Source organism: Lineus longissimus, chromosome 12 (assembly GCF_910592395.1).
Source record: "Lineus longissimus chromosome 12, tnLinLong1.2, whole genome shotgun sequence".
In the NCBI taxonomy this organism is placed as follows: Eukaryota; Metazoa; Nemertea; class Pilidiophora; order Heteronemertea; family Lineidae; genus Lineus; species Lineus longissimus.
Window position 1 is genome coordinate 16,304,172 of NC_088319.1, and position 254,946 is coordinate 16,559,117.

General features: G+C 41.5%; 21 protein-coding genes across 47 annotated transcripts; 11 read left to right on the plus strand and 10 right to left on the minus strand.

Annotated features, from left to right (window-relative positions):
• Nucleotides 1–365: 365 nt before the first annotated feature.
• LOC135497270 (ski oncogene-like) lies at nt 366–28,549 on the minus strand. 2 transcript variants are annotated; one of them, XM_064787035.1, is made up of 7 exons: nt 27,231–28,549; nt 11,842–12,005; nt 11,486–11,578; nt 10,666–11,090; nt 10,210–10,433; nt 9,810–9,929; nt 366–9,372 (listed from the first exon to the last, which is right to left on the minus strand). In XM_064787035.1, exons 1-7 carry the CDS (start codon nt 28,149–28,151, stop codon nt 9,244–9,246), a joined length of 2,076 nt encoding a protein of 691 aa, XP_064643105.1. In that variant the 5' UTR covers nt 28,152–28,549; the 3' UTR covers nt 366–9,243. The 2 variants fall into 2 exon arrangements, with proteins under 2 accessions (XP_064643105.1, XP_064643106.1); XM_064787036.1 differs by having other exon boundaries at nt 10,666–10,805; nt 27,231–28,547.
• A 3,392-nt stretch (nt 28,550–31,941) lies between these two features.
• On the minus strand, nt 31,942–45,428 carry LOC135497337 (protein kinase C iota type-like). Of its 3 annotated transcripts, XM_064787156.1 has the most exons (20): nt 45,243–45,428; nt 43,827–43,908; nt 43,451–43,572; nt 42,475–42,564; nt 39,060–39,110; nt 38,720–38,805; nt 38,350–38,481; nt 38,168–38,243; nt 37,746–37,777; nt 37,475–37,495; nt 36,823–36,837; nt 36,284–36,448; nt 35,986–36,083; nt 35,617–35,753; nt 35,366–35,451; nt 35,166–35,253; nt 34,864–34,983; nt 34,471–34,550; nt 34,032–34,237; nt 31,942–33,789 (listed from the first exon to the last, which is right to left on the minus strand). In XM_064787156.1, exons 2-20 carry the CDS (start codon nt 43,889–43,891, stop codon nt 33,702–33,704), a joined length of 1,758 nt encoding a protein of 585 aa, XP_064643226.1. In that variant the 5' UTR covers nt 43,892–43,908; nt 45,243–45,428; the 3' UTR covers nt 31,942–33,701. The 3 variants fall into 3 exon arrangements, with proteins under 3 accessions (XP_064643226.1, XP_064643227.1, XP_064643228.1); XM_064787157.1 differs by lacking the exon at nt 36,823–36,837; XM_064787158.1 differs by lacking the exons at nt 36,823–36,837; nt 37,475–37,495.
• Nucleotides 45,429–46,263: 835 nt separating this feature from the next.
• LOC135497339 (F-actin-capping protein subunit beta-like) lies at nt 46,264–51,696 on the plus strand. 2 transcript variants are annotated; one of them, XM_064787159.1, is made up of 9 exons: nt 46,285–46,387; nt 47,179–47,199; nt 47,707–47,793; nt 48,173–48,294; nt 48,490–48,603; nt 48,934–49,072; nt 49,329–49,445; nt 49,671–49,736; nt 49,957–51,696. In XM_064787159.1, exons 1-9 carry the CDS (start codon nt 46,382–46,384, stop codon nt 50,119–50,121), a joined length of 837 nt encoding a protein of 278 aa, XP_064643229.1. In that variant the 5' UTR covers nt 46,285–46,381; the 3' UTR covers nt 50,122–51,696. The 2 variants fall into 2 exon arrangements, with proteins under 2 accessions (XP_064643230.1, XP_064643229.1); XM_064787160.1 differs by lacking the exon at nt 47,179–47,199 and having other exon boundaries at nt 46,264–46,387.
• A 454-nt stretch (nt 51,697–52,150) lies between these two features.
• LOC135496808 (zinc finger and BTB domain-containing protein 24-like) lies at nt 52,151–55,454 on the minus strand. Of its 2 annotated transcripts, none has more exons than XM_064786332.1 (2): nt 55,417–55,454; nt 52,151–54,904 (listed from the first exon to the last, which is right to left on the minus strand). In XM_064786332.1, exon 2 carries the CDS (start codon nt 54,883–54,885, stop codon nt 52,540–52,542), a length of 2,346 nt encoding a protein of 781 aa, XP_064642402.1. In that variant the 5' UTR covers nt 54,886–54,904; nt 55,417–55,454; the 3' UTR covers nt 52,151–52,539. The 2 variants fall into 2 exon arrangements, with proteins under 2 accessions (XP_064642402.1, XP_064642401.1); XM_064786331.1 differs by having other exon boundaries at nt 55,326–55,435.
• Nucleotides 55,455–56,078: 624 nt separating this feature from the next.
• On the plus strand, nt 56,079–59,508 carry LOC135496822 (cytosolic acyl coenzyme A thioester hydrolase-like). The gene is made up of 7 exons (XM_064786348.1): nt 56,079–56,259; nt 56,783–56,891; nt 57,145–57,322; nt 57,619–57,828; nt 58,046–58,261; nt 58,428–58,615; nt 58,826–59,508. The coding sequence occupies exons 1-7, from the start codon at nt 56,123–56,125 to the stop codon at nt 58,976–58,978; spliced, it is 1,191 nt and encodes a 396-aa protein (XP_064642418.1). The 5' UTR covers nt 56,079–56,122; the 3' UTR covers nt 58,979–59,508.
• A 571-nt stretch (nt 59,509–60,079) lies between these two features.
• Nucleotides 60,080–67,682, minus strand: LOC135497234 (uncharacterized). Of its 2 annotated transcripts, none has more exons than XM_064786996.1 (3): nt 67,607–67,682; nt 66,568–66,691; nt 60,080–66,262 (listed from the first exon to the last, which is right to left on the minus strand). In XM_064786996.1, the coding sequence occupies exons 2-3, from the start codon at nt 66,584–66,586 to the stop codon at nt 61,209–61,211; spliced, it is 5,073 nt and encodes a 1,690-aa protein (XP_064643066.1). In that variant the 5' UTR covers nt 66,587–66,691; nt 67,607–67,682; the 3' UTR covers nt 60,080–61,208. The 2 variants fall into 2 exon arrangements, with proteins under 2 accessions (XP_064643066.1, XP_064643067.1); XM_064786997.1 differs by having other exon boundaries at nt 67,603–67,682.
• A 1,690-nt stretch (nt 67,683–69,372) lies between these two features.
• On the plus strand, nt 69,373–77,952 carry LOC135496722 (trifunctional purine biosynthetic protein adenosine-3-like). Its single transcript, XM_064786193.1, has 19 exons — nt 69,373–69,539; nt 69,807–69,929; nt 70,210–70,357; nt 70,455–70,635; nt 70,996–71,121; nt 71,310–71,397; nt 71,524–71,609; nt 71,839–72,007; nt 72,210–72,429; nt 72,600–72,819; nt 72,954–73,152; nt 73,330–73,578; nt 73,756–73,958; nt 74,081–74,237; nt 74,569–74,715; nt 74,811–74,947; nt 75,306–75,423; nt 75,579–75,718; nt 75,936–77,952. Exons 1-19 carry the CDS (start codon nt 69,398–69,400, stop codon nt 76,128–76,130), a joined length of 3,048 nt encoding a protein of 1,015 aa, XP_064642263.1. The 5' UTR covers nt 69,373–69,397; the 3' UTR covers nt 76,131–77,952.
• A 379-nt stretch (nt 77,953–78,331) lies between these two features.
• On the minus strand, nt 78,332–81,884 carry LOC135496825 (dol-P-Man:Man(5)GlcNAc(2)-PP-Dol alpha-1,3-mannosyltransferase-like). Of its 3 annotated transcripts, none has more exons than XM_064786361.1 (9): nt 81,776–81,884; nt 81,038–81,137; nt 80,591–80,738; nt 80,195–80,355; nt 79,917–80,037; nt 79,546–79,751; nt 79,186–79,250; nt 78,832–78,967; nt 78,332–78,703 (listed from the first exon to the last, which is right to left on the minus strand). In XM_064786361.1, exons 2-9 carry the CDS (start codon nt 81,109–81,111, stop codon nt 78,544–78,546), a joined length of 1,071 nt encoding a protein of 356 aa, XP_064642431.1. In that variant the 5' UTR covers nt 81,112–81,137; nt 81,776–81,884; the 3' UTR covers nt 78,332–78,543. The 3 variants fall into 3 exon arrangements, with proteins under 3 accessions (XP_064642431.1, XP_064642429.1, XP_064642430.1); XM_064786359.1 differs by lacking the exon at nt 81,776–81,884 and adding an exon at nt 81,546–81,696; XM_064786360.1 differs by lacking the exon at nt 81,776–81,884 and adding an exon at nt 81,342–81,534.
• An 842-nt stretch (nt 81,885–82,726) lies between these two features.
• On the plus strand, nt 82,727–92,664 carry LOC135496607 (pre-mRNA 3' end processing protein WDR33-like). Of its 2 annotated transcripts, none has more exons than XM_064786024.1 (15): nt 82,727–82,848; nt 83,508–83,769; nt 84,092–84,160; nt 84,398–84,502; nt 84,766–84,861; nt 85,611–85,762; nt 87,344–87,441; nt 88,290–88,416; nt 88,589–88,822; nt 89,021–89,131; nt 89,257–89,348; nt 89,522–89,596; nt 89,844–90,278; nt 90,558–90,707; nt 90,959–92,664. In XM_064786024.1, the coding sequence occupies exons 2-15, from the start codon at nt 83,518–83,520 to the stop codon at nt 91,933–91,935; spliced, it is 2,973 nt and encodes a 990-aa protein (XP_064642094.1). In that variant the 5' UTR covers nt 82,727–82,848; nt 83,508–83,517; the 3' UTR covers nt 91,936–92,664. The 2 variants fall into 2 exon arrangements, with proteins under 2 accessions (XP_064642094.1, XP_064642093.1); XM_064786023.1 differs by having other exon boundaries at nt 82,839–82,938.
• Nucleotides 92,665–94,025: 1,361 nt separating this feature from the next.
• LOC135496804 (golgin subfamily A member 6-like protein 24) lies at nt 94,026–111,144 on the plus strand. 4 transcript variants are annotated; one of them, XM_064786321.1, is made up of 20 exons: nt 94,026–94,190; nt 96,852–96,965; nt 97,216–97,408; nt 97,609–97,865; nt 98,038–98,136; nt 98,662–98,886; nt 99,178–99,198; nt 100,259–100,504; nt 101,081–101,281; nt 102,092–102,502; nt 102,645–103,073; nt 103,253–103,534; nt 103,934–103,951; nt 104,587–104,742; nt 104,997–105,190; nt 106,342–106,507; nt 106,669–106,841; nt 107,220–107,384; nt 107,710–107,887; nt 109,300–111,144. In XM_064786321.1, the coding sequence occupies exons 1-20, from the start codon at nt 94,173–94,175 to the stop codon at nt 109,567–109,569; spliced, it is 3,816 nt and encodes a 1,271-aa protein (XP_064642391.1). In that variant the 5' UTR covers nt 94,026–94,172; the 3' UTR covers nt 109,570–111,144. The 4 variants fall into 4 exon arrangements, with proteins under 4 accessions (XP_064642391.1, XP_064642392.1, XP_064642394.1 ...); XM_064786322.1 differs by lacking the exon at nt 103,934–103,951; XM_064786324.1 differs by lacking the exon at nt 102,092–102,502.
• Nucleotides 111,145–112,037: 893 nt separating this feature from the next.
• Nucleotides 112,038–115,364, plus strand: LOC135496805 (F-box only protein 6-like). Of its 4 annotated transcripts, none has more exons than XM_064786325.1 (5): nt 112,038–112,090; nt 112,951–113,436; nt 113,617–113,743; nt 114,153–114,285; nt 114,651–115,364. In XM_064786325.1, exons 1-5 carry the CDS (start codon nt 112,051–112,053, stop codon nt 114,789–114,791), a joined length of 927 nt encoding a protein of 308 aa, XP_064642395.1. In that variant the 5' UTR covers nt 112,038–112,050; the 3' UTR covers nt 114,792–115,364. The 4 variants fall into 4 exon arrangements, with proteins under 4 accessions (XP_064642395.1, XP_064642396.1, XP_064642397.1 ...); XM_064786326.1 differs by lacking the exon at nt 112,038–112,090 and adding an exon at nt 112,155–112,211; XM_064786327.1 differs by lacking the exon at nt 112,038–112,090 and adding an exon at nt 112,157–112,221.
• A 1,949-nt stretch (nt 115,365–117,313) lies between these two features.
• On the minus strand, nt 117,314–123,872 carry LOC135496608 (ATP-binding cassette sub-family F member 3-like). Its single transcript, XM_064786025.1, has 17 exons — nt 123,776–123,872; nt 123,284–123,425; nt 122,819–122,966; nt 122,416–122,642; nt 122,203–122,307; nt 121,763–121,924; nt 121,340–121,483; nt 121,059–121,115; nt 120,768–120,790; nt 120,307–120,563; nt 119,936–120,012; nt 119,603–119,647; nt 119,336–119,468; nt 118,967–119,147; nt 118,552–118,684; nt 118,212–118,299; nt 117,314–117,979 (listed from the first exon to the last, which is right to left on the minus strand). The coding sequence occupies exons 1-17, from the start codon at nt 123,846–123,848 to the stop codon at nt 117,830–117,832; spliced, it is 2,145 nt and encodes a 714-aa protein (XP_064642095.1). The 5' UTR covers nt 123,849–123,872; the 3' UTR covers nt 117,314–117,829.
• Nucleotides 123,873–123,975: 103 nt separating this feature from the next.
• LOC135497130 (peroxisome biogenesis factor 10-like) lies at nt 123,976–126,580 on the plus strand. The gene is made up of 7 exons (XM_064786860.1): nt 123,976–124,049; nt 124,308–124,422; nt 124,769–124,926; nt 125,114–125,359; nt 125,500–125,663; nt 125,959–126,103; nt 126,320–126,580. Exons 2-7 carry the CDS (start codon nt 124,314–124,316, stop codon nt 126,392–126,394), a joined length of 897 nt encoding a protein of 298 aa, XP_064642930.1. The 5' UTR covers nt 123,976–124,049; nt 124,308–124,313; the 3' UTR covers nt 126,395–126,580.
• Nucleotides 126,562–132,617, minus strand: LOC135497129 (uncharacterized). Of its 2 annotated transcripts, none has more exons than XM_064786858.1 (7): nt 132,507–132,617; nt 128,809–132,236; nt 128,464–128,569; nt 127,997–128,130; nt 127,624–127,773; nt 127,276–127,488; nt 126,562–127,056 (listed from the first exon to the last, which is right to left on the minus strand). In XM_064786858.1, exons 2-7 carry the CDS (start codon nt 132,202–132,204, stop codon nt 126,724–126,726), a joined length of 4,332 nt encoding a protein of 1,443 aa, XP_064642928.1. In that variant the 5' UTR covers nt 132,205–132,236; nt 132,507–132,617; the 3' UTR covers nt 126,562–126,723. The 2 variants fall into 2 exon arrangements, with proteins under 2 accessions (XP_064642928.1, XP_064642929.1); XM_064786859.1 differs by having other exon boundaries at nt 128,809–132,227; nt 132,507–132,599.
• Nucleotides 132,618–133,088: 471 nt separating this feature from the next.
• LOC135497107 (uncharacterized) lies at nt 133,089–137,999 on the minus strand. The gene is made up of 6 exons (XM_064786824.1): nt 137,862–137,999; nt 137,038–137,142; nt 136,455–136,607; nt 135,993–136,119; nt 135,651–135,763; nt 133,089–135,347 (listed from the first exon to the last, which is right to left on the minus strand). The coding sequence occupies exons 1-6, from the start codon at nt 137,916–137,918 to the stop codon at nt 135,282–135,284; spliced, it is 621 nt and encodes a 206-aa protein (XP_064642894.1). The 5' UTR covers nt 137,919–137,999; the 3' UTR covers nt 133,089–135,281.
• Nucleotides 138,000–138,084: 85 nt separating this feature from the next.
• Nucleotides 138,085–143,110, plus strand: LOC135496720 (uncharacterized). Of its 2 annotated transcripts, none has more exons than XM_064786190.1 (11): nt 138,085–138,193; nt 138,824–138,931; nt 139,168–139,252; nt 139,594–139,727; nt 139,829–139,993; nt 140,283–140,465; nt 140,883–140,978; nt 141,317–141,445; nt 141,788–141,953; nt 142,246–142,343; nt 142,672–143,110. In XM_064786190.1, exons 2-11 carry the CDS (start codon nt 138,839–138,841, stop codon nt 142,795–142,797), a joined length of 1,275 nt encoding a protein of 424 aa, XP_064642260.1. In that variant the 5' UTR covers nt 138,085–138,193; nt 138,824–138,838; the 3' UTR covers nt 142,798–143,110. The 2 variants fall into 2 exon arrangements, with proteins under 2 accessions (XP_064642260.1, XP_064642261.1); XM_064786191.1 differs by lacking the exon at nt 138,085–138,193 and adding an exon at nt 138,235–138,401.
• A 643-nt stretch (nt 143,111–143,753) lies between these two features.
• On the minus strand, nt 143,754–145,302 carry LOC135496465 (large ribosomal subunit protein eL22-like). The gene is made up of 4 exons (XM_064785798.1): nt 145,257–145,302; nt 144,818–144,934; nt 144,321–144,442; nt 143,754–144,034 (listed from the first exon to the last, which is right to left on the minus strand). The coding sequence occupies exons 1-4, from the start codon at nt 145,269–145,271 to the stop codon at nt 143,887–143,889; spliced, it is 402 nt and encodes a 133-aa protein (XP_064641868.1). The 5' UTR covers nt 145,272–145,302; the 3' UTR covers nt 143,754–143,886.
• Nucleotides 145,303–145,503: 201 nt separating this feature from the next.
• LOC135496464 (AP-2 complex subunit mu) lies at nt 145,504–157,400 on the plus strand. 4 transcript variants are annotated; one of them, XM_064785793.1, is made up of 12 exons: nt 145,504–145,570; nt 145,977–146,075; nt 146,407–146,672; nt 146,896–146,978; nt 148,146–148,163; nt 150,361–150,496; nt 150,836–150,977; nt 153,788–153,802; nt 154,811–155,072; nt 155,433–155,530; nt 155,649–155,760; nt 155,900–157,400. In XM_064785793.1, exons 2-12 carry the CDS (start codon nt 146,002–146,004, stop codon nt 156,032–156,034), a joined length of 1,341 nt encoding a protein of 446 aa, XP_064641863.1. In that variant the 5' UTR covers nt 145,504–145,570; nt 145,977–146,001; the 3' UTR covers nt 156,035–157,400. The 4 variants fall into 4 exon arrangements, with proteins under 4 accessions (XP_064641863.1, XP_064641864.1, XP_064641865.1 ...); XM_064785794.1 differs by lacking the exon at nt 153,788–153,802; XM_064785795.1 differs by lacking the exon at nt 148,146–148,163.
• An 11,099-nt stretch (nt 157,401–168,499) lies between these two features.
• On the minus strand, nt 168,500–171,441 carry LOC135497017 (uncharacterized). Its single transcript, XM_064786661.1, has 6 exons — nt 171,214–171,441; nt 170,844–170,909; nt 170,389–170,474; nt 169,985–170,102; nt 169,510–169,568; nt 168,500–169,256 (listed from the first exon to the last, which is right to left on the minus strand). Exons 1-6 carry the CDS (start codon nt 171,433–171,435, stop codon nt 169,151–169,153), a joined length of 657 nt encoding a protein of 218 aa, XP_064642731.1. The 5' UTR covers nt 171,436–171,441; the 3' UTR covers nt 168,500–169,150.
• A 609-nt stretch (nt 171,442–172,050) lies between these two features.
• On the plus strand, nt 172,051–182,435 carry LOC135496787 (pleckstrin homology domain-containing family M member 2-like). Its single transcript, XM_064786301.1, has 14 exons — nt 172,051–172,237; nt 173,774–173,880; nt 174,230–174,339; nt 174,772–174,959; nt 175,236–175,361; nt 175,651–177,065; nt 177,356–177,425; nt 177,721–177,876; nt 178,054–178,142; nt 178,428–178,721; nt 178,941–179,009; nt 179,256–179,421; nt 179,547–179,720; nt 180,003–182,435. Exons 1-14 carry the CDS (start codon nt 172,112–172,114, stop codon nt 180,228–180,230), a joined length of 3,318 nt encoding a protein of 1,105 aa, XP_064642371.1. The 5' UTR covers nt 172,051–172,111; the 3' UTR covers nt 180,231–182,435.
• Nucleotides 182,436–183,078: 643 nt separating this feature from the next.
• On the plus strand, nt 183,079–219,254 carry LOC135496609 (anoctamin-7-like). 7 transcript variants are annotated; one of them, XM_064786027.1, is made up of 22 exons: nt 183,079–183,428; nt 196,546–196,569; nt 199,092–199,179; nt 200,554–200,717; nt 201,048–201,080; nt 205,789–205,896; nt 206,064–206,200; nt 206,418–206,586; nt 206,809–206,974; nt 207,122–207,212; nt 207,526–207,692; nt 207,880–208,100; nt 208,320–208,515; nt 208,646–208,757; nt 209,608–209,662; nt 211,564–211,661; nt 212,018–212,145; nt 212,382–212,587; nt 212,974–213,107; nt 213,532–213,625; nt 213,960–214,091; nt 214,194–219,254. In XM_064786027.1, the coding sequence occupies exons 1-22, from the start codon at nt 183,300–183,302 to the stop codon at nt 214,269–214,271; spliced, it is 2,730 nt and encodes a 909-aa protein (XP_064642097.1). In that variant the 5' UTR covers nt 183,079–183,299; the 3' UTR covers nt 214,272–219,254. The 7 variants fall into 7 exon arrangements, with proteins under 7 accessions (XP_064642097.1, XP_064642096.1, XP_064642098.1 ...); XM_064786026.1 differs by lacking the exon at nt 201,048–201,080 and adding an exon at nt 202,306–202,341; XM_064786028.1 differs by lacking the exon at nt 201,048–201,080 and adding an exon at nt 202,878–202,892.
• The last annotated feature ends 35,692 nt before the right edge of the window (nt 219,255–254,946 follow it).

Sequence of the window (254,946 nt, forward strand, 5' to 3'; positions counted from 1 at the left end):
TGACCCGACTTTCGAAGCGTATATAATTGAATCTCGAGGGCCGGTGAAGAACTAGGTGAAGAGTATTCTGTACGAGAGATCTCAACTCAAGAACGAGGCAGTTTCATTACTCTATTGCAGAAATAGAGACGAGTGAGAGGAAATCAATAGCATGAAGACGGATACCGTCCTTATGCATAATGGATGTACCATGCTTTCTGCGATGCTTTGTGTTCTCGATATGATCAGCTGCTTTCAAAGCCGAAAAGCTCTAGTGAATGTGTATGTCTAATCATCGCCAAACATTCAGTGATAAAATGGTAGGGGCATGTATTCCTCCATAGATTTCATATAAAGGCAAGCTCAATGAAAAAGAAAACTCTCTATTTTGAAAGTAACAAGATTTTCAATTTATTTACTGTTTAAAATTTGCAGATTATCCTCCTTACCCGGTAATGGTTGGTTACCAACAATATTGTCTGAGCAACCCTTCTTTCAATAATGCTTTCTACCATCTCTACCACACAAGGGGCAAATATCTTGATGAAAATGGCAAGCACGATTGATAGAACAGCCACTAAACAAAGTCACAAGTTTTACATCACAGCCTTGAAGTCACACAGACCTAACATTCTGATGCAGCGGTAACTCCACCCTGCGTATTGTACAACCCCATGAGCATGTTATTTGGGTTCTAAGACTCACCAACGTCTTAGATTCTATGGTAACCAATGGTATCTAGGTTGATACCACAGTTACCAAGTCACCAGCAAGCTTAACACTGGTTACCTAGCAACCATATGTGGACTTAGCAACCAAGATGGAAACTTAGTTACCACCATGATTACCTGGCAATAGTAACAGTTTCTAAGCTCTGGGTAGTGACCATGAATACGGAAAATTACTTGTGGCACCTTGGTCACACCCTTTGCAGAACCATTCAGTCACGTGACTTTCACCTCGGTTGAAAACATGCCCTGCCTATCAAAGGTCAAGGCCAAAGGACTGTGTCACTATGGAAACATCTGCTGTCATCAAACAGTGGTCAAAGGTACAAGGTGGTCACTTTTCTGCTGGAAGTATACTTACTACGACAAGGCACAGACAGTTAACCCTTTCTGTCTAGGACAGCACTAATCTGCCCTGTGACCTTTTTAACGCATCTGCTAATCATTACACAAATTCAATAGCACAAAGCACATGGAAACAAAAGTGAAGAGGGCCATAACAGATGGTGTAAAACCTCAATCAGTATAACCTTAACTTTTTGCGTTGTATGTTTCACTTCACATACTTACAGCACAACATAACAGTCTCAATTTAGCAGAGATCATCTCCAAGGTTGGATTGAAATGATTGATACAGGATGTCTCCACAATGGTTAGATTACCTCACAATTGTGTAGGGTTTGTCAGTGATTCTTTCTACTCTAATAGCACAAGTAAAGCTAAGCGAGTATAAAGTCACACATATGCTTTACTTTGTTGTTGTCACAGTTACAATACATACATATTCTAAACAATTACACTCATCAGATTCTAGATTGGCCCTCTCACTGTCTTACTATATCATTTTAACCAAAACCGGGTTCACTTATCATAGTTATATCTTAATGGTTCACTTCTTCGATGTAGAACATATTTACACTCGTTTTTTACTCCTATCGACTATATTCACAGACCCGATCATACATCTTTTTCAAAGTCTGTTCTTAATAAATTGCTTATAGCACAGCTCTTACACGATATCAGCACATAATAACCCCTAATATATAATCCATATATACACATAATTACAGAGTCACAGTACATACTATTTCAATACCTTCCAGCAGAAAAGAGCCAACAGCCACTTCACGAAATTCCATACAACAAATTTTCTGCGACCTAGTGATGTACTAGAAACGACTAATGATACCATACAGTATTCAAAACCATTCCTTCTCCGCATATGTGCCAGTTTAGTTTGGCCTTATTTGTACTCAAGGCTTTGGTGTTTCTGCCAAGAAACTTTATGACTTATCATCAATGTTGCATCACTTGTCTTTAAATACACCAGAGCACCAGCAATTTTACATTCGAATACCAAGATGATATTTTATATCATCAAGAATAAATAGAGGGTTTGTTCATTATTAAAATAATCAACATAAAATGGCCTCCCTCCTCATTTCAAGTAAGTCACAATCCCTATATTTGAGCTTTCCAGCCACCCCTCCATTATAACACAGCACATTTTGATGCTACGGAGGCTAAATCGCAGAAAATTTCCAAACCGTCACCATCTATTTCACAATCGAACCTATATATATAGTTATACACCAACAGTATAATACAGTAAAACTTACCAGCTTTTCACAGACACAATGCCGCATTGGACTAAATGCTGACAAGATCTCATCATGAACCTTTACTTGTTTTCTATGATTTTGTCTTTAACAGATCTTCGGCCACACAAGAGTGGGAAGGAATTTGCCAAGTTCTCGGGTTACCTTGGAGACATAATGATTGCCACATGTAAATCCCTGCCGTTACACAACAAAGTTATCAAACATGAGAATTGTGTGACGCACCCGAATGGAGCAATACTGCTTGAATGCTATGCCATATTCGGTCAAATCAAGTATGAAATCATTCAAACCAAACTTTCCTTAGACTCGGAACTAACTTTGAGGAAGCACCTTTTTAAATCCAATAAATTGGTTTTTTGAACATTTCTTATCCAAATAAAGAGGAAAACTTCCTTATAAAATCCATACACCAATCCCCTTTGGTAACCGGAAAAACTGGCAAATCCCACCCTGAAGAATTCCAATAAACCTGAAACTCATGTGCTTCCAGTTTCTGTCTTGTGGCCTCGGAAGAAGATGTGTAAAATCCAAAGGCTTTTAAGTAGACAACATTGCTTGCGCCCACAAGTGACAAGGGTCACTCACATTTTACAATATAATCAAAGTACAATAATTGAATTTCCCTGAATTTGTGTAATTCGTTTTGAAGACTGCTCGTAACTACGAAAGAGCAAATGAATAATGATTTAGTGAAAACGTGCAGGAGATAAACCCGGCCCTTATCGCATCTACACGAAATGCCTCTTCAAATTGGACCAAATTAAGTACACAAACGGCCACAAAACCAAAACTGGTTTCATTTCCTTACCCTTACGTTGGGAACTAATTTCCTGCATTTTAGACCCATTTTTGAAAGCTTGATGAGCGATAGAAATTGTGCCAATTTTTTTAAGAGCAACAAATTATCAAGCAGATACATTTGTAGTAAATTTCATAAATTCTAAGCCAAATTCAAACATTGTGTGTTCATGAAACAAACACTGAAAAAGAACATTCAAAAGTCTTCTATTTGTTCTCTAAAACTGTCGACACTTCTTTCTAGAGTGCAACCAAAAAATATAATTAACACATTTCAAACTTGTATAAAATGAGAAAATTCTACATTTGCCAAATAAATTAATTAAAAAGACACTTGTCAATATATATTTGGTTTGTGTCCCTGATTTTTTTTGTATAGTAACAGTTCCACATGTGATCCAATTAATAAAACCTAAACATGAACTCGTACAAATTTTCTTTCCCCTAAAGTGTGTACCAATCACTGGTAGTGATTGAAAAATGGGCACTCTGCACACCGAATGGGCGCGGTCAAATGTCAAAGTTAACACTTGTGTCTGAGTTCGGGTTCACCCCAGTTCAAACATCATTGAATGAAGCAAATGCTAGTTAACATTTAGTAACACTGGTTGACACGTTGGGTCACCCTGTAGTGTGGTTACAGAAAGACTCTGATCTGTATATCTGTATCTCAGAGAGCGAGCTGGAATTGTCACCGCAAATTTATTCCCACCCAGACTACCCTTGTCATAAAATCAAGAATTTAAGGTGCGAAAGCCGTAATTTATATGATGTATACCCGTATATTAATCAACAAAATCAAAATATGAAATGAGTAGTATTCTCTATGGCACAATTTACAATATGGTCATCCTAATGACCTTCAGAGGTCAAGGTCAACATGAGCATAGTAAGGGCAAGGTCACGGAGATGTTGTGCTACCAACTGTCATCTTTGCAAGCATCAAATTTAAATACATCAGTCAATGCCTTACGGAATACCAAAAAGTGAAAAGCAACACGAAATCAACAAAAAAATTCTTTCATGGGAAGAATACGCCCACAAAATCTGGACCTGAGTTTTCCTGGAGCAACGTTAAGCTGACACTCACCATGGTGACAGCAGATAGCACAACTTCCTCGTATTTATACCCGGTGCTGCAAATTACATTATTATTCCACACTCGCTGCAATTCTTGAATAGAAAATGAATCCAGCGAAAACATGCATTAGTCAATCATGTTCAGATTAAAATAATGTGCTAGTTTCAATTGACAATAAGTCTATCAATACAATAACACCTTTAGTGTTGGAATACATAAAAAATTGACATATGCCCGACCAAGATCTGCTTTTTCCAAACACCGATTGAGCTTTAGAAGAAGCTTCAAGTTCGGTTTGAAAAAATCGCGTTGAAGATATCGTTCAGTGAGAAAGTGTCAAGCAGAAATCAGGAAACGCACTGGGACAAAAACACACAACGAAGCCATCGAAATGTTTAAGCAGCTTACGAGGGTCTATCCTCAATCTCAATAAGCATGCGTGTCAAGAACTGAAGGTGGCTTGTCTGCCAACAGCCAAATTCTACTCATCTCACCACATTGTAGTCACATGCCCATCAGATGATATGGAGCACCAATGCTTTCAAAATTTACTGAATGGATCACTATTGTACCACACAACAACTGCTTAAGCAGGTTTCCTTTTGTTTTATCATAAATACAATTACACCCTTATTTGGAAAGAAGTAATATGTACCTCCACTACGATTAGTTCATTATCATTCCCAGCAGACGCCTGGCTCAACCATCAGTCCTAAACAAGCTCATTACAATATCAATATTCTATTTATAGCGAATTCAATGGCACGGCATTTAGAATCAAAGAAGTTCATCAAGATTATCGCCAGATTAAAGGATTTCATGGGTACATAGTTTGAAGTCAACACACAACACATTATAATACATGTACAGGAACACCCTAGAAGGAATCCAAGTTCCGGCTATGATACACTGCTGAGAGTCACACAGTATTTTCACATTGTGCCTTGATTGAAGCTTGGCAACCTCATGAAATCAACAAAATAATTCTGGAGTTTCAGTTACCAACAAATTTCTCCTTTTACCAAAACTCAGTGACACAGGCCGGTCGACAACCCTGTGTGATTAGTTTGGATATGAGAAAAACACTGTATTAGCTTTCAGCTAAATATCTCGTCAAATAATAAATTTTTAGAGCTATGAAGACTTTTACTGAAGAAAATACTTGTGCGACACACAACTTGGAGGAGATGTCATCACGACAGATGGCTAATCTTGCACAAAATATGGAGAAACATGCATCATAACATAAACATTCAATTCATAACCGGGACTAGCAGAAGTCATCTGTTCTTAGCTTTTCAAAGAAAACAAAACGTCATGTTTTCCACAATTCAGATCAGCAACCACAAACAGTTGCTTAGCAACTATTGATCGGTCACTTAGCAACCATCACCAGTACTGAGCAACCACAAATTGCCTAGCAATGGTGATCAGTTACTTAGCAACGGCAACCAGTTACTTAGCAACCATGACCATTCCTCATTGCAACCAACAATAGGTACAGAGAGAAGTGTTGGCAAGGAGCTATGAGGCTCCCTGCCAGAACACTGGATGGAAAATAAATAAGACGCCTTTAATATTAATTCTTTTAAAGCACCATAGAAGAGGCTTTACTTCTTATAGTCACCAGTACAGCGCAATACATGCTAGCCATTAACAGACAAGGCCAAGATGAGAACGATACCGAGTAGCATCAACCAACATTACGAAAGAAATGTCACCACAATTACTCGATAAATTCACCATAAACAATGAATTATTTGCACTTTTATATCTTCACTAGAAGAAGCCTTGTCCATAAAGGTCACCAGCAGTAAGAAGCACATCGACACGACACCAGCATGTGGGCGAGCTACACTATCAGATTATGGTCATCGCCTATGATTTATTCACAAATACGAGACATGATAGGCAGGAATTCTAGCCCTAAACTTCACTGGACAATGGTCAGGAAACATGTACTGCTGGGAGAAGATTATGACCACGAGCCAGCAAGAACTACCAAACACCCACATAGTTATACTCCAATATAATGTACGTTTGGGCAAACTCTAGACAATACAATCACTGATAATATTCCAAAGGACTCACTTAATCAAATGAAGACCACAGAATGATTTGCAGGGGATGTATATACATAGATAAATGTACTCTGTTCAGCACAGAACTGTGTGAACTCATGAGAAAATTATCTTGCTTACCAGAATTTTTACATCACTCGGATTGTTTTTAGAACTGAAAACCGGTCTGAAAAGCATGACACATCTCAAGTCACGAAATAATTGTTACCAAGAGTTGCCCAATTATGCCATCTGCAGGGCCAGGGGTATTGATTATGCAAGGAGTTGCAAATTTTTGCCAAAAAGAGTGACGAGCAAACTCAAATTACCCATTATCATTGTATGAGTGACACCAGGCTTTTATTTCTAGTGATGCACCACATGTGTGGTAACATGACTCCTTACTAATCTTTACCTTATATTTTCATGAAAACATGCACCAGGTACTCTACCGGGGTTTGTGATCAAAAATATTGAAATGATGAAGCCGATAGCAAAAGCCTGAACGAAGACATACACCTCCACAAACTTGATCTCAAACTTTACCATGTTTATATATAATGTGTGTGTATATATAATATATTCATATATTCTTTAATATAGATTCATCTATTTACAAAAACACGCTCATTCTATTTATAAACATAACACATCTGTTGTCAAATTCGGACTATTTTTCCTTTTACACAATAAACAGGACAAAAATATCACCGATATTAAAAACGCCAAAACACATCTACCATAAAACTGGCCTGAATAAAATGAAAAGGTTAGTTTTTCTTTTAAAAAGATATTTTCAATTTAAAAAGTTAACATTATTGATTTCTTTTCAATTTGAGTTTGGCAAAATTTGAAAACAGATGTGATTTTTTGAAGTAATATGAAGTACAATAGCTTTACCACACCATGAATTACCATTAACATACACCACTGTAGTACGATCTTATGCAATAGTAGTATAACCCGCACAAGAAGACATCGACAGCCAAGAAGCCCTCAGCCTCATAGACAGCGAGGACGTCAAAGTTCTTGACATTTTCGTCTTTCTTTAATGCTTTAAATATCAATGGCTCCTCAAACAAAGAGATCGAGACTGATCGAAAAATATAATACTGCAAACCGCAGAATTTGCATGGATGTTTTTTTGGTGGATTTCACGATTTTTGCGAAAATGAAATATGTGAAAAAATATTTTCGACTGGAAAACCAAAAGAAATTCAAAAATCCGTCAAAATAGAAATTGTGAAATTTTAAACATTTTTCAAATTTTTTGCAAGTGGCAAAAATAAATGTGTCAAAATAAAAATTGTGAAATTTTAAACTTTTTTCAAATTTTTAAGGAGTGTGAAAAATTTGTGGTTTGCCATGGTATTGGCAAATATCCATCATCCATCCATGGGCTGAGAGTCACTGCAATATTCAACCAAGGCCGATTAAATCATATTCTAAGTGGAGCAAACTCCATATAATCACACATCAAATTCATTGCGGGGAAAAACGGGGTTAGGACAATTATACATGGTGATGATGATGCTGCCTCTACTTATATAATATGGTAGTTGAAAATACCACGGTCGAAAACAAGACAGGGCCCTGGTGAAGCGGAGCGGCAAACTCATCAAACACACATTCAGAACTTGGACTTGCTGGAGTAGAAATAGAAGACGGCGATCTTAGCCAAACTAATTGTGTTCCGATTGTACTTTGCGTCTAATTCATGTCACTATGTATAGATAATGGAATATTAAAAGTAAACACCAGAAAGGTCAGCAGGCTTTTTTCATAAAACCAGATTGTTTTGGAATAGCAGATATGTTTAACTTTTTTAAACAGGTGCCAGATAAAGGTTGAAGTCCTCTGTCGAACTATGGAACCTAAGGGTCTTTAACCTTCTTACTAAATAACAAGAAATTCACATGACAGAAGTTCATTTTAAAGCTACCAATGAGTGAAGAGTTTTGCATGCTGCTTTTCTTGATAAAGGCAAACTGAAAGCATGTCTAGCATGACACTGTTCATAACCTATTTGATAAATCAGGTGTTATTGAATATTCAGCGGAGGATATATATTTATGCTGGCAACACCTCCCAAACGTCTACTTTATCAATGGTATTCAATCAGTACCAGCTTCCCTTGCTCTCATACTTGCCCAGAACCTGTGTCATCCCATTAGCAAGACATACCAAGAATGTCTTAAAGACTCTTTTCTAACTTTGCCAAAATCACCATAACTTTGGTAGAGCAATCCCACAATAAGTACACAAATGATTTTTGGCAAAATCAGTATGGTACATGTACCGCATATATTAATAATAATTCAGCATGTAAATGAGAGCTTACAGCCAGCGAATCCAAGCACATATTCTCCTGAGCAAGCCTGCCCCAGGTAATCCATATCTCCCAACTCTCCATAGCATATAGACTGTATCTTAATCCACAGAACACTAGTTCATCTGTCTGATTCACTCGTATGCACAGACTCTACACCTCAGCAGACGCTGCATGTTACCGATAGAATGTCACATCCACAATGTCAGAAATCCTAATGATTCTTGTGCATACTCTCGTAACGCCCTATTAAAACCGGAACTGCATTCAAAAGCGGGTATTTGAAGGACTCCAATGATGCCATGTGCTCCTTTAAAGTTCCCTCCAGCTTCGTACCACTGCTCCTGATGCTGCACAAATATACTCCATTGTTCTTGTCTAAGACTTGCCATACCGGTACGAATGTGCACCGGCAATCCATGCCTTCACCTTCGTTTTACATCAGTTATATTCTGTAACATAGCACCAGTTTAAAAGACCCGTAACACAGGAGAAAACACAACAACGTCCATATGCAAGACAGTCCATGGGTTATAGAATAAAAGGTCACTGAAATTAATAGAGAAATGCGAGGCACCCACTTCTTCGAGGACGCATCTCGTGGTTTCGCGATAATGCCCATAAGGTTCGATACTTCCTGAGATCCTCAAGGCAAGTCAGTGGCGCCCTCTAAATTTGACGTTGGTGTGAATGGTTCGGGTGTGCTGCGGTTGCTGCCGTGCGAAGATGGAGACCAGGTTGGCTCTCGGTCCTTGGCGTCATATGGTCGCTTGCTCTAAACAAGAAAATGAACGACTGACTCAAAAGTGGGCTTGGTGCCGATCATAAGTAATGCAGAGGTTAGACGTTCACTTAACTCAAGTTCAACACCAGCAACATGAATGCATAAAACCTACCTACATATGACATGAACTGCATTATTGTATTCAACTTTGACCTAACAGAACAACAAACTGCTAACTGATTCTAAGTAGCCACGCCCACATTACGTTTAGATTTGAGTAGCTCTGATCTAGCAACACAAACAGAATATTTCACCAGCTACATAAACTGATTAACTAATAACACCGGCACTCAAGATTGAGATGAAACTTGAGCAGTTTGTTCTTCGTCGAGAGCCAAGGTTAATCAAACACTTCAAAGTCATTTTTCTCGTGCAGATAACATTTCAAAGACACTTTTTTCTAGATATTTCTCCCGTTTGATGTGTACCTTAGTTTCCATAGACTCCATCTCAACCTTGATGTCGATGATAGGGGAGGAGGTGCGCTTCCTGCTGTAGACCTGCTCGGGGGTGTGTTCACTGCTGATCATGCGCAGGAACTCCAGCTCCTGGAAAACACATGGAAAATCATTCCAATTAAACAAGCAAATGTGCGATTTCAGTCATATGTTGTTTTTCACGATAAGTGGTTTATTGAGCGATTGTTTACAAATAGATAAAGAAAAGCTATTAAGCATACCAAAGTCATAGGTTTGAACTAGGGCGAAATGTGTTAATATTTTACATATGACTCTTTTTTTCCAATGCAATCTTCCTGTCTAACACTTCCCGCCAAAAGTAAACAAACTGATTTCATGAAGAAAATGTTTGATGTAAATGACACGTTACCTTCTCACATGATTTCCTTCTCTCCGTGCTGTGGTTGAAGTCGTTAAGGATATGAAGACCGAGGAGTCTGAACTCATCCATGTAGCGCCGCTTGGCCTTCATCGAGTCGCCGACCTTGCCCTCCAGGGCACACTGCATCATCTCACACTGCTGGTCCAAGCAATCCTGAACCGACTTGCTCGCCAGTGATTCCTCAATGTACGCCTTTGTTGGTGTGTTCAGACCTGAAGCGTAAATGTTTTGATATACATACATGCACTGTTGCTTCATAAAGGTGGGCACCAGGCTGAAAGTGACTAATTTTCCACCTGCTACAAAGTCATAGCCACATTTATGCTATCAACGATGAAATGAATTATGAAATACACAGTATACCACCTGCTCTGTTGGTCAGCACTAACTCACTACTTTGTTCATATTTCAATTATCATTTTGAACAATCAATGAACAACTTACCTGATTCTGACAAAGTTGAGTCGGAATCAGAAGTGTCCCAATCATCGGGATCCTTCTCTGCTGCCATTTCAGAGGATTTCTTCTGCTGCTGGTTGGCCGGCGCCAGGCTGACGTTCGGCGCAAAATGTGGTTCGCTACTTCTGCAAATAAAAGGATCAGGATTCTCTGGTGAAGGCAAAGCATTTACAATCAGATCACGACAACGCTGAAGCTGTTCATCCTGCATTGAACCTGTATCTGGTCCGTGCTCCGTGTTGACTTGAGCGTTGAGCCACGGTCTCCCGCCGGCCTCACTCTGACTCTTGTGGCGTAGCTTGGGTGCCATGTGATGACAAGGCGTGTCGACCCGTGAGGGCTGCAAGCTCTGCTTTTTCTGCACATCAGCAGGGGCCATTTTCACATTGGGAGCGAACACTGTGTGATCACTGAAATAGCATGAAACTAGCCATCAGGTACAGGGGTATCGTTAAAGAAAACTACCGTGGACATCGTGTCAAACATGTCAGGACCCAAAATGCGGGTGAAGTTAATCGGTCATTCAAGAAAGTCTTTTGGCAAGAGACTGTTGTTTTAGATATGCCATGCTTTAACGTTTTGGGGCAAGCATCTTTGACTTCTGGAAAGCAATGAATCCAGCGTGAATTCCAGCACTGCATAGACAAATAGATCATCATTGTTTTGAGTAACTTCCTGAAGTATTTTCTTCAGCCATGTATCATAAAAGTCAATGCCAACTGCTTTTCATACCACCCAATTGGTAAGTGAATATCATAAAGTATACCTATACTCCAACTCTGGCCAAAACATAAAGAGTGCTTACTTGGTCTTTTCAGTGTGCGGCACGACCCTTTCAGGATTAAGCAGCACTGGTGGCCCTGTCTGCAAGAATGGCGGCAAGGCTCGTACTCCAACCCTGCAACAAAGAAATGTTTCATTTGAATTAAATCTGACGCTGCCAAACAGGTTCTTTTTTACACACTGTAACAGCAGAGAGATAACCGCCACCTTAAAACTTGACCCTTTCTTTTGACAAGTCCCCCCCCAATAGTGAGTTATTCTGAATACAGAGATCAAATCAAATGGCAGTTGGAGATTTGGGTCCGAAATCAGCGTCCTTAATAAAGAGAGTGTCCTTTTAACAGGGGTGTGTGCTATAGGAGCTTCTGCTGTACTTACCCATCTCTCATGAGGCCAGGTGGCAGTGACAGTTTGCCATCTTTAAGTAGCCCTGGTGACCACGGTTGGAAGGCGGACATGTGCCGATACTGTTCCAACCAATCAGAGGCCAGGTCCTGATTAATGGTTTTGGCGCGCTTCGCATTCTCTTTATCGTCATTTACCTATAAAGATAGATTTAATGAAAGTTTGAAGTTGGGTTGTTTGAGTGGATGCAAACAAGTGCTGGGAGCTGTAGGTAGGAGCTACAAATTGATCGCTTGGTTTGTTCTCTGTATCCAAACCGCCTCGGAATGCCCGACATGCTGAAAACTATCAACTAAAACGAAAGATATATCAATATCCTGATGACATTTTCCCAACAAAATGCTTTCTGGGAGAAAGAACAAAATAACAGCCCATGAATAAACAATGTTAATGCTGACACTTCATTTTTTTATTCATGGTTCCAGAATACTGTGTAGATGATATTTACCCAGTTGAAGGGCGGCAATACCAAAAGCCTTTAGTAAATGTCATTGGCCTTTGTGAAATAGACCTACCCGAACCAGCTGGCATCCACACAGTGTATAATAATACACTTCAAATAGTAACAATAACCGTAAACCAATACTGATATTCATAGACAGCAGGACTGGTGCAATGTGAACTAGATTCGTATCAGGGAGGCAAGAGAAGGTGACAAGTTATGTGAGCAGTGTCCTTCTTCAGTAAAAACTTGCCCTCTTCCTCAGGTCCAAGGACTGGTTGCTCATCCTTCACCCCTTAGGCCTATCAGGATGAGGAAGCAGTCATGGCACTACAGAAATAGACCATCGGATAAACAGACCAATATTTTTGGTGCACCCTGTAAACAAGAGACGGCAATGAACTATTAAGTCATGGCATGTGTACTTTTATTTTATGTCTCGTAGTAAATCACTACCTTCTACAAGCGCCAGTGTGTAATAGGAGGAGCACTTTATAACCAAGTATCATGAAACATGATGTAAGGCTGCACTATACATGTGCACATAAATCCCAAAAGTTGCCACATACAAGATGGAAATATCAGTAGAATGTTACTGAGCATTACAAAATGTCTGAATAAAATCTACTTCTTCACAAGAATTTACTGCTTTTTTAAACAGGTAGGCACCAAAGGAAACCTGTAACGTGACTATGATAATATGCTGCTTTTAAGAGGACTGTAATAAATTCACCACAGCCTTTGAGAGTACACGCCTTTCCCACAACCTTCTGGTGAACCTCTGAAGTACAGCGCATAAGAGTTCAAAGACGAACCTCGTAAACAACTGATATCATCCAACACAGCCCTAAATTGTAACAAACCAGGAGTGGCTTGTTCAAATACCATTCAACCACAGTACTTGGGAAAGACACTTAACCCCCATGAAAACTTATTCCGTCCATTTTGACACGACAGAATAATCACAGGACAACTTTCTCACAATCAGCACACTAATATGAAAACATGAATAGTTGCAAACCTGCAACCCTGGCTTTAGCCAAGTCGATAATTGTTTTCCAGAGTGTGTTGGCAGGCAAGACCCCTATTGGTTTTCTGTCTGGCACCCCCATTATCAACACTCTCACACACAAGTGTTATTGATGTTTCTAGGCTCATGTCTGGCAATTAAGTCAAGTCAAGGACAGGCAGTGCGCCATGCCGTCTATGAATTAACAATGAATATGTGAGAAAATCAATGTGGGCTTATATCTGCGCTGTGTTGGGTGATATTGATCATTCCGAGTATTGCAGTTCACGTGTAGATAGATTAAAACTATAGGCCAAATGATAACATCTTGCCATAAACAACTTTTTGTTTCGCAGGTTTTTACATCAATGTGTAGTGTTTTCCCCGAACTTTTGATTTGACCTACTGACATTTTATCATGTTTTGCATCTTTTTAGGTTAATACTTTTTTAAAGGCAAATCAAAACTGTTTTGTTCAGGCTTACCCACCCATTGAGTCTTCATAATTCCAATACTCCCCATCTTTCACCATCAAAACAACATCATAAGCTACCAGTCCACCAACAAAAAGACAAGACAGCGCCCCCTATAAAAGAGTAATGAGGTGCGTGTCGAATGATTTCTCACCAAAAGCAATCTGTCTTCTCGGTGATGGCTGACATGCTCGAGAAAGATCTGGCTGCAAAAAAACATCTTGTACACCGAATGAAAATTTCTTTCCGAAGCAACGCACCAATGAGAATCAAGATCAGAGTATCGAATGAATGAAAATTGACAAGGCATGCAGCGTTCAATTTTCTGTTGGAAAGCAACTCACAGCACAACTAACGAGGCGACATTGATTGGCCATGGAAAGAGTTTTTTGCTCCACAGTCGCTGTACCGATTCGGAAAGAAATGGAGGCACGGCAGCGCAGGATATTGATTCATTGCGGTGGTTCATCTTGCCGGCATGTCGCCGAGCCATTCATGATTGAAGAGCAGAATTCATAATCAGTCTGCGCTATGAAGAGGACGACCCGGCAAGTGGAGGCGGCCATCTTGTATATCAAGCAGTGTCTGCGGCAAGTTGGGAACAAGTTTCAACAATGTCTGAATAGTGCCAGACTTTGAGGCTGTTGAAGCCAGATGGGTTGTAGTCTGATCTGTTTATTGATTTCGCCACATACAAACAAGCCTTATAACACATAAAATGCTCTGACACCACTCTTATATTTCAAACCGCAAAAACATCCGGTTGCTGCCAATAGTCAATAGGACTCAATTGGCCCAGGATATGTACAAAACTACCACTGGCACCATGCCAGGAGCTGGTTAGATCAACTTGCAATCATATTATGCCAACACATAACTTAAAATTAACTTGCCAAGATGTAAGCGAGTTGTTGAAGCACAAGACTCAGACAATTATCAAAGTTCCAGTGGCCTTGTTTAAAGCAGTTTGTCGTATATGGCCGCTGATATAGCCACAAACTGACCAGAGGTCAAAGTTGGTTTTAAAATCATAACCCCCCCCCAAAAGGAAACATATACCAATGTTTTCAATTGCACATGAACACTTGGAACAAGGCCAATTTCTGATCAAAGGCCATGCAGTGGCCTTCACTGAATTTGTTTGTTGGATAGGCCTACGCAGACAGACGTGACCAGTACATCAAACCTTACATAGGCTTACACAAGAATCTATTCATTAAATCAACACAGGCCTAAGGTTAAACCCATCAATCTTTAGATTCCAATGGCAGGCCTATAGAAAAGACATTCAAGTAGGCCTGCAACAGATTGCCAACAAAGAATTTTGTCTACTGATGTAGTTTTGGCGAGGTATTCAATCAAACAATCGCTGCATTTAACACACATGGAAGTTATTTGGTCTACTCAGGGCATAAGCCCAGTTCGTGCCGAGTGAAAGACCCTGTACCTCAGGATGGAAAGACACCAGTCCTCAAATAAACTCATTCAATGGGTGATCTAACAATGCTTTTCTCCAAGCCTATTGCTGGCTCTATTGAAATCTAAAAGACAGGCCATTATCATATGATAATGAATTGTAGAACCCGTTGACAAGAATTACATGTATTGTCATCAACAATAACACACTGTGACTGCATGGCCATGAGTGACTGGTCATTGTTGTGACTTTTGATAATTCTGTTGAGCCAAGAACCTTTGGAATGGTTCGGGGATGTAGTTTTGCAGTGCCACATCTGAAGGGGTGAATAGTTGCCACCATCAACACATATCTGGGCGTGACCCAGTGCCATTTCTGAACTTGACACAATGTAGTTTTACCCAAAGGCAGGATACATGACCTGGTGCCCGTACATGACCTGGTGCCGTTCCGATTATTCGAATTTCAAGTGCCCCAAGCCAGGACACCAAATTTATATCAGCTTCACATACAATCTGGAAATTTTATTGACTTCTGCGAACAATGGCGTTGATTCAAAAGCCTCAAAGGAGTATTTTGAACAGTTTAAGTCCAAAGGGCTGTGGAGATTCTCATGTGTGATTCTCTGGCACAGAATGACTGAATCGCACATCCATCAACAGACCTACATCCGACTTCCTGGTAAAACCATCATTGTTGGCCCAGACTGGAAATGATGATTCACATTCTCGTGAACCATAACCAAGACTAGACACGCAGGTCCATACAGTCAAAACACCAGGTTCATTCAGTGCATTCCCAACAAGAGAATGCATATATTGAGCCCAGAGGCAAGATTTGCCGGTATGGAAGGAGAATATTTTGAAGGCCATTAGACATGCCATCCCCAGCATTATTTGCCTACAGTTCAAATCACTATCACACAGTCTAGCCATAATCTCTATTTCCTTGAATAAAAGAAAATATGCTCTACAGACTTGCCAACTTAAAGAATCGATTGGTTTTATACGACTATCGATTTCACATGAAAATCTTTGGTCACTAATGTCATGAAGGGAAATCCGATTAAAACCTTAAATCCCATGCACGGTAACAGTTTATTTTGAGCTAATCCAACCTATTCTCCCCAGTTTCCAAAGATGGATTTTAACCTACATATCACAGAAGTCAGGAGAAAGCAATCCTCATTTCAATTTTTTTCTTCGTCATGTCGTCAATGAACTTTGCCATAACAAAGGTGCTTGTAGCAATTATTTTTTGAAAAAATATCATATAAATGTCACATTGTTAATTTAGTGCCATAAAGAGGGGGACAAAATATCATGTTGCAAATGTCAAATATGACACAAAGTGGCCATGTTGAACTAGAAATAAGACTGTTGACAACAAAACTTTTTTTGCAAATTTCAATTTCTTTCATTGGATTTGACACAATCAAAAACTCATTACTTCAAAGTAATGAGATATCACTGAAATCTCCACCAGCCATATATATCATCTAGAGAAGTTCCAGATCTAGTGAGGACGAGTTAAAGCAGGGAATTAACTGGTTCACCTTGACTTGGAAGGAGCTTGCTCACAGAAAAGTACCCATGTACATCAACAGCGCGAATAGTAACTCAGACAAACAGTCCCCATCAAGTGTTCATCATTAGCATATGCAGCGACTCCTAAGTAACAATTGATCCAGTGGCCACCTCCATGTTGTTTTCGACAACACAGCAAATTCCTGGAAAAATCAATAGACGCCGAGACATCTTACGATGCAACAACGTAGGTAAACATATTTAGCATTCGAGAGCGCTAGGCTAAGGATGCAGTGCTATAAATATAATACAGCAGTGATGTTTTCTCTGGCCGGGATCTTGAGTTGGCATTCTTGAATAATTCAGGAGCCAACAATGGTGCCTAGATGGATCGGAGTAAAAGCCGAGAGAACGAAGTTCAGAAAAGAATTTTTTAAATATCACAATATGAGAGTAGGTATATACCTGTGCAGTATTTTTTACCACAAACTGCCTTGCCTAGCAGCGGTACTAATATTTCGACACAACTTAACCAATTTTTGTTCTACCGTTGTTAGCAGCAAAATTAGTCCAAGGGCGATGTTAGAGAAGGGCTCTTTCTGCACAACTTAGCTTCACAACATTTTAAAACGGTCAATTTCAAGATTGGTTTGCCTAGTGATACCACCTCCTTAATTATTATGCATCATTATTCCACTAATTCATCAGTATCCAAGGCAACGCAAAGCTTAATTTCATTTTCTGCATAGAACTGTCAGCCTCTTTGTTGACAGTGTGATTTATCATTAGGGGCGCACTCCAACTCGCATTGACGTTAATGTGGTCACATGACTTGTCAAGCGGGAGCTTTCATAAAGATTGATGATGTATGAGTCTTTATTTCATAGATTAAAATAGATATTTACACCGTTCACATGATGAGGTATATCAGTGCTGATGAGAGGCAGCTATGTTTGAAGTTTGTTCAATTCTCATTCCATAGCATCTTCATCATACAGTCGGGAAAATTAAAATATTTTAGTAGGTTACATGTCCTAGGCATCCATCTTGAAAAGTAGTAATACGCATGAAAGATTTATCTTCTTCCTTTCGCATCTGAAGTCAAAGGCAGTTTCACCACAAGCTGTCCAAAACTGAACATATCGCCAGCAGAAAACAACTCTACCACCTTCAAATACACCAAATGCACAATGAAAGAGGTGTAGGCATCATTTGGCTATAAACCAACCTCATCAGCATTCCTGGCATAACCGGTGATATTTTTCAGTGTACCTAGTCTACCATACCACACCATCATAGCAGCCTGATCGAGCTTACCTATTAGTGCAAGTGATGGTCGAAAACATGAACATAAAAACCACAAGTACTTTGCACTGGTATTTGTGTGCAGTGAAGAATAACAACCGTTTCACACGGGTAAGGCTGTTTCCCCCTACGCACCCGTTGAAATGACTATGCCAGTTAGGCTACAACTTGCCTTCCGAGGATCCTATCCTTGCCGGGCCTGACTGGCAAGGATGAGGTCAAGAGCAGTATGTGTATTGTCTTCTCTTGTGGGGTATAAGACCTTCCTGATCAATCATAAAGCAGACACATGTCTAGTGCCATCCCATAATATAGGGTAATACCATTCAACCATTTGAATAGTCCTCTCAACCACTTGAGCATTATAACGAGATTTGTCTCTGTGAATGCCGATCGATTGGAATCTAACCAATTGTCAACCACTTCCCGATCACATATGTCTGGTTCCGTTACAAGCAGAGGCGACAGAAACAGCTTGTTTTTGTAACACTTTTCACAAGACTCCAAAACTAGAAGAAATCAGGCATCAGAGACTGCCACAAATCTTCCCATTAATTCAAAATCACTCAATGAAATGAGTTGTCATATTTCCAAATATCAACTTGATCAAAATGAATGCTGAATAATTCAAAGTATTTCTGGTCTCTATTTCGAGCTTGGAGCCGTAACACAGGTTCACCAATAGTTAACTGTTAAAATACAGGCAGGTGTTAGAGGAACCACAGGTAAGGAATGTCTGGAGCAGCCATTAAAATACCAATGCTTACAGGATATATTTTGATGTATAGGCTAGCTCCAGACTTCACAAGCAAGTTAAGCCAAAAGGTAATGGTAAGAGCTGGAAAGGGAAAAAAGCTTTAGAATGACAATGATAGAGTGTATACTGTTATGTCACAAAGCTCATTTGCCCGATTATTTTCATCTGTCTGTTCAGATATTCCTGCCAGATTACACAGGAGCAAGAAACTTCATGTGGTCAAGAATATCACAGAACCTCTCACCAAACCAACAATTTGTATGTTTCACTCTAGTTCTCTATCAGCTGCCTCGACTTTTTTATAGGCCACCATTCAACACTGCCGGTGAATTGCATATCTTTTCACCATGGCAGCCATGTTCAATACAGGAGCATTACCACTGGCAACAACCAGTATACACGATGCCACCCGCCAGTGGATCAATATGTAGGAGACAGGGTACTTGAACAGACATGAATGGAGGCAGACACCATCACGCACTCAATGCATTATGTGATATTGACATACAGCAAGCCAAGGGCGTGGACACAAGAGGTATTTAAGTTACATGCTACAGACCAGGCCACTCAACGTATTATGTGATATTGACATACAGCAAGCCAAGGGTGTGGACCAGTCCGTTGGCAATAGTTACAAGGACTGTAAACAAGAAATATCAGCAGCCATTTAATCTCACAGATTTGTGGAATCAGATCCTTGTGGTCAGATATTTGTGCCATTATTTGCAAATGCGAAATAAAGTTGTTGATCCTGTATTCCTAGTAATATAACAGACGATGACATAAAGACCATGCAATCCAAGCAGGTGGTGGCTTGGAAGCATGCCAACCTAAGTACAGTCCTAAAAGGGACTGAATTTACAGTGTTAGTATGGCACATAGACGCTGTCACCCTCCGCTGGCTTGCTATTGCCTCACCTTCTCCAGATAAACGTCAAGAAACGATGGCAGTACCTTACGCAGCCAAATACTCGAGTTCCCAGAATAATCGGGCTGTTAGTATTCATGGCAACGTCGCCGATCGATCCCCGGTCCCCAAAGTCTTGAGTATCACCGTTTACATTAAACGTATATATCGGCAAGGTCACTTGGTGCAACAATGTCATTGCTTTTATGTGATTGGTTGTCGGGTGAAGTGGTGCGTTATGATCTCGCACCCAGCCTCATGATGGCTTGCCCTTCATCACGCGCCGTGTCAAGTGATAAAAGTGTTGGTACAATTGGCGGTCAAGGTGACGGCGGTCATGACAGCAATTGCCACTCAGACGCTTGTTATGGGCGGGAAACAAAGATATATGTCGATCCAGGATATCCCTAGCGCCACTGCGGTCAGGAAATAAGGACAGAAAGTTGAGCTGGGTTTACCATGTTGCAATCACACCAGCATTGATAGGGCTGCTCACACCCATCCCATGAGGGCTGGGTCAGCGAGCAAGTTTTCACGCACGAGCTAGACGTGCTGTCCTTAAAAGAGAGGTGTCCTGATGAGGGAGGTCAAATGGAATGGACAGAACCAGTTTGGGACCAAAACTAGTGTCCATGATAGAGGTTGTCCTCAATAGAGAGGTGTCCGTTAAGAGAGATTCCACGGTATGTGTAACACTTGGATTATCATCCTTCTCCTAATCAAAACAGATGACAAAAAAACATTTATCATATGGCCCTGACAACAAGATAGAGTTGTATTGTCCAAAGATAAAACCCCAGACAGAATGTCTATGAAAATAAAACAGTCCTCCTGATATCCGCGATATCTTTGCACAATTAGCATCTGCGCCATTCAGTGTTTGCAAAGAGCAGGACAGCCAGGCATTTCAGTCTCGACACAATCGCTGCAGGCATAATCAATAAAACATACCATGCAACACTGCAATAGATGCATTATACAATGTACACTCACTGCTCGAGAGCAGTATGAAAGCTCCATTTAGACACAGAAGCGGTCAATCATCCTGCAGAGAAACTATCAGTAAACCAGGTCATTTTACTGCGCAGTTGTTCTCCACATGGAGAACCCAGATCAGCATGAACATGAAAGACCTAGTGGCCTCCTGACCTCGCCACCCAGCACACCGTTCAACCACAATACCCATAGATTACTGTATAAAAACTCAGCATAACAATGTATAATATTTTACTGTGTGTTTTTGTGATAACTGTGATGTCAGCCAACAGCAGGGCCAACAGCAGGTCGGTCTACATCCCCACGCAAATGAAACCTCAAATGAACTTGAGGCCGACAGGCTTTTCCATAAGTAAATGTCCACGTCATTTTGGGCCACTGCGAAAATTACTGAAACGTTTTTTTGCACATGTAGGCCTCCTTAAATTCGCTCACAAATGCTTTAATTTTAAACATCATTAACCATGAAAATATCTTAAAGATTGTCAAACAATTTTTGTCCTCAACATTCAGAGTATTCTGCAGTTAGGCCGGGGAGATATTCCCTTTGAATTGTTTGAGGCAGGGAAATATCCCCTCTGATTCCCATCCTATGGAAGAACAGATAACCACAAAGCTGTTTTCTGCTTAAATAATTCAGCCCCAAGCATTGAACAAACCCAAAACAGACCCAAACCAACTGTCTACCAAGCATGTTATCACCTGCTATAAACACAAACAAGCAGACCAGACCACCAGACATTCAGACTAAGCTGATAATAGGATTATGTAACATAGGTAAGTGATAATGGTTTGGTAAACAAGGAGAGAAGTTATGTGGATGTGAGGTCATATGGAATAGACTGTACATGTACATATAGTGGTAGATCATATGAGGTGGGAGATTTATAGGTCTGAAGATATGCATTGGCCTATATTCACTGAACAAAGTTTAAACAGTGAAGGGCACCTGTACTGGCCTAGGAGGCCTACATAAAATGGACGAACCAAAACCTGCCAACAGCAGTTGGGAGAAGGGACACGGCCGGCAGAATGTTGGGTTGGGATTTGCTGAAATTGGCAGTCAGGATTTCAGGTTCGGACTTTTTTAAAAACAGGTTGTCGGTACAGGTCACCTTTCCCCGTCGAGAACAATTAAGCGCCAAAACAAGAAAATTGTAACAAGAAGAGGTTGGTAAATAAATTGAAAACAATGCCTGCAGACGATCATCGACACCCACGGTTCACAAGCCTGACTAATGGCTGAGATTACTGCGCGTAAAACGTTATCGATCTACGCTAAAAATAACCGAATTCATCTAAGTAAAAATCAATCTTGTATGCAGCATCACAATAACTCGACAATGAGTGTTTATATGAATTTCATGAATGCACTGTCGAATCCGAACACAAAAGTAAAATGTGCGAAAAGTTCTCAACTCTAATGCAAACTAGGTGATATTGGTCTTTGCCTCTTATCAAGGTTTTCTACCCTGTATGACCATGAAGTTCAGAATGATGCCAAACGTAAATTGACATTTTCAAGCAACATTTGAAAATGATGCCAATTTTGTTGTTCTGAAAATTCTCATTAGAAGCCAATTTCACTATCCCAGCTGATTATTTAGAATGATACACGACGGTGGAAAGAATGGAAGTAGAGCCCAAGCTTTATAGTTTTTTACAACTATTTGACAACCATGTGAAGAAAGTACTGATTTCTTTGTAACCCCATGGTCGACCCCCCCATAACTGCAACCCCACACGTTGCAACTGACTTCATGCACAGCAGTCTGTCGATGATTTAAATGTCATCAACCAAGAGATATTCTGTGTAATTCTGACTAGACAGACCATGGTTGATCAATATAGACATCAAACACAACAATATTCCATCTCCATGGTTATGGTGCACTCTCCGTAGCTGAGGTTACGACTTTTGTCAGGTTCGACAATGAAGGATCCGCCATACTTATTCCTTTGCTATACTGATACTGCCGGACCACTCGGTGGCTCTGAATGTGGGTGGTGGGAACATATCTATATGAATTTTGATAACATCCAGTTGTAGTTTCTATCAACCAGTCGAACAGCTGTCAGGCAAAAGTGGTTATTTTTGCTGCATATACATCTATCTTTGGGAATCAATGTTTTTAATTTGATCCCTTTTTAGACGCATTATTTCAACAAGTCACATTGTACAACTTTTTGGTACACTTTAGACATAATTACAATATATGTATGTTCCATTTTTTCCTTGGCTACCAAGAATTTCGCTTATCAAGTTGGACAATCCCTTTTCAAAGCTCAACACGTTTTAACAAATATGTCAAGTTATGAATTTCTAAAGCTAATTCTTATCAGATAGACATTGATTAAACCTGTGGGCAGACAGTCTGACCATTCATACAGTGTTGTCACAACAAAACACAACTAACACCTGATTAGACTAATTGTTCAAGTAATTAGTCGTCTCATTTTAAACCAGACAAGGACACAGCCTTGCCCCCCACCTTAAAATATACCATTGAGCTGGGGAGCAATCAGTCTGTCCCTGCCAAACCTAATCAGCCGTCCCAATAAAGTCTGTATTTACATCCAAACACAACAATGGTGACCTCTAAGGGGAGGACAAAACACATGAAGATATGGGTCTGATGTAGATCAATCAGTGTAAAGGTACAAAGAAACCACATAAACTTAGGGTGGGCCAACTCTATAAAACACTTGTGTAATAATTCTATTATGGCAACCTCATTGGGCCGTCTGTTGGTCACAGTTGTTAAAAATACAATAGAACGGCTAGCCAGATATTGGTTAAATTCAATGGAGCCAAAAATAACCAACTCAGAAGGATTAAATACCCCCTGAAGGCACTAATGCCTTGCTTGGCTTGCCATGTTATGGAGGTGCATGTGGGCTACATGGTCAGGGAAAACAACAAGCTTATTTCGACATGCTAAGCCCTACGCACTAACAAACCGTGCAGGGGATGAAAAAAGCCAAAGTTCATGACATAACCGACGGTCACCCCTCCCCCCACAAAATACAACAAAATTTGATGAATAAAGATTATATTGGTCTCCCTTAAATGGGCTTTTTTTTCAGTGTTATACTGCACTGATTCATGGAAAGACATTGATAGAGTTAGCGCAGATGGTTGCACTTCAAGGAAGAAAAGTGACAATCATTGTGTGAATCATTCACAACTTCTACGGTCCTTCTCCTTCCAAGAATTCACACTTTATATTCTTCCTAAAGTGCAAGATGGCATTTGAGTTCTCCACATTAAATGTCTGCCGCCTTCCTTTTTGAACTGAAAGGACTTTTCGACTGGTCCATCCACACGAAACTTCCATTTACTTGCGTCTAAACCTACAAAATCCACATGAGACTTCTTCATGCTTCGCTTGAAATGTAGCTGGCACAGCTATCTCAAGCTAACTCAGACAGAATTTCACACATTTTGAGAGATACATGCATTTGACTCTGGTCAAGTTGAGCTGCACCCACCCCTCGCTGTAGTCATAAAATTGGCAGCCGCCTCGTAATCTTGATGTAGTAGAGAGGAAGAAAAGTTTATGGCTCTACTGACCTGCACAAATACACCACTAGGGTACATTTACCTCGCATAAATTAGACATCAATTGGCAGATCAGGAGCCATTCCAGTTGGTCCAGCCATAAATTCCACGAATTCTGTCTCAAAATTATTCAAGATATTGCAAGTCTAGAGTACTAATAGAGGCCAGACAATATGCGCGCAAGGACCAAACTTTTGGCATCAATCTGTCTGTCGCGCGCGAGTGACGAAAAGAAAAAACATTTTTAAGGAACAGCTGTGTTTTAAGATGCAAGATATAATGATTCAAGGTGGAAGGTCATTCATGCCACAAATGTCGACTAAATAAGACCACCAATATCAAAAGCACCAAAGAAGACAGTATGGATGCTTTTTATGGTAAAAACACATGAGAAAGAAGACCGGGTAGCCATCAAAACCACAGCTGGAATTTCATGATAAACATGTTTTTCTCTCGAAGTGTGTGTTTACACAAACCGAAGCTTTTTACATGAAATTATCAATAGGTGGGAATCCACACCATGGTTGGAAGAGCCAACCATTATTTATCAAGAGATCATCTGACAGTGTGACCCAGATACTTTTTTATTTGTCATGTGTTGTGGAAGGATATAACCGCACAATATAACTGGTTCATTTCTGAAGTTTGTGGGTCTGAATCCTGGTAGAACCACAAACTGATTCGGTCCTTGGCAAGATATTTAACCACACAGATTCTTCTCTCAACCCAAGAGAATGCATGAAGTTTTGAGTGCTATTTGCAGCTCTCTGGCATTGAGTATGCCTGAAGTTTCTCGCCACTGGACTCAAGAGGAATACAGGCTGGCTGACACGGTTTCTGTTGCTGAATGCTGAACTGAACAGAGGTTTCTACATAAATCTACAATGCAACATGGAGCCTGCAGCCAACTGTGAGCCATTGGCTAGACCTATCAGGTGAATCAACATCTGGCTACCTTCTGCACATCCAACACCAAATCCATGCTGACTTCACAGCACATTTTCAAGCAGCTATATATTAGCTTTTAGCTCAATTCACATGAAATCAACTTTGACCAGTGCCAGACAGTGACCAGAAACACCAAAGTGTAGCCACAACATACAGCAGAAATATTCAGGCTATATCTAACCATTTGATGGCAGGTCATGTCCAGGTCATGGATCGATGGCCATGAAGCAGACAGATTTAGATGATCCTATACCTAGGTCAAGTGCAGTTGATCTAGAGCGCATTCAATGTTAGTCTGAGTACATTTTTCAGATGCGCACTGCACATATTAAATAGCTTGGTTCAACAATTCACTTACTGATGACAAGATCAATTGACAAAAGCCTCTGAAACGTTCAGAAACACATGTGAATTCTAAATTTCCAGTCAAAAATGGCACACTCTGCTTGAGTATGTTGTGGTGCCAATCTAGTATGTAAGCTTTTTTTAAGACAAAAAAGAACAAAATCACATGTTACATTTGTCAAGTAGGTCTACCACAAACCATGTGACATTTCTAAAATGTAGGCTATCTAATGACAGTTTTCCCCAAAAGAATTATTAGGCCTACCTCATTACCAGTTGGATATTAAGGTGTGTTTTTTAAATCATGACACACCATAACACCATGCGAAGATAAGCAAGGTCCAAGTCCAAAGCATGTGAAGTACGTGCCAGTCTTGTCTGTATCGAGACAATGGACAGGCAGACATTGTTTATCTTAGACTGGGAAGTGGGACCGTCCATGTAGGCCTATTTGTGCAGCTATTTTTGAGAAAAATGGCCCAGAAATAATCTGGAATGTGAATCGGCAAGACCGCCAAGTCCTCACCTTTCAAGTATGTTAGGCCGAAGTTACATAGACCTCATTCGTTCATTTCCCAGGACTCATTTTCCCTTTTGCTTTCTTTCCCCTGTCACCGAGGAATGAAAGAAAAACCCGGAAAGTGACTTGTGGTAAATGAACGAATGAGGTCTATGTAACTTCGGCCTTACAGGTTTCTAATATACCCGCAAACCACACAGTAGATTTCCAAGTATTATTATTACAGTGCTACCATACCAGTCACCATGACATAATATTCCAGGGAACACAGCTAACAGAATCAGAGCAGTCTGTAAACATCATGTAACATTATGTCACCTTGTCCTTCAGTCCAGGATGCTGAACTGGGAACATTACAGTCCAGGAATAATGACTAGAATGATATTACCCTGTTGTGCTGCAACATGATGTAACAATGAAACAGAAATGGCTGCAAAAATATCCCATCCAAACAATTGCATGAATGGGTTAGTTACCTTGAAGACAACCATACTTCCAAGGAGATCCTTTACAAAGGCTATCTCGGCCTATTTTTTACTCCAAAGAATCTATAAACGATTGTAGTCAGCTCGACCACATAGATTATGTAAACAGGTTTTAAAAATCAAGGGGAAATTCTAATATATAAAACTTTCTTTCTCATCAATGACCTGAAATGAATTAATAATTTGTGGCATAAAATGGCATTGACCATTCGGCTGGCAGGTAATAACTAATGGACAATACAGTAGAACATCTCTATTAAGGACACCCTTGGGACTGACTAGTGCTGTCCTTGATAGAGAGGTGTCCTGATTAGAGAGGTCAAATTGAATTGAAACAACAAATTTGGGACAAAACTAGTGTCCTTAATAGAGAGGTGTCCGCTAAGGGAGGTTCTACTGTACATGTAACGTTAGTACACAATATATGGTACAAGCCGGAGAAGTACTGGGCAAAAGTGATTACCCGCTGGCCGACCCTTTTCTAACAGTCGTCTATTGATGACACTATAGGGAACTACCATAAAGACTACAATCCAAATAATATAACAAAGACAGTTTTACAACTCAATGAAATTACAAGCCAGTCAAGGTCGAGGATAGCTCAACCGAAAAATATAAATAGGAATCGAAAATGAGTTTCTGAAGAGCGATATATGAAGTTGTGACTTACCATGCGTCTTTTGTACTTGTTGCTGGTGTCAAACTTGTCTTTCATTTCATCGAGGGCATCTTGGAGACGCTCCTGACTTTCCTGGTCTTTTGCCAGAAGAAGATACGAACGCCAGTTGGCCGAATCGAACCCCCAGTGGCAGGTACGATTTTCCAATGCCTTGTGCGAGTGGCAGACGAACTTCTGGGGGCAGAACATCCCCCGACAGTCCATGCACTCAATCGCTTTGCTGTCACGATCCTTGTAAAGTTCTGGCGTGAATAGTCCCTTACACTTGCCAAAACACTCGTGGTAAACCTTGAAGCTGTTGCGCGTTGGGGGATCGAGGGCTTTTTGTGGCGACCTGTGGAGAAGGGCGTTACAAAGCCGCTCTGCGTCTGTCTTCGTGATCAATCCACAACTTGGTGCGCTCATCGGTAGTATTCGGTTCATTTTCAGAATGTCCAGTTGTTCGGGGTTACAACGGGAACAGAAAATGTGAAGGTCATCGCAAACAATATTTATCTGTGATAAGCTGAAGTCCCTTAGAACTGTGTTCAAGATCTGGGGGAGACACAACCGCTTCTCACCTCCAACTTTGAAGCACGCAATAAGCTCCTCTTCCAGGTAGGTTTCCGCCCTTTCTGACTTACAACTGTCCATAGGGATCAGAAAGGGCATCTGCTGAATCGGGAAAGGGGGAGGTTGTGAAAACGGGTCGAATTCGAGCGCTTTAAACTCACCGACCCCCTCAACTTTCTTTCCAAGTAAAGTAAGTGCTTTGCGGTACTCTTCCAATTCTGCTGGGCTTAGTTTGGCGGCGTCTCCCCATGCCGACATATAGTTACTAGGACCGCTCAAACTCCTCATAGCAGCCGTTTTATAACTTTTCAAAACTCTTTGTAGATGAGGATTAATCGCTGGTGGTGGTAAGTGGTCCATGTTGATAACGTACGACACCAAAAATACGGAAAATATGACTAAAATCTCCTCCGAGTCTCACATGTGTTGTTTCGTTCACTAGCCTAACTCACGTCTCTGAGCTCACGAGAAAATCTCTATTTGCATAAATATTTGGCTCTTCCGTTACACTCCCTATGAAGTCCGTGACCCAATTAACAATGCAGCGACCGTTTTATGCGAATTATACGGATTATAGGAAGACTATGTTGGTTTCTAACATATGAGAAATTGATGAACTTCAATTTTCCGCAAAAAGTATTGTGATCAGACCACAAGTTTCCGCCTCTTTACAAATCACACAAATTCCGGTCAATGGTCGTCTCGCCGATTGGCTTTTCTAATAAATGGGTCGTTACCCGGCCGCGGCAATTTGATCGCGCCTGCAATCGTAAATTATGCAGATACAATGTAAGATTGAAGAAAGTTCCCGGAGAGTTAGTCGCAGCCTCATCGGCTCTTTAAACTGCCTAAAACATCATTACATAACACAACATATATCGCGCCATGAAAGGAATAGTTGGCACCATGCCCAAATACAATGTTTTCTGTCTTGCGGCTCGCCAGACGATGGGACGCAATTCCAATGAATGGGAACCGACTGGGAGGCGGTCAAGTCAGGAAACGTGTGTCCCAAAATAGATTGTGTGGCGCGGCGTAGCTTATTTTGAAGTTTTAAGCAGAAAGATACAGTTCTGACTGAAGGACGCATCGAGGGGGTAAAACTTCACATACAGAGGAAAAATTTCAGTGTGACAGGAAGGATTTTTGTTTTAAGGACGTGACATCTGCCAACTCCGACTTTCCCACCTGATCTCAGCACTAATCCGTCACTTACCTCAGACAGGTATAGGGGACTGACGTCAATATACGCTCTCGTTGGGGGCAATTGCAATGATGTAATACTTCCCCTTATTACCGTGGAGGCTACTGCGGGTGAGAGACTCCCGGGGCAGTCAATTGCGTCCGAAGCGTGTACAAATAGACTCAGCTTATAGATGTCTCCAACAGACGCTCCGCTCCGCTGGCGCCTTGAAGAAGACGCAGTGAGTGTCGAAAGCTCGTCTCAACAAAATTCTGTGTTGATCTTTAAAAAATGTTGTTTTATAATTTCTTTCTGATAGTATTGATCGACACGGCAACTTCCTATTCTCATATCATTAGGCCTACTGAGGGTAGGTTTTAATTTGTACATGGTGTATAAAAACCTCGCATATCATTTTCTGTATAACATTGTAATTACATGTATTATGATATTTTGCGTTTTTGTATAAAAGTTTCATTTTCAGTATTGTCCGCAGTGAGTGTTTTGGTCTTAGTTTCTGTTTGTTTGCCGTGGTTGTGCCAATGTCCTGATCTGGTGTGAACTCCACCTGAGGGCACTCAAACTTGGGCCTTCCTTTTGGTCTGGTCATATAGAGGTTCATGTTTCAAAACATGAACGGAAGTGATCTTGGCTATCTCGTTCATTGGTCTGCTTTGAGATGGCTTATCGGGTGTGGCTCTGCTAGTTCTACCCTTGGCTCTGGGTGTAACAGCATTTGTTATCTCGCCAGGTCTGGTTGTGATAGTATCTGCAATCTCATCAGGTCTGGCTGTGGAAGCATCTGTAATCTCATCAGGTCTGGTTGTGGCAGCATGTTGCGGTATGATTGTTGCAGTATCTGCTGTCTCTTCATGTCTGGTGTTCTGATTTCATGCAATCGTCAGGTATTCACCATGTGGAAATGAGACACATTTCTCTAAAGGGTGGAGACAGGGTCCACCCTGTAGAAACATGGTGCACTACGTTGGGAGAGTACACAACTAGATCAGACAGAGTACGCATAGTGAAGCATGGCACATCCAGCAAAGACTTGGTACACTCTCTGGCAACATGGTGAGCTATGAAGGGTAGGGCACATCAAGAAGAGATAATGGTGCACTACTGTCTCATTGGCCGAAAGTAATTTCTGCCGGTAACAATATAGAGCGACGGTGGAAAACAGAAATGTCCTCGTTTTTCACTTTCGCTCCGATGTCTTTGAACAGGGTGACAAGTTCATGTGCTACAGGGTGGCCCAGAATTATTTTCCTTCACACAATGGATACAAAATAGAATTCTATTGTGCAAGGGAAAACCTTTCTGGGCAACCCTGTAAAGTTTCGTCAGTTTATTCATCAGCCTCAGACAGGGGACCTCAGCTGGCGCCATCTGGGCTAAAAAAGTGGAACTACGCGATGTTGACGACGAGGGAACTGTAAAGCTGGTCTGTGGAGACCATGTGACAACCAATCTGATGGCAGTAGCTGTCACAATGTCCATGGCCTGAATACTGGTCGCCAAAACGATTCACTCGTCCTCCTGTTGAGACCCTGTCACAACCAATCGATGAGAGCAGCTGCGACCATGTCTCATATCTGAATAGTAGTTACCAGCCGGCTTCACCCGTCCTTGACCCTGTCACAACCAAGCTGATGGCAGTAGCTGCTACCATGTCTCAGATCTGAATAGTAGTTACCAGCCGGCTTCACCCGTCCTTGACCCTGTCACAACCAAGCTGATGGCAGTAGCTGCTACCATGTCTCAGATCTGAATAGTAGTTACCAGCCGGCTTCACCCGTCCTTGACCCTGTCACAACCAAGCTGATCACAATAGCTGCGACCATGTCTCATATCTGAATAGTAGTTACCAGCCGGCTTCACCCGTCCTTGACCCTGTCACAACCAAGCTGATCACAATAGCTGCTGCCATGTCTCAGATCTGAATAGTAGTTACCAGCCGGCTTCACCCGTCCTTGACCCTGTCACAACCAAGCTGATCACAATAGCTGCGACCATGTCTCAGATCTGAATAGTAGTTACCAGCCGGCTTCACCCGTCCTTGACCCTGTCACAACCAAGCTGATGACAGTAGCTGTCACAATTCTGATTTCACCATGCTAAATTTTAAATACACCTTGGTGAATTCAGATTTTAATATGGTGAATATAAGATCTTTTTCGCTAGGGTAGGCCCTTGTGCCTGCGGTATAGCAGAGACTGCCAGGTTGCATTGTAGCTGTCTTTACAAGCATGGTGTAATGATAGCTCAGTCAGTCTAAGGCAGCAGGCCCTGGTGTGCATGTCGTCTAGAGCACAGTTAGATAGTAGGTCAGTTCATGGCAGCAGGCCCAGATGACTGTTGTGGAAGAGACAAGGTTATGAATGTCTTTTAGAAAATTGTGAGATGCTAGCTTAGACCAAGTCAGTAGATTAATGCATGTATATAATGACATCCAGTTTATGCATGTCAGAGAGAAGTGGCTCAATCCAAGGAAAAGGGTCAGAGTGGCTGTTTGAAGATGAAGCAAAAAAGACTTTGTAGGGTTGTGACTGTCTTCGGAGAGTATGTTCTAAGAACTAACACACATTAGTCAGTCAATCAGACACATACAAGTACTTCCGTTTAGCAGGATCCACACGCGCACTTAATCGAGCTTAGAGTAACCAACCTGTTTGAAGTCGCTGTCACTTTGGCAAAAGTCATGTCTGAAGAACACATAATCTCTTCAAAAAGACTTGTTTTTCGCTAAACAGGCCAACCCATGCCTGTCCTGGCACACCATGTTTCACTTTTGTCTCATTCGAAGGGTGTGGCAATCAAAGGTAAGTACCCAATGTTTCAGTCCATTTACGAAGTTCCAAAATATCAGCTGAGTGCCAGGTATATGTACCTTTTGTTTCACCCTTTTCTGACAGACATTCCAAAGAGACTGTACAGTAATTTCAAAAAATTAAGACAAGATTCATATCACATGTACATTGATCATGTTTATTTTCAACATAATCTTCCACAATGAAGACTTAAATATTTCTTTATTACTGAAAAAGATTACTTTCTTATGCAAAATATTATAAATGGGTAAATATGGAATGAAGCTGTGAAGTGACTGATATGTTGTTATATAAGCTTGGAATACGTTGCATATAAAATATTTCCTAACTAATCAACTCGAGCTAATCAAGCAATAATTCTGAATTAACCCTTTTACTCTGATTGACCAATTTTTTGGTCGGATGTGTAAAGCCCTTTACCATCCCAGCCCAAATTGTTCACTTGGGGAATTATCGATAGAACACACTCTCCATTTGAGTGTTTTGCAGACAAGACATTCGTTACAAATTTACTTAACATTTCCACAGAATAAAACTCACCAAGAACATGACCTTTACCCCAAATACAGTACAGTAAGTGCACAATATCACCGTTTTACAAATGGATGAAATCTACACATTATTTTCTCATTTTGGTATTACAATGTATGTATTTGTTTCAAACTAGTTTTCCATTCATGGATCAATGATGAGCCCATGTTATGACCATCAGGTTCTGTCCAAGGATCTTTAAATGGAACATGGATGGATTTGTTGAGGAGATTCTCCATCACAGATACATGGATGGACATTTTTGCCTGTGTACAACTGTATTTATTGTCAATTTGTTGACAAATTAAGAGATTACCTCAATCAATTTCAACAATTTTCTTTTAAACAGGGGCCTCCTAGACCGAGCCTAGCATCACACTTTCTGAATAAAGTCATTGGAGATATAAGAAACCGAAAGTGTCAAATACATTTTGTAACACATAGTATCATACTGATTACATCATAAAGGTATATTAGTTATTTCATATTTTATTATAGTTGGCACATTTTTGATTTGCCCAACTGACATCGAGCTTAGCAGACATACTCTTGAGAGTAAGTACATTCAACACTAACTTGGCAAACATAACAAAAGATTGTAAAAGCAAGAGGCGTTCAGGGGGCCTTTTTGTTTTGACTGCGTACAATTGTTCATAATCCACTAAGCATCTCTTCGGGTCTTTTCCCCAATTTTTCTATTCCAGGGTCAAGATTCTTTGCATCCTTCCTCCAGCAAGAACCACATTGCCAGATGAACACAATGTTATTTTGTTGGAAGACTCCAACAACACATATGTTTTCCAACATCATCAAAACTTCTCTCTTCCTGGGACAGGCAAGTTGGAAGGCTTGCCTGATTCTCGACAAGCTTGGAAACTGATATTTAGGGTGGTGAAATACTTGCAAGGTACAATTCTATAATGCTATATAAGGCACACTGTTCAAAGACATTACTGTTAAGCACATATTACTCCATCAAGAACTGATTATGACTATTGATTCTCAGGGGCAGATCCAAAGGGGGGCACACCAGATGCTCCCCCTTATTTAAGATAAATCTTTGAAATTGACCATAATATTAACCAGAACTTTACATAAGAAATGTTGTACACCCCCACTCTTTTTCTGGCTCGTGGATCCACCCCTGATTCTTGATCCATATTTAACAGGGATACAGACATGAGATTTCAGATTATGTTTCACGAACATCACTCTAAGTAGACTGTGATTAACTGCATTACACCACACTGCAAACACCAGCCTCAGTACTCATTCCAGGCTTCCACCTCTCTCATGAATAAACCTGTTGCATTCATCCTCATATCTCTTAAGTAGACATGTCCCAAGTTAAATCAGTCTACAGACCTACACACATTCCTCAATCGACATGAGTAACGGATTCACATATTCGAAACCATCAAATTCAGACTGGTCGATCTTCGCAATAATTTTCCTGAAAAGAAAGAAACGTTGAAACGTTAAAAACAGAACAGGCAGGGAATGTTGATTGTACATTTGCATAATTGCAACACCAGTGCAATCTAATTCAGATTCAGAGGAAATCCTAATAAGACTCTGTAGTAGCATCATTTCCATTGGACTATCTGGTCAACGCAAATATCTCAAGAGTCTAGCTCAAGCAGACTTCTACTTTGCTGATTACTTTCCAATCCTTGTCCTCCTGTTTCTACTTACGGGTTATCAGGTGTGAGCTGTACTGGTTCGTTGGTGAATTGTGGGTCAAAGTGTTCGAGGTCTCTCTCGTCTCTGACAGTTGGTTTGTATGGAGGTGGGATCTGTTTGTTCTCCAACATTTCCCAGTTTATACTTCGGAAGAATGGGTGTGATTGAATGTCAGCGAAGCCGGTCTGAGGGTGACAGCCTAACCTTTCAGTGGGTGTCTGGAAAAAAGATTTGTACCAGTTTTACTTCTTTGTACTTGATTGGTCACAATTGGTACGCAGCGCTTGGCGTGATGGCACATGATGCGATGGCACGGAGTTTCTCACTTTGGTTTCAATGCACAATATCTATACACCCTAGTGTGTTTCCCTGTATAACTGCATTGCTGTGTTTTATATTAAATCGAAGTTACCAGTAGAGTGACTGTAGATACTGACTAATCAGGACCTACCTTGTTCAGGAATCCTTTCAGTATGGAGCCCGCTTTGACTGAGACAGATCTTGGAATACGAATCGTTTTTTCAAGAATAACTTAAAACAGAAAAGATTTACAATTAAATAAAACGATGGGAATTTGATCAAGAAAGAATCACGAATAGTCATCAATTAATGGATTATGGCAGTGGCCTCAACTTCGCCTGGAAGCCATGGTTGATCAATTCTGCCTTTGATTGGCCATTCCCAAGCACTGAATTCGAATTGAAATTAGAGGTCTTTTTCTTAACTAACAAACAGCATGAATAGATGTATCGGCCTGGAAATGCAAAGGTATGTCTTTTGACCACTTCAATTTGTGAATGGATTTCAGACCAGAGAAAGACTTCCTATTTACTTCTTTACTTACTTTGGAAGAGGAAGTCCTCCGTATTTTGATCAGGGTTGTCCACGAGGATATCAAATGGTGACCTTCCTGCCAACATCTCAAACATTAACACACCAAGCGCCCACCAATCAACACTGAAACCTGAAATAAAAACGAGAAGTTGTCAACTTTTCTTCAAGGGCTATCAAAAGTACAGTCCCAATCACAACTGACATCCCTTTCTTTTCATGAGCCTTATATTTTCATGAGTGCAACGTAAAGGGAAAAAAACACAACCTTTAACCCTTTTGCCGCAAATGCACGCCAATAAAATCGTCACATACCATAGTCTTCGCCTCGTAATATCTCTGGAGCTATGTAATTTGGTGTGCCGCAGAAAGTACTCGTTGTATCACCGGGTCGGATACCCTCCTGTAAAAGAGAAAAGAATTAATATAATATTGTACACGCAAATACATGTATGTTCGCGAATAAAACTGCACTTTCGGCACTGCCAAAATAACACAAAATCAAGTACACCCACCTTACACATGCCATAATCTGTCAGTTTGATGTGGCCCTCGGAGTCTAAGAGAACATTGTCCAATTTCAGATCTCTATACACAATACCTGCAACACGAGAATGGAATTACAGTAAAGTTAGATGAGGATGAGTTACAGACTTTGAAGGAGATAAGGCCAGGTATATCTTTAAATAGTGCCAGTCATAAATGTATTCTTGTGCCCTGACGTCGTCAGTTCATGTCAACAGCCTGAAGCGGTAAGATTGCATACCTCTCTCGTGAAGAAAGTTGAGTGCCAATATGATCTCTGCAGAATAGAAACGTGCGTGATCCTCAGGTAGTCTGCGCTGTCTCTGCATGTGGAACATCAGGTCACCCCCATTCACAAACTCTATCACAAAGAACAAACTGAAAAAGTGAAAAAGTGAAAAAGTCAATACTACAGTATTTCAAATTAGAACATACCATGGATTTAAAATGGCTTCAACAGCTGGTCCATCACAAAGAAGTGTCTGGTTTGAATGTCTCAATTCTTGGGACTATCTGATACGTAGAGATGTTGCTGTCTACATTTGACAAGACTGAGGTATGAATACTCAAACTGCCAACTGTTCCAGTGTTTCTTAGCGTATTAACTCACCGACTAGCTGTTTGGAAGCAGGAATGGAGTCCAACCAGAAATGGATGATTGGACGCTGTCTCGAACACATGTTTCTCTGTTTGCACCCAGTCAATGTCCTGAAATAGTAATCGTAATAAGGTTAATCTGCAACACTGACGAAATTCGTAGAATTGGATGCTGGCAATGGTCTGATCAGGCTGTTCAAACTCGACAGCAGCAATGCGTCTGAAGGGTGACCCTTTCACCAGGGGTTTGAAAACTCAACAGGCGGAGTATATTGAAAAGCCGCAGTGATCAAGTATGAGACAACACTTACGTCGTCATCGTTGACCAGTTCTTTCTTGATGACTTTCATGGCGTAGATTCGTCGTGTTTTCTTCAATTCGACCTGCAGCACCTTGGCATAGCTTCCCCGGCCGATCACCCGCAAAAGCTCAAAGTCCTTCAACCCAAGCGAGTTGTTGTCACCCGAGGATACTGGCTGCAGTGAGATAATAGGAGAGATAAACGTAACAATTATTACAAGCTGTTGCAAGACTTGCTGCAGAGTAGCGATTTTGCCAAAGGAATCAGATATTTATCACTGTAATGAAACCTAGGCAGATTCAGCCAATGACAGAGAGATATTCATTCCACGACATATGGATATCCATACACTGACAAATGGATATCCATACCATGACAGAGAGATATCCATACAATTACAGATGGATCAATTCCATGACAGCTGGCTCCGTGTTCCATGGCAGATAGATAACCATTCAAAGACATATGACTCGGGCTCAACCTACAAAGCTCAGGATCCCACCAGCCAGCAATTTGAGAAAGTTCAAGGAATAGCAGGAAAAAAATTACCTCTACTTTCACATTCTATCCAAGCAGCGAGAAGAAATGGAAAGGGAAATGTCAGCAAGGAACAGGACTCACAATGAGAGTGTCACCTTTACTGATAAGTAGCAAAATCTGAGGACAACATTTACTTGCAATCAACATATCCGACTACGAAAGGTGACATATCCATCCAGATAATTGGACTGACCGTTGATTTCAAACAAGATGCCTTCTATAAAAGCCGGTATCACTACATGCAGGTAAAAGGCATCACAGGCACTTTCACACCATACTAAAATGAAGTACTACAGGCTGTTCACAAACTGTCTGCTATTCTAAATACAAGGCAAAAAGATCTAGTCTCAGAAAATACAAACTTTGACATGCCTGAACAAAACCAAATCTAGGGAACTAGCTATCTTGGGATATATCAGGATACTAAAGCAGAAAGCATACGACGTAAATTCCAACTAAACATACATGTACTAAATGATGCATTGAATTCCCAGTATCATCATCATCCCAGTCCAACCAAAAGAACACTACAGTGTAACCCGAAAAAGTCTTTGTAGTCTTTGTGGTTCATGATTCCAACAACAAAATATCTGCATGTCAACAAAAGTTTTCAACAAAGCAACAACACAACATTTATGACTGGCACTATTTAAAGATATACCTGATATTCTTCAACCTCGTGCTGGGAATAAGCAGCATGAAATATAGAAAGCATTCATGATTTCCAGTGTTTCACTCACAGACTTGATGATTTCGAGCATTTCATCCAAGGTGAGTTTAAGGCAATGCATTCACAAGTCCCAGTGTTTCACCCAAGGCAGTTATGATTTCTCTTGCGTCACTCAAGGCATTCAAGAGGACAAAACGTGTTATCGAGACCATGATGATTAATACCAAATAAGAAGCCCAACTTGTGGGTCAATATCACTCACCTCTCGACTAAGTTCCGAGTCAAATTCTAGATCTAAAACATGAGAGACATACGTTAGAAATAACACAGTATAGGAATGATTGTAGAAATTTGTTTGATCTTCCTTACATTGAGACATACGGTCCCACAAACTAACAGTCCAAATACATTTCATATATCAAGTAAGTCGTATCTTATGCAATCTGTCACCAGTTAATACTCATGTCAGGTTTGGAGACAGCAATAGACCTTTATCATCCACGGAGCCGGCAGTGTTGACGTCTATCATGAAGGCCATGCAACATAACATCCTCGGGTCTTATCTTAAAGCTTTAAAGACAGACTCTCGCAAGATTATTGCCTACTTGTTATCAGGTGATGCCACAGCATGCCCTGATGTAATAAAAAGGGCTAAAGTGGGTTGGGCATATTGCCTATACTCACTTCTGGTAACCGTGTTGTCTCCGTTTGATTCTGTTGCCTCAGGACTGGACATGGAGCTCGTGTTGACATTGGGCTCCTACAAACAGAAAGTTTGAAAAATAAACATCAGAGAGTGCAGTTTTCCAAAGACCATTTTAAGATTTAAAGGAGATGAAATAAGTGGTAAATTCTAGAAAACTTACATAAGTAGTTCCACAGGGCAGCTTGACAAGTCTGTGACACTTCTTGTGTACGAGGAGTTTACAGTTAACACACTTATAACCCTGGCGACCTAATCCCCAGATTCGATCCTGGCAGTAAGCACAAAATGCCCTCTGAAAACGAAAAAAAAGGTATCACAAAATTACAACGTCAACAAAATGACAGCGAAAATAACATCAGTGCCAAAATGCAGCCTGAAAATGATGACAATGAAAGTGAAACCAACATTGACTTTAAACCATTTTTGAAAACATTTTGTCATCCTGTTATGTGTCATATACCAGTATACCATATTGACAGGTTTGTGGCATTTCAAATTTGTAATTTTCCGCATGGACAATGTGTACATACCCGACTAAACCGCTTAGCTTGGAAAAGATGTCCGTTCACACGGTACAACTTGCGCCACCTTCTAGCACCTCTGCGATACATGTTCCCTGAAACATCACAACACGGTGAAGATAAAGTTACACAAAGTCTCCAATAGGGCTCTCCTATCGAGAGTACAGTGCAACTCATTAGGCTTGTACAGGGAATATATCGATTACTGAAATAAACAGAACCAATTCCCTGAACTGTGCTTACATGTATAAGTCACCTGAGGATGACCAATCTGACTCCCCCAGCTCCTGCCTATAGTCCCCTTTGCCATGTTTGCACTTAATCAAGAGAAGAAGGTTTGTCTACTTACGGTCTTCGCCAGCACATGTGAGCCCTGGCTGCTGTGGCACATTGGGAAACACTGAAAAAAGTCCAGCATAACCCATGAGTGAAACCAGATTCATATCCTTCAAAGTGAACATTGTGATAGTTGGTTCTATCTACTTCAACGCATGCAAAAAGTTCATGAAACAGTCTCCATTTTCACCAATTTTCCTTGAATAAAAATGTTCATCAAATGGTCGTCTCCATTTTTACCTATCACTGAATAGATACACATATGTTAAATGTTCACATAACAGCCTCCACTTTAACCAATATCCTTGAATGAATTGAAATACATGTATTATTGAAGAGAAACGGTCAGGTGGACTCCCATTTTCAGCAAATTCCACTGAATAGAAATGTCAATGAAACAGCCTCCATTTTCACCAATGACCTAGAACATATTTATAACAGTAGAACCTCTCTATTAAAGACACCCTTGGGACTGACAAATGCTGTCCTTAATTGAGAGGTGTCCAGATTACAGAGGCCACATTCAACAGACATGACCAATTCGGAACAATGCGGTCGTCCGATATAGAGGTTCCACTGAAAATGTTATATCCATGGTTGGGAATGATGGAGTGTGTTCAGATTATTTTGCAATACAATCCTGGAAAGTGCTGACTCGTCCCATTTTTTCAACCACAGCCCACGAGCTGCACTTAGAGAAATCAATCAGAAAGACGCAGAAATTAACCCGCTGAATGCAATGAGAATATGGGGATACAGCAATACAGCTATTCCAACACAATGCTAGCTTAAAATCCAACACAAGCTCTACTGACTAACGGCGAGCAAGGATGTATGTATCCACCTTCTGGCAGAAAAAGGGTTAGGAATAATCCTGACACAATGCTCTCCTTCTCTGGCTCATTCTTTAATCCAATCTTGATGTCATTGTTACTCCTCTTGAGACGACTCGTTAACATTCTAAGCTGCAACCACGACCATCCCCAGCAGTATCGGCAAAACCATCACACACATACATGCTCACGCAAGCGCTCATATGCATCTGGGCGAGACACAATAGTCTGATGGAGGAGAGCATCTCAATGGTTAACCCTTTTAACCCTATAAGGCGTGATCATCACTGTAGGGACGATCCATATCCAACATTAATTTCCATTTTGTATACTTGGAGAAAATGCTACATGCCTCCCATGATTCTGCTCAGAAAAAGGGGCTTTTGCTGTGAGTTTCATCAAAAATTACCTCACCCCCCCCCTGGGTGGCTGGTCAGACGTATGGATGTCAGCCCACAGAATTCTGTGCCGATGGACCTGCAGCTGCCCTAGGGAAATGTGGAGCCAATTCCCCCGAGTGAGAATATTTCATATGTATAGTCCAAGGAACATGTAGCTGTTGCAACTTCAATGGACTAGAATGATTAGCCAGTACCTTTCAGTGCTAGCATAGATATCACTGTGCTCTAGTGAAATGCCTCTGAAGGATGGAAAACCATTTGGACACAAAACGAAAGTGGCTGACCCATGCCTGCTAATGTTGAGTTGGATGAAACTAACCTTTACATCGGTTGTTGAAAGCTTCGATGTAATCCACACACGAATAACCACTAAATACACGGATTTCAGCCCCGAAAAACATCACATGGCAGTTAGTAGAAATTTTAAAACTACAACAGGAATCCACTGTTAGTGTTATCTCAAAACAAAATTCACTTTTAAGGAATGGCACACATATTGATTAGGTCAAAGGTCTAGACCACAATGATATGACAGTGTAATATTACAAAAGGTGTGACATCATAGACAATTCTTGGATAAACTGGAATGGAATGATTTACTCGTATGGACCACGTCACATTCGCACAATCTGTCCCCAAATTCCATGTTATGTGTCAGATTTGAGCATTCACAGGATGGTTTCAAGATAGATATCACAATCACAATGTTATTGATGGACTCATTACACCTGGACATTGAACCTGAGAGATAACAGATATTGTAAGAAGGAAAACCGGCCCACAATACTGGTACTTCCTCCTATCTTAATACTGATGAATGCAGTCAAGTCAGCAGTGTATGGTCAAGTTCATAGGCATAGACCCAATGTCCAAAAATTGCTGAATTTTTGGGAGTTGGGCAAAACAACCTCCCTCTACAAAACCTGATGCAAGCTAACCCCAAAAGCTGCCCATGGCATGGAATAAACTCTAACAAGGGCATTAATCGCTGGGAACGGTTGTCCCTGAGTGTTAATGTAGGTGACAGCAAAGAACCTGACATATCTGATTGGCCGTAATTGAATCAACAGCGATAATGTCTATGAAAACAGTTCTTGAATAAATAATGAAATATGTAAAGAAGAGGACATGTAGACAGAGACAATCAGTTGTTTTCGCAGACTAACATACAAACCTCTGAACAAATTCGCATTGCGATGTCAGGATGGCTGGCCAAGACCATATGTTTATCAAGCACTCAACACTCTATGTCAACACCATGAACTATTCTATTGTATATAAGCATGGAACACAATATGGTCCTTGCCTTAAAATGTTTCACAGCCAAACTGTGAGCGTCTGACCAGAGAATGAGAATCAACCTATAGCAGGACTGAACCAACCTTCATGAACCCTGCCTTCAACACCCTAGTTTAAGCACCTGTCATAGACATCAGACATTATCAGATAGACTATCCCTAGCTGCTGGTTCATCAGCCCAATTGAACACTTCGTTCACATGAAATTTGAATCCAAGAAATATGAATCCATCAAACCTCTCATTTTACACATTACTTTGCGAGTCATGACCACATTGGCCTTGTTGATTCTTTATCATCGCTGATACAATGCAATACATAGGCAGAAAGCAAACTTGTCCTTGTGACCTGACGACACACTGGTCCCAATGGCAAGAGCTTCACATGATAAGTTCAAGGCAAATGGACATTCCTACTCCTAGGAGAAATTAGGTAAACTTAGGCTACGAACTCCGAAGAGGAAAGTTTAAGGTTATTCCTCCAAGCATATTTTGAATTCCTCTTTCCAACATGATCACAATTTCGATAATGTACAGGTGGATAGCAGTTTACGAATGCATGAAGTGTCGCTGGCCATCGAGCGATATTTCTCTTATCAAAGTTTAGTCAAACATTAGTCATTATTCACCTGGTCTATTTCTACATGCTTTGACTTACACAGTGAAAAATTTGTCAATCGGGGGGGGGGGGGGGGGGGCATATCAGCAATCAACAAGCTTAGATTATATTGATAAACCTGGACTGAAGATTTTGGTAAAATGGTTGCCAGGGCTCTCCTTATACTGTAGTCTGTTTTACAATACTCCCTCACTGACTTTGGTTGTTTAGGGCCTCGGTTTCAACGAGATTTCTTTCTTATTTTACTGACTTTCTACAGTTAGTATCATGTAACTTACCATGTACACTAAGTTCTGAATCACGGTTTACCTCATACAGACGTACCGCCTCATCAAATTCTAACTGTGACGAGATCGTGCAAGGGTCACCTGAAATATACAAGGAAGAGAAAATCTAAGTTGAAGACGAGCATCCAGGAGAGTCAGTCAATTTTTCATTGAGACTTGATATTACCCCACTGCTAAAGGTCAGACTCGAAATGAGATTAGATCATCGAACTGCATCACAAACATCATTCACCACACAGCATCACAAGAAGTCTCCATGACCATGAACCAATGAGGCCACTGCACTGGTTACCGTAGCGATGTATTTGGTAGCTATGTGAAAGTATCAAGCATAATGAGCCGGTGAAACATGACAGAAAACTGGAGAAATTGACATATAAAAAACACTGGAATCAATATATTCAGCATGCAAGCATTGAAAACGACAATTGCGGAGTAGCCTACCGTTGTCTTCGTGATACATGGATTTGCCTATAGCGCAGTAGCATCATTAGCATTGCAGTACTAATATGGGGTGGGGAAACAGACGTCTGAGCTCAAGTGCTGACACCTATCATCAGTTAATCATTCTATATCAAACAAGTCTATTTGCAGCGTTTCTAACCCGCTGAATATCAGGTACAAAGTGATCATAATGTCAGAGGTCAAATATTCATCAATTATGCCGTTATGAAGAAATCTGTAGCAACAGTGGGTTATAACATGGGTATAAAGCAAGAATATCTTTATTCATCAGGTAAAGCTATTGAATTGCAAACGACAAATAACAAAATAAAATCAGGGACCATCTCAAAATACATGAGGCATGATAATGCCACGATAACTAATGGGGAGGCAGGAATTGAAACTACACCTCACTTGAATCACATTTTTGATTATGTATTCGCACATACAAGTACATGTAGCATCTTCTTTTACTGTCTACATATTTTGAGATGGTCTCCTACCAGTCAAGAATTGATCCTACCTTCCTCATCGACCCACTTCATCGTGAACGGTTGGTCAGCAGTGAATTTACAGATCTCCCTGATCTCGGTGACAAGGTCCTCGTACATCATTCCAGGCTCAAGCGTGGTCACCATGACATCACTGCAACATGTGAGGCATAAGAAATGTTTTTACATCTTCCCCACATGTTAAAAACCTTTTAGAATTTGTTTTTTATTTGTGAAGTTGAAATTGACTTTCTTAATTCATGAACAGAAAGGCTGATCAACTATATAGATCTCTTAATTCATGAACACAAAGGCTGACCAACTATATAGATCTGCAAATATATTTCCTGGTTTACAGTATTAGATCCAAAAGGATGATTTTACAACGCATATTGTTTATTGACTTACCCGCCATAGACGGCCCTCATACGAATGTTGTTATCTATTATGTCCGTCATATTCTGGGTAGGCATTGAACTTTTGTGACGATCTGAAATGTACAAGGATGCCAATCGTTAGAAAATCCAGACTTTGCTCTTATTTCATCGTTTGATCCTGAAATCTATGATATCAGTTGAATGAACATCATTTTGAAAGTCATCTGATCAGATGCATCAATGCCTAGAATGCATTTCGTGTGATTGTGAGAGATTTTTTTAAACACACATTTTTCTCCGGAGAAAACCACTGAAATAACAGACCCCAAAACTTCTTCAAGTAGTGGTGGCATATATTCTTACCGCCTGCTGGGGGCTGTTTCACTTTTTTATGGTTATTTATTAACGTCACCATAGCATCGCTATATATCTTGCGAGACTGGAGAGTATATAAATCCTTGTAACAAGTGTGATCCATTTTGAAACAGAAATTATTGTATTGTAACACTGTTTAAGAAAAGTAGATTGTATGATACTCCGAAGAAAATTTGAACACCCCAGAGAAACCTTTGGATTTTAATTTAGTAGGAACCCTCGCCACGCAGAAATAGGGTGATCCTAATTATGCAGATGGCACCAGTCAAAGATGACTTTCAATCCAACTGAGCTAAGATTCTCGACGGCTTGAGGAGAAGCTGAGACTGAAATAATATGTGACCTATTCACTTTGGGATGAGACTGTCTAACCTAATCACTACTTGAAATGTATTCCCAACAATCGATAAACATGAAGCATAATGAAGATGAATAATGGGTAATTACATGTATGACTGAAGTGCCAAGCAGATGTGAAAGTCTTGAAGTGCTCATTATTATTATCATTATTCACACTAAAGTGCTCTGCAAATGTGGGACTTGCATTTCTGCCTCCGGCGAAGAAGGAATGACAACATGACAATTGAAGCCATGCCATGTTGCAGTGATAGAAATATGTTGTTTGCAACCCATTTTTGAGAGCTTGTGGACAGACAGACATCATGAGACAAGAGCAAGTCCAATGTCAACCGCGACACTGACACAGTGACAGCATTGGGCTTGATTCAGTTAAGTCAGGCATGGCTGACCATGAAAACACTCTGTCTCTAGTCTATGCATGCTATGCCACAGGCAGTAAGTATGATGTGTACAATGGACAATGGTGGATTGAATGGTCACGATGATGTCATGCTGCTGATGATGATGATGCATGGAATTGGAATGGATGACAATTTTTAAGTCAACAACAACTTCAAGTTGTTGACTTAAAATTGTCCTATCTTCAATCACACTAAAGTGTCTTAAAATTGTCTTATCTTCAATCTTGTTCAAAACTGTGACACTGTCTTGAACAAGATTGATTGAAGACAAGACCAAGACTAAGAGCAAAAAACTCAGCCTAAATAATCACCGTTTTGGTCCTCGTTCCTTTCTGCCCAATTCTATGATTGAAATGAAGTACTGGGTATTGAAGCTTTCGACTGAAGGTGATATATCGATGATTCGATACGTTGATTACTCAGGAATGTGAACATTAGTTGGCCCAACCCAAAAAATTCAGAAATTGTCTGCCATTTTGGATCGAGTGCAAGTCATGTGACTTTGAAAATCAAAACAATAAAACAAAGTCAAATCCTCAAATATTTTAATCAAAAAGTTATTCAAACACTTAGGTATCATATAAAAAGAATGTCTGAATGATTGATAATACAAAACTAATTCTCTACAAGGTAATGAATTTAGTTTAGAGCGCCCTCTAGTTAAAAAGGAAATTCCATATTTGGCAAAAATGATTTTGATTGGACGAGCAAACGGTTGTGACATTTGAACATCTACATACCTGGTTTTCCCGATAGTGGCGCCACTGTCTAATCATGAACACTCGCTGCGCCCCCCAACGAGGTTTCGTCCCTTTTGGGGACGAAGTATGACGAAGTATTTAGAGCGAGTTTTTTATAATACTTTTTTGGCGTTAAAAAGTCTAATTAGAGGCAATTAGTGCAATTAGTGCAATTTTTGGCATGAACAGGCGACTTGTATTAAATATGTGTATATGAACTTATTTTTAAAGACATTTTACTGGCATACAGCTGCCACATTGGTATACAGGAAATTTTGAGTTTTACTCAATCGATATTGTTACATTACATGACGAATGGTATCTCCTCTACCTGGAGTAGATTATTGCGGGGTCAGTAACTTTGCAAATTCATTTTATACTTGGTTGTAGAAGGAATTGGGGAAATGATTTTTTTTTAAATCGTCGATAAAATGCATTTACATCGTCTTTTGGCTTGCGGAACCTGCCTAATGCATTTCCACAGCTCAGCATATTGGCCTGAGAGTGACCCAACACTTCGTCCCCAAAAGGACGAAGTGCGAGGTGCCTATTGCGCCTCTATAGGGAAAATCGGGCACGTAGATGTTCAAAAGTCATAACCCGAGCAAACAGGTGTCCCGGATTATCCGCCATCAACTCACGCCCGACATTATTTTGCACTTCCTAGTTCGAAAATTTGGTATTTTGGCTTCAGTGTTTACCAAAACAAAATGACGGTGAGCCCGATCGTTTCTTGCCATTTTTCTTGTTTCAATTATGTCTAAAATAGACAAATCGGAGGTCGCGGCCTTCATGTAATATGCATTTGAAGTTGTCTACTTTTCCGACTTGGTCTGTCATTTATTGTGTACATCGCGATTGCGATGCATTCCATGTAGGGGAACCCATGCACGCACGTACAATACATGCACTACATGTCAATGATGTACATGAGAATATGAAGGGTTATCAGGTTATGAAATCTAAGGCTAAACTTTAGAATCCCCGATGGGAAATGACGTAGTTTGATCGCATTCAACTATAAATCCATTGAACAGTGGTGCTTGGTTAGTCAACCAATGACCTTTTTTTGGGGTGTGATCGGGGATTGTAAACTCGTTCCAAAGAAATGATGGTGGATGGACTATTTATTGACGTAACACACTGAGTCCCGCTGCTGCCCAATACAATACTTCAGATCTTTGGTCCCGGATATGATAATGGTCCGTTAGTCCGTTAGGCCATAATTGACATGATGTCTAACGCATAACTCCTTCAAAGAAAACACTGCGTTGCGCTAAACTGCAAATCATTCATAATCAGGTGCACAACACAGTGTTTTCTTTGAAAAGGATAGTGTTAGGCTTGGCCAGTATCGAAAATATAGATCTTTTCAGCCTATACATGGATGGTTCATTTTTTGTAGTAAATGTGTCTCTGGCTGTCTTCCTTTTAAAAACTTGTCTACAGCCATACTTCATACCAGTCCTATATCTTTATTATGTTCAATGTAATTCATGTCCATTAGAACATTGCCAAGTCCCGTCAAGTAAGTTGTATGAACTGCTTCCTCTATTGCTTTATTGGTGCAGGATTTGCTGGATATTTTAAAGGGATTTAAGGTGCTTTCTTTTAGAAATTCACACCGATACTTGTTTCTTGGATAGAGTGAGACTAGAAAGGGTTGTCTGAGAGGTTGTCTTTGATTTCTAGATTTACCTGTTTATTCTTCCTTAAAATATGGTGTTAAACAATTGGTTTCTCTAAGTTTTCTAAGGTGTTTTCCGTTATATGGTTCGCATCCATGTCATGGTGGTTGATTTTGTCCTTTGATTGTCGATTGATATGATAATGACTTGTGCAAGTACAAGTAAAGTTTCTGATTGAACCTCCGAAAGGGGGTCTGGTCTTGTAATGTTGAAGACAATTGATTGCATAGAAACTGTTTCAGTTTTTGGGGTTAAAATTGTTTTTGGTTGGCCTTTACATGCACACTGAGAGTCAGACCTGTACATTGCCAGATGAGAGATTTTAAATCGTGATGATTTGATTTCAGGAACGCCACCTGGATTGTGCCCTTGATTTGATGAGACGCTTGCCTCCACAGCAAGTGGAGAAAAACTTAAGTGATCTCATAGACTTGGTGAGTATTTGAAGATGAGACTGGAATGCTTGCTGGATCTATATTTAAAAAAAATCCTCCCACATGTAATGTCCCTGTAGCAGGCAGTTGGTACATTTATGATGGTCTTTGGCCATGACAACCATAACACTGTGACTTCATCAGAATCCACTCTTATGCCTTTGCCCTCTGTGAGAGTTGTTTTAAAAACTTGGATTGTCCAACACATGTAAAGGTACATACAATACATCCAAATGTAGGATCTATGCCAAGTCTTGAGGTATGTTGTATGTATCCCCAACATTTTGAGAAAATAGATTTAGGATTTGAAGCACGAATTGGGACAAAGATCCCCAACTGTTCTATTGTGCTGTCACGTTGTATTTGTTGCTTTTTTCAGTGTCCAACCTTGGTGGAAGATTTGTTGTCATCAGTCGACCAGCCCCTGAAGGTGGCACGTGACAAGGAAACAGGCAAAGACTACCTGTTGTGTGATTATAACAGAGATGGAGACTCATACCGGTGAGCTGGGGAAAACAATTCTTAAAAAAAGGATAATTCGCAAGAGCAGTCGATCGGAATACAAAAATTGGATTGGAGGGCCCGGAAGACAGTCTGGCTTTGACCAAATTGTTCATTTTGAGACCAGTTGGTTATTGACAGTTCCTTTGATGATATCCGATTCTTCTTTCCATAAATCATGTGTTCTATTTTCAGATCTCCATGGACGAATACATATAATCCTCCTTTAAGTGATGGTGCCATTCCTTCAGACAAGTTACGTAGACTAGAAATTGAAGCTAATGAGGCTTTTGATGTGTACCGAGAAATGTAAGTTGTATCAGTGGGGTGGTTTTTTTTCTTCATTCGGTTAATGTCAAAATTATGTCAAAACTCAAACAAAAATGACATCGACATGTCTGTCACAAGGTACTTTCATGCGGCGGTCGTAGTTTTGCTGGTGAAATGAGTGTAGCATAAAGGCCTTCTATTTCAGTTGGCTCTTGTTTACAACATGTGAAACAAGTGCACTCAAACTCTCAATTGGTCAGATATAATGGGACCTTGCGATTTTTGACAGTTCGGCCTTTGGAGAAATGAATTATAGAATAAATTCACATACTATTTCTTGGTTACAATTGCACTTTTGGCTTGTTTCAGGTACTATGAAGGTGGTGTATCATCGGTCTACCTCTGGGATTTAGATCATGGTTTTGCTGGGGTCGTGTTAATGAAGAAGGCTGGAGACTCTGCTGCGGTTAAAGGGTGCTGGGATTCTATCCATGTGATTGAAGTGCTGGTAAGCAAGCAATTTGTTTTGTTCATTACGTGTGCTAATTTTAGTTCAGCCTTATTTGTTTTGAAGCCAGTAGAATATTAGGAGTCTTGGGGGATTATGCAGATGATGTGACCGTCCTTGAATCCCACAAATCACAAATTAACACGGCCATTTACTCCAAGACCTAGAGATAAAGTCGGTCTCCAAAATTCCAAACCAAAGACAAAGGCAATACATCATATTATGATCACCCATTTCTTCCTCTTCGTGTTTTCAGGAAAAGTCAAATGGACGTAATGCACATTATAAACTCACGTCGACTGTGATGTTGTGGCTGCAGAGTAAAGGGGATCAGTCAGGCATTATGAATGCTGGCGGGAACTTGTGCAGGCAGGTCAGTAAAGCTGCTACAATGTCAGTTTTGTTTAGTATACATGTATTTCGAAGCATGTAATTTGACCCAGAAACCTCATTATTTTGAAGTTCTGAGCTTAAATACCTGTGGCATTACTCCCAAGATTTTGTTTAAAAGATCAGTTTGAGTCCTGATTAAGAAAGTCTTGCGCTAGCCCTGGTGTTGGTTGTATTCTTCAGATGACATTTGGTGCTTTCATTACAGACTGAGCTGGATTCCCCAGTCACCGATGCAAGTCCCCACATTGCCAATATTGGTCGAATGATTGAGGTAAGATTCCTTTGCTCTTGTTGGTTGATTTCAGCTATTCTTTTCACTCCTGTCGGGAGTCCTGGGGAGCTCAAATCTTGTCATTCCTGTTGCTTTCCCACACCACCTAGATTTGGAAGTGCAGTAGGTAACATGTTTGTCAGTGTTCTTCTATGTTTATACATGATGTCACCAGATTCTAAGGCAGCTCATTCTAACATGCCTATTCTCCTATTTTCAGGATTTGGAAAACAAAATGAGGTCTACATTAAACGAAATCTACTTTGGGAAAGCAAAGGACGTCATGAATAACCTACGAAGCGTCGCGGACCTCAAAATGAGGAAGCCACAAGCAGCTTTAGCCAAGGAATTATGTAATAAGTTTAACACAAGAGCAGACAGTTGAATAATTTCTCTCCTGTGTAAATTTTAGTGTATGACAGAGTAGTCTGGACTTTAGGACCTGGGCATGATTCATAAGGTATATCCTGCAGTCTTAAACTAAGTAGTAGATGACACTGTACAAGTGATGTCACATTCTTAAGACTGCTTTGGGTTATTTCATTTCTATAAGGCTTACAATACATTAATCGCCAAACAAGCCTTGTGAGGGCTATAAATCAATTTCATTTTGTCATCCATTTTATACTCTCGGCCTCCTCTTCAGATTACCAATTTGTGATTCAATATGATGTCTGAGGATAAGAAAATGTTTGAAAAATTCCATGAGGCATTTGACAGGTTGCATCACGTTAGTCTAAAATGTGGCTGTGGGTGTCAAAAAGTATTGGTATGTGCAGATAGTGTCGAGTTCAACAATTGGAGATTTCGATTCGTCCAACATTCACATTATCCGTGTTGCTGCAAAACAGCCTATCAGATATTACAGGAGAGTTGCCTCGTCTTGGTCAAGGGGGCAGGGTAATGATGGTATGTTATGTCACTAAACTTTACGTGTCAGTCTTTCGAATGTGGCACACGCTCCTTTTCTCTTTGATTATTGCATTTAACCATGATTAATCAGTATCGTAAATTGCATGACAAGACCTCTTACGTTAAATTTCTGCCAATAATTGATTTCGATCTAGTAGAAAAGATAATTCTGAACATTTTTCACCCTGAATTGTACATTTTAGTGTAGGATGAAATATTTGTGCAGACACTGTCAGTGACCGGACCTAAAGCTGCTGACAACTTCAGGTTGATGCTCAGCTATATAGGATTTGTTATCACTTGTTGTTATGTTTATTATCACAAAGTACTGTGGGACTGTGGAGGTGTATAAGGAAACTTTGCAATAGACTCCCAGTCTAATTGGGGTAGGCTTTGTAACTAGTTCTGGCCAATTTTTCTTCCCCAATGTTGCAACGTAAATAGGGTAGTTTGCGATTTAGTTTGGTTGTGTGCACCAATTAGAATGAACATTGTACGATGTGCTATTAAAATTACTGCAAAAACCTATTACTTCTCTCGTCTCAACCATCACACCCGGGCAGGTTTTGCAGCAAACAACTGTGCATCTTATGGTATCTAGATACAGATCTGTTCTCTGGCTTCTAAGGGAGTGCCTATGATTGGTATAAACGAGAGCTCTACAAGTGCTGAACATTATCATTGTAACAAGAAGGGCATGGGTACTTACAAGTTAAGTTGACACCGCAGATTACTTTGATTGAATAAGAAAAGCTGTATTGTGCGGTTTAAAGAATCCGAGGTTTTGATATGTACTAATGTGACCAGCATGAGAAATTCCATCTCATTCCCCCCCCCCCCCCAAAATAAGACTGAAATAGTCAGTCCCTTTTTCACATTTCACGATGGATATCATGTAACAGGATTTGCCCAAATGGGTTATGTTTGCTGGGAACAACACTTTCTGAATAAGAAGTTCATCTTATTGGAGGACATATAAGAAATTTGTATGCAAACTTGTAATATATGGTCTATATATCTAAATAAATAAAATATGGTAACAATGCTATTTCGGAGTTTCTCAAGTTTCTATGACACTTACGTTGGTAATGGTGCACTTTAAACTGGGGAGGCCCCCTCTGTCTTCATACCGAGCCATGTCCCTGGTGACAAGCTGGATATAGTATTTGCATTATTCTAAAACAACGCCATTGTCTCTTTAACGGGGAGGGCGTACTGTACTTCGGGATGTCTTGTGAAGACATTGGAACAACCTGATTCAGAGTAGCCAATCAACGAATGATTCAAGGAACCTGTAACCGGAGACTCCATGGCAACGAAGCGAGCGGGAAACTAGCCGATAATGTATGCGTAAGGCGACCAGCAGCGTCACCAAAGTCACTGTAGCGGCAACGGGTAGAACAACAATGCAGACGATAGCAACCATGTGTGATAGCGTGTTTAAATGCCTTGAAGTGAAATGAAACCAAATTTATTCGTCAACGTATTTAATTTATTCCTCAACAGAGATACACAACTTTATGTATCAGGTAACAAAATGAGAGCAGGACATAAGAAATATTTTACATAAGGTAATATATCATTTCCTGAGCACTTTACAAAAGATAATATATAATATATATTATCTAATCTTAGGAAATGTATATATTATATAAAGACGTAAAATAAGTGTGACAGAAATAAAAGAAGTACATGTAGATTTTAGTACATTATAAAAGACCTTTTTTGACATTTTTGATAAAAAGGTAGCATTTCAGTAAACCAAAGTAAATATTTCAAGTCTATAAGGTCTCAAAGAGAACAATCACCAATATCCAGTACCAAGGCCTTTTGAAGTAGTGAGCTCTGGCATGAACCTGCACCTTCACAATCAAGAACTTTACACACAAATTTATAGAGATTGTGTGTAAATGTGCCCACCTTGGATATGCACCAAGCAGTTCTCAGATTGTTGGCTTGGAACAGTCTCAACTTCCATCATGTTCCCATCACAATTTTGAGGCACAGAATGTTCGAGAATTTCAACATTTTGCCCCTGTGCATCTATCGGAACACCCTGTAGAACATGGCTCTGCGTGTCGACCGATACACCCTGTATAACTTGTATTCCTTCACCTTTTTCTGAGACCAGCCTTTCGATTGGTACCTCTAACGTCTGGAAGTCTTGCATTCTTGTCAACTGCTGGTAGCTTAGTGTCTCATTATCGACTGATTGTAACTCGAAGACTTGATCGCCATCGATGACGTTGTGGATCTCGGTGGACTGAACAAACTGTTGCGTGTTCTGCAGAACATCCTCAAGGGTGACTTGGTCATGAGCACCAATCTGAATGACATGCTCCTCACTGATATCATGCTCAACAGGAATGGCGAACCGTTGAACGTTGCCATCTCCATCTTCTGGGATGATGCAAAGCAAGACAGAACCGTCAGGATTTTGCTTTTGTTCCACATAATGTGTCACGGTTGAACTAGCATCAATCTGACACATGCTCGTGTGATTAACCAACTGATTTTGATCACTAAAATGAGCGCCACACTGAGAACAGACAAATTTGACAGGGTAACAGTGTTTCTTTTCACAACTCTTAAAGTGAGACGTCATCTGATGCTGCTCATAAAATGCTTTCCCACAAACAGAACATGCATATTTTGGCGACTCTGTGCTGTGCTTCTGCACATGACGACTTAGCTCGCCCTTAATGGAAAACCTGGCAGTGCACTGTGTACACTTGTATGGACGTTCCTTGGTGTGCACAGCACGCACATGGCCATCTAAGTGATTCTTACGAATGAAACGTTTCGGGCAAAATTGACAGACATGTTTTTTAATATTGAGATGGATTTTCATGTGCAGTTGCAGGGCGTATCGATTCACCAGCACTTTCCCGCATAATTCACAAATGCTCTCCTGTTGGATCTTTTTACACTTGTGCCGTGACAGGTCAATGTCACTTATGAAGGGTTTATAACACAAAGAACACTTGTAAGCTGAAGAGCAGTACTTCTCATGAAAATCTAGTCTTCCCTTCTTCTTGCCTTTGAACTGTGAGCAGTAGTCGCAACTCTTCCAGTCACTATTTAAACCGTCTACTGAATTACCTGACACAGATCTTGAAGCCTCTTCCTTTTGTGCAATATTTTTCAGTATGTCAGTAAAAGAGCTTGAGACTAGATTCTGAAATTGGTCCGAATCTGCTTCCAAGTTTTTCATATTAGCGTGGTCTTTTAAATGTTTCATGCGAGTAACTATGGAGTTAAAACTGTCCTCCAGTGACACTTCACAAACTGGACCATCTTCAATAACTAAAGTCTCCTCTACTAAAAGAATATCACCAGTACTCAATCCAGGGTTTTTGTCAATGCCACTTGTCTGTACTATTTTGCCTTTCTTATCTTTAAACGAAGGTGCAATTTTGATAGAAGGAGTTATGTGATATGATCTCCTAGGTTCTCTAGCTTTTGTTAGAATCTTTTGCACTGCTGGCTTTAACTTTGAAATGCCAGAGCGACTTCTAGTTTTGGGACCAGGTTCATTACTATCCACCAGAGTGTTTTCCTGAACGCTTACATGAATGCCAAGTACTTCAGTGTCCACAACCTCAGATTTAACTTCCGTGGTTGTACTATCTGTTTTTCTCTTGCCAGGTGGCCTCCCACGCTTCCTACCAGTGCAGATGCGTGGCTTGACCATGTCCATACTCGGCTCATACTCTGGATCATCTACCATATCCAATCTCTCCTCCACAACAGTCTCATCATCTTCAACATCAAAATCAACAAACTTTGCTTTCTTTGCAGGCTTGGGAACAGGCTTGGAAATATCATTCGTGTTTGTAGACTGATCCACCATGTCTGGTTTCACAACCCTCGGCTGATCATACTCAATGGCACCATCACATAGCTTTATCACATCCACCATCTCAAATGACTGAGCCAGGAGGCGGACGTCTATGACTTCCTCCGGTCCAAGGTTAGATATGCCTGAATACAATACGTCTAAAAGCATCTGGATATTTTTTGCTCCCAAATCTAACATAACTTGCCCAACATTTTGACCGCTGAGCTTGGAATTGAATAACTGACTTGAAGCAGCAAGTACAGCGCTGTGGGCGTTAAAGACCATGTTATCGTTGCTGGCAACAGTCACATCGCATAATGTTCCAGATCGTCTTTGTTCATCCAGCAGGTGAAGGACTTCAGATGCATAGCTACCGCTCATTTTGGTTTCATTCATATTCCCTGGTCATCACCTCCTGAAATGTACAGATGTGGTACAGGTATTAAACTAAAAATCTTGATATCAATTACAAAACCAGATGCTCTAGGCCTATAGATCCATGCACTTGATTCAATGATTGAGAACAACGTTTACGAAGACATCGCACGCACCACATCAAGTTACAGTAATGTAAAAATGCATGGTGACGTGACGATGGCCAACACTACGTTATGTAAACGCTGTTCCCAATCAAGTGCAGGGATCTATAGCATACCTATGGCTAGTTTTGACCAAGATAAGATTTAAAACAACATCCGAGAATAAAACGTGAAAACATCCCGTGCTTGCTGTGTACAATTACAAAGCGTCCGAAAATAAGAATGGGGTCAGATAGTGGCTTATATTCCACATTCAATCATTCATGAACCGAATATGTTCGTAAACAATTTTCTAACCTTTATGATTTGTAAAGATGTAACTTAAGCTCCTAAATATCAACCGGGAATCACAAAAGAAAGAGTGAATTTCACCGCATTTATCGCGTACTTTCCGATGAAAACATAGCGATTTGTTACATCCTCGATGTACACTTCGGGAGTTCTACTAGAGTGACTCTAGTGGTTACTCTCCGCTAATAGGTGGCAGCATAGACAGTTGACCTGCAACGTACCTGAATGACGTAAAGTTCAACACCGCGAGACATTTGCACTGGCCATTGCATATATAAAGGTCCTGGTACTTTTAGTAAGTTGGAATAAAGATAAGCTGTGATTATAACGGTCGTCAGCACCATAAGGAAAATATGACCCAAATCCCTTCAAGCAGTGAGACACCACTGTAATGGTCCAAAGTGATTTATCTATAGTATAGGATGTTTGGGGTTCATGGAAACTCGTCCCCCGTTTCCCCCCTAAAAAGGGAGAAAATTTCCACCTTAAGACGGTGTAATTTTTCCTTTTAGGTGATCGAGTAGTTCCACTTTTTTAGCTCAGATTGGCGCCAGCTGGGATCCTGTGAGTGAGGACAGAATTTTGGGGACGAAGTATTTGTCTAAGCGGGTCGAGGTTAATTCGTATTTCCCACGTAATGAACTAATGGTGGCGTCACCTGTTATTCCTAGTAGAACTCCGACATCCCTCGAAGTGTACATCGAAGATGTAACAAATCGCGAAAACATGCCTCGTTTTGGAAAAGGTCAAGGCCACGTAGCAGACGCCTTGACATGCTTGATTGAAACTGTCAATAAAATGTCATGATTTATCGACCTCTGTTAGCTTTATTTAGGTCAACTTTAGTACGAACAACTCTTAAATATACACTGACTCGAAACATGGCGGCATTGCGTCCTAAAGAAGAAGATTCGTTGTTGAAAGGAGTCGTTGTTTCCAGGTCGGTATTTTTTCCATCATCAATCAAGCAATGCATGAATGAATGAATGACAAGACGTGTGCTGTAGCCTGCATGCAGTGTACACTTACACTACACTAGCTTGTAGCCTATACACTGTCGCTGTACATGTACTTGTACTGTAGTAAGACACTATACCGGTATTGTACATACAATATACCATGATCCATACATGGTAGTCCAATGATGGTGTACTCTTGACTGATACATGAATGATGATGATTGATGTATTGTAGCCAATGTATTGTAGGGTGACCGTCCAAATGTAACGAAATGATTGACATTGTCATTGACCATCATGTTGACATTACGGACATTGGTCTAGGCACAGCCTAGGGTCCTAAAAACAAACTGGTACAGGTACGGTAGGGTAGGGTAGGCGGAGGGTTAGGCCCCACATCTTGTTGATCTGACTGACTTTGCTGATCTTTGACTTATTGGTACTGGTAAGTGGTAGTAGGAGGGGCTACCTCCGCATCATTCAAGGTCTTGTTCTTTTTTGCAGGGTGATGTTACCAGATGATGCAAATAATGCTGGTAATGTCCATGGAGGAGTCATCCTGAAACTGATGGAGGAAGCAGGGGTCGTCATTGCCACAAGATATTGCAATAGGGTATGCGTGATGATTTTGTCTTACTAGTTCACTGTGTCTGGTCTATAGTTTACTGTAAACTGCCAAATACAGTACATTGACCATCCAGGACTGTGGCTTGGCTAATACCAGTAAGTAAGTAGATAGAAAGCAGACAGTCTGGGATTTCATGTCCAACAATTAATGGCGTCATTAGAAAATGTACAGTCTGTAGGATCTGGCTATCACTCGTGTCACTGAGGATCCTTGCTTCACTGACTACTGCATTTTTCAGCAAGCTGTGTCAAGTAAAGCAAACCCTGTGATAGCCGCCCTTGCTAGAGTTGAGAGCATGGACTTTCTGCTGCCAATGCATATAGGTGAGGTAGCTGAAGTCATGGCAGAGATAAGGTACACGGCTAGTCATTCCTTGGAAGTTATTGTTGATGTCTGGGCGGAGGACATCCTTCATGGTAACTATGATAATGGTCTAACCTTTTCTAATTGCTCTGATTGCCTGGTCCTTGTTTGCAATGCCAACTTGGTGTGAATTGAAATTATAACGGATTATGAATCAAAACAGATGCTTCATTATTATGGAGGCTGTTCAGTTTATAGAGGTGTCCATAAGCAAGGTTATATTCCATAGTACTCATTGGTTCCTTGACATGACATAGCAATTTTAGTGCAATATTAGTATTAAATATTTTGTCAAGAAAATATGATGCGAATGTTCAGTTGATCAGATTCTACATTCTATCATTTTCAGGGACCAAGCGTTTCACCAATAAAGCCACTCTCTGGTATGTTCCATTCAATGTCGAAACAAACAGTGTAGCCGCTGTTCCACCGATGGAATATGAAAGTCCAGAAATAGAGGAAAGAGGACGACTGGCGTATGAACGCCAGAAATTAGAACGGTCGAAGACAACTCCAAGTCTTATGTCACCTCATCCTATCTGTGACAATCAACAACAAGGTGAGTCTTTGTTAATTGTCTTCAGTGGTGGGCGCAGGAAGGAGTGCCAATGGAGAGTTTTGTATGCACATGCCTCACTGAATACAAAATATGGACATCTTGTTCCAATTTCTGTTGATTTAAAGTCCTCAAAGGAGTGTTAGTCAATGCTGCATTTTTCAAAGAACATTTCCTACTGTTGTCTTCAGCTCCTCAATTCATCGAATAATCTTTTCAGGGTTCTGGCCTGAACAGCACACGGTGCAATATTCCCAGACAACTCTGACCCATTTGATCATGCCATCAGACTGTGCTGTCCACGGTTACGCAATGGGTGGCGTCATCATGAAGCTGATGGATGAGTGTGCTGGCGTTGTGTCGGCCAAACACTGTCATTCCAATGTTGTTACTGCCTCAATTGACACAATCAACTTCCATGGGAAAGCGAAGAAAGGTTTGTAGCAAAGGTTTGATTGCCAACTTGACCTAAAAATCGACCACTGCTAACCATAGACTGGAGGAGGATAGCGAGCTTGCCTTTCAAATGCTCAACACTGGTCAGATCTTGATCTTGCTGTAAGGAAAGCATCACACTAATAAAACTGATTTTTGCCTTGCAGGAAGTCTCTTGACTGTGATTGGTCGAGCCACATTCACAAGTAGTCGAACGGTTGAAGTTGAGGTGAACGTGGATGTAGAAACGATCCAGACCTTTGCCAGTCAAACTAAAGAGAGGGCAGTCCATGCATACTTTAATTTTGTTTCATTGGATAAACAGAGGAAAACACTGCAAGTTCCGCCGCTAAAGGTATAAATATCTATCAGAATTTCAAACTTATAGCTCAGTTAGGATTATGTTTTGTCAAGTCTTCCTGATGTTTATTCCAAGTGAGCCGTTTGTGCATATTGATGCTTTGGCAATGCTTGAGAGACAGACAACACTATAACATCATTAGCAGAGGTTGTGTTGTCCTCAATTACCCCTGAATGATGAGTCTGATGTTTTCAATCTTTCCAGGTGAAATCACCCGGAGAGCTTCAGAGGTGGGAGGAGGGAAAAGAACGGTATGAGGTAAAGAAGAGATCACGATTGAAAGCCAAGGAAGAGGAGAGAAAGAAAAAAGAAGAATTGGAGACAAGTATGTTGACTCCTTTGATGTCTAATATGTAGCTTGGCGATCTCAAAAGTGAAGACAACGTATGTCTTATTGAACTTTAACTTAATAACAGGGTAAAGTCTGACTGTACTTACTATGTATACTGTTAACTGTGAAAATTTTGGAGCTTTTAATTTTTTTCGCAATTTTTTTATAATGCATTGTCGAACAGAATTTTCAAAAGCTTGAAAATGTATAAGTTTATCCAAAAGTATTAAAATTCAGCAAAGAATGCCCTATTTATCGCCAATTGAAAATGAGTAAATGTGCCAACTTTTAATGTCAGGAAAGTTTCATGGTTTACAGTAATTGTGAAATTATCTTGTTTACATGTAGCGTCCTCTAAAGAGGTGTGTTCTCTTAGCCGGGTAGGGTAGTAGGCTTACATATCATTGAATGTAAAACTAAGAATTGATGACATGTCTTTTCTTATATACCATACCATGTGCAGTCATGGAGTCAAGAGTGAAATCTGTTGCATTTAAAGTCATTAGAAATGATTATTTGATGTATAAAACCAGCAATAAACAATTGTTTTAGCTAATTTTCAGCGTTATCCTTTCATTTCAACACAATACCTACTTGGATACTTTTAATTTCCTTCTTCATTAGAAGCACCTCTCATGATTAAGACCCAAACATTCGTTAAAAAGTGTCTGTGAAGAATCCTCAACATATACTGGCAGCAACCAATTTCGAACCAGGAACTGTGCAAGAGAACTCCGTAAACCCCACTTGAGGAGCTCCTCTAATGCAAATGGAGGTATATCGGCCACACTCGGAGAAAGCCCATCTCAAACCATACAGCAGCAGGGAAAAGATACTGATGAAGGCCAAAAAACACCTGGCAGCGAGACGCCTGGTCCGCCGCCTGCTCAATTCGGCCTCTTCCTCATCAACTCTGCAGAAGTGCGACAGATCCAGAATAGCTAGAATTGCACCTCGTTGTCCTTAAGATTTTGTAGGGTTGGACATCAGATCATGGTATGTGAGAGGACTATTCAAGGTCAAAACTCACTGGTGTTCTCGTGAGACTAGGACGATCAGAATACCTCAAAATCATAAAGAGAAAACAGGACTCGTATCTGCATGTTATAATATTTAATCTTTCATAATATTTCAACAAATCAATCATCCTGCATGAAAAATTAAAAAGTTCTAGTACATTCAAAGAGTAATTATACATCATTACTCAGCACATCACATTAAGAGAGTAAATATGTCGGGACACATCCCACCATCGTAAACTATGAAGACTCCAATGAAGACTTGGCTTCTATATCAGTCAACACAACAGCACTGTTGAAACCTGATTTCCCATGTAATCTGCAACTTCTCAAAGTTGACCTTCGCAAACAAGCAATCACTGTTGCAATTTAAATCGGAGGTTGATGGGATTTAAAGCGTTCATTTGCAAGGCGCTTAAAATGATATAATTTTTTATGTGATCCTATAACAAAAACTTTGGTCAGTACAATAACTTTTTATAAACAACAAAATTTTTTTACAATTTGAACTTATTGCATAGACAAAAAATTCTGAAATGCTATTCCGAACAGTAGCAGGATGTCCCACCCTGCAGCCTTGGGCTTTTGAGACGGTATAAAAGAAGTGAACCAACACCCCTAGATGCAGTCTCTCAATCACTGATTAAAGCTGACATGCATGCACAAAACCCCCGTCAGGGCATTTCCTGAGGCTAGCCCCTTATTCTAGTGCTGTTGGTGGTTGGCTGGTTGGTGGTGGACTGCTTTGATTTGGCCGCTGGGGCTTTGATACATGCTTGTCCGCTTGATATGCCCCCCTCCCTCCCTCCAGATTCCCTTTTGCATGAGACACACTTCTCCCATTCAAACAAAGTCTTATGTTACATAGACAGATCAGTTCATTAAAATATCTGAAGAAATATAATTCTATTCATGACAAACACAACAAAAATCTTTGGCTTCATTCAATTAATACCGGAAAAGCATTTTCTTAATGACAGACTCAAGCACCAATTTTAAGAATATCTATGACCCAAATCACTACAACAGAGAGTGCAGGCAGCAGAATTGCTTTGGTTCAGGAGCAGCCCATCGGATGGAGTTCGTGTTGTTTTGATCATTTCAAAGAGAAGGTCACCACAGTCTTTGAACCCCCCATCCGACGACATATATCTATGTCATTGGGCACCAAACGGTTGGTCAAAATAGACATAAATCTGTCTGCAATGGGCACCCAAGGCGTTGAGAGTTAACTACACTACGAGAGACCAGATCTATGCTCAGTAATGTGCACTTCAAGTTCCCCACCGTTCACGAAGGTCTCTGAACAGTATCCACAAACATATGGCTTCATCACCTTATGGACAACAACAGTATGATTATCCAAGAGATCTCCGTCAGTAAAAGACAAACTACATTCTGTACACTGGTACCTTTCCTGTGGTGCTTCTGTGTCTATGATATGTGCATGTGTCATCAGATGAATCTGAAGCTTGGTTTTTGTGAGGAACCTTTTTTCACAGTGCTTACATGGAAATTGGTGCAAGTTCCTCACAACAGTATCCCCCACTTGCTTCGAGTCCGCAGTACTTGGTCTTTTACTGAATTCGCCCACAACATCTGGTTGGACAACTCTGAAGTCCGAGGCATTACCATGGTCCCTCTTGGAAGTAAATTTAGTTTTCTCACTTACATAATTAGAATGTTCAGAACTTGTATTTGGCATGGAAGTACAAGGTCCTAATTTGTCTCCACATTCATTATCCACAATTCTCCGCCCAAATTCAATACACTTTTGATAGGATTGACACCGAGCTTGCCCAGGATTTTCATTGGAAACCGAAACTGGAGATAGAGATTTACTTTTGATGGAGGAAACTTCGATGGGAGTTTTTTCCATACTAACATTCTGTGAATTACCAGAAGGACACATTTCTTTCAAAGAGGTTTTCAAAGCAGTTGAACTCATAAGTCCATTTCCACCAGGTGCATTTTCAGTGGTTGAAGAGTTCGAGGGTTTTCGACTCGTTGAATTTGGTGTTTGCTTTGGTTCTGACCCTTTCTTTTTGCTACAGCGTCTGTTAATGTGCGTTTGTAGCTGGTCCTTGCGTGAATACCTTGTGTCACAGAATTCACAAGAGTATGGTTTCTCCTGGGTGTGCACCAACAGATGGCGTTTGAGGTCACTGCGTTTGATGAAAGCTTTCGGACAATAAGTGCACACAAAATCACGTTGTCCTGTGTGAATTTTCATGTGTCGTTTCAAGTCTCCTCGCTGGCTGAATGTACGAAAACAAGTCTGACAGACATTTTGCCCAGATCGACGTGGCTTCCTCACAGCTGGACTTTTTTTATTTCTCTTTATTGATCCTTCTTCCTTGATTAGCTCTTTGCCTCCTTGTTTATCAGTCCATTCATTGACTTGAGGCAACTTTGCATCAGATTTGATATTGTCAGCCCCCACGCTATCCAAGCGGGCCAAAGTTTCTGGCAACACCATTACATTATCAGTTTTTACAGGGCATGGTGAAGCAGGGTAATCAGTTTTGAGACCAGGGGAAGACCGATACTGGTCATCGGTCTGGACTACAGGAGAGGGTGGCTTGGGGTAATCAGTCTTGACAACCGAAGAGGGTTGACCTGGGTAATCCATCTTTGCAGTGGAGTAACCGTTATCAGGAGTCTTCACAACAATAGAGGACTGCCGGGGGTAATCGGTCATGACAGTTGGGCAATCGTGATCAGACTTATAAGTCTTGACTAAAGACACTGGACATGGGCATTTAGCTTTGGGAACAGGAGAGGACTGATCAGGGTAATCACCATTTACAATAGAGGGTCGAACAAGGTAATCAGCCTTGATAACGGGAGATAGCTGTTCGGGGTAATCAGTCTTGACAACAGGTAGTGGCTGATCAGAGTAACCCGTCTCGACAGTTGGGTAACAACGATCAGAAGTACCGGTATCAGCTTTGACAACAGGATCGGACTTAACAGGACTATCGCACTTGAAAACATACTTTGACCTAATAGGATTATCAGCTTTGATAAGAGGACTGGACTGAACAGGAGAATCAGTCTTGACATTAGGACTGGACTGAACTAGGTAATCGGTTTTATCAGCGGGACCAGACTGAGCAGGGCAATCAGTCTTTGGAGAGGGGCAAGAATGATCATGACAATTAATCTTGGCTGGCGGAGGATAACAATCTAAGTTACCTTGTTTGTGAAAGTCGACAGGAGACAGTGTACAGCCTTTCTCAGGGCAGGGACTAGACCAGCTGGGATAGGATTCTACTCCGGCGTTCTCCAATTCATCCACAACATTTACTATCTCAGGAGTCACTGCAAGCTCACACTCCTTGACGTTGTCAGATGTAACCATAGTGAAACTGTCATGGTCCACCTCCCTGTCGGGTACGGCATCATCGTCATCGCTCGAATAGTCCACTTCAATCTTGACAACATCAAGCTCCACTTCGTCATCTCCAATATCTGGCGACTCTGTTTTAAACTTTGCATCAACTTTCTTGTTTGACTGGTAATGTTCTCGCACGTGTTTCTGTAACTCGTAACGCCGAAGGAACTTTTCATGGCACATTTCACATTCAAACCTTTTATCACCAAGATGCATGCGCATGTGATCAAGAAGCTGGTCCGTGCGAGCGTACTTTCTCAGACACTGCGAACATTCATATGGTTTCTCACGTGTGTGACGTGTCCGGATGTGCCGCTGAAGGTCGCTGTTCTTGATGAATCCACGCGAGCAGAAAAGACAAATGAAATCTTTCTGACCGAGGTGGATCTTTAAATGACGCTTTAGGTCACCTTTCTGGGAGAGACATTTCTTACAAATGTTACATTGATAGACTTTTTGATTGTTGTCTTTCACGACAGTAGTGATTGAAGAGGCTACAAACTCATCCATGTCTTCAGGAGACATTTCGTACCTTGGTGCCGCGTTTTGGTAGGATGTGCCTTGGACACTTTCAGCCCCATTATCTCCTGAACTGAACAGTTTGCCAAGAGGTTGGACACCACGCACTGATGTTGTCGGAGGAATCCTACGATCACACTGAAATTCGTCAGCTCCTGGAGAAAAGTTATTATCAGCAGTAGAGGTTCTATCACGGTTATATGCAGTGAAAGCGCTCCTTCTTATAGACGGTGTTGCATAGTTATTATGACGAATTTGCTCCTCTTTTGGACTTGGCACAGGGGATGGATAAATATTATGAACTTCAACGTCCCGTTCCATCGGCTTACGAGTGTAGACATCCCTACTCGAGTTTGGTCTCATTGCCGCCACATGGACACCATTATAAACATGACCAAAATCACCATGTCTGTTTTCAGCAGCAACGTACCCAAGACAAGGTGTTGCAGGATTCCTTCTTGCACGATTGCGTGTATCAGTCCAATGGTTTTCCAAGGGTCCATGTTGCTTACAATCACTTCCTACAGTCGGCTCCTCTTTAATCACAATTACTGGACTAGTCATATTGGGTGTTCCTCCGACCAAACCTGACCTCCTATGATGTGGTGAAAGAACACCAGGGTCTTCAACGATCTCTTGTTTGACAGGGACCTGGGTCGTGCACCTACATCCTCTGCTTGAACAGACAGGCTCCCTGCCTAATGAAACATCCTCAGGAAACGTCCCACGAGAAAGTACATTATTACACAAAGGATTTTGTACGATAGTGGCAGAAGGTATAACTTCGTATTTCGGGTACTTTGCTAATGGTCCATGGCAGCAAACTTCATTTGAGCAATAAACGTGACCATTATGACATTGGTTGAAGTTCACGCAAGCATTAGACACACCTGAATGATGCATATAAACATTTTGAAATGTTCGGCAAGGACTGACTAGTGGATTTCTGACCACACAAGCATTGGAATCATAAATCTGGGCCAAACGAGAGCTGCTAATAAAATTTGCCGCTCGCCCGCAAAAGTCATGCATATGATGAAATCTATTACTAACTGGACTGCATAAATCAGGGGTCCTAGGACTGCATAAATGTTGGGTAGCGATGGGGCCATTAACAAGATAAGGATTAGCCTCACAACTACGACAAAAGTTGCAATCACATGGAAAAGAATTAGAAGTTAGCAAGTTCTGCTCTTGCGGAAGTAGTGTACGGTTAACTAAGGACGGTGAATGTGCATACCAATCGATACTTTGAGAAGACACAGACGAAGATGGACGTGGATGTTCAGCAAAATCAATAGAATCTAAATGAACAGCAGTGTTGTCTAATTCGGCATCCGCGGCTTCTTTTGGTTTGACCTCTTCTGTGGAAGATTCCAACTCTTCCTCGCAGTCCGCAGCATCAGCAGTTGCAGTGTCAGCAATGTCGGCCACGTCTTCCTCAGCCGATTCTGAACATGGCGACTTAGATAAGTCTGGGCCGATCGTACCCCTCTCTTTATGCGATATGCGTTGATGGCGAAGGAGGGTGCAATACTTATGGAATTGTTTCTGGCAGTATTTACATCTGTACACACGATAGCGGGATGATGACGACGGTTTCGGCTCCTTTGCTTGTCCCCTAGGCAATTGGTCTGAAGGTTCTGCTGGTCTACTTCCACCGTGTGTCGCCACAGCCTTTTCACTGTCAAGCGCTCTGGTACTCGTTTTGCACACTTTAACATTTGGTCTTTCTACCTCTTGACTCCTATCAGTATCAAATGGTGCAAATTTCGACGTGCCGCTCCCTTTAGGTTGACCTCTCGTTTTCTTTCCTTTTCTGGCTCCACCCCTTCCTGGAGGATCAGAACCACTCGGTGGGTCTTCTCCACTCTCTTGGTGGCTCAACATGTGGGACTTCAAATCATCAGTTCCATAAAAACTAGCCTGGCACTTCAAACATGTGTATTTTTCGTGACCAGTCATGTCAATCATGTGATGTTTGCGCATGTGAAGATGCATAACGTCCTTGCGTGCAAATGCCATCACGCAAAGCTGACACGAGTAAGGTCTTTCTCCAGTATGAATACGCTTGTGTCTGGCAAGATCGCAGTTCTTGTTGAACAATTTCCCACAGTACTTGCAATAGTAACGAGCAAGTTTCGACGAAACCTTTCCAAGATAACCTAAAGCAGTTGGTGGAATGAACTGCTTTTTCGGATCACCAGGAATGAATAGGGAATCATCTTCAATGCTTCGGCCGTGTCCTGGTATTTGGGTGGGTGGTGATCCGAAGGCAGCAGGGGTTTGGTTACGCTTGTGTCCATCAGGATCTGTGACGTCAGAAGCACCAATTCCAGGCTTCACCATATCACGGCCAAATGAAGGCTTCAGGTCTACAAAATGAGGAACGAATTATAAAATTTGACTAGGGGTAAGATCTGCTATGAAAGAAGCCTGGAAGGGCCCGTTAGAGATCAATGTTATGGAAGTACTGATTGTCTGAAGACCACAAAGTCTTATATGTTTTTTGTAAACATTACTTACCATTATACAATAGCTTAGTAATTGCTAGTTTACAGTTTATCACTAAGAAAGTACTCCAGCTTTAAAGTTAAAAGTTAAAAAATGGACTTTTATATTTTACCTTTTTAAGCTCTAATGGAAGGATTGGCATCTCTTGGAATATAATAAAGTTTACCTTTCTTTGGATCAGCCATGCTGAACTAGTAGTTGTTGGCAGCTGATCACATCATTTTGGGCCTCAGACTCAGACATGTCTTAATCATCCAGGGTGTGATATCTCAACACAACTGTAACGCCACCTGAAATAGAGAAGAAATACTTTTCAGGGCATTGCCAAAGAACAGTTAATAGTTACAGGTTGTGGTGTAGGTCAAGGGGGGATGCTATTGAGGAATTCTCCAGGATTTTTTTAAGGGAGGGTGAGAAAGGGGAACTGAAAACATAGAAATTACAGTAGAACCTCTCTGTTAAGGACACCCATTTGGACTGACAAATACTGTCCCTAATAGAGAGGTGTTTTGATTACAGAGGTTGATTTGAATGGAAACACACAATTTGGGACCAAAATTAGTGTCCTTGATAGAGAAGGTGTCCTTGATAGAGAGGTTGCAGTCGTTAATAGAGAGGCGTCCACTATATAATAGAGGTTCTACCTTATAGGCCTAACTATTTTTTTTTTTTTCATTTGCAAAAATCAAAGTAGGATTGACATCACACACCATCCACACCATCTGGTAGTGACTCATGACTGATATTTCACACTTGAAAAAAGCAAAGACTTCTGCATAGACATACAACTGAGGGTTTGTAATTCGCGCCAATCATAGCAGATGGCAGCACCAACCAATGTCAGTGGCCAGACTATGGCGCCATGATGGCGCCCACGACGGCAGATATTTTGGGGAGTCCCGTCCCAGACAGGACCGAAATACTCAATACCCCTTCTGAAATATGCAAGAAACACACTTTGAAAGCCAAATAGGGCATCTTGACAACAAAAGGCGCCCAATTAAGACGCCATAACACGTTGTTTTGGCGTCTTTTTTGATTGCGCCAGAAAGGCAGACGATCGGCGGCGTGGAGCCCGGCCAACTTCCCAACAAGTTTGAGAGGAGTTTCAAAATCCGAAATAAAACCCGTTTCTCAGCACAAGAAGATAAAAATTGGCATAAAAGTCACTTTTTAGATTATAAAGAACAAAAATACAAACCCACATGACACTCAGTGACAGCTACACGGGTAAAAATCGTCTGCTATGGCAGGCGATTGCGCCAGACATGTTCGGGTGAGTGCAGCGATTGTAGATACTGGATCCGCGCACGAATAGCATACACTGCACTTTCGTGACTGAAAAAGTGCGTTCATTGCGATTTTTCAGTCCTTGCTTTTATCATAGGTTTGGTGTCCACAAGTAAAAAACTAAACAAAAACCCACAAACGGAAAAACAGCTGCGCTACTATTAATGTTACTTTATTAGGTGAGGTGTGTGCGTGTGCGTCTAGTTCCCCAGGCCGGGTCCCCAGGTTCCCATCCTGAGATACAGGTTTTTGACACTTCTACCTCGTTTAAAAAATATCGAGAGGTGATCACTAGTTATGTCAGATGCCAGGTTCGATACTTGATTACGTAATCATAACTTGGCGCACCGAGCAGCTGAGTGGGATTTACTGTACGTCTGACCAGGTAGACAGTGCTGCATAGAGGTAGGCCTAGGCATGGAATCCTGGGAGAATACCACCTCTAGCAAACTGATGAAAGCATGTATAATCAGACAGAGCAGGTCTCCTCCTAAACTGCTGGGAACATGTATAATCAGACAGAGCAGGTCTCCTCCTAAACTGCTGGGAACATGTATAATCAGACAGAGCAGGTCTCCTCCTAAACTGCTGGGAACATGTATAATCAGACAGAGCAGGTCTCCTCCTAAACTGCTGGGAACATGTATAATCAGACAGATCAGGTCTCCTCCTAAACTGCTGGGAACATGTATAATCAGACAGAGCAGGTCTCCTCCTAAACTGCTGGGAACATGTATAATCAGACAGAGCAGGTCTCCTCCTAAACTGCTGGGAACATGTATAATCAGACAGAGCAGGTCTCCTCCTAAACTGCTGGGAACATGTATAAGCAGACAGAGCAGGTCTCCTCACATAGCCTGGCATTTTTCTCAATATTACGTCAATGATGAGCCATGTCAAAATTAAATCAGTTTATGAAATGGACCGCGGCCGGGCCTTAAGAAAATAAGATTAAGTCACAATCGGCACTCCATAAATGGATAAAATTATGGTTGAAATTCCTCGCCATAAGGAATGACCAAAACGAGGCTATGTATATTTTACACTGTGTCAGTGTGTGCTTGCGTGTCATGTATACCATGTGGTAGAATAACTCAATAAATACCCTTTTTGGTGTGTCTTCAGTAAAATTTTATCATAATGAGGAAGTGTGTTATAAAGAGATCATTAATTGGAGAAGAATATTTTAGTTTGGGGCCTGCACAACTAGACTATAATGTTTTTTCCCCTCTTCACATCTATGTTTCATTCCTTTTTTTGGATGAAAACTAAAACTAAAAACTAAAAACCCTGAACATGCTCAAGTCTGATGAGAGTATGCAACTGACAATGGCAATGCAGTAATGTGTCTACATAACTTTACATGATTGGCCAGGGCATGGCAGCTGAGGCTGAATGCTCGGTGCACAGTATTCCTATCGCCATACCGTACCGGTATCCATCAATCGTGCATGGACGGTTGCATGTTGGTATCATGCGATTCATGGACAATTTCGAAGAAGTTTGTTTCGGCGATGACCAGTCATGTGATCACGAAGGGTCCTGGGGCACACTACAGTTGATAAGATCCTTTGAAATGATACTACGTGATACCGAGGTGGTTGTTGATTCAATTCAATGTCTTCATTAGTCCAAGGGGATAGTGTATTATGTTGACTGTTGTCTTATTTTGTACCTACAGCTAAATCTTGTGACAGAGTACTACCATGGCAAAGGTGTTGGTGCTGGGGAGTGGCGGACGGGAACATGCCCTATCCTGGAAGCTCTCCCTGTCCAAGCATGTTCAGAAGGTCTATGTAGCACCAGGCAATGCTGGTACACTGAACATAGAGAAGGTGGAAAACGTTGGTGAGTACTATATTACAGATAAAAAATTGATTAATGTGATTTTTTTCCAGTGAGAATTAATGAGGGAGACAGTGGCTCCACATGTTTTGTTTGTTTGTGATTAACGCATGTTGTAGCGAATGTTAAAGTAAAGGGCCAATATTTATGGAAAGATCTGCCATTTATGGCAAGGGGTTCATAAAGTATCTGGAGACTGCATGTATCGTGGCATTTTGAGTGACCCCCCCCCCACCCCAAAGAATGATTATTGCTTCTCTTTCTTTGCAGGCATCAATGTGAAAGACTTCCCATCAGTGGCGAGCTGGTGTAAAGAGAATGTTATCGACCTGGTGGTTGTAGGACCTGAAGATCCACTTGCAAATGGAGTTGCTGATGTGCTGAAAGATGCTGGTGAGGTTTCACTTATTATCTTTGCTTAAGCTGCACCAATCGAATCCTTGAAATAGTTGGGAAGAAGGCAAACTTTCTTCGTCAGACATGTCAGAGGAAGAAAGAAAAAATCCTCACATTCACAAGACTTTTCTTCTTTCCCCAAATCAAATATGTAGAATGTGGCGTGTTTTCTGTTGGTCTGAAGGGTAACATCAAACAAACAAGGACAACTACGGCGTTACCAAAATTGAGGAAACCTACCTTGAAATTGTTCAATCTGTCAATTTTCTAACTGCAGGTATTGATTGTTTTGGACCATCGGCAAAAGCAGCTCAGATCGAAGCCAGCAAGGAATTTGCCAAAAAGTTTATGTCGAAGTACAATATCCCAACTGCCAGATGGAAGTCGTTTACAAATTCAAAGGCTGCTTGTGAGCACATCATGAGGTGAGAGAAGTGATCAGAATACATGTATACTATATCAGACTTGGCCAGATCTGTCGGAAAACACTTTAATGACAATACTATTTCTCATTGTTTCCAGCTGTAACTATCTGAGTCTCGTTGTGAAGGCGAGCGGTCTGGCTGCTGGGAAGGGTGTTGTCGTTGCAGCAAACAAGGAGGATGCATGTGTGGCTGTTAAAAAGATGGTGGAGGAGAAAGCTTTCGGAAGTGCTGGTGACACTGTCATTGTGGAGGAACTCCTCTGTGGAGAAGAAGTGTCGGTCAGTACCATTAGAGACTCAAAAAGCATTAGATATATAGAGGATATATACTACTCTCTATCAAGGACACAAGTTTTGGTTGATCCTATTCAATTTGACCCCTCGATTCTAATCAAGGACACAAGTTTTGGTCCCAAATTGGTTGATCCTATTCAGTTTGACCTCTCTATTCTGAACAGGAAACCTCTCTATTAAGGACAGCATTTGTCAGTCCCACGGGTGTCCTTAATAGAGAGGTTCGTCTGCACTGTTGGCTATCTTGAAATGGGTAAAGTATAATTTGTTCATGAGTTGAGATTGAGCAACGCATGGCCAATGTCCAATGTCCAAACTTTCATTCTATCAATATTCTTTTTTCAGTGTTTAGCTTTCACAGATGGATACAAGGTGGCCTGCTTCCCACCGGCACAGGACCACAAGCGGTTGAAGGATGGCGACGATGGTCCCAACACCGGTGGAATGGGAGCCTATGCACCTTGCCAGATAGTAAGTCTGAGCACAAAACTCTGGTAGCTGATAAAATTTAACAAACATTAGTGAACCTCTGAAATTACTGCAACAATGACACTGTATCTACTGTTACAAAACTGTTTGCAAGTAATGCCTCCTAGTGCCGAGGAAATGCTTAAGAGAACTGTCTCGTTGACTGGTATGGTCCATTGTTTGAATTTCAGGTGAATAAGAATGAACTGGATCGAATAAAGAATCTTATCCTACAGCGTGCAGTGGATGGTATGCGGTCGGAAGGCACACCGTATATGGGTGAGTTAACCTTTTATTACTGACTTTTTTGTGAGTCATTTATCGGAGAGATGTTTTCATTGCAAGGCGACTTGATTATGAAGATACCACATCCATGATAACCATGAGACATTGCTTGTTTTGCAGGTTTATTGTATGCTGGCTTGATGATGACCACTGATGGCCCAAAAGTCTTAGAATTCAACTGCCGGTTTGGTGACCCAGAAACACAGGTACGTTATAAGTTCATATTCTTTGGCCATCTTAACATATGGAGTAGCTGAAGTTAAGTGCCCTACTGTGACCTGTGATCATTATCGCATGCAACAAAAATGGCTTGTTTGCAGTGGTTATTGCAGGGGTCTGTGACAAGAATCGGTGATTGCTGCTACCTGCAATCAATATGAAACCTAGGGGTTACCTGTTTTACCCGTAGTTCAGGCTTCTGTTGTTATCTTTAAGGTTCTCCTACCACTCATGAAGTCAGATCTGTATTTAACGATGAAGAGTTGTATCGCGGGAGATCTTGCTGATAACATGCCACTGTTTCATCGGACGAAGCACACTGTTGGGGTGATGTTAGTGAGTGGCGGTTACCCCGGATCCTACCCTAAAGGCATTGAAATCACAGGTAAAACATTGCTGTTCACATTGATCAGTTATAGGCCATGACATCAGAGAAGGCATCGGACGACACAAGAGCATGATGGACCAACAATCCTGTCCGATTATTGCATGATACATGTACTACGACACATAACGAAGTACACAACACCATAGAAGGCTAAATGAGATCTAGGAACACCCCGAGTGACATATTTGGTTTATTACAGGTATGAACCGAGTCGACACAGACGCCAAGCACATTATCTTCCACAGTGGCACAGCCATGAAAGATGACAAGCTGGTGACGAATGGTGGCCGAGTCCTCGCCGTGGTGGCCATCAAGTCAGACCTCGGTCACGCCATCAGGGAGGCTCAGCTCAGTGCTAGCATGATCACGTTTGATGGTTGCTATTATCGCAAGGATATCGGTTACAGAGCAATTCTCAGGTAAAAAGTTTGAAATTGATAGAAAATCATCCCTCCTTTATTCATGGGCGACAGTTTGAGGAATTTGTGTGTAACGTTAACTTTCTCATAACCAGTAATGAAGTCTTTTTCTCTTTTGATCTGAGTGAACTTCAGGTGTTTGATCTGATGCCAATCTTCTTTGTTTACAGGTCAAGCCGAGGAGTCCGACTGAGTTACAAAGATTCAGGAGTGGACATCTCAGCAGGTGACAGCCTCGTCCAAGCCATCAAACCCGTAGCTCGGTCAACTTCCAGGCCTGGATGCCAGGTTGACCTCGGTATGTTTGGTGGGATGTTTGACCTTAAGGCAGCTGGGTACGAGGATCCTCTTCTTGTGTCGGGTACAGATGGTGTCGGCACAAAACTCAAGGTAAACTTCCATGTAGAGCCTGTGGTTTGGGACACCCTGCATGCTCTGACACCTTGGTCACATCTGAAATTGCTTTAAAATCGTTTAATTAAATTATTTTTTGGGCCTAAAATGTAATCCCATCTGCATTTCAGATAGCACAAGTCTGCGGTATTCACAACACCGTTGGGATTGATCTTGTTGCGATGTGCGTTAATGACGTCCTTGCCCACAATGCGGAGCCACTGTTCTTCCTTGACTATTTCGCCTGTGGAGAACTTGATGTGTGGAATGCACGTGGTGTAATAGAGGGCGTAGCTGAAGGCTGCCAGTTGGCTGGGTGTGCACTGTTAGGTAGGTCAGCGTAGTGTCAGCCCTTGGACTGGTCAGCACGGTTTCATCTATGTGGTCTTGACTCAGACACTTCTAAATATCAGCCATTCAGCATCTTGACAACTTCTTTGTAAATTCAACCTCAACACTCCTGTTTTGTTAGCATATTACTAATTTTCATATTTCTTCCGTGGATAGGTGGCGAGACTGCAGAGATGCCCGGCATGTACCCTCCAGGGGAGTTTGACCTCGCTGGCTTTACGGTCGGCGCAGTCGGGAAGAACCAGCTGCTTCCTAAGATTGACGACATCACAAAAGATGATGTGATTATCGGCATTGCTTCCAGTGGTGTCCACAGTAATGGTTTGAGCCTTGTGAGAAAGATTGTGGAGGTCTACAAAATGAATTATAGTCAACCAAGTCCCTTCATGAAAGAAAAGTCATTAGGTGAGTTCTTGGGGTGGCCTGGTCTAGAAAAAGTCGAAGTAGATCATTGAAAAGTGTTTGATATACAGTTTACCTATGAGATACCAGAGGATAAATCACAATGGGCCAATTTAGTGAAAATGACATCATATGATGAGAAATCCAAGATAGAAAATGATGTTTGGCACTGTTTTTCAGGTGAATCTCTCCTTATTCCAACCAAGATTTACAGTAAAACAGTCCTTCCTGCCTTAAGATCGGGCAAAGTCAAAGCATTCGCGCACATCACCGGCGGTGGCCTACTTGAAAACATTCCACGTGTGCTGCCCGACTCTCACCGAGTTGAACTCGATGCTTCCCTCTGGAATATACCTACAGTATTTGGCTGGATCGCTGCCCAGGTGAGTCAATATGTCTCAGTGCTCAATATAGAAATAGCATCTTGCCCTTTTGGAGAAAATGGCCTAACTCTCGTAAGAAAATCCCAGCAAAATGAAAGATGGACAATTGATTTTCCTTCCAGGGCCATGTGGATGATTTAGAAATGGCACGAACATTCAACTGTGGTGTGGGAGCAACGTTGATTGTATCCCGAGATAATAAGCAGGCAGTGTTAGACATGTTGTCAGAAGCAGGCGAGACGGCCTGGTGCATCGGAAGAGTTCTTGAAGATGAATCGGGTCAGTAACATCTTTTTTTCTTCATTTTGTCCGATGGCTTCCTTCTTAGTGTTTGACTGGTTAAACGTTCACATCCTCGTTTGTCCTTAAGAACGTGGCAATTTGACGCAAATCTGCCTCTCTTCCCAGTAGCTTTTCTTGGAGAGATGTGGACATCAGCCAGGCCTCCCCTCAATCGATGGCTTCAAATTCTTAATCTGCAGATGAGAGGAATTGGGCTTTGAGACCCTCAGAAAGGTGCCTTCACCCAGAGATAAGAGTATTGATTGTAGGACCAGCACATCTGTCTTTTATCTTGTGTTGATTTCTTGTGTGGATTTTGTCTTTGCAGATGGTATGGAAGACAAAGTGATTATCTCAAATCTGCAACAGGAGCTCGATAATCTCCTGCCCGAGGTTGAGGTGAAGCATGCAACCTCACATGGTGAGGTCAATGGACGTGGAAGAATGAGAGTTGCAGTGCTCATTTCAGGATCAGGTCAGTCAAAGGAAGAATCAGAGTCAGAATTTTGCGAGCATTCAACCAGAATCCAACACTTACAAATTTGCCTCACATCTTCTCTTTATTTCAAGGAACAAATCTGCAAGCCCTGATCGATCACACGCAAGACCTGGTTGTGAACAGTGCAGCAGACATCGCGTTGGTGATCTCTAATGTAGCAGGGGTCAAAGGTTTGGAGCGAGCAAAGGATGTGGGCATTCCAACCAAGGTTTGTAGAAAATTGAGCTTGGAAGGGACACTATACTACATATTTTCTTTGGTTTGATTCATGAACTAACTTTTCTACCCAGTGCTTAATCCTTGCCACATCTCGGTGCTCTCAGTAAGGAGGAGGGCCTCTGTCTTCTTCTCATTCTACCTTGCAGTTGGACAGTCCTGTTTGAGTGACGGATGCTGTCACCTGTCGTAGTTGATCCTAGTCACCGTACAGCTGGTCCTCTCGTCCAAACAAATTGCACTCAGTTGTGGGAAATTTCACACGGAAACTGCAATCGTGGAACAAAATGTCATCTTTCATGTGACGCTTCTGCGCTCAGTAATACAACATGGTGTTGTGGTTGTTTCAGGTGATCAGTCACAAAGACTACAAGACGCGACTGGACTTTGACATGGCTGTAGATAGTGCGTTGAACGAGGCTGGGATTGAATTGATCTGCCTGGCTGGATTCATGAGGATTCTCACAGGTTAGTGTCACGCTGATAATAGTTAAAATAAAGTCATATAAAAGACATATGATTTTGAGTAGGAACCAGTCTTCGATGTATGAAGCTGCTATTCCTCAGGTAGCCACTTTTTGTTCATAGTGTAGTCAAAAATATCTATTCTTTTCTTATTCTAGGTGAATTCACCAAGAAGTGGACTGGCAAGTTACTGAATGTCCATCCGTCTCTTCTGCCATTGTTCAAGGGAGCACATGCACACCGAGATGTCTTAGAGTCAGGGGTTCGCATCAGTGGATGCACAGTGCATTTTGTTGCAGTAAGTTTTCCTTTTGGAATCTGCTTATTTCATTGCGTGTTCGTTCTTGAGTCTCATGACAACAACACTGAAAAACCAGTTTGCATCCTAAGATCCAGTGATTCTGTTTTTGACTTGAGGATTGAACATTTTTGTCTTGGACTGGTTAGCTCCTTTCCAGGTGCATTACAAGCCATAAGTTACTTAAGATTTCATGTAATCCCTTGTTTTGTTGTAGGAGGAAGTTGATGCAGGTGCCATCTTGGTGCAGGAGTCGGTGCCGGTCTACCCAGATGACACGCAAGAAATCCTCCAGGAAAGGGTCAAAGAAAAGGAGCACGTCGCCTTCCCTGCAGCGTTGGAGATTGTTGCTAGTGGCAAGGCACATCTAGACATCGAATCAAATAAAATTGTTTGGAATAAAGTTAGATAGATAGCACGTGGATGACATTTAAGGTATTGTTTTACCGAGAGGTTTGTGCACTGCCATAGCCTCATAATCAAAATTTACAAGGCCATCGGGAGAAGAACTATCTTGCATCTCTCAACACTCCCGACTGAAAGAATCTTTTCGATTTTCCTTATGTCCTAAATGACACCAGGTCTGAACATTTCTCAGTACCGGAAAGGAAGCCTGTGGCATATTAGGTGAACTCATGAGTTCAATTCAAGTTCTGGGTAATCTATTGTTCCATGCTGACTCGAGAAAAGTACCAAGTGTTGATCACCTGTTGAGGGGGGTTGCAGGGTTTGCAATGACCACTGCATCAATGCTTTTCAGCATTACCCATCGCAGATCAGCCCTCTGATGGATAGTTCTGAAACCAGTCTGTATGTCTGTGGTGCTCATTGGCCCTCGCTGTCGCAATCAGAAGAATCTCTTAGCAATATCTGTTAATATCTGCATTTATCCAGTTGCATTCCAAGATGAGTGCATTTTCTCATCTCTATACACAACATTAAATAGCTGCTGAAACATTAAGCAGCTGGTCACGTGATCTGCTCAACACACCCCAGATCCAGCACTGATTTATTTAAAAAACAGATGCCAATTCTGCGCATGGTTGACTCTTAACAGCTGTACAGCCTTACTTCCTGCTCATTTCAGTATTACGTGTACTATATTTCAAACAATGCTATATTGTGTTCAACTTCTTAGGATTTTCTACAACTGTTGCTACATTGTGAAACAATTGTATTGTAATTGTTTGTTTTGTTGTTTATGATTTGAAATCATGTTTACAATGTGTTCCAACGTATGTGTTCAATTGTTATGTTTGTGCTGTTGTGGTAGAGATTACATCTTATGAGGCCATGTGTGTTTAGTGCTATGTTTTGAGTCCCACTTGCTAAAATTTTGCAACTGCCTCCACTAACTTGACAAAGGGAAATGCATTGTGGTCTGTTCTGAATGAAACTAAAATGTCCCCATCCTGTCTTGAATTGGACTCCTGTGCAGCCCCAGAACTATAGTCATTGATATTTATTGATTAATTTTATGATGATATACATGTAGTTCTGTGACTGTCAACAGAGGCCGCCATTACTGAAGATCTACTAACATACCTGAATCAAAGCGACCATTTACCCCCAATGTTACTTGATACTCTTTAAATGTCTAGGATGTATGCATGTTTTCTGTAGGTTTTATTGGGGCCTATCGGTCGCTGGTAATGGTTTGTGTATTATTTTTGCCAAAGCTCCACAGGATCTTTCCTGTCTGACATATCAATGCAAATTGTTATTCATCATGTTTTTTTTGTGTCGGGTTTATAGTACTTGTTATTTGATGTCACTGTCAACTGATGAAATATCTCCATCTGGAGGCAAATCCCTGTGGCTGCTTGTAATCACGTTAACATCTACAGGATGTCTCAAAAAGGTTTTATAGGCATTTCCTTATGCAGTTCGAAAGACTCTTGTCTCAAGTGGTTGAGTCTCACACAGAACTCGTCAGTTTCCTGTGTTTGGAGCCATAACTTTAGATAGTCTTAATACCGAGTTTCTCTGTACCCGAGTGCCTGTGTCAACAGGGCAGGGAAAGTCTCCACCAGGCCCGAACCTTTCAATAGCAGGAATTTTGTTTTTGAGGCCTTTAAAACCTTTTCCAGTCATCCTTTAGTAATTTGTGCTGGTCCCATCGAGAGACCTTTTAAAGAAGGTCTTCAGCCTCCAGTATTCCATCTGTTTTTAAAACTGCTACATTCAAAATAGAGCATGCTCTTCTGGTACTGGACTATCAAATGTGTATTCAATAAAGCATTTCTTGAAGAATACTGTTTGTTTTTTTCCTGTTTAGAAAGTCTAAATGCTATTTTACGAGCTCTACCAACGGGGCTCAGCCCCTTGACAGGATGAAAGTCAATAACTGGGACACCAGCATTGCTACATGTTGACTGCCTTCCAGAGGCTCGAGCCCTCATTGGTGGTTGTGGACCAATTCTACAGATCCTTCCAAGGGGACATGGACATGATGTCAACTTATTCAAGATTCAGATAAGATAACCAGTCTTAAAGGGTCATTACTTGTACATGAGTTCAAACTTTATACAAGTTTTGGTTGGTTCCTGGTGTTTTGATGAACTGGACAATGATGGTTACTAAAGAATGACAACACAAGATTTAAATATCGGATATTTTTCATTCACTCAAATATGTAAACAATACATGGACAATTCACCACACTGATAATCACATACAACTCGGCATGAAGACTTATGTCATAAGTATCTAGCCAGCGATCTACTTCTGTCGTAACGTCTGGCTCATGAACAAGTAGAGCCTCCAAAATCCATCTTTTGCTTTTTGAAGACAAAAACACCAGTCCATGCCAATAAAGCTGCACACTAATCCTCCTTTTCGTCCTCCTTTTCAGAGCTCTTCGGGCCAGGGAAAAAGACAAGGCCGACCATGATAACCAAATGACAAACATGTAAAGCACCACTGCTGTAGACAGTTGAAGGGTACGTGTTCCAACACAGCTCGATCACACCAAGGATTAGAAGCCTGAAATAAAGATGATGGAATTTACGAGGAAATGCTTGGACTGATACATGATACAAAGATTCATAGCATGTCAATCTCGTCAGCGGCTGGGACCTTAAAACGCTGGGACAGCGACAAAGAAGACTCACCGCGCCACCACCGGCAGATTCGTTGACCATAACAGATACGGCAGTGTATGAAAATACCATACATAAAACTGGAAGTGAAGTGAGCGGCTGAACACCACACCAATGAAATTGGCAGTAAAAAGGGGCAGTAAAATATCTGAAGATCTGGTTAAGGCAAAATAGGTCTCGGCATTTATGTTCTTGGACTTGGCAGGTATGTTTTTGGTCTTGGAAGGTAGGTTCTTGATCTTGGCAGGAATGTCTCATAACTCTAGCTTGTCTGGTCAAGTGGTTGGTTCAGGTAACTGGTCTCAGCACCTTTCCTACGATCCCACAGCTCTCTTAGTATTAAAACTAAGACCATGAAAAGGATACCATTGACATCTAGTATTTTCATCACAGGCTGCCAGCTGAGAAGTCGCCGTGGTCCACCGTACAAACTGAAACGTTGAGACAAAGGCACTATAGTTTTGCAGTCACCTTACAAATCCCAATATGTTTTGTGATCATGCCTTTAAAAGGTGTTTGTTCGATGTCGTGTTGAACAGCGAAAGAAACAATGTTTGGTAACAACTGTTTCATGATCAACTGAGGTTTATTGATGACCAGCTTAGAAGAAGAAAACCGGCAGAGACCTTCATTGTCGGTGATTACTACTAATAAGAAAGATATTCGAAATTAGCATCAGCGCAGGGCCACAATAAGTTCCAACCTGAGGTTGCAGTGATAACTTACATGCTCCATTTACACCAAAAAAAGTAGACGAGCACGACTAAGTGAAGTGCTAACAATCCAGCATGGAAATGACGATTAAGGAAAATGTCCAATGGAAGGAACCGCCAGTTGACTGTCCATTTGAAGGTGAACTGTCGCCCCAGGTCAAACGCTCGCTGGATGTAGCCAACGGGGTTTTTCAACAAAAATGGAAGTCCTAATAAGACCTGAAAGTAAAATGATTTAGGTTTATTATGGAAAGTTACAACGTTTAACTCTTTTTCTTCCTCTTCTTCATCTTACAGGAACCTTTTCATCACAGTGACTAAGATGAGATAAGGTTCCACGCATTCCTTTAGCTATTAAGATCAGTAACATGAGAGGATACATACCTGAACAGAAGCACAGAGACTAAGATGTGATATGGTTCCACGCATTCCTTTAGCTAAGATCAGTAACATGAGGAGGGCAGGGGCAAAGAGGAGCACATTCATCTTGATCGACACACCAACACTGCAAGGAGAAAATGTAACACTTACAGTTAACCCCCATCAATTTTGTTTCACCAGTTTGCCTCAAGGTAGAAGGGTGTCTTAGGGAAAGCAGGGTGTGTCACAAATGATGTAATTGAGAGGCCTGACTAACATTGTTGGTACGAGTAACTCCTTACCTGTACAGTATACATGCCCATGCCCACTGGTTGCTTATCATCAAGTTGATGGCTGCATAAAGGAATATCATGGCCACTGGATCATTGAATAGTCGGAGAATGTAAATGGAGTGGATGCGGTAAGATGCGCAGCACATGAAGAAAAACACATAGGGTGGAACCTGAAAAAAACCCATAGAGACTGATTAGACAATCATTTGCAAGTTTCCTAACGCCACTCAGAGAGCGAGATACCCAAAGCATGAGAACCAGTGGACAGAGAATCCTTTTTGGAGAAAAATTACACCAAGATATCTTGATTCGTTCCAGTAGTTTAAGGTCAAATTGTAAAGTTATTCATTATATGAAGGGTTTTGTTTTGAAACAGGTAAAAATCAACACTCATTCTTCAATTACCTTTCTTGCTTTCCTGTAGATATTGAACACAAGGACCAGGGTGAGAAGATAGAGAAGAGCAAAGACGTACTGAGCGACCCGGATGTTGGCCCCATGATTGGTCAGGTAGTATAGCACCATGAAGATGTACACAAATCCAGCAGGATACCTAGACAAAGTCAATTTGATTGTGCATGAATTATATGAGGCATCAATTGATATTTTTTTGTTGATGTTTGTAGTACCTATAGCTAAAGTTGAAATGGGCTCAAAACTTGGACTGAGCTCTTCAACGCCTTCATTACATGTAGACCTGGGGGGAGTAAGGCAAGTTTGACAAAGAGACCAGCCGAGGCTCATTGACATTCTGACTGTTGGGTTCAAACCAGAGACATCTTGATAGCTAGCTGAGAGTCTGAGCCGCTAGACCATAGATGCAGTGAAAAGGTTAGACCATTCTATACTCACACAAGAGGTCCAGTGTCACCCTTGAGCTCTGTATAATCGAACGTTCCATTCACCACACCTTCCACTTCTTGCATGTAAGCAACCCAGTCAATCTCCGTATCTGATATTAGAAATGATAACAAGTGTTCTTGAAATGTTATGGAAACTGTGGGGACTGTAAAAATATGCTGTATCTGTCAGTGTCACTGACACTGTGACAGATAGATCATGCATATGATCTAGCAAAACAACTGTCTGGTGTCACTGTCAGTGTTGATGCTTCGGAAATATCAAGTTGGAGAGGCAGTAATGATTTGGGCATTACCTATATTTAGTTTTTGGCTCTGAGCAGTTGAGTGGTGCGATTGCAATTATTCAGCACGGCTATTACAGACACTGATTTACAAGGGATTTTCACCAAAAGAACACAGTGGTGACATAGTGGCGCCATAGCGAGACATTTCAAGAAACTAAAAAGGTGAGAAGTCCTTCAGGGTAAAAGGCCAACATAACTAAAATTAGCACTAACATTTAATTTTCAATATGACAAATACATTGACAATGACTTCTGCTATAAAAAGGAGGCCAATGACTAGCCATGGGGCTGACGGATCGAACACAAACTTGGGAAGTTTGCGTGGCGAAAAAGCCGACCGAATTTTTCTCAAGGAGGCTGCCATCTTGAATCTTGAAATGCAATCCGAAAATTTTGATTTGTTTGATTGGAACGATGGACTTGAAAGAGCTATGTGTACCTACTGTAACAGATAATTATGTACAGATCAGTTACACATGTGTATATACGTTTGTTACATTCTTATACCCTGAGTGAGCAATGCCCAGAAGGATAATCAACTTCACCTCCACCTGTCACTGTCTTCGGCAGGCCACACGGCACATGGGATGGCACACCGACAACAACAACACGTAAGGTCTCGTTAGGGAGTTTTTCACGAATGTACGCGATGATGACGTGCCCAATTAACAGGACGTAACATCTATTTTAAAATGCGTTTCCAAAGTGATTGCATGAGGACAACTCATTTGTGTCGTATATCACTGGAAATGCCCGATTCCCCTGATTCTGCAGGATGTTAAATCGGACATTTTATTTCCTTAAATAAATCATAAACGTCGCATTTGCTCCTAGCTCTGTTCACCATCCCAAATGGCAATATTGCCATTTGGGCCGGACAGTCACGGAAAAACCCAAATATTACACATTTATCCCTGAATAATTCTACCGTGACCATTCTCCCGTGAAAGAAAGTTTCTTACGCTACACAAAAATTAAAAAAAATTAGGGTCAACCGTTCAACTTTTGTTGAGATTTGTTGTATTTTGCACAAATTAACGAACAACGCACCAACTGGCACTGGACGGCATTTCAACACGGGGCCGACGCACATTCCAAGTTCATTGTACACATACGTCGGCAACAACAGTAAAATGTGTAGTTTCTTGTTAGCTGCCTATTGAGTAGTGCTCTAGATTTCAAACACTCTAAAAAACATTTATTTACCAAAGAAACTGCTAAATCAACACTGGCATACTGTGAGGACGAATAAAATCAATATTTTTTAAGAACTATGATAACGGTTGGCCGCGCATGAATACAAAAAAACTCCCTAATTACTTACTACGTCACCTGTTATTACTAGAAGAACTCCGACATCCCTCATCGAGGATGTAACATATCGCAAATAAAATGGCGGCCAACTCTTCCAAATGAGTTGTTTTTCTAGCTATTATTTTCTTCTTTTCAGCAACTAATAAAGATAAAATACAATTTATCCAATGTTAAGAACATACAAAAGGACCTAGAGAATTAAGTGAGTGCAACAATAAAAGCTGTTTCGGATTACAAGAACGTTTCTCGGAAGCCCAAACTTCGAGTGTTCGAACAGCGCGTGTGACTGAATGTACGTGCGTGCTCGGTGAATGTATAGACGACCTGCGAAAATAAATTTCGGCCATTTCAGGAACCAGCTTATTCAACTTTCAAGCAATTTCCTTGTCCGTTTATGTCGTTCAGTGTATGATATTTAATATCTTGAATGCTTAGCCTTTTGCCAGTTTTGGTGGTGATTTGATTTAAAACATGACTAGTTTGGTGGACGCTGGATGCCTGGTCCCTGGAAGTGGAACATTTTAGTCGACAACTCGCTAATCTAGCACACAAATGTCATGAAACGATCAGGAAATGTGGGAAATGTTCTGTTTATTTCGTTCATGACAATTAGATTTTATTTTGATGACTTTAAAATGCTCTTAAACTGATGAACGCTCTTTAGTATGAACCTGTCATGGGGCCTCCAAGCCAAATGTCCAATGACGGTCAAGTCGGATACGCCACCATACGGCGATACGCTATGCCAAATAAGGGTCACCCTATCCTTTAGCCTACGGGCCGGGGCCGGGTATAGGCTGTCCCTTTTTTGGCTTCTGACTTTCCTGTTGATTTCATGAAATCTTGTGCTATCCTTTTCAGGGCAACGACGATGGACCACTACCAGCCCCCCCAGAGGTTCTTTCATATGCCTAAGTTTGAGCAGAATGCTGCCCTCCAGACGCGACCATGGCATGGAAATATCCATCGCCCTTCATTCAAGCCCCATATGCATGGGCAGGCCCACAACCAGTCCCAGCAGCTGTTGACTGGCCAAGGGGCAAATTTCAACGGCAAGCAAATAAGGAAGTCCATACATAGAAGGACAGTTGATTATAATGCAGCTTGTGTTAAACATCTTGAGGTGAGTCGATCAACCCTATGATGTAGGCTTGATCTGATACCTTTATGAAGTTGTTGATGAATAGTGGAATGGTCGACACCTGGTCTTGCAAGGTTTCTGTTGTCGGTAGATTCTTGGTAAGACGAACATGCTATCGCACTGGATCCTGTCTGTAAAGGTCAAGAATTCTTTATATCTTTCCAAAGGTTAGTAGTAGTACGTTCAGGTGCTAACGATTTGTCAGACGGTTATGCCAAGAGTCGATAAATTGCCTGTGGCATCAAACGAGGCATGAAAGGCAACCCAGTGAGGAGCCAGTTCTCATCATTTCTTGTTATTGCAGAATCGTATTTGGCAGAGGGACTATCGGGACATGCGAGTTCTGGCACCAGATTATATCTATTACCCAGAGGTAAGTTGCAAACACTGACAATGTCCAACCAGTGTACTGATAGGTTGGTGTTATCAACCAGTTCATGTTGTAACATCCTGATACTAACGTTGCTGAGTTGCTGTCATCATCACTTAGGACTGTGCAGACCTTCAGTTGGGGATCAAGATTTGCCAACCACAGGATGGGAGAGATCGGGTGGGCAAATTATGTTTGCTAGCTCCAGGAAAGGGGTTGTATAAGTTTTCTTGTTTTCAGATGGTGCCTCCACTTGGCTTGAATCACAATCCCATGAACAGCATAACCAGCAAACATATCAGGACATCCATGAACAAACTCAGATGCCCGATATTCTCCCTATGCGTAAGTTACAAGACCGAGTTTGTTTCCCCAGGCAATAATACTGTTTTTTTACCTGTAAAACATCAACAAGCATAGGTAATATTTTGAGGTACTGCTGTACCGGCTAGGCAATCGACATTCTTAAGATCACGTCAGGTCAGGAAAAGAAATATCAAGAAGGTGCAACCCTTTTTTCTCTGAATCCTGGCTCTGGCTGTGGAACCATTCCTTGATGTAACCATGCCTTTATTTACAGTTTTGTTCAAATCTGTCTTCAATTTCAGTGGACACCGGAGGGGAGAAGACTGGTAACGGGTGCATCCAGTGGGGAGTTCACTTTATGGAACGGTTTGACCTTCAACTTTGAGACGATATTACAGGTTAGTCCAGACCCTGCCATGTACATATGTCGGTTCAAATTGGCATCCAACACATTATCCTCGAGTAATGTGTTTAGCTCAACAGACAGGTGAAAACCAAGACATTGCTGAGTACAAGTCTGATAAAAGATAGTGATCGGAAAGCTGGGGAGGACCTTACAGACACACTTCATGCTTGTGGTCAACCTCAGTTAAAAGGTTTACATTGTATCTTTGCATCCTCTAAGTAACTATCATGTAGGACTTTGAGATTTGGGATCAATGATCAGTTACTCATTTCAGATTGCTTCTACTTAATTGTGTGTGTTCAACCCATTCATTGAAACACTTTTTAGGAGATTTATGAAGAGAACCGTGTGTAAACTGTCACTGCAGATGCTGCTAATCTCTTTAATTTCAGTCATTTGTGGACATTTGGTAAGCCTGGGTGTAGTGGTGGCTTTCTTCTCGCCCTGTGCTCTGTTACTTTTCACAGTGTGAAGGATGATGTTGAGACCTATCCCCTCAAGTTCAGCTGCAGAAACTGCATGTAAATGAGCAAACTTGGTAATCTTGCATATACACTGCCCCTGTTGAAATCATTTCCGTCCTGTTTCTTTCAATATCTTTTAGGAAACCAAGATGAAATGTCTGTCAGCTGGTCGGGCAATACCGACTTTTGGGTGTTAAAGATTTCGTTCAAATCCACAACTATTGTTGCTCTCTATGCATACTTACTAACTAGTAATTCCCTCCACCTTCAATTCCAGGCTCACGATGCACCAGTCCGTACAATGGGATGGAGTCACAATGACCAGTGGATGTTAACGGCTGATAACTCGGGCTTCATTAAATACTGGCAGTCGAATATGAACAATGTTAAGATGTTCCAAGCCCATAAAGAGGCGGTGAGAGATCTAAGGTGGGAAGATCAAACCGATCACAACATATTCGTTATTTATTTATTGTTTTTTCAAATATTTTGTAGTTTTTTGGCAATAAAGTCTTATCACATACTCTGGTTGTGCATCTGACTTGAATGAGGGAGTAGGGGGTTGTTTTAAGCTAAGAAGTAGTTTCTGGGAAAAATTAAGGGTACTATTTTCATAGAGTGTTTTTTAATGAACAAGAATGTTTATTTTTAGTCTATTTCATATACACATATATATATCGGTGCTATTCAATGTAATGTTTTTGGAAATATATTTGGGTGCAAATATTGTATCCTGTGCTGTTTTTATAGTCAGTTTGCACTATCAGTTATCATCATATGCACATTTGAAAATAAAGTAAACTACTTTTGCTAGAAGTAAAATTACTTGTGCCAGAAGTAATTGATCTCCATGTTTTCAGATATGGAGTCAAACTGTAGATGTTGTACTGTAGTCAATAAAGCTAGGGGTTTGGGGGTTAGATTAGATTACACTGTCTGGATGAAATATACTTGAGGAGCCACCATGATATCTATCACCTGAATAAAATGAGAATTTCAAACCTAGGATAGACCAATCAGCCCCCTTTCCTGATTTCTATGGCCGCCAAATGAAATCACACAAGGCCAGCTCCCTTTCTTTTGCCTTGATTAGATCACTGGCCTTTGAATAAAGCCTGTTTAGGCATGGCCAAATTAAACCTGAATCAAAATATCCAGACATAACCTTCAGGATTTGGAAACCAAGCAATCGCATCGTCCAACGGATCTTGTATCTAATAAAGTTTATTCTGACCAGTTCAGCGCGGCCACTCAATAAAGCCTGTTTGGGCCTGGCCAATCTAATGTCTCATACTAATATGAATGATCGGATCTTTGGCCTTCCTAATAAAGATAATATCGGCCGCTAAGATTCGTTCAAAAATTACTCTGTCCGTTTCTGTTATCTATATAACAGATCGGACTCATCAGTTTGCATGTCGGTCAAGTCTGCAACTGAATCTGGATTCAAATAAAACATGTTAAATATGGCCACCTAATAAAGATAAACAGGCCAGAGAAGGTTCTTTTCATGTACTGATATTTTCACAATAAAGATATCAAGTTCCAACCATTTTCAATAAAGATATATTTTGAGATTACGTTTTGGGGTATTCTTTGCACCGGTTGCATATCTTTATCCCGAGACTGGGTGAATTGAATCTGGATCCTGGGTGCGAGTTGTTTCCAGTCACTGGGTCATCAAGGGACACTGGAGCACAGAACCTTCTCAAGGGATACAATTCAATCTGGACGTTGCTTTGGATTTACTTTGTTAAATTAACTACTATAATTTACTGTTAACAATGGAAATAGAAATAAAGTTCAGGCCTACTTAGCATCTTCATACTGTTAACTGCAAATTTTCGCGAGCATTTTTTTCTTCAGATTTCACAAAAATAAAGTATCACAGAAAGTTATTCTTTGATTGGAAAAGCTATACTCTGATTTGCTATTTTACTGATATCTCTGTTGAAATGATTGTATTTTCTCTAATAAACTTGCACCACCACCTTGTCTATTTTCCAACAGTTTTTGCCCTTCCGATACGAAATTCACCACCTGTTCCGACGACGGTACGGTTCGAATATGGGATTTTATGAAATGCACGGAAGAGAGGATTCTACGAGGTACGTTTGATCTTCATTCGGATAGTATCTTTTGACTTCGACAGGTCCCAGAAGAAAAGATGTGATGTGAAAAAGGAAACTCTTCTGCTGCTCCCTATCTCGTGACCCTCGATGACCTTGCAGGAAGCAGCTCCACCCAGGATTGTGTGAATGTGGTGTGTTGTCAAATGCCTTCACCCCTTCTTTTCGGGCTGCCCATTCAGTCCACACGCTTCAAAATTTGGCAACTCCACTTAATGTTGTTGCGGAGATGTATTTGAGAAAATTAAGGTGTACTGAGTGGTCAAACCCCTCCCCGCACATTGCCATGTTGATAGCAGGGATAAAGGTGATCTGCCTTCAGCAACTGAATAGAATATGGATGAGTCGTGGACGTGACACTCCCCTGAACACACTTGAGCGGGAACGTGTTCCTTCGCTGGCTTATAAAGAGAATCTTGCCCTCTGTGAAGTCATCCTTTGACCTTCTGCACATGTACTCGGGGAGGGGGAAACCATTAAATTGAGATGAATGTTTCATCTCTCCCTTTCTGACTGGTGCTAGAGGCTGTGTAGGTATGTCATTAGGACGGCCATTTTGGATGTCCCCCCGTTGACCAGGAGGGATCAGTCGCTGAGTGGTTGGAGCACCGGGCTTATAACCAGGAGGTGATAGGTTCGACACTCGAACGCACCAGCACTTTTTCATCGTTGTGTCGAGCAAGACACTTTACCCTTCTTGCTTCTCTCCACCAAGGAGTAAATTGATACCAGGCTTGTCAGATGAGCCGTTTTGCCCAGCCGACTTTATCTTGCTTGCATTTCTCCCATGCGGATACAAACACTATATACAATTTCCCTCTGTCTAGGCCATGGCTCTGATGTCAAGTGTGTGGACTGGCATCCACAGAAGGCCCTCATCATCTCTGGAAGCAAGGACAGTCAGCAACCAATCAAACTCTGGGATCCAAGAACAGGAACGGGCTTGGCTACACTGTAAGTTCATTCTCTCGGCTTGATCAAAATTGCTACCCATGCCTTGGTGTGTATCATTCATTGCTGCAGGATTGGTTGGGGACAGCAGGTTTTCTTGGTGGCATCACCACCCATTGCAAGACTGCTGATGCGTTCTTGTATCTTTGTTCTTGTATCTTGCATTTGATTCCAGGCACGCCCACAAAAACACTTGTCTTGACGTCAAGTGGAACCAGAATGGTAACTGGTTCCTGACAGCGTCACGTGATCACCTCCTCAAAGTGTTCGACGTCCGCAACATCAAAGAAGAAGTACAAGCATTCAAGGGCCACAAACAGGGCGTGATATGTGGGGCCTGGCATCCGTTACATGAGACGTTGTTCTGCAGCGGTGGTTATGATGGGGCCATCATGTTCTGGAATGTTGGGTAAGTGACTCAGAAAGACAATGATACTATAACTTCGGTCATTAGAGGTAAAGTTCATTGGCTAATAGACTTGGGAACTTATGTTAAAAATCTCTCGTCCATGTATGCATGCATTCTTTATGAGGGGCCCGACTCTGACTCTCTTCAGTCTTGTGCTGCAACATTAAACCATTTCTGTTCTCATCCATTTCGTTTCAGTATTGAGAAGGAAGTTGGTGTGATTGAAAATGCTCATGAAGCTATGATATGGAAGTTAGCCTGGCATCCACTTGGCCATACACTGGCATCAGGGTCAAACGACCACACTACGTAAGTTGACCTCATCTGCATTCCCATTAAAGATATTATACAGAGATATTACGTCACAGTATCAAGTCGGAATACAAAGCCATTTCTAAACATTCACCTCTCATTTTCTCTGCTGATCATTCCAGGAAATTCTGGACGCGTAATCGGCCCGGTGATAAGATGAGAGATCGCTACAATCTGAACACTCTACCTGTTGGCCTCGAAGATGGAGATGGAGGTGAGTCTGGTTTTGAAGATGGTTTTCAAAAACTTCTCAATCAAACTTATAAAGTTTGTTATTTGAAGTCACAGGGTGCAGTGCTGTTGAACAGACATATGATGTTTCACATGATAATGAAGTTTTTCATGGAATAAATCAGCTTGTTCATCAACTTATTTTGTGTCTTGCAGAGGAGGTACCAGATTCCGTGATTCCTGGGATGGGAATGGAACCGATTCCTCCGGTAGAGGAAGAGAAGCCTAAGGGTAAGTGCATTCCCATGTATAGTTTGCTAAATTGTACATTTGTGAATTGCTTGTATAGCTTGATATGAGGTCAGTTCTTTGGTCAGTGACTGTAGTTTCTACCATAATGCCATATAAGTTCAGTGGCTCCATCTCCAGCCAGTGTCAGTTTTAGGATTTTAGTCTGCAGGTAGTGACACGGTCACTGCCTGTGTGACCTCATTAGCCTTAGGCATGGTGTCACAAAGTGTTTGTTTAATGATTACAGAACCAGAAGGCCCCAGCATCCCTGGCCTGGATTGGTCTGAGGAAGATCACCAGCTGCTTGTCATCCAGGAACGCCAAGAGAAGCTCAATATGCTGAAGCGAAAGAAGATCCCGTATGCCAAACCTGTCCCCAGGGATTTCCAAGATGCTTGGGATAGTGGTGAGGTTGCAGCAGAAGAGCAGGTTGAAATCACACGAGAGTCACAGAAGGATGAGAAAAAGGATAAGGAGAGAGATCGAGACAGAGACAGAAAGGACCGGGGCCGTGATAGAGATAAAAATAGAGATAGGGATCGAGATCGTGACAGGAACAAAGATCGAAAAAGAGATGGAGGTGATCGAGATGGTGACCGGGATCGTCATCGAGATCGAGATAGGAAAAGAAGCCGTGCTAGAAATAGAGATAACGAAAGGGACCTAAAAGACGAGATGAGAGGTAGAGAATTGAAAATATTTTTTTCGTTGTGATCCGTGGCTTTGGTCATTAGAACAGCCTCTACTTTTCACTTGAATCAAATTTTGAAATATTTTGTTTTCTTCAGAATGGGGACCACAGTGCAGAAGTAGTATGTCATCATCTATTTGACAAATCCCTGAGTATTTTGCTGCAGTGTTCTAGCCATTGATTCACTCATGCCACACATTGTCTTAACATCTTACCCATTATCCTATCACCATGATGTAATTCGAAGGAGTCCATTTTCTTTTTTTACAGAAGCAGCTGAAGTAACCAAGAACAGTTCTGGCGTGCCTTCCCTCATGGACATGAAAACAACACCAACTCCTTCCCTGTTTGCCCAGACACCTTCTGATCAGACTGGCTTGGTTGGACAGAATATCATTATGAGGCCCCCACAGCAAGAAGGTAAGTGGACTTACGTTTTTATTACATTTCTCTGTCTATGTGATGTTTTGACGTGACCTTCAGCTGTGTTTTGTGGACCAACAACACCAAACAGTCCAAGCCAAGTTGACAATCCATTCCCAGGCAAATACTTGTAGAGGTGGGGACATCCCCCTTGAATAATTTGAGAGGGAGACATTTCACCCCCTCGCGAGGAGGCCCTGTCGGCACTGAAAACCAGGACTATGTTTATTGTATGTTTCTCTCTGCAGGCATGGTGACACCTCTGATGTCTGGCGGCCTGGGACGAGCCCCACAACAGAGCTTCGTTGAAGCCGGCCTCAAGGAATTGAGGCAAACTACAGAACATCCTTTGGACACAGACGACCGAGTCATCCCAATGTTTGCTGGTGATGAGGATTTACGTGGTGGGAAAGAAGTGTTTGATGATTTTGGCCATTTCGGCAGGTCGCAGGATTTCGATGGATGGAGTAAACAGACAGAGTTCGGTGAGACAGAAAATCGGTTTTTGAAGAAAATGAATATGGGAGACTTGGACGACAGGTCATCTGGAGCTACGTTTGGAAATAATCGGTTCAGTCAAAATAATCGTGGCGGACGAGGATTCAATAATGGGCGAGGTAAAAATGACAGAAATATGGATAGTGACTTGAGAGAAAGTCGCGACAGTGATTTTCGACGGGGTTCTGATACTTCTGGAAATTGGAGTCGTGAGAACCGTTTGGGTAATCGCGATGATGATCAGATGCCACGATGGTCTGAGAGCAGTGTGGCTTCTGATCTTGACTTGAGAGGCAACAGGGACAGTGGGTCGCGCGACAGGGATGACAGGTTCGCACAAAATGACAATCGCGGTATGAAAAGGTCGTGGGACTCTGGCCCTGGTGATTCGATGGGTCAAGGGTCACAGGAAGATACAGGTGACTTTGATTTACGGCGGTCCAGCTTCCAAGAATCAAAAGATGAGGATCGCAGGGGACGAGGTGGTCGGGGGCGTGGGCGTGGGCGTGGGCGTGGTGGTCGTGGCAGTTCACGTGGAGATCGAGGTAGTTCTCGCGGTGGATCCCGGGGGGGTTTCAATGATAAGAAGGACTGGAGCAAAGGTTCAGATCAAGATGATAGGAGTTCAGAGCGAGGTCGTGGACGTGGCAGAGGTGACCGAGGTGGGCGTGGCAGGGGCAGGGGCAGAGGTGACCCGCGGAAAAGTCGGGGTGGCCAGGGGAAATAGATAGATTGGCACCTTTAAATTTCACCTCATGTATTGTGGCACTGCACATGGTCGGACACACGGCATGTTGTTGTTGGAGTCGAAATGCTGTCACTGGAGCCGAATATGAGTTCAGCCAAATATTTTGCACCTTAGTTTGACTGTTTGATGAAACTCATTGTTGAATTTCACTTTAAGTGGCAGAGGTAGCAGTTCTTGGGAACAATAAAACTTGTCCAAGAGTTTACTCCGCTCTCAATTGGAAAAAAAAGTCAAGTATATGAGAATAGTGTTGTAAATATTGCTTGATGAAGACCTACTGTGAAGGTTGCAATTCGTGGCCGTCTTGTGAAATCAGAAAGCCTAGATTTTGAAAATCTAAGTGTTCTCTGATAGCACGGCCGCCACTAATATATACGAAATGCAACTTTTACAGTATAATAGTCTGGGCATTTGACTGTAAATGTAGTGTGTATAGTGTAATGTTACGTTGTTCCAATCATGTAACTGTCTATGATACATGATGAAGGGACTCAGTATATCAAAATACGCTGAATCTAACAAGACCAATGTTTGATTACTCACCTGACCCTTTCTCCCTCCTCAAAGACTGAACTGGGTATAAAGCTTTCCTCTCAACTTTTTGGGATTCTAGGACATCTTTTATCATGAAACTACTCTACCTGGTGCCGTCTCTGTGACAGCAAACATTTCTATATTCCTAGAATAAAGCAAATTGGGGATTTAAAAGTTGTGTTCTTCCTTTAATATCCTTCGCAGAGTAGAGGATTTGCAATGATGTTAGGCATTAGAGGTGTGCCTGATGACTTCTCCCACTGGTGATCAACATGTCACACCACCCTCTGCCCTCCAGAGAAAACAATCTCGCACTTGCAGACGTTGTCACACCCCCTGCTCTCCAGGATTTGACATGGGCCTCCAACAGTGACTATCTGATGAGTTGCATCAGTTACATTATTTTCTTACCACACCACATAGTGGGGATTACTTGACACCTAATAAGCAACATGATCCAATATGGTCCTTCGAATTCCTATACATGCTTCCCGAAATTGGTGGCTTGCATTGGAACTAACTTTTTCCCCCTTGTCCGTCATTAAAGGCATTCAAGTGTGTTGGTCAACCATGACTACCTCCTTTGTCCCTCCACCATAAGGCCTAGTTACCCCTTATGACATCACTATTTCGGACACTCAGCGCCCCTTTTCTGGAAAGGTGTATACCCCAGCGATATAGACCATGGAACAAGCCTCGTCATCCTCGCTCGGCTGGAGAGCCAACAATGATGTACCTATGGTTGACCCTCTTGTTCTCTCCCCTCCCCTCATGGGGATTGACCAGTGTCATCTGGTCATAAGACCCCAAGCTTGTCCTTCCTTGAACTCACAGTATTGCAAGTTGTTTTGCTTGATTGAGAAAAGGTAATTACAACTTTTGATTGATTGGATGGAGAAGGACAAAGCCTCCTGTGGCACAAGACCACCTGCCTGGATGGATGGCAAAGTGTGGCGGGCAGTGACTTGGGGGTAAGGCAAATGGATTTCATCTTGGTAGTGATCATTCCAGTCTGCCAACCCTGGGGATGCTGATGTCCAAAGGTAGATAGTGTCGCAGCTGATCCTAACACTGCAGTATGTGGAGAGGATTTCACTGGTGCTGTCACACCCAAATTCCTTCAGATTCGGCTGTCTGTGATATTCAGGGCATGTGGAGTTTCAGCACCAACAACAACATTCTCCAAGCGTCGTCAACGGTGATACTCGACATAAAGCGCCACTCGACCTACTGTCTCTGGACTATGTAAGAATTTCAGCGGGTGCATGTAAAATTCGACAGACGGACCGAAGACAGGGAGATTGGAACAACAACAATCAATTTGTATTAATGCGCAAAGAATGATTTTTATCATTTATAACATTTACATCATGTTCTTCCCAATCTCACATAACCGTTTCACTAAAGCTATTCTATGCACCTAAAATATGGCATTAAGAACAAGTAAGTACAAAATGTAACGTATATCGAAGAAGCTACTTTGGACCTGTTCACCGCGGACGTGTCAAATTAAGCAGGTGCGTGAATTTGTAAACAAAGTTTGACAGGAGTAGAAAATTTCAAGTACTGCTATCAAAAACTACGGATTGTGAGCATAAAATGCCCCCATTTTTACCTGTGGATGTTACATAATATTTCTTGTATGTGTGAAGACACCGGTGAATACCGTGAGAGCTGTTGGAATGTCTAAATCGCAAGCGGTAAGCAGCATTTATTTGCAAATTGTGCTGCACCTTTTCTCAGTCCTCTACAGTGTGTCCCAAAAAAAAGAAAGAATGCCATTGGATTGATGTATAAAGGGAAGACAGAGCTTGTGAGTGTGACTTGCTTGCATTCACTTCAATTTAAGGGCAATGTCTTTAATCAGTTATACAGCAAAAACTCTGACAATGCCATTCATTCAAATGCATCCGGTGATATTCCAATGGTCTCTATGGGACGGGGACGGGGCGTCAGCAAAAAGGTTCACCAGCAGTTCATTGTACTTGGAAAGCACACTTAAATTATTTATCCTCGGATCTAAGGTTGAAAAGCCTACCGGTGTATTGATGTTTTGTATTGTCACAGGCAGCTACATGGCCTGCATGGACCATTGTACTTGATTTATTGGAATAATGAAATATTCATCACATTCTGAGAAGTTTGGTACATGTATTTCATCTTGAGTGGTCAATACTACTCACTTCTGCCTCCCATTTGTCATTTTTGAAATATGATAATCAATAAGTACCTGTTTTGCATGATGCCAATATTGTGAAAATTTAAATTTAAAAAAAAATGCTACTATATAATCTTAGCTGGTGTAGTGTTGAATAATTTGACATGATCAAAATGTTTTGCCGAGTAAATTGCGTTTGTGCCAACTTTCATCAGATATCTGCACAATAGCAACCTATTAAAGTCAATGATTGAGTGAATTCCAATGCTATTTCCTTTATTATAAAAGCAATCATAACACTCAAGCATATTACTTTATCTATTTTCATAAATAATAAGCTCAAATCTGCCAACAGAAAGAAATGGCCCACTATACAAACATGTAATAGTTGAATAAATTTTGAACACAAAATCTATGTTGTATGATCGTTATGTCTGGTCAAACCAATGCCACCCTTTTAGCTTTAGTGCTACATGTAATGGGTAAAGAACAATCGTGCTATTTCCAATCAGGCATAAGTTAGCCTTTCATTCCATTAATATCACTCACAATATAAATGTCAATAAAGACTGATCTCCTTCCAAATCCATATTGTACCTTAAATCCTGTTACATAATAAGCACTTCTGTGCGCTTTATCCGTGCATATCGTAGGGTATATTGCTAATGCTAGGTCTCGAAATTAGATTTGATAAATTGCTGAGGTGTGCCTCGGATATTGATCTAATGAGCTCCAGTATTAATTAATTAGCATGGTTTAATCATTTGGTGGAAAATCTGCTTTTGTTCGGTTGATTACTGGAATGATTGATTGTTGGGAATAATGGTTTGTATATTATTCCAACTCCTGTTTTATCTACTTGTACTGGTATGTGGCTGTAACACCCCACATGTACTTTGGAATTAGTTTTACCATAACATATAACTGATATCAACACTAGTGTCCATCAAATCCCTTTTGTTTTATTTCTAACAAATAAGTTTAAGAGATTAGTTTATACTAGGCCAAGAATATGTCTTGTTTCAACCCATTCCAGTTCTAGTGACCCTGGCAATTACATAGGTCCACAAAACCTGTGCCTTATTACACTAGGCCTACACGTATTGTGTCTTCACATCAGGATAACACTATTCAGAGGCTCTTCTTCCTTAATTTGAGCGATGAATGTTAATGGAATTAACTGAGTTCATCTAAGCAACAGGAAACTTGTGTTCTGGTCAATCCTATCTTGGTCATGTGATTTGTGATGTGATGGCTGATGTGATTACAGAAGGATATTATACATGCACATATTATTTTCCCATAGTGAGTTTGTCATGCAGTGTCTTGGTGCAATCATCTTTCCGGTTCCTGACCTTCAGCGCCGAACCACGTAGATCTGCGTGGCCCAAATCCCCCCTCTTTGAGCTGGTTATCGGACTCTCATGGACTTCATGAAGGAACTACGCCATCGCCATCTTCAGGGCAAGGGAGGAACTGAAAATACCGTTTGGTCTTTTCAGTTCCTTCCTTGCCCTGAAGATGGCGATGGCGTAGTTGGCGCAGAATGACTTCATGAAAGAACTACGCCATCGCCATCTTCAGGGCAAGGTAGGAACTACGGTTTTTTCAGTTCCTACTTTGCCCTGAAGATGGCGATGGCGTAGTTCTTTCATGAAGTCCATGTGACTCCGATAACCAGCTCAAGGGGGGGGGGGGGGGTTGGGCCACGTAGATCTACGTGGTTCAGTGTTGAAGGTGTTAAAATGACACATCCTGTTTAGAGACAGTCACATTCACTGTCTTGGAGGAGTGTTAGAGTGTCTCACTTGGAGACTGTCACAACCAGGAGGAGATTGGTGTGCAAGTCACAACCTCTCCAGAGACGGTCACAACGCCTTGAGGAGACACCACAAACAATCATATCATGAAAGTGTCATTACTTTCCTTAACACGATTACTAATTGGAGTTGAACATAACTTCAGATCATTTTGATTAGATTCATGTTAACGTTCATGATTGTCTTGTTTACCCAAGACCTGATAGACACTGAAAAGGTCAAATAACTTTATGAACTGAATTCTAGCAAGCATATGCAACAATTCCACTTTCAGAACCCAGAAAGGAATTCATTCATGTCCTGTAACCTTAAGAGGCTCTTTTCCCTGCCTGCAGCTTGTTTGATCACATTGTCATGGGTTCTTTCAATGTTGATTATTTCAGGATGTGCCAAATATAAAAGAGATCACTCGTAAACTGACTGAAGATGGCCTTGATGCCAGAGCGTCAGTGGAAGAGAAGCTACTCCATCTGTGGCAGCTCTATCTTGAGTCTCAGGTAAGACCAACAGATTCGTTATCCCAATTAGACCTATGTAGCCCACCTTGAGCGACAGAACTGTCATCCAGACACTTGACAGTTCCAATGGACCAAAAAACACACTTTTTTCGTTTCTGTGCATGGGCAATTTGTCTTGCTGGACACTCTGCTTCTGTGAGGCCGAGGGGACCCATTTTCATCGTGTCAATTAAGTCTGTTCTGATAAAAAGCTAGGAAAAGTACTCGTCATGTTTGGCTGCACTTTCAGGCAAGCCTCAAGGCCACCCTGGAGAACATCGAGGAGCTCCGCCAGCAGCAGGCCCAGGAGATGCAGGAGGTGGAGAACTACGTGGAACACATCCGCCAGCTCTCAGATGAAAGAGAGGCTCTGACGCTTGAGTTTGAGACCGAGAATGAACAGCTGAAGGGAGAGTTAGAGCAGCTAAGACATGAGCTTGCAGGTGAGTGGATGGGATAGATATACATGTTACTCTTTTGATTGGGCCTGGATCTATTGGTTAAGGCATGACTATGAACATAGGGAGTTTGATACTGCGCCAGACACAAGGCTCATGTTTCCAACAAAAAGTAAACAAGAAATAACAAAAAGTTGCACAATTTCTTTGAAAACTTCAATAATTCATTTCGTCATTCAACTTAGGGTTTCAAAATGAAGAAACGGCCGAGATGCTGATACAACAAGGCCTGGACGATATAGCAAAGAGCTCCAACAGCGAGCAGATCGCCTACCTCCTGGTCGAGAGAGCGCGACTCATGGACGAGTTAGAACTTGAGCAACATAGGTCAAGATCGCGACCGGCAAGTCGAGCAGACGACGCAAATTTGACCCAGATGATGGAGAAGGAGCGGGCGGAGTTTGAGGAAGAATTGCGACAGCAGAGGGATAGTATGCAACAGGTAAGAAGGTGATGCTGGGTTGCAATCTGTAAAATTCAGTGACGTAGAGGCCAATCAACTCGTTACGCGGCGGAGTCATATACTTTTCTAGGGCTCATATACAAGATTAAGACACCATTGAAAGGTTATTTTTTTGCTAACATGTGACTATATCTCTGTTTTTCCGTTTCAGCTGAAAGAACACATGCATCAAGTTCATGAAGAAGAACTGGAGAACTTGAAAGAGGAGAAGGAAAAGATGGTAGAAGACTTGGACCAGGCATCGAAACAGGTGCAATTATGACTCTTCTGATTTCTTGAATCGAAACTTATGTAATCCTTTGGTACTGATTCATAAGCAATCATGACACATTGATACCTTGAGAAATTGCTAGGAAAATATATGTCCCTCACTTGGCATAGGCATTGCCTAATGTAAGTCCTAGAAATTGACTTAACTGATAAGACTTGACTGATATCGTGCTGCCACTTCATGCAGCCACAAAGAGTTGGCTTCATTAGTGGTTAATTCCTTAGAGCTTGAACCAAAACATTGGTTTAAGATATCTTTAATCGTACTCAAATGTGTATGATTTCGATGAGATTAGAACCTCATTATATTGGATTTTGACTGTACAAAATGGTATATCTAAAGCAGTGTGAAAAAAGGTTTGTATAATCCTTCTTGTAACTGCAGTTTTGCTGTCTGCAGACATAAACTGCCAGGTATATTTGGAATTGGCCAGCAGTGGTTATTGTGAGTACAGTACCACATTCGCCAAAGCAATACAAATCAATCGATACAATTCCCTTTTAGATTAATAACCTGCAGATTCAGCTCAACAATCTCTCGGTCGACCTTGAACAAGAAAAGCAGTCGGCAAACTACAAGATCAAATCCATGGAGGCCAACGTGAAGAATGCCAAGGAAACAGAACTCTGTCAGCTACAGGATGAGAATAAACGTCTGGAGTCTGAGTTACTGGCTGCGCGTGGCCAGGTCAAAGATTTGGTGAAAAATAATGAGGCGTTTCAGGAGTCGGTGAGTCCTGTCAGCTTGATTTGTTATTCGCAAATACAATCGAAATGTGTCTGCAAGCTACAACTACAAACAGTCATATGGTTGTATGTCTACCAATTTTCAACAGTTCTATCATCAACAGTCATAATATCCTGTCAGTACCACAACAGATATATGAGACTTTTAGACTTTAAGATTGAGTTTCCTCACCCAGACTTTCTATACCTCTCATTAGCACAGGATACATGTAAGGTTGATTTGACAGTTTGATATTCTTACTCAATCTTCTCATAATTTATACTCACTCTTCAGATGACTTCCATGAATGAACAGGTTGGTGTGATACGAGTGGTAGAAAGCTGCCTAAACACCTCACACACACAACTGCTTTAAAGTTCAACCTCCATGTTTTAGATTGAACCGTTTGCACTGCCTGATGCTAACATTGGTATAAAGTAACACTAACAGCTTTCTCTATTGGTTGATTTCCCTACCTAAATGCAACATGATGGTGGTGTAGGCCATCAGAATGCTAAAGAACGATTCTCATTCTTGTAACATATATAGATTAGCGACAGAATGAGTTGTTGGCCCATAGCCACCCAAGTGAAGGGGCTACCCTTAGCTTTGCATAGAATGAGTCCATTTGTCACTTCTTCCGACTAATTAGCACTCACAAGCTAACTTTATCTTTTAGTCACTGAGTTGTAATGTGCTTGACACACATTTTCACATTTTGTTGAAAATGATATTCTGATGACTCAGAGTTGATGAGCTTGACATTCTATCATGCAACACCACCATTATTTTCTTCTACTAGCCATTTATTATTCATTTGAAGAATTATGCGGCAGATTCCAGTGAATATTTGATTGCACGCTGTTGGCGTTATGTTGATTTAAAAAACATAACATAAAGTTCAATTTATAGTTCTTGTGTAGCACTTCTCAGTGGAGGGATCTTTGTAAGAAGTGCTACGTCATCCCAGAGCCTTCTGAATCTGTGAGATAAACCTAAAACAGCTATTGTAAAGTTTTGCTTAACAGGTTGACGTTATGCACTCTTTGATTTCCCGGATCATCAATCCCTAGGGATGCACGGGTTGACTAATATCGTCATTGTCAATATTTTACGAGGTCATCTAATTAGATGAGGTGAATGAATATTCAATGACGTTTTTAGCTGGTTCAGTTGTTTGTGGCTTGTTGTAGTGACTGCAGCCTTGCAGCAAGAGGTCAGTCTAGGATAAGATTTTTTTTTTGTCACAGTGTAGGAATAGTGCTGAGTTCATAGAGTTTGTGTGCATTTGTGAGGGAGGTCAGCAACGTCTTTAGAGAGAAAACATGTACCAGTGATGGTTTGGTGAAATTTTGATTTTACTTCTCCTCTTTAGCTCCGTGAGTTGAACACAAAATACGAAAAAGAGCGAGAAGAGAATAACAACCGACAGGCAGAATTCGACAACAGTATTAGTGAGTTTGCGTCAAAGTCTGACGATGATCACATTCATATACAGGAATTGAAGTCTTCCATTAGCCTCCTCACAGATGAGAAGAACTCTCTTGGCAAGAAGGTGGAATCTCTTGAACGGGAGATAAATGAGTTACAGGAGAAAGAGGAAAGTTTGCTCAATAAAAGTGTAAGTTTTTGGCTCACCGTTAGGGGAGTCTATACAATAGCCCTGTGTCCGTCGTCCGTCGTCGTCGTCGTATCCTGTGGCATGTTTCTTAACCACTAGTGTTAAGAACTTGAAACTTTGTACACATGACCCCCAAGGTAACATAATACTTGCTGAAACCCTGAGCTCCCTCTTAACCTTCCTTGATGAAAACTAATTACTGGCTCAACAGGTGAGCCCAGAGTCCTCGCTGGCATTAGTTGTTCATTTGGGAGTGGAATATGTGGAAATTAGTAGAGCTGAGTCAGCAGAGAGGCCACCACAGAATGCCTGCAGTGGCCTGGCTGTTAGCTGACATCCTGTTGATGTATTTCGGGCCGAGGGGGTTCCCCCTCAAGAGAAGAAGAAATAAGATTGGGCGATTTTAAAGTCTATCAATGAGCAGTTTATCATTGAGGATAGAAATAAGATATTTGGGAAAGTCAGTGAATCAAAAACCTTGGAGATTTTCTCCAATGACTGTATTTCTCAGTCAGAAACAGATGCTACAGATGTATCAAACTTCACCGAGTTTTCCAATTTGATTGTCACTTTTAGGAATCGATTCAGAACCAAGACTCGCTCAAAAAGTACAAAGACCTCTGCGTGGAGCTTGGCCTTGAGAAGAAGGAAGCGTTAGAGGTGCTCAACGAAACTCAGGACGTCCTGAAGGAGGAGATCGAGAACTCTGCAAACCTTCAGGAACGATTAGCGTTAGCTGACGAGAAAGCAGAGGAGTGTGATCAACTCAGAGAACAGGTGGGTGTTGTGTCCTTGTGAAAATAACTTTACTAGTTATTTTTACTTGAGAGAATACTTTGAGTTGATGCATATGTTATTGGTTAACCATGGTATGTTTTTTTTACTCAAAAAACTTTGCAAGGCACTTTTTTAGAGGTTTTCGGGTTCACTAGATCCAAAAGAGGGCAGTAGAGTACACACAGCCTATTTTATTAAACAGCCCTGTTAAGGAGTGTTGGCTTCTTTCTTGAATGGCCTGGCTCGGTACATTATGAATCGTGCATAAAAAGTGATTCCATGATACCATTACTAATGAATAATAAATCTTCAATTGAACTGATCATACCAGCAAGGATTTAGCACTTTGATCCTCTTACTCTGAAGTTAATCCTTCAAAGACCCCTTGTGAATCTCTCTGTCCTATCCCTTGGGTAGGAGAAATCAGACAATGACCTATTGACATATTTTTTCTCTAAATTGGGATTAAATCCGAAGTTATGTCAAAAATTAATACCCGTAGAAAACCCTGTGCTTGAGCGATGCAGTTAATGTCATACATGCTTGTCCTCGGGTAGAAGATTGCATTGTTTTTGCTGTTAGTTATGTTTGAGTCCGGACAGGGGCTGAGTCCCCCTCTTTATTTTGGCACAATGGCAAATTCTACTGAGGCTGTTGTCTCTTCTATGAGCACTGGATATATGGTAGGTGATTTCTATCTTAGCTGATTCTGAATGGCTTTTGTACTGTAAGGAAACTTTCAATTCCGCCGCTTCCAAAATATCACAGAAAAACCCCAAGATGGCTTCAAATGACTAATTTTGCTTTCAGGCCAGAGTATTGAAAATCCGGAAGGCTGCCTTAGAGGAGCAGCTGCTTCAGCGAGATGAGTCAAACCAACAACAAACTGAAGGTGATAAATCCCAAATAGCAAAACTAGAATCAAAATTAGAAAAACTGCGTAAACAAATTGAAGAGAAAGACATTGTGTTATCGGAACGGTCGGATGGTGAATCACACGAGATAGTGACTTTAAAACAACAGTTAGTGACATTACAAGAGGAGGTGGTTGCCAAGGAAACGTGTCATAAACAACAACTGGAAGAGGAGAGAGCGCGTGTTCGAGAATTAGAGGATTATTTGACGGATTATGAAGATCAGTATAAGGAGGAGATGAAAGCAAAGAGAAAGAATGTGAAGAATTTACAGGCGGAGCTCGAAGGGGGAGCACAGTTACAAAAGGTTAGTGGTCCATCTTATAGAATAACTTAGATAGTCACCTTGCTAGTCATATGTTTTCAGTCAAATTTGGTACGACCTTGAGACAATCTCAAGATCTCACTGATAACTTGGATGAATATTATGATTTTTACTTTCGTTTCAGGAGCTTGAAGACAAGGTTGCAAGTCTTGAAGAAGAATTGAAGGATTCAAGTGAAAAATCAAAGGAACATATCGAAGCGAAGAGACAGTTAGAACAAAAATTAACCAGTGCAGGTTCCCATGAAAAAACGGCTGATGAAACAAAAGAACAAATATCTCTTTTAGAGAAAGCTTTGCAGCAGGTTGAATCAGACAATAACGACTTAGCAAAGAAGTATTCAGACTCTATTGCGCAATATCAGGAGTTAGAAAAACAGCTGAGGAGTGAGAAGGAGACGAGTTGTGAGTTGAAGGTCAGATTGGAGGCAGGAGAATCAGAGCAGACGGCAGAGTTACAGCAACTGGAGAAGGAAGTGACGTCCCTGAGGGCGGAGTTAATTCAACGGAAGTCGCATATCACGAAGTTGGAGAGTGAAGTTCTCGGCAGTAAGGTAGGTTAGAGTTTTGTGTTATGGTAAATATCAAGCTGGTACAGTCATGTTTTTTCAGGTGGAAATATTTGTCAATTGACTCAAATGATTATGGAGATAGTTCTTTGCTTTGAGTGCTACTAGATTCACTTGACATCAAGGGTGTATCTCATTTCAACTTCATCATTTCACACTTTCAGTCGGACCAAGAGCGGGAATTAAACCGTTTGAAACAGCAAAACGAACAACTTCAAACAAGCCATAAAAAGGAGATAGAAAATCTTGCCAAAAATCTTGAGAAATCGTATAAAGATTTGTCCGATTCACGAGCAACGTTACGAGAAAGAGAGGAAGAGACTATCCACTTGAAACATCGCATGAACGTGGATGGTCGTGAGGCGACGCACAAGTTAGAAATGGAGGTCAAACTTCGTCACGATTTTGAGAAACGGAATCAAATTCTGGAGGAGGAATTGAATAAGGTGTGTACTGTGTTGTCAAATTCCCATCTGTGACTGCCTAATCCCTCCGTGTTAGGGCCGATCTTGACTTACATTTGTAGTATGTCCTTCTCGGACACATTTGTTGATAGTCTAGAACGGAGTCTCCTGTATGTCTCTGGCTGTAGCATAGAAGCTGTGTCATCTTCAATTCATATCGGTTGACATCTGAGTAGAATTAGAATTTCTATGTCCAGAACCTCTCCTGTCTGTTAGAAATACTACCTGTTCTATCAGCTGCTCATATCATAAGCAGCAAGACACCTAAATCTAGTTAGTTTTTGTTTTAGAATGTGTTAACACTAGTGTTTTATGCAGTACCGTGAAGTTGGTAGATAAAATGATCACAATTTGTTTTCACCCCAACCTGATTTCTTCCAGCAACAGTCCGACCCTGAGGTATGTGAGTGCTGTAATATAGAATGCTTAATTTACATCTTTTTGTTGTCTTATCAATTGTGTTGTACTGCAATAGTTGAAACGGGTATTCCACTGTTGGGGTCAGATTTACTGGCCAATTGCTCAGGAGAAGGTCCCTTTGCTTAAACGTTTCTGGTGAATGGTTGGAAGTGTGATGAGGTATAGGGGAGACTCTGGGGTTCAGCTTAAGATAACTATTTCATGGTGGAAAGAGTGCCCACATATTCCAGGTGAAATGCCCTGCTTAGAGCCTCAACATAAGGGAATTCTAATGCCTCGCATGATCATTGTGTAGTTTGTAGCTTACATTTTCAGTTTAAAATCCTTTTGTTCTTTTCAACTTGCTTGAAGATCCGCCATTTTCACTTTTGCAAATGTTCATTTATATTTCACGGCTTATTGTAACAGATAGAGATGCATGATTCAGTGATAGTTAGCATAACAATCTAAAGACAAATTATCTTGACACTGATGAAGCTCTTAACTTCCCTCTCCAGCCAGTTTCAAAGATTGGAAACTCGCACCCCACCACGCAGTCAACAAAGGTGTTGAGTAAATCAACCTGTATCGTAATATTGGTGATGGGTAACTTTCAAAATATGGTCCATTTCCAGGTGTGGAATCAGTTACGGGAGAAGATGGACCAAGTTGCCAACATGGAGAAAGCCAAAGAGAACCTCGAAGAGGAGCTGGACAGAAAGTCCATCACGTGTAGGAACACGGAGACCAAGCTGGCACAGAGAAGCTTGGATCAGTCTACAGCATTGCAGGTAAGAATATGACCGGCCACCACTAAAACTGAATTGGAATAGGCCTGTCTCAAAGCACTTTCAGCTACTGTCACTATTAGAAGCACTGGAGGGTCAATGTGTACTTTTCAAGATCTAAGGCATTATTCTCTTCACTGACTTGCTAGAAATTAACTTAATTTGATGTCTTCTTTAGAAGAAGGAGTTGTAGTTGATTCCATTTGGAAGGAAAACCAAATGACGCCAAATGATTTGAAATTTGTTGGTGCATGCAGGAAGCCAATCGACGATTGGAGGAGTCTGAGGAGAAGATCTCCAGCCTCCAGCACGATCTCCACCAAGCAGTGCTGAAGCTGGAGAGTAGTGAACGACAAGTACGGGATATCACCGCGCTGCGTGGCGAAGTTCAGAGGTCAAAGGATGAAGTGATTCACCTGCGGAGTCAACTACAGGAAGAGAAATTAAACAGGTAAGAAAAAACTCAGCTCGTATGTTTTGAAAATAACTTAGACCAAGTCGTCAGTGTAAGAAAATCATTACTTTTTACTCTTAGATAGTGGTGAGGTTGCATTTCCTTACTTTTTAAATCCCCTTCCACTCTGACAGCACTGGTGCAAAAGTCAGCTAGGTTTTGTTTTCTCCAAAGCAAAGAGGCCTTTCAAATATTGACTCTCATCTTAAGTTGCCCCTTTCATTAGAGGGCCAGTGGCAGCTACACAAAAGTGTACAGATGTCTTTGTTTGGAGAGTGTCTGTACAGTCTCGAATGTACATGTAGTGCCGTGGGTGTGCTGACAAGCAAAGTTATATAAGGGGGGTACTGTAGTAGAGTTTATCAGTTGCTGTATATCATACCTTTTTGACTTCGTCCTAGTTTCTCGCCTCAACTGGATGATGACGCAAGGTATGAGACTTGTGGAGGTTGCATAATGCTCTTGGTTTCTTCATTTGGCCACATCTTCTATCATCGTCATTCATCATCAATCAATCCATGCTTACAGTTTAACCAGATTCTGTCAGTATCAGTATCAGTCAACACATTCAGGTTGCTTTCATAATCATCTTAACTATGCATTTCTCAATCATCTTGTGAAGTTTCTGTCTGCAGTTGACCTGTTTTACATGTTTTTACTCTTTCTTTATCATTCTTATGACACTGTTGTGTTGGTATTGTGTTAATTGGTGACTGACTGCTAATCTTTCATGTGCATGTATGATTGTCAAATCTATTATTTTGGGCTGGGAAGTAAAAATACTCTGGCATCTGTGGAGACATTGACAAGCACTTCTGAACACGTCACGATGAGCCAGTATTATCTGATAGCTTTGGGTAAGGAAGTCCATCTTAGAAGGCTATAGCACCATTACTTTTATGGCAGGAGTTCTTGGTCCTAACAATGTCACTAACATGAACTTCTGGGGGGCCTTGGCTGCAAACTGTTCCCATTGTCATTTGATATTTGGACCCCAACTTTGAGTTATTGAGGTAGTCGGAAACAGATCGCGAGCACGTTAAATCACTTCAGATATAGTCGATCAGGATCCAAGAAATTCTTGGTCTGATTTCTTAATTTACCAACTTTGACTGATGATTCACCTGAATCATTCGTTCCATATTCAGGACCCTGGAAGCCCAGCACACGGAGGAACTCAGGAAACATATGGCACTGCTGAAGGAGAAGGAGACACGGATGACAGCACAGAACCGAGAGTTGCAGCACATGCTGTTAGACATGGAGAATAAAATGTCAAAAGTGCAGGACCAGAGCAGATCTGCTTCTAGTATGGTGAGTTAGATAGATCTTTTGTCTTCTGTATCCGCTTGGTACTCAGAGAAACCCTGATTAGACGAAGCCGTTAACTCGACCTAACTGCAGGCTAGAGTACTCTGTTACTCAATACGAACTGATCTGCCCTGGTGATAATGGAGCATGTTTCCCTCTTCCAGCAAAATGTTGTTGAAAATGCCAAACAAACGTTAGCGGACCAAGTGGCCAAACTTCAAAAGGAGATCGAGACACAGCAACTAGAGCTTCTGGCATCATCAGATCGCTATGACAACCAAGTGCGCAGATATGAAGATAGAAAGGCCATGCATAAGACTAAGTTACAGAGAGCGAGGTAAGTTATAAACATTAGCTGTTGAGTTTAAAAGCAACATGTGAGGATTTCTTTAAATCAACTTTCTCTCATCTCGAAAGGATGTCAAAATGGAAGGAAACCACAATCTTGCACTTGGCTTGGTGTCCTGGTTTGGAGTTTTGCCTTGCGATCAAAACGTTATGAATTCATACCCTCTCTGGTCCCTTCTTTGTCTTATGAGCTATAATGACAGGCACAAGTGAACAAGAAGCCAATAAGTCTTCGCTGCAGCTTCTGGCTACCCAAAGTGTCTCTGTGGAGATCTTTTCCAGTTGCATATGTATATTGGTTAGTGTGTTGTTGTACAGTGGTTGCAATTTGACTTCGAAAATCGTAACTTTCTATTTTCCTTTATAGAGAAATCTACAATCGTGAGAAGAGTCGTCTACGGGAGTACATTTATAAGCTCGAGGAGGAGTTACGCTTGAGTAAGATGTCTTTGGATAAAGAGGTGGAGTTTAAAGAGAAGACAGTGGACGATTATAAGATGCTCATGAAAGAAAAACGGGAACTACTTTCAAGGTTTGTACGTCTGTCTTGTATAAAAGGTGGCAAGTGCATTAGCTTTTAGTCGCATCATACCTGTATATCTGAAAGTGATAGGCCTACTCCCACGATGGGTGCCAGTGTATGAGCTGACATACTTCTTGCACATGCACATAGTTTCCAAGCCAAGACAATAGGTACCTATCTCCTTTGTGACTAGAGTTAGATTCCTGCATGAATCAGTCACAGGGACCTTGCCGCTGATGTCAACAAGGAGTTGCGTCAGTAAAGATTTTGATGGGTGTAAAGCGTTGGTTGCACTGACTGATTTATAAAATATAATCAAATTTGTCCTTGGCAGATTATCAGAGGAAGAGGAGCGAGCCAAGGACAAGACGCGTCTGTCGTCCATGTTGCAGGTTCGGTGCAAATTCCTTGAAGAGGAGAACTCAGGATTACAAGATCGCGTCGAGTTGGTCCAGCGCCAAAAACAAGAAGCCGAAAAAACACTCAAAGATCGCAGGGATAAAGCAAAGGAGGTGGGTGGTGGCGCGTGGAATTTGACAAAAGGGCCTGTGACTTTTAATCTCATCGAGTAAACATCTCTATATTCAGTAAGAGCTCTGGCATGATGTTGTGGTACTATTCGATGTTGTACGTGTCCTTGTACGTGAGTTGTTGGGAAATAACTATCTTTCATCATAGGGCCTAGTCATCTGCAAATATCTACATATATCGTAGAGGAAAATCGTTAATATTTGTTGTGTCATAGGTTCATGTGCACACCCTAGGGGAAAATCTTATCTGCTCTCAATCGATTTTCATTTTAGCGCTCAAGCTATCGTGTTCATTGGACCGATGACTGGTAAATTTCTGTGTCTCCCAGATCACAACCAGTCCAAATCACATTCCAATCCCATAGTCTATATTGCTCATCTAATTCACTTTGACTTTGGTACGGGTTATCACCAAGTCATAGAGGGATTATGTTACACCAAAGCATATCACAACCTATGAATTATTTTCACCTGCATGCAAGTGTTATAGAGGCTGTGAAGTGACATCATTTTGGACATCAATCACCTTGCTGACGTCATCGACAAAGTGAGCCATGCCATGCTTCACTGCTGGCGTTGTTGCACTAATTTACCGCGTGCTCCACGAGGATCGAGGACGCAAATTCTATGTCCAAAATGGTCTCCTTTTCCGTGATGACATCATTTGCATGGCCTCTTATATCTTTTTACTGGATATTTAGAAATTTAGAGATCTGAATAAGTCATATTAGGTAAGATGTTTATAGGCTGAGTAAAAGTTGATGTTGATAAGCACTGTTGCATTCATTTAGTTTATCATCAGTTTATTATTGGCTACCAATTTTGATGTCTGAAATCTTTATTTAAAACTCGCGGTACAGACATTGCTTAAACACAAATTTATTTATTTTTGACATTAAAGGGGTAATTTTTCAAATCACTAGAGTTCTATATATGTGTTTTCTGTTAATGCACATGCCCACTTTGAAAACAACAGATTTTTGTGTTTGACCCACTTTGCAGGCAATATTTGAATACATGTATGGTATCACCGCCTCATCGACATGATGTCGCGATGTCTTTGTTTTGACACAATATTGTTTCAAGAATATTTACCAGTGTAACATGGTACGAGGTGCCTTACACAGAAAAGGAAAGGCAGGGGTTCTCTGGATTTTGCTTCAGCTTCAAATAACAACTTGTTTCAACTGGTAGAGACTAATGCTATTGATGTGCAACAGCTTTGTTATTGAAAAAACTTAACGGTGTAGGTAAGAAGTGGGCTCTTGCATTGTAACCCGCTGTTGATAGTCATGTGAATTTTTACTTAAAATCATCATCTGGTGACGGGTTGGTACTTAGATAGCACAGCTTATGTAAATACTAGTCTCTAACAACTCTATCCTTCTTTCCAGGCTTTACGATCTTTGACTCCGCTCTCCACAGTTCAAACGCCCCGCTCTATGACCCCTCTCACTCCGATGAGGTCGTTATCGCCAGTTCGTCTCAACTCCACGGGAATAACACCGCACTCAACAATGTCCAGCGGCCTCGGTTTGAGTATTGACTCATCTTGGGATAATAACATACTTGATGCGGTCTTAACGATGCAGTCTGCTCACAAGAATGGAATCTTTGGGCGGTCGTATGAACGATCTTCTTCCTTTGATGGGCTGGATGATTAGAACTATCAGTAGTGTTGCTGCTGGAACTGTGTGGATCACCCGCATAGCATACAAGGCCTTAACTTTCATCTTAACCAGATAGGGTCTTATAATCTCACTCACTAAATGTAACTTGCTTATTTCGGTGTGTGAAGGAAGATGGTCACTAACTGGGCGAATCTGCATGAATCAAAAAGGTTGTAATAAACTAGTCATTAGTTTTGTATTTGATTGAATCGAATATGATATCAACCCTGAAAGGTTGGGACTGAGGGAATTGAAATCAAAAGCTTCATGTGGGTCGACAAAACAGGCTCAGGCTTGTTCAATTAAGATTATTTCGGCAATAATTCATCTGCACTTTTTTGTCTTAATCGCAACAACAAACATCAGTCCTGTCTTTATCACCTACAAATGTATGTATTACTCTTGCCATAGGTGTTTATATTAGGTAGCTCCAATTCATAACTCGGGTTGTAAAATTTTAAATTCTCAAGTGCTTCATTTCTATCAGGCATAGGATCTGGAAGTTGCTTTCGTTTCTTAAGTGAAAGATTTTGGGTATAGCCTCCATCCGTCCATCATGTGAATAGATCACTTTTAAATGTGATGGTAGTCCCTGAAGGCATTGGTTTACTGGTTCATATTTTCCGCATCTCAAGAACCATAAAGAATTTTCTGTTGGTTCTCCAAATGTGTTAGTCATATTTATATCAAAAGTGATTGTTTATTCATCAGTTTTTATGCAGAAAGTTTATTCCATGATAAGTATTTATAGATCTTTATGTACATTATGATATTGTGGTAGTATTTATATACATGTTCATCCTTCCTGACTCCACAGTTGTGCTCTCAAAGACTGCTTTCGAAAACTGCTGATCGGTTCTGTGACATTGTGTCTTTGCATCCGTACAATATTGATCTTTAGTTGACTGATTAGCTTTATATATCATAAATATTTCTATGTTAACGCCACTTAATCCTTTCAATTTGTGAGAGAGATTTGAACAGTTCCTCCATGTACACACTCAGGTATCCGTTAGCATTTGTCATAACTAAAGCACCGCGCAAACAAATGATAAACTTGCTGCAACCTGCAATGATGATCGCTGCTATGTGTGACAAAATGATCTCTCCTCTGCAGGTAAAACAGGCAATCGCTGGGTTGGATTATGGTTGCAGGTCGCTGCACTTCCCAAATCTTGTCTGAGGTACCTACGATGACCTGACTGCAAATAAGTGATTATCAACGCTTGATTAAATTCCAGCACTAATACTCAACATTCACACAGTTATCCCTGCTTGCTAGGTAGCCATTTCGTCCTGAGAAGAGAGAGGCAAATAAGGGTAGCCTTGTTTGGTTTATGAAGCCCCTTTATGATGTCTTCTGACTGATATCTGTCTCTGTGTACTGATCTCTCGTGCCGTTCCAGTGTACAGTATTGCTTAATTCCACTTAGGTCAGGTGATTTCTATTTCCTTGTAAATATTTTTATATATTTTGCATATTGAAACATTTGTACTTTTTGTAAAATGTTTTACACTAAATGATGATGTATCATCAATGTGACTATGATGATCAATAAATGATGGTTGTTTCCAGACATTGCTTTATTGTTATATCGCAGGAGTTAATGTAAATACCATACCTGTGCTAGCTGTTAGGCAGTAGTCTGTGTCACTACAGTGTGTCTATTCAGCACCACTAATGACCCATTGGATTCACCCATATCTTGGGCCTTCTCATCTCTCACATCATGTTGCAAACACAGTGGAGCAGCCAGGACTGATTCAGCCTGGCTGTGACTGTCTCATCTCTCTCATCATGTTGCCAACACGGTGGAGCAGCAAAGACTGATATCGGCCTGGCTGTGACTGTCTCATCTCTCACATCATGTTGCAAACACAGTGGAGCAGCCAGGACTGATTCGGCCTGGCTGTGACTGTCTCATCTCTCACATCATGTTGCAAACACAGTGGAGCAGCCAGGACTGATTCGGCCTGGCTGTGACTGTCTCCATTCTCTCTCATCATGTTGCCAACACGGTGGAGCAGCAAAGACTGATATCGGCCTGGCTGTGACTGTCTCATCTCTCACATCATGTTGCAAACACAGTGGAGCAGCCAGGACTGATTCGGCCTGGCTGTGACTGTCTCATCTCTCTCATCATGTTGCCAGCACGGTGGAGCAGCAAAGACTGATTCTGCCTGGCTGTAACCCAAATCCCCCCTCTTTGAGCTGGTTATCGGAGTCTCATGGACTTCATGAAAGAACTACGCCATCGCCATCTTCAGGGCAAGGTAGGAACTGGAAACACCTCTTCTTGTCTTTATAGTTCCTACCTTGCCCTGAAGATGGCGATGGCGTAGTTCTTTCATGAAGTCCATGAGAGTCCGATAACCCGCTCAAAGGGGAGGGGCGATTTGGGCCACGTCGACCCCGGGCACGTCAATCTACGTGGTTCGGCGCTGAAGGTGTTGTACACGAAATATTACTCTAAAATGCCAAATACTTGCAACTATTACCGTATATACGCATATTGTACGTCCATCACTGACATTTTAGTGTGTTAATTGCTCGCTATAAGCTAGGTGATTGCGCCCTTAAACCAACTCATGAACTGACAACTGGAACGCGGAACGCGGAACTCAAACTTTAATGTGTAGTTAATTGTAATCTTACTCTCTACATACCAAAGTGATTTATCTAGGAATATTGTTGAACTTCACTGAACACTAATGATGTGTTGATGAGTTCAATGAATCCTTCGATTCCTTTGGTTTTCTTGGCGAACTGACGTCCGACAATCAATGACCCGTTGACGTGTACCTGCAATACGCCTTTGCCATAGTGTGTAAACAGATCTATTTTTGGACAAACTTGGGTCGATTTGGCCTGTGATGACACTGCTTCTAGGCTGTACCACCACAGCACTTTTTAAAGCTGTAGCAGCGCCAAGCAAGAGTCAAGACAAATATCCGCTGCCAGCCGCTAAACGCTACTGGATCAACCCCCTGGTGATCGATCGCCCCCCCCGGCCCCATCTTCAGATTCAGAGGCCTGGCACGGCCCTGTGATTTAGCCAAATTCAATATAATTCTTTTCTTCTGTGATGTTAAGGCCCTTGTGTGATGCAGCGTATTTCATAGCACCGGTACTCAACTTTCTTTAGTCTTATGTTAAACCGCAATGTCCGCTGCAATTCAAATTGCATAGGCCTATGACGCCGACGGTATTGTGACGACTTGTTTCTCAAATCTTTTAGTGAATAGTGACCAGCCCACCAGGTAGAATGTCCGCCATCTCCCAAGGAATTGATTGCATTCCCGATTCTCTCGGCTTTCTGGTCCTCAATAAAGATGGTGCTGTACTTGTTTGTAATGGCTTTCTCAACTTTACAGGTTTAACAAAGAAGTTAAGAAGCCTCTTGCCAAAGCGAGGAATAAAAACAACCAAATATTCTGAGGCAAAGCTAGGAATGGCTGCAGGAGAAAATCAAGCAGAAGCCATGCCTCCATTTCCTTTAACGGATTTACCGGATGACCTCTTGGAGCTGGTTCTCTCCGAACTTTCCGGGCCCTACCTCATTCATGTTGCACAACTGGTTTGTAAAGATTGGAAGTCCATCATCGACCGCCCGTCAATATGGAAGTTGAAATGTCTACGCGAGTATCCAAATGTATTCTTCAGCTTAGGAGGAGTGCCTGAGGATATGAGGACATTCTATTTCAAAAATCCATTAAATAGGAATCTTATCAAGAATGCCTACGCTATGGAGGACAAGAAGCACTGGGATGTTGATGGATACTGTGACTTTGAGATTCAGACTTGTTTTCCCACCAAAGCTGCTGGCTCAGATCTTTTGAAAATACGGGGTTGGAATGGAGGTAGGTGTGAAGAACTTCATTTACGGACGGAGTACCTCTGATGGTTCAGAATTATCATTTAATAACTTTGACATCTCCATAGAAACACACTGCATAGAGAAGAGAAGCCTTTTGCTTCAAGGTTTACCAAGATGGGTTAAAAAAGCCATCATAAACCCAATGTGACTTTTTGTGTTTCAGGTGAGTTGAAGTGTTGGGCTACATCCTACATGTGGTGTGGAAAGATGCAGAAAATAGACCTGGTCAGTGAAGGATGTTCAGAATTCCTTTTGGATGAGATAAGGCCTGATATTGATATATCGGAATGGTATGTTCTCTCTCTGTTCTCTTGTTATTATGTCAAATCTAATTGGTGTTATAGGTAAGATGAGTTCATGCACCATGTCAATACATGTAGTGTGGGGAACTTGGAAAATAGACATGATCAGTGAAGGATCTTCTAAATTTTTATTGGATGAGATAAGGCTTGATATTGATATCCCAGAATGGAAGTCTTTTAGAGGTGCCCAAACCACTTTAGGGGTTAACAAGAAGGCTTAATGAAGACATTATCAATCCAATCTCTCAACAGTCTTTGGAGGTGACAAGCACTTTGGAAACTAATGCACATTCTGGTTTTGAATGTGTGCATTAGCCCTTGTCTTAACGTAGGACTAGTTTTGGGCAACAACCGTCTTTCCCTGCTGTAGCTCGAATCTAGTTTCCTCCTGTTACAGGTATGCTGGTCGGCACGACTGTGGTTGTACATTTGTCTTAGAGGTGCAACTTCTTGGGGCTGATGAAACTGTGATTGACGACTTCAGTGGCGAGTGGGGTGTTGTCCAGTGGAAAGGAAGAGCCTGGCATCAGGTAGGCCTATATCTATTAAGATGTACTGTAGAACCTCTCTATCAAGGACCCTTTGGGACTGACAGAGTCTGTCCTTATCAGGGAGGTGTCCAGATTGCCTCCTTGGCCTTGCTATAAAACCTGGATATCTGCCTCGTTAACGAAGGAAAGCAAAAAACAAAGCAGGCGAAGCCTGTCGTCAGTTCTTAATGTGAGAAAACTTCTGTGTCATGAAGAGTGCGGGTGACCTCTGGCATTCTTTAGAGAGAGGCTGCCCTATTGTGATGTTCATTAGGAGGGAGATTCCTCTGTATCTGATTGGTCCTTGGGATACACCAAGATATGACCCTGAACTTCATCTCACTAGTGCGTATTCTCAATTTCAGGTGAGCCACAAATTCACAGGATACAAGCCGGGAGTGCGCTTCATCAAATACACACACAAAGGGAAAGACACTCAGTTCTGGGCTGGACATTATGGGCCAAAGTTCACTGGTGCTTCTGTCAGGTTCAACATCAAGAAGTAGGATAGCAATATTTGGAGAATACTGCTGCTGGATTTGTGTTCTAGACCGCAGGGTTGGCTCTGTGAATTTTTAGCCCATAGTAACATGTGCGAGAATGGCATCCCGCCAGTACTGAGACTAGCCAATCAACGAACGATTCGAGGAACCCGTGACCGGAGACTCCATGGCAATGAAGCGAGCGGGAAACTAGCCGATAATGTATGCGTAAGGCGACCAGCAGTGCCACCAAAGTCAATGAGCGGCAACGGGTAGAACTACAATGCAGACGATAGCAACCACATGTGATAGCGCGGCCGCCCGCAAATGATATTATGATAAAGTTTGACTGACTAACGATCGTACCTTGGCACCTTGGCTTCAATCAGAGTAAAAAAATTTCTGTAACAGTGCTTGGCATAGGCAGTTAAAGGCACACTGCAGGCAGGAGCCAGGTGGGTTGGATCAAGTTTAACCAAGTGGGTGCTTGGTGTATGTACTGTATCATGTAATCATTACTTCATGGTCACTTTAGACATGTATACATGAAGATATAAAATATAATATGCATTGCATGACATTCCACATCTAATAAAAGGAAGCAAAAAAACCTTATGAAAAATGTGCTAAAATGCTGTCTTTGTCTAATTTGTTAACCCTCTGAACCAAAATATTGCTCTTTTTGATATTATTGAGATCAGCTAGAAGCTCTGCCAAAGGCAGAAGGGTCCTGATATCCAAGTTACGACTGGCTGGTTGTACCAGGTGCAGGACGGGCATATGAAGGCTGTATGAGTCGTCTCCATGGCGAGGTTGTGCCTGTCTTCGAGAGCCCAGTCTGATAGAAGCCCTGCCAAAGGCAGAAGGGTCCGATATCCAAGTTACGACTGGCTGGTTGTACCAGGTGCAGGACGGGCATATGAAGGCTGTATGAGTCGTCTCCATGGCGAGGTTGTGCCTGTCTTCGAGAGCCCAGTCTGATAGAAGCCCTGCCAAAGGCAGAAGGGTCCGATATCCAAGTTACGACTGGCTGGTTGTACCAGGTGTAGAACAGGCATATGAAGGCGGTATGAGTCATCTCCATGGCGTGGTTGTGCCTGTCTTCGAGAGCCCAGTGTGAGAGAAGCTCTGCCAAAGGCAGAAGGGTCCTGATATCCAAGTTACGACTGGCTGGTTGTACCAGGTGTAGAACAGGCATATGAAGGCGGTATGAGTCGTCTCCATGGCGAGGTTGTGCATGTTTTCATGGGCGCTATAGAGATGGAAGGTCTACCATTGGCAGAAGGGCCCTGATGTCTTGGGTAGATGATAGGTAGGCTTGAGTACGAGGTACAAAAGACCACATGAGTTGACTCCATGGCCCGGTTGTGCCTGTGCCTGTCTTCAAGGGCTCTGTGAGATAGAAACTCTACCATAGGCAGTTCTCCTCACCATATGCGATGCCAATTCGGTCTGGTTGTGACGGTCTTGACTCTCTCACCACGTTCATAAGCCAGCTGAGTTGCTGGACCTGATTCAGTCTGATAGTGATGAGTCGTACCAGGTCAAATTCGGTCTGGTTGTGACGATCTTGACTCTCTTCCCTCGTTGACAAGATAATGGAGATGCTAGGGCCCGATTCAGTCTGATTGTGACTGTCTCATCTCTCTTGCAAAGTTAGCAGGGCGGTGGTGGTGACAAGCGCTAGCCTAATTCGTCTGGTTGTGACTATCTTGTCTCTCCCACCACATTGACAGGGTAGGTCTGATTCCACATGATTAACGGTATATAAATCCGTAGCACATTTGAATTAAGGAATGGTGTGTATGCATCATGACCATTTTTTTAGGTACACTTTTTTGTCACAGCTATGGTATAAGCTGCGGTTGTAACATGGATAATAAACCATGTCTTTGAGGATACGGACTTGTAAAAATGTGGCAAGTGTCATACGGATTTGTATACTGTGGCCCTATGATGTTGTTCTGCTGGGGAGGACCATGTTCTTCAGAAAGACTTTTGCCAATGAGACAATTCCTTGGATTGAGCTAACTTCTCTCTGACATGCATAAGCTGGACGTTATTCCAGCACATGCATTATAATCTGATTTGGTCTCAGCTAGTATGTCACAACTTTCTGGAAGACATTCACAGCCTTGTCTCTCCCACAGTAGTCATCTGGGCCTGCTGTCCTGCTATCATGTCACAACCAGAAACCGTTCTGTCTTTGTGTTGATTGTCCCAACACTTGACAGACTGCTCCACTTTGGACACAACCACTTGTGAAAGAATCCAAAGACGATCTTTACAGTTCAAAGCAAGGCAACTGTCTTGAACGACCAAAATCAAAGAGGTCAATATGAAGGAGGCTGGTGGTCCGATCGCCTTGTCCACATGGAGAAGACAACAGCCACAACTCTCATATTTCAGGGCATGGCACTTAGTCATGAAGTGAGGCTTCAAATAAATACTGTGCATTTCAAAGATTTTTTTTGTGGCACTGATCAAGTCCTCGGGGGTGAGTGCAACACCTCCATCTATTCAGAGACAATTGAAGAAAACGTGAATAATTTTAAGAATATTTATTGTATCATTATATCTCACAAAACAAACAAGTATCACATCATTATATCGAAAGAATGAAATATTTTCATATTTTCAGATCCAAGCCCCAAGCCAGGTCATTCCTTGCACAAGCGCATAGCCTAGCCCTACTATGTGACCAGACAGTCCTCACACTGGTGCAACCTATACTCTCAGACTGACTCAACATTTAATGGGTAGGCTGGACTCATATACAGAATAAATCCTATCCACCCAAGATCAGGTTGGGGCACTGTGCAACTCAATAATACAAGGTATTGGTAAATTCAAGATACGTTTTTTATGACAGTGTATTCTGGCCAAAACACCAAAGGACAGCATAATCTTTTGATCGTCTTTCAAAAGACTGAGAAACAGTGATCTAGACTGGTAACTTTCAAAATATATCCATTAAGATGTGGTGTGTATGCACGACAAGAGCTTTTGACAACTCTGATAACAAACTGTCGCTGATCATTCTAATGTTCACTCATATATCCTCAACTGAGAGCAAGTTCAGCCTCGACGATTTTCTTGTATTCGTCAAAGCCTCCCTCCAGAGATTTCACTGTCCCGTTGGAGCAGACCCACAACTCCTTGCAGATCACGCGTATAAGCCGTTCATCGTGAGATACTAGGATCACACCACCCTGCAATTAGATATTGAGACCACGATTAGTATTTCTTCTGATACGATGACTTTTGCTCATGAGAAACCCAGGACCAACCCACCCATTGCAAAAACTCATATAAGTGGACAACTAATACATCTGAACAGAAAAGCAGTGATAAATACAACACTTCCTTACTTATCTTTCCCAAGCAAAATTAGCAAACGTTAAACCAATATCTGACCAAGTGTCATAACTTCTTTATACTTACATTAAATTTGTTGATAGCATTGCCGAGAGCTTCGATGGTCTCCATATCCAAGTGATTTGTAGGTTCGTCAAGAATAAAGAAATTTGGGCTGAAAAGGGAACAAACATATTGATCAGTTTGCGATCACCAAGTTGACCAAGACAATAAAGGAGCCAATAGGCCTTAATCCCAGCATTTTTAGTGGCAGGTAGGCAGACACAAAAGAGAAGCTGCAGCATTAACAGGCAAATAGTACTAGCACATTACATGTAGTCGTATCTTTTGGGCAGATTTGCCGGAAACCTTCCTAGTCAAGAGGCTGCCCACAAAACAACTAACAAAAAAGTGAAAAGTCACTTACTTCATGGCACACATGACTGCAAATGCTACTCGACTTTTCTGCCCTCCTGATAAGCTGACCACAGGTTGCAGGGCTAGATCTCCTGAAACTCCAAACTTCCCCAGCATCCCTCGGTAATGTTCACTGTTGTGGCCTGAAACATGGTAAAAACATTACTAATCAAAGCCACTACAGGTAAGTTACCCATTATCATTTTGTACGATACAAAGTTGGGTAGCCCCGTTCCTTCAGGAAGTATCTGGCTACAGTTACCTCCCGAGTGATATTATTAACCTATCACTGAGGTACATGCACAGGGAATGACAGTTATGATTTGTGACCATCTCAAGAACCATTGTTTACATGCATTGTGTAGAACCGGACACCTGAGTGATACCTGCAGGGCTAAGTTTCAAGATTTGATATGTTGCCTTACCTGGGAATCTTGAAGCCATGAGGCCAACACACGTCAAGTTCATATCTAGCTGATCAACGTGATGCTGACTGAAGTAGCCTATCCGTAAGTTCCGATGACACTGTCGTAAACCGTTGACTGTTTCTAACTCTCCAAGCAAGATCTTCAATAGAGTTGTCTTACCAGCACCATTTTCACCGACCTGGCAAAGAAAGGAACGTTTATGAAAATTTCAATGTACAATCTATAATAACATAAAAACAGGTTTAGGCAAGCACAAATTTAATTTCAAATGAAGTCAAAGCGAAGTAATGTGGTCAGTGACATACTGGTGTTGACATAGTTGCCAAATGATGATGATGGTGAACTTGGATCAGAGATGATACTTACTATACAAATTCTAGACTCCATTGCCGCAAACACGCAGACATTTTTAAATATCCACCGTTCCTGTCCTGGATATTTGAAATCGACTTCATCCAGCTGTAGAATGGGTGGATTCAATGACTCTGTCTCTGGGAACCTGGAGGATAAGTTCAGACAGTTAGCAATTGTATGATCACTTGACTGATCAACTGCACGCACTTTCAGTTCGAGGACTGAACACGTCATGATACGAAGAACGAGCACAAGAAGATGAAGGACAACGAAACTTACTTCAGCACCGTTTCAGATTCTTTCTCTATGGGCTTCAATTCCGGTCTGAAAATAAAACAATCAATCAGTCCATCAATCAATCAATCGATCATCAATCTGAGTTAGCAAAAATGCCAATACAATCATTCCTGGGATTGCTTCATACAAAGTTCAAATGATCTGTGGCATTATTCTTATGCTAATATACTCTGCATGGCCAACAGTGTTAAAGGGCAATCAATACATCTGGACTCCTCCTATAAGTTAAGCTTGGTATCTGAATTGCGTATCATCAATCACAAATGAATGAATGAAAATGAAAGCCTGTCAATGTGTAAGTACACCGATACTTACAATTTTTCTAATAATTTTAGTTTGGACTGGACTTGTGAAGCTCTGTTTGCATTGTATCTAAACCTATCAATGAAAACCTGGAAAAGAGAATATGACATGAGCTTTGATGATTGAATGAAGTCAGGCAACATAGCCAAGACTGCCCTATCTGAGACTCTCCCAAGATAGCAGGAAACATGGCCACCTAAAGGAGGAGAACGATGTCAGATGAGATGGGCTGGTGTAGAACAAGGCCCAACAGGCAGCCAGGGACAGAAAGCAATGGAGGGACCGTGTTGTGGCCTTATGTCCCACCAGTGATGAGGTCCAAGTAAGTTTTCCTTTTCGCTTTGGCACTGTGACCACTAATTACAGTTTTACAGCATACCAACCTGTATATGGTCTCTATACTGTTTCTGTGCCTCAAACTCCCTCATCTGATTCTTCAACTTCTCTGTTCTCGTCTTGACGAAATGTTCATAGTCACCCTTATACGAGTCTAATCGTTTTGAGTGCAGATGTACGATATCCGTGCAGATGGAGTTGAGGAATGAGCGATCGTGAGAGACTACTAGAATCGTAGTGGGCCAGGCCTGGAGATAATTTTCTAACCAGATAATGGCTTTCATGTCCAACATGTTCGTAGGTTCTGAAGAGGAATTGATACGGGAATGAAAAATCCAGGCAAAATCATGCGACAAGAATCCGTGATTGAAGTGACCTGCAATCAATATTACACCCAGCGATTACTGGTGATTGGTGTACGTGCCGACAAGATATCTGTTTGATGCACAGCGCAGCGATTTGATTTGCATTTTAGCCCCAACTGATATGTGTTAGATAAAATACTCACCATCAAGAAGTAGTAAATCTGGTCTGAAAAAGAAATGTAGAAAAGAAAATTTGATTAATTGACTCCGACTTATTCCTTCAAGGCATGGTGTGCTCATCATGGCCCGCTGGTAATCAGAAATAGAAAACACTGTAGTGTATCATCTAGATGCCATAAAAATTGGCATGCATCGTGTTTCTATATCAGCGAATGCTTACTTACATTAGTGTAAAATCTCAAGTTCAGAAAAACCTAAAACCTTAACCCTGTTGTCACTTAATTGGATATGATACTGTCATAGATGGTACTCACTTTGAAAACAGAGCTCTGGCAAGGGCAAGCCTCATCCTCCAACCTCCAGAAAACTCTCTGAAATAAGTGAAGTAGTCAGCATGAAGGGATAAGGTAACGTTGGCAATCTTTTATTGTCATAAGGGCCTATCATTGCCATCTACCTCAACATAGTATATCTGACAATATGAAGTTCAGACCACACAGTCAGAAAGAACCAATTTCCTTCATCTATTAACGTTAGTATTAAAGAGGAGCAAAGTGCCTTGCACATGGTCACAAATGAGTCCTTTTTTACTTACTTTGTAGTCATTCTCTGCATGTTAGGATCAAACCCAAGACCATTGAGGATGGTAGAAGCTTTGGCTGGGGCCTTGTCTGCTTCTATTGTCTCCAACTCATGGTATATCTCAGCCAAACGACTGCTCAGCCGACTGTCCGATCGACTGGAAAAAAAAGCAAAAAAATGGATTTCAAACAAACTTGTTTCCCTATCTATATTGTTTCTTCGAAGAACAGCGTGACAGGCCTCAGTCTCTAATCTACAGGCCCTAGGTTGGTTTCTACCACAAAATCAGTCTACTGTCATAAAGTAAGTGCCCATGAAATTCCAAATTGCTAAGCCGGTGCTGCTCATGACATGTTCTCATATTGTGCATACAGCAGCTGACCTGGTCACTGGCACCACAAACCACCACGAAATTCCAACCCCATCTCTGACTTACTTGCTCTCATTCAACTGTGCTGTGATCTCTTTCTCCTCCTTCAACAACGAATACCGTACCGTATCGCATTCGAGGACGCTCTCCGTAGCTAACGTGTCGTCACCGACCACCTCCTGCTCCACATGGAGCACGGAGATGTGAGATGGGATCCAAAGCTGCCGACTAGAGGCAAGTAAGGGATGATTAGTTGATTTGAAGCATTAGGTTATTTACCAACAAATGAGAGTAATAATCACTGTAAACTATTACATGCCACAATGTCCAAGCCGGAGGGTAGTTTGGCTGAAGGAATTGACTGGAGGTATTGGTTGTTTCATCACACACTGTGAGGATGGAGCCAAAATGTAGGCCAAAACTGAGGTGACAGCGGAGGTTTTTGGCAAATGACAGCCCCACCAGAACAGACAAAATCAAACAGGTGAAAATGAATCCAGTCTTACTTGGCAATCATCCTCAAGAGTGTTGTTTTTCCCATTCCATTTCGGCCAACCAGACCAAATCGTCGTCCAAATGACAGGTTGATATCTGCGCCAGTTAGAAGAACTCTGAAATATATAGAAGTGACACATGACACAATGTGTCCATTTCACAGAATTATACTGGAGAAAATCACTGTCTTGAAAATCAACAAAAATCAAATAGGAAACACTCACTTCTCTCCAAAGGCAATATCGAAATTGTCGATTCTTATGTCTTTTGTCTTATTGGTCCCTGCTGACTCCATCCGGTCTGTTTTACGATTCGACTGCTGACTCGCACTGGCTGAGTCCATGAGACTGGCCAGGTCCACTTTTGGTGCGTACGTCTCCTTCTCAGCTTTCCTGTCCTGTTTTTGTTTGATTTTGGCGTCTGCTTTTTCAAGTTTTCTCTTGTCAACTTGCTGCAAATAAAGATAACTTTGGGTTTAATCATCTTATTATGACACAAAAGACGCAAACAGAAGGTGATAATCTAGCGCTGTCTAACAAATGGTACCCATATACTGTTACTGTTTATGGTAATTACCTTCTTTTACCTGCGAGCAATAAAATATTCAAATTCACGGGGAAAACCTACCGATTCCTTCTCTTTCTTGACCAGCCATATACTCTGTGTCTTTTGCCCGGTCTCTTTCATGTTTTCAGCAAGTGCACCAAGATGGACGGGCGCATCCAGGACACGACGATGAGCCTGATGGCCATTCACCTTCTCACCACCGCCATCACTGAAGATGAAAAGAATGAAAATTCAACGACACTACACCTAAACAGACTTCTTCTCATAAGAAGACACAACCAGATTTCTTAGCTTGCTGTCAACTTCCATGGCATGCCTTCAGTTACCAGTAATATCTATGTCTCTTACCTTTGGGGACCAATGGTAGTCACAGTACCATCCCCTTCCCATATATATTTGGCTTGATTCCCTATTGGGAGGACAGTATAATCAAATGAAAAGTATTCGTGGAGAACCAACAAGAGGCAAGAAGGTCACACTGGTACTCAAAAAACTAATGAAGACACTGAAGGAATCGGGACTTACTCTTTGAGCAAGTCCATCATCTGGTCACACAGATCTCGGACTTCGTCTTCGGACTTCTCACTATCAACTTCAAACAGCATGTCTGCAATAGCATCATAGATGTCGTCACTTGTGTCGAAGTCATCTGGATGTTCAAGGATACCTACAATAAACACATTTTCAAGATCAGTCCTTGTATTGTGGAGGGGGGGGGGGGGGGGGGGGGGGAGGTAGGAGCAAAGACAGTTTATTAAATCACCCATGTTGCCTTCATCACAAACCAATAACTGAAACGGGACACAAATGAACGATTAGATTGCACAATGGCAATGCAATCAATGGCAATGCAAACGATGACAGAGTGAAAAGTATAGTAATAGTTATTCTTGAAAATTAGACCCAAAATGAAATGTAAATTTCAGGCATAAAATGAGTGGTAATCGCGAATTCTTCTGTACTATGAAGCGGACAAGTAATTCAATCATTAAATGAATGAGAAATATATGTAATTACTCTCAATATATTGAAATAATTCCCCATCAAGGGCCGGGAAAGTGGCAGATAAGACCTCAGTACAGGATGCCATGTTGACTGAAATTGTTTCATGAGCAAATCAGCCGATGACGTGGTTTCAGTCCTTCGACAATTTCAATTCCGATTTTCGACCAGAAATGTTGCGTTGCGCGAGAGTAGAGAAATTCGTTACGAAAGTGCCGGTAGATGGCGATCGTGAAGAAAATTAACTTTCCAACTTTGCAAACAGTTTTTCCTCAAAATACTCATATTTGTACGTTGAGTTTCTTTAGAGACGGAAGTTTGCTCTCAATAAGAGTTTTTTTTATCTGAATAGAAGGTTTAGATTTAATTGGCATGGTTTTAAAAATGTTTTAGTCGAGGTTTCTTGACAAAAAATCAAGATATCCTATTTCCGGATCAGTGGTTGTACCTGTTGTCGGACACCAAGCAATATTTATAGTCTATGGCACTCGATGTGATATTGCTTGTATTATGTTTTTATTACAATAGACCTTTCCTTATTCTGCAGAGCTTGATGTTGACAGATGCTGGCCAGGTGGAGATTGTGAGGGCTCATCAGAAGGATGACTATTATTTGGCCAGCTTGAGAAGTCGGCTGACAGATGTCGCACAGTCGTTATTTGGTAGGTTTTGTATCTGTCTGCACACTTTCTTCCACCAGGCAAGCTGTAGGCCGACAGGATCAATGTCCAGATCAGCTTAGACAACCCATCTAAAGTTCAAAGCAGTTCATTTGCTTAATCCATGGGCAGGTATGAAGAACCATGGAAATCAGGAAGGAAATATTGGTATTTCTGCATTCAATGGTAAGACATAATGGAATGAATATATTAACTATATCAACTGAGAAAATTGTCCCATAGATTACCTGTTTTATAACCATAACCAGGACACTTATTCTGACTGGATTGAATGCTCCTGATAGTAATATAGCAAAATAATAATGATATTCCCATCCCTTTCTTCTAGGTGCTCGTTTCTGGGTGAGGTGGAACAAAGAGTTGACCTTGGTGGCTGATGTGGGATACTTCACTCTGACAACTTTAGCTGGCTCCCAAACTCTCGGAGAAGAGTATGTCAACATCCTTCAAGTTGATGAAACGAAGCGAGCCATCCCTTCTGGCAAGGTTAGTTTAACATACAAATACATGTAATTTTAAAAGAACTGTTCAATTGAAACTAAGATATCTGGTCCTGAGGCCAAAGAATAATCCGAGAAATCCATCTCAGGTGATCTCTCTGTGAAAATAAGAATCAGACTTTTAAACGTCCTTATAAGTAGCACCTTACCAACTAGATTTCTTACCATTACAGAGGCGACTCTTCCTTGTCCTCCTCCATGTCTGTACGCCATACCTACTAGAGAAACTCCTGGAGGCCTTGGAGCAAAAACTCCTTCGCAATGAGTTCAATTTCCTGCCACTTGTGAATGAGAAGCTGATGAAATTTACCAGATGTTTTAAGGAAAATCTTGTGATAGTCCACCGATGTCATCTGGCTATATTCTACCTGTTAGGCGTGTTCTATCATATCGCAAAAAGGACCACGAATATCCATTATGTAAGTTTTGTCATTCGGTACAATTATCTTTCTTTTGATTATTGGATGTTCCCATTGGTTGTTCACAAGGTATGGAGCTTAAAACTAAAAAAAACAGTTGACTTTTACTCAGTATTGATATGGTCTCTATTGACTTTTAGGTTCGAGTGAGAAATATTGGAAGTCAGGTTCCTCCCAACTTCCGAATCCTCGGCTACATTTCTGTGCTTCAGTTGGGCTTCACCCTGTGCAAGAGTGTGTACGGTGCTTGGAAAGACAAGGGCAGGATCCAGCCAGAAAAGACTAGTGCCACAGAAGACAAGAGGTATGCCTCAGATGGTCGCTCCTAATACTTCATGATGATGTCTCTCGGAAGAATCACCAGTGTCTCATCACAGTTTCCAGGAGGAAAACACATTCTCCTTGAATGAGATATACCAGGGTTCCTTGTTCATGGTGCCTATGCTAAAACAAGCAAAAGCTCCCATCAGATTGGGCAATAGCTTTTGATGATCTTTTCCTCTCGTCTCTGGCCGAAGCTAGACATTATCACATCCACTTGTAGAGAAGGCGATGTCTTACCCTGGTTTTCGTTAAATTATGTTGGTTTATTCTTTCAGCCCCACACTTTCAGAAAATAACACCAGGATACCCACAGCCCAAAGCAAATGCTCTTTATGCCTAGAATTGCGGAGAAATACCACCCTGACAACGTGTGGCCATCTGTTCTGTTGGACTTGTATTCATGAATGGTGCTCAACTCAGGTAGGTTTCTTGGTTTGAGGATGTTCTATCAGGTTTTACTTGATCAAAGATTTCATCTTAATCGATTCATATTCAGAAAACCTTTGCAATTTGATGGCCACGAAGACATTTTGTCAGGTAGTCAGTGAAGAATAGTTGCCTTCATGGTTTTCGTGCTGTCTCGCAATGCTTGTGAAAAGTCATTGTTCAGTTATCAGTTCTTTTTTCCTTTTGCAGCCTCTTTGTCCTCTGTGCAGACAGAAGATTGAACCACAGAAATTGGTCCTGCTGCAGAACTACGACAATGGATAAGATGTTAGAAGATTTGGACTTCTGAAAATTCCTGCAGTAATTATGCCCAATTGCACTAATAGTCTTGATTTGCACTTCCAATTGATAGGATCTGTCTAAAATACGATGCAATATGTAGATTGTGATTCCTCACCTTGTTTGAGACAAACAAAGAAAATGGCAATAAAGTTTGATATCAAATGAGAATTCCTTTTCATTGTTTTTTATCAATGCATTCCTATCACAGATAAAATGTCGGAAAATAAATGCAAATAAGTTGGCATAAAAACGTGCGTTGCCGATGAATCATTATGGCAATAGATCCAAGAAAAGTTCAGATATCTCAGGGCTCAGGTAACGCTGCTCTCAATGTCAATGTTACTCCCAACAGCCACATACTGAACAAAAGCCCTATCAGTGGCTTTATTCCCTTCACCACTTCCCACATCATCCGAGAGAATGTTCTGCGGAGGAAGGCTATTCAAATCTATGGGAACCATTTGCAGGAGTGCTGTCGGATGCTGGATTTGAATTGTTGTGATCAAATCAGAATCTAATTGATCGCCGGTGTCCTGTAGGAGATTCCCCACAGATGGCACTGCCTCACAAGGTCCATTCTCCTGACTTTTCTGTTTTTTTGTCCGTCGTTTCTTCGGTGGAGTATGCTCGGACCGTAAATGTTCCTGGAAAGAAATTTTGAAGAGGCTTTACTTCTGACGGGTTGTACATGACTGGATAAATACTGGCTAGACTCTTGTTGTTATTCACAGAAATGACCAGCATCAGTCCTGAGGCATGGTTAGAGAAGAATTGACAAAGATGTACAGTGTCATGTGACGGTAGGTGACGACACCCTTCTTTCAATACACTTGGAATGAGCGAGCACATCAAATGAAACGTACCTTGAGGTACCTCTCTTCAGGAAAGACTCCTTCACACAGCGGACAGTCCCAAACCTTTCGGACATTTGTGTGTTTCCTCACGATGTGTTTCTCAACAGCTGCCTTACTTTTGAAAGTCTGCTCGCACTCGGCACACTGGAAAACCTTACAGTTATGCACCAATCGCTCGTGGTCTCTAAGTGAGTAGGAAGTCTTGAAGACTTTCAGACATTCCTGCAAAACAGAAAAAGTAATATATTATTATTCATGTTGGCCAGTCTCTGGGACAAAATGAGAAAAGAAGGCTGGGCTGCATCCTGCTGTTCCTATCAACTGACAGGGTCACACCAATCTAAAAATGGACATTACCTTGCACTGGTATTCCTTTGTCCCATCCTTGTGCGTCTGCTTATGTGAACTGAGGCCCTCGACCTGTTTGAAGGCTCGCCCACATATTTCACACGAGTATGGACGGATGTTGCTATGGGTTTTCATATGAGACGTCAATGACTGCTTGGTCTGGAAAGAGATTAACGTATTGGCTATAATTGGAAACAAATTTGGTATTGCCTCTGTGTCATCACTACTTTACAACACCTTTTGGACACGCATGCGCACCTGTAACTGGATGCAAAATCTTGAAACTGCATATGAACTTCTGCCAACCAGGTGCTGATTCAAAGTCATCGAAGGAGTATTACACGTATTTGGAGGCTAAAAGTCAAAATAAACTGAAGCCAACCTTGAAGCTTTTTCCACACAAGTCACACACCCATGGTCGAATGTCTGTGTGGGAGATCAAGTGGGTCTTTAGGTGTGTCTTAGTTTTAAAGACTTTCGCACAAAGGGGGCAGATGTTGCCGTACTCCCTCACATCTGGAAAAGAATGGAATTCTCAAAACTGAGTCTTGCTGTTTATAATGACAGAGGTGCTTCCACCTCTCGCTGAGATTTAAAGGCCAATGCCATTTGTGTATAAAGCATTTTCTTGTGGCTCAGGTAAACAGAAATAAACACTGTCAGGGTGCAGTGGTTGTGAATGTTCATTCACTAAAACATGGCATTGTAGCATTTGTTTATCAGTCTAAACAACAACATTGTTGACAGTTATATTCAGGACGAATTTACACAATTGGAAGTTCTCAAATTCAAGTCCAAGTTTCAAATTTTGAACGAAAAGATAATGCCTTTAAAAAGAAAGTAAGGTACCTTTGTGTTCCCTCTTATGTGTCTCCAACTGTCCCTTACTGGTATACGTCTTGCCACATTGCTCACATAAGTATGGCCTCTCATTCTTGTGCTTCATCTGATGGAGCTGAAATAGTGTACCCATTAAGTAGATGTCGATAGCCTTGGGGACGTGCCGACAGTTTGTCCTCTCTGGTACTTAGAACATACTCATATCAAGTAATACTAGTAGTGAAGACGTTGTCTTGTCCTGACTGTGGATAGTGTCTGCAAAACTCAGAGATCTTGGTTGAAGGAGCTGATACCGAACTGTACCTATTGGTTGTCTTACCAAACATATTGAGGGTGGCCATAAAATGTACATACCTTGTAACTATTAGCATAGATGAAGCCTTTCCCACAGATCTCGCATGTCCACTTTGGAGTGTTCGTATGACGTCGGATGTGCTCCCCCAGCTTGTGTAGACTCTGACACTTCTTGCTGCAGACGACACACCTGAGGTTATTGTGGGCAGTCACCTTATGAGCACTCAGGGCGTTTAAGTCGCGGAGTTTATCCCCGCAGGCTGGACATGTGTAACGATACTGGCTCAATGGAATATCATCATCCTCCTCTTCCTGTTCATCTATCCAATCAGATCCCCCCGTTTCTTGATTTTGCATTGCATCAAGTTGGCTGGAAACTTCTTTTTTAGGTTCCATAGACAAAATGTGTACATTTTCTGATAAATCTTCCACCTGCCCTGTATTTTTTTCTGGATAGATATGGACATTTTTAGAAGATGTTGAATTTTCTACGAGCTTTCTTCTTTTGGCACTATCCAATATTTCAGAAAATACCAACATGTCAGTTGGCTGGGGTTTCTTGTTGGTTTTCTGTAGTGTGTCTGAAGTATGTCTGACTCTGCTAGCGTCTTCCTGGCTTTGAGAATGAGACATCAAGACAGCTGTTTCTGATGCGTGGCGAATTCTATTGGCCTCATCTTGGACTTGCTGCATCAAGGCAGCCGTCTCAGATGCAGGTCGCATTTCACTGAACTCCTGTGTTGCTTGAAACAACTGAGGAGTCCCAGAAGTGTCACGCTCTCTTTGCAGGACTGAAACAACCGGTGAAAATGTCACAGAGGCATGTCGAATTTTCATCGACTCTGCTGGTGAAAATATAGGGGTACTTTCTGTCCCATGATGACTCTGGTTTTCCTCCACATGACCTTGTTGGGAGAAGGATTGAGCTATATTTCCTTGTAGAATTCTGCTGACTTCTGCATCTACCTGTGGCATAAACTGTCCATCTGCAAACCCCAAGTGTGGTTTGCTTTGAAATGCCTGAAGTGGCTGAAATGTTTGAACATTTCCCGATAAATGCCTCAACCTCTTTTGCTCTTGAATCAGTCCAGAGTGTTCATGTGTATTTTCTGACATCTGACCTTCTTCTACACTAAATTGCGAGCATTCCTGGACAGAACCGGACACGTGCCGACTACGATTCCCAGCAATATCTCCCGAGTACTCAGTATCTCCAGACAACTGGCGCACCCTATTGCTATCAAGGTTCTGTTGTAACATCGACGCTTCCCTCACCACAATCACTTGGTCCAATCCGGCAACACCAGAATCAATTTGTTGGAAAATATTGGTATTTATTTGGTTCAGATTCAAAATATTTGGGTTCCCCTCTGTGACAATATCTCTGTCTACATTCTGTCTGAAACCACCAACACTCATTTCAAGCTGGGGATTGACTTGAGGTTCACCAGAAATGTGGCGCATCCTCGAAACATCTGAATCAATCTGTTCAATGTCTTGCGTATTACCAGACGTGTGTCGAATTCTTTCTACACTCGTATTGACCGGCGCCGGGGAAAAAACTTCAGTGTTTCCTGAGCAGTGACGTAGTCTGTCCATAGGAGAGAATGTGCCAGTATTCCCAGATGAGTGACGTGTCTGATCATGCTCACATTGTAGTTGTGAGAAACCTCCTGACAAGTGGCGCACACTGGTGGGCTCATCATTGACCTGTGTGAAACCAAGAGTGTGTTCCGATCTGTGTCGCATCCTTGTGTGTGGAGCATGTTCTTGAGAAAACAATGACAGGTTTTCGGATGCATGGCGATGGCGGACATGCTCTTCATGAACCCGAGAAAAAATGTCTTGGTTATCTGTCACATTTCCCTGGGGTGTTACAGTTTGCATTTCAGTTTGAGAGAACAAATTACGCACATTTTCGGACATATGCCGATGCCGCAATGAGTCTTCGTGGTGCGATATTGGCAAGTTCTCCGACATGTGGCGGTGGCGAGTCTGGTCCTGAGATTGTCTGACATCGTCTTTTTTTTCCACAACACGCTTCCCCTGCCCAAACCAGACATCATTTTGCAACCCAGAAAACCTAGTGTCTTTCCCACTCAACATTTCCGCAATGGATTCCTGAAGTGAAAGAGGTTTCTGCTCTACAGTCCCTTCATCCCCATCAAGTTCTCCCGATAGTGGCAGCTGATCCAGTTCATCATGACCAGTGTCAATTGTCTGAATTTCCTGAGGCTGCCACGTACTAATTTCAGATTCCGTCCTCTTTCTAAGCCCAGGAGTCGGGATCTCAGAATCAAATTCACTTTGGTCTGCTCCAGAATTTTGGGTGCTATTTGTCATTTGGTACGTTTCAAGACTCGAGAAAAACTCACTTGAAGACAGAAGGGGTCCGAGGCGGGACTCTGGTCTTGTAGGACTGTTAGGTGGCACAGGCGGATTGCGCATATTGTCAACAAAGTAATTAAAGTCGGGGTTATACAAGTCAGAAATTTCCACAGAGGTTTGGCTTGAATTCAGTAAGTTCGAAAGTTCCTGGAGAAAACTTTCGCTGAAGTTTGGTGTGGGGCTATTTACTGTAGGCGTAGGTGGACTAGGCTGATTTCTATTGAACATTATCTGGTTGATATTGTCAATCAAATTTGCCAGGCTTGATGCATCCATATTTTGCGATTGCCCAACGAGATACTGAAGTATATGAGTCCACGTCTGACTTAGTGATGGCTGCATCGGGATAAGGGCAGTGCTTGCATTAACAGATGGAAACGTCCGGTCTTTTGATAGCATAGATTTTGATAAATCATTGAGGGCTAAGTTTGCTACAGGATTTTGCACCGATGTGTCTTGAACACTGATGGGAACAAGAGTCATTTGTGGCTTAGAGGTGAGAGAAAGACGTTCAGAGGTCAAAAGTAATTCCGAATCCTTCACAAAAATATTCCGTTCATTCTGAATCGATTTCACCGATTCTGAACTCCATGATTTTTCATATGGAAGAATTGAATCCATATTGATGGTAGATCTCCGTTCCGATGTCGTAGAGAATCTGTCAACTGAAGGAAGGGACGAATTAGATGCACTTAATCCAACACGTATTCCTTTAGATTCATTCAGACTGTCACCCAGGGATAACATCGCCTCATCAAAATCATCAATCATGGATACAGCAGCATCGACAGCTGCATCATCTGCATCAAATGTCAGATTGGTAGATTCAGAAATTGTGCGTGGACTTCGAACTTGACTTTGCAAATTAGGGTGGGAGACAAACTGAGTCGAGTCCGTCCCATCAGAACACTGCTTTCGTAGCCTTTCATCTAACGAACAAGTGAACGAGATCGAATCAACTGACACTTCAATGTTGCCACGTATTTGTAGCTGGTTTCTGAAGAAGATATTCTGTTGGAAGAATTTGGTTACAACGATGGCCAAGCCGTCTGATATTTTCTTATTCATTTTCGAATCTTGGTGGACTTGGTCTGAAAGAACTGGAGAGAACAGATTCTCAGTGACAGATAAAATGCAATGATTTTAACCGGTCATTTCGATTTGTAAGAGTATCGCATTGGATTCACAGCGTGAAAGCCAGCCAAATGATTCTGATAGGGCATGTTGGGTTGCAGATGATACCAACATGAGAGCTGTCGACATGTCCGACATTAGATACCCCAAAGCAGTTCCGACTATTGATAAAAATCATTAAAAACTGATTTGCTGGACCGTCAACATATATCTATTCGCAAAAAATCCTCAAATACCTGTTAATCGACAACTTGAAAGTGTGAGAATGTCTCTATTCCCTCTAACATCGCAGCAAATGGGGTTTATTCGACTGTAAATTTTTCACTTTTTGACAGATCAGATAATTGTTTTGTTAATTTCGCTTTAAACTTTGACTGATTCCTTCACTACCGGATACCATCCCGGATGACCGAAGACAGAAATCACTCTCATGGTGAATACAAACCGCACTCATTTCCCTTTGGGAATACGAACCGCACTCATTTCCCTTTGGTTGGGGACATGAATATTGGCACCATCTCTCCTCCAACATGATAATATGTAAAGAGCAAGCTCTAGTGAACTCACACAACTGTATGTCCTAGCAGACGATTTTTTAAAAATCGTCTGATGTCCCACACCCGAATTCTGTGGCGCCGGTGTGAATAAATCTACTTGTGTGAATGGTCAATGGCTCATGACGTCATGAACGCGGAATCACATCCGACGTCGTAACTGTGGTGTTACATACAGTGTACACACTCACTACGTTGTGTGAGTGACTACAACTTGATCAACAAACAGCTTCAATGTGTTTAATGAATAAACAAGGCTGAAAATTACTTCCGAGAGAAATGCCGTTTATTATATCCACAAAACAAACATTACAAAACATAAGTTTACCAACATACATAAAGGCCAAATTGGAGAGAATTATAACTTTTGGCCAAACTACATAATTCTCAAGTTACATTTTATCAATAGTCAGTCACATAATATTGCTGATCATGATAGTACACATATATCTAGTAAAATCTGTATATAATATAGATAGGTATTAACTGTGAAAATGGAAATAATACAATGCCACGGAGTGAAAATGAATGACACAAATCGTTCAGAACAGCCTGTAGCCTGTCATGCAGTTAGGCAAGTATGGTAAAGTTAGGCAGTTATAAACATTGCACGTGATTGGTTGATGAGATCTAACATTTTGTGAGAGATGACATGACTGGATGATTTCTACTTACACTCTGTAACGAATCTTAGTTACAGTCAGATAATTTCCCCGGGTTTTTCTACCCAAGTATGACATACATTAAATCAAGATAAATATTCAGATTAACACTGTGATTTCCTTTGAAGAAGAGGACAACACTTAGACAACTTTCATACCAGTTTTTAATGCCAAAAACCAAACCAGCGTCGTTACAAGCTTTTCAAAACTCGAGATGCCAAATTTGAAATGGTGAAAATGACCTAACTACAAAATGAGAAATGACACTACCCTCATATTACACTGAAGATTGTGCAGTAAATTGTGTATGCAAGTGTCAGTAAGGCCAAAAGCATAAAATTCAAAAAAATTATTAAAACACGATGAAGAAATAAAATAAATATGAATAAGTATAATATGTATACATAAATTTTTTTATTTAAAGTTGTTCGCAATAAGAGTGATCAGTATTTTCTGTCTTTTTATAGACATTCTATATGCGACACTGATTCTATAAAATGTCACTGCAGTCCAAAATGAGGGTCTGCAGGCTAAAATGCTGAATATGCTTGATTATGCCTAAATATATTAATTTGGAATCCATCTTTTGAGAATGTTTGGAATGACAGTACCAACATAACACTTTCTTAACAAAAATAAGTTTGATACACGTTTTGTTCAGTTCCAAATACATTCTTAGTCATGAAAGTGTAATCATTTCCCAACTTATCTGCAGGGGAATCATTTGGCGCTCTAACAAAAGGATACACATAGTAAAACATTCTATTCATACAATTTCATCATTGCGCAGTTTTTTTTGGCATATCATAATTTTCACCACATTTGGTCCTTTCTAAACAGATCAACAACGAGAAGTACCTTTTTTCAATTAAAAGATCTACAGTTACATCAACAACGGTTTCTACTACTGAACTAACAAATAATGATGCAAATATATTGCATATGTTCCCAAGTTTTTGCAGGGTAGGTCACTGTGCCAGTTTTTTGAGGAATGTCTCTCTTTCCAAAATATACAACTACGGGCTTCGGCGAGAGGAGGGCAAATAGAAGGTACCTTGAATCTGGCTGTATAATACACCAAATAAGTGGACAAACAAACTCGTGTGCTTTTAAGTTGGTTTTTCATCTGTTTGTATCCAGGCATCATTATAATAATCTCTAATGGTATAAGGCAGCCTCCAGTTGCAATTCATGGTTGTCAATAATAATGCATACCAACATGTCCACTTATATGGTTCTTTCAGACTTCCTTCCAAACAGATATTGAATTTCTAGTTAGGTGATTTTAAAATCGTGTCCATAATGAACGTTTGCTTACACATTGTGTAAATTCTAATTGATGTTTTTACAGTCAGTCAGTATAAATTCCAACTGGCACAAAGAGTACATGTACACAGAGACCAGTAACATCAAGTATTACAAAAACAGAACTTCAATCCAAAATGATGAAACGCCAGACAACATATGCCACATGCATATCATCTCCAACCTGTCAACATAGGTGGGAGACTCCAGAAAGTTACAGGTGTGTGGCGGGTAAAAGTTACAACTTCTATCTATCCTCGAGTGCAGATTGGAGAACTGACGGAAACAGAATACTGCAGGACAAAAACACACTTTTTCGATGCAGATAATTTTGGCCTCAGTTTGGCCACAAGTGAAACAAGACTCTAACAGTATATATACCCAAAATACTACACAATCACCTTCTTTCACTCATGTAATTATTCCATATAGTAACAACAATGGTTACTACGACTACCCGTCTAGTTCCCAAGGGTAACCATGGTAACGTTTACTCTGCATCAGCTGCTGGTTCCGCTGCTGCTTTCTTTGGTTTCCGTCCTCGCTTTGCACCTCCCTGAAAATGTAACAATAAGATGATAAATGTGCCACTTATTTCTTGCAAAGAGGTGAAAATATAACTCTAACACACTTCAATTACAATGTAGCATGTAACATTTTACATGTATACACACACTTGTTTTGGAAAGAACAGTCTTGGCCACTGGCCACAATGCCTGTGAGAGCTGCAAAACCTGAGGCCAGAATGACAAGTCAAATGCCTGAAGACTAAAGTGAGCCATTCCCTTCGGCTCTCAGTTTTATCTTACAAACAGAAGCCAAATGACACAATTCAATCTTCTTGACACTAACAACTTACAGCCTTGGCAGGTTTGCTTGCCTTCTTTTCTGGAGTTTTATAAACATCGCCACGTTTCTGGGCACGGGTCTGGCGTCCTGCGCTCGTATCGACTGGATCAACGAAATATTGTGCTGAAAAAACAGGAGCATTGAGTCATAAAACATGGTCAAATCTGTATACAGTACAACATAGCAAATCCCCACAGTCTTATGAAAAACGTTTTTTTTATATTTCAAAACCAGAATATGAAATGACATAAAAAAACAATTCTACCTGAAAGGAACCAATCTTTGGAATTCTGAAAAATATAACATGATTATAAAAAATTTAAAATTCAGGTAAACTTTAAAATAAACTTACATTCTGCAATGCAACGCTGGATGGACGTCTGTTTTTGTGGAACAGCACCAGCGTTCTTCTTTTTTGTTGATTTTGTCACTTGGCGTGTGTCACCTAGTTTCTCTCCACCCAGCAGACCTTTGGCTTCCTACAATAAACAGAAACACATCAGATTCATGACAAGTGAATATAGATCTCAAATTACCAGTGACCAATTACTCTATAATCACCTGGAATGAACAAAGTACTGAGGCACCTCTCTAAGCGATCACACCTCTCTATTAAAGACCCCCTCTCTCTAATATGGACACTGATTTTGGTCCCAAACCTGTTGTTTTCAATCAAATTGACCTCTGCAATCAGGACACCTCTCTTTTAAGGACAGCATGTCAGTCCCAAGGGTGTCCTTAATAGAGAGGTTCTACTGTATATCTATTCAAAGGTGTTGTCCAGGGAGTCAAGAGTAACATATCCACATCTTACCTGAGCAGTAGCAGCCATCGTTAAATTTTTGGATAATTTTGCTTTTTTCGCTGGTGGTTCAGACGTTATGGCATCCAATTGCTTCTGCTGACCTCTGGTCTGGGCATCATCATCAACCTTACCGCCCATACCTGCCAACAATGAATGTGCCTCCTGAAATAACAGATGAGACTACGTAAAGTATGATATCAACATCATGACCATAGTTTAATTAACAAGCTAGCTGAAGATCTTGATGTTAGTTTACCAAGACAACGTTTTCTTTCACTTTACACCATATTTGATGACTGAATATATGGATATCCAGCATTACTGGCAAAAACATGAACTCACAAACCATAGTTCTTGATCTGTTATCTTTAATAACAAGAGCATATTCCTTGGGCAATAATTTACCCAATTTGAACAACCAGATGAATCTGGTTTGCCATGCTATTAACAACCAGATTTGATACTTGAGACTGGCAGAGAGTCTGTACAATATGTCACCTCAGTCTTGCGAAACCCCTTTTCTTCACCGTAATTTGTTTCTAGCCAGCTAGCAAGCTACTTAGCAGAATTGTTGGATGGCGGAAATATGGACCTTGGCTGTATTCTCCATCGTGCCGACCCTCTTGACATCAGGAATCAAGCCCTGCGCCTTCAGAAGATCCTTGGCACCCTCAGCTTTGAGAAAGTCCACGCCTTCCTGCAAGAAGACACAGAAAGCAAAGCTTGTTAGCAGTTTTATCAAGCAGTAAATCACATCTAAATTCATGTCTTACAAACCCTTATATTCTATTATCAAATGAACAAATCCTAATGTCGTCGACAATCCACGGTTCTGTTACTGGGGCCAATCCATGGCCACAATGTGCAACTCAAAAATTGGTCGAAACCGAAGAAAAAAATTAAGCAACAAGGGAGAAATTTCTGTGGGGAGCAACAACTCACACTCCAGAAATTAATTTACTACTCAGGATCAACAGGGATGCAAGCCTAAAAAATACACAAAATGATAGATAGATAACCCAGATATAGCATGATACGCACCAGTGCACGACCTGTCTTCAATAACAGACACCTACATGATCCAATTGAAGGCAAGCACACAAATAACTGGCCTGAACGGCGGCCATTTTGACAACACTTCCTTAAAAATAGAGCCCCACTAAACGAATTTCGTTTGCAAAAATCTGCGGTTAGTAAGAAGAAATCACGTGTCTATTCCCTACTTGAATACTTCAAGCATCTAATAAGCAAATATGGGGTCTTATTTTCGCTTAGTAAGGAGTCAGGAAATTTTTTCACGAGGGGTTGGTGAAGGGCAAGTATCAACATAGAAATTCCATTGCAGAAACTCGACTTGCAGAATCGCTAACTTTAACATCGTGCAATAGTAAAAGTGCTTCTTAGATTTCAACGAACCTTGGCAGTTACTTTCATCGTGTTATCCTTCGCAAGATGCGGCTTTGCAGCAGCCATGATAATGTTTTTTCTTGGAGAAAATTAGGTAGAAACAGGAGCACTCTGGTGCAAAATTTACACGAGGATTGTTGCGGCTTGCTACCGATGTATGATCATGTGACTAAAACCCAAGGAGCTGATTGGCGCAGAACGTTGATTGCACAGTTAGGCAATTAAAGTGACGCACACATGTCAACACTTGCATCTGTCATATTCTGCCGTGCTCTTCTTGTTTTTCAAATTTCTCCTTCCAAAATTTGCTGTGCCTGAAAAAGAACATCACTTAGCGTGAAGTATGGATGCTAGAATAGATTGGAATCATTTAAATGAGCTGTCAAAGCTAAATGAAGCTGAAAACAGTAAAAAAACACACAGAAGAAGCCAGTTCTAAATATTCACTTCCTCTTTCCTATCCTTTTCCTAGGCCTGTAGGCTAGCTGCCACACAGGGATTGGAGCTTTGAGCTTGAGGCAAAAAGTGCTAATTCCAGAGGTACTATCAGTATGTATCCAGAGTAATCTGCACCTCTTCCAGAGGTACTATCTGTACCTCTGGAATGTTTCAATTTCTTGTATTTAGCACTTTTTGCCTCAGATCCCTGTGATTCCTGCTTCAGGTTTTGGCTTTTCACTGATTTCATTTCCTCATTCCTGGTTCAGCTGATTTCTCTGATTAAGGGGACAGCTCGGGCGTGGTATTTAAATCTAGCCAGGAGGGTATTGACACTGCTTGCCACCAAGATCTTGCCAACAGGGTCTTGCCACAAAGATTAAGATATCAGTATTGCACTAATAGTGATATCTAATAATGATTAATTCGCCATTATTGCGAGGCAGTTTGGATATCGTTTGCGAATTTCTGGCCTGATCCTAGAGCATTTTTTGTGGCAGTTCACATCATGATGATATGTTTTTCATTTGCAGATCAGGAAACTGAAGATGGTGAAAGAGGTCACAGCTGTCGTTATTGGTGCTGGGAACCGGGGAAACAACTATGCAGATTACTCCGTATCAGAACCAGAAAAATTCAGAGTAAGGACAATTTGTTAGTCAAGGCTTATCCAGTTTTATGTTCTACTGATTGTAAGGCACAGCACATATCTCTTATTTGGATTTAGGATTTCAGAGATAAAACCTTTTATTGAATACTGCAAGATAGGGCAAAAATGTTTCTACTTGTGATGGTTTACTTGGCATTTGGAAACTTTTCTTACCTTCATTAGAAATAATTGATAATGATAAGTATATTTCCCCTTTTTTCCACTCAGATAGTTGGAGTGGCTGAGCCAAGGAAGTTTAGAAGAGACCTCATGAAAGACAAATTTTCCATTGAGAGCAAACATGTATTTACAGGTGAGACACTTAGTCATTTTTGTACATAATGGTTTTGAATACCACCACATAAGAACATGATTAGTTCAAGGAGAGTGATGAATGGCAGAAAGCAGAAATGGCTCTTTTCGGTGCGAAGCAATTATTGATACAATCAAAAAGTGATAAAGACTAATCTTTATTGATTCTTGACACAATGTTTATGTACATGTAACTTGGACTTCAAAAAGTAGAAACAGCTCTTCTGATGGTAGCTAGATTTTGGACACCAGTGTTTCACCAAATATCCTGTAGATTCAGGTGTCACTTAAGCTCAGAATTCTGATCCGAATTCTCTCCATCCTGGTTTGGTTGTATTTCAGACTGGAAAGATGCCGCAGCCCTGGACAGATTTGCGGACTGTGTCATCATAGCAACTTTGGACAAGATGCATAAGGAACCAGCCATAGCATTTGCTAATAAGGGATATCACATCCTCCTTGAGAAACCTATCGCTGTAAGTTTCTGGAAATAAGTGATCAAAACAAAGTAGAACAAAACGCATTGTAGGCCCATTGATAAGGCCCTATACATAGTTTTGTATCTCTGTTTCTTTAGGTCACTGCAAGTGATTGTCAGGAGATAGTGAAAGCTTGTAAAGATAACAGTGTCATCCTGGCTGTCGCACATGTTCTACGATATGGATTACATTCACAGACGATCAAGGATGTGATAGACAGTGGCGCCATTGGTGATGTGGTTAACATTCAGCATTCTGAATCGGTAGGTTCTGCCCTTGGCTTATATGGGGATCTTAGATCTTTTACCAGTATCAATATCTTCCAGATCGAGCTTGGCATTTTTCACAGTCCAATGTCTGTGGAAATAGGCGACAAGAAGATGAAACAGCGTCCTCATTACACGCAAAGTGTTGTAATGATTGGCACATGATTAGGCACTGGATTGGGCGTAAATGTGACAAAATTCATCATTTGGTAATTTCACAGATTTTACTAACATAACAAGGTATGATTTTCTCCGAAATATTAAAAATCAGTTTTTCACTTTGCAGGTCGGATTTTGGCATTTTGCACATTCGTTTGTACGTGGAAACTGGCGGAATGAAAAAGAAACGGTGTTCTCATTATTGGCTAAATGTTGTCATGATGTTGACCTGATTCATCACTGGGTTGGCCGGAGATGCATGAAAGTTTCATCGTTTGGTAGCCTGATGCACTTTACGAAGGACAATCAGGTAACTACAGTGTGACCTTCTCAGCAGGCAACATGGTAACTCCCAAGCACATCTGGGCGCTGTTCTCCCACTGTCAAGAAATATTTTGTTGTTAATACATGTCACTTTGATGGATTTGACTCTCTCGTCAATGAAACCGTCCTTGAGAAGTGAATGGTTGTGATCCTGTCTTCATTCCGACATTATCTTATTAGTGACTTTCAGAATACTGACTGAGAAAAGGTTTTTGATCAGCAAATCCTGTAACAATATGTTATGAAGTAGTAATCATCTATCAGGTTGGAATATATGGAGATGTATTCACTAAAGCACCTTGTTCCCTGCGGTTACTGCCAAAATCATATGATATATATACATATTATGTTCTTACTCTGGGCCTGATTTAAGATAAAGACAAGATAATTTTACCTTTTACAGCCTGAAGGCGCTTCCTCCCGCTGTCTCGACTGTGCAATAGAAAATCAGTGCCCATATTCTGCTAAGAAGATATACCTTGAAGACGGAGCTAAAAGTGTAAGTTTACCTTTATTACAGCAGAAAACTTATGTACTTCATTTGGTTGCGAATTTGTCCTCAAAAGACCATTGGGACAAATGCAAAGTATAGTCAAGCACCACAGAATTCCTTTCCGAAGGATGATTTGTTATATGCCTTTCAATGACAGCTATGGTAGTTGTGCTCAGCTGGGCCTGTTGTTCAGGATGAGTTCGTAGTTTGATATATAATTGTTTTTAAGGTCACGCAATGCACTTTTTTGGAAATCTTTGAATGGTGGGGGATCAAGACCATTTGAGGATGTGCTAATGTCCTTGCACTAAGATCTTAGATGTTTTAATGTTCATCTTTCCCAGGGTCAGTTTGGTTGGCCAGTGAGTGTGATCACCGATGTCAAGGACATCGAGAGTGTGACAGAAGCCCTGAAGACGGGACCATACGGCAGATGTGTCTATGATTGTGACAATGATGTTGTCAGTCATCAGGTAATATATGACCTATGAAATTCGTGGAAGTAATGGGTTTTTGATGTCGTTTTGTGAAATCATAACAAGTGCCATGTCACAGCCATATTCTCTGTGTCTGTGTGTTCAGCAAAGGTAATATGTTGTACATTCTGTTGCCTTTTGGAAGTAAATTTAGTGCTCAAAAGACCTGGTTGGAAGGGAGACATGGATGACCAGACATTCACAATTGGGTTTTGGTTGGGTCTGTACAAGATGGCTTGGGGAAGGTATCATTAGATACAAGTTAGCACTTGTCAGTGCTGATCAAGAAAGTTATTGATGTCAGGTACATGTACAATCTACTCATTCCTGTATCTTTAGATTGTGAACATGGAGTTTGCAGGAGGAATCACAGCTTCCTTGACCATGGGTGCTTTTACTCAGAAAGTTGGAATACGAGAGACTAAGGTCTTTGGAACGAAGGGAGAGATACATGGTGTGTTTGACGGTCCTGTGGAGGTGAAAGATTTCTTGACCAACAACATTAGTAAGTAATGTGCCCTTTTTTCTTGCTTTGTATAAAAGTCTGTTATTATGAAGCTCTTCGATCAGATGTTATTTAGAACAAGATTATCTATACCAACTTGAATTTTATAATGATTTGAGGAGTGATATTGTCATGTGGTTTGGGTATTCTTTAACTGATGGGGATTCCATCTTCCTGCTGCCTGTACCAAGACAGCAAAAGACCTCAGACATGTTGGAAACGGGAGTTTGATGGTCTCCTCAAGACTGAACGCAGAAATAGTCCCCGATCAGACACGGCTTGTCTATTTCAGCCACATACCCGTGTAGAGAAGATCCAAACATTGCTTCTATAGGAGGCCATGGTAGTTGTGACTACAGACTCATCGAAGCATTCGTCAAAGCAGTAGCAGTAAGTTGATATCAGCACTCTTTGAAGAACAGTTCTTCAGTTGTCCTGGACAAGTCCTTGAAGGACTTGTTGTGATCCCTTTGGTGAAGGAAAGACATAAAAGAAATGTCTTATCATTTCCGAGTTGCATGATGGTACACATATTCTATGGTGTTCAATTGTAATTTGCATTCATACCGTTGTCTCATGAGGACAAAGATGCAGTGAGAATACCATGAAAAGCCCAGTATGTCGTGTCAAACATTTCTATTGCTGAAAACCGAGGAGTGGGGATACTTGCCGAGACGAAGTCAGTTTTAATTGTAACTTCCAAAACTCTGCCTTTCAGGAGGATGACAGGTCAAACATTGTAGCTGGGCCGGATGAGACACTTGCCAGCCACCTCATTGTGTTTGCAGCTGAGAAGGCGCGAGTAGAAAACAGGGTCGTCATGATGGAGGAATTTGGAATATAACCAGATAGACATCTTATCTAATGATTCTCCGTACTTAGGGACAAAACACTGGTGTGATGATAACTTCTACATGTATACTAAAGTCTGGCATTTTGTAGCTATCGAGAAGGAGGGTTTATGTAACGCATTGATATTTGTATTGGTAGAGGGTTGTTCCGAGTGTGAAAGTTAGTCCCTTGTTCAGACTACTTATGTGAGCAAGGACCTTTAAAAATAATGGTGCTCAAGTTTTATGATCAATGTGCCAGTGCTTCAGCAGGAGCACAACTATGATTTCAGCCAACAAATAAAAAGCTTGGATGTATTAACCTTACTTTTTGGTTACTTTTTTTTGACTTGTCCACTGCATGAAGACTCGCTCATCCATAAGAACCTGCTAGGTGAGGAAAACATGGGTATTCAAGAACTGCCGAGTCCAATCCATCGGTTGTGACCACAAGGAAGGTTGACCACATGGTTGTGACCACCAGCTCTCTCCAGTATGATCTCTGAAGTTTCTACTGGATGTGGTCAAGATTGTGACATGTCCTTTCCGTGAGAGGTCCATTGATGACCTTCGCTGCCAAGATCCAATGAAAATATTCGAAACACTCTGGGCAAGAGAAGTCCCATGCTGGGCTCATCACACATTATGGACAAAGTCACAAGTTCGACCAGTAGTCGTTCTGCCATGGAAAGTGGACCCAACATACTGTCTTCGTTGAAAGACATATCCGACATTTCAGCATTGTTGCATGTATACAAATTAGTAATGCAGTATAATGGTGCACAACATTATGAAATCATTGCATCATCCCACACGGAAAAATATTTGATTGGTTTAAATCGGATGCAATGTTTGCTAGACACGGATGCCTCATCCCTCTGGAGGAGCAACGGAAATTCCCGATCAGAGTGTCATCTGTTCTGTTGGTAGAGAGAAGATAAGTTAGAAATAACTCACACAAGCACAGAAATTTCTCTTCCGATCATTTATTTGTCCCTGTACAAAATAATTTACAAGCCAAGGTGGATACAAGGCCGTCGCACTTATGTACACAGAATGGTAGTCAGGACATTGTCAATTAGATCAACCTTCTGCTGATTAGATTAATTATCATCTCCCTCGTCTTCTTCCTCCTCGTTATTGATCTGGAAGTAGCGGAGTTCGTAGCTGTCCTTCTGGTTGGCGACCACTCGGAGCCAATCACGGAGGTTGTTCTTCTTCAAGTACTTCTTGGTCAGGTACTTCAGATACCTGAAAGTTGAACAAGGAGACATCAGAAAACTGGCAAGGTTCAAGTCAAGCATGTTATCGGGTTCCACCTGGTGGCAGCACTGGTCATGCCAGCTTCACAGCATCAGTGCAACCAAACCAAAATATTGGTCCTATTGTACAACGGTCCCTTTTGATGATATCTACAGCTCTACAGCTCTTTGATATCTACAGCTCTTTACAAGACAAAGAGCCTTCTGATACTTATTACAAGTTCCTACACTAACCATGACAGCAACACATCACATAGAAGAAACTATCTGCTCACCTCTTGCTGAATGGCACTTCGGAGTTGATAGTGACCTTAGACTTGTTCCTTTCAATGCTCACATTGCCATCAAGATTGTTGGTCTTGCCTTGGATCTTGATGCGTTCATGGAGGTAACGCTCCTGCAGGGGGAAGGGGAGACTATTGTTCAGCACAGATTAGGGAAGGCCACCCTAATCAAATGGCTGAATCTAGGGAAGGAGACCCTAGTCCAACAACAGATTAGAACCAGCCACGGAAGTAAATTTGGACTCTTAACTTCATACAAGAACTTGTTATCAATGATTTGCTTCAATTTTGCAGCCATATTGCGGTAATTGCCATGTTTCCCATGACATTGAAGCAGCAACTGACAAATTTATTTAAACAATCTACTTACTTGAGGTTCATATCCTCAATGCCAATTGGCTAAACTAAAGGATACAGCATTAGTGTATAAAATGGAGATATCATTCCACATCGAATTACGACAAATTCCATCGTGTATTGATACTTACATAGCTTCCAGCATCCATGATGCCATCCTCAACAGGGAGGGTGCAGTCAATAGTGAACTTGAGGGTGGTCTTCTTCTTCTTGCTGCCTCCCTTTGCAGCGGTCTTGCCCTTCTTCTGCTATAATAATACAAGTGGAACTCATGAACAGTGCATCAGTGTACATGTAGGCCTATTGTATAGGACTACTGTTACTGTACTTTTACTGTACACAGTACATTCTACAGAACAAAATGTACGCACTCTCTCGAGTGTCTGACCGGGATCGATTCTCATAGTTCTTTTAAAAGCATTTCTTGTCCCTTTAACAATTAAAGTTCAACATATTCAGTAATCTAAGCAAAGAGGCATAGCTTTATGGTTTATTTGATATATAATTCACTGAAAAAACACTTTGATCAGGATGGAAATCGGTAAATAAGACAGCACTGGCTTCACTCACCACTTTCGGAGCCATGGCGGTAGTTGTAGAGGCAGAACGTGGTCTTTGCTGGGGGTCTTCAATCGGCAAATTCCGTAAAATCCGGTTTAAACGGTTCTAACTGCCATTAAAAGTATAAAACATTGATAACCTTACTGGCATATCAATATTTCTTCTTAGTACCGATTTGTAAAACTAGATTACAGCAAAGTACTTGAATTTCGAGATTTTCTCAAAATGTACGGAAATTTCCGAAGAGCCCGGATGTCTCCATCTTTAGAACAACTCCCCTTCCGATTTTGGATTTTGCCGATAAAAACATCTTTTTATTATTGGTAAGGGACAAAAATTACCTAGTGGCAAAATGCAAATGAAAGGTTTTGATAGTAGTTACCAAGTCAATTCATCTTGCACATAGACAAATGGTGTGATAAGTGCTTTTTAGAGCGTCTAATTCTATCGGGCCGGCTTGATGTCCGACAAAAGATTTTATTTCTACACGGATGTGATAGCACTTGTGTACATCCTATATCCGGACGGACACCACTCCAAAAATTCTCTTTTGACTGGATTGCCCTCAGTTTCCAAAATATGGTTGGATATGGATCCATCGTTGACGACTAACAAACGTCCAGTGAATGAGTGATGACAAGTGCCAGTGCCGTCACCAAAACTTTGCACTTGCAGCTTCAAGTATTCGTTGATGTCCCCACTGATTTGTATCATCTTTTTCCCTTGCAGTTGATGGCCTGACCCACAACCAACAATGATTGGTGGGTTGTTTATCTATAACCACAAAGGAGAAGTCCTAATCTCTCGGGTATACAGGGACGATATTGGGTAAGTGTGTAGCAACTGGCACTGGCATGGCCAAGTGACACTACGGTTTACACAACCTCGATGAATTGCATCTTATCCATGAAGTGTTCACCATCACAAATTGATCTGTTAATTTCTTTAACATGTTTAATGAGCACATCAGAACTGTGTGAATTTTATCTCTTGAGGCTTTAAGATGGTTGAATTTTAGAACAATGCAAAAGGCAATGATGAACCCTTATTTCAACTCAGATGTTACTCTCTAGGGAAACCTATTTGTTTTAAGTTCCATACCAAAACTTTTCATTTTAGACTTTAGCATGCACAAACACCTGTATCTTTTATATTCCAGCCGAAATGCTGTTGATGCATTCAGGGTCAATGTTATCCATGCCCGCCAGCAGGTGCGGTCTCCCGTAACAAATATTGCCAGGACAAGCTTCTTCCATATCAAAAGATCTAACATCTGGGTTGCAGCCGTCACAAAGCAAAATGTCAATGCGTCAATGGTTTTCCAGTTTCTTGTGCGAATGTGTGAGGTCATGCAGTCCTACTTTGGAAAAATCTCTGAAGAAAATATCAAGAATAACTTTGTTCTGATTTATGAATTACTTGATGGTAAGTTGAACATGGAAGGCATGCTCTGAATTGTCAATAAAGCAGTTGGACAGTTTGGCCTCGAATTTGAGACGAGTACTCAGTCATCGCTGTAATATATTTGATGATGTACAATGGAAGGTATGGAATCTCTGACTACAGTTGCTCTGCCAATAAACTGTAAAGTGGTGCATTACACATTTTTCATGTACTTGCTATTTAAGACTTGATATTGTTTTTACAGAAATTCTCGATTTTGGATACCCCCAGAATACAGACACCGGAATATTGAAGACTTTTATCACACAACAGGGAGTCAAGTCGCAGGTGGGTAAATGAGTTATTTCTTCAAAAAGTGCTGTATGATATGTAATCATTACGGTTGTATAATCAGCTAAAAAAATATGGCCACGTCTAACTTTTCTGACTCTTTCTTTTGAGCCCTGAACAGACAGTATTTGTACTCCCGCAATTCAGGATCCCCTTCTAATGCTTCATGGAGTGGCATGACTGATTAGTGCAAACCTTTGCTTCATGTAGATATAGGCCTGCCTTGTCCTTAGGGACTGAAGCATAGGTATGTGAAGCCAAAAAAGACCAGAAATATACAATCAAACACGCATTTAGGCATTTCTGAAAGGAAAAAGGGGGTTAATTCTGGTGGATTGTCGAATCAAAAGTGTCGATTTCTGCATCCCTGCAAGCTCATTCAGAAATGATCCAATCAGAAAGCTCTATCAATCATGCGGTTAATTTTCTTCAGGAAACAACCTGAAATGGATTATTAACTTTGTTGAAGAAAGTGTGAATTGGCCTTTGTTCTTACCCTTCTCTACCTCTAACATCTTCTGAACCCTTCAAAGCATTTTTTTCTAATAACCAAATAAAAATTTCCTTCCCCTTGTTATTCCCTCCCACAGAAGGTGAGTAAACTATTACCATTAAAGACTCACATATTTACAGATAATGTGGTTCTTGACCATCGCTGGTTATGGTCAGTCATTTCAACAGCCTCCATTTGTCATATCTTATGAGCTCACCCCCTCAGGGTTTGTGTCTTCAATCTACAGAAATTGTCACACAGGCTGCAGTGAAATTTGAGACCTGGTCTTGTGGCAATGCATGCCACCACAGATCCTAATCTAGGGCATGCGGCAAAATTGCTAAATTCTTTGAAGTTTATCATTGACCTTAAAAATGCCCAGGTGCCCTTTCTTTTTTATGTCAGACACCTTTGCTGGAATTGCGTCTGCCACATCTGTCTGAGTTTTTCCTTCATCAAGTTTGTTGATCAGCGCTAAGCTGTACGATTTGATCTTCAATCTGTGCAATAAACTTACCAAGTTGTTGACCAGACTTTCAAACCCAATGCCTGTGAATGGAAACCCTGCGCGGGTGAGCGTGGTCCTTTCCGGTGCCAAGCTTGCTGTTTTCATGTGACGTCTGCTGTCACAGTCTTCTGCTTCATGCTTATTTTTTCCACTTCAACATCAGCTAAATCTAAAGGGTCAGGTAAGTGCTCGAGCTTGGAAATATAAACAAATTGGCTGGAGCTGTCCTTTCATCCGTGCATGGCTTGTGGATGTAACCTTGGTCCTGTTGGTGACCCAACACAGAAGTAAATATGAGAGGATTTCTTCAGTCTGTAACTATTGTCAGTTACAATTTTTCTTCTCAATGTTCGATATCATTCTAGAAGACGAACCTCAGGTTTGTGTAACCATTCAAAACAAAATATTGATTACAGATCAGAAGAAATCCTCCTTCAGTTCTACGACAAATATACAAGTTTATATTATCAGTAAACAGTTACCGACGAGCCCAGCCAATGGCACTTCACATAATGCTCGTTCCTGTTCAATTCATAGACAGTGCTTGCATCATTTTCTTATCTTATGCATTGTCGTGTAGTTGCTGCCACATTTGTTATTTCTTCAATTGATGTTCATTCATTTTGCATTTGATTCTCCGACTGGAATGTTTCATTTTCAGGAGCAAATTATGCCAGCTGTCTGTGACTGAGCAGTTTTCAATACTGGTGCCTTTATTTTTCTTCTTCTCAGTCGAAAATAGACTTGCTCAAATAAGGGGTGGTGGGGGGGGGGGGGGGGGGGTGCTGTCAGTCTAAAGCGGATATGAGACTATAACTTGGAATATTGGAATTAGCACCAAAAATAAATCATTTATGAGGCTTAAGATTTTGGACTCGTGACGATGAGGAAATCTGAGTTTTTATCAGTCATAGTTCTTCAGAATAGTGGCTTGGCATGATACTTATACTTTGTATACCTTCACCGCTTCACACATATTCTGATTAAACTAGAGCAAATTACTTTAATTCAAGTTTTGTGCCAATGGCAATGACAAGGGCTAAAATGTATCACTTCCACATAATGAGTTATTTCCATTCATACCCTGTTTGAGTAATATGCGTTTTTTGCCCTTCATTGTAGGTGATTCAAACAGCAGTACGCAGTGTTGTTCATGGGCGGTCCCCCTTACATGGCATGGTAGTTAGCCGGCTTTGCTTAACGTGTTTGTGATCGTCAGTAGTCGGTACATCCTTTGCCACCTATGCCACTCGTGCATGAATATAAACCAACTTATCACAACAAAGAAAATAACGATTTCGGATAATTCTGACAAGAAAATTATGACCGTGAAAGACAATATGATGATTCTGCATCTTTGGCAAAGGGTGTACCATAAAACATGATTTCTTAGTATAAATTTCAGTTCTCGCAGGTCACTGCCCCACCTTCAGATTGACGATGTTGTGATAATTTCGTTGTCATGTGTGTTCTTGAGATTCTAGATTTCGTGATATTTTGATCAAAATTATTGTGTGCTGCTGTTAGCAACTTCAGAATTTTTCCATTCTTTTTTTGTGTCCTCTTCATTTATTGACTAACAAAATCAAGGCACCAGAAATGTGCATACCAGGGTATCTTTTATGTCCTGGACTTGGGCAGTATAGGTTCCCACCCTCTACCTCCCAGAAACTGGAATATATAATAGTTTGGTTAAATCAAACTGATCTTTCTAACCAGACTGTCTTTTCTTGATCTTCTATAATCTAAACTAATAACTCTACGAACCTCTTCCATCATACCCTCTGTTACTTTTCCAAGACCCCCAAGTGTCATTCTTCATGACCGGCCGTCAGGTTTTGATGGTCTCCTAGACTTTATAGAGCCACTAATGCACTATTGGCTTGTGCAGTATCCAGGCTAAGTTTCAGGAAGGTCGCATAATTCAGCAGATGACAGAGGTTAAAAACATCATCGATCTAGCATGTGCAATAGTTTCTCTGCTGTCCTCTTTCGTTGATGTAAATAAAGTATTTATTCTTGCTTAGATAGAGTGAGATATTTGCTATCCCTGGCAATATCGTAGAGTCAAAGGTGATGACTGCTTTTGGCCCCTGTCAAATTTCAGCTTCTGTTGGCAGGACGTTACAGTGTAATGCATTTGATCATTAAAACCAGTAAAACAGTGTTACGTCAGAAGACAAGAAGAAAACAAGGTTTAGGTGTTCTATCCCGACATGTCATAAACCTTACTACACACCTGCAAGTCCTGTTAAAAGGAAGAGCATCATTGACCAACCATACCAAGTCAAGTGTATGATATGATGATAGAAAATGCAGTAATGGACGCGTAGTTTTAAGTTAACAGTCTGTTTGCTTGTCTATTTTTGTTAAATTAGACCAAAGAGGAGACTAGTCAGATCACGTCGCACGTCACTGGCCAGATCAGCTGGAGACGAGAAGGCATCAAGTATCGTCGGAACGAGTTGTTTCTTGATGTACTGGAGTCCGTCAACTTACTAATGTCACCGCAAGGTAGGCCAGTTGGGATAAGTTTTGCTTCTATGAAACAGTCTACTGTACAAATAATAAAGGCAATGGAAGATAGGTAGTTCCCATTTCGAGATTCGAGAAGAAAAGTATGGAATTTCACAAGCGTGTGTGTGAACTGTTAGGTGTTTAACTGTTGCATTCCTGTCACTCGGAACTGTTTGATACACATCAGTAATCTTTTAAACTTATTTTTTAACACAGAGTCTTCGGCTGGCAGGGATGTTTATTGGCCAACTTTTTGCTGGATATAATTGGAAAAATGCGTCCTCTTTCAGCAGATAGGTAGATGACCCGTATACAATCTTTCGCTGCGTTTTTCAGGCCAAGTGCTTAGCGCCCACGTCGCTGGCAAGGTCGTAATGAAGAGCTACCTCAGCGGTATGCCCGAGTGTAAATTTGGTATCAATGATAAGTTAGTGTTAGACAGCAAGGGAAAGAGTTCTGCCGACGATGCGTCTAGGAGGTATGCCACCTTTTGACAGATTGGCTAACCTTTACGCTGCATTATTCCAAGTTAAAATGCCTTTAGTTGGTCACTGAAAGTTTTTGAAATATTTTTTGAATTTTGAAATTTTGATTTAAGTTTTTTCTGGCTCGCTACTATTTAACTTAAGCATATTTGACAATACTTTGAAACAAATTTTTTTTCTTTTCCATTTGAAAGTTTTACTTAGCAGATTTTAACACATAAATGCTGCTTTAGCCTTTCTAATTTGCTTATGTTTACATCTTTCGACTCTGTTTTTGAAATCCTACTGCCAATTCAACATGACAAAAGTTTTAATGAAATGAGAATCAGACAATGACACGTGATCAATAACTTTCTGCCAATTACGGGCATTTTGATGTTGGAACTTTGCAAATAAAGGATAGCCTAAAACTAAAACCTGAACTAACTATCAACAATGGCTGAGCAGTTTTGATACCAAAGAGATCTCTCATTACGACTTTAAGACGTGAACCCTGTAGACTTGAATGGAATGACCCTTGAGAGAGAAAAGGATTAGTCCATTGAAGTAGATAGGGGTACGGGGTCTGTTTTGGCTCCTGAATTTATCAGAATGGGATTACCTAGGAGAGTGGTTTTAACATTCTGATAACTCACAATAGCTGACATATCTGCCCCTTCCCTTAGATTACCTTGAGAGGTAAGGTGAGATTGGGGAGAGGGGCTGACTGTGAACTCCCTAGTGGACCTTGATGGGACATTCTAAGGACCTGACTGGGTCATCAAGGTAAACTGGTGGAGGGGTTTGCCTACTTCTTTACTAATATTTACAATTTCGACGGTAAGTTGTCAGGATTTTAAAAGAACGCTGCGATGAGATATTCTGTGAGAAAATGTTCTAAATTGCATTCATTTTCGTAATTTACATCTAACTTTGACATAGTCAAAACCATCTCTGTAATAGGGATGTACCTGAAATCAGGCCCATCGCGCTAAGCTTTTCACTCAAACTCTTGGTAAATGAGCTTTCTTTACTTTTGTAGTCTCAAGAGGTAAGTTTATAGGATTTCTAATTCGGGGTTTTGAGCTGATTATGTCGCAATCTCGTGAGAGCATGAAGGGTCTATGGCATGATTTCTGCAACATTGAATTTAAGGGTTGTTCCTTTGTCACACTGGTTCATCCAATTGAATATGCCAGTCACATAGAGTAATCTTTAGGATCAGTGTTGCTATCTCTGCTGGCTATATTTGATGGCGTGTGGCTCGATTTTGAGCTGCACAGGGAGCATGTGTTGGGGTCCTCTCGAATAGTTCCATATCTGCTTTGATTTCAGTTGCATTCAGTACACATTCCCTGTTGCTTTGGGACTGTTTTGGTGTTTTGACAAATCCGGTCGACAAATACTGTGGGAAAAACAAGCAGTCTGTTTACAGCTCATGAGAGCGATAATAATGTTATCAAAATGTTATCATTCATGCATAATTGCATCATTCTACACTTCAACCTGATTCACTTCGAAATGTTCAAAGAGAGACTGTAGGCAGAAGCTAGGGTTGAAGTTGGTAGTCTTCGTGTGGCTAATATGCTCAGTTACGGGAATTGGGTCATGTTTTATTTAGTGATTAATGTTCCTGCCTATAGATTCCTTTTAAAGCACAAGTTCCAATCCTAACAGTTTGGATGATTTTCGCTTAAGATTTACCACTCTGTTTTGCTTTTCTTTAGTTCAAGAAGGTAAGGCCAGTTTCAGTGGAATGCGATACTCTGCATCGTACCTGACTTAACTGCACCCAGCCACAGAGCTTACAAATAATGTAGAATTTTCCCCGCATGGCTGGAATGGTGTGCACCTTGTTAGGGCTTAACTTGAAAATGCACACCTCCTCCAGTTCTCTGACACGGGTGTTCACACAGAATTAGCCTCAACACAGATCAGCCCCCTCAAGTGACTCTCATCTTGGAAGAGGCGAATTGTACTGACAGTCTGTAGTATGAAACCCACAGTTTGACTAATGCTTTTCCCCTTGGCTAATCAGGATGGCTTGCTATACTACTGTGTAGGCGGTGATTGAGTACACTCATTAACACGTAACACACCAATTGATTCTAAGCATGCAGGGATGACATAATTATTTATCGGAACCTTTGAATAATTAATACCAAGGTTGACTTGACATTGCATGGCCATTGCTTTTGCATTGCATGGCAGTTGATTCCTTGATGATCATCACCACATTTACAAAATTCCCTTTTCCTTCAGTTGTAGTGAATGTGTTGTATGGTATACTAGAGTACAGTTTGAGACATGCTAACCTGAATTTTGAAATCTTGATGATGAATAACATTCCATAGAACTAATTAACATCACATGCACTTGAAAACAAACTAATAAATTCACACTGGGGTTGGTGGGGTATTCTTGACAGCTGTCACGGTGAATGAGACATCCAGTTTGGGAGCGGAATCATTGGGTAGAGGGATGTGACAGTCCAAATGCATTAGCAAACCAATGGATCACCCAATACACTCACAGGAATAACCAGTAACTCTGTACTATTGTTAAGGATTGTCTTTAATACCTGGTGAAAGAGTAGATGAAGCTTTTCCTAGTATCATAGGCTTTTGCTATTATAATACATGTAGGCAAGTATTCATACTTGATGTAGGTTATATAGGAATGTTATAGGATTTTTTGCTTCCAAGCTATACATGTTGGTTGAATATGCATATTGACTGTCATGAGTCATGATATATAATAGTTACAATGGGTTCTAGGAGAGATATTTCCTTTGCCCTTACTTTGTTTTTGTCCATTGTTTTAGTAACTCCAAGACCAGGTATGTTAGAGTTTGATTAAACCAGATTAGACCTCGCTTGGGACTGTTTTCGTGTTTTTAGTTTACAGTACATTCAGGCCAATCAGGGCAGGGCGTCCCTTGCAAGGCATTGCCACAAATGCTGCCATCGAAAGCCATAGTGATGTAATAACACCATGGAATGTCCCGTGGTGAAGGGAAGGGGTTAACTGAGAGAAATAATGCGGGGTTGGTGTTTGACCTGTTTTGTACAACTGGGGCACCGATGTGCAAAATACACCTTAATGCTTTTTGGGACGTCCTGTATGTCGAGGTTCTGGAACTAATGCCAAAAGGACTGTACTTCATTTGCTGCATGTCAAGATTTGAAATGTCTAATGATTATTTTGGCATCCTAATTATTCTCTAATGCTCAGTGCTAGAATGTTATAGTGTTAAAATGTTTCAAATGCCTGTATTACTTTGATAATTACTCTTTCAATCCTTTGGACTTTACCGGTATATCTATTTAGGATATGTTTTTATATTTGAAGCCCCATTCTTTAATAATTGATGTAAGATTTCTCTTTTCTCCCCTTTTTGTAAAAAAAGGATCCGTTTTACCTTCTATCTGTACATGTCATCTGTGATGTTTTTTTTCAAGATGATCTCTCTGTTTTTCATCCTAAATTCGCTGAAACTTTACTGTAGCTCTCCATTGGTGATTTCATTATATGTCTGTCTAATGTCGGGGATCCTTGCTTGATAGTGTTTTGGTGCTGATACCCTGTTGGCTTGGTGAAAATTGACCCCTGGTTTTAATTTGAGTCTTTTCATACCAAACAGCATGAGTCTGACTGTTTCTACTAATATTGCATGCACCGAGACGATTTCAGATTCTGACTGCATCATGTGCTAGACTGTTTACCAATCAATCGTGATGGAATTGTAACATTTTATGGCAATCAGTGCATTGAAAATTTAGGAATTGGTGTTCTATCATAGGTTTAGGATGAGAGTGCATTGAACAAGAGTTTATCTTTTTTTCAGTACTACAGGTAAAACTTCAATCGCCATTGATGACTGCCAGTTCCACCAGTGTGTCAAACTCAGCAAGTTTGAGACGGAGCATAGCATTAACTTCATTCCTCCTGATGGCGAATTTGAACTCATGAGGTATCGTACGACGAAGGACATTAGTCTACCATTCCGGGTTATACCACTGGTTCGAGAGGTTGGCCGTTCCAAAATGGAATGTAAGGTGGTCGTCAAATCGAACTTCAAGCCATCTCTTCTTGCCCAGAAAGTCGAGGTAGGGATAAGTTTTGAAATACATGTAAATCATAAAAGTACAGTCATTCAGATGATTTAAAATGTCGATAGATTGCTTCCTTTCAACCAGTTGCAAACCTTGATAGAGTTGAATATTGCTTCCTTTCAACCAGTTGCAAACCTTGATAGAGTTGAATATTGCTTCCTTTCAACCAGTTGCAAACCTTGATAGAGTTGAATATTGCTTCCTTTCAACCAGTTGCAAACCTTGATAGAGTTGAATATTGCATATCTTATTCATCGATGTTGACTTGTTCTTCTCTAATCTTTTCCCATATCATTTAAAATGTTCACTTCCTAGACCATTGTTCATTTCTATCTTTGGTTGTGCTGCTTGCAGGTTCGGATCCCCACCCCCCTGAACACGAGTGGAGTCCAAGTGATCTGCATGAAGGGCAAGGCCAAGTACAAAGCCAGCGAGAATGCTATCGTCTGGAAGTAAGTCTGTGTTCAGTGACTAAAAGTTGTCAAGTTTGTATTATATTTCCCTTCAATTCTCCAGTTTAAGAGACACGTGGTGGGATATTCACTGATCTTGATGATTTCTGATTTTCAGGATCAAGCGTATGGGTGGTATGAAGGAATGTCAACTAAGTGCTGAGATTGAACTTCTAAACACCAATGACAAGAAAAAATGGACAAGACCACCTATTTCAATGAACTTTGAGGTAAGCTGAGCTTCATGATATGCTTGATCTACCTTGCTCTCTGTCCATTTCCTCTGGCAATTTATCTTCTTAGTTAACAGAAAGCCATGGCCTGGTTATTGTTGTGCTTGATTATAAATCTGTCATCATCTTGTTTCAGGTTCCTTTTGCCCCATCCGGGTTCAAGGTACGCTACCTGAAAGTGTTTGAGTCGAAGCTTAACTACAGTGACCACGATGTGATCAAGTGGGTGAGATACATTGGCAAGAGTGGCTTGTACGAGACGAGATGTTAATACAAAATGCCACCACCTTGAACGGGACTATCACAACAATAGACTAATAATGAGAGATTCTGTTAGTGTTATACAGTATCCATAGCTACAAAACAAATGTACGGACTCATCGAGGTTTGTTGTTCTTTGGATATTCAAAAAAGGATTGGTCACACGAGAACTCAACTGATGCAATTGTATTGCCTTGAAATAACAGTAAATATGACTTTGTTGTGAGCATGCAAAGTGATGAGTCCAGTTGAAAATGTTATGATTGCGATACACTGATGCTGTGGTGCAGAACGTTGAAATCGTTATGTCTGTGTTAAACTAGTAAAGAATGGAACCTGTGCATTCCGTAGTTTCTGTAAATGTCATATTAGAAATGTAACCTAGATTGACGGCCGCTGTAGAACTCATCTCGATTCAGACTAACTTGAGTTGAGGTGAATGCTTGCTAGATAACTCATATCTGTAGAGACATCAGTGGCTAAGTCTGAAAGACATATTCCAGGTCAGTTTTTGGTAAATCAATACTTTTGAGATGCATTACCTTTCTCGCTATTTCAATTATGTTATCCATGATAAAAGAGGAAAGATGAATTAAGAATAAGTGATTAAAAGTACTGAAAGTTGTGTATAAATATCACTTATTTGAAACCACATCGTGCTGAGGTATGCCCATGTCTGTAGTTTCTACTTCTGTCCTCAATTGAGCATGGTTCACTTTATTCCTCTTGTACTTAATAACTTTCAAATATCATGCATTTGACTTTTGTCACTCTGAGCAACACATTGCCTCGATGCAAACCTACATGTATGTCATTAATTTGCTCCTGTAATGTTAGCCTATATTCGACTGTGTTATTATGGTGTGCAGTGTAATGACAGTGTATAGAAGCTGGATGTCCTAGGTCAGAGCTGAATTGGACATGAAGCCAGTCTGATGCTTTCTGGGCATTTGCTTTTATCATCCTGGATAAGTTGGATACGTTTGTCATGGCAAATGCTTAACTTTGTTTTAAAAGAAAGGAAAATGTTAGTACATGTAGATTGGCAAAGGCATATCATTTGTCATCCCATGGCCCAAGCTTTGTAAGAGCGGTGAAACTTGGATTGTGTCAGAAACTACAAACGGTAAACAGTCTAGCATTTCCACTTCTGTAATATCACTGGAAATCTGTGATGATATGTTGGCAGTTTTGATTAGCAAGATGCACCAAAATGCTTCATTAGTAAGTCTGATCCAGCTTCGGCCCGTCAGCTCTAATCTACATACTCTGCTCCCACCAGTGCATGGTAACTTAAGATCTGTGGTCAACCCATAAATGTGTTAGTGTTACTGAGTTAAATGCAATAACTGAACTACCCGGTAGTAACAATGTAAAATGTGTAATATATAACCATGTACGCAAATACCTAAGTTTTATTTGTTTATTTTCCCAACAAAGGGGTGCTGGGTGACAGTTGTTGCAGCCTCTCAAGTCGGATAACATCCAGGTAGTGAAGTGTTTTGCAAGTTGCCAGTAAGCAATTTATGATGATGGTGCCCATTAGGGGATGTGTGTTTCTCAAAAGGACAACAAGCCTCACTGTAGTGGTGCTTTCCTGCAGTTGTAACTCCTGATCGCAGCATTAAGGACCCGCTTCACTGTTGGCCTCCCTTGGGGTATCTTCATGAGCATTTTACCAATGATGATTGTCATGTTGGTTTCCATTATCGTGAGCGGTATGACATTTCCCAACATGATATTGGAGATGATGTCAAAGACGACTTGTCCAAAGGGATGTTGACCACTGGTGAAGAGGAAGTGAAGGAGTATTCCACAAACCTGAAAAAGGTTTCTCAGTACTCAAAAGAAGGTCTGTGAATGCTTGAGATCACGTGTGTTGTGGGCAAGGATGGATTTATCGATGGTTGTTTAGGGTTATGAAGTACATCATACCACCATCTTGTCACAACTGTAATCCAGAAAGTCTTGCTGGTGTTAGTCTGAATTGATGTGCATCGTCATTAATGAGTGCAATATATAACTTCGTTCATACTCAGTGCATCACCGCACAAGTAGTTCTGCCAAAGCTACAGATGAAAAATGTACAGCCACAATTTGGCATGTCGCTAGCAGCTAGCATTGGTACCAACCTGTACATCAGAGGATTTGGTGTAGTTCGCCATTGATGGAAAGAAAAGGAGCTCAACTGGTTGCCAACAACATGAGTCCACTGGAAAAAGTACAATCAATTTTAGAAGCACACAAAGATAACATTTACTGGGGAGTCTGGGATTTCAAAATGAGTGAAATGCTTTTAGATGTCTCCGTGATGTGATAACAGACAAAATTGGAAAATGCAACAGAGCAGTGCTGCATTCAGCTAGACTTTCTGTCTGTTGTCATGTCCTGAATAGCATCTATAGCTCGCTTTGATGTCCAGGTGAATTCACCGAATTCATTGTACCACTGTCACTAATGTCAGTTGGGGCCAACATGAAAAATCGTGATTGTTCCTTTGTCCGGCTTCATCCTGATTGCTTATCACATAGAAAAATGATTGTCTAAAGTCACACAGAGATGTGATTGCCGAATCACGTTAAAGCAGGATTAATAGTACAGTTGAACTTCTCTATTAAGGACACCCCAAGGACTGCTCAACGTTTAACCAGTGTTTTACTTACGAATTCCAAGCTCCATTTTTCGAACTGTGTTTTCTGAATCGAAGCCGAAGTGACCTAACTTGACTGTTCCGTCGGATGCGAGGAATGTTTTGGTTGGCTGTAACAGAGAAGATCTCGCGTATTAGAGATTCTAGAACATCCCTTTGTCATGATCTTGAGTCTATTCTTTTAGCCTGAATGGCCGAAGACATGCCGCTTGATAGTTGAACGCAATAATGGTTATGCCATCGCGACTGTCTTACCCTGAGGTTCTTGTGCAGTATATCCCGGTCATGGAGATAGTCCAACCCTGCCAGGATGTCCCTGGCCATTCGTAGCTTCTGTACCAGTTGCAGTCCGCCGTTGGCGTTGGTTAAATCAATGTACTGGTCAAGTGTCCCCTGGTAGAGCTCGGATGTTATGAACGCTGCTTGATGGGTGAAGTAGATTCCCTGAAATATTGTTTTACAGAATGTGATGGGACAATTAAGAGCCGATAACTTAAACAGTCCTGTTGGGTAAATAACCTTTAAGACTAAAGAAGATATAACATTGATGAGTACTATTTTGGTCATGACGATGCGTGCATCAGTGGAACCAGTTAATTTGTTTTTGAACAAATTCATTCCATAATCTCAATCGACGGGCATTGCGCATTGAAAGAGTCTATCTCTTACCATAAGTTTGACCAAGTTCTTGTGAGTGATTGCCAGCGCTTGACATGACATCCACTGATCAGCCTCTGTGTTGAACCTGAGTGGGTGAATGATGGTGACCGCCAGTGGGGTGGTATCCTGTTGGGAGCCAAGAACTGTGACACCCCCTCGTTTCCTGTTTTTAAGATACAAGTAAAAATGCCAGTTTGTTCGGTCAGCAAAACTTTGTGAGGACAGTATGCCGGAGTCACTATTCTTAGTAAGAAGAATAAGAAAGGAAATACATGTAGGTGCAGTGACCAAGTCCATTTGAACATTTGCTATGTGACAAAGCCATAGGGATTACTCCACTCACCCTATTCCAATGACGAAAAAGTCAATGTTGGGGCAGATGAACGGACCTCCTCGGTTTCCTAGGACTGTTCTGCACTCAACTGGCAGACGTTGCAACACCTCAAGTTTGGAACGCCAACGATTGCCGCGGAGTAACCAATCAGTGTTGCAGATTTGGAAGGATTCTATTGGTGAAGGTGGCTGCTGGTCATTTTGGCTGTCGGCAGTTGATTGTGATTCCTGTAACTGGTCAGGTTCTTTCTGTGAGAACGAGTTCTCCTCTGAGAGGTTAAGGTTGGTGTGCACTGTAGGCTGTTCCTTGGATTCAGAGGTTGTATTGAGGAATGGATTGGCATACGTTCCATCAGTTTCTTTTGTAAGATCTGCTTCATCAGGCGTGTGATCCTGTGGTTGCTCACTTTGAGAAGCCATTTTGATAGTCTCTGAAAACCACTTTTGCGACTGAAAATCTTGGTTTGCACTTGGCTCAGTTTGACATTCCGGAAAAGTGACTTCATCCTTTTTGGTTGACCATGTACCTCCAAATAGAAGCGGCTCAGACATGTGAGAGTTAGTATCATTGTATGCTGGACTTTCTGCCATTGGAAGTTTGAAAACACCACGGCAGAATTCACCATTTTGGGTCATAGCAGATGATGTTTCGATTGGTCCCACTAGTGCTGTATCCAATATCCATTCGGGCAACATCGAGTCAGAATCAGATGGTTCGTAAGTGCTCCCTGTATCTCTGCAGAGAATCTCTGTGAGGTCGTTCATCAATTCAAAGGATGTTTGTGTCGACCTGTCTACCATTCTGTCACCTTGGTCGTATTGTTGTGGGGACCTTACCATGCCTTCCTCTACCCAAAATCTTGCAAGATCCCCACTTCCGAAAGATCTTCCGTGCGTACAGCCACTAGATCGGTTTTCTTGTTCTCTGTGTGATCCATACCTAGTACCTAAGGTCGCCAAAAGGTATTTGTATTCTGAACAACAACAGTCAGTAGAACAAGCAGACGGATTGCCTATCTCTGGACATATTGTCTGCCTCTGAATATCACTTTCTATCTTCCTGAAATCTGTCCCATGACTAAAACGTGTCTGCTTTGTACGGCCTCTCCTCTCCGTTTCAACTGCCAGGGAGACTTTCGCTTGGAAAGATTCACCTTCACTGCGAGCGACCCGAGCTTGCATACGTGCCAAGTATGTCAGCGAGTCTTCTGCCATGAATGCATGACCTGGCCAGGTCCCCAGATCCAACCCTGCATGGAATGTCTTTTCAGTTGCAGCATCTTTATCTTCATGGGGTGTCTTCCAGCATTGAGCATCTCCCATGCCACCTTTGTCAGACCCCTGAACCTTCCCACTTGATCCTGTCCATGGCATCCGGTTGATATGCTTCCCCTTTGTTTTTTCTTCAGTGTCTTCTTTGAAGACCTTATCTGACTGAGTTCTAGATGGAGTCATTTCTTGATCTTTTACTGATTCATGCTCGCAAGTATCAGATAGTGCATTTTGGCTGATCTGTCTTGAGTCGACACTTGACGATTCTATTTTGCCTCGTTTCTCTGGAACTTTGGTTGCAGCTTCTCCACTGCCCGGAGGAATGATTTGCACCTTATTTGTGCTTACACCAGTGTGAGGCAACTTAGTCTCTCCAACACAGGATTCTACTTGTCTCGCTCCTTTTTGTACATCTTGCTTTTCTGATCCCGCTATTCCTTCCGCAAAACTTGATACCTCCACTGATGATGTTGTGCTTCCTGTTCCTGAAGTTTTGACCATGCGCTCATACCCTACCACTCTGGCAGCAACATCCTGGTCTTCAATGTCCTCTGGTGTTGGACGTGTGCTGGTCTTATGCTCTCCTGACCCAACAACTCCCTTATCCGTCTCCTGAGATACTGCTGCGTCATGATCACTTTGGGATATTCCACTTGCCGTCTGATCTTTAGGGACATCCCTAGCTTCAGTTCTAGAGGGTGTGACCTTTTCTGCTTCGTTTCTGATGGCAGTGGTTTTGTGACCTGGCAAGGAAATTCCCTCTGTTGCATCCGTGGTCCCTTCATTATTGGTCACATCATATTGTATCACATCCTTTACTTCATTGGCCAAATCATCTGGTGAGGGAGTTTCCTCAATTTCATCTACTTCCCTGCGAGTAGCGTTAAGGAAGGCAGTAGCTTCGATTTCGTCTATGGTTATTTCAGTGGCTGGAGCCTCTGCTTGGGGAATAGATGCGTTGTCAGCCTTTGCAACTACATTGTCCATGTCATCTGGTAGAGGAATTGCCCTTATTTCATCCATTGTAAGTGCGGTAGCCCACATGTCTGGTATATAGGGAATGGCCTCTGTGTCCTTTATATCTTCAGTGTCTATGACATTTGGTAGGGGAAGAGCCCTTACTTCGTCCATTGAAAGTGCAGCGGCCATAATATCTGGGAGGGGAAGTGCTTCAATATCATCTATTGTAAGTACAGCGGTCATGTTTTTCAGTTGAGAGGTTCCCTCTATTTCATCCTCTGTGTCTCCAGTATCTGAATCTTCAGGCAAGGGAATTGCCTTTACTTCATCCATTTCCGGCACAGTAACCGTGTAATCTGAGAGAAGTGTTGCCTCTTTTTCTTTTGCTGTTCCTTCAGTGTCTGCTTTAGGAGCCGTAATCTCTTCTCGTTGTGGTATTGTTTTGATTTCCTCCTTCGTCAGTTGAGGAGTTGCCCATTTATCCTCCGTTTCTTCACTGTCCGATTCCGCTGGTAATGGAATTGCCTTCACTTCATCCATTGTAAGTACACTTACTGTCTCTACTGGTCGTGGAATTGCTTTGATTTCCTCCTCAGTCAGTTGAGGAGTTGCCTCTTCTTTACCCTCCGTTTCTTCAGTGTCCGAGTCCGCTGGTAAAGGAATTGCCTTTACTTCGTCCATTGTAAGTATAGTGGCCGTGATATCCTGTGGCGCTGTTGCTTTTACCTCGCGTAGTGAAAGCTTCGCTTGCATTGAACCTGATTTATTTGTGGGCAAAACTTCATCATCATCTGGTAGTTCTGCAACCTCGTCCATTGTCAATAACGTTGCAGCATCATTAGGAACGTTAGCTGAGTCTGTTTTGTTCCTTGTACATCTAACAGCCATCTTGTAGGCAATGGCAAGCGCTAGCAGTTCGTCCTTGGTGAATTCCGGGTCCATCTCGTGGGCTATAGCAATCGCCTCTACTTCGACATCGGTCAGTGTTTCCAGGATATCAGCTATGTACTCCTCCTCTGCGTCAATGTTCTCGGCAGCGTACTTGACCGCCAGGTTCTCCCAATAGAAATGGACTCCTTCACTTGTTGCGTCAGATTCTGCTCCTGGTGATTTCGCGTCTTCAAACTCTGCTGCTAGACTCTTTCTAACACTGCTCTTGTTATGTTGAGATGCATTGTAGTTGCCACCGATAACCTTCTTTTGCTTGGCAGGGGACCAGTATGCCTGCACTCGATTCCACATAGACTTGGCTGTGTCTAACAAGCCCCCTCTAAGTTTCGTTTCCTTTTCAACCGTACTGCTGCTGACAGTGACAGGTCGATACGGCTCAACTGATGAATGCTCTCTCTTTTTGATATTCCTGTGGATTTTAACAACGTAATCATTGTTTTCATCACTAGATATTGGCATTGTTGTCTTCTGATCCATTGAATTCACCTTTTTGCCTGGTTTGGGAGATGCAATTTTCTTAGATCGGTGACGATTCGCTTCGGCAGCTTTGCGATGTTTGACTGCTGCATTCTTAACTCCTTCTCTACTGTTTCTGGATGAGGGAAACAATTCTCCTGTTGCATGTGTGTTTGGACGTCTGATGCTGCTCTTGTTAATCGGGCTATGCTTTGTAATTTTGAAAGATATAGGCTTCCTTGTAACGCATTTTTGTGCGACACCTTTAGGTGGCTTCCAGAGTCTTTTATCTTTGTCATGTCCTTCGCCACTGATAGTCAAAGCCGATAGGAGTCTTTCAACCATTTCAACATCTGCGGATATCTGAGCTTCCGTTATCTGCTGCGGCATTGTGACATCTGAAAAAGTATTAATGACTTTCGGAGCAACCGTCGTCGCTTCGCGTTCTTGCTCTCTGTGTGTTGGTGTTTCTGTGCTGTGGGCATGTACCTCTGGAACAAATGTACCTTCGAGGGCCACTTCTGCAACCACAGGACTGCTGGCAACATTGGCCTCACTTGCTTCATCCCTACCTTGATTCTCATTTGTATCAGGTGACGTTGTTGCTGTTATCTGCCTATGGTTCCGTTCGTTGTACATTTCAGCAGTCATTGGACCGAATACTACCCTACCGCTGCTTCCTTCAGGCACACTTTGGCACTCACTTCCAGAAACTGAGACGGTGTGACTGAGTGCTCCTATTCGTATGGGAACATGGCCTGCAATCACCCTGGCAAAAATCTTGCCATTTTCACTGCATGAGATTATTGACATGTTCTGCTTCTTTCGCACAATCGTTTGTAAATGCGCACTGATGAGGTCTTCTACTTGTTCCAATTTGCGTGGTAGCAATGATGTTAAACACAGTTGCTGGTACTTCAAGAGTGTGTTGAGGTTCTGGATAGTTCTAGCATCTGATCTCTTGAAATATGAGTCACAGAATGACTGGCGATGCTCAACAGCATAGATCAATGGTAGTATTGTCGCCACAACAAGGCACTTGGTCTTCAAATCCTCAGCATGGTCGTAAACTTTTGACTGAATTTTCCGAAGCAATGCAGGTTTTTTGAGGAAATGATCCACCGCCTCTTCTGATGATTGCATCATGAGGACCAGGATATAAGACAGGCGACACAGCATTTCTACCGGCTGCGTGTCTGGATTGAACTCATGGAAACGTTTCATCAAGACACACCATGGCTTGGTCCCTTGGAGTCGTTGGTGTAGTTTTAGGTTTGATGAAATGCTCTCGGTTAGATACTGAAGGATGCAGAGGATAGTCATGTCCAAGGACATGGGGTTGTGTCCTGGACACTGACTCTGAAACATTAAGAAGACAGGGATGGATTAAGGTACCAGTACTTTGTCAAACATTCAGAAGGGAGCACTTGTGATACTGAATTCCGAAACTTACTGAAAGCGATGATGCTTAGTTTAGCGAATACTGGAGTTTGTCTCTAACGATGATAGACCCATCCAGAGAATTAGAATCTCAACTTACGCGCCAAGTGTCGTAATCGAATATCGCAACTTGATACGCACGGTCAACGAAATGGGCAAGCAGCATGTCTCGAATCTCAGTCCGAGCCTTCATGTCGTCCATGCTTTGGTAGGAGAGGTCAAAAACAATGCCCAGAGCAGTCATTGCGTCCTGGATCGAGAGAAAAAGAGAGGGATTAGAAGTCAAATGGCAGTTTGATGAACGAATATGGAACTATATCAGTTATATGCGTGTTTTAAAAAACCCTGGTACGACAACATAGACGTTGATACATGCATCATTTCAATGTCTTGAGTGTCGAGATGACACCTTCGAGGAAACGTATTGACTATTTTGGCCATTCACTGGCATCAGTGCCACCATTACAAAACCTCAATTCCTACCCTGTTCTTAACTTTTTCGAGGTAAGCAGGGTGGCATCTCTTTAAGGTATCCACGAGAACGCTTGCACACTTCAGGCTGTTGGCCTTGACTGCTACCATGAGGGCCGTGTCTCCTTCGAGCTACAAGTGTGAGAAAGTTGTACGATGAAGACATCGTCATAATGATGAAATATAAAACCAAAGTCAAACTCGGATTTTTGGCATTTGCAAAATATAGTTCCTGAGGTGAAAATGCTTGAACGAAGCGTGGAAGATGTGGGGGGAATTTGAGAGTCTCGTATAAAACAAGTGTGGAAGACATGGGTGTAATTTGAAGTCTTGTAAACAGGCGTGGAAGACATTGATGGAATGGGGAGTCTTGTACTTGTAGGCAAGCGTGGATGATATGGGAGGAATGGTATTTTGTAAAACGTGCGTTGTAATAGGAGTTTATAAACAAGCGCCAAAGATGTGGTTGGAATGGTGTCTTAAAACAAGCATTAGAGACCTGGATGGAATGGGAGTCATGTAAATCATGCGTTGACGACATGCGTGGTAATGGGAGTCAGGCGTCAAAGATGTGGTTGAAATGGAGTCTTGTTATGCAAGCGTTGTAAAACAAGCGAGGAAGTCATTGGTGAGATTGGGAAGTCTTGTAAAACAAGCCTGCAGGAAGCTATTTACCTCAGTTTTGAGTTTGTACAATTCTTTATCGCTTGACATGCACAACTTTAATTGGTCTACGTCATCGATCTCGGCTGCTAAGTGGATAACCGCTTTGCCCTGGAAATTAACATTGAAGGGCGACTGTAAGCAGGAGCATGCAAGTTCGACCTGATTTCACCCATCTCTACAACTTTATAAAAGCCGATTTTTGAGTTTTCCGAAAATGAATTTGCCCCGGACTTCAATATATCGCAGAACGTCCTTCGTCGTTTGTGTGTGTTGCGAACCCCCCTTATCATAATTTTGCCTATACCTCCTTCGTTTCGGGTCTTCCACGTCTAGTCGGGATCCCCGTCGGGATCCTGGGCCACCATTGTCTCATCAGAACACGTCTGGTTTCCTCGTGTTTTCGGCTGAAGTGGGTGGACCGCCTCGCAAGAACGCCAAGTGCAGTCAGATTATCCTGTAAAAAAAACATTCGGAACAAGTCGTTTTTGCAGGAGTTGGAATATTTAGGCTTATTTTGATGTACCCCCTATCAGTAAACTGTAATAAACTATAACCTAATGCCTGTAAAAGCGACAAAACCGGAAAGGTATAAACCACTATATAAGTGGAGTGGAGTTTGAGGGGACGCGAATACGGACGCGAAATGTTCCGACAAGTGTTTGATTGTGTATGCCCACCTCTGCTAGTATGCCGCGGTAGCCTGGTCCGCCGTCTCGATCTCGGGGAACAGATAGATGTTAGTATAGTCCCAGACAGTTCAACAGAACCTTATAGCATTACGTACCGGTTTTGTAACGATGGCGTCCACTTTACAGGCGTTGGGTCGAGTTAGCAATAACCTGACATGGTCTACATCTCCGACCCATGTGGCCAAGGCCAGGAGAGACCAGCACGAAGGATTCTAAAAAAAGATAGAATGAGAAATCGTAAGTTTTGTTTTTAAAAGGTTTAGTTGTCGAAATAGAATTAGACTAGAGGTATACTTCGAAGCCTTGTCGATCCCTCCCGCTCCGCTGGGATGTAGTTGTATCTCCCTTCTCCATACATGTTCCCTTCCTCTTACTCATCTAACGCACTGGAACCACTGCTACAAGAAGGCGTCTCCATACATGTTCGCTGTGAATATTGTTCAAAACTCAAACAGACATGGTAGATGGATATTAGTCACTGTTGTGACAATCATCCTGACCAGTCTGATGCCGTGATGGCCTCCGTCTGTTTAGTCCCATACAGATTTAGAACGCACCGCACCTCTGGGAACGGTTGACACTTTCGTTTAACTATTTAACGTCCTGTTGAGGAAATATTTTTCCATATTTTCCCTCAAGTTCAATGAATTCTTAACTTACATGATCGCTGTCCTCCTGGTGTTCTTTGTTGTTCCATAACACACTGATGTTGGTCTCAAATAACGCGATCGCAATTTTGGATGTTCTTTCAAGTGCCCGGTGCAGTAGCACACGCAGCAACCTTTCACTTTCTGGGGTTTCATCCGCGACTGGTATGCCTCCGAAATTCAGGTTGAGTTGCGCGTTGAGTTGACCAGAATCCGAATGTTCGTGACAGCCTCGTTGCTCAGGAATATTCGTTTCCGTATAAATGTTTTTATTGCAAATATGACATTTATGCATACTGTAAAGAATATTTCTGCGAATAATGAGAGGGAAACATGATTTGGTTAAGAAAAGAGCAGATTTAACGGCGAAATTATCGCCGTTTTCATGATTTAGAACGAAACAAACGGAAAAAATATCGGAAGAAACGAAATTTACTGACTTGTTCCAAAATGAAGTGACGCGCACTGTAGTACCGGTATAACCAACAGTGCGCACCCTGACGCAGCGCCATGACGGAGCGCGTCAAACGCGTAGACGTATAGGACGCCCGGCGTTCCACCAAATCTTCACATTTCCGGTAAAAATCAATAAAACACACGGACACAATTATACACTCCAGAGACATGGCCGTGCACAAGGTAGAATCTAACTGACCCTCAAGATCAGAGAGCAATGCCAATGGCACATCACTGAGGACAAGATGCACGGCCGGGTAAACGGAACATTCATTAGCGGGAAGGGCCATGCCAGTTTACTCTACTGTCTCATTGACAAAAGTCATTTTCGACGAATATGGTCTCCTCAAACTCGCCCTTGAACTGCAGGTCACTTGCCATACGAAATCTACTAAAACTCCACGAAGCTCTGTCCGATCTTACACATCCAGAGTCTCTATTTGAAGGTGCAAACTGTCCCCAACACCATAGTCGTTCAGTGGCATTAGTATGCCTAATCCTTAGATCTCATTAGCTACCCAGTTTTAGGTTGGAAGACCTATGTCTTTAATCATGAGCCTTCAGTTTTGGCTTGGCCACTGAGCCCTTGACCCATCCCCCCTCAGCAGAAATGTTCCCAACAACTGAGGACAGGTTGTGCCTTTGTCTTTGAGACCGACTGTCTTTATGTCTTCACACTCTTCTTCGCGATCACACTGGTATCTTCTGGTGACTTTGATGTTTTTGCTTACCCCAACTATTACCCAGCCTTTTCATGCTATAGCTAACCCCAACCATGACCCTTCCTTCTCATAGTGAAACACATATATGTCGAAAACACAGAATTTAGATAAAAAAACAATACTTTATTAAATACACTTGAACAATAATGTCATTGCCGGACATTTATAATTAATGGGGCAATACCCACTGAATTAACTAGATATACCATCCAGCCGAGACATATCATCAGTCTTTACAACCTGATCACCCAACAGGTGAATACCACGAACATAATCCATGAAATCCACTGGCCAACTCGATTCCATGTTTTGATGATGAAGAAATTACCATCATCAGAAAGAGCACGTTCATGAACATTAACAATGAATTCAATGTGTACAGGCATAGTAGTCTTTATGAATTCTTGATAGTACTGGTAGGCATACACAAGACCACTTAGAAATATGGCACAAAGAGAACAACTGATGTATCTATGTAGTTTATCTCTAAACCAAGGTTCTTATAAATTATACCTAAACATGAGTGAACTCTACCCACTGCCTTGGCCACTCCCACATGGCCACCGCCCGAGGAGTTGGCCAGGCCTGCAGAGTTCAAGGGCCCCAAACTCTACGAGAATACAAACTTCAAATATCCATTCGCATTGAAAACAAGGTCAGTTCGGAGATCCTTGAACTCTGGTGGCTAAGATGAGGCATTATACAAAAAGATCCGAAAACAAACAAAATTGGGCTACCACCGACCAACATATGCTACACTGGAAGAGTCTTTTGAACAGTTTTTGATGCAGCGACGTAAAATATTTTTGAGAAAAACTTTAGTCCTGTTTGTCCACCAGGGATGTAGCTGATAACATACCTGAAAAGATAATAGTGGAATGATTATTGAATGTATCATGTGAGTAAACACTTGTAACTGTGACATACAAGTTTGAATTTTAGGATCTTTAGGACTTGGGAATGATGCATAACCAAAACATTAAGGAGTATAAAAGACTATGAGGCTCTAGTAGAAGCCCTTTATTCAAGACCCCCTAGGATTACCAAATGCTGTCCTTTACTTTGAAGTGTCCTGATCACAGAGGTCAGAATTATTTAGGTAACTAACTTACCAGACCAGTGATAAAATCTGAGCAACAGCAAAAATTATTGTGAATACTGTACTTTTGGCCTGAAAAATAAATGAATAAGCTCAGACACAACATTTAAAATAAGTGGGTAAAGACACTGGGTGATATGAATAAAGACTAGCAAATGCTTTTATCTAAATCTCCATGTACATTTACACTAGGCCTTCCTGTACAAAACCGGAGTAAAAGCATTTGCTAGTCTTTATCCATATCACCCCTTGTCAATGCATTTTTCATCTACTATGGCCTGTGACGAAACTGCAGTAGTTGGTGTTGGTTTTAGGTGCTTCTGGATTAGTGTATCTGAGATCTATAGAAATGTGCGCATGATGTGCGCAGAAAAAAACCTAATCGGTAAAAACCAGGTTATCAAAACAACCATATCGAGTACTGGACCATAAGTTCCATTTTGGCTTTGTCGTCTTATGGTTTGACTTTGACATTATAGTTAACTTACCCATAATGCAAAGTATAATGTTCCAAACATTGTTCCAAAGTAAACTGTAGTAAAGGGTAATCTATCTCCGGATACAAGGTGTTTTAGATGATTCATGGGTCCCCATAGTAACGCAAAACTGAAATGAGAAAGAATGATTGTCAGTAAGATTGTAAATGTGGGTGGAGCGGGCTGTCACACAAACTAATAGACTCAATATCGATGGCCCAAACTAAACTTTCAATACCAAATGCAGGCATTATTAAGTTGTCGAGAGTTGTGGTGCCAAACTGATTGACCACATTTATTGATTCTCTGAAAGTGTTATACATATCACACACAGGGGAAAATGAAGTTGACCACATTCCCAAGGCGCACACAACAATATATTTAAGTTGAAGAGTAAATGAACCACATGAACTCACCTTGAAATGAAAAATAGACTTCCGAGTGAGTAAAGGAGGGAGAACTTCCTTGCCTTCAGGACAATAAAGGGAATGTAGAAGGAGGCCTGAAAAGTATGTTTTAAAACTTACTGGTAACAAAAATGAAGCTCTTGTCACTTTAGTTATGATAGTCATACCATATACCATCAGAGTCATTTAAATTTAGAAATGAGACTCAAAGCTGCTGCTCTATAATAAATCATGTATATTCTGATAGTCATCTCATGTCATCATAACACTGTCAATAGACACCCTGTGAAAATAAATTTCTGCCATTGGACTATTAAGGCTGTCTATTCTGAGCAACTCACAATTTGAAACCTTTGTTTGCATTTAAATAGGCTTCATAGTCAACATCCAGCGGGAAGTTACCATGTCATTACCGGCCTCGCATTTACACTATCATCGATATTCTTTTGGCAACCACAACTTACCAGAGCAAAACAGAAAACTCCAAGACCAATGCAGCCAACAAAGCCAATGATCCTTTGCTTCTTTGACTGAAAAAGATTGTCAGGGATAAGTGAGAACCAGTCTACAGGCATAATCCTGTAAATCGCTCTTATGACCACAACTTGTCAATCCCGACTCAATGAAAATTGAAATGATAGAGAAGACTCCATCCTAACATCTCAATCGCCCTTCTGATTTCGTCACAGTGATTGCAGACATAAAAAAATCTATCGTCTGTGGCTTAACACAGGGCTGGCAATATATAGATCTAACAGTACTAACAATCAGGCAATCAAGCGCTTTGGGTAGATTTCATTAAAAAAATAATTGTTATTGTTGTGAGGGGCATACCAAACTTGGCAGACAAGGATCTTTTTGGGCATCACTAAACCACCCATTACTCGTCTCATCGATCACAGGGCTTGCTGTTTCCTGCCTATTCGTCATCTTAGAAAACCACTTCGACACTTTGGAAGATTCCCCAGGCAGTAAACTCTCATCTGCCTCCCCATTCGTCCCATTTTTATCATTTCTTTGCAAATAAGCTTGCAATTGATTGCTCAAATTCGCCATGTTGGCATCTTCCTTCAATCCACATAATACTGCAGAGTCGGTGGGTCCCACTGATTGTTCATTTATTTTTGTCAGGCAAGAACTACTTTGCTCATTTGATAAAAGCATGGAGGTATTATTAATACCTCCATGATAAAAGATATATTCATAAATCCAGAAAACTCTCAAACACTACTCAATGAGCAAAAACCTACTATAATAGCTTGTTTGAAGTCTTATAGCAGTTTGATCAATTGATCAATCGTTTATTTTTACATTTTGGTTGCACTATATTATTTGCGGTTGAACTAAATATTACTCTGGCAGTAATTTGTCCTCTATGCGACGAGGTCATGTTTCAGTCTTTTTTCGCAAAACGCCGACTGATTTAGGGTCAAGGTCGCTTGGTAAGTATAAAGCAAGAACAATATTGTCCGGCACCGGGTTAAATCCGGAACGCAAATTTATACTTAATTCAATGATTGACTGAACTTTCTAAAAGTCATTTGGATAGATGCTGAATTTCCTATACAGTTGCATGATATGTAGCTTCATGATTGGTACGAGTGGCTACTAACAAACATTTTGTGTCATCCAAACAGCTTCGTTCCGCCGTTTCTTCTTTGCCTGAAGTTCACACTTTTTACCATACATAAACAAGAATGGCGAAAAATGGTCATGAGATTTTAGGGAGGTCATGAAAATACCGCGTCAAAACTCCTCTTCTCCTTATGTCGTGATGGAGAGGAGGAACTCTCAGGTTGGAGAAAGACTTCGTTTGAAAGATAGGATTCTTGAGAGCATCAATAAAGCCATCAAACAGGTAAAATCAATCTATATGAAGTTCCACCGATTTTTTCACTTCCCGAATGCATGCAGTTATGCACTCGAGCACTGCACTGGCTTCTCCTGCTTCTGCGTCATGTTCTGGACTGTCAGTGTCATTATCAGCTCAGTTGACTGTTTTTCGGTAAAACCTTGCATGGTGAATTCATCGGCCTTTTCGAAGCAGACGAATCAGCACCAAAACAAATCAACTCCGCACACACAATGACAATGCACACTGACACACACCAACTCAAAATTACATGTCACTCGTCTTATCATATGCGTCGGAAAGAAAGGCCTAGGTCAACCTGGACAATGTGAATGCCTAGACATCGCTAGAGACACGGCGATCCTTTGTTCATGGTGAAACGCATAACTGGTCAGAGCCAAAACAAACTTCTTCGAATTCGTCTATTATTGATGCTGTGCCTGTGGAGAGCAGGGTATGCGATCTTATTTCTTTGACATTGACTCCGACTGCACTGCAGATTGAGTTTTATTGGTGGCAATGGTGTGCAGGCGGGGGTGTGGACTGTAAGGTTGCTCGATATTGTATCACCATGTCATGAGAAGACTTTGTTATATCGCCACTTTTTAATAAGAATTAATGCAGAACCAAAAAGTGGCGATATTATGCACAATCTTCCAATGACATGGATTACAAATACTACATTATATCGCCCTGGGTTAGTATTAGTATTAAAGCCTGCCATTCCTTAAGCCAGCCCGCCATTCCTCAAAGCCAGTTTGAAACGGTTTGTATAGATACAGAGATCTAGATTTGCAATTTCCTGACTTCTGATTATTCAATATGCACACTTCATGCAAATCTCAAACCAGTATCATACAGGAATATGCATGCATATAGCTTTCAGTTGGGTATGTACATATAACATGTATAAAGTTCAGACAGAGTAGGCCTAAGTCAACATACTCAGTGATACTTCTGTGTCAAATACAAGCACATGATATTCTGAATAATGGATGACCTATATCGTCATTTCTTTGTTTTATTATTCAATACTGGACAATAGGTCAATTTGGTCTTTGAAGTGATCTGGCAAGATCTCATAATATTATGTCATTACTTTTACAATTTCAGAATCTCATGACTAATTGAGCTAATGATATCTTATGCGTTCAATTCAAACTAGTATTATCACAAAAATGTGTGTAAAGATTATGCCATTATGCCATCTTTGAGAGGTTTTTGTTCTCAAGAGTTGTCGTCATTGGTATGATTGATATTGGTTGTTGTCACATGACGAGCATTGGAATGAACTTCCTTGTCTAAAGAACTCTGGGGGGTTTTGCTAAGAAATATGTTAATGAGTCAAGATTGTTCTGAGCCAATTAGCCAACTGTGGCTACATGTATTGACATTTTGATGGATGGTTGCCCCTAAAACTTAGGGATGACCTTTGTTTATCTGTTCATTCAAGTGCCATCTTCAAAATGAGAAGCTAGTTTTTGCCCGGGGTTTTTGACTCCCCTATATTTCTGAAAATCTTGCCCAAATTTCTGATTCTAGATTCAAGAACAGCAGTTCTGCTCTGGAGAGGAGATCTTGACACTTTGCAATGAAGACCGCTTGCTGAAGAAACTCTGCGAACACCTGGACCATGCCTTTCTTCACGGGTAAGTTCGACATCATGGTGCCCAATCAGTTGACCCCACCAGTGTTGAGAAGATTTCAAGCAACTAAAGACATGCCCGGTCTTTTCTGAAACAATTGTGTAATGCACTCCTTTAACATTCGTGTGGCTGCAAGCCTTTCAAAGGGTCATACCTATCAGCCAAGCTTATTAGTCTGGTGCTCTTAGTTAGAATACCGGTACTTGGCGAAGAAAGGTTTTCTGTAATACATAATAGATAATCTAGTCCTTGGAAGATGAAATTACTAGGAACTCTATTCGAAGATGCCGGGCACTTTCCAAGAAATCTCCTTGCCTTGGATACAGATGTATTGATTTGGTTGTTGTTGCAGGCTCCGTCACATCACCGATGGCTATTGGCAGGTGGCCCAAGAGTTCACTCGCAAGGAGGCGATTAAGGAGATTTCTCGACTCACAAAAGTTACCACACATTTAGGCAGAGGTGAGGCTTAAATGAAAAAATCTACATTTTGTATTATGCCCAGCTCGGACAAGACAGAGAGGAACTTCCGATTCCAAATCACTATCGGTTGGTTGCTATTTTTTGGCACTAAGGGTAGTTGTGGATTTGAAAAGTTTCCTGGGATTGTTTTCAAAATTGTATTCTGCATTCTCCAAACGTTTCCTCTGACAGTACATATTTCCAGTGCATGAACATATAAGAGATAGTTTGACTCAAAAATCAATAATCCAGGACTTCTTGCATTGCATTGCTGGGATAATGTTAAGATATTTCCTTGGGGATGTTTTGTGTTGCTAATAATACATCTTAATTAGTCTGCCGCATCTGGTAATAAGTCGTAAAAGGGACAAATTAGTTTTTTCATCTTGGAGGTAAACTTTTGGGTTCATTCGGCCAGTCTTTTTACTTCAGGTCGGGCATGGCTGTACATGGCATTGTGTGAAAACCTCCTGGAGTGTTACATCAAGTGTTTCTCGGAGAATGCCAAGGTGGTGGGAAAATACTACGTGAAAGATGCGCTCCTTCTCGACGACCAGCGTCTTCACATTCTGTTGACGATGACCGCTGGACTTGAGTTTGTCACCTTTGACCTCGATTATGTAAGTAATGGTGAAGCGAGCCAGAAGAAGTGTGGTAGTGTACTGTTTCACGTGTCTGCCTCACAATCCAAGGGTTCAAATCTGTCTGGTTGTCTCTCTGTTTAGCCAGGTTGAGCACATGTGTGGCACCCTATGTGGATGCATTTTGAGGGCTAACAAACTAACTGCACTTGTTGGTCACCTGGTTTAGTTGTGGTCGCCTGATTGTAAGACTATCCTTACCATCCCTACAAGGATTAACCTTTAACCCCCAGTGTCTACGCATCTTCTTTCCAGGATGTGCCATACCTGGACCTGGCCAGTTACATGCCAAGCAGGAAACCAAGTCATGCTCATCAGGGGTCGGAGGGGGACGCAGAGGAAAGGTTGTCACTGTGTAGTATGAACAGTGACATCTCACAGGTAAGGCATGCCCCTCTCAGCCGTATTATTCTGTTGACCATTGGCAACCAAATATTCTTAGTCTTGGTGATGTCTCAAACAGGACGGCTCTTCATGACGTCCTCAGTGTTGGTTCTCAATATCCTCTTCATTGTGATGGATCCCTTGTCTCGTATTTTGACGAATTGGAAGTCTCTTTAACAAATTCGGAGTCACTTGTAAGCTGTCCTTCTGGGGCAAAGGGCCATCACTGCGTTTTGGACAGTTTTGAGAAGGTCACAATTTCTAATGCTTGTTTATGTTGTTGCAGATGAGTCTACAAGACACCATCCCTCGCACCACCAGTTTTGACGTAGAGTCTGTTGGTTCATTGAACAATAATACTCGTCCCCTGGACCTCAACCTGATTGTACCATCGGACAACAGCTCCTTGGACAGCATGAGGACTGCTGAATACACCAGCGTCGGCCAATCACAACCATATAGTCGCAGCCCAAGTCTGACATTTGAAAACGACGTCAGGAGTCGATTTATGTCTCTGGATATGGATGATATTAGTGCCGGTCAGGATTTAGAGGTCATAAGGGTCAAATCAAAATCTAAAGGTCGTAAGAGAAGGTCGAATAGTAAGAGGAAGGAAGAGGGTGAGGAGAGTGTCCCCGCAAGTCCGAGGACGCCATCAACACCAGAGGTCCCGCGGTTTGATTTTCCTGCTTCAGTGGAGAAGAACTCGGACATGCCGAAGTTGGATGAAATTGCAGAATTATCGTTGGATAATTTGCATTTTAATGCGACAAAGTTGGAATCTGTTGAATGTGTAGATGGATGTGATAGCTCTAGTGCAAAAACTATTGAAATTGCTGGCCAGTTGGTGAAGTTGCGAGAGAAATCGAGTCAGTCTAAAGCGGAGAATGATAACCTGACTTTTAAAGAAAAACGAGGATCGTTCACCCAAATTTTAGATGTTGCGTTTGTACCAAGCGCTATGCCAAAGGAAAATGGACTCCTGGTTACTGATCAGAGCGAAGGGTCTGGTGCTATTGCACCATTTGGAAAAATGGACAAAAGTGGCTCCGCTACTTCTGAAAAGTTGTCAGAGAACGTAGCTGAGGGTGGTGAAGTCTGTGATAGAAATGAAAAAGAATCAAACGTTTGTGCATCTGTGCCTCGGGAAGAAAATATTGAAAAGGAGAGTAGATGTGTGAAAGACAAAGGCGGATTAAACATTTCAGATGATAATTCAAAGAAATATCTCAGCATTTTAGAGCACATGGACTCCGAGTCTTTTGACATTTATGCTATGGATTCTAGTCAGACTAGTCGCATTGAAAAGGGAAAACTGCATAAGGATTTAGTCTTACCTGAAGTACCGGAAATATCGTTAGAAAACCCAACCCCCGAGGCGTCGAATCATGCATGCGTGAGCCCGTATGTTGATTTATACTGCCAAGACGGAGAAATTCATTCACAGATTTTGAACAAAAGTGACATTGAGGCCAAAGAAAAAAGAACTGGTGGTATCGGTGCTGAGTCTAGTCCGAAGAAAACATGTGCGTTAAAAAAGCCTTTGGATCTTGCGGTCGGTCAGTATCTGGATCCAGCTTCTATGCGAGAGGAGGGAGATGGAGCGAGTCAAGGTTCGCCAGACGATGGGAATGGCCATGACGGCCGGGCGGCGAGACAAGTGGTCAGTCCTGATCAGCATCTACATGAAGCTGAAATAAAGTAAGTATCAATTAGCTCACACGAAAATAAAGTATGTACATGGTCGTTTGAAATGCCGAACCTTTCGTGAGTTTGAAAAGTGTCTTCAAAACAGAAGATGATGCACAATCGTCGTCGACAGTAGGAACTGTGGCTTACTGAGGTTTTCCCTCCAAAAGCTTTACTGTGGCCTGTTCTCAATAGCAACTGTAAAGTGTTATGGCAGGTCGTGGAGGAAAAACAACTGGCCTCTGATGGAGATGGTAGAATGACTTGAATATAGCAGTTTATGTGAGTTTGCCTTGTTTCAGAGTTGACAACAACAGCATGTTGTTTCTCATGCTTGATGTCTTCCAAGATCAAGATGAACAGTTTATAAAGGTACGAGAATGGTGTGATTGCAGAGTCTGATTCTGTTCATGTCGCTGCTCCGTGCACTGTGCACCAAATGTTTACAAAGGTGCCTTGAGCAGCTCATCTGAATTCTGCTGAAATATTTGAGGATAGACCAGGGTTATGGTGAAGTCAGATGATAACTTCGGCGTAAATGGTATCATACTTCCCCCTTGGCTCTTTTGACCTATTTTATGGGGGTTGTTGAAAGTGATGTGAAACAGATCTCGGTCTGTGAAGCTGTCATCAATATTCATTGAGCTTACCAATCTTATTAATTCAGATGTACCACACGAGCCTTGGTCACATGGAAGGCGATGCCCAGCCCATATTCGTCCTGCTGACAGATCGGGCACTCTATCTGCTCGGGCGGCACATGGGCGGCCCTCGTTACAGGAAGGAGGCTGTCATCAAGTATATGGAACTTGATTACATTTCAGTGAGTGTTTCAGAAACAACCCGTTTGAATACATAAAAACTACTTGGACTAGTGAGACACTGGTAATGCTGGCTAGAAACCTTCGCTGACCCAATTGACATGTTGATGTTCCACATTGAGCTTGTTCATATAGTGCAATGATATCTTTGGTAAAAGATTTATAACTTTTACTTCCAGCTAAGTATGAACTGTCAAATCATCAACATTGTCTGCACAAATCGCAGGAAACAGTTCTGGATCACGACGGGTGATGAAGAGTTGACTAAGTAAGTGCATATGTTTACCAAATCCTTATGGCCACACTGATTCATCAAATTGGGTGACAAGAGACCAGCCCGGCTCTCTTTTGTGGAAGTGCCTTTCACCCTGTTAAAACCATTTTAGCTTTCAGCAAGTGTACTTGGCTGGACATTGTAGCCCAGCAGAGGCACAAAATGGGAACATTGGAGGGTATCTTTGAGATGAATGAAAAAGCCTAAATTCACTTGAAGTGTTCTTGTCAGAAGTTTTCGTCATGACCATATTCTACAATCCTCACCTCTCTGCTTCAGGAACATAGTGAGTCAACTCGATCTGGTGGTGCGACAATCCGAGTCTGACCTGCCTCGCCTGAGTGTCCTGACCGACGCAACTGTTCAGAAGATTGGCCTTAGGAAGTGGGTCTCCCAGGATTGTCGCTGCCAGCCAAGTGAGGTGGAGTTACACTCGTACGCTCTGGTCCATTGGGAAGATGCAGCATCCAATGCTCGACCAGCCCGAGGAGTCGGCAAGGAGGGGACACTACTGTATAAGGCGCAGGGATACTTCGGTGGTCCGACGTGGAAACCAGCCTTTTTTGTACTCAAGTAAGTTCTGTTGATTTAGCATCCAACCCAACAACACTAGACACTGCCAGTCCATAAATGACTGTAGACATTCATGTGCCGTACAGTTTGCCAGTCACTCATTTTACTGTTATGCTTTGTCATTGCACTCATTCATTATAAACTGGTGTCGTAACCCTATTGGATGTTTACCAGTGTATCAAAGCTTTGAACTGTACATTTCCGTGACTGTATTTGCAGGGATGGTGTTTTGTACCATTATAATGACAGACATGATAACTCTTTACCGAAGCTCTGTGTCCAGTTAAAGTAAGTCATATTTGGCCATGCTCAGTTTATTTTTTTAATCTGAATGTAAGGTCTAGAAAGTGGATCAGATGTCACAGATTTCTTTGTGAGGTGCCTTCTGAACTATTGGCTGTGTCCTCCTTTGGACTGAAAAAGATTGTGACTTCATATGTGGTCAGATTCGCCCCCAGTTTCAAACCATACTAGCTGTCTGATATAGTCATAAAAATGCCTCTCTTCTAAATAAACTTTAATTCTTTTTAACAGCAGCGAAGATTGCGGCGGTTGTCGACGGTGTACAACGACTGACCGAGAACACTGCATTGAGATTCTCCTCGCAAACGGTGGATCACTACAGATGTCTGCCGCTAACAGTGCAGACGCCCAGAGCTGGCTCCAGTGTCTGTGTCAGGCGGTCGCGGAAGGAGTAACTGTAAGTTCCAAAAACATCCACTTCTGCTATTATTTAGAAGTCCTACAATCTGACTGCTAATCGACCACCCTTCCCGTTTTCTACATGTACAAAGAATTGTAAAAACGTGTGATCTCACTTTCCAGACGACTGTGCACAATTCGAGCTGCCTTGCGTGCTGCTTGGTCCTCACCCAGAACAAGGTGTTAATGTGTCACGAGGACGTGCAGACAAACTTCTTCCGCACCCTAGGCAGCGGAGACATTGAAGACATCACGGCGATCACGACGGATCCTGGAGCTAGGACGTACTGTATCATTGTAAGTATTGGTTGCTTGTTTGGCTGATAGCGGGGGGGGGGTAACATCACTGGCAGATGCTCTGGCCTCCTCCCTCACGTTGTGAGTCTGGCCGACGTACTCTTATCAATGTACCGGCAATGTGGTGCTGCTGGCAATAGAAGCCTAGGACCAAATGGGTTTCATTACCCTTTGCAAATGATCCACTGTACATGCACTTTTTGTCTGTTTGGGAAAAATTTGTGAACTGAAGTTTGTTTCTATATTGTGATTAATTTGTAAAAAATGTTGCTTCTCTTAAAGGAGTTTGAATCCCAGGATGCCCGAGTCAGCTCAGAACAGTGGGTTCTGTACTTCAACTCCAAGGTTGAGGCGAATAAATTCATGGATGCTCTGTCATCGGTGTGGGCGAAAATATTCCAAGTGTCGATTCCTGTTCAGCGAATCACCGATGTTGTTCTCCAGAAGCGGTGCAGAGAGGGCGTGGCCAGGCTCAGGGCTGCCATGAAGCAGTACAGTATCGAGCGGTGAATGAAAAGTGATGAAATCGTAATTTTCGCGAATTTCTTGAGGATTTGTAAACCAGTCTGCTTCATGTAGAACTTCGAGTTCAGAAGTGAGAGATATATGCATTTTTTATAATCTTTTGTGATGGGTGGGAAGGAATTGAAGGTGGACAGTAGGCAGGAGCTAGTGGGTTCAATTGGTGGTCTCCATGTCACTAGTATGCACTGTTAGGGAGACAAGGCTTGGTTGGACTTGGTGAAAAAAATATTCCTTGTACAAAAGCGAATAGTGCTGATTTACTGTGAGATAGTAGAGACACCTATCAGTGACTTCGAGTAACTTAATCTGGTTCACCTGGCTCCTGCCTGTACTCGCCCTTTAAGCTTTTGCTTGGATTTCCTGAACTGTAGACCTTTGCTGAAGCTGTGTCTACTCTGTCTTTGTACTCAGTGGTTAAACTAAGATTTTAATTCTGACATTTGGCTACGATGTTTTGACTGCAAAATTTATATCAAAAACTGTACTGAGATTGTTTTTGATCATGTCTATGAATGCTGCCTCTGTAAATAGCATAATATTTATTATAGGAAATATTTAGTTGATAGTTGATCTCCTGTATGGGAACTTCCTGGATCTTCACATAATCAAAAAGCATTTGGACAGACAGTCCTGAGGAAATTTTGGGAGTGTTAATATGAACTACATTTCCGAATGATTCCATTAAGTTATACTGGGCATTCGTTGGGGGTTTCCAAGAATATTGTATTGTCCCTGATTTCTGTGAAATTACGTGATGTCAATGGTAATGCCTTTAGTAGCTTTCAGGACAGTGGATTTAAGGTTTATTTAATCATGGCTTATTCATGTAAATATATGTAATTGTTTCTGAATAAAATCATGGGCAAAACGTCTTTCCGAACTTGTTTCTCTGGATAATGATTTGAAATTGTTGGTGCATAGTCTGCTTTGTAATGTATTTTACATGTCTCTGGGCTTCCGGTGGTATTGATGTTGTAACCTGCCACTGGGTGGCGTAACTGTGATGTCGACTTGCCAGTTGCTTGGATAATTTGCATGTTGGTGCCCTCGTTTTTTATAATGTTTGGTTCTTAGTAGCTGATATCAGTTAGCTTGATATTGAAATGTTGAAAAGGTTTCGAGGAATGACTGACAACTTTTAACAAGATTTTACACCTTTCCTGTGGAATGGTTTGGATTCTCTTGTGGTGAATGCATTTAATAGTGATATTCATGAACAGACTTTGCTTGGTGATCATCTCTCTTGGGTTCATTTAAGTGGTCCCAAAACAAAATGTGTACCACATCTTTAAAAACATTACTGCCACAGTATTTACATGCAGTCATCTTCTGTCTAGTTTTCTATAACTGTGTAATGTGGCCAACAATCAACATCCTTTAATCTCGCTCCCACTTAATTGGTAAAAAAGGGATGATCATCAAATGATGCTTTCATATTGACCGGGGATGTGAGGAATGCTCTCCCAGCCAACTCAGCTGACATGTATTGTCGATGACAGATTGGTGTAGAAAGAATTATTTTAGCTCAAGCGAAGAGCTCCTTCAGTTTTCTGCATTTAATTGTGATTAGATTTGCAGCCTTGGAGCGATTTTTTATCATGATTCAGTATGCTGTGACTGTCCTCCTTTATCATGGCGTTCCTTACAAAGGTTCCCATGGAATCTAACCCGCCAGTGGTCTTGTAACCTGACCAACTTGATGCATTTTGGTCAATATCAACATGGAGCTTCATTCAGATACACCCTGTTTCGTTTTCAATTGATTGAACTTACTGGTTGGGTTCACTTTGGTAGATGGGGACAGTCACAAGTCAAAAGTCTGTGAATGTTTTTTTACAATGACTTTGTTATTTTTATGCAATGCTACATATCAGTGTTGCTATATGATTGTTATGAGACATGTTTTTAGTAGCTAACATAAGTCTTCTGACCTACTAGCAAGGTTGAGATTGACTCGCCTCATAGATTCTTTAGCATTGCGCACACAAGCGTTTTGAGTCACTGCAATCTCTGATAGTATGTTTGAGGTCTCTAACATCTGAAGTTCGTACTCAATCTTACTGTTTATATGTATCTCAGTATGGCCTTGGGTCTCAGACGGTGACCCTGTTATCTCTAACCCAGTACGTGTATCTACCTGTACATCTATATCTCTTGGCGTCAGCAAGAAATAAACACTCTGTATGAAAACATCGTCTTTATGTTATATTTGACTTCTATTTTGAAAGCATGCCATTGATATGGGACAATGTGTTGTACGGCACCTCTCCCAAGCATGCTTTAAGCATTGGAACATCACTTTTCGTCCCTCGCTGGTAATTTCCAAGCATTCCTTAACCTTCCTCATCGACTCAAACAGAGATAAGGATATGAAGTACCGACTGTACACTACAGTCCTTATAAAGTGCTACATACTGATCTGTTGAGGAGGATTATAGGCAGGTACCAAAGTGGGCCAGATTATGCCACAGGGAGTCGCTGATGGATGTGTCCAAGTTGTCTCTCAAGTTTTTCAGTACTTTTCCGGCTCCCGGAACTGTCATCGTTATCAAAGACCAAGATTTTTGACTGCATATTAGTCACATCAATGATGGATTAAATTCCTGTGGCAGTCCATTTAACATTCTTAACATAGTCTTCCTATGGGGGATCGCGAGGCTTATTATGAAATCTCTGGACATTAATAGTGACAGCTCACAGGTTTCATTTTCAATTCCCAATGCTAATGTAGATGACACTAGTAACAGGCGGGTGTGCCACTCTCCACACACAGCCCATCTAGTCCATGCCTGGAGACTGAACATCTGCTACTGCCAGATCACTGGGTAATAAGGGGTGACTTCAATTATAGTCCCGCCCGCATAAAAATTTCACTGCAATGACTTGTTATTAACCATAAACATCGTGTGAACATTATTTGGATTAAATAGTTGTAGATATTCTGCAGTTTCCATTGGGGAACTCAGTAAGGCCATGTCTAGCTAAACCAATGACATTTTCAAGGGATTAAACTTTTGGATATTTCAAAGGATTTCTCAATTGAAACTGACGAAAATGACTCAAAGGGAATCCAATGTCATCAATGGGGGTATGCCACTGGATGACTATGGGACCATCTCTGGCGTTTCCCGAGGAGTTGCTGATGATAAAAGGAGACTGGTCCAGGGGGAACACCCAATGGCAGTAAGTAGACCGCTTTCATCCGTATACTTCACTAACCTTATATGCCGGTTGTCTGTAGTTACTGAGCTAGTTACCATAGTCGCACATCTATTATCAAATGGTTGCAGTTGTCAGTAACAGTGGAACCTCCCTTAGCGGACACTTATCTATTAAGGACAACCTCTCTATTAAGGACACCTGTTTTGGTCCCTAAGTGGTTGTTTCCACTCAATTTAACGTCTCTAACCAGGATACCTCTATTAAGGACAGCACTTGCCAGTCCCGAGGGTGTCCCTAATAGAGAGGTTCTACTATATATATATTCGTTCATTCCTGTTTTCATTTAGTTATTTACTGTAGCATTTTCAGTTCCAGTCAACATTTAGCAACAAAGAACCAATTGCAGGACTTTCCTATGCTCTGGGGGTTAAAATTAAGAAGTCTATGAATGTCTATCTTGTTTCTATTTATTTCCTTTTCACCTTCATTCATTTTATAAGAACACTATCTATCAGTAGGCCCTTATTACACCAAAAATACTTTGACCAAAACCTTGCTTTCATATATCTAACCCTTTTCTGAGGTACTTGGGTGTCAAAACCTTTCCCAGAGGACACATAACTCATTTGGATTTCCACTGATTCAGCTCTTAAGAGCTTCCACTAAACCTTCACAAAATTAGATTTTCAATGCTCCCACATAATTTTCGATGGGTCTGTCAATATAGATTTGAAAGTGATTCCCAATTACCCAAAGATCCTCTCTTCATATGAGGTGTAAAGATACATGTTTCAGGGGTTAATATAGGCCCTGGCCTTCTTTCCCAGATCATGTCCATGCCCTCACCCTCACTCTCCCCCATCTCAGCTATGCATACCATTTACACATCATACTCCGTTATAATAAAGGACAGCAGAGAGATGGATTGCTGTGTAAATGATAAATGATGTGCACAAGTAAATTGAATAACAAATTTTCATTTCTAAATTCGTTTGACAGCATGTTGTCATGTTTGTATAATGAATTAGGAAATATTGAAAGTGATTTTATTCAGTTGTTACAGATATCATCCATACATTGAAAACAATGGTCACCATTTCAGTTTGGTATACCAATATGCTATTACTTGCTCTGTGAAAAATGGCCAGCATTTTGACTGGATGGATAGGCTAAAGGGAGATAGTTCCTGATTTCAAATATATTACCTTTTTTGGTCCAATGAGGAAAATCTCTGCTCTGTTATGGACTTCCAGACACTGTCTGAGTCACTCTAGACCTCCTTTTGCTGGAAATGTGAATCTCCTTATTCCAACTTTTTTTGCAGACAATCTTCCCACCCTTTACATGTTTAATCTCATAATAGTTCTAATCAAACAATACTATCATTACTTGACACCATTTCTGATGAGTCTTGTCAATGTAGGTCTTGACTTCACTTGTCATTGATGAATCCATTGGAATGCACTGATTTTTGGAGTGATTTGATTTCTAATGCCGGTTCGTCTGTGACAAACTTGGTTTTTATGGTTGTCAGAAATGATTCGCCACAGTTGCTAGGGATGAATTCAAAATGAAATCAAATGGATATATAGAGTTGAAAGTGGGCTTAAAAGGCGTAAGTAAGATGTCTTGTGTCTGCCTTTCCATTTCCACTGCCTACACCATTCATCAACTGAGGACAATCCAAGTTCCCAGTCCACACCCTATGCCCAAGCTTCCAAGGGTTTCGTAGAGGGTCCCAGTCTAAAACACAAGTTTTGTCCCATAGGTTGCTGGGCTAGGATGAACCAATATGTGCCTTTATGTCACATTGTTTTCTGAAAGTGATGAGCCCTATCATGGTTGTGCCTCAGCCAAGGGTAATATTAGTATGGTCAAGACCAAATACTGAGAGATGAGAGTCCCCGGCCTCAAACATACTATACACAGCTCTGTCCTGTCTACGATGTCACCACGAAGAACCCACTGAAACCTTGTGCCTTCATTGTCACATTGTTTTCTGAAAAGGATGAATCCTATCTCACCAGCACTTACTTATTGACTTTAATTGTTTTGGATTGTGCATCTGGGGAGAGAAAGGGATGATGAACTTTTAGATATTGGCAGATCTTCTCAATCGACATCTATGTCAATTGTCATTCAGACATTTCAACCATTTGGCTGAACTGACACCCACACCAGCCATACTGACTGCTTCTGCCAAAACTGTACCAATAATGCAAGGAGTCATGACAGCAATGTCAGTATTGATCATCATCGGAATATCAATCAGTTTTGTCGCTGAAGGGTCCTTCTGATATTGAAATAGTGTAAGCAGTGTGTCATGTTTATAGCTATGGGTTTCATATTGAGCCATGTTTCTGGTCAAAAGAACATTCAGACTTTCGGTAGTAAGTTAAATGTGATTTTTTAAATATTTTGGTAAGGGTTTGAAAGACACATTGGCTGAGAATTCAATACCAGAGTACAGATACCCTGCATCAGTATACTATGCACTAAACTAAGCAAGGTCAGAAAGCAATAAAGGAAAATGGATTCAGCAACCAAATTATATTGTAATAATAATGAATGCATGATGGCACGAATAATTCATTCTGTGTAATAGCTCCGTTTGAGGGAATTCTCTTCATAAACATCTGTGTTGCTGATTCGTGAAGGATGGTCACTGGGCACGCTCCAAGCATTCCGAGGAGAAATGGCCATGGCTCTTTGAAGACCTTGGATCCAAAATTGCAAATTGGTAACAGGATTCGCCATGAGCTTCAGAAAGAATGACTGCATGTGTTTGTTTAGGTAAAAGTGTTGCTGAATGTCACAAAATTGTGTTCAGTGTAGAAACTGGTACCGGGTGAGCAGCTCTCTGTGTCAAGTTACTGCCAAGGAGGCACAGAAATCAATTTATGGACACTTGTGCAAGATAATTTTGTACGAAATTACATCTTAGCTTGGTTAGTGAGGCAATTTGTTTTACAGTTAACGCTGGGTTCTGATGGGGGCTTACATGATGGCATTGGTGGCCAGATAGGTTCACTTAACTGCCTTTTCGCCGAAGCGTTCATGGCTTTTGTCTACGTTGGCAAAAACAGATGATTGTGAGCCTATCAGATCAACTATCAGTATTGCGTGGTATATGGCACATGCAGCTGAAGGTTTAGGAGTAACCTTAAAAGTGGATTCAGTTGGAACATAGCTTGTTAGCATTGCTGTGGAGAGATCATGGTAGGCCTACCTGCGGAAGTTTTGTTGTCAAATCCCTAGTGTGATCATAAGCCTAAGATGTATTTTGTTGTGCTGCCAGCCTAGCCATTTGTAGCCTAGCAGCCTACAGAAGGTCGGGCTTAAAAGGCTTCTCTGTGTGATGGTGATATATTGGTGTGATACTTATTTGGTTTATGATGTAACCCTTGACAGCAGATGGTGGTTCGCCCCACTGAATGAACTCTGGATGGAACGTGTTGAATGAGTAATTGTCTGGTTCTTGCCCAGTTTGTTTGTCAGTTCTTGATCATTAAGACTAACTTTTCATGCTGTGGTCAAAGTGGTGATACCAATATTAGTTTGAGGTGATCGAGTTCTTGGAAACAGCATTCATCCTTCATTCACAGAAACAGATGGTCACAATGTGCATGATAGCTACTGTCTCATGTCAGACATACAGCCTCCTCCACTGCAATCTTTCAAACATCTTAAATCTTCCTTTGGTGTTCCAGTCAATTCTGCTTCAGCCAATTCAGACATGAGCCAGTTTTGTTTATGGCTTCTTATAATCCATGTCATTTGTTGCTGTTCTTTATCCTGTCTATAGCTTTTGCAACTTAAGGGATCAGTTTGATGACAAATGGATTTAAGTCATGTGTTGGGAATTTGAGTCTACTGATGTTATCATGGAAACCGACATAGCTGGTCACAATGCTATTGTCAAGTCTGATGTGATTTACTCTATATCAACCATTGCTGTAGACTCAGTTGTGCCTCAGTTCAGCATGTCGAGAAGAAAACATCACTTCATCAATGTCTACCACAAATTTACCATGTCCGCCACCGATCACTGCCAATTTGTCCACCTGTCGTTGATTACCGTTTCTGCTCCGCTATTCAATTATCGAGACAATGATGTTATGGAAGCGCCTCACTCTGAGCAGATGCGCCAGGCTTGTCATTCATAATTAATATCGTACAGAATTAGATTCACATGGTCGTCACTGATTGGTCAGTCTGCGGTGGGGTAATGGCCCTCAAGGGGCGCTATATTGAGAAATGTATCATAGAGTGGTTGTTGACCATGTGCGTCATTGGAGGATTTGAGAACAGTCGATGGGGCCAACAGACATGACAGCCATTTTTACCTACATCATCTCATCTTATCATTTCGAAAATCTTCAGAAATTTCCAAAGACAATGCCAATTGATCAGGGTCATCGCAGTGCAGGAACTTTGTGATGCATTGAGGAGAATATTGGCTCTTCTGTTTGCACCAGTTCATGCTTTGATAGAATGGTGTATTTATGTCGAAGTTCCTTCTTTGATGATACAATTACTCACTGACCACTGATGCAATCTTCTTAGTGGACTGCACTTGACAGAAAAGCATAAATGCTAGTAACTTTTTCCACATTTTAAACATTTATTGTTGACATTTGCTATTGGCACAAAATCCGAAATGAAGCATTTGGTTCTTGATACATGAAATAGATAATGCCTGCTTGTGATTGGAAATGGGTCCCAAAAACGCTCTATAACTACATAATTATTGGTCGAAAATGGGGCGACGAGGTCTAATTGGGCCAAATCTCAGCAAACAAAAGTGAGATGATGGTATGTAGTAATGTACATGAGAACAGTTAGATTCCCTCAGATATTTTAGCAGGGAGGATGTTCATTGCATTTTGTTGTTGAGGAGGTAACTCTGGCCTTGGGTACTGTGGCCTTTTTGTCGTAATATCGGTATCAGGCTAGACTGATATGACCCGTCACTATTCAGTCTAAGTTCTTCATCAGGAACCAAGGATACAGGATAGTTGCTGAACCTCTGTTTGTTGGCATCTTGGATGAGCTGATGGTGATTGAATGATGTCTTGAATGAGTTGTTGAAAACTTGGAGTTGATAGGAGACATCAAAAGGCTCATAGTAGTGAGATTCTTTTGGAAAGATATAACTTGTCTACCATTCATGTGGCTTTGGTTTTAGGCTGACATTGGTCGTTTCAATCGATGTGTTTCCTGATCTGAACTCAACCTTTCTCATTCTGATACTGATAAGCTCTTCAAGTTGATCCCTCTTTACACTGAGTAGAACTGGAAGGAGGGTTGAGCACTTAGTCCTACCCTGGGACCAAACTGGGAGCATTGATGATCAGCAGTGGAACATGCTCTGTGTGTGGATTATCTCTCTGATCATGCCTATGAGACACAGCTAAACTTAACTGTTACATTGGTACATAATTGTTAACCTGGAATTGAGATTGGATTTTTACGAAAAAACAATGCCTGGGCCGATTGTTGAAACGTTTGCAATGTGCCTGAGGGTAAGTTTGTCCTACAATATTCCATTTGCATGCATTCATCAATCAATTTCCTCAACCAATAATGCCGATATTTGCCGAGCTCCGATGACAGTCTCAAAGAGCAATCCTGGATGTATGTGTACAGTACTCTTTGCTTTCAAGGTCAGTGACAGATAGATGTTGGCGAGACCAGTGCAATTTCCTAAAGAAATGACTTAACTTATATGTAGTCTGTTCCAGTGAAATTCTTCACCATCTGTATTCTGCATACGAATTCCTCCGACACTACACAAACTTGATTAAGCCACCAACACAACTATAAAATGCAATGATGTGCTTGTTACTGCTGATTGGTGGTACGTGGCTTAGATGTTAAAGCAACCACATCTCTAATTAGCAGTTTGCTCTTCTTAGATATTCAGAGACAGTGAAGCACTTCTCTCCCTAGCAAGAGGAAGGCTGAATTGCAAAAATTGTTGATGAGTCTAGCTGTTTGTTTGTTTGTTTTTATCTTAAATTAAGCTCGTAAATTGTGTTAACTTACATCCTAAAACATCATTGTTGGGTGTGGTGATCTAAGAAATGACACCTTGTTGTGCAAGAAGCTAAGATATCTCGATCAATATTTTGTCTTGTAACTGCAGAGATTGTACAGTAAAAGTATAAAGCAACTCAAGGGACTCAATGGCGTCGACACAGTATTGACTTTCTGCGCTCTAATAACGTTATTTCTCATGCTGAACACCAACCCAAACAGAGTAATAAATGCATATTATTGCAAGTCAATATGACAAGTAATATGACCATATTATTATAGCACAACATCAATGGTTGTGAATTTATTGTAATTGCAGCACATTTCAGACCTGGGCAGCTATTTTTATAATTGTAACTCTACTTGGTAGAATACATGGAGGTCGTCGGAGTTGCTGTCAATATGAATAATCAAACTGACGATACCGGGTTATCATGTCAAAAATGGTTGTTTAATGATGTCAACAATGTCTCGCCCAATCTCAAATTCCCATTAAAGTATCTTTTTTCCAACTCTGCTAAATATCAACCAACACTAAAGCTACTCGGTTCAGCAGTTACCAAAGGCACACAAGCCTTGATATGATTATTCGTAGCCCCGGATTACGCTGTCAATAATATCGTTGATATCGCTACCAAATGTCATTCCTGTAGTAGTCTAACTTCTCTCCTCTTTACACATAATCCTTACCAAAACAACCAGTATTTACTGACAGTAACACAGTGTTTAAACAAGATTCATCAGAACCCAACTCTTCGTCTTCTTCAATTCCACAGTCGATTCTACAGTTGGCAGAGATATTGATTCGAACGCATGCTATACAGATGGTCCAGTGCTTCGACATAGAGGTTGTACATTTAACCATGCATGGCTTGTGTGCATTCTGTATTACGTATTGGGGTACATTCACCTCATATGCAGCTTTCGTATGAAGTTGTGAGGTACTTGATATTGAAATTAAAGATACTCTCCGCAGTCTGTCATTGTAATCATGTGTTTTATGCTGTTATTTCGTGAATGGGAAACTTTATAAGCTTGTAATCTCAGAGCATCTGAAGATTTGCCTTACCCGTACAAAGGCTTTAAACCAAAAAAGCATTTGAAACAGTAATAGATATAGTGTTGTCGCTTTCACCGTTCATGGAGTTTTTGCCGGCCTTCCCAATTTGCAATGCCATCCAGAACAAATAACATTTGCTACCACAAAAATGCCATTAGGTTAGTCATTTACATAAAAGCTATTGTGAAGCGATGTTATTGACTTGGACCAAGTCAACCAGCCGAACTAAATGTGCACATTAATACTTGATCGTTAATAACTGCCATCTGTTTAATATAGCTGGCAGCCATTTTCCTACACTTGCATGATATAGCCCCATTAAGCCTCAGTCATTAGTTTGTCCAAAGCGCCTTGCAGTAGGTTGTGAATTATCGTAAATCCAGCTGTTGCAAAATTGTTTGATGGGTACAGTTTGAAGAATATGTGATCCCTTTGATCAGACCTTAGCTGGTCGCTTTAGTTGTGTTTCTCTCAAATGAAACGCTAAGATGTCCTCAATATCAGTGTATGAAGCTACTAGAACCATGATTAAGAATTTTTTCATCTTTCAGAGTTGAATTTTTTTAAATTTTCAAAGTCAAAAAAGTTTTGGGAATGATGATGTTACTTCACTTTGAGCAGAAAACAAAAAAACCAGTGAAAAATTTTTTTGGACTCAGACATTTTTTGCCGGGTTAGGGTAAGGGTTAGCAGAAAAAAAGTTAAAAATTCTGAAAAATTTTCAAGCTTTCATCTCAGATGTCATACACACACACAGAACATACATTTGACTGAGCATCATTCATCCTGGTTTCAAGCAGTATGAATGCCTCCAGGGATCCAATCCCAGTCGGTCATGTCCATCTCCCCGATCCACACTGAATCTCATTTTATAAATAATGAATTCAGTTCTTACCATCCTTGCGGCCATCAATAGAGCAGGCTAGAGGCATACCAAATCATTGGAACTACCTATGACGTGCAGTCCATCGGAATCGATGTGTTTTAGAGATGCAGAACTACTAAGAAATTATATGTAAGAAATAGCCTTCGTCCTGTACCATGCCATTCCAAAGTCCGCTCCTCTTGTAAGGAGTTTGTCACTGAAGAAAACTCTTGCTCATGGTGACACCTGTACTTATATCTTTAGCAAGTTTTACGCTTTGAAGCTGTTGCACCTAACCCAAAACCTTCTGTTGATGGGCAGGAGTCTGTCATATCTCGGGGTGTTTGGCCCTAAATGTATTCAGAGTACATCCAGTCAGCATTGCTTTTAACATGTTGGAGAGTTGAGCTGTCTGTCAAGTCCATCATGGCAAGGTTGAGTGACCCAATCTAGAGCCTATCCTGGTACTGGAGATATATCACGGATTATGGATCTAACGAATATACTTGTCAAGCAGAACATTCTCATGTGACATGGCTAGGGCATGTACATGTAGGCGGCAACATGGCATTTCTTGCTACAGCTCTACCTTACAAAGGCAACATGAGGCCAGAGGGTAGGCGGCTACATATACCTTCTTTCTGTTAGAGAGTCTGACGTTAGTGAAAAGGACACTCCTTTCTTCAATGTCATGATTGTACAGTGAAACACATGATATTGTTACAGCTGTGTGTACGAGTCGACTATCAAAGAAAAGTAATGTTTTATTGCATATTTCTATGCGAAATGATACTGTGGAGGGACAAGAAATGGGCAGTAAAGAGATAAGGCCAACTATGACCAGAAAACCCATCAGATTGAAGGCTTGGAGTTGGGCAGTGAGCTAAGGTGTTTGTTAGTCCTTGTACTTTGGCTATGATCTGGAACTTTGGTTTTCAATATCGTCACATTATTGTACCACCAGTTTATCACCGTACAGTATCGATTGCACTAAAGGATATCAGTTTTCAGCTCTGCTGCAGCAAATATTTCATAGCCAGTACAGGTGAATAATGAGTTAAAAGCAATAACGATCGCCACCCTCCTTTATTAAATCTGAATGAATTCCTCTGACGTTGGCCTTGACAACGAGATGGTGACTGTTTCCATGGTTACCATTTTTATCTCGGTGAAACAGGTTTTTATGAAATATTCATTTTATCATTTGCGATTTAAAACTAACCAATTGGTTTACACAAAATAATTTATTAGATGTACTGTACATGTGTCTACCATCATGCAGAAAGAGGGCAGATCTGTTTGCAATGATGCAAGGAAGAACAATCATGACCTTGGTCCCTGGTGACAGAACAGTGCTGTCCATCAGCAGTATCTGCTCTAGGCCTAGTGGCTGACTGGGAAAGCACTGGCCATGGGTTCCTCCATGCCTTCTAAAAGGTCAATCTCAGCCTCCTTCCAGGGATGAGTTTCAGCATCGGATTAAGCCCAGCGCCTTCCAGTCATGACCAACTGTTGCAGCCAATAAAGTGTTAACCGTGACAGCTTGCTGGAGATGCAAAGATCAATAGTGAGAGCCAATAGATAAAAGCAGTACAGCGCAATATGCGAGGATAATTTTTTACATGGCTCAACATCAGATTTTATACAACACTGCTGCAAAATATTGCATTGCGAAAAAAAGTGAACTTTTCTATCTGATTATTTGATAAAATAGCGAGTGAGGCCTTTCGCCCAGCTGACAGCAACTGCTTTTCCTACTGATGAAAAAGCACAGTCAAGTTATAAAATATGCTCCTCCCCTCGTATTGAATACAATAATTATGCCTCTGGGGTGATATAAGCATTAAGCTCGGCTGTTTGCTGATGGTTTATTGACCAGCATCATGCTTTACAGGATGTCATCAACATGCATTACATCACGTCATCATCCACTTGTTAGCCACAGCAACACTTGCCATAAGCGGGTGATTGGATTTCATGGAATTACGGCGGGATTCTGCCCCATGATACATGATATCATCAGGCACTTAACCGCCTGCCAGAGGGAGACATTGTGGTCTGGGTATTGGCAGTGGTCATTCTCTCTAAAAGCTTACACCTAAGAATCCATCAAGAACTAAAATAACGCCATCCCCTCGCTAATTTTAATCGTTTTTATGATTTCATGCTGTTGAGTCAAACTTAAACTCAATTCAACCTTCAATTTACCAATTGTATTGGCTTTTGAAGTGAAATCCCCATCGGAAACAATTCGCTGCATTCGTTTACCATAGCAACAGGCTAGCATGCAGGGCTACATATGTACCATGCTCGCAATAGCCAGACATTGATTTTCATCTCCGAGTAACCTTGTCTTTCCGACTGTTGTTGCGGTCAAAGGGATACAGTGGTATTACTAACGACAGGTGTGGCAGCATTTGCGAACTTCAATTGCCAAAGCATCCAGATAAAGAGTAGGGAAAATTTGGGTATGAGATATGTTGGCACCGTTTTAGCTGGTTACAATCTAAGTTTTCTAACGGCAAAACATGAGATAACTTCAAAAATCTATTCTTTCATAACATAAAGCCAAGTTCCCTGGGCAAAATGTTGGGAAGACATTCAACTGCTTCAGGCATATGATGAGAATAAGCTCATACAATCTCAAAGCAAAATAAATTCTGCTTTAAATTCAACATTCCAAGTTTTCTTCCCTTCAAAAGGAAAGCAATCATTCCCAAACACAAAATCAAGGTATCAATTATACTTCACACATATGTAAAAGTCAACCTCTAAGCGTTTTGGGCCTACCTGAAATCTTTTTTCATCTTCAAACATATTTGTGTCAGTTTGTCGCCTTTGATCATTGAGCTAGACAAATCAACTGAAATCCGAACCTTTAAACTCTCACTTGAACTTAAATCGGCTGCTAACAAAGATGACACAAGAGAATACGCCATTCATTGACTTGAAAGTCATAAAAACGGCGTTGGCAAGTCGATTTCAAGCCGTCTGCTTTGAGTAAATGATGTTTCAGAGCACTGCATGAGGTCATGGGGATATATTTGGTGGTTAAGGTTTTCAACTGCTAAAATGAACTGAACAAACATCATGGGTTTCCATGAGGTTTGCTCTCATGGTATGTTGCCATCGCCACAACATTTGAATCACTTGGCATTTTTGACGCAGGCCATGATTTGACAAGTTATGCGGAGACCTGACAGCACATAATCCATTGGCAATCCCACAGGTTTATTGGCTATTCTATGCAGAAACTAAACTAAAAGCACACTCCCCGCGGTGGAATGATATGATTATTATTATGCATCCTGTGTTGATGACACCATGTGTACGCTGACCGAATGACTGTCAAGAATAGCATCATATCGATTTGATGAATCCAAGAATAAATAAAGTCTATAGTCGACTTCATAAGCAAATGTCACTGATCTTTTGGGCCACTGTGCAAATACAACTGGGCAACTTTCTTCAAAGTTAGGATTTTTCTCTAATCTAACTATGGGACCCAACATCAGAAGGCAGTTACATAACTCTTTGAGTAGGCCCCTCCCAATCCTGGGACAACACTTGGGTGAGGGCAGTCTTCTCAGAGTTGCAAAGAGCTTCCGAAAGACGCCCATATCTGTTGCAAAAACCAATCATCTCTGTACATCACCATATTAACTTCTCACCAACATTATGGGTTAATCGCTCTCCGTTCAAAAGAGATGTTACTACCGGCAATCTCTTTGATCTTACCCTCTCTGATGATGTGACAAAAACCACCATCTCTCGCATCTCCATGCATCATGATAATTTTGTTAGTGTGTCTGAATTACAAAGCAATGCTCAGAGGCAGCTGTAATTGTAACCACAGGAGTGATAACATGCTTGGGTGATTGTCTCAGCTCAAATAATTACCGAGATGAATGGAGAATTCATATCAATGTATTGTAGGATGGATGATGTGTTATCACTGTATGCTATAGTCGCTTCCATTCATGGCAATTAGATGAAATAATATCATATAAGGGAAAATATCGTATAATGATATCAAGGGATTATATCATTCCTGCAATAGGCAGTAAAGAGTCATTCTGTCTACTGATGCCTAAATACTGAGGGTATAAGAAAAGTTGTGCACTATTACATATTATTTGAACACAATGGTCTTTTCTAACCCATGATGTCAACATTTACCATGGTGAATGCAGATTTCAGCATGGTAAATCTCAATTCACCATGGTAAATCTCAATTTACCATGGTAAATCATCATTTCACCATGGGGAATTGGGATTCATTTTCGTGAGGGTGCATACCTCTCTTCATGAATATTCATAGAAAGACAATATTTACAATTCTTGTTTGGAAAAAATGTATAGTTCTACCCATTTTCTGCTTTATTTCCTTTCAGTTTCATTTTGTATTCAAATTTGTTAGCAAATTTATTTCGTATAGAAATACAAGGCCTTTTCATCAATCTATTTCTACTATCCTTTTGATAATTCGATCAGAAATTGTTTCAAAATCTCTTGTGTTGATCAACTCTGTGTTAAATTTTTATCAATTTTCGTGGCAGATGGTTTATATTGCTCACTGTACGTGTTATGAATGACAATATGATATGGTGACTTTAATCATATAGACACCGTAGCTGCTGATATATTGGTGCCAGAACTGATGTTGTTGTGTGACATTTTGGAAAGATTTTGTATTGAATATTTGGCATGTTTTGAAGGTTCTTGAACCCAAGTTTTAAACATCTGGATATTGGAATGAATTGTCATAGATTCTTGTTTCACGCTCGTAAACTTTGCCATTTTATCAGTGTATATTGTATCTTATAGCCGTTTGCACATATTTCTAAATCGTTGGCAGAAATTTTGCATTAATGTGTTTAAATGATCAGCGTTTATTTCAAGTTAACTTAGTAGGTTAATAGGAGGAGAGATAAATTGGGCCCTTTCCATTATTTCTCACGACCTGATAAATGACCACAGAAACGTCAAGTTCCATTATTTGCTGGGAGCTAATTAAAAAACTGCTGAGAAAAGTTGAAATCTGTGCAAAAGGCTTTTGTCCTCAGAAATTAAAAGAAAAGGCACAAAGTACTAGTTTTTTCACGCCTGCACTTTTTTCACTTTTACTGTGTAATCTGCACTGAGTGTTTATTGTTATAAATATCGTTGTACAGGGTTTTTACAATGACGCATACCTTGTAAGTAATGTCAGCAGACACATTGCAATACATATCTTCAGTTTGTTTTAACATAGTCAAAAATCATTATTTTGTTTTCTGCTATTATCAATACTCAATCTAATGTAATTTTGTAGAACACTTTTGTTTTCTTTTAACCCTGTTTCTTGCAAAGTAAAACATGTTCTGATAAAAGAGTTGTACTAATCTTAGCTCGTTGGATACCGATGCATGTCACTCGCTCGTGATGAGGACAAGAGATATGACTTTCAGAGTGCATGCCACCCTCAGTGAAGGGGTTAACATAACATTACATGTACAGGGAATACCTGAAGCGTGTCAAAACCATCCTTGGGGTCCATTGGTGTAAGATTGTGATCAATTCATTCTTTAATTGTCACGTTTTCAAGAAATGATAACACAGGAAAAAGAAGCATGTTGGAAACATTCTTGGGGTCCTTTTATGTAAGATATTTCTTGTCCGTCGTAAGAAGCAGGGTTCTTCTAGCTTTCGAACCAATCATAACCATCAAAACAATTATCTTCATCTCATACACTCAATCAGCACTTACTTTACATCTGTAATCATTTGACAGCTTTTCAAGACATTTTGATGTTGTCTGTGAACTCTTCGTCTCAAGGGACACAACATTTTGCCCTAGATGTACTTCATGTTGTACACGCATGTTTCATACCATCAACTCTCAGTCTACGCATGTCAATAAAACTAATATCTCTCAGACTTTCAGACCTAATGATCATCTGTCAAGGCATCTTTGTCATTTAGAGAACTTAATTTTGACAGTGACTCTCTCTCTAAAGCGCTCTGCAGACAAGCGTTTTTAATTGCTGCAATCTGAGATCATGCATGCTTTTATTGCTCACCAATGGCAGGCCGCAGTGATAAAAATCACTCATGAGCACTTGTCAAGGACACATTTTGACTCAACTCAGTCATGTCAATCCTCTTAAAGTAGGCTGGTCCAGATTTCACAACCGGTCAGGTCTGAGTAAACTTTTTTTTCAATGCGTGGTATCCATAAGGTGAGGTTGCCATACAACATTTTCACATCTGGAATGAAACCCATTACACTTTGATCATCCCATGTCATATGTTGAAATCATTCAATACCACACCATAAACTCAATAGAAAGCCACTTTATTTGGAACTGAAGTGTCATTCTTGATCTAGATGTGGGACCGTCTGATTGGAATATGGTACAGCTGTTTATTATTGGCCAGGGGAGTGGTTTGAAAAATATTGAGTTAAGACCTGAGCGTTGACTATGATGTTATCAGCTTTCTGAACAATAGTGGATGATTTGTGATTGAAAGTAGGTACCCCAGCCTGGGAAAATAAGTGGTTTACACTCCTGTCAACTGCAAAATGACCATACAATCATGAAACGACATCAGGCATGTTGCATTTGATGCTGCCTTTTAGACCCCCCTCCCCAGTCCTCACACCCCCCTGAAGGAAATAAACAGCTGCTATTCACTTATTGATTTGTGTTATTAACCTACAGATCCATTGGTATCATAAGCAAACAGTTATGGTATAATTGATCAATTAAAGATGTCGGATTGGATGAAAATATCGATAAATTGATCGTTTGACGATGTTGGTGAAACCGATGGTGATTGATATAATCAATGTTGTTGTTCATGTTTGTTGTGAATGTGGGGAATTTTGCAAACAGCTAAATAAGTGATCCAAACCTTTGAGGAAGCAACGAATAATTATCTCCACTTTTGCTTGAAAAGCAGTGGTAAGCTTAGCTGTAGCTGTGACTGGTGTGGCTTGTTTTCCTTAATGGGACTCGTGCGGCTATAGGCAGAAGCTCAGCAGGCAGATGCTTTCTGTATCTTCTTACCATCAGCACTATTTTCATGCCAGTACGAGGAAGATTTTCATTCATACGTCAAACCTGACCATTCTCAAATTGTGTATACTTAGACCGCCAATTGAATGCCCAGCTTCTGCCTCTAGTGTCCCTTTAAACGATTGACAAAGAAGCTTCAAACTTTTATCAAAACATGTAGGAGGAGTCAAATTCAACAGGCCTTCGATGTTCTTATTTCATTGAAATGACCCAGCCTATCGAAACCTTTGTTACCGGTATACTGGTAGGCCCTAATAATGAGAATTCAGACAGTAACTTCTTATGTCACACACAGCTAGGCCTAGTTATTACGACCAGTATAAGTTTGGGGAGGTTTTCATTGAGATAAAAGTTGTTGTCATGCAGTGGCCTGGAGTCACCCTGTCTCCTCCTTGCATCAAGTTCAGTACGTAATTTGAGTCATAATGACAATGGCTTCTGAGCCACTGTGGGAAAAGGTATTTGGATAATCCTATACACCAGTCACTTTTACCTATATCTTGCATTCACCATATCAGATGTTACAAGAGAAAGCACTATCATCAGTTTTTGTGACCTGAATGTGTACAGTGCCTGTTACAGCATAACGAGCCCTTACTCTTGACTGCTGAATCTTTCTCTCCTTTGCTAATTTTCAAAGTTTGTCCTCCATATTTCAGAGCGACGAGGAAGATGGTGGTATCACATTCGACACGAGAAGCAAGGACGAAAAATCATGTTTCTTCAGGGATGGCAAGAGAAGAATAGGTAAGGTTGGGTCTATCCAGAGCAGAATTCTGGAGGCTAACATCCTAATTGTATGAATACCAAGTTTCAGCAAATTTGCTTGCATGATAACTGCACAACGACATTCTGTATAACAGCATTTCTATTTTGCTGATCCACCAGTAAATACACAAACAGGACCACTCCAGTACCAGCAGAGGAAGAATTGGCTCAATCAATCCTAGTCAAAACTTGTTAGCATTTCTAACAATTGCCTGATTATTTGATTGGGTTTTGGAGAAGGCTGCCAACCCTCTTACATGTCATCTCCCTCAGCGACAGGATGATCACTGTCAGGTTACCAGCATACTCTGTTGTCATAATTAAGCCAGTTTGGTGGCAAATGTTAAAGGACCAACAGAGTTATCAAGGGCATTATTACCAAGCTGTCAGCAACTGACTCCTCTTTTACCCAACTGTTGTTGTTTTTATCATAAAATATAGCACACAAGTACAGCTCTTTCAAGTGTCGAGCCGGTTCAGCTTTGAATTACATGTTATTTCAGCTTTACATCACATTATCGCAATATTGTGGTGTCTATGGTATGATTCCCTCGACATCTGTTTACACCGTGGCCTATTGAACACACACAGCATGTACAGCATGCGCCTAGCTCTACCTCTGTGCCAAGGCCTATGCAGCCATTGTCTGTACAATTAAGCTCCTGTAGAAATCAATATGTATTAAGTGACTAATCAATGCCTCCATCGATGGTCAGATGCACATGGCGCCATCTATCATTAATCCTGTAGATTTGAGGTGAACGTTATATCATTTGAGATTATGATTTCGAGGACTGAACATCACACTATTGGGATGTATGTTTATACAAGGTATTGGTGACATCTGGGGGTGGGGATAAGAAACACTACTGTCAATATCGAGATTGTATTGATACGGCAGGGTAACTGCATGCCCTTTTATTTCAACTTCGTAGCAACTGATCAACTGGTCTTAGAGCAGTGAAACTAGAGTATTGTTACTTAAGAAGATACAGTGGTCCTGTAAGTCTCATCTAGAATGTCGACTCTCCGTTCCACGGAGGATATGAGTCTACTTGAATACGATGCCAAGACACGGTTGCTAGGCAACGGTTCCTCTCTGGCTGGTTGCCGAGTATTTGGTTATGGTTGCTGGGCGCCCAGCTCATCTTATTTTGACAGGACAGCCATGAAACTGAATATTTGAATTGCTTGTATGATAAAAAAACAGAGAGTTGATATAAGACATGAACTGGACCAGCAACTGGTAGATCGTACAAGGGGCGTGGCACAATAACACCTTATTGTGATGACAATTAAGCAAAGACTTATATAGTTATATCTTTTGATGATGTCTTCTTTGTTTTATTTCAGATTTTGTCTTGGTCTGGGAAGAAGAGTTGATAGGTGGAGACACCAAGCCCACTTCTGCACAACAACCAGGACAGAAACGCATCAAAACAATCGAGGAAAAAAAGAATTTATGGCGGAACAAATTTTTAAACAATCTGCGGCGTGGAGGCCTAGAAATGGAAGAGGTACGTAAGGGTTTGGGAAGTTGAATTTCTGGAACAATTTTTTTGGTTTTTGTGTGTAGTTGTAATAACAAAACTTGACTGATTTCATTAATTTTACCATATTTGTTAATTTTTTTTGAAAGTCAATTCCACTATCATATTTGGGCATGTTTTGAGTCCAGCGGTAAAATGTATTGTGCTTTCAATTGGTAAAAATATAGTTTGTGATGGGTTTGCTAATGGCTAAAAAGTAAATCATAAGGCGATTCCTTTTGGAGCTATGTGAAAGAATGATTTATCTTACAACAAAATGATCACGTTTAACTCACTTCTTTTTCTGATTCCTAAAAGTCTGAACATAAAATCTTCATGAAGCGAAAAAAGGTAACTGAGGTTGAGGAAGTTCAGGCATGTTTGCATCCTCCCTGACCAGTCCTAAAATTACACATTCTCGAAAATTCAAAAACTCATTTTTCAGACATTTTACACTACATTTTGAGAAAATTCTTTCAAAAGCTCATTTTTCAGACATTTTACATTGCATTAAACGCATTCTAGGAACTGTTTCAAAAGCTCATTTTCAGATATTACACAATACGTTATGCACTCTAGAAATTCTTTCAAAAATTATTTCAAGACATTTTACATTACATTTCTAGAAATTCTTTCAAAAACTCAATTTTTAGACATTATACGTTCCATTACACAGTTATTCAGATCGAATTTTTCAGACATTTTACATTACATGTCATTGAAAATTTTTCAAAAACTCATTTTTTAGACATTTTACATCAAGCTAAGCACCGCATTTTACCATACTGTGGAATGCATTAAAAGCACATCCAATACAGATTGTCATACGCTTATTTCAGATTTTGCCACTATTTTCACAAAGACCCAGTTTTAAAGCATGATTTTTCCAGATTTATCTGAGATGGTTTAAGCTGACTGGCATGCACGGTGTCTTTTTCATACTCCCCTCAATAAAGATTCATCAGCTCCACTATACTGCTCCTATAAGCAGTTGCTAATTACTCCACTGTTAATCCAATCAAAGTGGTACATTTTTTTTGCTCTAAGGCAATAAAATCTATACTAAAAGTATAAAAGTAGTGAGAATAGATAAGGAATATGAACTGTCTTGATTCTCTCAATACCAGAGTACAACACAAAGTAATGCGGCACAAATGCCTAAAATTCCTACATCGGTAAGCCTCTTCTTAATAAGCGCCATTGCCGGCAGTTCTCCCGATTGCCGTTTGCTCGATCCATTCAGTATCCTCTCATCTTAGCCAGCTGCGTCTTGTGTCTAGCTTTGGCCAGAAGCTAGGTCACTTTCGTGAAAAATCTTGACATCTCAGAGAGGATTAAACCCAACCCTTTAATAAATCATTTACCAAGAACAAGAAGTTCTTGCATTTGAGCGAGGTTTAGGGAGCAATTTTCAATGTATCTTCTTGAAATTTTGTTCTGTCTAAAGCTTACTGCCCTGTTATAATATCGCTTTGATAAACTAATTACAAATGATGATCAGCGTTTTCCATTCTCTGCTGCTGTCTTTCACCAACAGCATTATTTTCAAATTCACGCATCGCTCATTCTTTTTCAGGAGGCTTCTCCCATTTCTTACCCAGTTGTCAAACAGGTTAAGGGATCTTCATATTGTTTTTCAATCAAAATAACTTGCTTTTTGTGTCAACCTTATTCTCAGTCATTTCTATTGTGACCCTAGGATGTTTTCTCTCATGTTCTCTTACGCCTTTGAAGACTGTTGGCAGGACTGTTTTTCCTCTTCACTAGAATGTAACTCCTTTCTGGTATGGCTCATATAAAGCTAGGTGTGACACAAGATTTTATTATAATTGCAGATGCTGACAGGTCAAAACATAACCTTAGCATTTCTGTTGATAACAGATTTTAAAGACTGTCTTGTCATGATCACGCAGACATCTAACCGTCTGTCTGCTCCCAGCTTTAGGCCCTACGCTGTCTACAAGAAAAACCAATAAGATTTTGTCAGTTCATACAGTTATTGACTTCAGTGGAGATTATCATGAAGATCTTTGTAGAAATCGATTTGCATATTTCGGCCCTTTTTATTCCCCTGTCAACAGTCTTCAGTGGCGTAATATGTAGACCATCAATTTTTTTACTAATCTTTCATCCATATTTGTTCCACAGGCTATCGGCATAAAGGTACTTGCCATGTTAGTGGATTGGGACCCAGTTGTCTGACGGTGGCTGAATAGGACGATCATTGCCTGTCATGAGATGTCTTGACATGAGATTGCAGGCCATAGCTAGCTTTTTGGTTGGGAAGGGGAGCAAAACACCCCTTTCTTCACTCCCAGTCTAAAAATCTCCCCAAATCTGTGTGGAATGGCCCCTGCCAAACTCTAGCTACAGGTCTGCATTGCAGCACCCTCTGCCTTGACCCTGTCAGTCACTGACAATGAACAATCTCTTGATATCAAGACATCTCATAATAAAGACGATCTGATTGTATTACTAGCCAACGACGTCTGCCAGATGACTGGGTCCAGTCTACCTGTTAGTTGGCGTGACCGTGCATGGACAGTCTAAACCGCTCTCAACCAGAAATTCCAACCAGGAACTAAAAATGGGGCCTTATACAGCTCTCTCCCATTGCAAATTAGTTTGTAAGCTGTAAATTTTCAGAATTTTCCGTCTCTATTTCTCACGTTCCTATGTGTTATAGACTTCACTACTACTTGTAAGTTAAGTCCGAAGGCTCAACTCAATCAAAAACTGCGATTCTATAGGATGTTTTCAAGAGTTTTGTTATGGTATGGGAGGTTTAGACTGTTCACTAAAGTGATGAATATCGTGTTTTGTACAAACACACTCGATCATGATTGTAACTGATATTGCTTCATGTAAAAAGGAGCTTCAGAATTCTCACAAGAAAGCTAGATTGAGCATTTTTGGTGAAATTAATGGGTTCTGACACTCTTTACTCCTTGGCATTGGATAACAACTCATCGAATTCAAAGTGAATATCGCCAACTATATAGGTGTCCATACAACGTCTTGACTATTCTGCACCTCATTCGTCATCAAAACTAGCATGAATATGCTCCCAAACTGATGCATGAGTCACTACTATGGAACTCTGCTATGGCTATTCAGGAATAGAAGCAGGTGTTCAGCAGATCGGTTCAAGATAATATTTCTACGCCGATTGACAGAGATGTTGGCCAGGGATGATTTGATCCCATCTTAAATTCTGTAGGCTTGTACTGGGGTGACTGGTTTCCTCCTAAAGAGGCTGTATTACACGCAGGAATACCAAAAAGGCCCACTAAACCATGTCACGTCAGTAGCAGCATATCATTAGCAGGTCGTTCCCAAGATAATTCCAAACAATTTCAAATAAATTTTCAACTCAATCAATCAAGTTGTTAGTATCACCATAGTAACGGAAACCTCTATGGACTTATCCATTTGATTGATATTAAGTCCAATTATGAAAATCATTATAAAAATATACTGCTAATCCAATGGTGAGGGTGAAAAAGTTGTTATTCAGTTGCCATGGACATATAGGTTGTCATGTGTATATAACGTCAGAGTGCATTCAAATTGTCCATTCATTTTACTCGCTAATTCAATCCGTGAAAAAAATGTCATCGCCATTTGACAGTGTGACTCTACTGGCTTGGTTCAGCCTGACTGAAGTTGCCCTCTGGTTTGAGTGGGTAAAGAATGGACCAACTGAATGCGCCACATTTTTGTTGCTGAAGTTGATGTTAGGTGCACTCCTAGTTATGCAGCAGTCGATGTAAAGCACCCCCCCCACACCCAGGTGATCAACACTTGAAACTTTGCATTTCTTACCAACGTCAGGATTTGACACTTATTGCTAATTGCTGAGAGCTTGGTGCTTATTCAACTCTAAGTTAGTGGTGACCCCTGGGGGGGGGGGGGGGGGACAAGGTTTACATTGACAGCTGCGATATGATGTGTGTAATAATGACCAATGGTGTTGTGACATCGGAGAGATGTGCATATGTTATTTGAAAGTTTGTGTCCGACGACCCCCTCCCGCCTCATGGTCCTGTCTGTCCGTCCCCTCTCCTGTCCCTCTCATGGTCAATCTCTCCATATTCACTATATACACTCCCCCCCCCGTCCCCTTGTGCCTTTGCTGTTGTGACTGAAGCCCTAATAGGCCCTAGTCCCAACACCACCATCAAGTTATCAATATAAGTATTGAGAACTTGAAAATTATACCTAAAGTGCTCTGAACTTGATTTTTCTGGGAATTAGTCTTGTACTGTCATTAAGCTTCACTTCTGAACTTAAGTCTTGGAAGTGAAAGGTGTGAACCATACCCCCCATGAAAAAGATGGCCCTTTCTCTTGTATTGATGTGCAAATGTGCATGTATGTTCACTGTAACATGTAGTGTACGTAGGAATGTGTGTCATAGAATGTTCGGTCAGAATTGCCAGTTTTCAACTGCTCTGTCAGTTGGTTTGAAGCTAAGCTGACACTTGAAACATATCAAAGACCATGATACGCGAATAACTCAATGTAGAACATGGGTTTAGACCATGTTGCTCCACCCTAGTGACATCTTACGATGTGAGGTGAAAGCTGAATTATGTATAATCACATCTCAAACAAGCCTTAATTGCATGAGAATGAGGGGAGAACCTTATACATTCTGTAAACTGTCAGAATGTTCTCTAATGGGTTCTCTGGTGTCTAAGTTTTGGGAATGTACAAATGTAACCTTGATATGAAAAATTTGACAGTTTACAGAAGTCATTGGTTAATAGATGGTGATAATTTTTGTTGGTGTGCGAGTGGTGTGTGATTTTACTGGTTGGGACTCAGCGTAAAGGGAAATTGCCTTCTGTATAGTGTTGGTGGCTTTTGCTTTAGGTTAAGATTTTGTTGGTTCATTTGAGTCGATAAATGCATTTTCCAGGCATCTCATTCTGCCCCTTAGTCCGCTACTGGTTGCAGTCACAAGCCTGGCAGTTACATATTCTTTACCAGTAGTTTGATTCCACTTGGGCAGATTTCCCTCCTAGATTGTTAATTTCCTTGTTTAACCCTTTTAGGAGGACGTGGAAAGCGAAAAGAAAATCATTCATTACATCAAGTTATTCATACCGTGGGAGGTGATGGTCATATATGCTGAGGAACTGTGTATGAGAGCGCCCCTGCAGGTAGGTTGTGACACTAAAGCTTGACCAAAGCCACCACTTTTGCTAGAACTTGAAATCCTAAAACATTTAGAACTCTTCTAAAACTTAATTAATAAACCCAAATTTATGTTGAGAGAACTTTTTCTTGCCAAATGTGCTTGAACTTTGCTCTCATTCCCTTCTTTCAGGCTCATCCGAATCCCTCAGTGAACTGGTCTGCCCGGTTGTTAGCGATGGTAAGGATACCAAACTTGATGAGCATAGAAGTGCCAAACCAACCCCTTGACTACTATACATGTCAGTTCAGGAGGTCCAAGTTAGATCGGTGAGTCATTGGAATAATATTCAGCAGTACTAGCTCCACGATGTCTCTCTTAAGCCCTGTTACTCCAAGTGGAACACCAGCACTAGAACTCGTCTCTCCAGAAACTATTTGGGAGATCTAAATACTGTGTCATACTTGTAAAGTCGTTTAGATGTATAACTTTGTATCGATACAGCCAGAAGTACAATTCCTTGCTAAAAGAGCTCTTTCTTCTCAGGTTTTTGGGAAGTGACAATCATATGACGTACTTCAACCCAACACAGCGCCACCAAGCGGCTTATGAGATACTTCAAACTACGGTATACGGGAAAAAGAAACGTGCAGAGATCGGTATTGACCGGTTGATAGAGGAGGATGTGTTTACAGCTGCCTACCCAGTACATGAGGTAGGTTTTACTAGGCTAAGGCCAGGATAACATTATGAGGCCAAAACCCTTACAGCTTTGGGCTGTACGGTCAAGGCAAAATAACCTTGTACACACACCAATTTTCATCGCACTAGCGTGTCTAGTTACATCACAATGAAGAGGGTTATTTCTTTTTGCGTAAACTGTGTGCCCAAATGAGCCACGCTTTTAAATCAAAAAGGAATCTACGATCTCTTGCAGGGTCCATACAAGCTTCCAGATGGATACACGGCCCCTGAAGCCCTGAACCCTCGACAGATTCTCAACCAGTACTGGGCAAAATGGGGTCAATGGAAGAAATATCAACCCCTCGATCATATACGAGAATATTTTGGCGAGAAGATTGGGATCTATTTTGCTTGGCTAGGTAAGTTGATGTCCTTTTCTGCTCAAAATGAAGAAACCTCATCAGTCCCAAAAGTTTTTTGACTTTCAAAATTTTTCAGAATTTTGAACTTAAGAAAAAATTCAACTCTGAAAGCGTAATAGGACTCATGATCTTTTTGCGTTCCAGGATTCTACACCGCCTGGTTACTGCCAGCTTCGATTGTGGGTGTGCTAGTCTTCATGTACGGTGTTTTTACGTTTAACACAAATATTGTGGGGTAAGTTCATTTATTTCCTTTGAAGTGAATGTAGGCATCTGTCATCATGGTTGCTTCATGGTCCATTGAAGATCTTTGACACAGCATTTCTTCTAACCGAGCCATGCAGATTAAAACGCTAGTGTGAAAAGCCCTTTACGGGCTTGATAATTGCTTCATATTTAACATATTCCTTCCTGTCTGTCTCAAGACCTGCTGTGAATGAAATGGGGATGGCCCACCTGCATGTGAGGGAAAGGTTGCATTATCCCGACAGGCGCAAGAAGGAAAGGAGGTGGACCACCTGCATTAATGTAAACCTTTTGTGTTTCAGCCAAGAGACTTGCAACAAGACTCATTCGTTCCGGATGTGTCCGTTATGTGATGAAGATATCGGCTGTATGTACTGGAATCTCTCTGATGTGTGTCTCTATGCTAAAGTAGGGTATCTCTTCGATAACCCGGGGACTGTCTTCTATGCCATATTCGTGGCATTCTGGGGTGAGTCTGAATGTCGTATTCACATATGTGTCCTTAACTCTGTTTCAGCCGAGAAACTTGCAACAAGAGTAAACAGTTTCTGATGTGTCTGTTATGTGACGAGGATGTCGGCTGTATGTACTGGCTGCTGGTTACAAACCCTTAAGAATCCTCACCCCTAAAATCATCTATTCCCATTTCTCTTTAGCTGTAACATTCCTGGAGTACTGGAAAAGAAAATGTGCCAGTTTATCTCATCATTGGGACTGCATGGACTTTGAGGAGGAAGAGGAGAGACCAAGGCCTCAATACGCAGCCCTGGCACCGACGTTTGAGAAGAACCCCATCACTGGCATCAAGGAGCCGCACTTCCCAAAGAGGGATCGCGTCCCAAGGATTCTATCTGGTATAGCGTGTATCATTGTCATGGTAAGGGACGTCTGCTAAAATAAGAAATTGATTGCGTTTGTGTGATCATTTTGATTTTTCGAGAATGTTTTCCCAAGAAAGTATGCCACATTGGTATTCATTCTAAAGGTTTCAAGACATTTATCATGACTGTGCCAATATCTTTGTGATTCAGACATCTTTGGGACGCTTCTTCTCTTCTTAAAATACGTCTAAAGTTTTCTTCTTCTTATTTTTCAGATGATACTTGTCCTGGTGTTCATCATCGCAGTCATTTTGTACAGGGTCCTCATCAGCATTCCACTCTTTCAAAACCCGCTGTTGCGAAGTCGGGCGCTGACCATCGCAAGTTTGTCATCTGCCGTTGTCAACTTGATACTTATCATGTCACTTGGAAAAGTTTACGAAAAGTTAGCAGAAAAATTGACACAGTGGGGTAAGTAAACCATAGTATGTCACAATTTTTTCCCAAAATGATTGTTGTTTTTCCAAAAAACGCACAGATTCCACTACAAATCATTCATCCCGAGATAACCTATCTAATTATCACGCCCTCTTTCTTTCAGAGATGCACCGAACACAGACAGACTACGAAGATCAGTTGATCTTCAAAGTATTCCTCTTCCAGTTCGTCAACTTCTACTCTTCAATATTCTACATTGCATTTTTTAAAGGAAGGTAGGGAAAGCCGAAAGATATTCATTTAGCTCTCCCTCTACTAGTGAGGCTTTGTTTAAAATACTGCTACTTGGATCTCTCTCGCAGCGATAGGGTGCCAGGTCATTCCCAATGATCACTCCTGCTCATAGAAACTGTCCCGTGGGATAGGAACTAGGTCAGTCCCAAGGACAAATCTGCCTCATGGTAACTGTCCCGTGGGATAGGAACTAGGTCAGTCCCAAGGACAAATCTGCCTCATGGTAACTGTCCCGTGGGATAGGAACTAGGTCAGTCCCAAGGACAAATCTGCCTCATGGTAACTCTCCCGTGGGATAGGAACTAGGTCAGTCCCAAGGACAAATCTGCCTCATGGTAACTCTCCCGTGGGATAGGAACTAGGTCAGTCCCAAGGACAAATCTGCCTCATGGTAACTGTCCCGTGGGATAGGAACTAGGTCAGTCCCAAGGACAAATCTGCCTCATGGTAACTCTCCCGTGGGATAGGAACTAGGTCAGTCCCAAGGACAAATCTGCCTCATGGTAACTCTCCCGTGGGATAGGAACTAGGTCAGTCCCAAGGACAAATCTGCCTCATGGTAACTCTCCCGTGGGATAGGAACTAGGTCAGTCATCAGGACTAATCTGCCTCATGGTAACTTTCCTTGTAGGATGAGACAGCAATCTGGGGTGGTTTAGTCATGGGAGAATATATCAGAGTCATGTTTTGAGAAAGAGGTAGAGCTAAAGGATAGGGCCAGAAGTAGTTTGTGTATTTGAACTTCCTTTGGGAGTCTCCACAGAGGTGCTCCATAACCACATCTTCAAAACGCATCTTATCAAAACTTACAAAATATGATTTCTCTTCCAGGTTTGTGGGTTTTCCCGGCCACTACAATAAATTTTTAGGTCTCAGAAATGAGGAGGTATGTATAGAATTCTTTCACTTGTTTCATACCAGATTGGTAACATTGTTCAATAAAATAAACCTCCCAAAGTTCTGGAATCTATCCGGTATATTCAACACACACCGAATGGTGCAACAGCTTTGAGAGAATGTGAGGTCTGTCTAAAATCATCTGAAGGACTGTCATCTGTGTGAAATTGTTACCACAATTTTATGTCATGGATGTCAAAATCAAGGTCTTGTTACTAAGAAATCATCTTTTATTGCACTTGAGCATTGATGAGTGTCTTTTTAAAGCATGGTAATATAGTAGTCAGAGGACCCATTCCCTTTCCTGCACGAAAGCACAGCAACATTTGAGTTATTAACCCCTTTCTACCAGTGTCTCCATTCAACAATTAAGATTGTGCTAAGATTTTTTTGATATGGGGAACGATGCGTTGGCGGAACCCCAAACTACCCCCATAGCTGCACCACCCTGGAGCGACAGGCAATGGTTAGCACTTTTCTGACCATAGGTCTCCACTCTTATCAAGGTTTCATTCAGAGCTATGATGTAGCAAAAACAGTTATAGCTAGCATTTCCTTTTTTTTTTCATTTTCTCGCATACACGTGACCTACGATCCTGTTTCAGTGCAACAATGGCGGTTGCATGGTTGAGCTAGCACAGCAGCTTGGCATTATCATGATAGGAAAACAAGTGATAAATAACTGCCAAGAGGTTTTTGTTCCGTAAGTCGGAGGGCGAACTTCGAGCACGTTTTGAACTACAATAATTCATTCATGTCTTATTACACAATATAAGTGTTTTAAATTATGACCTTTTGAGTATTTGAACTCGACCATGAATTAGGCCTGAAGTAGAACTACTTCTGGGTAGCGTCTCCTAATCATGCAGAACTGCCGTCTTCAAATGCTTGTAAGGTTATTTTTCAAAAATTTCTGCACCAGCAGGCGTTCTCTTTGCTTAGGCTACAGATTGTTCAAGATTAATCCTCAATTTTCATTTATCCTACTTTCAAAATGACAATTCTCTTCATCAAATCACGTTTTTGACACTTAGACAATTTACATTTCACAACACGTTCTTTCTTACGATGTCTTTGCCTTTTACATGACGTGCAGTACTGCCTTGTTAGATGGCAAACGCATGGTTTTGGCCAGCAAATGGATGGTCTCACATCAGTGTCACAATGCTGACACAGGCGTAAAGTTGGCTTGTGATTATGAACCGTGGATCGGTGTGTTGTTGCAGTTGCCTAATGTCATTGTTCTGCTGTCCAAGGCCATGTGATTTCCGTCCAGTAGGGTGGTGATGATGTTATCTACTCCTCTTGTCTACCTCCCTTCAACACGTCTCCTTCTTATGTCAGTCTCATTCCTTATCATATTTCATTTTTACATCCTTCCTTCTGTATAAAGAGAGAATTGTCATTCTAATCGGTTTGCATTCAAGAGTAATGAGGAAGAAAAGAAAGGGATTCGTCATTTTGTGGAAATTTATCACAAAATATTTTGCTCTCTGGAGATTGAAATATCGGCCAAAATGCAAAATGAACCCTCATGAATGCAAATCAACTACAAACTCTGCCTCCTTCAAAAATGCAAAACAATTTGACAACACAAACTGTAGTGTTGGCATGTAATATTGCCTTGGGAACCAAGTTCAGATCAGTAACAAGACACGGCTTTTTTGAGAAAACTATTATCACTGTGCTTTTTGTGATTGGCCATGGCAAGAAAGACAACTTGGGGGATGACAGGGAATCAATAAGAGGACACAGGGTTTGCATCTCTTTCAGGACCACAGGTAAGAAGCTGGCCTAAACAAGGTTTCAGGCCAGCAGTAGGCCCTACACAGGACCCCACTTTGACTAGCTTCATGTGCTCGATTCTTCAGTTTGCCGTCGCTATTTCAGTGCAACAACGGTGGGTGTCTAGTCGAGTTGGCACAGCAACTTGCTGTGATCATGGTCGGTAAACAGGTGATCAACAATTGTCAAGAGGTTCTTGTACCGTAAGTCATTTTGGTGATAATCAAAGAAGAATTAGCGAGAGGATGTTCTGAGTGTCTCACCTTGGTTTTCTAAAAGTGGGGATGGCCGAGATTTTCAGGATAGACACCATGGTGGGATTTGGGAAGGGCGAAGTTTGCATCGGGATTTTCTGAACTTGCCTGTCAGGATTCAAGGCTTGTCTCCTGGGAGAAGGATCCTACGTAGTTGTGTGGGTTACCTGTCTTTAGATAGGTGCATTGAAGGAATGTTAAGGGATGTATTGTGAAATGAATTCCATATATTTTGGTTGAAAATTCCAAATTAATTGCAAGCTCCGTAAAGAGTTTCATTACTAATGACCTTGTCTCATTTTCAGGAAAATGAAGACGTGGTTACATCAAAGAAAGATAGGAAGTGCTCATCAGATGACCGAGAAAGATCGTTGGGAGGAGGACTACGAGCTTATAGAATACGAGGGTCTGTTTGAAGAGTACTTAGAAATGGGTAAGATAACTTATTGGATTCTCTTTATCTATCTGTCCCACAGCCATGCGGCCATGGGCCGACTCAGTACAGTTGACTTCGAGCAAGTTAAACCGATTAGACCACATGGGCTCTTCCAGTTGAAGGAAAAGAAAGTAAGGGGCAACAGTCTCACAGCAGTGGATTTTTTGAACGATTTTGCACGGCACATGTAAGACCTCATCACTTTTTGATTCATTTCCTTTCTCACCTGCCAGTGCTCCAGTTTGGTTTCATAACCATATTCGTTGCTGCCTTCCCATTGGCACCGTTGTTTGCCCTTCTCAACAACTGGCTCGAGATACGACTAGACGCATCCAAGCTTGTTTGTGAGACACGTCGACCGGTCGCCGAGAGAGCTCAGGATATTGGCGTCTGGTTTTCTATCTTGGATGCACTAGCGCAGTTGTCTGTTATGAGTAACGTAAGTAGAGGTATTATTGCACTGGTATTTGGCAAATTTGCAATTGGTTGTACCAGGGAACTTGCTAGGGAGACAATTGAAACAGCACCACAGGTTCACAAGGGAACAATCTGTGGATAGATCAGGCGTAGCGGGTTGTTTTAATTTTTGAGGACATTTCTCTAAGCAAGCTACCCTGCCTCAGCCAAGCCGTCAGGCCTCTTTCAGGGGGCATTTTTATTTGGCCTTGCCTTGCTGAATCTAACGGCTGGGGCTCCCAATGAATTTTCACAACCTGGATATCAAAAAGCTTGACCATCTGTTATATGGAATGTCATGGATTTGTTGCTGGCCATATGAACTAGCCTTGGACTGGACACCTAACCTATTCTTTTACTCTCCTCCAGGCCTTCTTAATTGCATTCACGTCGGAGTTCTTACCAAAGATGATGTACCAGTACAGGTACAACTGGACTTTGACGGGTTACGTCAACTTCACGCTGTCGACATCACCGCCACATACAATGAATCAGACTTGCAGGTTAGTAGAAGATCTCTTGAGTTTGGGGGCTCTGATTTCCCCCGGCTGAACTTTGGCTCAACCCGGCCGGCATCTTCAAAAATACTCCCCCTCACAAAACACTAGGGAGGTTCAGATTTGGCCCGACTCCCACTCCGACTCCGACTGACACTCAAAATCATATTTTCCAGTTGTGATACAACCAAGCTGTTGAGAAAATTTAAATAAGAAGTGTATCATTTGTCATTGCAGAGGGGAACAGACCTCCTGGATGCGAAATATCCCAGCCACCTTATCTTGCAGCAGAAATCAGACTCCGACCTGAGTGTCAGTCGGAGTCGGAGTGGTAATCGGGCCAAATCTGAACCTCCCTATTGCCTCAGTTGATTCAAGTTGCGTCCAGCAAATAAAGCCACCCCTGACTCCTTGTTGTAATCTTTTCCAGGTACAAAGACTACAGAGACACCCAGACTGGAGAGTACACCATGTGGTACTGGCATTTGTTGACGGTCAGGTTGGCATTTGTGATCCTGTTCGAGGTAGGTATCGGGCGGTTGGTCAAGGAATCCCCAGTCGTTGCCTCAGGGGAGGGCGAGAACGCGTGGAATGGTTGGATAGCATGAGCGATATTATCAAGGCAGAGGATCTTACCCTCGGTGTGCTGCTGATATTGACTTCTTCTTGCTTTCAATCTTTCAGAAACTTGTACTGTTAAATATATATATTCCTCATCGACAAGTGTGTGCAAAATTGATCTTTGTATAACCCAACCCCTTCGATAAGAGACACACTGACACAGTGTGAATAGTTCATTCAAATCATGAAGGTGACAGTATTGTCTTCTCAACTTCAATACCTTTGTTTTCTTTGCAGCACATAGTGTTTGGCATCAATCGACTCATCGACATTCTCGTGCCGGATATCCCTGAAAGTTTGGAGGTCAAGATGAAGAGAGAACGATTTCTGGCCAAACAAGCCCTTGCTGATACTGATACATTGATGGTGGTATGTATATGACCCGCACATACTCGCTTTAATCACTCTTCCTAAACAACTGTCCGTCCAAGCAAACTCAGGTTCTTTATCTTTTCTGAATTCCCATTCCAGATGGCGAGAGGAAAAGAAGATGATGACGATGATGATGAAACTCAACACGTGAAGCTAGAAATACCAACTAAAGCATAGAAATCATGCTAGACATACCAGCTAAAGTTGACCTGTACCAGCTAAAGCTGACCTGTACCAGCTAAAGCTGACCTGTACCAGCTAAAGCTGACCTGTACCAGCTAAAGCATAAGTCAAGCTAAGCAAATCAAGCATAAGTCCAAAAAACAAATTTTCACTTGTTTTTTTCTGCTCAAAATGAAGAAACATCATCAGTTCCAAAAGTTTTTTGGCTTTGAAATTTTTTTCAGAATTTTGAACTGTCAGGCCTGTTGAGAAAATAACAGAGGAATGCATGACTTCTCCTCTTTCAAGATGAGCGCTGCAAGCAGAGAATTTGCTCCTAGGCCTAGACCAGAATGTGCTGCACATTTACCATAGATATTGTACACATGTTTTGGTCTGGTTAAGTGGAAGAGGCCTCAGTTGTACTTATTAGTTGTTTTTTCGTTTCTGTTATCATTTATCTGTTAACCCTTCCTGAGCCCTTAATGCAAAATGTTGGAAATAAAAAATCAGTGCAAGCTTTAACTGGATTGTCATAATATAATGTTACCTCCTGAAAGGACTGTGATTGGTAATGGGTTAGGCTCTGTTTTGTAAATAATATGTCTATTGAATTTGATTACAAATAAAGGGGGAATATAGGTTTGACTGTCACTGAAAAATGTTTTTCATAACATAAAAGGCCCTTTGCCAGACACGGAAAAATAGTCCATCATTACAACAGACCTTCACTGTAAATCACGCCAGACAATGGCTCGAAAGGCATTGTCTGGCATCATTGACTGAAAAAAAACTATTGTAAAGATTGTTCATCTTCCCGACCCTAGGTGGTACAGGCATATCTGGCAGAGGGCCTATTAGCCCGCCTGCGGCCATGCCTCTATTTCCTTTTAAACCCTTGGATTAAAACTGTGATTATGCGGTGAAGGAATCCAAAAGGCCTACTTATAATTTCGTAAATATGCAGCACAGCTCCTTAATTCGTATAAATTCTGCAAGCTTGCTCTTCTGCTTGGTTACAGTATAAATATTAACCAAATCCTTAACACCCAATGGGTATAATCCTTGGAAAATCTTATTGCAAAATTATGCTTTTGGTAAGTTCCATTGGCACTCATAGCCACAGCCGCACATTGACCGGGCAGGAAGGCCTTATGCAAATTGCTTGCAGTTCATAAGTTTATTTTACTAGTTATTAGTACTTTGCTAAATGCGCAAGTTCCTGCTTTAGCACGAATGAAATTTGCTGTTAATTAGATTCTGCTCTTTGAAGGGCCTAAAAGCCTACGTCATATGCCTTGATGGTATTTGGCCGGTAATTATTGAAATGATCAAATGCATAGTGCAATCCAAGAGTGTTCAGATGTGCTGTTTCGTTTAATAGTACTTACATTGTAGCGGCACTCTCCTTAGGGAAGGGTAATTAAGAATGTAACTGATATAGAAGGGTTTTAGAAATATATTTCATGATCATTGATATTTTACACTAACTCTGTTGTATAATTTGAAATAATTTATCCATGGAGCATATAAAAGCTGTACATTCCTTTACTTTTACTGCCTGAAATTGTCTGGGGAATAATTGTTGCCAAATTGTTCCCAAGTACCTCAACCATAGAACTATGTCCATATTCCATATTTCAGATCCTGTAAAGACATGAGGCTGGTAAAAGTAAAGGGGTTTACAGGAAGTTCTTGATAAGCTTAGTCTTGAAGACTTTCTAATGGCATATAGTTTTGTTTTCCATGATTTAGAATGATAGTTAGAACATTTTGTGCCAATCGAAGATTTCGGTCATTTTTGCATGTCCCAAAGTATAGTGTGATATCATGTTCGCTTATTAGGCCCACTGTAGTGATTGAGTGTTAAACCCCAAAGATGTTTGGTGAAAATTTTTCTCAAATATTTTCTGAAATAAAGTAAAATGTTGTCAGAAGAGTTAATCTTTAGTTTTGACCAACTCTGACCATCATCTTTAGGGGGAGACAGCAGATTTAGTCACGATAGCTAACCGGGTGGTTTAAATGTAGAACATGGTCAGTAGACAAATAGAGTGTGTTAAAAACGTTATCATAACTATCATCAACTCGTGTAAATCTTCTTGTAAATAGTCATCAATCTGTGATTCAGTTTGGAGTGGGTGATACATTCTATTCTTGGCCTCTACCATGGTTTGAATACTCTCAGCCACTGTCAACTGTGAAGTATCACTGATATTTTAGTTTGCATTTCACTGTCACATATGTACTTAAAAAGCTCAAAATTTCAACTGTAATGCACTAAACTGTTACATTTCACCAGAAGACGTGATATCATTTCGTCTACTGCCAGTTGGAAATGGGCGAACTGACCAACTTGTAGCTTTGCAAACATTTCACAGTGACTGTCCTGCGCTCATTTTAAGGGGTGACACAAACATGCTGTGTAATTTTCCTTATAGAAAAGCTCAAATTGTTACTTAATTTCACTTGTGGGTGTTTCATGAAACATTCTGCCGGAGCTTCTCTGCCTCGTGTACCAATCAAAGCCGCTGCTATATCACTATCTGTATCTGTGCCAGATTATAAGTTGACTTGTTAGTTGCACCTCTGAAGTCAGTGAGTAAGTACGAAGACGTATACTTGGCCTCTTGCCCTGGACTGTTGTCCTGATTCTTGTTGTCCTCGTCTCAGTAACTCAATCAGCGTTAGAATCTAACACCAGTGTTAGCTCAATGAAGCGTTACCTCCTTAGGTAGGCCTACTGCTCATGCTGATTGAGCGACCAGACCCTGTCTTTTAATGATATCTCTGATCTCACTTTATGCTGATCTCAAGCTGTTCTACTATTGTATCTCTTTGTCAACGACTCAAAAATCTTGTTGTGAATTTCGTTGCATGTTCACCTGGCGATCGTCTCAATATTACTTGATGCCAAGAACGATTTTTCATCTCTCTCTGAAGCCCTTCCTGCATCTGAATGACGAAATAAGACTGGATATCATGAAGTCTGAATATTGTCATGTCTGTACCAACAGTTGTTTCTTAAGATGTCAGAAGTTTGAAAGACGAAAGTTTGGCAGAGAAATTGTTGACCCCCTCCCCGGATAAACAGATTCTATTTCTCATAGGTTAAAGCAATTTGAGATGATTCCCAAGGTGTCAATGTTAGAAATCTTAGATAATTCTTCTTCTACCAATTTTCTCATTTCAAACAGGCCAGGTCAGGTTAACTTCTGATTTTGACAGTAGCAGAGCGCAGCAAACAAAACAGAGCTCAAAAGTCTGAGATTTAATCCTGAGGGAAAGTGTCAATATTGTTCTTCTCTTAGGTTATTCAACAGAAGTTAGGTGATTAGTTTCCTCATGCATTCAATATTTATATAAGGAATTGGTTATATACCGTCTACTTCCGTGCTAATTCAGAAATTGCTCGACCTGATGCAATGGCTTACTGTTTTCACCCCTTGGCAGTTATTTGGCACTTTTTCAGAAAGCGGTCACATTTTTCAACATGCATTTATCGAATTTATTATCACTGATTTTTTATTGCTAGGGGTTTAATTTGACATGGGGAATGGTAGGCTACCTAAGTCCTCTGTGACAGTATTGCCAAGTACTTTATCCTTTGCTACTTGTTGACTTGTGGTTAGCTTTGTCCAACCTGTTAAAAAAAGTTTCGAGACAATTGTACATTTTTTTGCAATACTTGGCTTTTAGGTCAATATCAAGGTTGTCTGTTATGAAATTAATTTGGATGACTGCTGTTAGCTTTATAACAATCACCTAAGTAAAACAGCTTGGGATGCTGGGCCCCTGCCTTTTGCTGGAAGCAATGTTAAGAACTGGGGTTACCATTTTTGTATCCACAAACGGGAAACATCCATTCCATGTTCAATAATCCTCCCTATCCAGTTACTCATTCTTTATATTGTATTTCACATCATCATATGCAGTAATGAATATTCATCCTTCGCATTTGCATGTATGTGAATATTCAAACTTTTCTCATTTGCATATTATGAATATTCATCTTTCGTATTTGCATATTATGAATATTCATACATCTTCTTCGCCTTACTGTAAATATTCTCTACATATTTCTGTAAAATAAAAGATCAACTGTGATTTCATTGTAAAGTTTACAAAGTTTTCTCATTATTGTCATGAATATATTTATCTTGGCTTTTGACTGAAGTTGTCATGGTAACCAAAATATCTCATGAATTCAGTTTTCAAATGTTGCTATCTCAGAGACTTTAAGGCTCTGATAATGACCAGATCAAATTTGACCATGAAAATTTGAATTATTGTTTTGGTAACCATGTCAACTGCACCACTTTGTCAATATGTTACAAAATGTATAGGTCTATATTCTATATAAATATTATAAATACATACTGTATATACACCTCTGAAGGGCTGAAGTTGATTAGGAATTTCAGATTTCAAATTTCTGTAATGTAATGAAAAATAAGTATCAAGTGCTTGTATTCCATACATTCCAAAATCTGCATGAAAAAAACACAATTTTTGCAGACCATGGGGGTATCTGCTCTCCTCTTCCCGTGCCCCCCCCCCTCTAGCTGCAGCCATGTCTAAAGGGCCCAAAACACAAGACATCAAGGGGCCAGGTGCTGTTTTGCACATTCCTGTAGTTGCTTCCAGAGGCGTCCGAAGAAAAGGGATAAGTAAGAAGTTCTGTCTACAGTGGCCAACAATCTTAGCCCCTCCTGAATCTCATGCAGCTAATGTGCACCCTTGGCTGCCAAGATCTGCAAAGAACAACTTAATTCAGCAGGAAGATGAAAAAAGGACAATAAATTTTGAAGAGCTAATTCCAATCATCACATGGAACCTACTTCAGCCCTTTTTTGTAGGTTAAGATGTAAATTTCTGCATCCTTAATGTATTGGGGAGGAGGGTGGTGTTGCTATGGTTGCAAGTAAACAAACTTGTATGCAAGTTATCACAATTCTGAAGGTGAAGGGTGATTTTAATAAAGTGACTTTAAAAGAATCATTGTCTTTATCTTAGTGATTGAAGTTTGCTGTTGTTAAAGAAGGAATATAGGCAGGAGATAGGGGGATAATATATTGGTGGTCCTCAGGTGAATTATATACACGGTTCAGAAAATAGCTTGCATTATATGATAATATTTTGAAATAAATTTTCATAACTGCACCTGTGCCAAAAAAAATGGGGCAGGGTATTAAATAAAATATGGCTTTAAATTTTTCTTTAGCAGCGGTGTTCCCTGGCCAGAAATGGGGGAAGATGGCCAATTTAACCCCCTGCTCTTGCCTATAATCCTCCTTTAAAGCAAGGCTTTAGAGTGTTCTTTTATAACCCATCAGGCAAAATATCAAACAAAAGACTGTTTTTGTCAAAAGGGTTCCTCCAGCATCATATGTATACGTTGATAAGCGTCCAGGAAGAGCCAAACTTTGATCATCACAAGGATATATAACTGTTTAATTGATGATATTTAATACCATGATGAGATGGAAAATCAGTGATAAATCGATGTTCTCCTGCCAAGGTCAAATTAGCACGTGTGTAAGTGGTCTGGTCTAGATTTCGGCCCAATTCCATTAGGCAGGTTCCCGCAGGCAGATTATCCAACGGTCTCGCATGGAGCCCCTCTTTGCTGACTATAGGCTAAGCTGGGCCTAAACAGTATTTTGGCAAGGGATATCAAGTATTGCTGAGAACTACCTTGGCCCTTTTGTTGTATTGGCGAATTAACTTGGACAAGTTTACCAGCACATGAGACTTGGGTCAACTTGAGTGGAAATCTTTTGAAATTAAGTTTCTGAATAGACTCCACCCTTCTTGACGCCAAGTATGTGTCTCAAAGACCTAATTTACATGATTACAATCTGGCTAGTTAAGGTGGACATAATTTCCCCGAATCTGAAAAAAAGGAAGTCATTTCTTAATTGAGGTTTTCTATTACACAACCCGACTTCATAACTCAACTCGAGAGCTCCGTTGGTCAGAACGGTTAAGGGACAAGGCAGATACACAAGGGGGATGTCCCTCCTCAAAGATGGGCACAACAAAACTAGCACTTTTCGCTCTCCTGGCGATTTTCATCGCGGGAGAGAGGAGCCTGGCCATCTATGTTCAATATAAGACTGGATACGAGTATTTGTATAAGTTTCATACCAATGCGGATTTGAACAAAGTTGGCGACTTTTTATACAGCGGCAAGGTAGGTGCTCATTTTTCAAAATAAATACAAATGTCTATGATGTGCTTTTCAGCGCTTTATCATTAATTGTCTCAAAGCGCTTTTGTATTGCTGATTTATTCCAAAACACCTCTCTGTCGAAACAAAAAAAGGGAAAAAAAAGAAGCTTGACTTCGGGATGGATTGTTCCCCCAGTTCACCATCGCCCAGAGCAAGCACTGATCTGTCTCCAAGATAGGTCCCCCAATAAACCCTCATCCCGAGCTAGCACTGATCTGTCCTCTTATGGGTCGCCCAATGGATAAGATAAGAATACAGACGCGATACGCTATACAGTGGAACCCGGTAACAAGACCACTCATGGGACAGAGGTTGAATAGTCGCGTTACCGGGGTGGTCGCGTTAGTGAAGTTGAAAACCCGGGGACGAAATGCATGATTAGGTGTCAGCAGTCCGCTCTTGGACCCCAAGTCCACCTGAACAATCGACAAGAGTCCCCTCCATAAAATTGATAACGTAAGCAACCAATCATCCACCTAATGAATGGAATATATTTGGTTTCAGATTGGGTTTATCCCGATCGACGACAAGGAAAATGGCCAAGAATTACTTCTGCGGGTGTATCTGCTCCAGATGCAACGGAGGGAAGGATCGCGTAAGTCAATAGAAAGGTTTAGCACGACGCCAAGTAAAATAATAAATTGCGCATGAAGCATACACCGCATCAGCAATGATAATGCGACAATGTACTGATGGGAGGTTGTCGTGACAGCATGATAACATCCTGAGAAAATGACGGGTTAATGTTCACGGCGAACATTAACACCTGATTTCCTCAGGATGGCAAGATAATGGATGAAATGACTGCAAACTAATACTGATGCCAGTAACTCAAAGTTGTCGTCACTGTCATGTGCCTCCACGTGAGCTAAGAAATTGGAACTATACTTCGAATAATATCAAAAATATCGCCCGTTTTTAGGGCGGGGGACGACTTAAAGCTGGAACCCCAAACCAGCTACCGCAGATCCGTCATTCATCATGTCTAAGCAAGTATGAACCTGGTTTAATCATGCGGCTTATCTTACTATACATATGCAATCAAGTTCCTTATATACCACCCAAATTCGGCCCGCATTGCTCCCATGGGTACGTCGTCTGTTCGTTTCTTGTAGTACCGATGGTCCACGGCAGGGGAGCTACAGGGAGGGAATGGCCCAGAACCTGGTATGTGCACAACAGGGGAGCTTGGGAGGAAGGACTTTCGCTTAAACTGACCAGAACCTGGTATAACTGTCCTAAATGTCTGGTCCAGAGTAGTCTCTTTATGCAAGGGTGACTTTGATCTCCTGCTCTCCTCAGTCAGATGGACAGCTACACAAAACTAGAATCCTGGAGAAAAGACAACCTGGATCATGTCACATCTAGTCGGGACAAGACAAAAAATCAGGTGGCATTTTAATGATCAGGGATTCACCGTGGTGAATTCAGTGTTCAGCATGGTAAATGAGAGTTAACCATGCTCACCATGGTGAAATCTTATCCGTGTGGGGGTTTTCAGCATGCTTTTTTTCCAGGCGCAGCACACGGGCAAAATGATTTCTCCAAGCTGTACCCCCTGATTCACTGTATCACCTTTTGGGCTAGGCGCAGCCCAGGGGTTTATGTAATACCATTTATACCCCTCGGCATTGATCCCATAGATGTTGCTGGGGCACATGCCTAACTTCTTTATATATCAAAAAGTGGTTACTCTTAGTAGCTAGATAGGACATGCTACTGACGAGCTGCGAGCGATGTAGATAGTCGCAGTGGGAACGGGGATAGCGCTTAAGTGAGAGCTATATCTTGGTTAGTGACTGGATACAGTGGAGCATGCTTTCATTCGACTCTTGTACAGGATATATTTTGATATGTCTACTTTGTTTCAGCAATCGAGAATACTGGACTAGATTTCTCCAAGTGGTAAGTTATCCTATAGCTGGTAAGGTGATGTGACGCATCTATAGCCATGGGTAGAGTGAGTTATAAAAGACTGGCAGTTGACATTAATACCCACCGATCGAGGCTATACTACAACCACTTTACCTTACATTTACAGTGAAACCTCCCTTAGCGGACACCTCTCTATTAAGGACAACCTCTCTATTAAGGACACTTCCCAGCTAGCACAAGGGCCCCGGCCCGAGGCTGGCCTAGGCCTGGCAAAACCCTGGCTCCGCTCCTTCAGGGCATTGCCTAGGCCTGGGCCAGGGCTGGCTCCACCGGCACGGCCAGCCAGGCTGGAACCAAGGTTGGCCCAGCCTTGGTATACATTATAATGATTGTTATGGTAATGAATAAACTGAATAAATTGGAGAGTTCATTGTAGAGGTCTAGGGCTTGGCTTGAGTGACCCACTCACACAACGGTAATACAACAAATACAATATCACTTTAATGCTCAAAATCAATTAATAAGAAAACACATAGGTATCATAATTACCCAATTAACTAAAAAGAAGAGCAATGTAAGCGACTTTAATTGCAGTTGAGTTGCCAACACAAACCGGAATTCCAATAACGCAAACCACGAAAGTTAAGATTTGAATTAAGATTTAAGACTTTTTTTCGTGGCTAATTCAAGTATCCACTTAGTAGCTTGCCAGTGTTAGACTGAGGCGAGCTGCATAATTTGAAGCCTGACTACCCATAAGGATGGTTCCCTTCTCCACTGAAGGGAAGCTCACCTTACTGGTAAGCCCTGGCTCCGCTCCTTCTGGGCATTGCCAGGGCCTGGGCCAGGGCCTTGTCCACTGGCACGGCCAGCCAGGCACCTTACTGGCAAGCCCTGGCTCTGCTCCTTCTGGGCATTGCCAGGGCCTGGGGCCAGGGCTGGGTCCACTGGCACGGCCAGCCAGGCACCTTACTGGCAAGCCCTGGCTCTGCTCCTTCTGGGCATTGCCAGGGCCTGGGGCCAGGGCTGGGTCCACTGGCACGGCCAGCCAGACAGGTGCAAGTAAACAGGACAAGTTGGGTGGATTATGGGTTCTAGGCCTTGCAGGAAAGCAGGGGCCGAAGTTAAGAAATATCTAATGGTTGGGTACCTTACTGAAGCAATATCAATTTCTTTGAACGCATGCTATAGACCCATCAACCAACCTTGGGCCAGCCCAGAAAGTCTGCCATTAACTGACCTGGAACCGTGCTGGCAAGCATTGGCAGAGGACTGGCAATCACTGGTTGTGCCTTGGCCTGCCAGGCCTTGACCAGTCCCGGATACAATGCTGTTCCAGCCTTGGGCCAGGTCACTTGTGCTGGCTGGGTAGTTCTGGTCCTAAATTAGTTGTTTCCATTCAATTTTACCTCTCTAATCAGGACTCTTCACTTTTAAGGACAGCACTTGTGAGTCCCAAGGGTATCCTTAATAGAGAGGTTCTACTGTATATATTAATACTGTAAGACCTTTAGGTTGGGGCCTAAAACTGGATTGTTCATAGGACACAAGGGTCAGCCGAGGCCCGCTAATGGACTAGGCATGGTGGTTTCTTTCCCTCTTACCACATCTATCAGAAATTTGATTGTTCCTTAAAAATTTGACCTTTGTATTTTCTTCTGGTGCTTGGTAATTGGTTATCTATAACTGCTTGTTAATTGCAGTGACATTAGATTTTTTCTTCAAGGTTTTCATTTGTGATCAACCAACAGGGAGAAATCCTCCACGTTTACTTTCCAAACAAGGAGGATGAGCAAATTCTCGCCCTAAAGAAGGCATTTGCTGCTCTAATCTCGGGCAAGTTCCATCATATCGGACATCAGGTAATACCATAAAGAAAATCGAATGTAAAGGTCTCACTACTAAGCAACTGACAGGGTGAAATCCTGCTCATTTACTTCCCAAGCAAGTTCTCACATGAAGAAAGCATTTTCCTGGTTGTATATTTCTCTGCAGCATATGAGCTATGATTTATTGAAAGATAGGATGATGTAAGTAAGGCATTTCAGGAAGAGCCAAAATGTTATCATCAGCTCATGTATTCACCTTCTTTCCTTCCAGTCTGTGGAGAAGTTTGATGGGGGTAAATATGGTTACCAGACAGAAGAGATTGGCCATGAAGGTACGCATAAACAATAGACACTTCCTTAATGTGGACCCCTCAATAATTAGGTCACCATTTCTACTAAGGACAGTGATTTGTGTCCAGATTAGGTGGCGACTTCCACATTCAGTTAAACCTCTGTAATCAGGACACTTAGGACAAATAAGATTAGCAATAACACATTCCAGAGCAGTTTAGACCAAGACTAGAGGCCTGGTAGTCAGTATAACTCTGCTGGAGAGATTGGTGTAGATCAAAGCAGATTTAGTGCTCACCATTGAAATCTTCTTGAACCATTTGATAATTACTTTTACTGCTCTCAGTTTTTAATGGGTTATCTCATCTGTGTCAATTTATTTTAATTGCAGGTCCGCACAACGCCACCTATACTGTGGAGCCGAATGAGACCGGATTGAAGTTCACCAAAATCAGGCATGGCCATGTGATGCCCACAGCTGAGAGTGATTACACCAAGGTATCAGAATCCAGAAATAGTCACTACCTTGGAATACTGGGCGCATTTTTAGTACCTTAACATTACCATCAATTATGATAGAAATAGTTTCATCAGAAAGTTTAGGGCAAAAACTTCTCAATGAGTGGTCATGTTGATAGGTTTCATTTATCGTTAATTTTTTCAGAATATTACAGAATAAATCACTCATAAAATATTGTTTACTTATCATGTAGACGGTGCACTATCACGAAGGCCTTGGTATCATCCACAAAGTCCAAGTCAAGGAGAATGTTGAGGTGGCCAAGACACCTACAGAGTAAGTTATCATCAATTATTTTTAACCTTACTTTATGGTTGAAGAGGTCTTGATCTCCAGGACTCATACTTTATGGTTGAAGAGGTCTTGATCTCCAGGACTCATACTTTTTATGGTTGAAGAGGTCTTGATCTCCAGGACTCATACTTTATGGTTGAAGAGGTCTTGATCTCCAGGACTCATTCTGGACCATCAGATGAACACTATTGGGTAGCCTCCCCTTGGTGAAAGGGAGTCTAGGTCAGCAGAGTGGATCCAAAACTTGAGGGTCAAGATGCAGAACTATCAGATGAAGTAAATTTGTTTGAGTGCTCCGTTTGGAAATCACTTGGCCAATCTTTAGTTGACCTTTTCCTGTTTCAGCTTCGATCCGTTCGAAGGTCAGAGGCCTGTCAAGCCAGTCAACACCTTTACCATGATGAGTAAGTCTAGTAAAGTCTCATTTTAGACCACATCTTATGTTTTAGACAACATCCAGCAGTGGTGCAAGTCCTTTTACCACCAGCCAGCACCAGAGAGCCTGTTCCACTAAAGTATTCTGTTGCAACCTTGGTGCATTCAGTTCCTGATTTCTTACTATCAACTTTTCAGAGTGGCCAAAGTTTTCCGCAGTCAGTGAGGGCGAAGCATCTTTCCTGGCCAGGAATAAACTCACACAGAAGATGGTGAAACCAAGCTCAAAATTGGTTGAGGATTCCATCCATGTGGCAGATGTAAGTTTTCTAGAAGTGGATGAAATGTCAGCTCATGTGGTCTTGAGTTGGATTTCATACTGATGTGTCTATTTCCCCAAAATAAGGCGATATTCTGATTTTTCTAAAACTGTGATACCTTGTATCTAGTGTCTAATTGCGAGGGCAAAGACCCACTTAGAGAAACATGAGTAGACTGTGATGGAGTGCCCTTCATTCAAAGAACGCCTGTGACATGATGGTCAGTATGGCCATCGCCCCACCTTGCCATGACCCAGAATAGGCCAGGCACCAGAAATCACGATCTTTTGTGTTTGGTTTCAGATCAAGAAGGCAATCAAGTACGCCCAGAATGCCACACAGCTCTTCGACTACATCCAGGGAAACCTTACGTGTTTGAGAAACGCAGGTAAACTGTGGTAGCTGGTTGTTATTCCACGGTGGGCTTTGGGTACTCCCCAAAAGCAGTGGACCGGACTTGTCCTGTTACCCATGAAGGAAAGATGGTCAGGATGATGAGATAGACTGCATAGGAGTCTAGCTTTGGGATGCTTGAGTACTTTATGCAAGGATATGTTTCATACAATGGCTACAGCAGTGCTGGCCTTGAAGTAGTAGGCCATTGATGAGACATGCAAAAGTCAGCATTGACCAACCCAATAACATATTTTTGAAAATATATAGGATTTGTTTGTGGAACTCATCAGTTGGTCATTTCGCTTTCTCTTCAGATGCGTTCAGCAAGGGCCTGGATGGAATTGCCTGCTTTACAAACATTGTGAAGATGACTGAGGTCTTGCCGGATGAAGCCCTTGTCACATTTTGCGAGACAGTCTTCGAACCAAAGAAAGTGTGAGTATGCAATTATATGTCATTCCCTCATTGAGGACGGGGAATCGCTGTTGTATGATAACACTCGGACAGAGAAGTTGCTTTGAAAAAAATGAGTTTACTTGTAATCATACAGTCTTTTATCATACCTCAGGGCCACCATTATTCTATTGATATCCATCTGTCTTCAGGTTCCAGCCAAAGTTAAGAGGCAATGCCAAAAATATGATTGATGTTCTCATGGCAGTAGACACTGACCTAGCACATGGTATCCTGCTTAACATGATCTTCAAATCGAAGATCCCCAACAAAGAACTCATCCATCGCCTGCTGGAGTCATTTGCTGGGCGTGAGAAGCCTCCGATTCAGGTAAAAATACAGTTTTGGGGAGGGGGCTATTTTCTCTTGTTCTCTTGTGAGCCCTCCACTCATACAGTGGAACCTCCCTTAGCAGACACCTATCAATAAAGACACCCTTTCCACGAAAGAAACCTGTTTTTGATTATAATTTTTATGTTTCCATCCAGTTTGACTAATCTTATCAGGATCCCTCTCTATTAAGGACTGTACTTCTCAATCCTGAACTTGTTCTTAACAGAGAGGTTCTACTGTATATCCATATGGTAATCATACCATACTGAAAGTGGAAATCCCTTCTTTTCTGGCTCTAGGAATTCATCACGGCAATCGAGCATTTCGTCTTCAACTCTGAGACGTACCCTGATGGCCTGCGTGATGACACTACCGTCCATCGTGCCATGTTGGCTCTTGGTAGTATCTCGCACAGCCTCATGAAGAATGACCGTAACGATCACGCCAAGCGCTTAGTGGGGCGATTGGAGAGTAGTCTGGGAATGCATGGTTTGTATTTTATGTTTTTATTCTTCTTCTACAAGAAGTCTTTAAGAACTGATGGCATCATATGTTGTCTGTTGCAGCAAGACCGATGTTCTTTTCCAGCTGTTCAAAAGCTGAATGACAATTATGAATATCTGTTTTATTGCTTTGTGCCTGCATCAGGCTGATTCTAGTTCCTTTCACTCTGGTAACCTCATCCTTGATAAGTGTTACGTATCACCATTATCTAACCTTTCAAACCATTTCCTTCTAGACCCCTACACTGATAGACAGAAACGTTCCACCATGGACGAATGGGAAGTGGAACGCCATGATCTCAGTCAGGTGATCCTGCTGGATGCCTTGGGCAATGCAGGCTTGGAGTCTTCGTGGCATCACATCCTGTCATATATCAACTCCTCGAGCTCCATCTGGGTGCGGAAGACAGGCGTTCATTCCTTGAGGAAGTTCAAACATGAAGAGGTAAGCGTAATATACGTGTCAGCGATGCTGGTAGAGTTAGTTCTGTTTGGTACAGTTCGATGGACATCATGGTCTGGTTATCAAAACTACACCCCTGTAGCCAAGTACCCCCAATTGGTGCCAGATACCCCAATAGGTGCCACCTGTAGTAGCATGCAACAAAGGGCAAAGATAGCTAGGAAAGTAAAAGGTTCTGCAAGTTATGTTCTCTCGTTTTAGTCTGCCATGAAGATGCTTCACTCGGCCCTCCACGATGAGTCTGAGGTGGTCCGATACGAAGCTGGTCTGACTTTTCAAGCTCACCCCAAGGCTCAGCATCATCTGCTGAAGGATGGACCAGGGTAAGTAGTCCCTTGTTCTTCGTCTTCATTCCTTCAGTCAGTCTTGTTCTTCAGCTCTACCAGGCGGTCCTCTGCATTTCCGTCCTGTCATGCCAAGTTTGTGCCCCCTACATAATCTGAAGATGGTAACTAGCTCTGCCCTTGTCACCTGATGATAGCTCTTCTGTCAGTAATAGTTTGGGTCGTTATGCTTCGATTCCTTCTTATATTAGTAGTAAATAGTATGATACTGTCAGATTTCGGGAGTGGACATCAGGAGCACAGCAGGAGACTTGGGTATCATTCCTGTCTTGTTCTTTTCAGTCCACGCAATGCTAGCCGCGACGTTTTTGAGCGTGACCACGCCGGTGAGATAATCCCGGCCGATCAGACCGTAAGCCGTACGAAGCGTTTTCTACCGTTTACGTTCAACATCGAGTTTCATTTGCACTCGCCCAGTTATGAGTGGAGGAAGCTCCTTGGGAGCACAAAAGTGGGCGCATCTTTTGGTCTGATTATAAAAAACAACCTGGATCTGAAGCTGCGTAAGTTACCAAGGAATACACTACAGTCAATAACTACCAAGTTGTCTTCTTAGTGTTTGTTTTTCTTTCATGGCTACACTATATAGAACCTGGTCGCTGTTTCTTATTTCTCCCTGGTTCCCCAGAGCTTTGCCTCCATTGATGCACCGTTTGGCTATGTGACGATTTGATTCTGTGGCCCAGGCTATCTGAACTATGCGCTGCAGCTTAATGTCATCATCAAATGATCCTCCACAAGGTGACATTGGAAAAATTAATGTTTGTGATGTTTTTTACAGAACTACTGGAAGGTTCCCTGAGGGTTGAAGTCCATGACGAGGCCTATGCAACGATCCATCTTGGTATTATGGGGCTCAACATCGACTACATGAAGATTCGGGTTTGCTTCATAGGTGGTGCTGGGTATAATCTCAACATCTTGCAGGTAAGAAGTTGGTTCCGTCCCTGTCACGAAACATCTGCCACTAGTGCTGCGCGATTGGAAAACGGAGCCTGAGCGGGTACTATGATGTCTCTCAGTCATACATGCAGTATAAAGTCCTTTAAGAGCATATATGGAGTATGGGAACTTATTCACTCTGTGTCTGGCTTCTGAAGTCAGGTCTGTAGCAATAGTTTTGGTCAGTTATGTTACGCACAGGTTCAACATTTAGCAGCCACGATTTGAGCTAGTATCTTCTACCTTTGGGGAAGTTGTTGGTGATTTACTGAAGTCCCCCTTGCTAACTCCAGCCAAATTACAGGGGCTCACCTCATCCTTGGGCTCACCTCATCCACAGGGGCTCACCTCATCCACAGGGGCTCACCTCATCCACGGGCTCACCTCATCCACAGGGGCTCACCTCATCCACAGTAGCTTAAAGCATCTAATTAGAATATCATTCTTTCAGGATTTCAGTTTCGATAAAATTAACAAGATGCTTGAAAGGTTTGAGAGAATCTTCAATACAGTCATCGATTCGATCGACAGTGGCTTGGACATGATCAGCAAGTTATTCACTGGAGAGATTGACCCCGGTAAATCTATAAACGACTTTTCAGACATGTTAGGCGGATTGCCAGGAATGGTAAGTAGGCAACTCCATCTATTGTCAACATCATCGTCATCACCATTATCATGATCATGATCAGCATCATCATCATCATCTTTGTGTTTTAGCTCACGAAGGTCATCAACACATGATAAAGAACGGGTGAAACACTGCCAGTCATACAACAGTGCTGTCAACTTATCTATCGTAATCAATATGATCAAAGAGTACAAGGGTCATGCTAGGCCTCCTGAATATGATTTGTAAAGTCACTTTGTTAAAACATGCAAGTTTTGTCCAGTTGTCCCAAACTTTGAGAATGTTATTGGGAGGAAGTGGAAAGTAAAAAGCATGTGAAGTTATACTTCATTAGGCGAGGGACCTATAATGTTTTTCTTGTTCTCTAGGTGAATGGTCTAAAGACTTTTGCGTCATCAACAATGAAGATCGTTGGGGAATTGAATCTAAAACTTCTGCCGTCTTTCCTACAACCCATCGCCAACGTCGCGCTCAGAGTTGCCAATCTGCTCAGCGATATCGAGAGTGACGTCATGAACTTCTTCAATGTATGTTACGTCGAAAATGTTTTGCTGAATATCATTGTTAGGATTATTCTAATGAAGACTAAAGCTATTTTGAGAAAATTCCCCTCAATGAGGTTTAATCCCTCAATAAAACTGGTGCAGTTACATACAAAATGCTGTTTAAGAGCTTTCATGTGAAGGGAAACCTTACTAGTATTTTACAAATTGCAAAACTTTTTAAAGATGCTTGTGTTCAGTGTCGTCGTCAGTAATCAGAAACTAATGGTTTAATGTCAAGTATTCTGACTTTGACCTTTGACCTTTCAGACTCTGATGGAATCTGTTCAGATTGCCCTCCCTCGAGCCATAGAGATGATCTATAAGGCCGTCATCAAGATCATCAACAGCTTCGAGGATTTCTTCGAGGCGCCAGGTCATGCCATCTTGCAAATTTTTGGAAGTATCATGTCGTGAGTATGTTTACATTCATGCACCACCCGGCCCTAGCGAAAGGACCAGTGAGCCAGTATTGACTTCTGGTCTAGAGGGATCGAAACTTGTGCCTCCCAAAATAATCAGATTTGGTGAAAATTTTTCAGAAAAATTCAACTCTGAAAGGTGAAAAGATTTCTGAGGCCAAATGTTTGTTTTCACTTGTTTTTTTTTCTGCTCCAAAACAAAACAGAAACTTTTATTTTGAATTGTAATTTATATTTTTATTTCTTCCTGCTCTGAGCTGCCTCGACAGAAGTCGTTGTCGACGACGTCGTTATTTTCATTTTTATTCCACCCTCCTCAGCTAATCCTTGGATGGAAAAGCATGCTAACAAAGATATAAAAAAAGTCTTACCTTAAGTAAGAAATAGCTTCTGCAAACTTTTGGTAGAGCTATCACTCCTATTCATTTTACCTGTCTATAAGTTTGTATTTTTTGTTCTCCAGGGCTCAGACAGGAGTCATTTCCATGATACAGTCGATGTCTGACTTGAAGGAGGCCTCTTTCTTTCAATCAGGTAGATAATTTTTTTTTTCAATTAATCTTTTTCCCGATTGATTTATTTGTTCCCACTAGTCTTTGAAGAGAGAACTTGGTGCGAGCCTCTATCGATAAAATTCACCTCAAAGCACTTGTTGGCATGATTAGAAATGAGGTTTTTGACCTTGCTAATTACTCTTGTCATTTGTTTAGGAAACCGTCCACATTGGTGGAACCTGAAGCCGATTCTGACTGACATCGGCACCCAGCTCACCAAGGGCTTGCGAACCGTCAGCACGAAAGCAACTGGCTGGATGGCGCCTAACCCTAAAGTTGATGACAAGTCTAAGGATCCTGTCTACAAGATAACGGCAGGAAAATCAACACTGGTAAACTGCCATTGATCTAATGTTTGTGGCTCATTGTGGCAATCTGCACTTACCTATCAGGACAGAATACAAAATGTTTATCATGTTCATTCATACAGAGCAATCAGTCAGTGTGTGTGGGGGGGGGGGGCATATACCACCATTTATATCTTACATATGGTGTTGTTTGTTTCTTCTTCTTCAGCATTTAGAATTTTTGAACTTCGATAACGAAGGTGGCTGTCCTAGAGAGTTCCACCCCCAGAGCTTTGTGGTCAGGGTGGTGTCCTTTGGCCAGTATTCCTGTCTATTCTTCATTAGGGAGCAGGTCAGGAGCCACAGGGCCCCAGGAGCTTTGTGATCAGGGTGGTGTCCTTTGGCCAGTATTCCTGTCTATTCTTCATTAGGGAGCAGGTCAGGAGCCACAGACCCCCAGAGCTTTGTGGTCAGGATGGTGTCCTTTGGCCAGTATTCCTGTCTATTCTTCATTAGGGAGCAGGTCAGGAGCCACAGGGCCCCAGGAGCTTTGTGATCAGGGTGGTGTCCTTTGGCCAGTATTCCTGTCTATTCTTCATTAGGGAGCAGGTCAGGAGCCACGGGGCCCCAGGAGCTTTGTGATCAGGGTGGTGTATTTTGGCCAGTATTCTTCTCTATTCTTCTAATCATTCAAATAATTGATCATTTCAGCGAGATATGAAGCAGAAGGTGGTAACAGACTTTGTTGATACCTGTCTGTCTGGCGCTCAGGGCATCTTTAGTACGATTATGGGTGTTTTCCGACCTTTCCTAGACGGTATGGCGGCTGTCATGAAGCTCATGCAAAAAATTAAGGAAGGCTATGAGAAGCTTGATAATGGGTAGGCATTCATTTGGGAACCAAGCATTCTGGCAACAACTCATATAAAGGGAAGTTTAAGAATAGTGGGAAAGTGAGAAGAAAATGATTGGGTGACCTTTTAATAGGTAATTTCAATGATGTCTAGAGTTGAAATTTTTTTTCAGGTATACGGTTGCTAAGAAAGTTATCGACCAAGTTTTTGGACCAAAGTTTCATAAACGTTTCCCACGATCGCAGAGAGTTGCTGGAAGTGGTTGCACTGGAACTGGATTCTACCCCTCATCTTATGGCAAGGCAAACGTTGTTGAGCATAGACTGCTGGGCGTTGACCTTACAGTCAGGTTGGATCAAAAGGTAGGAACATTTCTTGGAGCTGCACCTGGTAATAATTGTTGTGTGCAGTCTCCATTCCTGATGTTATGTCACTCAGGCAGACTACTCTGTCTTTTTCCTTGTCTCGCATCATCAGCAGGCTTTGTTAGAATTTCTGGAATCTGGAGTTATGATGATGCCAGTGTTGGTGACAAAACTGTGCCCTGTTCTCATCTTTGCTGGTACAGTCACAGTTAGTATCCTTTCTGCTTTGTGTCAGTTATTGCAGTGAACACACAGTTGTGCACCGGTGACATGCTTTGACAGACTTGTTGCTCTACACACAACTTTTGCAATTTAAGGGATGTCAATTCTAATCTTGACTGTATGTTCTACCTGTTACCCTCTGTTTGACCTTGAACGCGTCTTTTCCAGATCGTTGCTCCGCGTGGTGGAGACATTATGCTGACACCCTACAAGAATGAAGTTGTCATCAAACAAGGCGGTCTCACAGGCTTTAGCGTTTTTATTTCAAACATTATCCCCAACAACACGATTAAGATGTCGAATGATCCAAGCTATGTCAAAACCACAGTGAGTATTAAAATGGAATTGTCTTCGCAAAGTAATGAGGCAATTCATGGAAAGATACTGACCGAAAGAGCAGTCTCATGTCTTGAACTTTAGGGAGAGTTTAGACTTACAGCATACAACCTTAGCTTTTCTGACCGGTAACCATTTGTACACCTGGATGGAGGGACAAGTTGGACAAAGATACCTGCCTAGAGTCTCACCCGACTATGAAGATCAAACCAGGGACCTCTTAATCGCTAGTCAAGAGCCCAAGCCACCTGACGACATGAAAAAGCTTCTAACTGCATCATAATTCTCATTTTGAAATTCTTCAGGTTGTACCCGGTCAAGAGATTGGCAAAGGAATGAAGCCTGCCTTCCCCCATTGTAACAATCATATACACGTAGCAGTGAAGAAGTTAAATTTCATTGTTGACCCGACGAAATTCATTCCGAAACCTCTGATTGAATTGCCAAGATGGGTGGCTGAGTGTGATGACTACAAAGTCGTCTACAAGGTAAGAAATTAAATGAGCTCTTCTATATTGATATGTTAGACAAGTTGATATAATTTTAATACTACTCTAATGATGATAATAATGGTAGCTTTTGTAGCAATGTTTTACAAAATGTCTGCCTCAAAGCGCTTAAAGCTCTGCGCAAATAAATTATAAATCTTTGTCATTGTTTCATTTTTGCAGATTTCATGATATCCTAGGTTCATGAAAATAAAACAATTATGATTAAATTTTTCTGAAATTTATACAAATTGTGAAATAAAGCGGTACGATTATTTAACGGTTTACACTACAGTAATAATGAGATGTAAAATTTCAGGCAGACGTTAAGGCTGCTGGTAGCGTGATTGGAAAGATGGGCCAGATGAAGAAGAATGGCCTACCAGGAAGAAAGAATACCAAGAAGACGTCGAAACAAGCTGGAACTTCCACCAAGTCACCAGAATCAGCTAAGCAGAAGTCTGAAAAGTGTAAGAGCTAAGGGTACCACTCAGGTTGTGCTAAGGAAACCACTCAGGTTTAGCTAAGGAAACCACTCAGGTTTAGCTAAGGAAACCACTCAGGTTGTGCTAAGGAAACCACTCAGGTTGTGCTAAGGAAACCACTCAGGTTGTGCTAAGGAAACCACTCAGGTTTAGCTAAGGAAACCACTCAGGTTTAGCTAAGGAAACCACTCAGGTTGTGCTAAGGGAACCACTCAAGTTGTGCTATATACTTCACAAAGCAAAGAGTCAAAGAAAGCTTCATTTGTCAGGGTACCTGGGTATTCTTTGACTGATAAACATTGCAGATTTCCTGTTAATCAAATTGTTATTTGTGCCAATTTTCATCTCATGTTTTTCTTTCTCAGCGGATCCCAACTCCGTCTCGAACAAGTTGAAGTCAGCAGAGACAAGTGAGAAGACAGCAGCTGCGTCGGAACCAGCGGCATCAACTTCAAAAACGTCGTCTAGTTCAACTTCTGGTTCAACTTCAAAAACCGCGTCTGGTTCAACTTCAAAAACCGCGTCTGGTTCAACTTCAAAAACCGCGTCTGGTTCAACTGCAAAAACTAATACGCCTCCGGCTGAACAATGCGAGAAGAACCAGAGTAAGTCACTGTTATCACTGCTTTTGATTGAGAATTGAACAAGCTCAAAGTTAGTTTGAAAATTTGAATGAATGAACTTTGGCAGGAAAGGTGTGGGTTATTCATGTTCATATTGTTTCGATGCAGCCTGCTGGGAAATTGAAATAATCATTGTAACAAAAAAGGAAAATGTGACCATCTTTGGCAGAAGCTCACCCATCAACTGTCTCCTTTACCTTTAAGAAAGAGGTCAATTTCTAATGGTAAAGCTCTTGCTGTAATTTTTTGATTTGCACATTTCCAGAAATGTCGAATGGAAAGTGCACAGCAAGTGCGCAAGCTGGTTTCCCATCTTTCTCACCTGGGAGAATGATGAAATGGGGCGCGTTCAAGATAAAGAACATGAAAATTGGGAAGATCATAGCATTCCTTGAAAAGCTGAACCTTCCCGATACAAAAGAAGAAATTCGTAAATTGTTCGTAGCAATGAAGGTAGGGCTACTGTTGTATTTCACCGACTCAAATTTACATCATGTCATTTCATAGTTTGAATTTATACCCAGTATTCGCACCTGTTCTCTGGTCACCCTTACGAAAATGAATCCCAAATCACCGTGGTGAAATGATGATTTACCACGGTGAATTGAGATTTACCATGGTGATTTCAGATTTACCATGGTGATTTCAGATTTACCATTGTGAAATGTGCATATCTTTCTTCCACATAGAATCTTGTCAACAACCGGCGTTGCTCCAACCCAGAGCAGATGACCGATGAAGAGTTGCGTTTGGAGTTGATAGATCGTGGCTTGAACAGTGTTGGTGCCCGAGCCGTCATGATGTCAACATATAAGGGATCAGCTGCTAGTAAGTGCATGGTATCCACTCCGTTCTTTAAACGTGCCCTCCAAACAAGAGCTTTTGTTGCAGCGACCCAATTATCGCATGTGACAAAGTTGCTTGTTTGCAGTGGTTGTTGCAGGTACATGTGATAAGAATCGATTATCTCTGCTACCTTTCCTCTGCTTCCTTTCTTACAATTCTTTCAATACATCGATTATTGTCTACTTTCCAGAATGTCCCCTCATCCAGCTGACTCTTCCAAAGGAAATCTACTGCGTCTTGGACCCGATGTGTCTCGGCATCCAATGCTGTGTCGAAATTGGCGTTCAGATGTTTAAGTTCTCCGTGAAAGCTTGGGCCAGGATAGACCCGTGTTCCTTCAAGCTGATGTTCGGTATCAAGGCCAGCAATTTTGGGTGGTCCAAGAACTTTGACCTGAAGGATATTTTCTTCGGTAAGATTTTATTGCTGTGCTTGTCATGTTTTCCACTCAATTACCAAATTAGTACAGAGCTGAGTGGTTGCAGCATTCTTGTAATCCAAGAATTTTCTGGGGAGCGTCATGGAGCATCTGTTATTTCCATTTCCAGGTGGCGATTATAACCTACCGACTGATATCCAGTTTGATGTTCTACCTGACACTGAAATCAGGGCTATGTAAGTTGATACTGTTTTACTCTGCCCCCCCCCCCCGACACTAAAATCAGAGCTGTATTATAAGTCAATATGGTCTTATCTGACACTGAACTCTCTTCAAGTTTGAAGCATCTGCAGCAAAAGCAGCCTTTGTCTCCTGTTAGTTGCTAAAAGGAAAATTCATATTTAGTAACATGAATATTGCATAGTTTACATTACCGATACCTGGTTCTTCCAGCATCAAAGTCCAGAAGACTGATTCCAAGTCAGAGTTGTCGTTCGGGTTCACGATGTGTCTCAAAGGCGAACCAGACAACTGCTGGGAGCCTAAGATGTTGATGGATAACGCAGTGATCAGCCTCCCAGTGTGTAATGCTGATGGTTCCATGACCTGGCCTTACGGTGAGTTTCAACTTGAATGTCCCCTAACACGGTCGCGCCATCAACAATTATGTCTGGGCTGAGTTGATTCGTATCGAAAGCAGGTTCTCTTCAGTCAAGAGGGCCATGTGGAGGGGTTTAGTTGAAATCTTTCTCTGTCGATCGATCCCAGGAAATAACTTTATGCGATCTTTTTTCAGTGAGCTGGTCTGATTTCTTAGTTCGAGATGTTATCAGGAATCGTCTGCTTGCGGCCGGTAAACAAGAGGCCAAGGTGGCCACCCAGCAGAAAGCGCAGGACTTGGTGCAAGAGCTTGGCCTCCCCGAGGTAAGAACTTGAACTTTGGGCAAGAAGTGTGTCTCTCTAAAGTAGGAATTTGAACTTAGGGCATAAGTGATTCTTCCTGGGTAAGAGGGGTTGAACCTAAAAATCATGTGTTGTGATGGGTAAAAGATTTTGCTGAATAAAATCGTTTCCATTTTTTCAGGAACTTCTTGAGCCAACACCGCCTTGCCCGCGCCCTGATACGTTGACCAACAGTAAGATGGATGCCGCCCTAACGGAACGTGGCCTGGCCACATCTGGTACCAGGTCGGAGAAAGATGACCGCCTCATGCTCAATGACTTCTGTAAGTCTTCGATATTATTGATGGAGGCAACACCACTTTGGTGGAGCTCAGTGTGGAAACTTGATTTTGGCCCACATTTGAGCTCCGACTCTCTCCCGGTGTTTGGAGAGACAACCAACTCCTCCAGCCCAGTATCAATTCTATACCTAAATCCTGTCATTCCAATACGCATAGCCACCAACTAGGCCTTCTTGCCGACGACTATACCTTTGCCAAGACCACATGCACATAGTTAACTTTGTAATAAATCTTTCCAGCGTGTTCTGCCAACGGTAGAGCCTTCAGCTTGCCGACCCTCAGCGATGGCGAATTATCCAATATGTACTACAGTATCTCTGATGATTGCCGTCGATTTGATGCCTGTTTCGATATCTCTCTACTTTCCGTCAGCGTGACAAAGTCGTTCAGGGCATACATTGACCTCGACACGTGTAACTACGAGTTCCGTGTTGGGTTTGAGAACTATGAGGAGACCTTTGTCACGTTTGTCTACACGTGGGGGGAACCACGTAATTTCACCATTGGTGATATGACAACAATATTGTAAGTACATGTATGTTAGTTTGGGTCGACTTGTTAGGAATAAATTTGTTCTAGTACAATCCTTGGATTGATTCCTGGCCTGGTCATGCAGGGCAGAGCTCAAGTAGAGTCAACGAATATGAAAGTATGGATGGATATGTCACTGAATCACTCAGACGCCAACATTACATGTTGTTAAGAGCATATTAGGTATTAGGTCGTGTAATAACGAACCTTCTTCTTCAGTTACACCATCAGTAAGAACGAGAACACTCAGGAATTCATCGTGGACATGGGCGTCGAGGTCTGCAAGTTGGTCGTTGACCCCAACCCGCCAACGACGACCGCACATCCAGACGGCATCGACTTGGGGCCCGTCATGTTGAGGGAGTGCCTCGCTGAATATACAATCTTGAGCTCGCTGGCAATCCCGATGCAGAGTTGCGGATCTGATTTCACGCTGCCTGGTGGGAACACAATCACTGGCTTCTTGTCGGAGATGAACGGTGTGTTATCGGATGATGCTTTTGATGTGATACTCAAGACAAACCAAATACAGGTACATATCTTCAACCATCAAAATACATGTAGATAAGATTCTTCTAGATTTTTCTGGATTTCCAGATGCTTGTTGACTGGGAAGCAAAGGTTTCTATGGCTCACTTTTTTACATCTTAACAAATGCTCAGGAAGAATTCAAACTGAACCTGGTACTTAAGACTTTCCTGCTTTAGTGGAATGAATTTGTCACCAAACCTTCACTTCCTCTCTTGTAGGACATTCTCCCAGAAGGTGTTTGCCCTCTCCCCGTCGCACCAGACTCCTGTGCCTGGAGCCTAGACCAGTCACATCTCAGCGGCGACGTGCTTGGCTACCTCAACTGCTCGCTGACAGACAGCTGCTTCGGCGTGATCTGCTGCATTGACCTTCCATTCGTCATCCCGAACGCCCTCGATATGATCAACCGTACCGTCGAAGTGTCATTCGACATTGAACCATGTGACTTCATGATCGACATCACCGTTGGTGGAAGCTGGACGTATAGCACAGACCTGATCAGTTATAATTGGGGTGAACCAGTCGTGCTGGAGATTGGAACCAAATCGACAGATAATGGGGATACTTCTCCTGTACAGATCACGTAAGTTACCTTCTCTTCATTCAGCACCAAAATTGAACAGACAATGTCCAAAATTATATCCAAAACTATGGTGTGGCTGGGCAATAACTTGAAGGAGCATTGTAGGTATCAACAATACAGAGAATATCTTTTCAATTCTTCTGAACCCTTTTTCTGTTGACCATAATTGAGATTCAGTTGTTCGTCAAAATGAATCTCAAAACAAATTTGAAACATGGCTTTGATCTTGACTTTTGATCCTTGATCTTTTAGCTACAATATTGACCAGGACGACACAGACTTCTATGTGTCGTTTGATGTTCTGTTCTGTGTTGACATCGATGCCACTAGGGTCTGCCTGCCGAACAGCGACCCCGTCAGACTGATCAAACGCATGAAGGTGCCAAGATGTAACCCTGCTACATTGGACACTGCAAATGCTGGTAAGTCAAGTCAATCTATTGATTCTATGATTTTGAGTGCAGAATGGAAGAAAGATCTGTTGTTTTGTTGATAGGGCCCCAACGTCGGGTCCAAACCGTTTTACTGATAGCAGCTATAGGTCCAGGACTCTTATTAGCACCAAAGAAGTTTGAGTTGTGTTGCATATTTTTGGAGAAACAGCGAGGTTATTGTGTTCTGGCGGGACTGCCAACATGTAACTGGATATCAATGCCGCCATTTTCGGACCAGATACCAACGGTTGCTGTCGAGTAATTACATAAGTTCTATGCTGTTGATCTTACAGATACCACAATTCGGAGCTGGATGACAAAGATGGGTGTGTCAGATGATGAACCCTTGTCAGAGGCCGGTATTGACCAGTTCTTACAAGAAACCCATGTGATCAAGAATGTGAATGCCGACCAGTGCGACATATTGAGAGCTCCGTATGACTTCGCAGTCGATGGATGGAAAAATGGTAGGCTACACTTTTATGTGCAATAAAAAAGTTAAAAAAGTTTTGGGAATTTAACTTTTCAAATGCTCTGTTAATTGTACATTGCTCCAGAAGTTTTTTTATCGCTTTCTTCATCTAATCTTTATAGATTGTCCACTTGGATTCTACGACCTTCCTGTTCTTGGTGATGGCATCCGTTGTCACATTCAAGACCTCTGCTCTGGCATTAGTTGCTGTTTCGACGTCAATTTCCACGGCATCTACAAGAGGTCGCTTAACATGGAATTCATCGTGGACACATGCAACTACGTCATAAGAGGAAGCATTGAGCGATTCACTTTCACTTATTCGATCTTCACCTATGATTGGGGCGTCGAGGATAGTTTTGATTTGATGGATTTGTTCAAAGTCACGTAAGTCTTTAAAGGAGGACTATAGGCAGAAGCTGGAGGGGATGTGTTTGGACTTAGACATCTTTTCATATGTAGCATGGTTGATTCGGCATTAGATATATCAGAAAACTAACTACATTGGATATATAGAAAGATAAGTAACACCAAGGTTTTTTTTGATAAACTGGACCTGTACTTACATCACCTTTTATCTGTTTTAGTTACACCTTGACCAAAGTTCCAGACAAGAAGAAGTACCAGGTCACAATGAAGCTGAGTATCTGTCTGGATCCTGGACAACCCTGCCAGGTTGAGCATCAGCTGTACAAGAACACAGAAGTCCCACAGACTGCTTGTGACATGAGCCAGACTATCATACTCCCAGATGGCCAGACACTTAAGGTATGTACCACAGACTGCTTTTGACATGAGCCAGACTATCATACTCCCAGATGGCCAAACACTTCAGGTATGTACCACAGACTGCTTTTGACATGAGCCAGACTATCATACTCCCAGATGGCCAAACACTTCAGGTATGTACCACAGACTGCTTTTGACATGAGCCAGACTATCATACTCCCAGATGGCCAGACACTTAAGGTATGTACCACAGACTGCTTGAGACATGAGCCAGACTATCATACTCCCAGATGACCAGACACTCAAGGTATATACCCCAGACCGCTTGTGACATGAGCCAGATTTGAATCCTTTGTAAGCCAGCACCTCAACCCGCCATTCAACAGGGTCAATGTGACTTCTAGCAGTCGCCAAGAAGGTGCTTTTTTCATTAACATCCATTTGAAATATCCTTCTTGTTCAATTTGCAGGAATTCTATGATGCTGAAGCACCGCTGTCTGTTGAAGCTTTGGAGGCCTCGCTCAGGTCTCTGGGACTTGGCCACATCATCGCCGCAACCACACAGGTTTGCCCTGATACGAACCTTCCAGTGGATGAAGGTAAGTGTTGTCTGCCTTTATAGGCCCTAAATATGTATAAGTTATATTGTCTGCTTCAGGACTTGAACATTTAGCAATATTTTTAGTGCCTCCTTCAGGCCAGGAATATGTGACAGTGCCTTTTGACTCTTTGCCCTTAGTATGTACATATCTCTGTTTTGCCATCTGCTTCAGGCCCTGAATATGGTATGCATAAGTATCTTGGTTCAACCTTTTCAAATCTTTTCAGTTTGTCCCGATAATTCACTCGTGGTCCCCTCAGGCCAGCCATCTGGTACCAACTGCCTGATCAACTACCCATGCCTCGGTGTCGAATGCTGCTCCTCCCTTGATCTTGGTATCATCAACCGGGTGTTCAAGACATGGCTTATCATCGACCCATGTGAATACCGCCTTTCCCTTGGATTTGAGCATTTCAATTTCAACACAACGTTGTTCACATTCGTACGGGGGGTGGAGAAGAGAATTGACATTGGGACGGGTAGTCCGAGTCCCATCGCTCTTGTGTAAGTAAAATGCAACGAACAAAATTAAAGTTCTTATATATTGGTTTATAATGTACAAAATTCTCTCAGAGCTTTGCATCTATTCCCTAGTTTGTCATGAAACCTTTCAGTAGAACTCAGAGAGCATTTTTGCAACCAGAGCATTTCTTCTTCAAGGTCTTAGCTTATCCTCAGGACAATAACACATCAATGCAACCCCCTGAACTCTCTTACAGTTACACCATCGACAAAGATGCAACCAACTTCCAATTCAACCTGAAGCTCGACTTGAACATCCCCGGTTTCGTAACGACCGAGTTGCCGCTTTTCGTTGACTACACTTTCCCCATCCCATACTGCAACATCAACGATTCATTCGAATGGCCGAGCGGTACTCTGGCAAAGACTGCCGCCAGCGTTGAGGGTACTCCAACAGAATATGCCAATGAAGCTGTCCTGAGGGCGACGAACCTCTATTGGATTGTTGAAGGAGACCAGTGTGAAGTTAACTCAAGCTTAACTCTGGAAGAGCTCGGATCACGTAAGGAGTTGAGGCGTTATCATCATTAGTTTTAAACACTTTTTGTTGTACATTACAATGATTAATGATGTTTTTGGAACAACAAAATCTTCAAAAATAGGGGCCCGAAGTGACTATCGTATACTGTCATGCACTTTCCCTAATCATAAACGACATCAAACATGTAACAGAATTATTTTGTTTCACTTGCAGGATGCCGCCATCTGAAGATGCCAAAACTGCCTGATTTTGTCCAGTGTCGCTATGACGACATGTGCATGGGTCTGGTGTGCTGCCTGAATGTCGACTACAAGCTTCTGAAGAAGCCAATGAAAGTCTGGTCTGTCGTCGATTCATGCTCTAACAAGGTTTCAGCTGGTCTCGAGACATACCAGTATAACGTCACACTCGATGCGAGTTTCTGGGATCGGGAAAATCTCTTGGAGATTTCGGATTTTGTCCGTGCTTTGTAAGTGGGCTGTGTTGTTAGTGTCTTCGTGTAACAGTGTTGATTGTGACTAATCCTACCTTGAAGAATATAGAGCATGAAATAAGTGTTAATAGGATAGTACTTGCTGAATATTGTGATGAATATAAAACTCGGTGATGATCAGCTTTACCCACAGATAAGAGATCTCTTCGTTTCTCATCACATCGATAATGATTGCCGGTTACAGCGTTTGCGACAGGCGTTTACAAACACTTAAACCTGTGGCGTCCATTTTGAATTTCCAGCTTCTCGGTCAGCAAGGATGACAGCACGTCCATGCTCGAGTACATCCTGGTCCTGAGCGTCTATCTCGATGATGACAACACCTACCCAATGTTAGACAAGTTCAAGATGCCGCAGCCCCAATGTAACCATGACTTCGCGTTAGGTAAGTATATTTTTTCTGCCTGAATACAAAGCCCATGATGATACATCGCATTAAAACTTCAGGGCTCAGTTGTTCAAAACAAAATTTGTCAGTAAAACTGGCGTTATCTTAATCAACTTAGCGTTATCTCCTTCCGTTAAGGCCGATGATGAAAAGCTTATGCCAGTCCCTCCTTTGCAGGTACAGACCTAAGCAGCTTTGTGGGCACTTTCCCGGCAGACACGATGGTAGGAGCAACCGACGACGTCCTCCGCCGAATGGCTCTCCCGGCATCTTTATTCGACACCAGTGCCTGCCCAGTAGCGGACAACTTTGTCCAGCAGTCGCATGCAAATTGTCCCGACTTCGTCTTCCCAACTATGCCGGAAGGGTTCCGCTGCCAGTTGAACTCGGATTGCCTGAGCATCGACTGCTGCGCCACGATGCATTTCTTTGATAAGATGGAGTATACATTCAAGGCGAGATTCGAAATACTGCCTTGTACATATGAGGTCAAGGTGAATGTTGAGACGGATGAAGTCACCAGGAATATCTTTGAAAACTTTGGTAAGTTTGAGGAGAACATTTGTTCAGTGTTGACTCTGACCACTTGAAGAAGCTTGATGTGTAGACACCACACTGTACCAATGTGAGATTGATGCCCAAACTCCAGCCCATATGCTACAGGAATGCCCTTCTTAGACTTCTTGGTCATGACCAGAAGCAGCAGAGCTAAACACCAAGCTGTTGGAATCGCATACTAGACTTGCCTGCCGTGTTAATTTTGCGACTGATAGTAACATTGAAAGTCCGATGACCAGAATCGAAATCAGAAGAAGGAAAAGATTCTCTAGAAGTTCTTAGCATCTCTTAACAGGTTTTATGAAAGTATTCGTCTTGTTTTCTTCTCCAGGTTCTGTCTGGGAGAAGTCCTATGGGAACGCCCTCCAAGTCATGTACAACTTCAAGAAGGGAATCCCTGGCCAGTTCGTCGTCGACTTTGGCCTCCAATACTGCATGGACGGCATGTGCTCTGATCCGTTATTCTTCATGCATGATACCATCATGTCTGTGCCGTTGTGTAACAGTGGTGTATTGACCTGGCCGTGTAAGTACGAAAAGATTCTGAAAATAGTTGTCTTCACAACTTTTTTTGAAAAGAGATTTGTTTTGAAATTTGTGGGAATAGACTTTATGTTGGCCACCGAATGTAAAATCTGTGTCCTCTGCCTGTGAACCTGCTGTAGGATGTTGAAGTCTTTCTCTTCGATTGCAGCGGTGGATGTGCAAGCCGCCATGATCGGGTATGCCGGTGACGCAGCCGACAAGATCCTTGCCCTTCAGGGCAACCTTCTCCGCGACAGCCTAACCTGCGACCTCAGCCTGGCCAAGTCGTCATGCCCACACTTCCAACTACCGTCTTTGCCGGATTACTACCGCTGCGCATACAACCAGGAGTGTACCGGTTTCGACTGCTGCATTGACATGGATATGAAAGTCTCAAGCAGAACATTCCAGTTCCGTGTTCTGCTTGATCCGTGCAAACTGACATTCCACGTTGGATTTGAGAAGTGGGAATTCAACGGAACACTGAAAGGTTACAGTTGGGGTAGGTTGGACGTTTCTACACTCATGATATTCATATTAAGCTTTTGATCAGCAATACCTGGTCTATCCAAATACATGTAACAATACGAACATTTCGTTTTGGTAGCATTGCCTGTTTGGTTGACGGGCTTAGGGTGCTTGTAGTGATTTGGGTTTCAGCATAAACATAGGTTTGACTCAGATGCTTTATGGAAAAGTTGTTAAAATGACCACACCTTTTCTTCCAGGTAATGAGGTCAGCACGGACATTGCCAGTACCATTCACCTAACATACACTATCGATCGTCCAAGTTCCGGCAAGCATTTCATCGTCTCAGCAATGTTGACGTTGGATGCTGATGCATTTGGCTTGACGTTGCCCAATGTGGTCTTCAACGCGTTGCAGATGCCGATACCCATGTGTAACTATGAGGACAAGACCATCAGCTGGCCACAGGATGGTGAGCGTTTCCTTTCTCTTGTGTGAAGGTGTTGACAACGTGTCTCAATTGTCGCCTTGAACCTTTAGATCGCAAAGAGACAATTTCAACAGCTATAGCTCGTCAATATAGTTAGATTCATCCCAGTGCGTGCCCTGATCTGATAACAGATTTCAGTTCATAGACAACATTTTCTGGACCGAGTGGGCCTGTGTCCTTGATGCTTGACTCCATAGAGCTACTCAACAATCTCTGACTTTTAATGGGGTATTGATGCACTTTTCCAACCTTGATTATGAATGACTTGCTACCTTGAAAGTTATTAAAAAAAACATGTGATCACAATTGTTTTTATTTTTTCAATTCCAGTCCAAAGGAACGCAGCTAGTGGCCTGATTTTGTCTCAGCTTGGAGTCGACCCACAACTCATCAACACCGGAGCTTGTAGCTCATTCTCCGAATCATCGATTGACCTCCAAGCCCGCTGCCCCCATTTCTCCATGGGCAGTCTCCCTGCAGGTGCCTCCTGCAAGTTTAGCGACATGTGTACTGGCATGACATGCTGCACGGAGCTTGACTTTGGTGTCATCAAGAGGAAGTTCACAGTCTGGGCCCAGATCGACCCTTGTAACTTCTTGTTGTCCGTTGGTTTTGAGAAGTGGAACCTGAATGTGACTTTAATTGGATTCACACAAGGTAAGTGGAAGGTTTGCCACCCTGCATGTCTGGATCAGAGCCTTACAGTCCCAGTCACAATTGACATATCCTCTGCTTCGCGTAAGCTGTACACAACCTATGCTCTGGTGCCATGTAATCTGTGTCAATTGAAAACTACAGGCTAATTCAGCTCCAGGTTCTTCTCTCATGGCTTTGATTTCTAATGTTGATATTTCAGCTAAGGAAAAAATCGAACCAATCGGCAAGGGTCTTAATCTCAAATACAAGATCAGCCAATCTGTGGACCGCCGCGATTTCTACATCTCACTTGCATTGGTGGTTTGTTCGCAAGAAGATGGCACATGTCAGCCGGATCTTACGATCTTCACCGATGCGTCTGTGCCAGTGCCGTTCTGTAATCCGGATGGGACATTTTCGTGGCCTTCATGTAAGTTTGATGAATACACAGTGCCATTTTTGTGAAAATTGAGTAAGTGACAGTTTGGACAACAGCCTCCTCCTGGTCTTGTGGGAATCCAGCGAGGTTTGGAGTGGCTGGTTAGCCAGTATGGAGCTTTGAACTTTGTTGATCTAATGCATTTTCCTTTAGCGTTATTGTGCTTTTTTCATTCAACCACTGATCGACTTGTCCTAGCATCTTCAAATATATAAATGGGAAATTTAGTGATGAACTTTTCTTCCAGTTGATAACGTTGATGCTAATGGTGAGATGGTCCAACCAGCCAGCGCTGTCGTCCTTAATAGACTTGGTTCTGAACAGAGGGCGCTACTGGACACCGAGTGCCAGCAGCCGACATCGATCAACCCAGCCAAGTGCAAGGGCTACAAGATGCCCAAACTACCGAAGAACGTTAAGTGTGCGTTCAGTGACAAGTGCACTGGTGTAGAGTGTTGTTCAACAATGGACTTGAAGGTGAGTCCAATACGTTGTTTTGGCAGCACAAGTTTCATATGAAAAACACGCAATCATTCAAACAGATTGGTGATAGGTCTTTGCGGTCTTGTGGGTTTCTAGGCGGAAGACCGATCACTCATGTGGTCTGCTAACTCAGAAATTGCAGGTGGTTTTACTATTTTGATGTTATCTTGCAGATCACATCGAGGAACTTCAAGGTTTGGTTAGACATTGACCCATGTGACTACACTCTCTCAGTTGGCTTTGAGCGAATGTTCAGAAACCTCTCATTGATTGGATTTGTATTCGGTGAGTAGAATAGAATAGAACAAAACGGTTTGGAATGAAATGGAATAGTTTAAAACACGATTCTTCTTCGAGTTCCAACATTCTTCACGTTACAGAAAATATAATCAGATTTCCTCAATCCCTTTTTTCAGGCAAGGAGAAAGGCATAACGGTCGGTAAGAACATCAAGCTGTACTACATGCTGGACCGCACCGTCTCCAAGGGACAGTACATCATCTCCATGCGGTACGAGATCTGCCTCGACTCAGCCTGTGAGGACATCATCCTTTTCAATAATATGAAACTCGGAGCACCTTTCTGTAACGAAGATGGCAGTCTGTCATGGCCGGCAAGCTCCTATGGTAGCCTGCTGCCGAATATTATTGGGTCAGAGGTGTCGCTGTTGAAGAATCCCTCGTGCAAGTTTGAGTCTTTGAAAGCCGGCAGTAAGTATTTTATCTTTTAGCCCCTAGTACTTGCTATACCAGTGATCTGCATTGTAAGAGGCAACAACAGTTGCTTAGGAGAACATTTTCCGTTGATGTACAATGTGTGATTCGATGTGATTTCTCTCGTTTCCAGCAACCTGTGCTGATTACCTGCTACCCACATTTGGTAAACAGTACTGTGTGATGGACGGCTCCTGCCTCAACATTGCCTGCTGTTTCCCCAGCGACATGGTCGTCGAGACGAAGAACCTTTTCTTCAACTTCAAGATCAACCACTGCAAGGAAAAGATAGAGTACACTTTTGAGAAGAAGAAATTCTCCAGGTCCTTGATTGGTTTTGAGTTTGGTAAGTTTCAAAGGCCTACGCCATTCGTTTAATATGTGAAATAAGTAATTGAATATGAAAATTTCAAATTGTGTGAATATGTACTAGATATGATTTCAACCATGCCATTGTGTCGTCAGATAAACAGATAATACCGAGTTTGAGAATCTATGTTGATTAGGGTGCACTGGAGTAGGTGATCATGTTAGCACAAATTCACTGGTGGCTGAAGCTGAATATTTTTCGGAATCGGAAATTTGTGATGCTCACCGCTCCACCTGGGGTTAAATAGAATGTAGAGGTTCCATGGAAGACTGCACAACCCCGAGTTCTGACTTACTTCATCCTCATTTCAGGTGTAACACAAACTGAACAAATTGGGACCGCGATCGTGCTATCTTATATAGTCCGCGATAACGGTGGCAGGTATCAAGTCCGTGCAGAGGTAAAATCGTGTTTCTCCAATAACTGGGATGCAACGGAGAGTTGCCGGGTTAACGTCCTCCTGGCTATGACCTATTACAAGAAGCCTGTCTGCTCGAAGCGAAAACGTCGATCCCTGTTTGGCCAGCGTCGTCAGCGTCGCGGTCTGATTGAAAGACGTCTGTGAGTATTCCGTCCTATTTTGAAATGCTTCACATATCAGTAGCCACATGTATCCATTTTTTATGTGTGGATTCATGGTTGTAGTGGATTTGACCACTACTACCAGTTGAACTCACTCGAGCCCTTAATACTTGATAACCTGACAACAACCTTGCTGCATAGATGAGACCACAGATGTCCGATCTAATGTACTTCTCGGGCTCGAGTCACTGCTCTAAACCAAGGTTAGCCATCTTCTACAACATACATGTATATACCTCGGTGTCAATTTACGCTACATAATGTTTCAGTTCAATGTCCTAACACTGAATCTTTATTTTACATCCAGCAATAACAAAGATCAGGTTGGTGCCAAGGCCCAGGAGCAGATGATCGCAGCCGCGGTAAAGACGGGAAAAACTGACGAACAGATTGCTAACATGTTTGCCAATGATCCTGGGACCACTGTTATGAGAAAGAATGCCGATGGCACAATGACAAAAGTCAAGCCATACCCTCCAGTTCTGACGATCTTCCAGCGTGCGCAGAAGGCTCTCGCTGGCAAGGGACCAGCGTCTCATCAGAAGCCAAAGATGCTCACTTCCAAGTCTGTGCCAGCCTCAATCCCAGGAGGTAAAGTGTTTGTGTAGTTTTAAGCTGAAAAGTTTATACATATTTAAAGTTGGCTACATGTAATTCGATTGCCACCCTTGCTAGGTGCCAGTTTATTGGTCAAGAGACACTATCTTCTTTGACCAGGAGTTCATCTCTAGCTACTGTCTAATTGAATGGGTCTTTTGCTACCCTGGCACAGGTACTGGGTCAAAGGAGCCTCAGTTTTATATCTCAGTGAGGATGAAGAAATGTTGGGTGAGGTGTCTTGCTCAAGGACACTGTACCTAGTAAACAGCGGAGATATTTTAGAGTGTCAAACCGAAGACTCCTGCTAAGGTGATGGGTGTTTTATTGATATGTAACTGATTTCCCGAATGTGGTTGAATGCTTTCTATACGCCTTGATCTTCTTGTAGCTGCCAAGGTCATTGAGATGCTGGGCGATGGAAGTGACGTTGATCTGGCTACCCCTGCTGTGAAGACGTTCCTCTTTGGCAAGGGTTTGACGGCAAATGGCTTGCATCTCCTTGGTATCCAGTTGGCAAACATGTCCATTAGTGACTTGGAAGTTTTCGTGATCATGGCCCGCTTGGATCCCATTCAGATGTATGAACTTGCAGTAACCATGAAGGACCTTTTTGTTACCCTGGTACGTACGAGGCCCCTGGCTCTTGTTCGCATCCTAGAATATCCTATACGCCATCTCTTCACAATCTGACTGGTGGTGACCTCTTATTTCAAGTGGGGAACACAAACTTATCACAAAAATATTTTTCCCCAAAAAAGTTTTGCAAATTGTTATTTTCTTCACTTTTTCTTTTCAGTACAACGAGATGATAGATGTCTTCTCAAATCCCGACAAGTTGAAGGAGTTCCTAAATGACGAGTTGATTTTGAGTGGCCAGTTTCCAATGCCAAGGACTAACGTAAACTTCTTTAAACGGACAATGTATTTCATGGTGGGAATGATTATACCCATGACGTTTTGTAAGTAGTCCTCCCAGTGAAACTACATGGTGCCACCGTCACAAGGCGCTCGCATTTTTGTGACTGAGATGATCCGACGACTCGGACCGGTCACTCAGTCGGTTTTCTTATAATCTCGTTTTGTGACCAAATATTCCATTCTCTTCTTGCAGCTTTTGGTGCGGATGGATACTATGGAGCAGAGTGTACCCTTGGAGTGAAAGTTCTTGCGATGAGTGCATTTGCCGAGGTGACACCATACACCGGTATCATGGTCTGGGGCGAACTAGGTATTGGCGCGTTGCTCTACGGTAAACTCCGCCTCGAGGGCTACATCTGCGAACTCCGATTCCCAACATATGCTGAGATTTGGTTTATGAAGTTCCCATTCGACGTGATGTAAGTTAACATTTTTTTGTTTCTAGGTGATTGTTCTCTCTGTGCTTGCTTCTTTCTTTCTTTCTTTCTCGCTCACTCATTTCTTCATACTGACGGAATTAAAGTTTAAAAAATCATGTTAATGCCAGCGTTAGTGACACAACTAGCTTTGAACAACCAGGTCCAGTTCTTTATCGATTCAATTTCCTCTTTTAGGCTGAAAATGGATCTTGAGATCATTCCGTTGAAGTTGAAGCTGATAGCATTGGTTACCTTAGAGGTGGATCTGGCATTCATAACGATAAAAAAAGTGTTATTCAGCATGAATCTATGGGAGTACGTTTCACCAACCATCCGTACAAATATATTCACAGTATCGACGAAGGATGAGGACACCTCCCCACCAGAATTTGCTGGAAAGGACAGCTCGGTAGGCAAATAGGGCTTATAGCGTACTTCGTAGCATTATTTCTTGTCTCTTACTTAACTCAAAACACAGTACTGGAAATGTTAACCAGTACCCAACTCCTATACCGTGCGATGTTCTTAATAGTGAGGTCAAACCAGAAATGCTGGAACCATTCATTTTAAACAGGGATGTGATATTCCTTACATTTGGAGGTTTGTCACTGTTCTCTCCTTCTAATTCAACAGCAGAAATGGAAAGATCTGTGTCTCAGCGCTCTGTACAATTTTGAGTTTTCAAAATCGGATCGAAAATAAGCATTTTGGAGTAATTATTTTAGCAAGTTAGGCCAGTTCAACTTTGCATTTGATGTTAATCCTCTGAGCTGATATGTTTTTATATTTCAGTCTGGCAAAAGGGGTGCTCCGACAAGATCATGTGAGGTTGCTCAACTTCCTGGGCGAGATTACACGGATCCTGGGTTCGAGATTTCTGTGCGCGCTAATGATGACAGAAGTCAGGTTGAAATGATACTCGACATCGGTAGTGCGCCAGGTGGCAGCGATTTAGTCCCTGGACTCGAACTCGGAGGAGAAAACAATGAATTTGTTCAGGTGGGTTTTTAACTCTTTTTCTGGGAGTTGGGCAGTCTATTTTTAGTTGATTTCAGCAAAGATATGAGCCAAGAAAAAAAGTCAGTCCGGTCAAAAAAGGTTTCATCAAGATTCAAACTGATGGTCATGTCAATTGGTTATGCCATTCTTTATGTCATCTGGTTCTCATGCCAACTTTCAGGTCATGAGGTTTGTTCTGCCAACTTTCAGGTCATGAGGTCTGTTATGCCAACTTTCAGGTCATGAGGTCTGTTATGCCAACTTTCAGGTCATGAGGTCTGTTCTGCCAACTTTCAGGTCATGAGGTCTGTTATGCCAACTTTCAGGTCATGAGGTCTGTTCTGCCAGCTTTCAGGTCATGAGGTCTGTTCTGCAAATTTCAGTCTTCTCTTCTTTCCTCACTGTGCTTCACCTTACTGTGCTTTAATCTCATGCAATATATCTGATTTAAATCTTATGTGGATTCTGTAAGTTTTTGTGATTTTTAATTCGTATTGGGTTACCTATTCAGTCGATTCCACTTGATGGTTTGCCGGTCTACTTCAAAATCACTGCAAAGAATTCTGCTGAGGTTGAAGTCTACGTTACATGTGAACTGCCCACGTATGACGTGACCTTGCCCATTGGACGCATGAACACAGATTTCATGTCGACGAGTAACCCTCGCGTGCTCCGTGCCAGCCTCGTCGCAATGGAGGACTCGCCAATCGTCACACAGAATGCTGGCATTGGTTATGGAAAGGAGATTTATGGAGATGCCGTTTTGGAATGGTACCCCTTTACCCTGAGGCCTAATGGAGCACAGCTCGGTTCCTGTGAGTATACTCCAAATTGCTGAATCTGATACCAGAGGCATTCAGTGAAGCCGTTAGATTGAAGGTCGAGTTAAAGTTTATGCCAAGTTTTGTCCAATTTGCACTCCTTGCTATTGTGGATTAAACGCACTTAGTAAAGCATGTCCACATAAATGAAATTGAATCTTTTCTTACAGCTGGTGATTCCTTGGCCCACTTCACCGGTTACAAGCTTGGCCGTGTCAATGCCAAGGTCATCTCATACAGCGGACCAAAGGGTTCGGCGCAAGCATGTGCATCACAGTGTCTCACCTTCCCGGCGATAAAGTGTATGAGCTTTAACTTCGACTTTAGTGGTGACGGAACGTGTGAGTGTCTGGCGGCTATTGAGGGACCAAGCAACATAATGTCTGAGGTAAGTGAAATAGCTATTACATGTAGTTTGGTGATGATCAGGTCATTTCTAACGGTGTGAGGTAAGAGAAAATAGGATCACTCAAGTTACTCTCTTGACAATCTTACGGTTTTCCAATCAAAAGTTAAAAAGTATATATTTTACTGTCGATCTACTAACACTCTAGTCTCTCTTTAGGATGGATTGTTCTATCACTACGAGCGTCTTGGCATCGGCCATGCCGTAGAGTTTGACTACCGAGACCTATGGCTCCAGCATAACAACTTGTACTACATCAATGCACAACTCATCAACTACATCGAATACGAGAGCATCATCTCAACGGAAGGCATCCTATTTGACGGAACACCGCCATATCCTGGTCCTGCACCAAATGCGGTTGAATTCAACGAATGGATTGACTGTCATACAAAGATTCCGTATAATCGGAATGATTGGCGCCACCTGTGCACTGACGTGTCTAAGGAGATCCATAATCACAGGTGCGGGTTAAGGGCATTTTCGAAAGTGATCGCATTACCAAAGTTAGGAACTAAAATTTTTCATTTCGATCTTCAAATCTATCTGCATGAGAGATATGGTGCACTGCTCTTGTAAAAGCTTCCTACCATTTTGTGTTCCATTTGTCACAAAAACTCCATTTAGAACTTAAGAGTTCCCCACTCACGCTCATCTCAAGATGGAAACATCAGCGCTTGTCACCTCTGAGTTCCGGTGTTCAATTGCCGGTCATTCCCGGTACTCATGTGACAGAGAAGGCGTCTCTTCATCAGGGTAGGTTTCCTCAAGGCTGACCAGTTTCCTCCTATGAGCCAAGTTACGCCACAAGCTCTCAACTCCATATTTTGAAACTCTTAATGTTTCAGGATTACTCATGATGGAGAGGGGGCCGCTACAGTATTTAACGGAATCGAGCCTCTCGAGGACCTCATGTACACCCGAGCAAACCGGTTCATCTCGGTCAACTGGGACGGTATCCATGATTACGAGACGGGTATACACGGTTATACATGGAAAGTCGGTCTTGCCCTGTGCGAAGATCTCATCCACCCTCATCATGACCCACAGGCTCACTTGTATGATGAGTCGGAATGGACCCACTCGGGCACCATATATCCAATCCCGCCACCTTATGAGATCTTACCAGGTGAGAATTCTATTTAAAATCTTGTGTTGCTGCATGAGGAGATGATGTGGACTTGTGATTGGACCTTCAGATGATTATTCAACAGGTTTTTCTAAAGCAATTTTACAGTTTTTATTTCAAAAACAGAAACAAAATAACAGTACAAATCTGCTGGTTTATGGGTATATCTTTCTGTCCTTTAGATGACAAGTATTATGCCACCATCCGAGCTCTGAACAAAGTCAACTATGGCGGCCCGATGTCCTTGTCTCTGTGCCACACAACGCCTCTCGGTATTGACAACACGCCCCCTATCTTCTATGACTTGTATAACTTTGCGTATGATGAGTCTACCTTCAATGCATCCTTGGATTACAATGCAACGTAAGTACTAGTGGACTAGTTGGGATAAGGTCTGATCGGTTGGGGGGGGGGGGGGGATAAGTTGGGCTACATGGATGGAACCAAATCAACGATCTAAGTACAGAACATTTTCCATTGCAGATTTTACAGATAACTGATATCATCTATACATTTGTAAATATTTTTGTTCCAGTGACCCTGAATCTGACATCATGTTTGTTGATGCTTGCATGGGCCAGACGTCAAGGGATTGTTACCTCGTCCCCTGGGTGCCACTCAATGGCAACACAGGCAGCCTGTGGTTTGAGGTGATCATTCCAAGTGGTATTTTGGCCTGGCCCAAGATCAAAGTCGGTAACCATGGTGAGTGTTTTTGCTATGACAAGATATGTTAGCGGATAAAGTCTTTAGTGGGAACCTCTGTCAAACATTCTGATATCGGTTTTGTCTTGATGACATGATTGACCTCAGGCTTGGATGCTTGCATATCATCTTTCTAAGACAAGTGATAAATAAATAAACAAAGAATAATTGAGCATGTTGTTTTTCAGTTTTGCTGACGACCCTTGGTGTT

Excerpts from the sequence above, each read along its gene's own strand:
- LOC135497270 (XM_064787035.1), bottom strand. The coding sequence starts at position 28,151 with ATGGACCACTTACCACCACCAGCGATTAATCCTCATCTACAAAGAGTT. Across the intron at positions 11,091-11,485 it reads CCGCACACTGAAAAGACCAA|TGATCACACAGTGTTCGCTC; the intron begins GTAAGCACTCTT and ends ATGCTATTTCAG. Across the intron at positions 9,373-9,809 it reads TGGAGTCTATGGAAACTAAG|AGCAAGCGACCATATGACGC; the intron begins GTACACATCAAA and ends TTTCTTGTTTAG.
- LOC135497337 (XM_064787156.1), bottom strand. The coding sequence starts at position 43,891 with ATGCCTACCCAGAATATGACGGACATAATAGATAACAACATTCGTATG. Across the intron at positions 39,111-42,474 it reads TTCAGAACTTAGTGTACATG|TGTTTCCCAATGTGCCACAG; the intron begins GTAAGTTACATG and ends GACTTTTTTCAG. Across the intron at positions 38,482-38,719 it reads AAGCTAAGCGGTTTAGTCGG|AGGGCATTTTGTGCTTACTG; the intron begins GTATGTACACAT and ends TTTCGTTTTCAG.
- LOC135497339 (XM_064787159.1), top strand. Across the intron at positions 48,295-48,489 it reads AGAGATGGAGACTCATACCG|ATCTCCATGGACGAATACAT; the intron begins GTGAGCTGGGGA and ends TTCTATTTTCAG. Across the intron at positions 48,604-48,933 it reads TTTGATGTGTACCGAGAAAT|GTACTATGAAGGTGGTGTAT; the intron begins GTAAGTTGTATC and ends GGCTTGTTTCAG.
- LOC135496808 (XM_064786332.1), bottom strand. The coding sequence starts at position 54,885 with ATGAATGAAACCAAAATGAGCGGTAGCTATGCATCTGAAGTCCTTCAC.
- LOC135496822 (XM_064786348.1), top strand. The coding sequence starts at position 56,123 with ATGATTTATCGACCTCTGTTAGCTTTATTTAGGTCAACTTTAGTACGA. Across the intron at positions 57,323-57,618 it reads GGCGGAGGACATCCTTCATG|GGACCAAGCGTTTCACCAAT; the intron begins GTAACTATGATA and ends TATCATTTTCAG. Across the intron at positions 57,829-58,045 it reads CTGTGACAATCAACAACAAG|GGTTCTGGCCTGAACAGCAC; the intron begins GTGAGTCTTTGT and ends TAATCTTTTCAG.
- LOC135496722 (XM_064786193.1), top strand. The coding sequence starts at position 69,398 with ATGGCAAAGGTGTTGGTGCTGGGGAGTGGCGGACGGGAACATGCCCTA. Across the intron at positions 69,930-70,209 it reads TGATGTGCTGAAAGATGCTG|GTATTGATTGTTTTGGACCA; the intron begins GTGAGGTTTCAC and ends TTCTAACTGCAG. Across the intron at positions 74,238-74,568 it reads AGTTCTTGAAGATGAATCGG|ATGGTATGGAAGACAAAGTG; the intron begins GTCAGTAACATC and ends TTGTCTTTGCAG.
- LOC135496825 (XM_064786359.1), bottom strand. The coding sequence starts at position 81,696 with ATGGCAGCCTCCTTGAGAAAAATTCGGTCGGCTTTTTCGCCACGCAAA. Across the intron at positions 80,356-80,590 it reads TCTACAGGAAAGCAAGAAAG|GTTCCACCCTATGTGTTTTT; the intron begins GTAATTGAAGAA and ends GGTTTTTTTCAG. Across the intron at positions 79,752-79,916 it reads GTCTCTGTGCTTCTGTTCAG|GTCTTATTAGGACTTCCATT; the intron begins GTATGTATCCTC and ends TTTTACTTTCAG.
- LOC135496607 (XM_064786023.1), top strand. Across the intron at positions 88,823-89,020 it reads ATCATGTTCTGGAATGTTGG|TATTGAGAAGGAAGTTGGTG; the intron begins GTAAGTGACTCA and ends ATTTCGTTTCAG. Across the intron at positions 90,279-90,557 it reads CCTAAAAGACGAGATGAGAG|AAGCAGCTGAAGTAACCAAG; the intron begins GTAGAGAATTGA and ends CTTTTTTTACAG.
- LOC135496804 (XM_064786321.1), top strand. Across the intron at positions 101,282-102,091 it reads GTGATCAACTCAGAGAACAG|GCCAGAGTATTGAAAATCCG; the intron begins GTGGGTGTTGTG and ends TTTTGCTTTCAG. Across the intron at positions 102,503-102,644 it reads GGGGAGCACAGTTACAAAAG|GAGCTTGAAGACAAGGTTGC; the intron begins GTTAGTGGTCCA and ends CTTTCGTTTCAG.
- LOC135496805 (XM_064786325.1), top strand. The coding sequence starts at position 112,051 with ATGCCAAATACTTGCAACTATTACCGTATATACGCATATT. Across the intron at positions 113,437-113,616 it reads AATACGGGGTTGGAATGGAG|GTGAGTTGAAGTGTTGGGCT; the intron begins GTAGGTGTGAAG and ends TTTGTGTTTCAG. Across the intron at positions 113,744-114,152 it reads GATATTGATATATCGGAATG|GTATGCTGGTCGGCACGACT; the intron begins GTATGTTCTCTC and ends CTCCTGTTACAG.
- LOC135496608 (XM_064786025.1), bottom strand. The coding sequence starts at position 123,848 with ATGGCATCCTGTACTGAGGTCTTATCTGCCACTTTCCCGGCCCTTGAT. Across the intron at positions 119,469-119,602 it reads GAATCTGAAACGGTGCTGAA|GTTCCCAGAGACAGAGTCAT; the intron begins GTAAGTTTCGTT and ends CTTATCCTCCAG. Across the intron at positions 119,148-119,335 it reads TGGAGTCTAGAATTTGTATA|GTCGGTGAAAATGGTGCTGG; the intron begins GTAAGTATCATC and ends TTTCTTTGCCAG.
- LOC135497130 (XM_064786860.1), top strand. The coding sequence starts at position 124,314 with ATGTTGACAGATGCTGGCCAGGTGGAGATTGTGAGGGCTCATCAGAAG. Across the intron at positions 124,423-124,768 it reads TGTCGCACAGTCGTTATTTG|GTGCTCGTTTCTGGGTGAGG; the intron begins GTAGGTTTTGTA and ends CCTTTCTTCTAG. Across the intron at positions 126,104-126,319 it reads ATGAATGGTGCTCAACTCAG|CCTCTTTGTCCTCTGTGCAG; the intron begins GTAGGTTTCTTG and ends TTCCTTTTGCAG.
- LOC135497129 (XM_064786858.1), bottom strand. The coding sequence starts at position 132,204 with ATGAATAAGAAAATATCAGACGGCTTGGCCATCGTTGTAACCAAATTC. Across the intron at positions 127,774-127,996 it reads TGTGTGGAAAAAGCTTCAAG|ACCAAGCAGTCATTGACGTC; the intron begins GTTGGCTTCAGT and ends ATCTCTTTCCAG. Across the intron at positions 127,057-127,275 it reads CTGAAGAGAGGTACCTCAAG|GAACATTTACGGTCCGAGCA; the intron begins GTACGTTTCATT and ends ATTTCTTTCCAG.
- LOC135497107 (XM_064786824.1), bottom strand. The coding sequence starts at position 137,918 with ATGGCTGCTGCAAAGCCGCATCTTGCGAAGGATAACACGATGAAAGTA. Across the intron at positions 136,608-137,037 it reads CGATGGAGAATACAGCCAAG|GAGGCACATTCATTGTTGGC; the intron begins GTCCATATTTCC and ends CTGTTATTTCAG. Across the intron at positions 136,120-136,454 it reads CGATGGCTGCTACTGCTCAG|GAAGCCAAAGGTCTGCTGGG; the intron begins GTAAGATGTGGA and ends TGTTTATTGTAG.
- LOC135496720 (XM_064786190.1), top strand. The coding sequence starts at position 138,839 with ATGGTGAAAGAGGTCACAGCTGTCGTTATTGGTGCTGGGAACCGGGGA. Across the intron at positions 138,932-139,167 it reads CAGAACCAGAAAAATTCAGA|ATAGTTGGAGTGGCTGAGCC; the intron begins GTAAGGACAATT and ends TTTTCCACTCAG. Across the intron at positions 141,954-142,245 it reads TTTCTTGACCAACAACATTA|CCACATACCCGTGTAGAGAA; the intron begins GTAAGTAATGTG and ends TGTCTATTTCAG.
- LOC135496465 (XM_064785798.1), bottom strand. Across the intron at positions 144,443-144,817 it reads TCATGGATGCTGGAAGCTAT|GAGCGTTACCTCCATGAACG; the intron begins GTAAGTATCAAT and ends TTCCCCCTGCAG. Across the intron at positions 144,035-144,320 it reads GAAGTGCCATTCAGCAAGAG|GTATCTGAAGTACCTGACCA; the intron begins GTGAGCAGATAG and ends TTCAACTTTCAG.
- LOC135496464 (XM_064785793.1), top strand. The coding sequence starts at position 146,002 with ATGATTGGTGGGTTGTTTATCTATAACCACAAAGGAGAAGTCCTAATC. Across the intron at positions 146,076-146,406 it reads GTATACAGGGACGATATTGG|CCGAAATGCTGTTGATGCAT; the intron begins GTAAGTGTGTAG and ends TTTATATTCCAG. Across the intron at positions 150,497-150,835 it reads CTTACTAATGTCACCGCAAG|GCCAAGTGCTTAGCGCCCAC; the intron begins GTAGGCCAGTTG and ends TGCGTTTTTCAG.
- LOC135497017 (XM_064786661.1), bottom strand. The coding sequence starts at position 171,435 with ATGGCGAATTTGAGCAATCAATTGCAAGCTTATTTGCAAAGAAATGAT. Across the intron at positions 170,103-170,388 it reads AGTCTATTTTTCATTTCAAG|TTTTGCGTTACTATGGGGAC; the intron begins GTGAGTTCATGT and ends TTCTCATTTCAG. Across the intron at positions 169,257-169,509 it reads CAGATTTTATCACTGGTCTG|GTATGTTATCAGCTACATCC; the intron begins GTAAGTTAGTTA and ends TTATCTTTTCAG.
- LOC135496787 (XM_064786301.1), top strand. The coding sequence starts at position 172,112 with ATGAAAATACCGCGTCAAAACTCCTCTTCTCCTTATGTCGTGATGGAG. Across the intron at positions 177,877-178,053 it reads TGGAACTTGATTACATTTCA|CTAAGTATGAACTGTCAAAT; the intron begins GTGAGTGTTTCA and ends TTTTACTTCCAG. Across the intron at positions 179,010-179,255 it reads AAGCTCTGTGTCCAGTTAAA|CAGCGAAGATTGCGGCGGTT; the intron begins GTAAGTCATATT and ends TCTTTTTAACAG.
- LOC135496609 (XM_064786026.1), top strand. The coding sequence starts at position 183,300 with ATGACTCAAAGGGAATCCAATGTCATCAATGGGGGTATGCCACTGGAT. Across the intron at positions 209,663-211,563 it reads TAGGTCTCAGAAATGAGGAG|TGCAACAACGGTGGGTGTCT; the intron begins GTATGTATAGAA and ends TCGCTATTTCAG. Across the intron at positions 213,108-213,531 it reads ACAATGAATCAGACTTGCAG|GTACAAAGACTACAGAGACA; the intron begins GTTAGTAGAAGA and ends AATCTTTTCCAG.